Source organism: Pseudopipra pipra, chromosome 5, assembly GCF_036250125.1.
Source record: "Pseudopipra pipra isolate bDixPip1 chromosome 5, bDixPip1.hap1, whole genome shotgun sequence".
NCBI lineage: Eukaryota > Metazoa > Chordata > Aves > Passeriformes > Pipridae > Pseudopipra > Pseudopipra pipra.
This window is the reverse complement of record NC_087553.1, coordinates 19,423,431-19,711,788: the sequence shown is the minus strand read 5'-3', so window position 1 is coordinate 19,711,788 and position 288,358 is coordinate 19,423,431. Positions and strand designations below refer to the sequence as shown.

At 36.7% G+C, this 288,358-nt stretch overlaps 8 protein-coding genes across 25 annotated transcripts in view; 6 read left to right on the top strand and 2 right to left on the bottom strand.

Moving 5' to 3' along the window:
• Positions 1-5,942: 5,942 nt before the first annotated feature.
• On the top strand, positions 5,943-59,825 carry IGF1 (insulin like growth factor 1). Of its 2 annotated transcripts, XM_064654828.1 has the most exons (5): positions 5,943-6,268; positions 8,680-8,750; positions 10,486-10,642; positions 45,772-45,953; positions 51,556-59,825. In XM_064654828.1, exons 3-5 carry the CDS (start codon positions 10,492-10,494, stop codon positions 51,613-51,615), a joined length of 393 nt encoding a protein of 130 aa, XP_064510898.1. In that variant the 5' UTR covers positions 5,943-6,268; positions 8,680-8,750; positions 10,486-10,491; the 3' UTR covers positions 51,616-59,825. The 2 variants fall into 2 exon arrangements, with proteins under 2 accessions (XP_064510898.1, XP_064510897.1); XM_064654827.1 differs by lacking the exon at positions 8,680-8,750 and having other exon boundaries at positions 5,965-6,268.
• Positions 59,826-97,317: 37,492 nt separating this feature from the next.
• Positions 97,318-98,814, top strand: PMCH (pro-melanin concentrating hormone). The gene is made up of 3 exons (XM_064654826.1): positions 97,318-97,614; positions 98,122-98,311; positions 98,551-98,814. The coding sequence occupies exons 1-3, from the start codon at positions 97,366-97,368 to the stop codon at positions 98,598-98,600; spliced, it is 489 nt and encodes a 162-aa protein (XP_064510896.1). The 5' UTR covers positions 97,318-97,365; the 3' UTR covers positions 98,601-98,814.
• On the bottom strand, positions 98,625-140,820 carry PARPBP (PARP1 binding protein). Its single transcript, XM_064654824.1, has 11 exons — positions 140,727-140,820; positions 139,341-139,493; positions 132,125-132,355; positions 131,208-131,318; positions 129,534-129,704; positions 126,764-126,918; positions 117,271-117,454; positions 113,731-113,909; positions 110,191-110,272; positions 99,914-100,055; positions 98,625-99,292 (listed from the first exon to the last, which is right to left on the bottom strand). The coding sequence occupies exons 2-11, from the start codon at positions 139,488-139,490 to the stop codon at positions 98,958-98,960; spliced, it is 1,740 nt and encodes a 579-aa protein (XP_064510894.1). The 5' UTR covers positions 139,491-139,493; positions 140,727-140,820; the 3' UTR covers positions 98,625-98,957.
• Positions 140,821-140,897: 77 nt separating this feature from the next.
• On the top strand, positions 140,898-163,861 carry NUP37 (nucleoporin 37). Of its 3 annotated transcripts, none has more exons than XM_064654816.1 (10): positions 140,898-140,978; positions 142,540-142,759; positions 144,963-145,087; positions 146,079-146,151; positions 150,718-150,812; positions 158,857-158,947; positions 161,090-161,271; positions 162,213-162,263; positions 162,641-162,734; positions 163,507-163,861. In XM_064654816.1, exons 2-10 carry the CDS (start codon positions 142,604-142,606, stop codon positions 163,618-163,620), a joined length of 981 nt encoding a protein of 326 aa, XP_064510886.1. In that variant the 5' UTR covers positions 140,898-140,978; positions 142,540-142,603; the 3' UTR covers positions 163,621-163,861. The 3 variants fall into 3 exon arrangements, with proteins under 3 accessions (XP_064510886.1, XP_064510889.1, XP_064510888.1); XM_064654819.1 differs by lacking the exon at positions 140,898-140,978 and adding an exon at positions 141,155-141,171; XM_064654818.1 differs by lacking the exon at positions 140,898-140,978 and adding an exon at positions 141,838-141,856.
• Positions 163,862-169,505: 5,644 nt separating this feature from the next.
• WASHC3 (WASH complex subunit 3) lies at positions 169,506-216,236 on the top strand. Of its 4 annotated transcripts, XR_010430647.1 has the most exons (8): positions 169,564-169,708; positions 171,214-171,312; positions 173,540-173,605; positions 175,018-175,146; positions 176,208-176,318; positions 180,183-180,247; positions 196,690-196,755; positions 201,954-216,236. XR_010430647.1 is itself a non-coding variant. In XM_064654821.1 (7 exons), exons 1-7 carry the CDS (start codon positions 169,658-169,660, stop codon positions 183,493-183,495), a joined length of 606 nt encoding a protein of 201 aa, XP_064510891.1. In that variant the 5' UTR covers positions 169,506-169,657; the 3' UTR covers positions 183,496-185,185. The 4 variants fall into 4 exon arrangements, 3 of the variants coding, with proteins under 3 accessions (XP_064510891.1, XP_064510893.1, XP_064510892.1); XM_064654821.1 differs by lacking the exons at positions 196,690-196,755; positions 201,954-216,236 and adding an exon at positions 183,411-185,185 and having other exon boundaries at positions 169,506-169,708; XM_064654823.1 differs by lacking the exon at positions 201,954-216,236 and having other exon boundaries at positions 196,690-197,955.
• Positions 210,783-227,876, bottom strand: DRAM1 (DNA damage regulated autophagy modulator 1). The gene is made up of 7 exons (XM_064654820.1): positions 227,170-227,876; positions 221,094-221,161; positions 219,746-219,888; positions 215,909-216,086; positions 214,856-214,914; positions 213,836-213,928; positions 210,783-212,110 (listed from the first exon to the last, which is right to left on the bottom strand). Exons 1-7 carry the CDS (start codon positions 227,298-227,300, stop codon positions 212,063-212,065), a joined length of 720 nt encoding a protein of 239 aa, XP_064510890.1. The 5' UTR covers positions 227,301-227,876; the 3' UTR covers positions 210,783-212,062.
• Positions 227,877-239,267: 11,391 nt separating this feature from the next.
• GNPTAB (N-acetylglucosamine-1-phosphate transferase subunits alpha and beta) lies at positions 239,268-281,797 on the top strand. Of its 5 annotated transcripts, XM_064654795.1 has the most exons (22): positions 239,269-239,440; positions 243,549-243,634; positions 249,270-249,389; positions 251,054-251,095; positions 251,841-252,046; positions 252,777-252,841; positions 253,021-253,155; positions 260,792-260,953; positions 262,606-262,785; positions 263,803-263,973; positions 265,643-265,766; positions 266,199-266,402; positions 267,527-268,635; positions 269,651-269,850; positions 270,123-270,342; positions 271,250-271,363; positions 272,925-273,010; positions 274,751-274,849; positions 277,946-278,113; positions 279,359-279,449; positions 280,061-280,118; positions 280,602-281,797. In XM_064654795.1, exons 1-21 carry the CDS (start codon positions 239,324-239,326, stop codon positions 280,106-280,108), a joined length of 3,747 nt encoding a protein of 1,248 aa, XP_064510865.1. In that variant the 5' UTR covers positions 239,269-239,323; the 3' UTR covers positions 280,109-280,118; positions 280,602-281,797. The 5 variants fall into 5 exon arrangements, 4 of the variants coding, with proteins under 4 accessions (XP_064510865.1, XP_064510864.1, XP_064510866.1 ...); XR_010430643.1 differs by lacking the exon at positions 280,061-280,118 and having other exon boundaries at positions 239,268-239,440; positions 272,912-273,010; XM_064654794.1 differs by lacking the exon at positions 280,061-280,118 and having other exon boundaries at positions 239,270-239,440.
• Positions 281,798-282,902: 1,105 nt separating this feature from the next.
• Positions 282,903-288,358, top strand: part of SYCP3 (synaptonemal complex protein 3) — an 11,539-nt gene continuing 6,083 nt past the window's right edge. Inside the window, exons 1-4 of one of the 8 annotated variants that reach the window (XM_064654813.1) lie at positions 282,903-282,987; positions 284,994-285,137; positions 286,289-286,364; positions 287,350-287,384. In XM_064654813.1, coding sequence (XP_064510883.1) covers positions 285,008-285,137; positions 286,289-286,364; positions 287,350-287,384 — 241 coding nt within the window. In that variant the 5' untranslated portion in view covers positions 282,903-282,987; positions 284,994-285,007. The other 7 variants (XM_064654812.1, XM_064654811.1, XM_064654815.1 and 4 more) reach the window with 7 other exon arrangements.

Genomic DNA, 288,358 nt, shown 5'->3' with positions numbered 1-288,358 from the left:
TTTATCATACTTCAGTATTAGTATTGTACAAAGAACAATCATTCCAGAAACAGTTTTGTGAAGAAGGTCTTCGACAGGAACACTTGAGAATGGTGTAATAGAAAAAAGTAAGAAAATAAGTAAAAGGAAGCATCTGTTGGGAATTCTTCCAGCTATGCTTAACACATTTGGAAGATGACAGAGACATAATACGCGCAAGGCTAACACAGTAGCTTGTCACTTCTTATAAACATACTGAGGTGGTTTTTGGGCCATGATAATGTTTTCAAAAAAATACATGATATATCTTGCTCTGCTTTTTCTCTATGAGTCTCAATGTACCTAAAGTAACTACTATTCCTATTTCACAGACAGGAAAATATGGGACTGATTGGAGAAATTACTCAAGTGGCTCAAGGTAATACAGTAATTCAGAGGTAGAAATTATAATAAGACCCAAGTTCAATGCAATTATATATAAGTTCTGTTAGAGATCAAAGATATATTTTTGTTTGTTCTAATGCATTTACATGGAGGATGCCCTAAAACCATAGATTTGCAAAACTGGTTTCAATGGCCTAAACTGCCACCACCTTTCAGAAAAACCTAAAAACATATCTAATAACAAAATAACATTATCAAAGCAAAGACATAAAAATAAATGGTGTAAAATACATCAAGCTTACTAAGCAGATATCAGAACCACAAAATTTGTGCATAAGTCCTACTTTGCTAAACGTGGAGTCTCATTCTGCTATAGTTCAACAAACTTCATATTTTAAGATTAAAATACGGAAAGAAAATCAGATTTGGTCATTTGATCAGATGATACTGTTTAAAATGACAGTTGAAGAGTTGGTTGCTATGTCCTAGGGATACAGTATAGATTGAACTCTGAGCTTTAATTGACACGGTGAAGTCTAGTACAGAAAAGCACTCATGAATCAGAACCAATATAGCTTTTATTTGGGGCAACTTTGTAATTCTGTGGGTTCTTTTTAGTACTTAAATTATTCAGTAGTTTCTTAATGAAAGCATAGTTGACCAAAATCTAAGAATTATAATTAGGTAAGGTTGTTTATGGGAGGGAGCTCAGTATTTGAAGGTGCAGAACCTACCGGCTTCAGTCCACTAAACACTGCACAAATTTTATCAGATAAGCTCCTTCTGCGTAGTAAATCATGAGAGTGAAATGAATCCAGAAGAAATAGTCCCAAGACATACGGTAAGAACCAGATTAATTGTAAATTAAAGAAATTAAAAATGGTCGAAGCAGAGATTCTATTTTGTTTTAAAACATCTTATTTCATCTCCAAATTGAGTTTGCTTATAAGTTTAATAAGGAATACTTTCTGAAGATTGTAACTCATGCAAGAACTCTTCAGGTCGAGATAAAACAGACAGGCATTTTTGCCATGTGCTCACATTGTTTTCTTTGTCTATATCCTGCTTGTGATAAAATTTCCAGCATTCAGTTCTCTTTACAGCTTTTTCTGAGTCACCAATTAAAAAAAAAACAAAAACAACATCACACATAGACATTGGCATTCCTGTGTCTAATTTATGGAAAAAGCAAAATACCATTAAACATATCTACTAGACTCTATTTTATAAAAATCTATGATCATAGATTTAGCCTTGAGATGACTCAGGAAAAAAAAGAAAAGAATATTTCTCTACATTTCACCTAAATGTGGAAGAAACAGTTTAGGAAATTAAAGGAATATCTAAGGCCATGCATTTCACTTCCTATGATCTTCCTCATCTACCAGGAAGATATACACATATCTGTAAATTGCTGCCCATCACAATTCCCACTTATTTTACCTTCTTCCTATACATATAAGCATAGAGCTTATGCAGTCATATCTCCTAATTTTCTTCCTTTATTGATTCTGACTTTTTTACTGCTTTTAGGAATAAGAAAGAAAGCAACTTTTTTGGACCAAAGATCATCTATTCAGGGCTTAACATTGGGAAAGTGAGAGCAAGACTACAAACAGCTAAAACTGGGAATTTCCAGTTTAATGGAAAATTCTGGTATTTTGATTATTCTGAATCAGAACAAACTATTTCAAAATTTCCCACAAAGCAGAAATTAAAAAAAAAAACAACACTTAAAAAATGCTTTCAGAAATGTTGAAACACATTTTGTTTGAGCTTTTTAGTTTTGTTTATTTAATATTACTTCTCATATTTTGTATTTTTGTATCACATTCATAACTATACCTCATTTCATGCCACTTAATTAATGAGTAATTGCCATAATATATTATCGTTTTAAAAAATTTAAGTGTTTAAATTGTGAACAAATATATCCAGGAGCTGATGTATATCTCACTTGAGTAGGAAAGTAAGTTCAATATTTGGCTTTGTATCATTTTTAGCAGCATTTGTTTCTGAAACTAGAATTAATATGGAGATATTCAAATTGTATTAATTTTAATTATTAATATGAAGATATTCAAAATAGTAGCTACTTTAATTTGTACTATAAATTAAAATTACACAGTACTTTATTACATCAGAGCATTCTCACTGTACTCTCTGCATGCTAGTTGCAAGCAGTAAAGTCCTTGCCGCATTTTGATCTCAGCAAAGCTATTATTCTTACTCTACAAAATGTGAAATACTTGGTAATTTCAGTTTACAAGTCCATGGATTAATTCTGACCTGTTACTAACATCGATTCTTTCTACCACTACTGCCTACAAGCAGTAATTCTGGACTGAGTTTCTCACACATCCATCCTGCTCTTGAAACACTTATGCTTTTCTTCATCAGCAAATGCAAAAGGTTTCAATTTACATGACCCTCTAAAATTCAGTCATGAAGCTCGCACTTTCCCTGTTCGCCCAAGTGAGAAACTGTTTTTCATGGCACTGCTCTCTCCTTAGTGTCTCTTCAACACTGGCAATGTAATGACAGCTCAGATTGCGTGCCCTCATCCTTCCCACCACATTTGTTACTTGGATTTCATCTAGCGACAACACTACTTAGGTCACCATGAAAAAAGGTGTTTGAGGGTTTTTTTTTTTAAAAAAACAAATGAATTAGTAAGATGATTTTGTTCTTGACTTCTCAACTTTTAACTTAAAAGGAATTTTCCATGATATACCTAACTAATCACTAACTTTAACACAAATTTCATATTAATAAGATACACCCCTTCACCACTTTCTTCAAAGACAATCTTGTCTCTGCTATTTTCACATAATGAAAAACAGCTGTTCACCAGCCACCATGTTTATTGTCTTCTTCCATGCTTTATCCCACCATGCTCTCCACTCTATCCCCCTCTCAGGTGATATCTATTATAGTGGTTCTATCTTGGTTCCAGAAAACTTGTAATCCCAATGTAAAAAATGAAAAACAGCTACAAATAACTGCATATAGGTAAGAGTGATCTAATACAGAAGAATGCAAGAGGCATGCACACTGGTTGCCTTACTATAGTTCAGACTTTTTCAGGCATTGTGACAATGCTTCTACCCTTTTAAAAAGGATTTAAGGAGGGACAATATATTAATTTGGATAAATGATTATTTCTAGTTTTGCTATCTTCTATAAAATGGAGTTGTCCCTGGAAAAATTGACATAGGAACTCTATAGCTTCAGAGCGTGTAAGTGATGTCATACGGATATTAAAGTGTAAAAGATGAGGATCAGGACACATAAATTCCTAAATACCTTGTTACATCTCTCACTCATTTAATATGTCTTTGTGGTTATTATATCACTGCAGGTCATATTTAAGAAGCCAAACAAAAATATATATGCTATATTCTTTTAATGTAGAATAACTATACACATTCCAATTAAATAATTTTTTTTGACCTGGACATCTTTTTGAATATTTTGATGACTACCATAAACTCTGTAGTTAACAGGTGCATTTTATTCAAGGGAATGTATGTAACTGCATAAGCACTTTAAAACAAGAACCAAAAGAAATAAGTGAAGTATATCAGAACCTCAGGCTGGTGAGGTGCATTGAGGAAAAGTGTTCAGAATGGCAAACACGATTATCAGTTGTTTAGAGAAACTATGATTCTCTGGTTACTCTGAAAGCCAAAAGTTGCATCTTCTACTGCATCCTGCTCTCATGCCAAGAAAGGCCTGGTGAAACCTAGGAGAAAGCAAGCAGTGCAGCGAGAGACAAGGGTTTGCAACTCAGGCACTGGGGGAGTGGTATTCCTTCTGTTATTCAGGAAGAAAAAGGCAGAAGTATGGGCATCCACCTGTAGTACAGTAAAACCAAAAAAAAAAAAATATTGTCAGACCTTTGTTAATTTGTCATCCCACATTCTTCTGCAAGACTTGTCAAATAAGTGATACATGTACTATAAGTAGCATCAGGCTTTATCAAGCTATGTGTAGAATGGTGCCACTATGCAGTGACCTCTGAAATGCAGAAGGAAGAATAAAACAGACCTGCAGTACAAATGTGTATTAGAATACTTGAACTATTAGTATTACCTGAACTAAGCAAACTTACCTCAAAGCCCCCTGTGATTCTGCCTTTATGTTACATTAAAAGAAATCCCTTTCTAAGATTAATCAGCTTAGCTAACCATACAGTGTTTAAAACTGCACAGAGCAGAGTATTAGCCATTCACAGAGGATACAAATAACTAAATGTGTCCTTTCTGCCTGGCAAGCACCGTATAGTTCAAGGTGGATCTGAAAACTGAGAAGAGATCTGGGCCAACATGATCTCAATTGTTATTTTCAATAATAAAGTACAGCTAGCACCTCAGCATGCAACTCTCAGTTGAGTGGAAGCTAACAGGGACAAAATGCAATGTTCTGAAACAGCTTTTATGGAAATCATGCACTGTTTGTGACATGTATTTGGTCTCTGGAGATGCATTCTTGTTTAGTCCTCTACTTTTAAATGCCATCTTACAAATCCAAAGGGTAACAAGTACAAACTGTATCTATAAAACAACATCACAACTTTATTCTCAATAGCTAAGTATTGAAATGCTAGCATACATTATAAATAGAAAAACAGCTGGCTTGGAGCACATTGCAAGCCACTAACACAGTTGAGGGATTTGAATGACATCATAACCCGTGAGAGCATGTTGCTGGCCAGCTGGTGTTATTTATAATATACTCATAATTGAGGAAAAATAAAAAAGGCAAAACTTAGGTATTGCAGAACTAATAAAGTTGAATTCTCTCTTTCCCAGTGTCAAGTAAATTGTTATCAAGAGTAATTTGAAGATTACTACTCAAAAGGGGGGAAATCACACTGTAATTACAACAGCAGATTTAATATACACATCATAGAAGCCCCCCAAACTGGGCTACTTGTGCTACTATATTTATAGTACTGTAAATTCTAGGAAATTATACGATTTCCCCTGTGTGGTTGCTGAAAGATCACAAAGCTGTTTTGCCCTATTTACAAGTAGCGCTTAACAATTTTGTTATTTTTAGCAAATTACAAACTGCTATTTTAGGGTTAATCACACAGAGAGTTGGAGGTTTTAATTGTTACTCAGCATATAGGCGTGCCAAGTTTAATAACGTAAAGACGCATGAAGAAAAACATAGATAACAGACTGCCTGCTTTTCTGTACTATATAAATAAAATACCTATGCCTCTATGCAAAAATAAAATGTGTGTATATACACAAAGGTATGCATATATACAAACATTGCCCCTAGGTATATAAGTTTTTATGTATTTGAAATGCAGACACACACATACACATAAATACAAATGCACACACAGCTATCTGAAAGTTAACTAGAATACATCTTCTTATTTTTCATGGCAGCACAAGCTCTTTTTGTCTGCTAACCCCTCAGTCACTAATTCATATTTTTTTAAAGGGAAAAAAATATGCTTCTGTGCTCTAGTTTTAAAATGCAAAGGTATGATGTTATTTGTCACCATGCCCAAAAAAGTCCTTACTCGGTAACTTTGCCAGAAGAGGGAGAGAGAGAGAAGGCAAATGCTCCCCCAGCTGTTTCCTGTCTACAGTGTCTGTGTAATGTAGATAAATGTGAGGATTTTCTCTAAATCCCTCTTCTGTTTGCTAAATCTCACTGTCACTGCTAAAATCAGAGCAGATAGAGCCTGCGCAATGGAATAAAGTCCTCAATATTGAAATGTGACATTGCTCTCAACATCTCACATCTCTCTGGATTTCTTTTTTCTCATCATTACTGCTAACAAATTCATTTCCAGACTTTGCACTTTTAAGAAGCAATGGAAAAAATCAACAGTCTTTCAACACAATTAGTTAAGTGCTGCTTGTGTGATTTCTTGAAGGTAAATCTTTATTACTATTTCAAATAATTTTTTAGTTTTATTTTGCTGTGTATTGTCTGCTTCTGGTTTGAAGAGTATTGTGCACTTTTCAATAACATTATTTTAGAACTGAGAATTATTTATAAATTGCTGAACATGCAATTTTATGTGATCTGGAAAATGGCTGTATGTAATAGTTGCAATTACATAGATGACTGTAAGGGTAAAGTATTGCATATACATGTCTTAAATTTCACTTCTATTCAGAGAACTTTGTAATATTTCAGTTATGTCATTATTAAAAGGTCCAATTACATCATTGTCTATATTGTTAATGAATGCTTCTGAAAACAAGAACTTTTAGCTATTTTCTGCAGGTGCAGGGTTTTATAGGAAAAAAGGTATTATTCAAATGTTAAGTTTCTGCAGTTTTATTATACACAATTACAGAGAAAATGTTCATGCTTTCACAAGGAAACTTTCAAGGGATGTTGTCACTGCAGCAATTTTCTGGCAGCATCGTAGCATTTGCTTGTTTTTTGCTTTCATAAATTAAAAGTAAATGAGAAGTTCAGTTTGTTTTCTACATTAGAAACCAGCTGCGACTCTTGCTGACCTTGCATATTTGTACAGCTTAAGCAATTGTACATAAAGAAAATGGAAATTCCCTTACATGTTCATCTCCAAGTTCTCCCTTCTAGGGAGGGCTGTTTCAGGAAAGTTTGCATGTGAAGTTTCATGTTATGACCCTATAATTTCTGCACAATAATATAAACTGTCTTAGGTAAATTTGACTTCAGTAGGTGCATTGACCTCTGTTTCTGTCAATTGGCTCCAGTTCAACTTTCCATTATCAGCAAATTTACATCCGTCAAGAACTTTTTGTTTTTAATATTTTGCAAGGAGATTTATGCAGTTGAAAGAATTATCCTGTTTTAATTGTTTAAGGCCTAATTATTTTTTTACAATGTCTTACACTTAAAACACACTTATCTCATTCCTTAATGACCTAATTACAGGTCTGTAATTGTAATGGATGAAATCACTCCCTTAATGTATAAGTGGGCATCCCTTCCAATATACTTGAAAGATGAAGATTTTTTTTTTAAAGTATTGAGCAAGGCACTAAGAGACATAAAAGTAATGTGCTAGTTCCTCAGCTGTGCATCCTGCCAAGCTTCCTTGGAATCAATGGAACATATTGATTTAGGTTAGCATGTAGCCCAGATTCTTTACTCAAAGTTAGCAGTATTTAAACCTTGATCCGCTCTAGAGTATATAGGCTTTATTTATATAATAATTACTAGTGAATACTGTTATTGCATAATAATTACATATTTCTACTATGGTTTGATAATCAGGCCCACCCTCTCTGTAGTAAAATGTAATTTTGAGTATATATCTTTTGATTTCTTTCTATAGAATATGCTGTCCATAAATATGTTGCCCCACTCCAGGTATTTATAATTATTGCAGATGTTCTTACATGTTACTAAAATGACTGAGTATGTGAAGAATTCTTATGCACAACTTTTGTCAACTGATAGTTTTTTAGGCAAAGAGGACTTACATAGAAGAATTAAGAAGTAAATGAGATGTAGAGTGTTCATATATGACATTCCTTTGTGGTGCCACTCTTCTGGACTGTTAAAAGAGGAATGCAGCAAAAGCTGGCTATTTTACTGAAAAAAAAAAGGAAATTCCAGCTGTGAAAATATGGTCATTCTATGCAACTAAAAGAAGTGCTTAACCAGGCTCATCTTGAACCTGTATTCAATTTCCTAATGTAATTAGATGCTTCAATAAACCCCACCCACATGGCAAAGCTTTTTCTTTTAAGCTCTCAACTTTCTAGTCAAATTGGGGATAATGTAAGTATTCTGCTTGATTGTAGAGAACCTGAAGCAATATTGGATTACAACTTTGTATTTTCTCAAGAATATTCCTCTCAGACATAAAGTGGAACTTTGATTTTATCACAAACATATTGAATCAATTAATGTTGTGTTTAATTAAAATGATGAAGTAAAGTTAAAGTTTTAAACTATGTTTTGGAAGTAGTTTTAATGAAACAGTACTTAATTTATCAAATAATTGATTGAACCCTAGAAACATGTGAGTCTGTTTTCTTTTCTGCAAAGTTTTTACGTGTTTGAAAGTTCTTGACTGTTGTTAAATTTGGAGATAAAGTTAGAAATTCTCTGTGGTTTATACTGTGCAGCCTTTTTGGCTTCCACTAAAGGAAAAACAGTAGATAATCTGTTTTGTCGTAGTTCAGTGCTGATATTTATCTGAAAATGCAAGCCAGCTGAGAAGTCTTGAAAAATAAAAAATTGTTAAATGTCTAAAATTTATGTTTATTTCTGGACCAAATGTTATACGAGAACAAATTGCTAAATACATAATGTTCTTGTATTTGTAATGTCTTTCAGCTTTCTGAGGCAGTGTGCTAAACAGCTTTCTGCTTTACCTCCTCAGAACTGGGAACCATCTTAAACTGCAGGTGCATCACATTTATCTTATAAATTCAAAAATATGGCAAAGGAAAAAAGAAATTGTTGTTGTTAAGATATGGAATCATTACAGGAAATAATGCCTCATTACCATCATTCATTTATAATCTAATCTTTTTCCATCTGCCATTGCAGTCATGTCTGTGCATTCAAGCTTGTTGGGTTTTGCATGGCAAAGTTGGCTAAAGACTCTTGTGAATGGGAAAATATTTATTCATTCTTTTTTATAATACATCATGGGATTTAGATTTGTTCATTATTGTCATAGTGGAAATAGGGGACTCATCTAGCAAGGTACTAAGATCCCTTGCCAAGCAAATAAGAATTCTTAAAAGTTATTGACTAAAGAAGACTCAATACCCCACTGGATCAGATCCCAATTGTTCAGACAATAGACGATTTCATCAGTTTTTTAAAAGTTCAGTGAAGAAATAAGATTAAATGGTCCCTGAAACCCTGAAAGAAACTTTGGGGAAGATTAATCATTTTACTTCAATTACTTTGTACTAGTTTGCTAATACAAAGCAGTTTTAAGCCAATTTTAACTGTATGTGGAAGACAGATTTGTAACTTCTTACCTGACTGCAATGCTGATGTTAACCTTGAAAGAAAATGAAATTAAATTCAGATTTACACCTTTTGAAACTAGCATTTTTGGCAAGCGATCTAAGTAAGTTCAGAGTATGCATTAAGCACATCCTTCAGTGTCCTGCTACTACAGGTAAATAGCTCTTCCTAATATTAAAAAACAAACAAACAAACAAACCCATCTTCTTTAATATGTTGGGTAAGATCTTTGGAAATAAATTGATACTAAAGGAAGTGGATAAATGGAATGGTGCAAGTTTACACCCATTGAGGATTGGCCTTTCTTCAATCATAAGTACAGAAAAAAGATAGTTTATAACCAAATGCAAATGAGAAAAGAATTATCACCTCTGTGTATACCTCATAGCCACTCCTGACTAAGAGGATATAATGGACGTCAATGAAGCATGGCTGTATTTCTCGAATGCTTCCAGATATTTGCCTGTTAGTAACAGGAGACTGTAAGAGTCACTGGTTGTGGTTCTCTACTATGGAAGGTCCCACATCAGTTCCAGTAATACTGGCAAGCTGTACCTTGAAACTTTTTTTGGTTTGTCCTGGTATTTTCCTTTTTAAGGTAGCTGGAGAATCATGGAGTCCTAATAAAGAATTCTCTTCCTATTAAGCCAAATCTCCTTCCATTCAGTTTACAGCCATTTATTCCTATGCCAGTGCTGGCTTTTACTTTAAATAGTTCTTCTCCATCATATGCTACCCCCATTTCCCACAGTACATTGGCAGGCAAATTTCATATTCCCTCAGCTTATCTGTCTAAGACAAACCAATTCGAAGTTCTCTTCCTTACTTCTATCATTCCAGGTTTCCCTTTGCCTGTCTATTGCACTCCCCCATATCCTCCTCTTGCAGGAGCAACCATAAATTGTAGTCACTACAGGGTTCCCTAACTTACATGTGAATGTGAACCAAGAATGTTCACCAGAGGAAATATTCAGTTCACAAAATACATGGACTGGAATATGTAGACCATTGCAAAATTATGATGAGACATTTCCTGATAGTACAGTTATTGTCCAAGAAATTATAGTACATATTCATGCTCAGCTCACGAGGGTGCAGGAGTTATTTTCTTTAAGACTCTGTTGGGAAATTCTGACACTGCTTTTGCTTCCTTGGCAGGTGAAGATGCACACTGTGTCCTACACCCATTTCTTCTACCTTGGGCTGTGTTTGCTTACCTTAACCAGTTCTGTTGCTGCTGGCCCAGAAACACTCTGTGGTGCTGAGCTGGTTGATGCTCTTCAGTTCGTGTGTGGAGACAGAGGCTTTTACTTCAGTAAGTCAACCTTTTCTTTCTTTCAACTGCTAAACTTTTCCATGTAATCCATTGGAGTCTTCTACTCCTCTAAATGGGCTTAGCTATGATCACCGAGGCTGCTGACTATGACTAGTATCCTTTATCTCAGAGACACTCAAGACTTCAATTACCATGAAGTCTCAGTAAAGAATAAATTTTTGCCTGTGTTCAACCTCTCTGAGTTTCTGATGAATTTTGCTTTTCAGACTTCTTATTGTTTTTAACCACTTTGCAGCTCCTGCTATTCCACCTGCTATATTACTGTTTTCCACTGACCTGTCACTGAAATTAAATGAATGAAAGCACATACTAGACCCAAGACATTCATGAGGCAGAGGTGCATGTACCTGTTATGTCAGACTACTAGTAAACAGTTTAAATACACATTGTATCATATTAAAAACACATTAGCTTCAACATCTGGTTTGAAAAAAAGAAAAGTTGGACAGCAGCAAGCAGAAAGTTACCACGTCCAAGGATCCACATGCTTCATCAGTTAAATACAGGTGGAGGAAAATTCATGCGTGGTGAGATAATAAAGACTAACACCAGTACAGGCAACAGATAAAATTAACTCTGCTATTGTGTGGATCAAGAAATATTCACCTTGTAAGGAATAGAAATCTATTTCTGATTTTCAGCTATTTGCTACTCAAATAACAAAGTTAATGAAACTTTTAGCTAGGAATACACATTCATTCTGAATGCATTCATTAACATACTTGTTCAAAGCATCCTAGAATTTTTGTTCTTATAGCCTCTGAAGCTAGCATTTACTTTTAAAAACAGTATGTGTTTCTCTGATGTTCTTTTCTGAGGTTATCCCTCCTTTGTGTCTAGTAATAATTCTTGTCTTCTAAGCCATCATTTTTGGGTTTTTCATCATACCCACCCTATTCCTATTAATTCTATTCATGGAGTTATTGCTTTCAATATTTACTCCTTGCTTGCAATAAAAGCAGAAGTTCAGATTCTTGCACTTCTAAATTATAAAAAATCCTAATTTCCTCAACATATAAATTGTAGACATTTTCACATTTTCACTATCTTCTTGGTACATTCTATTATAGTTCACTTTTGAAGCTGGGCACCTTGGTTTTGTATATGCAAAGTAATTCACTATTCACAAAAGAACCTTTCTTTTCTGTGTTTAACACTTCAGTTATTGTTAATGAGCATCTATTCTAGGCTGCTGTTGAACTTAGTATTCTGGTGCTAAGCACAATATTGAAACTACTGGAATCTCTCATAAAGGAACTTACATTTTTCTACCAACTCTTTAGGTGTTCACTTATACAACAAAATTCGTTATATTTATCAGCAGCTCCGTTACACTTAAGGGGTTATTTGAGTGTCCTACAAATACTTTATGGCTGGAATGAATGTGAAGGAAGACTGACATCTCCCACTCCTGTTTCTGCACCAGAAAACAATGAGATATATACTACATCCTTAGAAGAGTATAGCATTTCTTCTTTTACTGTGTATGTATCTTAGATGTTTCTCTCCCACCAAAGTCTTTGCTGCTTGTTCAGAGAGCTATCATTCTTGTTTACCACTAGAGTAGCTGTTACTGCCAAGCTGTCAGACTTACTGTTATGTGTACTTTGTGTTCCTCAAGGTAAGAGGTTATGTGAAATGCCAACCATTAGCAATAAATCTCTTTGTTTTCAATCTCGGTTATTCTAAGGTTTCACAATCTGTTTCAAATCTCTACCCTAAGCTAAGTCATCCTTACTTTAAAATACCTGAATGGGTTTCCAAAGTTTCAAAGGAGATCATTACTCTTGCAATCTTGATTTTTTTATCTGCTGTCAGTTAAGACTTTCTCTTAAGTTTTCTCTGGGTTTTTTTCACATTCTGAGTTTCCACTTGAAGTAATGTAACTTGACACCATAAATGTTGACCTTGTTTTATATGGAAAAGTGTGGAAAATTTTACTTATGAATGACCACTTTTAGGAAAGTCTTGCAAAGTTGTAATCAACATACTGCAGTTGCATCATTCAATAGGAATTTTATGAAGCTGATATGTATGTGGCCCCTTGGATGCTAAGTAATGTGTGTCCTCTACCTGAATACTTCTGATTCACAAGGAAGCAATGTAGTCTGTTTTAGCCTTCTCCTTAAATCTAAAACACAGAACTGGAAAAAGTAAGCCCAGTAACACTGGTAAAGCAAATAGCAAATGTACTACCAAAGCTAGTGAATATTTTTCTTTTGTTGTAAAGAGTATGTCAATTAAAGTAGTATTTTAAGCCTTCCTTTCTCATATTCTGGTTCCTTTAAATAAAGTATAATCAATGGTAGTGTTTGCCTTTAACTTGCACAGGAAATAGCTGTGAGGGAAGCTTTTTCTTCCATCATTCTGTATTTCACTAGAGACTCCAAATATAAAGAATACCTTTTGGCTGAGGTGCAACTCCTGGTTCAGATTCAAGGTCAAAGCTTCTGACTATTCCTTGGGAGCTGTGGGTGGAAATGAAGATAGAAATAACTGTATTACTTTCTGTTGAAATTCTGTACTTTGCAACCACAAGGCTATATCTATGGCTAGGACTGGAACACAAAAATTTCCTTTATATAGTCTACTTTGCCCAACTTTCTAGCTATAAAAGGAAACTCTTTACAGCTTCTCAGGAGATGCCCCAGCTGCTTACCACACACAAAGGAAAGTATTGATTTCAAGAGGAAATCAAATGTACTTTCTACCACTCTTTCTTCATGAGATAGACTGTCAAGAAGCATTTTAAAAGTTATTTTAGGGGAGAACACTGCACAAACCCCAAAATAGAAAATTTGATTTTTCCTTGGTCACACTTAATTCCAACAGGCAGTGGCTACTCCTCAGACAGCTTTTTTTTCTCCCATGATTCACCAGAGAAAAGCAGTTTGTTGCCACCTTTTATCTAGGAACATCTCTCTAGGAGAATTTCTGCCGCTCAAGTTCCTGTGTGCTAGGTTTTGTTGGGAGAAGCCAACAGAGAGCCTGGCCACCGCTACACAAGTGGCTACACTTAAACACAGATTTTCTCAATTAATATTTCTCTAGTCTCAAAACCTCTGGATTCAACAGCCATGAAGCAAAGTGGGATGGCTTCATCATTCACTTGAATTTTAATGTCTAGGAAGGTCTACCATGATACACTTATTATAAAACAATGCTGAGAGCAGAGAATATTGGAAAAACTAAAAGGACAAATAACAGAAAACTTACAGAAGTCATAACCTAGAAGGGGATAAATTTTGCCTGAAATAGCCTAGTCTTATCACAGGAATTTACTTTGTAGATTAGTCAAAAAATTATTTATTTGTACGTGTTGAATTTGCTGGACAATCATTTAATTCTTTCTCATACTCTTTCTTGAGGACTATTACTACCACGAGAAAGGAAAGCTTATGTAGTTTTCTCTACGGAGAAAATGCTATATTCTTTTTGATCTAGTTTCTTCTCCTTTGAAAATACACCTTTTCCAATAAATACATAGCAATCTGGCTAATAATACATATGAGTGCCAATAAAGAAACCGGTTTTTTATTTCCTTAGACATTTTCAGTCTTCTAACTTTTAAAGTCCAGTTAGATGGCAACATCTATTTGAAACCATGACAATTAACTTAATGAATTAAAACTCTATCTTTTTTTTCTGTTAAAAACACTGCTTTGGTCTTATGTTGAATCTTCTGAAGTATCACTTGCATAGAAAAGAAGGAGCAGAATTTAGGTACCTGAGACAATGGAGTTCCTCTGATATTCTTCAGGGAATGGAGAATGATCTAGCACATGCTTCCATATGTGAAACAGTGAATACCATAAAAGATGTTTTTTTCTGGTACCCAACTTAATGTTCCCTGTGTCAACTGCTTTGTGGAGAATTATTGCAGATTTTTTCTACATTTTTTTGTCCAATACGACAACCAAAATTGTGTGCTGTCCTTTGGAAAATCCCCAGCCGTGCATAGTGTAAGACTATTAGTTTATAATTATCAGAAAATCAGAATAAGAACGTGAACATAATTTTGGGTAATGAGAGCTGTCATCAGATCTCATTGCTTTGTAGAACTAAGGTGTCTGTGGAGGAATTGCTGCCTTAGAAAAGAGGAAATAAGTGGTATAGCAATAGGCAATTACATTTTGCTTCTTCCATTTCCCTTTAGTTAAGAGCTTCTTGTTTACTTCAGAAAATCTGCTTTTAAGATGTTATTAAAGTTTCTAGGCCTGTCAAACCTATCAACATAATTACAAGAGATGGCATGGCACTCAGTTCTTTAAGTACTCCATACCTGTAGGAGCTATGAGTCATTAGCTCCTCTCTGCATCCCTGATTGAAAGGAGCATTAGTGTTAGAAGCCCAGCAGAGGCATGCTGAAAAGCTGCCATGGACACACACAGACTGTGGTGTCAGTGACAGTCTTACAAATCTTTGCAAAAAAGTGCTGGTCATCTTGGCTATGTTCACACAGCAAGATCTAAGAGTGTTTTTAAGTTCCTTGGTCTGGCTGTATGCCCCATTCATGTCCAAATACTGCATCCATGGAAGATTTGGGTGTGTCAATCTTTATCCCCAGGTTTCTTACTTTCCTTATAGGAAAACTAACCTGGAAAGGAGCTCTAGCCAAGTCTGAAGAGTCAGTGCTCAGGGAACCAGAACTATAGGCACATTTACTAATACATACCTCTGTAAGAAAGACAGCTCTGTCCTCTGGAATGGTATCACTGTATAGCCAAATAGCTGACGCATAAGTTTGATATGTGCTTTGTTGTTCCTGGTAGTAAACATTGAGGAAGTTCTCTGAAAATACGCCAGTCTTTGAAAGAATTTTCTTATTTTTTACAACATTAACAAAGGATAGGGAGTGTTCATAAAGTCTAACCCTAGTTTAGTGAGGTTAATCTTCTTAAGTTACCTCTTTAATAACAGAGAGAGAGGGTCTGCCTTCTTTCTCCATGGATCACACAGTGAGTCTAGGAGGATTTATCCTCTAAAACACACTAAATTTAGACCCTGCTAGCAGGTCTTCTCTGCAGCTAGTTCCTCAGGTCACCAAGGATTTAATAATTTTTCAACCTTTTCATTAAGTGGGACTGTAGTGGTGATGATAATTTTAATGAAGTGACTGGAAGCAAATAATTGATCAAAATTTCAGCAAGAAACAACTCTACAAAAAGCGTCTCCTACCAAAACCAAAGAAGTACAGTTTCTCCAGAAGTTCGATTTATACGTGTCTTTATTAGCTGTTAGATGTTAGAGATGCTAGTGCTTTTTATGATGTTTACCTTTTTTTTATGCACTAGACCAAGTTCCAGATTTGGTTTCAAATAACGGGAAGCTGTTATTTGACATTTGATTCCCTAACTGCTATATGTGTATTTAATACATTGTTTAGTCTCATGTTGGATAAAGTCACTCAAAGAAGCACTTGGCAAGATCAGCATGAATTCTTGGCATAGCTGCCCCTCTTACTTTTCCACTGAATCTTAAATACCAAGAAAAACCCTTCGCTGACTTCAATTCATACGCTTTATGCAATTGGCCAAAACTTTTGTATATAGACCTCTGCATTTGTTCTGGTATTAATGATGCATTTGCAATGCTTGATCAACAGTAACAAAAGTCACAAAGCAAATTATACAGTTTAGCAGAACTACACACTCTCTTAATTAAAACCTTTTGCACTGACTACTTGTGCATCTAGGGCGATCTATACGGAGTGCTCATTCAAAGATGGAAGTTCATACAGCCATTTCTCTAGGGTTTATTCAGCACTTTAGCTCTCATGCATGCTTCAAACCTCTCACATCACTGAAAATCAAATAGAGACTTAGAGCCATTTTCTTCTCAGATCTTTGCTAAAAAAGGATGGATCTGAACTTGTTTACTAGACCATACCCAAATGCCAATATTTAGCTGTGGCACAAGCTTAATTGTTAAGAAATACGACAACAAATGCAAGGGGGTAACCAACAGTTAAGTAATTTCTCAGTCTAGAAATCAAGACAAAAGAAATATCACACATGTATACTTATTGAAGAATGTATGCTAAATTTATCCCTGGTAATAACCACAGGAACTTCACTGTCAAGAGGGAGAAAAAGCCATTAATTCATACTTTCTTTGTGGTGCATTTAATGCAAAACTACTATGAAAGATAAAGCTCAAGTACTGGGTCTAATTGTTAAGTAATGACAAGCACATTTCATGTTTGCATCAGTGAATGAGGTTCTGAGAATAGGAATTTTAACATATATGTAGTATTTGGAGGGACCAGAGGGTCACTCCAATTTATGGACAGTTAAATTCCTACAAAAATAAGATCCAAGTCTGAGATACTTGCTGTGTTTTCTGATTGAATACCATGTGCAGACAAATTTCATGTATTTTCAATGTTCTTGCTCATACAAGATAGAACGGAAGGTGTTCACTTACCTCATGTTAATTCCTTTTCTAGTGAAAACTGGAATAGATTCCTGTCATCAAAGAAATAATTTAGAGCTCAGCTCTCTCTTTCTTTTCTTTTTTAATGTTTCCCATCTTACTTTTGAAATTCAGCTGCCATCCCAGTCTTCCCATTTCTGCAAATTAACTCTTCTAGAATAATAGGATGCTTCCAAACAGCAGAACCTTCTGCTTCCTTATGTGTCCATAAAATGTGGAAGTGGGGAAAGTGTGCCTTCTTAAAGCACTTCTGTTAGGAAGTTATGACTCGCACACAAACCTGAAATCATTTTTTTTTTATACAGAACTATTTGTTTATGATGTTTGTATCTTTGTGTGTTGGGCAGAAATTTACACAAGGTTGAGACTGCAGGAAAAAGAAGGAGTTGTCTGAAATCATTCTGACTTAACCCAGCTCACTGAACAAAACTTATGCATGTCTTCTTTCTGAAAATAAATATGCTAAGAATACTTATTTACTATTTCTATCTCCAAAAAAGTAAACACTTAATGCCCCTAAATCCCATAAACAGCAAGTTGTAAGTAAAACTATCGAAAATTGTTTTGATGTCAAAAGAATGTTAATTAACAGCCATAGCCTACTAAAGCAATGGATAAAACTTAAGTTACACAAAAAACTCTGCATTTCATGTGTCTGTATTCTAAATATTATTTTAAAATATGTGGCTTATGCAAAGGTGTAAAAAGCCTAAGTGTTGTGGGGAAAAATGTAGAGAAGATGCCATTCTGGTTGCAGATCTGAAAAGATGAGTACATTGCTAATTATGTTTGATAGCTGTGTCGTACCACGTATAATAAATTCAATTTACAAAACAGGGATATTTTTCAGGCTTGTGTCAGCCCCATCAAAAGGACTAGGCATGAGTTTCTACTCTTATAACAAAATTTTTACAGCTTCCTTTTGTAAGTTTTCATTGATTACTTCAGGTTACATAAAAACTAATAGGGACATCTATTTTAGGTTACCACAGCAGATTTAAGTTGTATACGTTTCACACCTTGAAACTTTTGTGGACGAGTAAGATGTAATAAGTTGCTTCTACATCCCCTGAATTCCTGAATTACTAGTCAACAGGTCTTCCATGAAAAAAACTTAGTTTTTCCTACGTATTTCAAGTTTTATGTTTCTTTCCATTAAAGTTTCCAGCCTTTCACAGACATATTTAGTTTGGCAGGAAGAATCTGGTGACTCATAGACTGAAGAAATTTGAGAGCAAGCTACTGAAAATGTATCTAATTTCTTCTTGTGTAATTTGGGAGCAAGCTACTGATAGTATGTCTAATTTTCCTAGTTTAATCAGATGTATTATTGGCAAATACATGTCCTGAATAAAAGCCATGTTTATTTCTGAAATATATAGCTAAGATTAAATGCAAAACCACCATATATTTGCTTTTAGAACACTTCTGGGTTTTTTCTAATTGTTTCTGTCATTTTACTCTAAATCAATGGCCCTGAATGAAAAACAGAGGTATTAGTGAAACAATTTGCATTACAACCCTACTTATATTTTGTAAATCAGTAATATCAAAGTGTTCCTTATGATGTTTTTGGTGGTTTTTTGTTGGATTTTTTTCTTTTTGTTTCAAGGAAAGATAGGGGTCTAGGAAGAATAGGATGCTCTTATACCTCCATGATTCATATAGAGAAGGAGAGATGTATTAGAAAAGTTCTCCTTTGTATTTTACATTATTGACTATATTGTTCATTTCATGTCTGTTCAGACAAAAGATTTTTAAATTCAGATCTTTCTAGACATACATCTTTTTCATTTATCTACATACCTTCTGAATGGTAAAGACTAAACAGAGTTTGATCCAGAATAAGAAGCTTCTGTTTCAGACTAGTTCCATCTGCTTTTGGACACTGAAATGAGGATTCTGAATCAGCAACCTACTCAAGCTACTCAGTCAGTGAGAGGACTAACAAACTTTCAGAGCTCTCATTAAGTTATGAATATCCTGTAGGATATACTTTTCCTTCTCCACTAAATTAAACAAGGCAATCATATCCTTATGCTAGTTAATTCAGTTGAGTAAGGACCCTCCATTAAGAGCCTAAATTTTTGCTGGGATGAATCTATTCAAAACCATAAAATGAACTTCATTGTAGAGATAAGGATACGCTCATACAGATCACATTTCAGATCAAAGCAAAACCAAGCTTATTTTAGCCACCATGGTATTATACAGTTAAGCAAAACCTAGAATGTGCCTTGTCCAGGTAACACCAGTTAGAGCTGCTCCTTTGGCCTTTAAGAACTCCCAGGCCTTAGTCTGACTAAGTGTGAATCCTGTTGGAGAGCACACTCCACCCTGAGACAGGAAAAGTACAAGGGAAAAGCTTATCTATCTCTTTTTTTCTTTATATAATAGATAGAATATACTCTTACATGCCATACTAAGTAAAATTCCTTCATGTTTTATTCCTGCATAAGACAAGGTGCACTTACCCACGCATAAGTAAGAAAGCAATTTTTTACACTGCTGTCCACACAGGTTCATTTCTATTCCTATGAATAGTCATTTCCCAGCAGGTTTTCAAGAAATTGAGACAATAGTAATAATATTTAAAACCTAGAGTGACGTCTAAATATCAGATGTCATTAAAGAACCATTTTCTCTGTTAAAATGCTGTGCATTCCATCATGGTACCATCGTGGAGAAAAGACACAAAATGATGCTCAAGTATAGTTTTGAGATGCTCATTGATACAATAGGCATAGTGTTTTCAGATACTCAGGCAATGAAACATTCAAGGTCAGTTTGGACAAGGCTCTGAGCAACCCCATCTAGTTGAAGATGTCCTTGCTCACTGCAGGGGGTTGGACTAGATGATCTTTAAAGGTGTCTTCCAACTCAAACTATTCTATGAATTTGAAGATTTAAAATATAGTTGCTGCTGACCCAATGAGCTCATCCCTTAAAGCAATAATCTGACTGAATTAAGAAAGAACACCACCTGTGGTTGTAAGCCATTCAATGGGTAGAAACAACATCACTAAGCACCTTTACCTCCTCACTTCAGCTCCCCACTTCACCCAAGGCAATATAGAAAAAGCACAGATCCACTTCAAATATAACATTTTATGATCTTCTCTAATGTGATTGCTTTGCAAGGAACAGTAACTACAGTAGTTAAAATTTCCAAACCATCTATGGGGGAGGAACTGTACTTTGGGTTGTTCAGATATTGATAAATCTTTTCAATAACTGTATTGTTTTGAATCAGAGTATAGCACTAAAAACAAGAAAGTATTATGTTTTCCATGAATAAATATGTATATAATTTAGTTTATTTCAATGGTGTGCAGTGTACCATTCCAAGCTGATTTGGTTTGAGGGAAATGGGATAGAAATGAGGCTAGTGTTTCCACAACATCCTCTTACTTCAGTTATGTGTTTACTTCTGCATTTAAAAGGCATGAAAGATGATCTTGTATGAGATACATGAATGATTTTCATACACTTAAGGAGTTCCACCACTATTTCAGGAATTACATGCAGAGATTTAATATAGCTATCCCAAGACACAAACATTTAAAAAAATGGAATGGTCAAGATCAACTGTTCATTCAAGAAAATGGGAAGATATTTTCTAGAATTTGATCCTTATCTTTCTTTTTTTAAACAATAGAATGAAATTCTACAACTTCATCTCTAATGGTATTAAGTCAACTATCCTAATTTTTCTTTCAAAGTCATTTTATTTCAGTTTCGAAAGCACTAGGACTTGATGCAATAAAATACAACTATTTCCTGTTATCGCTAAGACGAAGAGTAATAAAATGAGCAGAATTCATAAGTGGTGATATTCTTTTTGTCTGCTGTTCTTTTCAAATAGAAATTTCTATTCTGATGTGAAACAGATGAAGTTCAAATCAGTGAAAAAAGAACAATTTTTTTTAATAAATAACACTGATCAAGAATCAAATAACGTGCAAAAGATTTCAAATGCAAAATAATCATATTTGAATTATGAAACAGGTGGGAATGCCGTGTTGATTTTTTTTTAGAAGGTAATACTTTTTTAAAATGTATCTCTACACTCTCATACGGCAGAGGATAGAGACAGTGGCACGGAAAAGTTGATATGTAGCATAATAAAGAAGGGACAAAGATGATGCCAAACCAGGGGAAAATAGTAATGTTAATAGTCCAGGCTGGCCCTGTCCAGGAGTTTATTCACTTCATAATCCAAAATTGGGAGTCCATGGATACTCAAAGTTATCTGCTAACTTCCATTGGCTTTGGCTCAGTTCATTGAGGATAGTGGAAGTTAGTCTGAGGAAATCTATTCCATGAGTTCTCTACTCATGGAAGAGTACTCTACTCACTAAAGAAAACATTGATCATTGATTTTCCTAGGTCTTTTGGCCATAAGTATCATTGCACCACAAATATTTTCCCTTGACTGGATTCCCACTGCTTTCTAACCAGTCACCTGTTTTTCCTAAGAAATACCAGTTGAACTTCTGATATTTTTCTTTCTGTGTTATAAATATAGCAAAAAAACTCTTTTGAGCAATCAATAGATACTGTTTGTTTCTGATCTGAAAAGGGTACTTGTATATCAAAAAAAAAAATTTTAACATTACTCAAACCAACCTGAAACGTCTCTAGTGTAATTTTAAAGTTCATCTACTTTTCATGGGAGAAAATTATCATTGAGTCCAACTCCTGACCCTGCACAGGACAGCGCAAAGAATCACACCATGTGCCTGAAAGCATTGTCCAAACACTTCTTGAACTCAAACAGCCTTGATACTGTGATCATTTCCCTGGGGAGCTATTGCAGTGCTCAACCATTCCCTGGGTGAAAAACCTTTCCGTAATATCCAGCCTAAACATTCCCTGACACAGCTTCATGCCATTTTCTCAAGTCCTGTCACAAGAGTGAAGAGATCAGTGCCTTCCCCTCTGGTTCCCCTCATGAGAATATTGAAGATCACAATAAGGTCTCTCCTCAGTCTCCTCTTTTCCAGAATGAACAAACCGAATGTCCTCAGCCGCTCCTCATATAGCTTCCCCTCCAAGCCCTTCACATTTTCATAGCCCTCTTTTATATGCTCTTTAATAGCTTAAGGTTTTTTATAATTTTTGTGGTGCCCAAAACTGCACACAATACTCAAGGTGAGGCCGCCCCAGTGCAGAGCAGAGCGGGACAATCCCGTCCCTTGACCCACTCGCAATGCTTTGCCTGATGCTCCCCAGGACACAGTTGGCCCTCCTGGCTGCCAGGGCACTGCTGACTCATATTCAACTTGATATCGACCAGGACCCCCCAGGTCCCTTTCCACAGTGCTGCTTTCCAGCCTCTCATTCCCCAGTCTGTACATGCACAACCGGGGTTGCCCCATAGCAGGTGCAAAATCTGGCACTTGCCCTTGTTAAACTTCATGTGTTTGGTGATTGACCATCTCTGTAATTTGTTGAGGTTCATATATAACTGTTTGTTGAAGTGCCTAAATGAATCTAGATTCTGTGGCAGGTACATGGCTACATCTAAGAAATTGAAAACTGTTTGGGCGTGTTACTCTATTTTCAAAAATTAGCACAAATCTCATGAATAGCCAATGAGACTCTGGAGGCTCCTAAAGGCATATCAGTCAGACTTTCAATGTTTTTTAGGCACTAGTGAGGCAGATGGACAGTCAAGAGATTTTTCAAAAGCAGTCATATATCTTATTTCCACTAAAATCTATGATAGATGATCCTAGGCAGGTGGTTTGTTTTGTTTTGTTATTCTAATCCTTCCAGGTATATGCTTGTGTTTTTAGTTGCCTCAGCATCTTTGGAAATACCAGTCAGGGTCCTTAGCTACTTGTCTAAATTTTGCTTATGGACCTTATTGACTACTTTTGAAAAAGCTATCACTATTAAAAGCTCTTCAAAATAAGAATTGGCATAATGAGTTGGCTTCCTCTCTGACGTTAAACATACTAATACGCTTAGTATGAAATCTTCTTATTTCTAGCATAAATATGTGAGGCATCAGATGAAAGCTAATAATTTCCCAAGTGAGCTAAAAATAATGATGGCTGAATTTGAATAAATATTCTAAGAGGCATTCTGGAACAGACAGTGGTTAATAAGTACTGTAAATGCTACCTTTCTACTAACCTCATTTGCAAGATGCCAAAGCATAGGCATGCACCACAAACAATACTGGATGAATATCGAACATGAGAAAAATTATAATCATGGCAGGAAGTTGGAGACAATGCATATCTCATTGTTTTCTTTGTCTTCTAACCGGGAAAATTTAATTTAAATTCTCTCAAACTTCTTTACCATGTCTTATTTTGGAGTTTCATGTACTTGTGACTTAGACCTTGTCTCCCCTGCAATGAGATTATCTGATGCACTTAAATTTACTGAAATAATTCAGAATACATTGCAAAATAAAGAGTACATTTTATTGAAAGGTATTACACAAAGTAATACCTTTCAATAAAATGTAAAGTGTAAAGGTGTAAAATGTAAAATAAAGTGTAAAGGTATTCCAACAAATAATGTAGGAATATATGAATTAAACTAATTTTTAAATGTGCTGCATTGCAAACAGAAGAGTTTAATGAAAGAACTGGTGACTGAAGATATGTCTGAAGAACTCGTTAAAATCAGGGACTATTAGCCTTAATTTTGGTCACAGGCCAATGAGTTTTTTATTATAATGGAATTCATCAGTTAATGAGTAAAAGTCTTTAAAAAAAATTGTATCAATAGTTATGCAGAATACATACTTTTTGGGGGAAGGGAGAAAAATCATTCAAATATTTATTCTGCCTTCACTATGTAATGGGTGGTCTCCTGCCTTATTGGCTTCCAAGATCCAAGCACTGCATACAATAAGAATTAATATTTTCCTCATAAACTCCTCTAAAGTGCTCATCATAGAAGTATTTGATTCCAGCCTTTGGACAAATGCATTATATGCAACAGTATCCCAGGAAATCATCTGTTTCTCTGAGTACTTGTAATTTTTTTTGTTCTAGTGATTTAATATCCAGCTGGAGATGGCAAGGACTTTTTTTTCCAAAATAATTTTAACGTTTCTGCTAGTACTTTGCATGTTCAGTATAGAATACCAATGTCAATTAATTTAATCTAGAGATACAGTGAAGTAGTACCTTCCCTTTATACAGGTAAAAATTAAGAAAAAACCAAAACCAGCTCCAAAGCATGCAACTGCAAGTGTGCCCCTACCTCAAAAGCAGCTTCAGCATATATCCTATCCTACCTGAACTAACAAAGCACTTTTGCCAAAAGAGCTGGAAACAAAAGTGGTGTCATCCTCCTCTCTTTTTGTTCAAATCTAAACACCTTTCCAAAGGATCATTAGCCTCTTTCTGCTTTCATTGGAGCAACAGAAATTGCCTCCTTCTTGTGAGCTGCAGGAATTCAAGAGCAGCTGCTGTGCAGGACAGCAGCAAAGCACTGACCGAGAATATGGTTTGTCATAAACAGCAGTCAATGCAGAAACATTTAAAATTCTAAATTCTTGAAATCTCTTCATCAAGAGATCTGATTTTAGATTAAAAGGTTAAAAACAATTAAGAAAGAAGATAAAAACATTAATTTTCCTTTTCAGTTAATGAAGGAACCCACAGAAGGTGGTACAGAAAATCCTAAATCAGTTCACAAAAAGTTAATCAAGTACTGTAGTTGTGTTAGCACCTCTCAGAGTTCAGAAAATCACAGAATGGAAGGGACCTCTGGAGATCATCCAGTCCAACTCCCCTGCCAAGGCAGGGCCACCTGGAGCAGGTGACAGAGGAACATGTCTCCAGAGAGGGAAACTCCACAACCTCCCTGGGGAGCCTGTTCCAGTGCTCTGACACCCTCAATGTAAAGTTCTTCCTCATTTTGAGGTCAAACTTGTGCTTTAGTTTACGGCCATTGCTGCTCATCCTGTCGCTGGGCACCACCGAAAAGAGTCTGGCACCATCCCCTTGGCACCTGCTTTTGAGATATTTATATGTGTTAATGAGATCCCTCTCAGTCTTCTCTTCTCTACACTAAACAGGCCCAGCTTCTGCAGTCTCTCCTCATAAGAGAAATGCTCCAGACCTCTAATCATCTTTGTTGCCCTCCACTAGACCCTCTCCAGTAGACCCTTTTCTTCCTTGTACTGAAGAGCCCAGAACCGGACACAGCACTGCAGCTGTGGCCTCACTAGGGCTGAGTAAAAGGGCAGGATCACCTCCCTTGACCTGTTGGCCACACTCTTCCCAATGTACTCCAGGATTCTATTTGCCCTCCTGGCTGAAAGGACACACTGTCAGCTCAGAGTTGCATGCAAAACCTTCAGCAATTTCCTATCTTCTGTAATGACATGAATTAGGCTTATCCATCCATGGGAAGTCAGTTAAACTACCTGCTGGATGAGAATTCATTCAAGTGATTTTATGATGTGAGTGCTAGCAGAGACCACCAGAGCATTTCTAAACAGTCATTATAAAAACACAATTTTTTCACACAACAAGACTTTGCAATGGACAGTAATCTACTAAATAAAAAGCCACTTTGTATGTCACCTGGTTTCCTTCTTCCTTTCCCTATTCTGCATCACTACATTGAACACAACATTTGGAAAACTGTTGTTTCTGAACAATCTAAACAGATAAATATGATTTTTTTGGTCAAGTCCATCCTAGCCAGCCTCAATTTGTCTTTTTTTTCAGACAAAGGAATTGATAGGCCATCATTGCCATAATGCCAGTATAGATTGATAATATTTTGATAAAGTTTTTGTTTTAGTGTTTCCCTATAGTTTCAGGAGATGGAAAGATGCCTTGGAAAACTGAAACTTAATTTGTATGAAAAGCAGATTTTTTTCTTGCTGAAACAACTATAATCACAGAAAACTTCTGGCTGAAACAGGCAGCTGAAAACTGAAAGTCCCATAACTTCTTATTTTGAGCCAGTACTGAAAATCCACCTTTTCTGTGAACCACCTCTACCTCTTAGGTTTGTGTTATGTCCTTATGCTATGTTGAAAGAACTCATAATGCTGTTTTAAAGTACACTTTGAATTCTTTTTAGACACAATTAAACTATAGTAATTCAGCCGATGGCTGCTTGATTTCAGTGCAGCCAGTGAGAAAGCAAACAATCCAATGACCCCTAGTTCACTGAGATTGCTGGAAAATGAAAACAAGGGATTTGGAAGGCCAGTGCTTCAACACATAAAGAAATATATTGAATACTTCAAAAGATATAAAATTCTTAGAACTGTTGGACAGGCTTCTGTGTGTGAACTTTCCTGTCCAAGTGGCATTGCTAAATACCATGGCACCAATCAGAGGGCTGACATCATATTGTTGTGTAACTCATAACCATAGCAATGTCACTTCTTAAAATGCATTATATGTGCATTCAGCTGCTTAAAATCTCAGCTGTGTCAGCTGTTAAAAAGTACAAATCAGGAGATTTATTTTGAAATGTGAGCTCTTTGTATTTTTTTTTTAACAGAAAATGTAAAGCTTGTTAAGCCAATGTTAGCACTGGAAGTTTGGATTCAGATAACAGACATAGTAAGAACATGTTTCATCACCAATCTAATTCACAGTGATATAGTCTAGTAAGAGAGCTAATGCTGATAATTTTAATGGATGACAATAAACTTGAGCTTTTACATTACAAATGGGCCAAAATGCACCAGAATGTATGCAGTCAGCAAAAAAAACCTAGAACAACCAAATTGCTGAGTAAATGGTCTAGCTACCAGCCCGAGTTAACGTAGTATAGGTTGGGCCCAACAACTATAAACAATGGAGAACAACATGTAACAGAAACTGGGAATTTAATCCTCCACTCATTTTTTTTAAACCCTAAGCGCCCTTCCAGAGAATCATTTGCCTCTTCTGCTCTCACTGGAGCCACAGAAATTGCCTCATTCTTTCAAGCTGCAGAAATTCCAGAGCTGCTGAGCAGGGCAGCAGTAAAACACTGACCAAGAATAGTTCTTGTTGCCAAGTGGCTGGTGATAAACAGAGTTCAGTATTGCCAGGTACTAGTAAAGGGAATGACACGTACCCTTTGCCTCAGGTGACATGGTATGGAGTAGCTGCTGTCATCTATTACCCGTCCTTTTATAACATCAGTATGTTGGAGCTGTGAGCCAGAGGCACTAATGATGGACTCATTGTGCCTTTATGTGACCACAGTCATCAGTAGTGGTGTAATGCAGCCTTTAACCTCTTGATAATCCACCAAGGAGACTAGCACTGTCATTATGATGCATAAAAATACTAAAGAAAGGCTCACTGTGCCCCATAGGCTGCCCTGTATTCAGTGAGTTTTGAGACTCTGCTTTCAGAAGATAAGGCTCCATAAAACATCATCATCTGGGGTAGAAAGTATTACAGCTTCTTTGCCAACGATAAAAAGACCTGAATTTTTCTGGTAACAAATAACAAGACCACCATCTTGCCTTTCAACACCTGGCAATTATAACCACTACTTTAAGTGCACAGGAATTCCTGACACAGATTACTCCCAGAATCAAAGCCACAGTCACTTGATTTCTTGATATGCTGTATAAGAGGATCTTGTTGCTAACCAATTCCTCATACATACAGAAAATTTAATTATAAATTTTGCATCCATAAAAAGAAATAGTGAGATATTGAAATCCAGAAATTAGACTTTCTAATATGAGAAGCCTAATTGGTGTAAACCATCTCTCATCTTTTAGATTTCAGAGGACAGACCAAGTGTTTCTTTAGGTAGACAATGGATAGAGAGTAAAGCAGCTGGGAGTGCTATGACTATTTCTGGCTGCGGGACTAACTTGTTTACCTAACCTTGAACCAACTAATTTTATCTGTATTTGTTTTACTTTCACCATGTGTGAAAATGAGGCAATGATATTTGTTCACCTTTTAAAAATGCTTTTGAAATCCTCTGATTTAGGTAACAATTCAGATCCAACTAATTATTATTTTTTAGACGCTTACCCACATATAATTCAATCACTGCAAGGGTTAAAGTTTTAAGCAAAATGCCACATTGCAGTAAGGATGATAAATTATAGGTGATAGTCTATCAAACTTAGGAAGACAGTTCAGTAAATACAATAAAAATAGATCTGTTTACATAAGGGATAAAAATTGGCTACTACTTTCAAACTAGAAGTTAATATATGCCATATTACTGCAGAGAATCCCACAAACTGTTTTTAAACAATACTATAACAGTTACATAAAACTTAATGGCAAGTTAAGTAGATCACCCCAGCAGGCCCTCTGCTTACTGCAAGGATATGGCACAGAGTTCATAGGTTACTTGAGACTTGTTCTCCCAGCCAAACGAGTCAAACAATAACACTTTTAGGCACTGAAACACTTTTCTTTGGTTTTCAGCAGAAGCAGATGTAGAGTTGACTGCACAAAGAACAAAAAGAATACTTTGAAAAGAGAGCGACAGCAAAAACATAAGCTCAGCTTGCAGTTTACCTGTAATCATACTTTCCTTTCCCCTTGACACTAGCTTTCTAATATTACCCTCTTCATCTGAGGATCAGTGCAAAGCTTCAATAAATTTGAAGCCCATTTCTTCATGTGTGCTTCAGATTCCTTTGCTAAACAAATTGGTGCAGTGGTTTAATCTTCATTTTACTTTGGGGTGTGAATTCTGAGTCATCATCATTTAATTTTCTCCAAGCCTCCAGCTCGTGTTTTCTGTTTTATTTCCTGGATGTGTCATAACAACTGAATTGTACCACCCTAGTAAAATGGTAAAGCCTAGCACACATCTGCCAGCAACAAAATACTGTGCTCTCACTCTGATTCCCTACACATTCCACTTTTCACACTTCCTTTGCATCGTTTCAATAAAGTGGTAGAGCCTAGTAAGCAATTTCTTTTATTCTTCACAACATTCTGCCAATAAGTCAAAGGATTGAAAAGACACTTTTGCCTTGCATGCTCTTTTCTAGCCCCATTTCTCTCAATATTCCCACAAGGTTAATTTCCTGAAGTCAGTGACTTCCCTGTAGGTAGGATATCTCTCTGGAGGATTCTGGGTCAATACTGTGCTGATTAGTGATGAAGGCATTATTTTTCAGAATTGCTAAGTAATTTTGACTTGGAAAAATCAGTTGAGAAAAGACTTACTTTTTGAAATTTAATAGAAATTCTGTTCAAAAGTTTCCAGTATTCTTAATGCAGAAACAATAAAAAAAAATCCTTTAGTCTGACCTTTGAGATATCCATCATGAATTTAAGAGTCAATACAGTATATTTCTTTTAAAAACAGTCATTATACAACAGAATTGCTTACAGAAGAAAAGGAGGTGAGAATTAGCAGTAAAAGAAAGGTGCTACAAGAAATGCAGAAAAATTTCATCTGGAAAGAGGTGAAAACTATGAATCAGAAGAAAGTGTAATTTAAGAGAGAGGAGCCTTTAAAAGTTGCTAACAAAGTTCTGCATTTGGCAGCTACCTTACCTGAACTAGGACTTTGACTCCTTTGAGGGTGAATCATCTTTGAACCAGGTTTCAAGGACAGTTCTCCTCTCACAAACGCACAGCTCATGCAGTTTTGTCGAACTTTTGTTACCAGATCTGGGCTGGGCAGTGACTGCACTGTGTGGCAGCAATTGCATGTCAGTGGATAGCTACATAGATATCCATTTTGCAGTCCTGTTTAGCATAGACTGTGAAGCATCTCTACAGAAATACCCATATCAGCTCACCTAACCACAGAGCAGCCACATCTAGTTTAACTTCAATCTCAGTAGAGTCCAAGAAAAAAATGCTTTTAAGAGAAACCTCACTTTAATGTTCGCATGGGGAAATATCAATATCAGAGAGCAGGTTCAGTTATGGCAGCAGTAACAAATGATAGCAGCTGTTCTAAAGAGCAGGAGAGTTAGATAGCACGGTGACAACTCCTTGAAATTATCATGAGTGGAGCATAACAAGAAAAACACTTGCAGCAGTCCAACTCTTCAGAAAACTGAACCAGTAAATACTTATGGTGGACTGATAAATACCTAAACCTACCTTGACTGACTTGGAATTTTGAAATTTGCAATCTCTAGGTGACCTTCCACATGCAGGACATAAATGTACATATCTGAACCAAAGTAATTTCCAAGGGGGGTTGGAACTAGATGATCTTTAAGGTCCCTTCCAACCCAAGCCATTCTACGATTCCGTGATTCCTTTTTCCTCCTCCCCAAATTCAACCTTCACATGATGGAAGCACAAGGGTTATTCAGTAAAACAGGCATACACTTCAGAGAAGAGAGGGTTACATATGAGCAGGGGCAAAACCATATGGCTTCTAATCTTTTTGTTGGAAATGACTCAATGATTTCAGCTACATCTTTCTCTATCCACCTCCTTTACAAAAAGAAATCAAAAAACCTTAAGAACTTATCAAATATGCACAATTCACAAAACCTGAAGCCCAGACAGTTAAGGTTTGGCTAAGTTATAATAGCATTAAGGCAGAGATTAATATTAGAAAGTGTCAGGCAATCTGAAGATTAGGTGTCATTACCTGTTCCAACAATCAGTGGCAATATTACCATGCCAAACAATCAGAATTTATACGTATGATTACCAGACTTTGTGTTCTGCTGCTCAGTTGATGATACTGTTATGGGATATTTAGTTTGCTTTTGCAGAAGTATTTAATTCTCAAACACTTATATGCACTTTGTGCAATAAGTCAGGACGAATTGTTCTTTAGGGACTGGGCTGCCTCCTATTGATTCCAGCCTGAGCTATACCAGATGCCATATAGCCCATCCAGAAAAGCTAACTTTTAATCTTTCTTCTTCTACATCCACTAACTACAACTTAATATAATTGTGCCAGAGCATTGAGACAATAGTGAATGAATGGTCCATGAAGAACTCTGGAGAGGTTTCAGCAATTTCTGTAAGGCAATGAGTCAAAATTAATCCGAGCAAGATGCAGAACATGGTACAATAATATCTGTTTTCTTCTGATTTAAAGGAAAGAACAAGTGTCCTGTCACTGATATTTTATCTTGATCCAGCATGGTGTCTAATGTGAAAATTTACAGTGCGAATGAAATAATAAATTAAAAACATCTGTTCTATTAGGGAACAAATCAAGTACTCAATAATTACTACCAGTTTCAACACTAAAATTTTAACAATATGTTTAAATTTTTTAAGACTGCATATTTTAGCAATTTTACAGTATATCACTTTGAAAGACCTTGTGGATACTTGCCAGATGTGATACAGTGGTAGAGGAGCTCTACAGCAGTGAGCTTATTTATCCTTAAATCACCCCGCTCTTTTTCTCTCAAACAAGAGAAAAAATTTCTGAATTTCCTAATGATCTTGCAAGATAAACGTTGAAAATTAATAGAGGTAGAAATTACTATATTAAAAGCAGTATTATATTCTTTAAATCTAGTGCTAAGAACATAAACCTTTCCTAAGTCCTACTTATCAGTTCAATGACGTCATCCTGGAGTAGGAGGAAGGATAATCTTCCTTGTTGCTGCATTATTGAAGAATGGCAAAGAGTTGTAACAAATATGCTGCCCGTCGTGCATGTATGTTTAAATACAATCAATACTGAACAGTCTTTTACATAGGATAGAACATTTTGTGGATTTAAAAAGTCGTGTTTTGTTTTCTATATTTCTGATATCTTTTCTCCCTACAATACAGGAACACGTCCCAAGCATTTTTCAGTGGTTCCTCTCCGCTCTTTGCCTTTACCAGCTGTCAGTCCAGTGACATTTCCCAAGCATGAAGCTGACAAAGAGCAGGGCAGAGCTTAAGTGCTGAAGCTGTGGAGAACAGTAGCAATACTTTAAAATATCAACATAACTCAGTGTTTTGGGAAAAATTTCTTATATTGTTACTTGAATGGATACTGTTTACTATACAACCTCTCACACTGAAAAGAGTTCAGTTATTTTAGAAAATTAAAAGGTTACTGAACTACAGCACACAACTATTTTGTCAGTTAATTTCATGATTTTCTACCATAATACTTCACATAAACTAGACATTTAGAAAGCCTACTCTGATTAATACTAAGAAATTTCTGTATAAGATATTAGGAAAGCTATTACTATTGTGAAAAAGAGGACAAAGTAGAGAGTACAAGACAGATATTCGGGAAGTGTTTTACTTCCTGATTTGCACATCTTCTTTACCAATTTATCTTTCAAATTTCAGAGCTGTATCTAGAGGTCAAAATGATCTGTCATTCTGGTCTAAAAAATGGTCAAGAATAGCTATCACATGGCGATGGCCTTCTTCCAACAATTAAGCTTTCTTCTAATTTTCTAGTTCTTGTCTGTTATTTGAGCCACTATAGTCTATGATCCAAATACTGACAGGAAGAACTACTGCAACATGGAGACCTAGCACAAGCATTTTCTTCAACCTGTAAAAACACTGGTCCCACTACTGAAATTAAATCGACTCAGCCACTCCAACAGCAGAAAGAGGAGCCAACATTATTTTCGATAGCCTCCAACAATCTTACCTAGTGGCCATAATTTTAAGAAACATTCAATGTAAGATGGCTTGATTATGACATTTATTATTCTCATGAGTATCTTTAAACTGAACAGGGAGCATATCTTAACCTCTCTTTGTTCAGAAATAGTTTCGTAATGTTTCTGTTTTTCCCATCTCATGTGATAAGGAGGGAAGATTATCACAGGCCGCTCTGACGCTGTTCATGAGGTGAAAGTATTACAATACACAGAAGCAATCTGTGAGGAGAAGACACAGTGAGCCTGTTATGTCCTGTAATGCAGGCAAACCCTTCCACTGCAGACTATTTCTGCTGCTCTGATTTGTAGGTGCTGCCACACTGCTAACCAAGTGTGAAGGAGCCCTCTAGTGTGAAGAAGAAATGGACCTACTACCCATATTTTGCATAAAAACAACACAGGAAAACAATTACTATAAACAATGCCGCTGTCAGTCTCCAGGCACTTCAGCAGAACGCACTGCCCAGGAGATTCAACAATCATAAAACCTCCTGGATCTCAACCCTGAAGCAAAAAAATATGTGTGTGTATTATAGATGTGATGATGTGATATCAGGGCAAATGTATGACCAGCCATAAAGACAGTTGTTATTGAAAAAGGAATCAAAAAACTTGGGAATGATGTAGAAATAAACTGCAGCCCCTGTCAGATAAATATTTTGCTTAAATTTTTCAATAGACCTTGACCTTAAGAACAATTGACAAGATACATTTAAAGGACAGAAAGCCTTTTTGTAAACCTTATATATTATGGTAAATTTTATCAATTATCACGGAATCATTCAAATCTTCCAGAGACATAGCCAGTTTACCCTATAATATAAACATATCCAGGAAATTCCGGTGCTCAAATCTATTTGCTACTGATAGAACTTCATTACAACAGCTCCATCACTCTATTTCGTATAATACAGGGGGAAAAAAAAAATCTATTTCACAACAGCTTGTAATTCATGTAATATTCACATGATATATACTGTTGATGAGACAAGAAGCCATTGGAGAGGCAGTACATGCCTCTGTGGTACCTGTAGTATGCTATGAACTTGCTGCAGAGTAGCTGCTGGCAAAAGATCTACACGCAAGTAGAGAGAAACTCACAGATAAAGAGAGAAAGATATTCCATCCCACAAAGATCCATAATATGCAGCTATTTCCTGCATAAGAAACTTTTGTTTTATGCTTTGTATCACTAAGATTAGAAAAAAAAGTAGCAAGGATGTTGTTTATTTTATTGTCACCAGTTCTAAATGAGATGAATTTATCTGATCTAAACCAATACTGTTCTGAAGTTGTATAGAGAAAATGATACACAATAGTTTATTTTTTTGTGTTTTGTATCTTTAGAGTGATCACAGTTGATTGCATAGCAGTTTTATGATGTTGAATGGAAAGTCAACACAATTATGAAGTTTAAATTGACAACAACTTATTTAATGCCCTGCTGTCTAACTGCTGGAGGGCTAAACAAAGAATAACTAGAATGCTGAAATGAGTTTAGGAAATTCATTAGAAAAGTTATGAAGTAGTATCAGAAGAAGTCAAGAAGGAATCCATGAGAGGCATAAGCAACTGGCAGATGACGAGAAATTGCAAATAATTAAGCGAAATCACAAGAGATGCAGTTTAAGTAATCACTTAGAAACAAAGAAGTGGAAACTCAGACCCATTTTAGACAAGCAGAATTGTGAAAGTGATTTCATTGTACTTCCATTCAGGATTTTATCCCGGATGCAGACCTGAAACTTTTCTAAATTTCACAAATGGGGAAAATGAGTTCTGCAAAATTAAAGCATTATCCTGGTAAAGGCCCCTAGATTGGAAATCTTACGTGAACAATCACTCTCACTAAACTTGATGAAATTCTCACTTCTGGAGAGGCTGCACAGCCTCCTTGGATTATTTTGGCACCTCCTTTTCTGCCAGGAAAGAGGAGTTCAGAGGAATGTAAAACAAAAAACAAGGGAAAAAAAAATTAATCCAACTTTCCCAAACCACAGAAAGTTCAATTTCGTTTGGTATACATTTTGCCCAAAGGTTTAGTGAGAGCAATGTTTTATCCAAAAAGAGATATTTTATCCAAAAAATCATTCTCAATGGAAAGAACTCTAAGAAGTTTTGCTACAAAAGGCCTAAGAGAAACAAGCATTGTGCTGCTGGCATCTACGTCCACACCGAAAGTGTACAAATATTAATAGTGCAGGAGGCTGCAAGTATTATTTTTTTTTATTTTTTCAGTAACATTTGAGTGGATAATGACAAAATTAATTGGGATATGCTATTAAAAGAAAAACTCTTCAACTGCACATCTATAATATCAGAATATGACTAAACTGGGCATTTTCCTCCTCCTTTAGTTGTATCAAATTATATAGAAGAAGGAAAGAAGAAAAATTACAAGGATTTTGGTATTAGGTTTTCTTGTGCAGAAATATAGTTTACTAACCTGTTTGATTCAGTTTATGTGTATCAATATTAGATTTAATTGTAGAATTAACTACAATTAACTATATAAGGATAGTTATTTGAAAATATTTATGATCTTATTAAGTCAAGTTTTGGGTACCAACAGAGTATCTCTGAACATAATTTTCCTTTTTACATCTTGACTCTTAATTTAAATACTTGATTCTCAATTTCAAATATTTAAGTAACTTGTAACTACAGAACTAAATATCTAAAGACTCACAACAAAGATATTTGAAAAGGCTTTAATACTGATGCCTATGTCCTAGACACAACTCAAAATCCATGCTTTCAGATGATCAAAAGATTTCTTCAAAGTCCTCCAGGCTATGAGATTTATTAGCATTTAAAGGAATAAAAATTGAATGATAGGTGTTGAATACTTCAGAACTAAAAATGGCTGTGATTTCTAATAACCAATACAGGAATAAAAGAGATTCTTTAGAAATGTATTTCATAGAAACTACTTAGTACTTCTTTTCTCATTTTTTGTGATAGCATGTAAGCCCTCCACTGGCCAAGAACACTTAAGACAAGTACTTTTTTCCATAATACTTTTTTTTCTTTGTTTTTTTTTAATAACCACCATAGACCAGGGATAGGCTTAGACTGATGAAATGGATGACATGATGTGCAAAACCATTGTCCCAGTATTGGGAAGAATGATTTTGCAGACAAAGTGCATTGAACAGTTATGTTTTACAGAGTCACCATTAAGCTTACATATTACTACATAAATAAGAAAAATGAAAGCATATTTATTCATCCTCCTGCTTTTCTGCTGAACTGGATTCCCTTGCTTAAATAATTGTGGATGTTGCAGCTCAAAAAAAGCCAATGAGCACCTGGAATTTAAAGGCCAGATTAACTTCAACATTGTCGTAGCACTTTTAACATTTATAGTATTCCTGTATGGCCCACAGAAGAAACCAGGTGAAACAAAAGAACAGGAAGATGGCAGAATAAAAGAAGCCATTGAAAAACATCTTTAACTGATGTGGAGGTTTCAATCATTAATCAAGCCTAAACTAGTTGGAAAGGAAATAATAAAAGAAAGGAACAATTCTGGTTACTTGGGAAAAACTTCTCTTTAAAAGGAAATGAACTTTTAAAACCTTTGAACTTCCCTGAAAAGCCATTGAAACTTAGTAAGTGAGAACTCAAAAAAAAAAAAAATCTACTCAGAAACCACATTCCCTTTTAAAAACTGTGACTGTAGAGGGCGGTGTCAGCCCCGTAAAGGGATTACTTCCTATTTGCTTCATAAACCAGCTCTACTGCCTACAAGCACTTCCATTTTCAAGGATCCTACAGAAACTGTAGTTTTGGTATTTAAGTGTTATACTAGAACTAATTTCTCCCTGCACTATGCCAGTACTCCTTTATAATCCCCCTGCATGTCTTCAGTAACCACAAGGCGAACTGGAAGGACAAGGAGAGCAAGTGTAGTTTCATTTGTTATTCAGCACTGACATATTTTTCTTTATGTTCCTATCACTAGAGTTGATTCTCCTAGCTCCTATTGTAATATTAAATCACTAAAGAATGGAACCACAACTGGTAGAAAACCAGTGTAAGTGAAAGATGAATCAATCGTAACAGTCTATTTTAGCTAGGTTAGTTCTGGTTTTGTTTCCAGGCACAAGTCACTGTCTCTCATCTCAATGACCTCATCCTCACTCCCTAATGACTATGTACTCCACTGGAAAGTTTCACTTTTCTTTTATCTCCTTTGACAAATTTAACAAGAGCATCATGACCGCAAATGAATGTTTCATTTCAAGATTAGATTTTTACATGCTGTACTGACTCAAATATAAGATTAAGAAAAGACAGGTATATAGTTAAAGCATTGGCCTGGTGCTTATGTTGATGTAGGTTCAGTTCCTGGCACTGACACAGCCTTCTCCTGTGCAAATAATTGATAGTTAGATTCCACAAATATTACTCAAATTAAGTACTATCTTTCTCTGCAAAGACCTCTTGTAATTTAGGAGACTGTGCTGTTTAACATCAGAGAAGATAAAAGAATCTGTCTCTTAATCTTTCTGTCTTAATTCCCTTTCTGAATTCAGTGGTTAATTTGTCCTTTCTAATCAGGAATCTTGCAAGTCAATCTTCACAAGTAGAAGTATCCCAATATGGCAAAAGTAACAAACAATCAAAAATATTTTTTCTGGGAAATAATTCAGATCTAAAATGTTGGCCTTAAGAAAACTACACGCTGAACTTTCCCCAAAAGCATTAAGTCACCTCACCATGCTTGAAGTAATTTCTGAAGTAATTAAAGTAGTGTCATTCTGACTTGTACAGAAAGGTTCGATAACTGGAAAGTTTAAACAGGATTCAGGCAATACTTCACAGGTGCAAAGTTGAATCTTGTTTATTCCTTATGCTCTGTTGCTGCATCCTTGTACAAGGTTGGATGCTTTTTGCTGACAAAGCCCTCAGCAATTATGTCAGATCTTACTAAACAGAGCTTAGAGCACATTTTAATAAATCCACTAAAGTTAATGGGTGTAGAGAACTATGAAACTGTTGTGAGGAGTGAGCTAAGCCCTTATGGCCTTACCTTATTTTTCTCTCCTACTTTCTTTTCTATTTTAACACTTATTGAATCATAGAATCATTACAATTGGAAAAGACCTTCAAGATCAAGTCTAACCTTTGACCAAATACCACCACGGCCACTAAGCCATAAGGGCTTACATATTTTTTGAACACTTCCAGGGGTGGTGATTCCACCACTTCCCTGGGCAGCCTGTCCAATGTTTAACCACTCTTTCAGGGAAGAAATTTTTCCTAATAGCCAATCTGAACCTCTCTTGGCACAACTTGAGGCTGTTTTCCGTTTTCCTGCCACTTTTTACTTGGCAGAAGAGACTGACCCCTATCTCGCCACAATGTCTTTTCAGGTAGTTTTAGAGAGCAATGAGGTGTCACCTGAGCCTCCTTTTCTCCAGACTAAACAGTTCTCTCAGCTGCTCCTCATCAGGTTTGTGCTCTGGGCTCTTCACCAGCTCCATCGCCCCTCTCTGGACATGTTTTTCTCATAGTAAGGGGCCCAAAACTGCACACAGTGCTCCAGGTGTGCCCTCACCAAAACAGAGTACAGAGGGGCTGTCACTGCCCTGGTCCTGCTAGCCACACTATTTCTGATACAGGCCAGGAGGCCATTGGCCTTCTTGTCCACCTGGGCTTGTTTTCAGCTGTCTTGCACCAGTACTCATTTCTAATAACAGAATGAAAATTGTCTACTGCTATAGTAGGTGACAGGGGCCTGCGCTCACCTGCTTACCCTCCTGTAAGGGCTACTGCTGTATAAATAAAAATAAAAATTGTAATGTGTGTCCATATGTGCACTCCTGGGTAGTAGGAAAGGTATTAGACAGAACTTATAACAGGCATTCACACTTTCTGCCTTTAATCAGATGATTGTGTCAAAATGCAGCAGCAAGTGTACCATGTTTGTTATTTGCTTTCACTTCTCAGTGTACAACTGAGAAAGAGTAACTATAGAGCTAAAATTCCTGCTCACACAGTGGAAAGCAAAGTACCGCTTGTTATATGGTCAGTGGTATTAAGAAATAGCAGTCAATCTACTCCACATTGTACATCAGTACTCCTTTCTTCTTACCTCCTTCAAGGAATCTCACCACATCCATTCCCTCCAATCTCTCTAGATGCCACTAAGATGGCATTTTACTCACTGAACTGTAAGGCTGGAAGAGAAGGCAAGTGTCCATTTGTTATCAGCACGTTGCAAAGCCTACTAAGTTCAGTGTAAGGCTTTCCATTTATTTTGATACGCCTTGGGTCAGGTTATATATAAGTAACTTCTGGCATCTGATTCATAAAGACACAATCCTGACTGCACTAAAAGATTTCCCACTGACTTCAGCGATGCTAGGACTTCACCCAGTTATGGCATTTGCATTGTTATTTGTTTGGTAATCCAAATAAAAGGCAGCTTTACATCGGCTATGGGCTAAGAAGGATATGAAAGGTTCTATCAGGACTCCTCCTCCCACCACACACAACGGTAAGCAGTAATTATTTACTCTGAGAGCATATACCAGAAGAAGAGAGAATGTATTCTCATTATGGGCAGATGCCTGTATTACCATTGTCCTCCTTGATGCAATATAGGAGGTAATATTCAAATGTAACAATGACCTACTGGCTTCTAATTATCTTGTCCTAAACCCTGATAAACCTGGCTATTCTTGCAATAGTGAATTTCCTTTCAGCAAAGCATTTCCCTTGCCAAAGTATATATTTTTTGGCAGCATCAGGCACTTTCCAGCCCTGGAATCTGATGTAGGCTTGTAAATTGTGCTAGGTCGGCAAGGTTTTCACCCTCTAGAGCACTGAATTGGTGTAAAATAATACATTATATTGTTTCCCATTCTTTGTCCAATTTTTTTTTCCTCAAAAGAGTTCTAAACTCTGAAATTCCTGTTTCGTATCCCAGTGCAACACTCAAACCTGTAGGTCTTTCTCTTTACACATTGCAAATGGCTTAGGAACTACTGTGTGAAGCATAAGGGCTCTATCACATGCTTAGTGTGCTTGATGGCCTCCAAAGCAGCCATTCCATAAAAAAAGGCGGAGTACAGCACACCTATATGTGAGAGGAAATTGTTACAAGTGCTGTATTTTGGTAATAAGTTAGGGGAAGAGGAGAATTTTTTCCCAATTAAATACACAGTGAAGAAAAAGAATGCTTCTGTAAGCATATTTCTAGAGGAAAAAAATACCTTATTCAACTACGTGACAGACTAAATAAACACAAAGAAATTACAAATTAAGACACCTGAAATAAAGCTACACTTGTCTCACTGGCTTTAAAGAAGTGAAATAGTTATTTTACTGTCCATTTGAAATACGAAAGGGTTACCATTTTTTCGTAAGGGGAAGCTTGTACTTATTCAGGCAAAACACTCTGTGAATTCTTGGTAGATTTCTCTTATAGATCAATACTGAGTGCCTATGTTTTCCCAGTCTTACTTGCTTATGATTTCAGAGCAATGAGCAAACTTCTTCTTGCTTTGGACTCAGTAATTAATGCAATCCAGTATTCCACAAAGCAGTAGCTCTAGTGCAATATCTCAATATTAACAAATGCATATGCTTTCATAAAGATTTTACTTGTGAATACTGATAAAGCTTATCCTCTATTCTCATGCATATTAAATTAGATTTCAGAGCTAGGGCATCCATTCATTGAGCATTTATAAATGCTAATATATGCTCATTTTGATGAATACAAACAAAAATCAGTCTAAGCATAATTATTTTTTGGCATTAACAAAACATTGAAGGAAAATGGAAACTAAATATTAAATATTGTCGCTTCAAAACGCATGCAACTTATTTACATGAAAATCAGATTGCCTACTTTGCACGTTTAAACCTTGAGGTATTTCTGTTAAGGGACTTTACAACACTGCAAGATTTGTTATTTTCTTGTTTGTTTGTTTGTTTTAACAGTTCATAGAAGTATCAAAAACCAGGCATTTCCTGCTGATTGAACATTGACTCATAATTTTCCAAATACAGATTAGAAATTCCAGAGCACTCTCAAGAAGTATCACCAATATAACATTAAATCATTTGTCTAAGACTACAAGGAGATGAAAAGTGATATCAACAATCTCTTGTTTTGCATATGCATGCATTTATAATGCAAAAATACACAGAAACAGTAGCCTAACACACAAAATACAGTTAAAGAGGTATGGAGATACACAATTAAATAGTACACTGCCTGGTGTGCTTTTTAGAACAATTTGTTGTTATATTTAATTGTTAAATTGGAAATGAAAGACAAAGGCTTTGTACTCCACCAGGGGCATATATTTTGTGGTTTAGAACAAATCATTTTCAGTGGAATTCATTTTCTTCGAAGAACTAGAAGGAGTTGTGTATGCACACTAAGACTCGATCAAGTAGCTTTATCTGTAGTCCATGAAAGAAGACTGCTTCTTTCAGAGGACAAGGATACGTTTAATTTTAAGTAAAGCATTCAATACAGAAATCAGTCACCCTGTAGGCACACCTCCTTGTTGAGTTCACTATCTTAAACAAGATCCCTAATTTTCAGGTAGCAAAAATGAGCAAGATGAATCTCAAATTCAGCATCCCTAGTCTTCTGTGCCACTATAAGGCAGACAGCACATGCAACTCAAAAAACACTCTAACCAACAGCTCCCAGTCTGGATCTAGCAGACAGGATGAGTTTGTTCAGCTCCTGCATTGTAATATAGCACCACAAACACTCAATCTTGTTGTTCAGGTCACAGAAAAATTCTGTTTGTCCAACACACTGCCTTATAGCATGCTCACATACATCCCAGTACTGTAAGCTGCTATCAATGTTTCAAAATTGTACGAGTTATATTACCCTGATGTTTTGATGGAAACATTGTGAGTTTCTTGCTACAAGACTAGAGCAAAACTAATGGCCTCTTAGAATACTTTAGAAGCAGTTACAGCTGATGATTGACTCTGATAGCAGGTTAGGTCACTGTTTTTCAGATTTATGATGTATTTCTGAATTACAGTCTACACAGCATTCTCGAGTTCTATGCTTGGCTACAAAAGACACTATGCACAACAAGTATGAAGAGTCACATAAAAGTTCCTGGACACATATCCCCAGCTCTTCCTAGAGTCCCCTAAAGAGTAGATTAAGCTTTGTTTTTATCCTGGGCTATTTCTTATATAATTTCTAATGTTAATACTATAATAGTTGGTTATGATTCTACATAGAATGTCTAGATAACTTGATATATGATAGTTCTATAGTCCACCTATAGGAGTAAGGTATTTTGGAGGGATGGGGAGAAACAGAGAAATCGAGTATAAACAAGTCCTGTTGGATTACTGCACTGACTTTGCATTATTTAAAGGGAAATGCTGTTAGTACAGAAGTCAGCTGTTTAACTACTGCAACTCTGTACCTTGGCCTGCTTTCAGGGGACTTCAGAATAGTGTGATTAGACTTTGTATCTGCTTGTCGCACATTGAAAGAAACATTCACATATTTGATAGTGTAGATTAAACAAGTGCCAAATATCCTATTAAGTAAACTTTGACCTACATGATATGAAATTCTCTTGAGTTGGCAACTGACAAAAAAGGAAAGAAACCTCCAAGGAAATCAGTGTACGTCAGCAAAAAGGAATGTCTAAGACTGTTGTGTGTCCACAGGCAGCACTTTGAAGGTTGAGTAAATACAAGGAACTTTTTGATAGCGGTTGGAAGGCAGCACTCAAATTATGTCAGAGAGATGAGAAAGAACTATATGGGTTCACAGTATAGTGACACAGAAAGTCCAGTCCATACTGCAGGCAATATTATTAAAAAAAAAAAAAAAAAAAGGGAACAAAAATCATATTAAAAATGAAGAACCACCAGCCATTTATTTACCAATACCAGTTGGTCTAGAAATTACCTTAAGTGCTCAGTTACATCAGTCCCTATGTAGAAGAGCACACAGGCATGTGCTCACTGTTTAACATGTGGATTAGTCCAACACATTATATAGGAGCTTGAACATTTGCCTAGATCTAAATGCATATTTTGGTAATTTGATGAACTGAGACCATCTGATCCTGCAGTCCTTCCAGAAGCAGATGGGCCAAATAATGATAACATCTGTAGAAGTGGTAGTATCTCCTTGTAATTCTTTATATCACCTTTTGCTGTAACAGCATCTTCGTAAGCAGCAGCACTTAAGAGGACAGCAGCAATTTAAAATCTATTGGTTCAAAATTACTTTACATATCAGATACTTCTCAATCATGATTGAGAATCATGATTACTGAAAAAGAATATTTTTTCTATTAATTTGTTCTCTCTGTTGTATAGCACTTTCTATACCACACAGATTTTAAGCATATTTAATTGCTTAGGTCTTTCAAAAACCTTGGGAAACATTTTTTTAAAGAGAAAAAATCTAACTTCACAGGACTAATGCTATCTTTTTATGAAGGATGAGCATTTAGTATGCTATGTGATACATGAATATTTAAGCCTATAAGTTCACAGATGACCACATCAGTGATGTGTTAGTGATTCCATTCCAATGTTGTTACATGTACCATACAGGCTTTTTAAAGGGCTATTAGACATTATATAATCCTTCATAAAATTATTATTCTGTCAGAAAGAAAAGTAACTCATAGATGTTTTTGGTCTGGCTACACTAAAAATGATTTTGAAGTGCACTGAGATTTGCACTAGAAAGATTCCAGGATTTAGGATTTGTATTAACTATTTATGTATATGATAGTGAGGAGAAATGTTGCCACTGAGTACTAAATAAGACAGGCAGTGCTTCAAAGGTTATTAAAGGTACTTTATCAACTCTATAAATTATAAAGGTCCTACACATTTATAAACGGTTAAATTCAGACACTGAAGGGTAAAATAACTTGAACAGAAGCTTTTAGGGTGTATCTGCTTATGAAAAATTGGCAGATTAAGAAAAGAAAGGGAAGCTTTACTGATCAGTTCTTTGTACCTATAGTTCAGCTGGATCTATTGGGAAGAGTTATACCTGCATATCCAGGAACAGAATTTGCCCTACCTTTCTTTAAATGGGAGCAAGACAAAATGAGGCACAGCTCTGGGTATACTGCAAACTAATGACACTCCACACGTTATCTTGACTGCTAAATTTTAAAAGTATTGGGCTAAAACAACTGGATTAACAGAATTCAGAAATAATCTTTAGCAAAAAGCTTGTAATTTATATTATAAGTCAGTGAGGGAAAATAGTTTCAGAAAAAAAACCAAAATGCTACATCTTAATATTTATAATACTTCTCAGTGATACACAACACGCACACAAACAAACCAAAATATTACTGTAATTTGTTCCTGGCTTGCTCTTCTCTTTAGTCTTATGAAACAAATGATTTAGCAGGCAATGTACAATATAGAGGCCCTCAGTGGATTGTAATATACTAAGTAAGCATGTTTTTCTTTTCGTTTAATTTATAGTCCCAGGAAAGAAAAAAAAAAAAGACATTTAAAAACCTGTTGTCTGAGTTTACAAAGCTCATAGGGACAGTTAGTTCTTAGCTAGCTGTATTGCTGGCTAAAATGTGACATAATTTACCACTAGAGGTCTTTTCATTTACTGATGTTCTAAAGCCTCAAGGGTTCTTCATCAATGGGTACATGTTTTAATCACAGGGTACTGCAAAATGCAGTGTCGTCTTTTCAAATTGACAGCTGCAGGACAAGTACCTGGACGTCAACCTGGACTTTGCTGTATAAGCATTTGATGTAATAATTTCCCAAAGAGAAACTGAATTTTTCCCTTTATGTCTTATCTAGCTTGAGTAATTCTTAAAATGTGAACTCCTGCCAAACTCTGTGAATAACAGATTTTTGGTCTCAGTGATAAAACTGAAGGGAAAAAGAAAAAAAAAAGGCAGGAAAAGAAATTGGTAGAGTTGACTGAGTTACTTCATTTTTTGGCTCTTGGTACAATTTTCTTTCCTTTTTTTTTTCCATATTTTTCAGTTCTTAACTAATGTGGATCATTCTGTAAAAGGAAACATTTAATGCTGAAAATGTCAAAACAAAACACTTAATCTTTTCAGAATTTTAGCATGTGAAATCAAATTCTAGCAGAATTTAAAATAGATATAGAAAGTAAGCAGCTACTTACTTTTTGTGAATTTACTGTTCCTTCATTTCTAGTTAGTCATAACAGGGCAAGTACACATCCAATTGGGTTGCATACAAACAAGTCCAGGAAACAGTGGGACTTTAATGTCTGTGTAGTATAGCAGAGAAATTAGCAGTTACTAAGGAAATCATAAACCACTGGGGAAACAAAGACAAAAATATGTGTGTGAGAGTTGTATGAATGAACATGTCGGCCTTTACTGGAGCTGAGTGAAAAAGGGAAAATATTTGCCAATTAAGTAGTTTCTACAGATGCCTGGTGCAAAACACAGGAAAACCATGTTATGTCAGTCCCATTTCCTGTCTTGTACAAATCTATGGAATATAAAATCTTCTGCTTTTATCTGTTCCATCAACCATCTTCCTATTTTTGCTGCATTTCATCCGTTACTTTGTTACCTTATTTCCTGCTTCCCACTAGCTTTTAAGCTTGCAGATCTTACAGCCTGTGCAGTTGTATACAGTATTTGTTTCCCCTTTGGAACACATTCTGGCTTCACATAGTACCTCGGTGCAGCCTTTTTTACTAGGAAATATTTGTCTACAACACAGTCATGATCTATGATCTTTACACATCAGCTACCTCAGCTGGCTCAGCAATCAGTTTTCATCCTAAAGCTTAAGGGCAAATTTCCTTTGTAAATGCCAGATTTCAGATTCCTCCCTCTCCACTTTCAATGCTAAGACAGCTCAGGAACATATTTTAATAATAATTTTCTAAGAATGCATAAATTTGCTCACATGCTTAAATAGTGAACACCCATAGACAGAGATAAAAGGTGGCTGTTTCCAGGAATTTCTTTAAAAGGTGCATCTGAGAACAGGATCTTAGAACAGATACACACAGACAGGCTCTACAATGGTCATTTGTGATTCAGTTAAAATAATGCAACTTGATGATATGACTGCTTCTGAGAGCTTTGCACTTTCTTTCTAATGAAAAAACTTTCCATTTGTGTTTTGAATAGGTAAGCCTACAGGGTATGGATCCAGCAGTAGACGCTTACACCACAAGGGGATAGTGGATGAGTGCTGCTTCCAGAGTTGTGACCTGAGGAGGCTGGAGATGTACTGTGCTCCAATAAAGCCACCTAAATCTGCACGGTCTGTACGTGCTCAGCGCCACACCGATATGCCAAAAGCACAAAAGGTAGGCCAGGCTGGGAAAAATTCACAACTACTAACAAATAAACCAACCAAACCAACAAAATACCAACAAAGAAAACCCTACGTATTTTAGGGAAGGAAAATTCTATCAGGGCTGGTAACATAGAAGACAATTGATGTGTTCTGCCTACTAGATTTAGAGGAGTTTTGAAAAATAGTTTCCATGGTAGGAAATGGTATGTTTCATCTCATCTCTCAGAACACTGAATAAAACATGGAATTGCTAAGCTAGTAGTTGTGAGGCTTTATCCTGCTATAGGGTGGCAAGTGATAAGTAATCACGTCATCCAATCAGAAATAGCACCTAAGACTTCTTTCAAAAGAGAAATCAAACACTGAATGTTTAACAACTTATCTATCCAGAATCTCTTCACTCATCCTTCTCTTTCAGGGAGAGGTAGAGTGAGTGCTTAAGAAGGAAAATATCACTCTTCTGCTATTCATCTTACGTGTAAATGAACAATTTTTTTTCTTTCTTTTCTATTTTGGATTTTTTTTTATTTATCAGAAATAAATTAAATAGATACTCACTGCAATAATTACATACTTCATTTTAAGTACTTAAAGTTTAATACATATATTCTCCAAGCACTTCAAATATTAATTGATATTTTATATATAGTTGTGGAGTTCAGAGTATCCAGATTTTTGTTCCTGTGATACTAGATATACTGTAAATATATGTATCAACACAGCCTATAGTTCAGAAAACCCATCTTAGACTAGGCTACAATGGAGTTCATGTACAACCCTCTCTCCTGTTTGAGTTCTGAACATCTGTTTTACATGTTATTTGTCTTCTGCTCTAAGTCTCTACTGATTTATTTTATTGCTGCTTGACCCTGCCTGTCCTACACATATGTTGGCCCCATTCCTGCAGTTATCTGAAAATTTTTGCTTATAAGAAATGGAACTGCATGAAAACCTAATGTTTCATAGGAAGTAAAGAAACCTGTACTGCATATTAATTTCCTTAATATCATCTTTATGAAAAGAACAACTGCAATCATTCCAGCATCCATTCTTTTCCATAAGTCAATTCACAGAATGGAATCCTTTCACCTCTTCCTCAAGAGTTTTCAAACTTTTAAAGCGGTGTCTGTGTGACATTTCCTGGGAAGTATCACCTTAGTATCTCAAAGGGCACACAGGGCAATGAGTGAAGACTTCTTCAGGTGGAGCTCAACTGTAGACAAGAAAATGCTGTGGTTTATTCCTATCTGGGCACACATAAACTTAAGGCTTGCTGGAAAAGAAGAAAACAGTCTTGGCCAGTAATCTGTGTTCTCCTTCCCATACTTGTTGCTAAGGTGATTGGTAAAACATTCAAGTAAAGGAGACAAGATACCTGCCAGCTCTCTAATGGATCTCCACACCACTTTCCTTGGAGGACTGAGGAATGATGTCATACTTTAGGCAGCCGTGCTCTTCCCAGTTCAAAACTCAAGCAGGAGAACACTTTTCTTGCAAACAGGAAGGACCAGAAAAAAGACCTTGTATCTTCCTCCAGTGTCAGGGGGGATGGTGCTCAAAAGGGGTACTGGATATAGAAAAAAAATAGAGTATGTAACAGTAATTGAGAAAGTCTAGCTGCAGAAGAAATCATCCTGGAAATTAAAAATTGAAAGAATCAAGAGGTGAAAAGGGTAGTAAAAGGACAATGAGGAGCATAAGAAAAGAAAGGGGAGGGAATTAGACCAAAGAAGTTGAGATGCAAAATATTGAAAAACTGAATGAACCAAGGTGCATCTTACAGAAAATATGAGATTTTGAGAAAAAGGGAGAAAAAATAAAATTAGAGAAAAATTAACATTAAACAAAACAACACCTTTAGAGAAACTGTATGTGAAAAGGAGGAGAAAGTTGAACAGAAGAAAAAAAGTCATAAATGCTTCTTGATAGGAACTTGGCAATAAAATAACAGAAATCTGATGAGGAAAACAAACTGAAATTTTCATTATTATTTGTGGATGGAGAAAATTAGTTTGAGGAAACAAAAATGCAGAAGTAGTAGGAGAAACTATTATTCATATTTTTGATAGATAATAGGAAAATACAGAGAATGGAAGATAAGCAGAATTCATTAGGAAAAAGTCAGGTACATATTCTCATGTAATTTTTTTTCTTTCTCTTTTCTCTTTGCAGTCAGTTGTATATGCCTCCATTAAGAAAGGCAATTATGTTCATACTTTCTTTAAATAGTCTCTCCCAATATGAATGTATTTAGCTAGTTCATAGTGTTGATATGTCACTGATTTTAATTAAAAAATAGTTATGTTAAAGTCAAATTATTTTTCAGTTAAGCAATTTTTTTCTGTTTTGGAATATTTTTCTCTCTTAATATTACATGTTATACATGAGATATATATCTTATACATAGAAAATGAATATATGTATGTGAGATAATATAATATGACCTTTTTAAAATTTTCTTATTAAATGCAAGATTTAAGGTAGGATTAAGTGAAATATATATTGTGCAGTTACTCTCAGACTTCACAGACAACCAGTTTCTTATGCCTTTCATATATCTGATATAGTCTTTATTTAGCATCTCCTCATAACTTTCTAAATGACAAATCCAGGATTTGGGGTTTGGGTTAAGCAGAGCAACGGTTTCACCTTTTTACACTAAGTTTATATTTAGACTTTTAAAGTGCAAAACAAGAGCAAGAAGGGAAGTTAAAGTCCTGTGTTTCATGTCATGGTCCCATCTAGTTTTCCTTCCATTCATCTTTCTCTTCTGAAAAATGATAATAAAAGTTTACTCAAAAAGTGAACTAACTATTAACAGCAATTTGGAAAATTAGTGAGTAGAACTTTGAAAAACAACTCTCCTAGCAAAGAAGTAACTGAGCAATTTCCACAACTGTATATGTGAGGGAAGACTGTGACCTTTCTAAATGAAACAGTGTCACAGAACCAATGTCACAAAGTTCTTATTCATTTACCTTGAAAATTACTACATAAATGTGAATACTGATAAGGCTGATTTTAAAAATTAATAAAAGAGAATCATACAGTCACTTAGGTTGGAAAAGACCTCTAGGATCATTGAGTTCATTAACCCAGCACTACCAACTCCACCACTAAACCGTGTCTCTAAGTGCCACATCTACACATCTTTTAAATACCTGCACAACTTCCTTAGGCAGCCTGTTTCAGTGCTTGACAACCTTTTCTGTGAAGAAATTTTTCCTATCATCCAATCTAAGCCATTCCCGGCACAACTTGAACTTGTTCATGAAGACAGTGCCATGTCATCCCCCTTCATCCTAAGCAAAAGGAGAAAAGAGGTGCACATCTGGATATAATTTTGTTCTTCCTCTGATTTTCAGTCCTTATTCTTCTTTAGGCCCACATGTGAAAAATACACATGAATATATATACCAACAAAGTATGAATAGGAAGCAGATTTTCCCAAAAATACTTTTCCGACTTTGTCTAATCTTCAAAATTTAAATAAATACTGAGTGAGACTAAGAGAGAAAGAGAAAAGATATTAATATTTTTCATTTAAGAAAATGCCTTTAGGAAAGCAGAAAAAGTATTGCATTATTTCTCATTAATTTTTCTAAGACTGGTAGATTCTTTCGTAATTGGCTGAGTATCAATTCAGAGATACATTTACAGGCCAAAGTATGCACAATGGCACCAACCCTAATTTCTGTTGCAGCCATGCCACATTACTAAGCCAATGAGGGAACTTTTTGGTGTAACAGATAGAAGGACTTGGACTCTTCAGAGAATTATTTTCTCCCATTGCTTACTTTCCAGCCCTGTTTTTATATTACTGATCACACTGCCCACAGAACTGAAAAGATTTCAAAGAGCCCCCAGAGAGCTCATAGCTAAGGTATCGTGCCTGTTACTACAAACACTAGACTTTCCATTTATTACCAGTAGAGCAAGAGAATTTTCAATGCCAACATGAGGTTTGCATGTCTGTCCTAATAGGATAAGAATGTTGCTGCATGCTTCCCGACATCCTTCCATCTCAGTTAAATGACCATTACCACGACTGAGGTAGTTGTTATCCTTTTGTCTTTTCTCCAAAGATCCATGCTATAGGTGAAGGGTTAGAAGTCTGTGCTTCTCTTTTCATGAGCTGATTTATATAAAGTTCACATTTTGCATCTCTCATCTTAAAATGGTGATTTTATTCATCTGTGTCTGAATATCAGCTCAGAGGATCTGACAATAAAACAAGCATCACAGATGCAATTTTATCTCTAACTACCTTTTCCTCAAAGACTTGAGAAGTGAGGCAAACTTTGATATACCAGTACAAACACAGGTCTGAGAATCTGATTCAAGCATTCACAACCTTGTTTTTTGTTCTGTTTTGTTTTTCCCAACACTCTCAGCATTGCATACATGAAATGTTATGCGGGTCAAAGCATTTTCTGGCATGCATGTTACTGCTGCTACCACCAGTGGCACTTATTTGTAGTTATTCATCAAAATGCTGAATCTGGAGAAGAAAATGTTCTAAAAGTAACCTGCCATCTTCCTTCAATTTCAAAACTAGTTTGTGTATCATGACAGCTTTTTCTTTACCTACATGTCAGCATTAAAAGCTATAACTGAAACCCTGCTGCATCTTAGTATCTGCTTTATTTGGTTGATAAAGCCATTTTAAAGTCAGACAACAGCAGTAGTGGAGATAATTTATATTTTCAATTGAGAAAAATATAGGTAATTTTCAATCTAAATACATTTTGAAAGTCACTGCAATGCAAAATGGCTGTTCTTTCATTATAAGACTCTCACTGTCCATTTTATAGAACATGAGTTTTCAGTCCTTAAGAATGGATGACTTTTTGCAAATATAATGTAACATATAACTTTTCCTATATTCTGGTAAACTATCTTCAAAGAGGAGCACCTAGGGTCAGCACTGAGGAGAATATTTTATTTTGTTGCCGTGCAGAAAAAAGCTGGGCAGATGAGTAAAGAAATTCCCATTTTCCTAGTTCATTGTAACTGATCTAAGCATTTGCAGAATAAGGCAGGATCCTTCATATTGGCAGACTCCTGTGAAACGCTACAATGATGATTTTCATGAAAATCAGTGAAAGTTGAAGGGCTGACCCAGAATGAGTACTTAAGGATGAAAACTAACATACAACTTAGGGAAAACTAAAGATAGCAAAGGTAGTTTTGCAAAAGCTGGAACAGAAATAGGCAACGAAAAGCAGAAAATATGTTAATGTATGGATAAACAGAATTCTGTTGACATTTCTGATTCCGTATTTGTTTGATGCTAAGGAAGCCATTCTACAGCAATATTAGCAAGACTGGATGAAGACAAGCCAAGATCAACAGTGACAGCAATCATTTATGTCTAAGAGAACTGGAAATTTAGGGTAGAGAAGTTCTGTATTGTTAAGTGCCCTGTAGATAATTGAACTACTGATTAAAGCGCAAGAGAAGGTTCTCCATAGACTATTCCTTGTGAACTGGCAGAAGGGGGTCTAACAATTCCAGCATTCTGGGTAACTGTTTCCCCACTATTATAAGTTTAGTGGTCATACAAAGTATTGAAACCTATCTGTAATAATTTTTTCTTTCTAAATCCCCAGGAAGTGCATTTGAAGAATACAAGTAGAGGGAACACAGGAAACAGAAACTACAGAATGTAAGAACATGCCATCCACAAGAATGAAGAATGAATGTGCCATCTGCAGGATACTTTGCTGTAAATAAATTATTTGTTAAACATTGGAAGACTTAAAAAAACCTTTGTTTTAAAAAGCTTGATGCAATCTCAACCAATGGGCATTCTCCCAGTGAACAATGCAACTAAACATTCCAATATTAAGTCTTTAGAGAACAGAACATTTTAACCAGCCCAGAGCTAAAATTTCTGTGGTTGATATATTACTGTTTGTTAACCTTTTTTAAATGTCCTGCACAAAAACTCTTAAAGTTCTGTGCCCCTCAAATGCCTACAAATTTATGGGCCTTTGACGGATCCAATTGCACTAAATTAACCTATGAACATTGGCTGCTGGAGTCATTCATCAGCCTTGTCTAAGTGGTGGTTTTTTTATTTGCACTTCTATACAAGCAACAGGCTGTTTGTTTTACAGTGTCTGATAACATTGTTTGTCTACCCCTTCGTATTTGCACAGTTTGACATTCCCAGTAACAGCAGCAGTAAGGTAACATATACAGTTTTAAACATCCATTAATTCCATCTGTGGCATTTCAACAGAATATGGGTTATAGATGCATTTGTTTTAAGACAGTTTTTTTCTTCCTTCTCTTGCAAACATGCAATTTATTGCAATTTGTGAGACAAAAGATTTTTTTAAAGCAGTTAAAGCATACATAGGCTCTCAAACCAGTAATGATTCTTCCAGGTAATTATTTTGCAACAGTATAGGTAACTTCTTTCTTCCTCCATATAATGCAGTATGTAAAATTTAGCATATCAATAATACACATATATCAAACAGTATGTAAAAATCTCTGTTTTATAGTACAACGGTGCTATTTTATAGTTTGTTACATGAAAGGGTCTGGCCAAAACGGTAATAGGTAAGAGCAAATGTGGAAGGACAAAGCCAAAGATTAAATGACAAAATAGTCTCAAAACTATTCAGCTTAAATCAACTGAAATGGCTTCAGATTTCAAGATGGTAATAACTTTCCCATCTCCAAAAGGATATTCACATACTTGTTTCCTTTTAGATGTTTCAATGGTGGTGTTCTCACCTATGGTTATGTGGAACACAAATTCATAGATGTCTAGGCCCAGAGAAAACAATTTGAAAAACAGCTCTCAAATGACTTCAAAAGGTAGTCCATCAGTACCTAAATCTTCCAGAAATATCATCATTCTATTCAAACATAATAGAAAGGTACTCAAGTTCCCCTCCATTTTAATTCTTTCCACAATCAGATGTGACCTAACTGACCGTTTATTGGGCTTCTGCATCTATCTGTAAATCAGAAAATCTGATCTAATCACCAAATTACAGTGTAGAAAGAGTCCTCAAGAAGAGATTAACCATAAAATCCTTACATCCTTACTTACAATCCCCTGTTACATAACTTTGATAGGCACTGCACTGGTTCTACCTTTAATAACACTGTGTCCTATGCTCCATTTTTTTACATCAACTGAGAGCCAGATTGGCCATGCAGTGAAGGTAGCCAGCAGTGACCAAGGTGAGCAATAAACTTCTCTGTGAGAGAAGGGAAGACTAGATGGGTGGGGGGAGGGGGACTGGGGGGAATGCACTGTTCCACCCTGTCCAAGAACTCCAAAGTTGTTCCACTCGACTTCTTCCCCTCACCTCCCTACAGGAGGTAAGCTCAGGCATGGGATGATGCATCTCTTGGTCAGGCCCAAAGGGAGCCTGGACAATACTGTTTGAAGGGAGCAGTTAGGGAGATGTTAGATTAGACCTACAAAGGAAGGATCCCTTTTCAAAGGCTCAAATCTGCCTTCCTTTCTACCACATCCAGGGGAGTAGATAACTGAAGTATTGACTAAAACACAAGAAAAGGTTCTCTGCAGACTGCATATATACAGCTCCTCAATAGCTCCTTGTGAAACAAGGTAGGTCTTAAAAGTCTAACAAATTATTATAGTTCCTTTTTATTCCCATAGAAAATTTGTGGTTTGTATTTTTAACAAGTGCAATGTATTCCTATGCAATTCTTTAAACCCTCCGCTTTCTGTGAGATGGATGTCTACATGCACAATAAGCTGCCATAGCAATGTAAAAGTAGAACAGTAAATGAATAAAAAGAATATGTCACAGCTGACACTGACTGAGATAGTTATGTTGAAAAAGGAAGAAAGTAAAGAGAAACAGGTGTGAAAACTAACCTAAATTATTCACCACCAATTCAATAAACAGAGTTAGGAATTCTGATACCTGCCACAGCATCTATAAGCATTTTTTTGACGGGGGGATGGAGAGGGAAGTACTTTTACTTTAATGGCTGTAACAATTCTGAAATACAGTCTAAGAATAAGCATTATTTTGATGTCACAGACTTAATACATATTTCTATTTCATGTCCCATGATTCTTTCTGTCTCCTATATCCTCTGAAGTTCTAAAGGGAGGAAAGAAGAAAGATGTGAATGTAAAAAGCAATTTGCAGATAGCTGTGGTGGCAAGTTTCTTTGCAGATAACTCTTTTACTGATGCACTGTTAACACAACTGAATAACTATACATCATTTTGCATCAATTCCTGTGAATTAATTCAAATTTTTTGTCTTATCTTGAGATTCACACACATTCATGCCACCATATTTCTCCTTTTGAGAAATTATAATTAGAAAATGTCACTCAGACACAGCAATATCTAACATCACAACCTGACAACTGTCTAAACAAATTAGAACAATTCTTAGAAGAAACTAAAATAAATAATGAATAGCTACAAACTTCAAAGGCAACACTTTGCTTTACTAGTGAATAAATGGTATCACAAAATGGAAAGTAGCTCCAGCCCCACAGAGGTGAGAAATGCATGGATGGGAAATGCATTTTGTACAAGAAATATCCAGTCATATGGCCAGGAGCACATGATATACCAGTTAGTGTGAAAGATAAAGGGCTGTATTAGCTTAATAATCTTAATAAATCCTCTACTTAAAGAAGTTGAAGCATGAGCCAAAACATCTCCCTCCCAAAAGTACAAAGCAGTCTGACTTGAAAAACTTCTAATTAGAGAAATTGAAAGGTTCAGCTGGATTTTCAAAAGCACTCCAGATATTTAGGAACAGGGCTGCCACTGGATGCCATGGATTCTCATAAATCACTTAAATGGTACAGAAAGGCCCACTCCCCATCCTTCCCTATCATCTAAGCCACATGAGAGAGGTAACAGATTTTTGCATTCTAGAATAGACTTAAAACTCCAGTTACTACATAGAATGTCACTGAAATGCAGAAGAAAAAAAAGTTAATTAAGCCTTGTTGTTTTCAGTCAGTTCAAAAACCACTGCAGATTTAAAACCATTGAAGTTAATACATCTCTTTCATCAAGGCAGCAAAATTTGAGCCTCATCGCCATAGTAAATGCAATTAATCATTAAGAGTTTAAATAGAAAATGAATTAATTCTTTATTTTGCTCAAAATGTACTTACAAACCTACACATATTTCTGTGATAGACTTGTATGAGGCTCATTTGTGCCATTCAGTCGAGAGAAGAAAATCAAACTATGGGTTATTGCATCCAGTCCTTGTAGAGACATCAAAATAGGTCCCTTTTTTCCAAGGCAGCTTACAGTGTCAATTCCTTTCATAAGGTTAAAGGGTAAAATTAGTGGTGGACTTTCTTTCTAGAGGTGAATTTCATACACAGTTAGTAGCTATGTTCAGTTGCCACGTGAGCTTGTTGTTCCCTCAGTATCAATGGTTAAAATTGATTAATGAGGACTTTAGGCCAAGCACTGTGTCTTCTTGGCTCTCCATTTAATAATCAAGTGCAGGAAATGACAAGATCAGAAAAGCGTACACATATTTGCTTTACCTGTTACTGATTTGGCCAACAATGCCAAAGTGGTGCTATTGTTTTGTTTAAGAAAGTACTTGACTAAAATATAAAAGAAAGCATAAATATTTTTTTAATGTATGAAAATGACAATTATATAGGTATGGTTATTAAAATAGAAATAAAATTAGCCATAACTTTTCAACTTTTTGTCACTCAGAAAACGGCAAAAAAAATCTTGTATCAATGGAGGTGGGCAGGAACAAGAGTCAAAATGCCCCAAAAATTCATAGACTTTAAATGCAATTCTGAATCCTTATTACAAGTAAGCAATACAGATAAAGAAAAGCATCAGAAGTCAGGGAACAATGGATATGACTGAAAGCCTGTACAGATCAATGAGAGTCCTGTATCATACCAGAGATTTTTAAGCCACACTCTAGCCTGAAATCAGTGGAGAGTTTGGCTTAGTCAGTGGCATGATATGATCAAGATTTTCATTGAGAATATATTTTAATTTTTACCTGATTACTTTCTCACTCATGGCATGCCCCCTGAAAGTTAATGTTCTTAAAAAAAGCCCCAAAAGGCACAAACACATCTGATTTTAAAAGGGAATAATAATAATAATAAAGAAAGTATTCCTAACAGGAAATCGATGCTTTTTTTTAATTCTCACTAGTTTAAATTGTGAAAAAAAGTTGAAATATATGGCTAAGAGTCTGTGAATTTTTTTTTTATTACTTTATGTGGTCACTATGAACATCCTAATGTGCAAAATTTCACATTTCATTGCTTTGTTTTGAAATTATGGTAAGTTAAGCCCAAATAGAGATTCTTGGAACCTATAGGCCAGATAGAATACTTATGTTCTGATGAAGGTATAATCAATATATTTAAATTGTTTTATTTTTAGTCTGAAAAGGAATAGTAATAATTTATTTGGGGACTCTACCTATACTGGTCCCTCTTTTAAGGATACTGTTCAGTGCAAATAAGTCTTCCAAACACCCAACTTCTATTCAAACCCAATATTTATTCCTCCCTCCCCCCAGCAAACCTAGTTAAAACACTATTGCAACATAATTTTATTGTTTGTCTCTTTGTTTGGGGGGGTTGTTTTGTTTTGACTCACTTTGTTTTGATTCCGTGGGGAGGGGTAAGGAGGAGGAGATGAGGCTTTCAAGTGATTGAGATTTTTTTTCCTCTCGGGCACAATCCACGTAAAATAAAGAATTTTTCTTAATGAGGTTAAAAATTATCTAATTTGTGTGTGGAAGTACCATTAAGTAAAACAACTTAAGACTAAAGTTATCTTGAAAGAAGGAAAAAAAAATTAACACAAAGTTTTTACCCATTCTAATCCTACACTATACATTTTGCTTCTCACAGCATTGGAATATTCTACTGGACTATAAGTGTCCGAACACACAGTATCTGATATATATAAACTTTTGATATTTTACATGAAGGGTGTTATGGGAATGTCTGAAGCTTGATTACATGTAGTACAGTATAGAGATACCATTCTAGCAGAAACCAAAATGAGGACCTCCCTGATGCTTACATTAGGAAATCTTATACTAGTTGCATAAAGGGTGTGTGTATATGTGTATATATATATACACACATATATAGACATATGTATATATGTGTGTATATATGCATATTGTTATAATGTGTGCATGTCTATGTGCATGTGTGTGTGCACGTGTATAGTACGCTTTTCTTCTTTTTCCTGTCAAGTAAAATTTAAAATTTTTGCTTTTTACTCTTCAGATCTCATGGATTATATTCAGTAATCCAACTGGAATCTAATTTTAGAAGAACATTGTATAATATGGGTGCCACAATTTAGATCCTGTCTTTGTTTTTCACACCTAAAGAAATTACCTGATATTTAAACCATAAGACACTTCTTTGCTGTCATCAGGCAAACATATTTATCTGTTTAAATACAGATATAAAATACTAACTCTGAGAGCCATATTATGAAAACATAAATTAAATTTTTATCTTTTATTTCATTTTTCTCCAAATTACTTCTGTTAAGTGAGATTTTTAAGTGTAAGCATCTCTTCAAAGCAAGAATAATGGGTAATACAAACAGAGCAGAATGAAAATTTCTGACATCACCTCAACTATTAATTTGTTAATTATATGGTTTTTGTAAGAATAATTCATGTCTCTCTACAGCACTCTTAACTCTTTCAGAAGTGGAAAAGACTTAGCACTGTAAATTCTTATATCCCAAATTATTTATAATAATTCTTGATTTTCTGTGCTCTTCAGTAACATTTTATTTTGCCAGTTTGGCTCACTTAAGTCATAAAAAGCATCAACATGATACTTCTGCTGCTAAACATTCTTTCCCACAAGAATTTAACATACTTACATCCACCTGAAATATTTACATATTCACACTTGATTGATGCTCTTAAGAAACAAAACAAATACAGTTGGTATTTTAAAGGTATGAACCATTTTTTAACTAAATCAAAGACATTGCATCTTATTGTATTTTCCATTTATTAGTATCATCTCGTTCCTCTAAAGCAACAACAAAATACCTACAGAACAAAAAGGACTCTATCATGACGGATAGGATCATTCTTCATGTACTCATGTTAAAGAAAAAGGTTTAACCAGATAACTATATATACAACTGATTAAATGAAATTCATATTTTTAGTGAAATATTTAACGTTGTAAATTTTAAAATCGAAAAAAAGCTCACTTTAACAATAGTCAAAGACAAAGGATCCAAGACCAACAGACTGAAGTGTTACCAATAAAGAGGTGTAATTTCCTTATTTTGTGCACAGAGATGAATTCTAGCTTAATTTTTTTTCAGTTTAGAATTCCAAATGAAATTGATATAAATACTGCATAAGAATTACGATACTCTATTATTTCCACTGAGAGACAAGTTCAAATAAAGCACATGCAAATGACACTGCATGATACAGTATATAAATCATACTTTTTCATTTATTACAATTTCTAAGGAATTAGTTCAACAGAATTCTATAGAAATTCTTTGCACTGTGAAAAAATAATTGTCAAAAGTGTATAATGATAATAGTTGCCTGATTAAACTAAACCTCATCAAACATGAGTCATAAAATGCTCCACTGAAAGCATCAGAACAGCTTTACCTGTACTCTGGCACTTCACGTTGCATTTACCAAAATGTGATGGTTCTGTTTCAGAGTTTCTTAATCCTTGGAGTCTTTGGGTTGAATATTAAACATATTTTTCAAACCTAAGGATTTTAGGAAACAAAGTTAAAGTAGAAGAAGCAGCACCACCTGCTGCCAATAGTCATGGTGTGACTCTTGGGCATGGTCCTGTGCAGGGCTACGAGTTGGACTTTGAACCTTGTGGGTCCCTTCCAACTCAACATATTCTGTGATTCGGGGATCAAATCATATATGATCTTTCTCTCTTTCAAAAGTATCCGCAAAGCCACTCAGAGTGCTAAATGAAGAGATCAATAGCACTTGGTTTTCAGGAGGACAGCCTTTCCAATAGGAATAACTATCCCCCTTTTCTTCAGTGTTGTAGTTCAATTGATATCCTGACTAATACTGGGGTTCCGTAATGCAAAGCATGAATGTGGATACATGAATTTCTGATTTCACTACTGAATAATGCTACTATTAACATTTCAAGTCATTATAACCAAACAGTGACAAGTGTTAAATGTTCATTTGCTAAAAACCATTTAAACTCTCTATTAAAGTTCTAACTGGATTTATTCTTTCTTTTTTATTTTCTTGTGCTTACTCATAATACAATGTCACTACTTGATGACAAATAATATTTCATACTGTGTATGTAACATCATTGTGTTGCAGAATCCCCCAAATACCTCAACAATGTCTTTGTTGCGCTATTCTCCCCATTTAGCACTTATAAGCTTTTCTAGTAACAACCAATAAATCAAAAAAATGGAGCTGATATGTACAAATATAAAAAAAATTCAAGAAGTTTTGATAGTTTGCAGTTCATGTAATGCCATCTTGACCATTCTCTTCCCCTCTCTCTATGAGCTGTCTAGAACAGTAAACTTTGCTCCATAAATAATAGTGTATTCATGCTTTTAAAGGCTTTTATATGCATTTATGGTAGGTAAAGGTTGGAAGAGGTAGTTGACTGATTTTCACTTTTATCTACTTTGATTTCAGTAAAGGGCTTTGTCACTCTGTATACATAAAGGCTAATGCACCCTTTGGTTTGTAGAATGTACTGAAATGTTTGCAACCCTCTTGGTATCAGGTCCAAAATGTGAAGCATTACTGTTAAGAGGGTATCTTTCTAATGTATTTGTATGTATAGTTTACACCTCTGTGAGGTCTAATAAAGGATTATGGTTAATAAAAAATGCGTTGAAAATTCCTCATCCATATAGATTTTGCAGCAATTTGCATTCTTCCTTTCTCTTCCCTGGCAATACATTTCAATTCTCAGAAGATACCAAAATCAGGACATACCTTAACAGGATGAGCAGGCTTCATTCATCCTAAAGTACAACTGACATAAAAAGTTAACTAGAGGCTCCAGAGCCTCAATGAAATGAAGTATCAGCAGATGAAATTATGGAACCTATAGATAAAATTAATAGAAATGAATGACCAAGAGCCAACTGTATTCACCCCCAGGTGAAGATAACTGAACTCTGGTATACAGCCACTCACTCAAAAGCTCCTTGCTAAATTAGAACTAGATGGTAGCTAGTGTATACAGACTATTTCAAAAATATTCAAGGAACAATGAAGGAACTACAAACTGCTATGCCTTGTATCTCTTCTATTCTGTTTTCAAGAACAGAATATGTGGGTATGTGAATAAATATTATATGACAAATATGGTATCTTGCAGGAAAAGGAGGATGGCTGTTGTGAAGTCAAGCCTCAGAAAAGTGTTGGGAGTTCTCTAGAAGAAGGGATAAGGACATAGTCAAGGAAGATCAGGGTGATCCTAAATTTCCTAAATTTTTGCAAATTAGGTCCCTCACCCAAAGTTCTTTCAAAAACTAAACTATCAAAGAATGAGAGGCAAGTTCTTCATACTTGCCACACTGCTGATTGAAAAGCAGAAGAGAAAAATCAGCAAGAATGGCCAGTTGATAGTGGAGGGGCACTGTATGTGAAATCTTGTTACAATCTGTTCTAGCACCTATACTGTTCAACCTTTTCCTAAATGAGCAGGAGAAGGAGTGGAAGGTAAGAGCAACCAAGTTTATAGGTGATATTAAGGCAATCAGAGGCTTGAGGACAGCCTTACCACTGAAAAAATGGAAAAAAAAAGGTATCTGGCTGAGGAAGCCCCTAAATTGTACATCAGTGGAGGGTAGGAGTCTTATTACATGTTACTTTGTTTTAGCATTGTCCCTTAGATATTGATTTTGGCTATAGGGCAAAACAGTTTCCTGGACTGGTTTCCCTAACTTATCTTTACGCTGACTTCTTGTGTTTTTATCCTGCTGGCACAGTAGACCTTCTAGACTCTAAATGCACAATCTCTAAGTGCACAATCCCTGAAGCAATATCCTTCACACAAATTTCTCTGTATTTAAATATTCAGAGGCAACAATGTGTAAACCCACACCATCTTACTATAATACTTGAGCAATTTATGGAGATTTCAGTTTAAAAATAATCACTCAAAAATAGTAGACAGATTTTCATTCTTACTTTCTTATGATGAGATGCAATTAACAGAGACCACAACTTGTGGTTTTGGCAATGTGGCCAAGGAAAATTTAAAAAATCCATTAATTTGTAATCTTAATCACCATTTTAAAAAGTTTTTGTCATATTGCACACAATGTCATATTGCATTTTATCACCATTGCATACATTACTACAAATTTTTAATTCTGCATGAATAACATCTACTTGTTAATAAATATGCCTGTATGGTAACACAAGCAAAATAAGAACACTCCACAGGGATTGAGGAAATGTCTAAGAAATTACTAATAGTTAAGAAAAAATAACTTCAGTGGTCACCTTCTTTCTTCAACTGTGCACTTCCTCAGACATAGAGAATTTAATTTATAGGAGCTTTTGATTTAAGAGTTGCTGCAGATTAACCAAGCCTGTATATTGACTTACTTTGAAATTATCTTCTTTATTGCCCAAACTTGGAACAGTTTTTGGATCACAACTAAAGACAAAAATCAGTCTAGAAATCCATTGCTACCTGAAGGCCAGAGGACTTGTGGAAACTTAGTAAAATTAGGACTATCAACATAAGCTGTTAATTATGTCATGGAAGATGTTCTTATTTTATTAGTGCAAAGTTTACACTCTGTATGGAGAACTAAACTGATTTTTTTTTTTTTTTACATTCAGCTATGTGTGGTTTTGTCCTGTATTTTCATACTGCTTTACACTTGGTTAAAAATACCCTTTATTGACACATTATTGCCTTAATTTTGGGTTACATCCTTATATTTTTACTTATATCTCTTGTACATACCTTTTAGATAAAGTTGATTAGTGCTGATTTTAAGCCAGTCTTTCATCTCTGCTGAGTTACCTCTGAGAAGTATGTTTTACCAAGCGAGAGGGTGACAGAGCTATTAACATTCATAACAGTTTCCACATGTTGCGCAATGCATCAGAAGTACACACATTTTCTGCTGGTTTTCTGCAAAGAAGTCATTTGTCATCTCTGTATTTTGACAACCAAAACGCTGAGAAGATATTGAACAGAACAGGAAGAAAAGTGTTAGTCAAACTGAGATAAAACAAAGATTAAAGCAGGATTTGCAGATTACCACTGGGCTGGTTTTGTTTGTTTGGGGAGCGCTTGGACTTAAAATTTAATAAAACAGCCATTTAGATTAAAATGCACTGTCTTTGGATCAGACTCCAAGCTCTCCAGGACTCACTTCTCAGCATGTGCTCTCTCTACTAAGTAATGTTTTCACTCTTTTTGTTTGCTTTTTCCTTCTGTTCCATATATCACCTACTCTTGCTACATCACGACCCAATGTTGTAGGAAAAGCAGCAAATGCCTTCCCAGTCCTTGTAACAAAAAAAGCTGGTAAGTCTACTTATTTGGGCATGCTGTCAAGAAGGGAGAGAAGAAGGTTTGAATGCCATCAGGCTAAACATGAGAATCAAAACAGATCTCCCACTGATTCTATGCATAATTAGCATGCAATTAGCTTAAAAATGGGGTGGGGGGGGAAGGTGACAGCCACAATGCCAGCACTGTTTGGGTGCCCAGTACTACACCACAAAGCATGTCCTCAGCCTCTCATGGTACGGCTCTGGGCACAGAACACACTACACAACTGTAATCACTTGAAGATCTTTTAGGTTCACAAGCAGATGGAGCAGGGAAAATCAGTTATTTCCACCATTAACAGACCACAGAGAATCTGCCAGTTTTTGTTCAGTTTTGGTCTAGGTATTGGTATATAAATTCCCTTAATTCTTTCAAATAATTTATGTTTCTGTCCCATCCATCATTTGTATTCTAGTACACATTACAGAGAATCAATCTCGTACCTGTGTCTGGATTCATATAGATTTTATTAAAATTACCTGACTGCAGAATCCCTACCAGAATCAGTATTCATACTGTGCAAGGCAGAGTTTTTTTCATTTCACATTCTTCAAATCCCTGCTTTTCAAAAAATTCTTCATATTATTGCCTTTTCTGCAGATCTTCATCTGGTTATTGTTATCATTGTTGGTACTTCCCAGCTTCAAATATTTTTTGTACACTTCTAGAGCCAAATCAGTCAGTAAATTTCTTGGTAATTTAACATGCTGAAAACAACCCTGTACTGCTTCAAGAACATTCCCTTGTTGTTTTAGCAATCGATAAATAAGCAATTGACTTCAGACAAAATGCCTCAAGTAGCTTTTTCTGCAAGTATAACTTACTATCAAACACAATTCCTGCTGTTCTTATCCTGTTTAAACACCATTTATAATTTTTTACCCATCTTTCAATCTTCATTCAAATACTACGTGTTCTCTGCTATGTCAGCCAGAAAAACTGTCAGTTAATATGAAAACTTATTCGTTTTAAGCACCAGTGCAGTAACAGAATTAGCAGAATAGAAATGCCATCCAAGTCTTTGGTCAAGACTCAGTAAGGTATTTGAATCAGTATATAAATACATACAATCAGTAGACCCATTTACAGTGTTTCTCAATAATAAAAGTGATATTATTATAATTATTAAAATTCTAAGTCCAGACGTATTTTTCTATGTAATTTAATTCTATTAATATAGATACACTGTTATATTTTTCTTTTTTAATTCATTATATGTTTTTTGCTATTCAGCAGAAAGCTATGCAATGAGTTTTATACTTTTTTAATTTCTCTCTATTCTTTTTACTTGCTTCACTGACATTCTACAGCAATATTTAATAAGTTGTACATTTAAACCTTGTTTTATTTAAGGATTTTAAATTACTATATGCCTTTCAGATAAATAACAAATTATAAACTTCAGGCTTCCTATATTTCATATAGCTCAGATTCTTTCCCCCTGTCAGAGTACAAAACCCTTGATTTGATTTTGTTCTGCTAGTTACTTTTTTCATATGGGCTCTCTTCTTTTCTTCATTCCTTTACTTTTTTCTATTCCCTTGTCCAATGCAAGAAAAAAAAAAAAAGAACAAACAAAAAAATGAACAAAAAAATCAAACAAACCCACATATTCTTTCTTTGATTTTTGAAAGAAGATTCTAATAGAGTAAAGTTATTCATTGATTCCTAACAACATACATATTTTTAATTTCTTTACAGCCTCTGGTTTTCTTTATGCAGCTGGATCTTTACTTTTCAGGTAAAACTGTTAACTGAGGAGCTGTCACCTCAATTGTTAAAGTTGGCTTCCCAGAAAGTATCTATATAATCACGTTAAGCTAACACAATATAGAATCATACAATATTCTGAGTTCAAAGGGACACACAAGGGTCATCGAAGTCCAGCTCCTGGCCCTGCACAGGACAGCACCAAGAGTCACACCATGTGCCTGAGGCTGTTGTCCAAATGCTTCTTGAACTCTGTCAGGCTTGGTGCTGTGACCCTGGGAAGCCTGTTCCAGTGCCCAACCACTCCAACCTAAACCTCCCTTGACACAGCTTCAGGCCATCCCCTTGGGTCCTGTCCCTGGCTACCAGAGAGATCAGTGACTGCCCCTCTGCTTCCCCTTGTGAAGCTGTAGACTGCAAGATAAGAATACTCAGCAAACATGTGTTTGAATTTTCATCTGAAAGCAATTTTCCAATATCTTGACAAACTATTGCTTCAGAAAATGTCTTTTATTACACAGTGTGTTCCAAAACTATCCTTGCTGGCATTATCTTGAGCATTCATCAGTACCATAAGCACTTCCTTTTTCTCCCTCCTTCTTTTTCAACTTTTGTGTTCTGTGTGAACAACTTCCTTTGTACAAAAAATATCAGTGCTAAATATTCTTTCCTCATATCTCATGTTCTAGTAATTATAGATCCAGAGAACATCTCAGAAAGCATTTTCCATGTTATCTGTCTTCCATGTGAGAGTAACTCTAGGCCACTAAGAAAGACTTTTGTCTTCCTCTTTGCAGTGCTTACTACTCCTTCAGCCTTCCCAGCAGCAGATAAATTTCCAAAGAATATTACAAAACCTTCATTATACCTCTCACGTCCCAAAAGGTAGGAAATAAATCACAATGTTTTCATTTTAGTACAGATTGGACAGAATAACTTCCCAATATCATTCAGCACACTAGTGCCAGATAGAGGCAAATTCTCCCTGGCACCCTGATTAAAAAAATCAGAATTTAACCAATGACATCACAGTGTTTCTCCAGTATCTTATGATTTATTCGTGACCTGTTACATTCATTTCTTAAACTCTCTCAACCACAATATACAATTTTAAAATACCAATGTGTCAATGCAAACAATGGAACAAACAAAAGCAATTTTTATTTGGAATGTCTCTTCCATTCAAAAAAATTTTGTTCAATATTTGGCAAAAAAAATCCTCAATAATTTATAATAACACAGTGGATTCTTTCCTATCCAGCCTCCCCCCTTATGCAGAAATATCTACTACTTGCCCAATTTCAGAGTGTTCATACAATTACAGATACTACTCAGGAAAATAACTCTGCAAAATTTTAATCTAAAAAATTTCAGGAAACTGAAAAGCCAGAAGTAAAAATGTAAAAATTGAAGCATAACAATTAATATATAATCCTCAAGGATGAAGGCCCCTCTAAAACTCTGTTTAGAAATGTATCATGTGGTACCACAGATTACTGAAGCCTGAACACATTATCAAGGTGGTATGCCATATAATTTGAACATAACCAAAAAGTTGATAGTAACTAGAACAAGTAATTAAGTTATGAGATTGTTGAATGAATAATTCTTTCTACTTCTGGAACATCTCGCAGTGTTTTTCAGAAGAAAATGAAGCAGAATTATCTTCGTTTTGCACCAGACAAAAGGGAAAGACCAAATTCTATAGCTAACTTTCAAAAAATTATACAGCTAAACCATAACTAAACCAAGAGCAGCACTCAAGAATTCCAAATCTGGTTTTATATTCACTGTTAAAATCAAATATTTTGCTGCAGCCATTCTATTATTCTTGATTGGGTAGAGGATCAAGTATAGGATAGACTTGATGACAAATATACTGAAACAGGGAGGAAGTACTACCAAGGCCTTCAAAATTTTTATGATGTCCTTATCCAGTTACAAAGAGATTATCTATCTTTATGTCATGGGACAATGTTACTTCATACGTTAAAGTTTGTTGCCTGTGTTTTTAAGTTTGCCTTTTAACCATTCCTAATCACTGTTTCAAATTCTTTATTTGTTGAAAAAAGTAACCTATGTGCTAAAATAAATACATAAAGTCAACCCAGACTTTTCAGAGTAATTTTGAAGAAAAATTAGGCTATTACATTCATTTGAACATAGTGTTAGATAAATCTATAAGGTGTATATATATATTTATAAGAATATATATATATGAGGAATAATAAGTCTCAGACATCAGAATCTACCAGACTGCAAACTAAGAAAGCAAAAGACAGTAAGGCATCCTGACATCAACCTATAAATCTTACTGAAAACACTATATAGTACAGTCCTCAGACTGGACCTCATAGACTTATGAATAGGACTGTAAACAAAAACAGATACAGGTTTCTACACTCAGTGCAAACACTTACCATGTACCAGTTTCAACTACAATCTGAACTATATATGTACCTGTAACAGGTTTATTTTTAGTATTCTTCTGTCAAAACATGGTCTCATTGGTCTCCTGAAAAAACACAGATAGAAATTCAGCTGTCAAAAGAGATGGTGAGGGGACTTTGTCTCTCGAGAAATCTTTGGGATCAAAACAAGAACTTAAATCATGTAAGGAATTAAGTGGTATTGAATTAGAAGAAATCAGCAATGGCTACATATTTTTCAACCCTTGCTTTGTCAGTAGGGCTGCACAACAGACATTACTCTTTGTCAAAAGGGCAAAAACTTCAAAAAGACAAAAAAGAAAAATGAGCTAATTCAAGAAAATACCCAACCAATATGTTTTGAATCACTACTGAGACCCCTCTTCTGACCACCATCTGACAGTAAGATTTAAGGGTCTTGTAATGTACTTATGAGGGATGCAAGATCTTCAGACAAACAAGCTGTAACTGTACTCTCTAATTTACTAGCTGATTAAAGTTTTCAACTTCAGTTTGAAAAAAGGAGTACTTAAATAAAATCTCATTGTGAATACAATTCCTTCAGTCTCTGGAGAATAAAACTGTATTTCTAAAAGAGGAAAGATTAACACGCAATTTAAAAATTACTTATCAAAACCAAAAGGAGACAATGAAGATTTGAATATTCATTAATACTACAAATGGCATTCACAGAGGTTTTTTGTGCTTAAACAAATGAGATTTGGGCAGTTTTTAAATATGGAAATGTCAATACACTAAATTCACATACCAATTATTTGTCATGCTCTTTGCTCAGAAAAGGAGTAAGGTTTTGGTTGTTTTAAAGGCTTGGTAATGACATCTCTGTTTATATACTGTGTCAAGAAGAAAGCAGTAAAAGCATGGAAGCACCTCATTGATTGAAAAGAAACATTCATAGAATCATAAAATGGTTTGGGTTGGCATGATCTAGTCCCAACTCCTCAGCCATAGCAGGGACAACTTTCACTAGACCAAGTTGCTCAAAGTCCCATCCAACCTGGCCTTGGACACTTCCAGGGATGGGGTATCCACAGCTTTTCTGGACAACCTGTACCAGTGCCTCAATGCCCTCACAGTAAACAATTTCTTCCTAATATCTAATCTAAACCTATCCTATTTCAGTTTAAAGCCATTCATCTCACTTTAATTCAGGATCTGAAGATGATCAATATTATAACTAAGAAATTATAGTCCAGGTTTTCGGATGACTATCTCAAAGTTATATTTGGCAAATATACTATGGAACATTTCAAGAATTTAAACTTGTCCTTGAAAAAAATGTTTTGATATAGAAGATTACATGTGTAGCTTATATATTAGCGAAGCAGCATTTTGAGGTGAAAACATTTGTTTCAACGTTCTCATTTTGTTGTTCTAGGGCATATAGAGGAGTTAATCCACAGTAGAAACTTGAAAAAGAATGCCAGCTGACCCAGTTACATCTTTGGGGTTGAAGTACTAAATTTGGTCATCCATATAAACAAGCAAATACCTATCTCTCTGTAGAATTCTAGACATCTTGAAACACTGAACAAGTGATTGCTGATTTCTTTATTACATGTCACTTCTGCTAACTTTAACTTCCAACTTTAGCTTAGCATCTGCTTGATTCACTAGAGAAAAAAAGCAAGAGGAATTTCCAAGAAATTTCTATCTTTCTCCACTGTGAATTTGCACTCATTCATCACAACTACTTGTAACTATTGAAAATTTTAGTTTTCAGGCCTTATTCTTAAACAGTGGAGAAAAATGCCCTCTGAAAGTATCATAAATTTATCCTATAAATATACATAAGATGAGCCATTTTAAATATTAATGCTTCACCTCTCTAGTAGCCCAAAATCAAGGACTGAGAAATTTTGATAAGCCTTCTCATTTAGCAACCTAGAACAACTTTCACTCATGTAACATCATGTTATATATTCAAAATTACAACCCCTGTGTGATGAATTTCTCACATTCTAACACTAAAAAAATCACAGTGAAGAAAAAAAAGGCTCATGTTTTGCACATAGATTTAATTATATGAGAAGAAATAATCTTCATCTTTAACAAACTAAATTTGTATAACTATTTCTTTTGTTTCCAGTGGAGGTAATTCATGGTAAAATACATCTTTGAAACTAGAGGAGGAGGAATGGAAAGAAAATACAGCAATTTCAGAAGTATTAAGGCTTCCACTGGAATGATGTACTTGGTTTTTGCATCAAAGTCCATGTACGGTGTTGAATGGAAGGTACCAAAGGGATGCAAAAATGACTGTTGGTCTAGGAAACATGAAATACAAGAAAACATGAAAAGCTTGGGGTTCTTTTAGTCTTGGAAAGAGATGGCAGAGTAAATAAAACACCTCAAAAAGATTATTGCATTCCATTAACTGCATTGTCTGACAGGTAAGTGATATTAATGAATCTATACAGTGCAGAAGAAATATTAAACATCTAGCAGAATATTACAGATATGCATACTTGAGTTCAAAATTCATATTCTGCACAGTTCTTTTTAATTCTACATAGAAGATGTTGAAATCCGCTTTTACTGTAAATTTGAAAATCCATTATGTACACAGCATTCTGAAAAACTATGTAATTTACTGGAAATTATAAATAACCTACCTCCAAATTTTTAAAAGGTGTTCCACTAAACTGTACATGTATGTAATATAGTAAGCCTTGTTTTACATCTGACAAACAAGAAACTATTTTCTTTGTGTAAAACTGGTAGCTGAAATATGAAGCAGACAGAGATTTCAGATTCATGCAGTATCCTTTCTGTGGCTATATTATTTTAGGTTCTGTCTCTGGAGCAAATTCTCAACAGAGACTCAGGGCTATGCTCAACATGCAAAATGTTCAGCTCTCTAAAATAAGACATTTTTAAAAAGTGCATAATTTGGTGGCTTGCTATCTTTCATTAAACAGAAATCAAGTTCACTGCCTCTATAGCAATGAAAATACTGGAAGTTTAAACACTTATCATTTATTACAGTGGCAGTGTGAAGATATTTACAGCTAGTAGGGTATACTTCACTGTTATATTTGTTGTGGACTAGAAAAAATAGATCTGATTTCTCCCCTTGGAATTCCACAGATGTAAAGCAGTCAAAAGTGAAAATTATTTCATAATGCAGAATTAAGGAAAACCATACAGGAAAGGAAAATCAAATATGCCAATAGAGTGGGAACCTACACATGAGAAAACATCAGCCCGCTATGAGCAAGAAAGAAGAGCAGTGATACCAAGGAGAAAAGAGCCTGAGAAATTGCTGCATAGGGAAAGTACACCAGGGATGACTGACTAGACTATCTCTGAGGAAGCTTAAGCAGTGCATATTTGGTTTCTCTCCTCCTTGATTTTAACAAATCCTTTACTGCTTGCTTGCTTTCAGCCCTGCTTTTTTCTTACTCCGCCACCTCACACACCTGTTTGCTCCGTAGCTTTACTTTTCTAAAATTTTGCAGCAATTTTAACCTCAGTGTATTCAGTTAGTGAGCTTCAGTGAATTTGGCACTCACCTGACCATTTAATACGACAGACACAGAAACTTTAGAGGGTTTTGAGAGAAGCTTCAGCTCTCTGACTTTGGTATATCTGAATATATGACAGCTCAAACGTGATGCAAGTCTGACTAATGGAATAATACCACTTATATATGCTATGTGCAGTAGGTGACAGCAGCTCAGAATATTTCAATTATATATTCCTTATATTAGAAAACTAAAAATAGTTCAGCTATAAGCCTGCCTAAGAGCCCCATCCAAGATTTAGTATGATCAATGGATACCTCTCATATTAATGGAACCAAAGAATGATTTCAGGTTGGTGTTTGGTTTTGTTTTACTAGAAAGACACAGAGCATGACTATTCTGCAAAGCAAATATTTTTACAGTCCATCAGTCTTGTAACAGATAAGTGAAAACATAAGTTGGGGGAAAATCATCTACAATCATTGTGAATGCATTCATGGCATTCAATTCAGAGAGGAAATCAAGCCTTTCAGCTCTGATGTCTTGAGAGTGGTTAATTGAACACATAGTGGCTCTCTGTACATTACCAGCTACAGGTTTAGCTCCTACATATAACTGGTGAAGGCACTGTTAAAAAAAAAATCCTGAGTCTGTGCACAAGAATAAACTGGAAACTTATCCTTCCCAACGTTATGAAAAACATGCTCATGATATGGCACTGAGCTTTAGAGCGCTAACATTCCAAGGCTCATGCACCAGGCAACATTCCTGTCAGCCAATTTTACATGCCAGATGTCTTAGAGGAAACGAGATCCTGGAAAGGAAAAACCAATAGAAAAGAACACTAGGTTTATTTCATGAAAACATGATCAAGTTCTTTTAGTACAGGAAAAACTACAGACCAAATGCCGCAGGTCTTAAATTGAGCAAAATTCCCACTATAGTCAAGAAATTTATTGATCATAAGGCATAGATTTTGGCTTGATATGATTGATGCAAGACAAGAGCTCTAGTATCGTGCAGTTACTGAAAAATGTTATATGGATAATGTAGCATTCCCCACAATAACAAAGCTCATAAACACATAGGGAAGGGGAAAAGGGAAAGGGGGGGGGGAAGAGGATTTTAGGATTTTAACCATTATCTTAAGGGGGTTTCTAAATGAAACTCTATTTGATAAATAAAAATATTACCTAAAGGTTAATATAAAGACCAGCACATGAGACAAACCAATAAGATAGAAAAGACCCCTCTATTTCCATAGCTAAACATGGAAAAGCTTAAGTTGGAAGGGACCTTAAGCATGATTTAGTTCTAACCCCCCTGCAATGGGCAGGGATACTTTCCACTAGACCAGGTTGATCAGGGGCTCATCCAACCTGGCCTTGAACACTTCCAAGTATGGAACATCCACAACTTCTCTGGGCAACCTGCTCCAGTCCCTCACCATCCTCACAGTGAAGAATTTCTTCTTAACATCTAGATAGAGATCATATATCTGCATTTTGAAATCAATGTGGAAAGAAAGGGAGATGGGGTATCCTTAATCCTGAGTACTTGATCAACACCTTGATTTATTTCAGAGTAATGAGTTTTACTACGTATTTTTATATCTTACAATTTGTATGAAATAGTGATTTTTTTTAAAGTCATATTCAAATAGAAAAAAAATAAAGTGTTCTACTATTGATTTTTATTTGTTTAATTTGTAGGTGCAAAGATTTGCAAGAAAGAGACTGAAAGCCTTTTACAAATTTCTTCAGAATGAGATTCTAAGATGCATGACCAGAGTGAGATGCCTTTAAGTGAGAACCTGAATTAGTGTAAAAAAATCTTAACATTTAGCACTTGTTACTGCATACAAGCCCAGCAAAAGTCTTTTGCCCGATCTGTTTCATTTGAGATCACATTTCTTGTCCCTCACTGAATTGTATCTGGTGAAAGATAGAGCACAGAGAAGACTAGATATTAGTGCAAACTTGCAATTGGAGAATATTTATCCTTAGAAATTACAAATTAATTCAGGGGAAATAAATTTTGAATTAGGAGGGTTAGTTAGAAATAAGATAGATGTTACTGAAAAAAAAGTTAGGGAAAAACGTAGATAGCTTCTGTCAGTGGTTTTGTAATTTAGAAAGATTAGATGGCAGATTTTATTATTATTATTATTTTCTAAAGTAATGTAGAAATGCAAGAAAAGGTAGAGTGAGGAAATGCTTTTAGGCCATTTTGAGGGAGCAAAGAACAGACTATTAAACCAAGGGGAAATGATTTTATGAACGGGGTGAACCAAAACAAGATTTTTCTAGAGCTGATTATGTGAAAGGACACATACCTCCTAGTGGCAGAAATCAAAATACCTTTTAAATAAATGTACTTTAGTATTCCACATATTAGTTCTAATCACTGCACCTTAAGTGTAATACAATTGCAGATGCTTGTTGTAATTTTTTCATTTTTTCAAACTGTAATGAGAAATGTTTTATGATTATACATATTATTTCACTTTACACAGTAAAGAGACATGCAGAGGTAACAGGAGTTATTTTAATACGCGGGGAGGAGGGAAGAATGTGATGTTGTTAGGATCAGCATACCTATTAAAAAAGTATTAGGAATAACAAAAATGCATCAATAAGGGAGCTGGGATCAACTTTGGAATTGTAATAAAAAGATATAAAACATGGTTTCCTCACCTACCAGAATAATTTCCAATTTTTGATATAGGAGGAGAGGGAGAGAGAGCTGGGACCATTTAGCCATGAGAAGAAAGATTCAGGGGAGATTTTATGAATGTGTATAAATATCAGATGCAAGGCAGTAGAGAAAGACAGCCAGACTATTTCCAATAGTAACCAATGAAAGCTAAAGCGGAGAGTGGATCATAAAATAACAGAAATTGCACTCACATGTAAAAAAACCCCTTTTTTAATGACAGAGTAGAACACCAGAATAGGTTGCCCAGAGAAGTTGTGAAGTCTTCACTTCTGAAGATGTTCAAATCCACCTACACACAGACACGAACGATGTGCTGCAGTTGACCCTGCTTTGAGCAGGGAGGTTGCTTCCTTACCACCTCAATAACTCTATGATTTTATAATAACAGAATAAAATAAATTCGGTTTTCTGGGGAAAATTATAGTAGCTAATTAATTATTTTAATTTATATTTACCAAGGGAAGTGCAATGGAATTATGGATACTTCAGCAATAAGTTGGCAGGTGGGCAAATCCAAATAGCAAATTTATTGTGTCTCTTTCCAAAATGACCAGTCTCACCTATTCTAAAAGAACTTTGAAAGCAAGAATCAATCTGAATTTCTAGGTCTAACAAGTAGCACGCGTGTCATCTTGAAGTATGTTCAAAGCAATTTGGCTGTATATTTGATGGTATCCAACTTTAGCTATTGTTTACACCATCTGCAATGGGTTGGCCTTAACTAAATGAAGAATGTGACAGAGCACTGCGATAATCTATTATTCTTTTGTCCCATAAGGCTTCTACTACCTTTTCTTAGCTATTTAAAACACTGAAGTGTTGACCATTCTGTATCTGAACTTTCCCAATTTTATGCTGAATTAAAAAGAAGTTGCCAATTAGCTGAGACAGAAACTGCCTCTTCACGACACATATCTTAATAGCTTTGCCATAAAAATGGAATTCCACTTCCATGTGAGAACAAATAAGCAAAGGAGATGTCAATAGCAAGATACCTTCTAAGTTGAAATGTCCAAATCTTTTAGGTTTTACTGCCAAACTTCACGTAAGTTAAATGTAGACTGGTGGTTATCAATTAAGTGCAATTTGTAGATGTTCAATGTTGCAGAAGAATTACAGATGGCTAGAATGTGCCGAGATGTCTCCGAAGAAGATCCATTTGTGTCAGACCTGCATAAATTCCAGGGGTGAAGTGTATCAAATGTAGACATTTTATGTCGACATGAAAATTTAAAGGGACCAGTTTTATTTCTGGTATCCCTAGTAAAATGAAATTATAAAGAAGAAAATTAAATCCATCAAAACAATGGAGAGCCATCAAAATTATAAGAAGAATTCCATCGCTTCCAAGAAGATTTTTCATATTTGGTCAACACACACATTCTCACAGTGGATGAGCCTTCCCCAATATTTTTTAACATCTTACTTGACCTACATTTGAAACCAACATTGAAATACTCACATTCCCGTGTTTGCAAATTAATAAAATTCTCCTAGAAGTTTCTAGTCCAACGTCCTTGAAAGCACTTTGATGATGAAGAAAGCAGTAACCAGCTGCTGCTTCACAGATGCTGAAAAAGCATGGAACAAATGATACTGATTGTAATGATATGTTGCAAAAGCAGTAACAGTGGAGCACTTCTGTTGAAGACAGCCTTCCTGTTAAACAGAAGACCAAGCACAGACTCTTCCTCTTGTTCTGTATAATATGACTGCTACAGATTGCAAATCTCTTTAAAAGCCAACAGGGTTTCTGACTAAAATTGAAAAGAAATTAGAAGAAATCCAGCTAAGGGCCAAACAATATGAGCTGAGACTCCTGTGTTAGTGCACTGAAATTATATAAAACTTTCAGTTAGCTAGTAGGAAATAGGAATTGCAATCAGACAACAACCAAGTAGAGATTTCTTAAATTTAAGTTAATTTACTAATGTTGATTTATTTTCCTTAACTACTTCTGCTTGAGACTAATTTCCACTGACAGCTACAAATCTTTTAAGTAAAGCTAATTTCCTCTGTTCTAAAAGAAATATCAGTTTTTCTTAAAACACACAAGTATATTTGATTGAAAACTGGTGATTTTCTGCTGCATAGAAAATGCCAATACCAAAAAAAAAGGTAAAAGCAAAATAAATATCAATCAAGAATTAATTAGTCAAGATTTCATTTTTCCACCAGAGAAAATGTGTTCTTACACAGTGTTTGTTGGCCTAGACTAGAAACATAATTTGACATGGTGCAGAATGAAGTCATACTAAAATCTTGGAGGAAATACAGGATGTTAGCCATCTTAGGAGAAATAATTAATTGAATCTCGTTGCAAAATTTTACACATTTGGAAATACTGACATTGATCGTAACACAAAATCTTTTAAAAAAACATTAGTTATATTGAATTAAACTCCTTTGAGTTATATTGAATTAAACTCCTTGCAGTCTTTCAAAATTTATCACATTTGTACAATGAAGATAAATGTGCAGACAGTTATTACAATGGCTGCTGTAAGTGACAGTTGTCTGAAGAAATATATAACTTACAAACTGGGAATGATGAATTATTTCCAAACATAGATTTTATACTCTATACAAAGAAAAGTTACTGGGTAGATAGTTTTATGGAACAGAAATTCACATTCCTTGGTGAGAGAGCATTACAAAGTTTGGATAATTTCTGAATAGTCAAGGAACTCTGACTAAACTAGAGAGAAACACACTTAATAACAAAACGGGAGGGCAAAAAAGGGGAATAAGTGAACACTTAAGACAAACTCAGACCACCAAGAACAAAATGATGTCACCAAAGGGCATGTAAAGAATTTATCTGCCTATCATATAGGCTCCTAGAACTCTGATAAAATCTGTGATGGGAATTTTTCATTTCTGAACATATATTTAACCCAGCCGATATTACTCAAAACTAATGAGATGAGCTGCATGACTGAGCAATATCATCACTGGTTCTAACCTTTTTAAGTGTAATCAATCCGATAAGAAGAGAAGAGCAACATTTTCTGTCAAAAAAAAGCAGTTTTGAGATTGCTGACAAACCTGACAGATAATCTTTAAAGCTTATTGAAGTCCAAGATGCAGTTCCTGTAGTAGTTGAATCAAGAAAAGAACTCTTCAACTTTACTTTGACTGAATTATGTCACAGCTGGGGCAATTTCAATCTCTAAACACTTAACTCACTGACAACAGGTAAAGATGTCAAAGACCCTGTGGGGTGAAATGAGGAGCAACAACTGTACTGTCTAACTCTGAGAGAAATATCACCTCTCTGTGCTGTCTATGCCTGGTTTTGGATAGATGATATTATATGAGCCTCCCAAAATAAGATCAATTTTGGTGAGTCAGCAGGTATATTTTCCCAAAGGCCAAAAGTGTTGCCAGACTTTATTCAGATCCTGACAGAGGCAGACAGAAGCTGAGTCTTGATTTAAGGTCTTACAACTTTCTTCTATATCTGAGTTGTAAGGACTGTACTTGAACTAGATACTTTTGGATAGGACTCACTTGACCTTATATTCCTCTTTTCCTGACAATCTTTTTTCCATTTGCTTACGGTACAGGAGATGCAATCAAAACTGCAGTGACCCTAAATAGCTTTGCTTCATTCAGGTATCTACAGTTGAAGGATTTCAAAGTACAAGCTCCATTTTTCTGACTTTGCTGTTCACAGGTGGGCTGCTTCCTAAAGTAAAAGAGCTGATTAAAAAAAATGAACCTGGATTATTAAACCCATTATCTGCTTTCCATTATTTAATTAGCATTTTCATGGGATTCTTTCTTAAATTTATTGTGACTGCAGATGCTGCTCTCTGCCTGGGGACCCAAATGCCCATGCTAACCTCCAAAACCAGACAATGCAGTAGAAACTAGGTGACTCTGAAGAAATAAAGAACTACCTAGCACTCTGACAAAGTTTTACACAGTAACTGGAGGAGAAAAACTGTTAAAGATAGTTTTTCTTTTATTATGGTCAATTTTAAAATGCTTTAAAGTATTTCCTTCAACAACAAGTTTCTTACTACATTTTCATACAGGTCAAGATTTTAATTAAAAAAGTTATGTTATATATATATATATATATATATATATATATATGATTAGTTCTTACCACATCTGAAATTTTTACTGCTTTAATTGATTCTTCAAATTTTAGGAAATTTGCTTAGTAAACATTATTGTGGGAAGACAAGAGAGATAGACCTCTAATGACTGTATTCAAAAATTAAAGAAAGGAGGACATATGAGTCAGAATTATGAAATAATGCAAGAAACTAAATCAAGTTTTTGGATCCATGTTCTAACTAGAATTTAGAATTACTTTAATTATTTTTGGCACAAAATATGGCTAAATAGATTATTTATTAATGAATTGTCCTAACTATGCATTCATCTGGAAAAGAGACTGAAAGGTCTCTGGCACAAAACAACTAAAAAGCTAAAATCCTGGGATCAGATGTTTATTTCATTAAAGCAAAGACATGCAAAATTAAAAGGCATTGATGAACATAGCTATGACTGACTTAAGAGATTGCTACAGATAGCAATTCTGTGACCTTCTCTTACATTCTTTTTCAGTGTTTTTGCGTCACACTGAAATCCACAATATACTCCAAGAAAACAAATATATTATTCTACTAATTACAAAGTAGCCAGACACAGTGCAAATGCTCTTCTGACTAGCTCTTTGCTGTTAAATAGGAAAAAGTTAAGATCTCCTTAAAAAAATGAAAAGGAAAGAAAATTAGCCTCTCTTAATTACCAAATTAAAGAAATAAGATGCTCATTTTTGTTGCTATCAAAATGCTATCATAATCAAAAGCAAATTTAAGTGATAAAAAGCAAAAAAAGCAGTTCATGAAGAAAATTACTTTCATCACCTAGATCAAGTCTCACAGCCACAATTCTTACATAGAACTTACCAAGAAGAACTTACAAGGATTTGCCATTCAGGCAGCTATTAACCTGAAAAACTCAGCTGTAATTTAAGTATGCTTTTTTCCTTCTTAGACTTCTAGTAACTTTCTAGGTTTTTGATAGTCATCCAGGTTCACTAGTACATAGCAGCAGCAAGTAGCTACAGAGAAGTTAGTATCTTTTCTTGTAAAAGTAACACATTTAAAAGTCATAACAAATTCAATAGGAGTAATCATTTGTGCTTCCAAATACTGTAGTTTAAGCAAGTTCCAAAGACGTATTTTTGGACCATACTTGAGCACTTTTAAACAAGATTTGGAGCCCAGTTTCAATCAAGTCTAAATTTAACTTCAAGCAGTTCTGGCCTACCCAATGTACATAGACCAGGATTTTTGGGGTCAGGTTATGGTTTTGCTTGGTTTTGCTGTTTTAAGAAATTAAAAAAACATTTTTAAAATAAACCAGTAGATAAGCATGTTGTAAGAGATATTAGAGTAGTATAAATTCTTATAAATGTTTTAAGTCCTTATGGTAAGCAAAATTTTGTGAGGTGTTAGGACCATGCACAAATATATGAAGTTATCTACTTGTACCCTTAAGGCAGCTGGTCCTGTAAATTCTGTCTCAGAGAGAGAAACTGTGGAAACATTTATGGTGAGGAATAAGCTTGTGCCATGCTTTATGCTCTATTACAACTTGCCTTGAAAGAAAAAGAAGTTGCTCCCCGGTGTGTTACTTATGTGTAAGGGAAAAATTCCACTTTGCAAAAGTGCATCTTAACATTAAAGAAATAAAGCTATCCAGTGAACATTCCCCTTCCATCAAATGTGTATTAGAGTGCCCATGCTTATAAAAATTCCTCATGAAGCGTTATTTCATGTGACACATGAAATAACATCATCAGTACATATGATGATTATAGAACAAAAAACCATCAAAAAATATGTATCTTCAATGATGTTAATATCACTGAATCTACAAAGTCAGTGATGAACTTCCAAGAGTGCTACTTTTGGTAGATGAGGCCTCCCAGCAGCAGAGGTTTTTAGCAGCAGCCTTTTCTATTACTGTGCAGTCTGCGAAGCCTGTGCTAAAAAAGCTGATACTATCCCTTCTTTTTCATGCTCTATATGGCTGCAAACACAAGAAGTCTCCAGGAAAAAAGAACTAGCCATGGCAGTGTTATGAACACTGGGTAGAATAAGAGTTCATGAAATTTGGAGTAGAAACAACTGAAAGATTAAAATTGGTGTAAGGTATATCCTCTCAGTTTTTCACAAGACATGAATAAGAAATATATTCATATATAATAGCTACCAGTAAACAAATCTCAAGATGTAACTTTATCTATATTCAAGATCCTGAACAATCTGTTGCTACAGATTCAGATCTGGTTATACTGAACTTTCCCCATCTAGATAAAAATCATCCTACTTGGGACTGTTTTGTCCATTCTAGTGTATGATAATCAAAGCTTATCACTTTGCCAAAATAATTTGTTTTATCTGTGTTTGGTCAAAATATTATAACTTACTCAATTAACAGAAACTATATTTCCATGGGATGGACCCTAAATTAATTTTCTTTTTTTGCTCCCCATAAATTAAATCACAGTCTCTTCCACTTTTTCACTTCCAAATTACTGCTTGCTTTCTTCCTTTCAATATTTTTTAATGGAAAAGTAGATACATAGTGAATTCTAGGGAAAGATCTGTGTAGATCAGAAAGCATTGAAGGTTACATTTAAAGGCTGCCTAAAAAGTAAACATTAAGTCAGAAATGGAGATATGCCCAGTCTCCTTAAAGTGTTATCTTGCCTCTTAAAGGAACTAAGGGTTAACTGAGGACTAACTTTTCTTAATCATCTGCTAATATTGCCATCATCGTACCAGTTCATCTCACCCATCAGAGCAAGAGAAAGTGGAAAAGTGAACTCTGACACAGCAGCAGTAAAGTCATCACTGTGTTCTATCAACAATGGGAAAGCATGACAGCTTCAACATGCAGCCCAGAAGGTTGAAATCACTGATCTAAAGTCATGTTCAAGGCATATTGTCAAATCACAGGGGGAAGGTGGCAATTCTGCTGCCTGTGCTGCACCTGTACACAGACACAAATTGCTGCTGCCTATGCTGTGTCTGTTCAAGGACAGAGGAAAAGTTTCAAAACTCCAAGTCAGTACCTTTTCCCAGCACTAAATTCATATTTTGAAAAACAAGACATAAAAAGGCAATGAGTATAATAGACTAAATGAGATGCACTACTCTGGGCAAACTATTATTATTTTTCCTTCCGGCTGCAATTTTTATGACACTAAGATTCTGGTGACTCACACCACCATATTGTACCAACAATGCTCTCAAAATGCAGATTGCTAATGACTTCTTTTAGCCCAATATAAACCTAGGAAATAAGTGCAATTCAATGGAGTATTTCCAGTAGTACCATAAACATCTTTCCACATAAGTTTAAACTAATGGCACTCAAAGTTTTATTTCATCCCTAAAATTATTGTCATAGTGAATAGCTATGATGATTTAGTATTTGGAAAACAGTGGCATTCTTGCATATGGTACACTACTTCACAGAGTTAACATATCTTTTATGTATTTTTAAATATATTTCTATTATTTTTATGACTCTACTGTTTTATAATAATTTGTCTTACTGTGAGCAACTACAAAAAGTAATATTTTGATTTTCAGATCCATAGTTTCAAGTATATTAACTCTATGCAAGTTATTACTTCAAAATAACAGGATGACAATGAGTTCTGCAATGAGCAAGATTTCTTGAAGTTCATTTCACTGAATATTTAGTGTAAGGTTTTGAAGCTTACACTTCACTGCTTACAGCAAAGGAAGTTCAATTGCTGTTTTGCAGGCTGCATTATGACAATAAACTTTGCAACTGATGCAGTTAAATCAAGATTCTTCATTAGACTCTGAACTATAGAAACTCAATGGAGGTTATTTACAGATGTGTCTGGCACATAAATCAGTAAGTGGAGTTCTATCACCTAGGATATGTATGAATTTCTGTGGTTTTAAATGTTTACAAACAATTTAGAAATTATCACAGGAAGCATTTTAGATGCTCAACTTTGCTCTCCCCAGTCTTCAAGATACAGACATGAATTCAACAAATGTGACAGGCATGATTTCTAGAAGTGAGTGTATAACATCTCTTCTGTAAAACTTCCAAAAACACCTGAGCAATACAGAAAATGAAGACCCATTTTCAGGAGAGATTCAGGCTCTTAGATCTTCACAGGGAAGGGAGAGAGTTACCAGCAGCTGTGTGAGGGACTGAGGGACTCAGCTGGCAAAGGGCCTGAAGTGTTGTGAGTGAGAGTGACCACAAAATAGCTTAAGCAGGATCACCTCAAATATTTGTATGTAAGCGAGGAAGTGCTTGTAAAGCAATCCTATGGAAAAAAAATTCAAACCCTTTCTGGGAAATCAGTCTGTACACTAATGCCTGATGAATGGGCAATAAACATGAGGAATTAAGAGATCTGTGTGCAGTTGCAGGACTATGATCTTGTTATGATCATGGAGACATGGTATGATGGATACTATATCTATAGTATTGATATGGATGGAAACAGGCTCTTTAGGAAGGACAAGCCAGGAAGATGAGGCAGTGGAGTTGACCTCTATGCATGGAGGCAACGAGAGTTTATCAATAAGCATTAAAGAGCAGATCAGTGTGGGTAATATTATATTGGATATCTGCTCTAAGCTACCTGGCAAGGAAGAACAAGTGGATGAGACCTCCTGCAGACAGGTAGAACAGGAGCTGTGATCAGCTGTACTATTTTCACTCAGTGAAAAGTAAAAGATATTCCATCAAAAACAAACAATATACAAATTGCCTGACCATTGAGTCATGGGAAGAAAGAGAATAGCATCATGTTAATTTTGTGCCTTTTTCCCCCTGTTTGCAGATCAGACAAGGTTAGTTAATAAATTCAGATACAATGTTAAACCACACGCACATTTCTCAGTGAAAAATCTACAGGTGAATAAATTACCTAGGTCTAGTGAAGCACATGTAAAATGTGTAGTGTAAATGCTCTTACTTCCTATCAGTTTCTGGAGCCAGACAGATATAAATCTAAGAACTGAACAGGATGTTGCACGTCAGAGAGAAGTATTGTTCCCCAGCTTTCTGTTAAACTATACTTTTTTTCAAATCAGTGTAAGATAGTATTACACTAATGTAGTTTTTTTCTTTTAAGGGTAAAATTAAATGCCAGTGACAAGTACTAATATTCACCATCTTTGTACTAAATTTCCCTGATTAGGTAAGAAATCATCAAATGGAACAGGGAAAGATCCCTGTTATAATGTTGCCAGCAATCCTACTGTAGTATACTACCTGCCCCAGCTGCACAATAGCAGATACACAGTGACATTAAAAAACATTTTTAGGAATTTTGATGGCAATAGAACAGTGTAATCATTGCAAATGTAGTGTTTAAACAGCACCAACACTGCAAAATGCAGGAGTTACAAGAGTTAATCACTATTGACATGAATAACTTAAAAATGGGGTTAAGTGCTTTGTTGATATAAATCCACTTTGCTTTTTATTCTCTAACCAGGACAAAGTAAATGTGATTATTTACCATCTCATTTGCAGCAGTTCTTTGTCACCCCTTTCATAAATAGCATTCCTGTTACCAGTAGTTTCTCACTTTCAGAAGCACTTAGCACAAATACACTTCAACAGAATAATTTCTTAACGAAAATTCTTTTTATGGCTGTGTATATATGTTTTTTTCATGAAAGGTCACACTATAGCAAGAGTTCTCATTAAAACATGATAATTGTTTATCTGTGAATATTTCAGACATCAAAATACTTCTTATTTTGACTCTTCTGTTTAGTGCTTAACTCATTTCACTTCTGAAAGTGACAAATGAACCCTATGAATAAATTACACAACTTCTAGTTACCTTATTTACCTCACCCAAACCACCATACACATCAGAGAAGTCAAGAATAAAAGAATGAAGTTATAAGATATAGCTCAAAGCTTCTCTTATTACCTAACTACAGGTCCAGCTCCTGTTTTAAACTTTGTCATTCATAGTTTAAACTCCTACCACTGAATTACTCATTGCCTTATTATTTTACAAGACCTGATGCTCCAAACTCAGAGAATTTTCAAGGACTGCAAATAGGTTATGTGGTAAATGAATGAATTAAAAAAGAATAAAATGTGTTCCATAATTTCCTAACTTTTTTTTTTGGTCAGAATTATCGCCCCAAATCCCTTATTAACCTATTTTGATTTATAATTTTAATATTGCCTTATTATTTGTAACCTCTGTTCCTTATAACTTAAAAAGATACAGTATACATAGGCAACTATTACGCCCTCCATGTTTCTTCACTAGCCTATGGCTAAAACAATCTAATCCATATCTTAAGATTTTTGAAAGTGAATTTGAAATATGCTAGAATAATGGTAAATTACTAGAGAAAATAGAGAAATTAGAGAACTTTACAAGCTTTATTACACACAAACAAACAAACAAAAAAACCCCAAACAAACAAAAACCCCCACAAAACAAAACAAATACTAACCAAACAACCAAAAAGACCCACTACCCTGCCAGAAAAGATCATGAAACCTTAAAGCTACAATGTTCCTTATAAAAAATGCAAGGATGCTGTATTGGAGATGGCATTCCAACTCTAGGAATAAATTATACAGAAAAAGTGGAGCATGTTACACTAATGAAGAAATGATAAGAGATATAAAGATTAAGCTGTAGAAGTGAATGAATGGTTCATAACATCTGGAAACATACTTTCGTATGTTGTATGCCAGAAAAATATACGCAAAATCAAATATAATACCTCTCGCATACCTACCTGCAGCAGATGAAAAACAGAAGATCTCTGGTTGTTACTGTTACCACTCAAAAACACAGCTTCTATTCCCTTCACTCCAAAGATTTTTGCTTACATGAAGAAAAAGCAAATACTGGGCTCCAGTCATGCTCTCAGATATGTGTACATGAACCTAACCATCTCTATCCAGGTATTTGTTCTGTTAACAGGATACATCTTCCAGTGGGTGCACATGCAGTCAGTCATGCTAAAACACAATTTTTATGCAACTACTGTGTAGTTCAGTTTCTTGCTCTTAGAGTAGCCATTTGGACAGTTCATCTCCAAATACAGGGACTGCAAAGCCTAAGAGGGAGGGTCTCTCATTAGTTCTGTGACTATCGAACACCATTTGAAAAACTGTATAGAACATACTTCCTGCTGAGCCAAGCTTTATATGGCAAAACAGAGAAAAATATATTTCTGCATTTATTTTTATTTTAGGCGTTAAAATTGATTTGCCAATTAAATCTCCTTCCTAATTGGAAAACTAACAAGAACAGCAAGTGCATAATTTACCATAGGTGTCTATATGAACCTCTTATTAAACTGAGACTGATCTATCAAAGAAAGAGCTGATATCTCACCAATTCCCAAAAGCACAAGGCCACCTTCCATGAACTTCCAGAGTTATCTTGCATTTTCAACTTATTTAATGTCAATTCAAAAAGTGCATTTCTTTCCTAGGTGTTGCAAATAGAATATCATTAAGTGAGATACAGTTCCATTGATATTGGAGCTAATAAGAATTCTTGATTTTAATTGACAGGCTAACCAGGGATCTTAGGAAAGAACATACAATTTAAAAACAAGCTATGTTTATAAGAAGAGATTACAGAAAAATTAAGGATTATAATTTTTGTGAAGGTGAAAAGGAACCATGGTCCTCTTCACAGCTGCAAAAATGATGTTAGACCTGCAAGTAACAAGGTACTATCAGTAGGTAGGGAGAACTTCTGTTTGTTCAGCATGCAGTGGTCACTTCAAGAAAGGACTTATAGTCACAGACAAATATAACCCTTTCCTACAAACTCACAATTAATACTGAGATACATATCTGATATCTTACTCCTCTTTTAAGAAAGTAGTCAGATGTCTCCAAGATCCAGTACTGCCAGACACTTAAACAAGATGCAACATTACAAAATTTATTACTGACCTTTGACTGCATTATTTGCCTTTTGACACCCTTTGTCAACACTAACATGCCTAGCATTTGGGGATTCCAATAAGCTAATAACTAATACTAGTAACTGCTGTTATTAGTATCAAATATCATGACAGAGAAACATTTACACTCCCTGTGAATTCTCCCCAAATACCAAGTACTCTGCCTCTAGCTTGAGTTCTCTGCTGTCATATGCCAACAACAACTCCTTCTAAGCTTGTGACATTGCAACATTTAAGATCAGACATTTCATCTTCTGGCTAAGCAGGCCAATGGAAAAATCTCAATGAGACCCATTTTCCAGTCCCAGATTACTTGAAGAAAACTAAATTTACTATGTTTTTTATTATGTGTACATGTACACAGATAGTTTTACTTTAATGAAAAGCTACTGCTGGTCAGTATCAGAAGTATTTTATATTTATATTCATTTTCTACATCTGAGGTCTTTTGCACTAATACTAATTAAATATTCTGTCTGCTTTTGACCAAGGAATGCAAGAAAGTTGCATTCAGACCTTTTAATTCTCAAAACAATTGTTCTGTAGGAGATGATCTATACAGATTGTATTTGATGACCCTACTTACATATGTCATGGATTTGACATTTGTGAGACCCTAAGACCTCAGCCTCCCACACATGAAATTCCTGTATGACAGAGACCCACTACGTTTGCAAATTATTGCAAATCTCGGCACACACACAGAGGTTACGCTGCATTTTAATTTGCAGGCTTAGTTCAACATTTATCATATTTTTCAAAATAAAGAATGGAATATACGATCCACGAAAATGTCTTAGATTTGTGTTTTAAACTACAATTAACAATTAATTTTTATATTAATAAACCCTACCATTTCACCACATTTTCACTATTCTAGTTCAACATCTGATGATCAAATTCTGCTGTTTCCTAAAACTGGTATATGTCTAAGTCTAATTATAAGTTTCACTTCAGTGACCTCTTTTGGTTGATAAAATGCTTACTGATGTGGTGAGCTTAATCTCTAAATTATTACAAGAAGTAAGAAGTTAGTGTTTAAAATGGGAAGGAAATGTTATTCAGCTTCTCTTGGTAATTAAAACCAATTTTTCATTAAGCACTACAGCTCTCACAAAAATATGTAAAGTTAATGACAATACCTAGCAAAATGTAGAGCTTGACTATTTCTAATGAAAAATTATGTAAAGAACAGCAATTAAGTCATCGGAAGCATGATTTTGCACAATCATCATGTGGAAAATACTGCAGGGATGATCTTATTCAATATAATCAATGTCATATGTAACTGTTTAGCTTTTGCACCCATTTCAGTATGCTGATGATAAACAATTTCCTTACCATTCTAGAAATGTTTGCCTGTTTATGAAAGAAAATTCGACAACAGGAAAAAATCTAGATGATTGCAATTGACACATTTTTCTAACATCAAAACACTGTTGGTTCTTTAGATTATCTATGACTTCATCTACAAAAATACTCAAGAGATTATGTAATCAGAAATAATGCTGCAGGGAGAGTTCCAAAAAGGGACTAATACGTAATTGAGCTTAAGCAGTAATTTACTATCAAATTATCATAATTATAATAGGAAATATTTTTTTTTTCTCTTTCAACTTATGTATGTAAGGAGGAGGCAAATGAAACAGCTTGGCCTCTAACCTGGACATTTTCATATCTTGCCACCACTTTAGAGCCACTATTATATATTATGCATAAATCAGAAATCAAGTCAGATTAAGAAGTCGAGTAGGTCATATTCTTTGTACAAAACTGACAAAAAGTATAGAACTATAGCACACATGTTAACTTCTCTTTATTTTCTTCAAATTCTGTTTCTCTTCATGTTCAACAACCCCACAGAATGTAATAAATATGAATTTGTTGCACATTCATTAAATGTGGGGGAAAAAAAAGCTCTTTACCACTTTCCACCAATGAATATATATGGCTACATAGGTGGCTCTTCATCATTTCCCACTAATAATGCTTCCATAGTCAAAAGTCTTGTGTTACATTATCTGGACTCATCTATGGCTTTATTAAATATATTGACATAAAATACATTAATGTAATTACATTTCAATATAAACATCATGATAAATGTGTACAAGGTAGAACTCACAAATATAAATGTTGAGAAAAGTTGTTAATTATTAAAATGGTTCATGCAGAGAGCAGCGATATCGCAAGAGAGATATTTTTTACTTGCAAGACAGAAAGAAAAAGCTGATCACTTCAGGTTAAAAGTATTTATGCTAAATATTAAACTCGGACATTTATTCATTAAGTTAATAAACAAGAATAATTTTCATTACAAAAGATCAGAAAGAAAACCAATTTGCTCCAATCACTTACAGATCATGTTGTTATTAAACTTGCCTCTACTCACTTTTACATTCCAGAGAAAACATTTTTGTTGAATATTAGATTCTTTTCTAGATTAATTAATAAATCAGGTAGACAATGCAGGTTAAATATAGATCTATTGAAATGAAAAAAAGTTAAACTAATGTTTAGCATACTAATGTTTAGGAAAATCTAAATTTAGCAAACATATATCCACTGTGACATAAAAGTGAATTCAGCATTTTAAATTAGTTGAGGTTTGACTGGACCTTGTTATGATCTAGTCCAACACACCACTCAAAGCAGAGACACCCCCCCTTACATATGTCCAGTTTGTTTAAAGGCCCCCCCAGCTTGATTCTTCTCTACCGAAAAGTTCTTACTACTCCAGATGCTCCCTCTGGACTCAGGAACATGGGATCCCTGAGGGCAAATCCTCCAAAGTCTGCACTGAGCATCCTAGCTTTTCTATGTCATTTGGTGCCCAGCACCCTTCTCTGTTCAGCAGCAGACATACAGTTTCCAAATTCTTTCTTTTTTTCTGCCAATAAAGCTGTAGAACTCATTTTTGCCCTTCACACTCCTCACCAGCTTCAATTCCATCTAGTCTTTGTTTTTCCAAGCCAGTCCACACACACTCAGGCAGCGTTTCTCTCATCTCCCAAGTCCCTACTTCCACATCCTGTATGGTTATGACTGAGCTTTCTTAGGAGCTTCTTATTGACCAACATAGGCCCTCTCATCAGCTTCTCTTGACTTTTAGATGGAAGTCGTGAGTTTAGAGGAGGTGACCCAGCAATCATGGATCCCTCCTCTCTCCTTGGACAACCATTTGGGATTGTCCCAAACAGAACTCTAAACAGAGCAAAGTTTATTCCTCTGAAACTCAAAGTTGTGATCTTATTTGCCATGTTATTTTCTCTCAGGGTCCTGAACATCATCAATTTATGGCCACTTTAGCCAAAGCCACGACAATCTTCACATCCAGTTCCTAATTATTGGTACCAGGTCCATTAGAGTGCTTCACCTCATCAGCTCCTCAGTCAGCCTGTGTCAAGAAGGCATCATCAGTTCACTCCAGATGTCTCCTGGAATGCTTGTGACCTGCTGTGTTGCCTTTCCAGCAGAAAGGAATTTTTAGATTTTATGATAAAAAAGCCCGACTCTTCCTTGCCAGAAATTGCCTAACATGTTTATTTAAAAGTAATGTTTACAATTATAGATGGCAACTCTGAACCAACAGGTAGTGGCCACCAAATTTGACCATGACTGCATATTAGTAATACCTTAGAAATTGTAAATTAGTTCAACTGAATCCAATTTTACCAGTTCAGAAAAATAGCTAAAGGCTAAAATTTCAATAAAAAACAGTATTTATGCATGAAATCTGTGAAATTATTAGTAGCTCAAGTTTCTGCATATTTTTAATTAGGCATGGGTAAGCGATGGGTAAATGTAATCTTTATCTCACATTTTGGTCAAGAAAAACATCTGTCAAAAGCACAGGTGGGATTTCAGATTGTACCATCCCTTCATAATGTCAATTAAGACAGTGGTGGGGATTCCCCCTCCCCCCCAAACAGTCCCATGATTTTGAAGGGCTAGATGGTTTGCAGTGGGATACAGTAAACAAGGGTTCAGTAGATGCTAAGGAATGTTCAGGTACTAAGTAGAACAACACTGGCAAATCACTATATAACCAAAAGGAACCACTATCCATGCAAAGCAGCAAATGAGTCCTCTGGTTGAAGATGTTGGCTCTGTTCTTTGCATATATGTAGCACTTCCACTTAAAAAAATTAAGATCTCATATAGAAATATCATGTGTATTCAGCTGCCTCATACCCAAATGTACAGCATAGAGGGCAGGAACCCTTGCTTACTTTGCTCACTTAAAAGTCACCTACAACTCCATGTCCATAGCAGGCAGTGCCAGTAAAAATGAAAACAGAGTATGATATGGGATGCATGCTGATAACATGTCAGAGAATCAGACATACTGGTTGGCAAGTAATTATTCTTTGAATGCGAATCACTGTGGATACAACCAGGCATGGCAGACGGCATCCCCCAAAGTGGAGAGACAGAGTAATTTCAGCTGTAAATAATACTTCTCACCAAAACTTGGCGTCTAAATGAATGACCGAGTTGAAGTCATAATGTCTGGCAAAAGTAATTGCAGCAGTACATTTATCAAAGAACATAGCTGTTGTTGATTGCCTTTGGGAAAATGACCCTTAATATTCAAAGTACAAATGCAAAACAAGTGCTAAACATAAGGATATACTAGGCTAACCGACTGAGTCTTATAAAATATACAACTCTGGATAAGGTGAATTTTTCATGATTCTATATCAATGCAAATAATGATTGATATTTCACTAACAGCAATGTTATCTTCCATAAAAGACATCTCTGATTAAAACAGCAGGATGTCATAACTAGAATAAGGTAATTTAAAAGCAGGTTGGGTTTTTTTCTAATTAAATAAAGTTTTGTGTAATTCTTTACCTTGTGGCATTGATCTTTGTAGACCTTTATGCTCATCTGTCCAGTGGACTGCTGCCACAGTTAATCCTGGCGCCAGTGTTTATAGACTTGTTCAAAGCTTGCAGAAAGCACTGGATAGCAACAATCCACCCATCTGGATTGTCAACACTGAAGAAGCTGACACATGCCAGAGTAATTTGGCTGACTCCAACAAGCCCTCATTTATGGGAATTACAAGGCACGCTGGCATAGAGGTACGTAATTTGTCCAGAAACTTAGCTGATTTCTCCTGGACAGCTTCCCTGAGAATCTCCAGTGCGACTGCCATTCTGTGCAGTTACATTTGAAAACTTTTACAAGTATCTGGCTGTACTTTTGAGTATCAGTGGTGGCACAGTTTCATCTGCAGACAAAGGTAATACAGAGTAGAAACTGCATGATTAACAGACTGCAATTACTCTTCCTCAGAGTCTGTGAGACAGATGTTTCAATCATATACAAAGTTCACATGCTTGGGATGAAAAAGACCTGACTGTAATCGGTATAACAGAAGCAGATACATTTTGGTTAAATTGCTGGCATAGATAACAGTAAAAAAAGTACGTTGCATGGATACAATAGTCACTAAATCATAATGTCACTCCTAGACCTTGAATAACAATCACAAGCATTGAAATAATCAAGAAAACAATGTTACAAGGTATGTTTGTAACATTCTGTACACCATAGTGCTAACACCATATGGATGGCAGGAATAACATCACAGAATGGTTTGGGTTGGAAGGGACCTTAAATATCATCTAGGTCCAATCTCTTGTGGAGTAAACAGTAGACTAGCCAGTGTCAAGGACCAGTATGGCAAAACAAAGAGAGAATAACTTTGTAGGTTTGAATTTCACTTCACAATACAGAATTTAAAAATAACTGATTCCTTGTGCCAGAATGCAGGAGGAGAAACCCAGAACCACACCTTAGGCATGTGACTCGGCTTACCATATGAAAAGAATACTAGAGCTTTTCTGTATATAAACACCTCTGTCTTTTGTGTTTATTTAAAGAATTACTTACAAAATAGCGTACCTCGGAAATGTACCTCATTCAAAGCAGGGTAAAAGTACTTCATGGATTCATAATGTAATGTTACTGTTTCACAAGAAACAAGATTCTTAACAACCGAGGCTTATACTCTGTTATAAGAAAAAAAATTAGTAGAAACAATTCAGATGAAAATGCAATTCTTTTTCAAAGACAATGAAATAAAAAAAGAATTAAATAAAAATTAACATTATGGGCAAAAAAAAAATCAGCAAATTATTTGGATTTTTACAAAGAGCCAATTTACTGTACAGTTGCTCTGAGAAGGAGAAATTGTGGTAGAGTTGGTTTCATTCTTCTTATAAGCCCATGAGAGCAGCATGTCAACTTTCATTATGCAAATAGACTCAGAGGATTCAGCTGTGTAAGAGAACCTGCACTGATCTGTGTGGAATAAAAGTACAAGCTCTGTAGAATTTATGGATAAGACCAGTGACAATACTGGTAATAACATTCTTTTGTCTTATCCAGATTTCCTTCATATAATTGCAAAGAGAAGAACTGTTGCTCCTCTCAAATGCAAGCCATGGTCAGTCTTATGATTATTGTGTAATAACAGAATTCACTGCCCTTTAGAAGGCTTAATCCCCTAGCAGTCCCAGTAGCATTGCTCAAGAACTTTCAAGAGACAATACTTCTAAAGAAATTCTCCTGCCTTAGTGTTAGTTATGCAAAACAAACAACTCACCTCAGCACTATCAAAACCATATGAACAATAATGATGAAGAGTAGAAATCACAGGAATGTTAGCAGATTTGCACTGGATAGCCAGCTTCATAGCCTCTCCCAGATATCCTGTACTCAAAGTTCAAAATTGCAGTTGTACCTCCTGCTTTTTCCTGTATTTTTTCTTGGCTGAAATCCTCTAATCTGCCTGCAAAGAAAAGGAGCCCAGTCTTTCTTATTCTCTTCACTATTCTCATAAGAAGTTTCTGCTGTTGGTTGGTTTCAGAATAATTGACAGTGGCTTATCCACAGTAATTTTGTCCACTAGGGACTTTTCTCAGAAATGCAAATTTTTACATGAAAACAGAATATTTCAAACTCTTTTTAGAGAATATGAATGCAAGTGCAAAGAGAGACATATAAAATTGTACTTGACTTTGCATGGCCATGTTTTGGTAGTGGGGAGAGAGGGGGCTACAGGAGTGGCTGCTGTGAGAAGTTGCCAGAAGCTTCCTACGTGTCCAGTGAAGCCAATGCCAGCTGGCTACAAGACAGACCCACTGTTGTCCAAGGTCAAGCTCCACCAGCAACAGTGGCAGTGCCTCTCTGATAACATACTTAAGAAAGGGACAAATAACCCCTGCACAATTGCCCCTGGAGAGAGGAGTGAGACCTTGTAAGAGAAACAACTCTGCAGTCACCAAGTTCAGTGAAGAAGGAGGTGGAAGAGGTGCTCCAGGTGCCAGAGCAGAGATTCCCCTGCAGTCTGTGGCAAAGACCATGGTGAAGGAGCTGTCCCCCTGCAGCCCATGGAGGTCTGGTGGACTTGTGACCCCATGGGGGACCCATGTTGTCTGTTCCCAAAGGACTGCACACCATGGAAGGGACCCATGCTGGAGCAGTTTGTGAAGAACTGCAGCCCATGGGAAGAGGAAGTTTGTGGAGGATTATCTCCCATAGAAGAGACACCACACTGGAGCAGGAGAAGAATCCGAGTCCTACTCCTGAGGAGTGAGGAGCAGCAGAGAAAACATTTGATGAACAGACCAAACCCACCATTCCCTATCCCCTCTACACTACTGGAGGAGAGGAAGGGGAAGAAAATGGGGAGTGAAGTTGAGCCTGGAAAGAAAGGAGGGGTGGTGGGAAGATGTTTTTTAGATTTGGGTTTATTTTCTCATTACCCTAATCTGATTTTATTGGGAACAAATTAAATTAACTCCCCCATGTTGAATCTGTTTTTCTCATTACTCTAATTGCTGAGAGATCTTTCCCTGCCCTTATCTCAACCCACAAGCCTTAAGTTATATTTCCTCTCCCCTGTCCAGCTGAAGCAGTTGAGCAGCTTTGCTGGGCACCCAGTGTCCAGCCAGGGTTGACCACCACAAAGATACAGCTTTTTCATGAGGTACATTTGAATGAAGAGAAACAAAATAGTCTAAAAAGATATACATAAAATCAGGGGATTCTGGCAGACATAGCAAAGTATTCTAAAGGGAAACTGGGGTTCATAAAGCTTAAAAAAATAATATAACCATTTCATCTATACTCTAAAGTCCAAAGTTATTATTTGGGTTATGACACTAATAAGGTTCTCTGCTTACAGATTTATTGCGAAGCTAACAGCAGATAAAAATTTATCTGCTGTAACCAACAGGTCAATGTTTATAATTCTGCTGTTCAATTTCTGCCTAGTAGTCTAGCTTTACTCAGCACATTCACTATCACCACTGCTTTTTTCTTAATTAAGAAGCTAATATTGCTTGAGGAATCTTCCTTCCTCTTTTCCTCTGTCCACTGTACTGATTAATTGGAAATCCCTTAATAGACTTACATATGGACTGTTTTGCAAAAGGTCCTTCAGAACAAGAAAATCACTTGTTGGGAAGAGGGGGACAGGTTTTAGAGGTTTTTAATTTATTCTTAAAGAGTAAAAGGAACAGCTCAATTAATTCTAAACATAGCGTATTGGCAAATTATTCCTACAAGAATAGACCATTTCATTATATTATTAAGGAACAGACATGGTGACCAACATGCCTGTCATTAACTTCACCAGAAGGAACTATACACACATCATTCAGTTCTTCTGCTGTACAATTCCTGAGGAAATATTTACATTTCTATGCAGTTCCTCCAAATGAAATTCTGAAACGTCTTTCAAAACAAACAGCAGAAAATATTTTAAAGTTTTCCTGACTGTGAAATTAATTTTTAACACAAAAAAATGCAACATTTCATTCTATAAACACACAGACAATAATTCAACAGAGAACTGAAATGGCTACTCTGGATCTTGGGCAGAAATTCACTAAAAGTCATCTAAGTTTGTGGGGGATTCACCCCCACCCTTTTCTTGTTTATTCACCAGGCACACATACAGAAGATGACTTTAAGTACTCAAAATATTTAGAGCTGTGCTCCTGCACAAGTCCAAAGCTGTCCTGTTATAAGCAGCATTGTGCCTACTTTATGCTACATCAACTTGCTGATTCTAGGTGACTAGCAATTCAGCAGGGAGGGACAACAAAACGGTGCTAGGCAAGAGTCTTAATTTCCTACAGTCAATATAATGAAGTGTGCTAATTACCTCTCATATGTCCTGTGAACAGCTGGTATGTTCTTTCCATTATTGAACAGAGAACCTCCACTTTAGCATCTGCTTGTTGGATTTGGGGTGGGAGTGTTTTGGAACTAAAACATTTAGGTATTTAGATGGACAGTCTGTATCATGGGGTCACTGAAAGCAAGTGTCCACTTTCTTGAGAAAGTTCCAGGATCTGGTTCCAAAATGAGCAAATGTATGAGCAAATAGAATTGATACAGTTAATACCCAGGAAAGGATTAGGCTTTCAGATACAACTCATAACCTCATTACTTCCTTCCGAGTGGCTGTAGCCAACTTCTTGGCAAATGTGCTTGCTAGATTCTATAAATCCTTTCTGGAATATTTTTACCTCCATTTGTATCAGTGCTAATTAAAATGCACAAATCAATTTATACTACCATTCTATTATTTTTACTGTGTCCAATATCACAAGAAAAAGATCAGGAAAAAATAAAATCTATGCCTGAGAAATTAAAACAGTTTCACCTGTCTGACACAATACACAATGTATACTGATAAATCTACTGCTAAAATGGATCTTTTAATAAAATAAATGCCACAGATTTCTTCATTCTGCTACACAAATATAATATATTCAGTTATTTATCAACTGAAGAGGATGTTATGTTGTTATTAAAAATACCCAAATGTTTTAGTAGCCTGGAAATACACACCATGCACATAACTCCATGTTTTTACACACTGCAGGGATAAGAAAGAGTCTGCATTTCCTTCGCTGCTACTAGAGGATCACACGAATGAACAAGTACTATGAAGAGTTTGGATTTGGTTTTAAATCAGTCTTCCAAAGTTTCAGTATTTGTGGCATTTCTTCAAATGTCAAATATCTTCTAACTGCACTCTAAAAGGACTAAATTACAGCTGTTTGTATAAAATCCAAAGATCCAAACTAAAAATAAAACAAACAAAAAAACCCCAAACCACCTTTTAAAATCAGAAATAGTATGCCACTGGGCAAATTAATATCGACCAAGTATTTTTGTGCTATTTTACAACTCATTAAAATGATTTATTAAGGTTGCTTAAATAGTCTCTCTTGCATTGCAAAGTTTTTCAGTTCTGATAATCGGGGGAAACTTTATACAATATATATCTGGTTTACTTATTGTTCAGTCAATACTAGGCATTAGGTTCAAGCACTTGCATACGGCAGTTACAGACTAAAAGAAACTATTTCCAAGACTAAAAGAAAGTATTACAATTGTTTTGTAACCCTTTCCTAGAAGAATTTAAAATGAGTATGAGAGAAATTCCAGGTACATTATCATCTAGATTTTATTTACTCACATATAATGTGAGATTTCAGATGTTAAGAGTTTGTATTTTGTTGTTACTACATGTAATATAGAAGCAAGAAGAGTTTCTCAAAATAATTATTATTGTTCTGGAAGCAATACTGGGTTACTATTTACTATTTAAAAATAAAAAACAATTTCATAAACGATGACAAACATAGAAGCTGATCTATTAAAACATTATACATTTTTACTAAAATTGAAAATTGCAGGATGAAAAGGAAAATATGTAGACATCAGAGTGTTAGGATTCCCAAAGGCATTATTAAGAGTTGTACACAGCCACACACATTGCAAATCTGCAGGTGTATGAAAGTTTTCTGCCTGCTCAGAGCAGTTTAGATAAGTTATTGAATTTATAGACACATGCTATCGATTTCTTGGCAGTCTAATTAGAAGGTTCTACCAATTATTACTAGAACCACCTTAGATATCCAACAAAACTTAAAAATTAACCACCAGTTTAAGAAGCACTGGAGTATACTGAGGGGAATACCACAAGTCTGCCCTGATCTTATATTCTTTCATAGACATGGGCTTATGTCTCATAGCAGACGACTAGATAGACACTGCAGATGGGCTTTCCAAATGATCCAGGTCAGTTGTACTCACTGGAACTGTTCTTTGTATTAAATGCGAGAAGAATTCCAAAGTGAACAATGTGTGACAGACGCTGCTTACCTGTGGGTGCTGTAGCTTCACATAAGCAGAAGCTCGTTTCACATACACAGTTACTGGGTTGAGAGCTTTGTCCCCAACTCCTAATACATACCAGAACATAAAAAAAAAAGTTTGCTGCCAACACAGCTCCTAAGCACTCCTCCAGTGCTTCATTAATTGAACAAAACTATACAAACACGTAATGTGAGGGAAAAATACAAAGTAGCAAAAAGAGATTGGATGACATATTTTGCCATTATACTTCTTATCAGGAAGTTACTTTGGCAAGGTAGGTGCGTGTCCAGCAAGTAACCAGTGATCAGAGCTCAATTTCCTAGTGGTTTGCCTTGAATAGCAGGATGTTTGATAGCCTGCACTAAGCTAAAAGATAAAACAAATATAAATTACTAGCTAAGAGGCACACAGCCACTGAATAGGTGGTTTGTATCACTGACATTAAGAGATTAGCTACATTTCAGCTGGCCCATTTGCCTTCCAGATAAGGTAAAAAAAAAAACAAACAACAACCTCCAGAGACTGTATGTGGAAATTTCTACATTTCCTTCCATGGGGTAACAGATACATTTCAAAGACTTTTTAAATGAAAAACTGAAGTTTACTTTTCTTTCTACATTCTTAGCACATTTGACTACGTTATATTTGTAGCTGGGAAAGGTCCACTTTCAGTAAGAAAATGAAAACAAATACAGTTATTTAAGTATTAATAAATATTTCTAGACTAACTCTGAATAATGCAACCTCGTACAATGGACATCAAAATACAAACTAATAATTTCAGCTCTAACACGGTAGCAGTCTAAGCTATCATTAAATTTCAAGGTCTTCAACTCTAGTGAATCAAGTTTTGATCAAAAGCTACGATAGATCATATCTTTACAACAGTCTTCCTTACTTAAGTAAATTAGTTCCTTCTCTTGAGTTGCCTTAACTGGAGGTAAGGCTTTATAAACAACACAAATGGACATCACTTTTTCTGTGACCTTTAGTATACTGACCCATCGAAAGGAACTAATCTGTGCCATTCTGAAAACATACAAAGAAACAAATTATCCATGATAAAGGAAAGTTTTAGTTCTAAACAACAGATGGGATTAGGAGGATTATAGAAAATGTTACTCCTTAATATGAGTCATTTTAAAAGGGTGAACTCATCAGCCACTGAAGTAGTTTCCATTCAACCTGTGAAATATATAAAGTGGGCACAAATGGAGAACGTGTTAATTTACAACTGGAAAAGCTTTCTTAACATTTGAGAACTGCTGAACTTCTATGGAAGCATTAAATAACTAAGAATGTGTATCTCATCATACATATTAATTCTCTCCCTCTCTCTTTTTTCTCAAGGTTTTCTACTTTCAGTTTCAAAATCTCTGCAAGAGGTGGAAGATGAAGATATGATGCTAACCTCACTAAATCTAGGAAAAACTCTCCGAAATGGAGACACGGCTCTGAACAGAGGAGCTATACCTTTGCTGAAGCATTACATGACTGAAGACAGCATTGTTTTCAATGAAAAGAATGATGGAAACATGAAGTTTTTGGTGAGTTCAGTTTTACGTTTCGTCTTAATTATAAAAAGGAAATTTATTTATACCCCTTTAGAAAACAAGTACAATAATTTAAAGCAACAACCTGGTAAATATACAAAAATACCAGTTTAACATACCATAGTCAAGAATAAATTTTCAGCTGTAAGTATCTAGTGCCAGGATTTTGAATGTGTAACTTGGACAGTTGAATTAAATCTGATTTTTACAGAACTATATGTAGCCAAAGCTTGTGGGGGGGAAAAAGCCTATATTTATGTTTGATTCAGCATGTCCCTATATGCAGCAACAGGTTTTTAACTTCACCAAACTTGAGGCTCATTATTTCATTATGTTCTTTACCATTAAACCTTTTCTGCCAAAGATGTAATGCAGGTCATTACTTTTAACCTATGATCTTGAAACATAAAATAGTTGCACTATGAAGTATAAAGTATAAAATGTGAACACAACTGACTGTAAATAAAGATAAACCATTACTCTTGTTTTCCCTCAAAACAGGACACGGGTTCCAGACGTGATTTCTTAAATCATGTCAGGCCAATCAACTTAGGTAGAAAACAACTACTGAAGGGAGCCATGGCTTTTCCAGCTGACACTGAAATTCAAAATATTGAATCAATACAGGAAAGAGAAACCACAGATGAAGAAAATTCAGCTAAACTCCCTATAGGAAGAAGAGATTTTGACAGTAAATAAATTTTATTTTTAATTTTAATTTTATTTTTATTTTTAATTTTAAAAATCATTTCATTCTGGTAAAGTGCAATGTCAATATAGCAATTTGATAAAATTTCACGTAGAAACTCCATGCCTGCTGTGAATCAGTGCACAGGGGAGGAAGCATTTTTTAAATTAATGTTTTCAGAGACCATAAGAATTCTAGTTCTTTGCAGATTTAAACCTTCAGATTTTTTTTTCTTCCCTTAGTCCTCAGGTGTATGCTGGGAAGAGTCTATCGACCTTGTTGGCAAGCATGAAAACTATTGATCTGCACCACCATCTTTGAAGATTAAACATTTTATTTTGAATTTAATGCAATTTGAAGTTACTGTGTTTTAGTGTGGCTATACATACGCATCCAAAAATAGTTTCCCATCACATTGTAGAGGGATACATAAATCATTACCAAAAAGCACGTACTGCAATTACTAACAATGTATTGCTATTATAAAATAAAAGACTTCAGCATAATCCAGACTTGTAATAAGTTGTCTAATATTATACACAAGCTACTTTCAATTATTTGAGTATGAAAGGAAGCAATTCATGAATTTCACCCTTTTTCTCACAAAATTTTACAACTGTCAACATACCATGTATGTCAAAACAAAAACCTACAGTCGAAAAAATTGAGTCAATTTTGCCTGACCAGCAATCAACTTATTCTTACTTGAAGTTTTGGTCTGTTTTCTTTTACCCCCAATTTTGCTGTCCAATTCCTTCTGAGAGCTGTTTGAAGTCTTAAGTCTTTTAGCATTTTTTTGCAAAGATGGTTCACTTTCCTTGTCACAGATTACTTTGTCATTATTCACATCCATCTGTTCATTCTTGGAGTTCTTGTTCCTTGGCTGACAACTCAGCTTTCCCATTTCTGTACAACTTCTAGTCTGGTGAAGACTTTCAGAAATAGTTCCAAGCACTGGTACATCAAGACATGAATTTGTACCTTCTGTCATGTAAGAATATAAAAAACATGTGAAGAAATAAAAAGTTACCTGGGAATTACATCCCTTTTACACCAAGACTGATACGTTATTTTTTTAATCAAAACTAATGTTCCATCAATAAAACAAAGCTATGCTGGCCATTGCAATTACATTTGCTATATCGTCACAAAATGGCATTGCTCTAAAACATATAATAGCAACTAACTTAAGGAAGTGGATTTATAACTTTAAGATATTGGAAAAGAGTCTTAAAGGGTGTAGAAATTTTATATATGATATAATTTGTAGTGGATTAAAACATTTCTCGCCCCTTTTAATGGCAAAAGTACAAATTTCACTTAGCTGACTCTTGTAAAATAAGAACAAATGTTATGTAACATATGTACACATATAGTTTTTTTACCTCAAGATAGCATCAACACGTAATTTTCAAACATTCATATTTTCAAAGCATTAGCATCACAATTTTAATTCAGAGATTTAACTGATTATAGCATGCACAGAACAATGAGACTTTTTTTTTCTTGAAAACATTGTTATACTTGAGTTCTACAAAAGGCTTTTTGGATAACATTTCAAATATTAGCTATCACATTTTCTTATTCAATCCTACCACAGCTTACCTGTCCCATATCCAGCTTTCAAGTGTTGCTTTGGTGCAGGATGTTTGCAGGTTGGAATTTCAAGAGAATGCTGATGACCCATTTCACTCAAATCATTTTTATATGTACATGCAAACTGGGATTTAATTGAAGATTGCTTCATCTGCAAATAGCAAACTGCTATTAGCTTTAAGTATTTACAAAAGTAAAAAACAACACCTGCAAGATTAGTAAAACAAGCTTTCCCATTCTTTTCACATAAAATACTACAAAAAAGAGTATGCTCACATTAAAAAAAAAAATTAAGTGTTCATTTACAAAGTTAAGGGCTTTCAAGTTTACTCATATTATGCTATTAAAAGTCCTAGAATAATTTAAAAAAATCTTTTTTTTCAGCTTTTTCAGAAAGTTACACATTAACTGTTAGAGCTTCAACTTAAGGCTTTCTGCCTTAAGTTAGCCCCTTCTTTTGAGAGGCTGCAGCTACTGCTTTGAGTGTCATAGCTACTCCAGTCAATTTTCACACTCGTATAAGTCATCATCTTTGAGATGTCAATTCACAAATGCCAAATACAGGATGAGTCTCTCCACTTAACCAATCTGTACATAGAGGAAAGCAACACAGAAAAGGAATGATAGATAGTATAAACTAAGCTTCACTATACTTATACCTAGAAGTGCAATATAAAGTATTATTTCAGATTCCCATTTACTCACAAAATAAAGCCATTTCAACACTGAATGCCAATGTCTAACTCCATGTTTCCCAGAACATACCCATAATAGCTTAAGTTGCCAGAAATCTACAGTATTGAAGAACCCTTCTGTACTTGATTCTGCACGTTCATTTCCACCTCCTAGTCTCAGAAGTAGGGAACATAGTCTCATAGCACAGATAAATCAAAATATTTGGTTCAAATACAAAAAATTAAATAAATTTTTTCAGTATATCCATATATAATGGAATTAGTGGTTGCAGGTCGAATTTTCTCAGTTTACACTTAAGTCACAGCTTCATATCAGCTTAGAATTTCAGGTCAAGCGTGGTACTTTCTATACAACTGATCATAAATGCTATAGATTCTGAAAGACAAAATTTGCCCTCACTTCAATTTGAAAGTGTACTAGATTATACAAATTATGTTGAAACATATAGCACAGAGTAGATAATTACAATAAATCTGGATTTTTAGCTAATAATTCTATTACAACAGCACAGGTGAATTCAAATAAATTTGAGCTGAACAGGTGCTACTGTTCAAACATCAAGAAAAAGAACAAGCAAGAAACACTGCTACAGAAGAAATGTTGCTATATAACTATATAGTAGGATAGGAGTAATTTGTTGAATAAGAGGTTTATAGCCACTTTTCTGATTAAAAAGATTGCATTATGCAAGTCTACTTTTCTTCTTAGGATAAGCATGATTAAAACTTACAGTTCGGATTTGACCCTCAGAGATATAATTTTCTTCCAACTCAAATTCTCGGATTTAGACAGAAGGAAAGAAAATAGTGATCCCAGAAGCCTCCTTTCACAGAGGACTTCATCCCCAAAATTCAGTCACAATTTATGCCACTTTCATCAGATACTGCTTTCATGCATATAAGCTAATAGACCCAAGTTTATCATTGAAATGCAACTTAATTATCTCTTCATGATACTGCTGTTGGCCGGATGAACATACCATATTTGCAAAACATATTCCATTCATTTACAGAAACATAGTTGATCTTTCTAGTTTAATATGTCTGTACATATGTAGTTTTACTTTAAAGCTCAGTATTCCCTTCAAGACTTCAGAAGTCCCAATTTTCCCAATTGTCCACCACTCCCAACCTGCAATTTATCTGTGCCAGACAACAGATTGGGAAAGAAAAGCAGATTTAACAGCGTGAACCAGCTAGCCTGACTCTCAACAATTCAAATCTTTTTTTAAGTGTTAATCTGCTCTGTACTTAAAACATTTACCAAAAAATAAGACCATATACATAGTTCATACATTTACAAGGTTTTTGTATGCTTCAAGATTATGCCTCAGCTCACTGACTTTTTAAGTAGAATCATTGAATATCCTGAGTTGGAAAGGACTCAGAAGGATCATTGAGTCCAATCCCTGGACCTGCACAGGACAGCCCCAAGAATCACACCACGTGCCAGAGAGCATTGTCCAAACGCTTCTTGAACTCTGTTGAGCTTGGTGCTGTGACCACTTTCCCGGGGAGCTGTTCCAGTGCCCAACCAGCGTCCAGGTAAAGAACTTTTTCCTAATATCCAACCTAACCCCACCAAAAAGCTCCATGCCAATCCCTCAGGTCTTATTGCTGGTTGCCAGAGAGAAGAAATCGGTGCCCCTTGTGAGGAAGCTGTAGACTGTATACATCATTAACTTTATACTCTTTTCAGAAAGTGTTTTGAAGGATAGAGCAGCTGTCTAGTCTACACTTAATCAACATCCTATTGTACAATTACAATATTAAGACTACAAAGGGCTTATGTTTCCTTTAAGCTTAAGGTTACTGTAATATAAGTGAAAAATATTTTCCTGTATTTGATAAGTTTCTGAAAAACTTCATCTTAATCCTTTAAAAATTCCTCAATTTTCAATTACTGTTCAGCAAATGACACACATAAAAAATTATGCAACAATAACTTGCACATATTTCTACTGCATATTCACATTGCAAGAGACAAGTAAGCTACAATTTGTGCTAAGTTGATGAATCTATAGTAAATACAGCACAAAGAACACCAAACATGAGCAAGCAAGCCTACAACTAACAATAAATCCAGTTATTTTTTTAATGAACATCAGGGTTTCTTTTTACCACTCCCATCTGACACTTCACTGATTAAGTTTGCAAGGATAGAATACGTGGAGTCAAAGACAGAAGTCAAGTCGAAATCCTGAAAAATCCATCTGTGTCTCAACTTCACTGAACCTTTAAAAATGAATTGCATCACATACCATGTAGTCATGTGCAAACAGTACACAAAGCTCTACAAAATCAGACTGTTGATGCTAATGCTAATCTAGAGGGTATATATAAAGAGTGTAAAACACAATTTCTTGAAGGAATCAAGCTTTCTAACCGGTGTAGGAATGTATATTCAGTAATAAAAAGAACTGTATTACATTGGGTGAGGTAGCAATAGGCAAATTTTAACAGCCTGAAGGCAGCATAAAGAGGCACAAGTCTAACATTAAATTAGGAAATAGAGCTTCATTGGAATGTTTTTAAGAAGAAAGATCAACCTAAACCTTGATTGAAGCACACATAATGAAGGCAGTCAACAGCTTGAAAAAGCTCTTAGAATAAAATAAAAAGCTTCAGAAAAAGCTCTTAGAGTTCTTGTATATTAATTCCCTGAAATCCACTGCTTTAAGAGCACCACCTCAATGACCCACAGCTCTGGGAGAGGAAAAATGTTGGGAGATCAGTTTGCTAATTGAGTAGTTGCACACAAATGGCATGCAATGAACTCAAGACTTAGTATCCCCTCTCCTCTTCACAAGCAAGTGGCATATTGCTCTTATCCCTATACCAAGAAAGAAATTTTCTTAAATGCATTTAAGAAAAAAAGGGTTCACTTATCACTGTTCAGCTGGAAGAAACTATAATAGAATTTAAGTCAGTGTTTCAGCACAAGTAGGTCAATCAGGAGTCCTAATGACTAGATAAAGCAAGACATTCTCCCACCTTGATATCTGTATCTAAAGAAATTTTTCAGTTGTTTGAGATGCCCATATAAAACATTCATTTTTATATGGAATATTAATGGTGTATGCTCTATTTATTTCTGAAAGTTAGATTATAATCTATTCCAGATCTCCTTCCAGCATCTGCATGCAGACAGTACTGCCAATATTTAGTCACTAAGAATGTTGAGATTTGGGGTTTATACACTGGAATGGCATAATAGAATTTGAAAACCTGCATCAGTAACAACAAACACATGTTTTTATTTTCTAGCCAAACAACTGGAGTACTATTTGGATGAGAAAAAGAGATAAAAAGAAAATTTATTTTCTCCACCCTTACTCTTGTCCTTTTAAAAAAAAATATTCAAGGTAAGTTGAAAGAGAAAGCTGAAGAAGGCAAGAGGGTGCAAGGGAAAGCGTAACAAAACAATAAATGGTATCATTGCCAAACCAAGGCATCATGTTATTCAAACATAAAAAATATCCTGAATAGCCCAGGTTTTAATTGTACCAAAAGTATAATTTTATTTTTTTTAGCATGACATTGTACCAGCCTTTTGTTATCCCAAAATAACCTGCTACTGTTTTGAGAACATAAATCTCAAATCACTTCATTATTGGCTTTTGAAAGTATTCAAAACTCACAGCTATGGATCCTAAATAAAGTAATTTAGGGGCCTTGTAGAAAAAAAAGTGGTGTTTTCTATATAAATGTGGTTTATCAACCGACACCAAGTCTTTCTTCAGATACTGTGCTAAACATAACCTTTTCCTTCTCTTCTATCCTCTAATAAACTACTAGTGACTTCAGTGTTCTCTGTTCTCCATAATTATAGTCTGCTTAGGAAATAAATATTTCTTGCTACAACAGATGAGACTGCTACCTGGGAAAGATTGTCTTCTCTAATGCTATGAATTTTCTGTTCACAATTATAGTGGGCATAATGAAAACTCTTGATAACTTCCTGTTGACAGTTTTCTAACTCATAGTTTATTTGTCCTGGAATTACAAACAGGCAAAACAATTCTCTCAAGTAACAGCACTTAGAGAACTAAGCAATGAAAAATAAGAGCAGAGCATGAAGCTAGATATTAAGTCATTTTATAGAGGCATGAAAAAGTCACATGAGAAAGGCAGACAGATTTTTTGCTTTGTGGAGCTTTTTTGTTGGAAGGATTTCTATACACAGTAAAATTACAATGAACTTCAAGCATGCCAAGATTTGTTAGAGTTCTTAAGCCACAAATTCTTTTAAAAACTAAAACTGCAGTTATGTTCCCAATTGGAGGGAAATCGTGCCTCATATAGGAAAGGTTGTCTCCGGTTACATGAAGAAAAAAAACATGCCAAACTACTGAAAGTCCTTGCAGCTGTTTCAGGGTAAGTGTGTTAACAATGCAGCAGGATTTCTAAAGCAATGTATCAAAAGGCCAAAACAATCTTAAATTTACAAAAAAAGATCTGTTACTCTCTTATATACTGCATTCTCACAGCCTAATAACTTTTGTCCTTCCCTTCTTAACTCCTGAAGTTCTCAGTTTCACCCAATCCCCTTAGTTCAGGAACAGTATTTTACCTACAACTTGAAAGTTTCATTCACATTTTGCAGTACAGAAGAAAGATGAAAATCTTAATAAGCAATATTTTTGTTGTCCTAAATTGCTCTTCAACCAAAACAAAGCAGCTTATTGTAATAGCCTGTCCATTCCCCTCTCACACCACTAAGCAGGACTTTAATAACCCCATTGAAATCAACCAAATAAGTAGTCAGACAATGGGGTACCTGCCCATTTCATACAAATAGAAGTATGATTCAAAGAAGCAAACATAAGGCTGGATGAACCCTTTTCAGATAAAATAATTCTCCCCTGTACAATTAAGTTTTCTACATATTTCTGTAAAGCAGAAAAGACTGGTAAGGACAGCTGACAAGACATAACTCAATAGATGTTCTACAGACCTTCCTGTACTAAAGATTCCTTCTACGAAGTACCATTCACCAGAAGACGTGTCACTTAAACAATAGATAACAAACCTGAAACTACATTGTCTCTCAAAGGTAGATGTTGAAAGGAGTTTCTTATTATTTTTCTTACCTACTTCTGCTAGAGGAAATGAAACAATGCAACACGCTTGTTCCCCAGACTTCTTTCTCCTCAAGGAGTAAGAGCACCAGCTTTTCTTCCTAATAAATGCCATTATAGTTAGGTGATCTTTCTGCATTTCTTCCAGTATTTAATGAGGATTGAAAGACAAAAATATTTCTTTGTCACTAACTGTTGCCAGGCATTTGTTTTGGCACAATGGAAGTATCCACAGACTATTTTTTTTTTTTTTGAACAGCAATTCCAGTTCATAACTATCTGGTTTTTTTATCCACTGGCCATATTTTCAAATACTAAAACATGATGGTGTGCCCTAGGTCTAAATATTTTCAATCCACATTCCTCTACATAATTCTACGCAAGTTGAGAGATCAGTTCCTCTTAAAGAAAGAGAGGGCATAACAATTTTCTCTCTCACTTTTTCTTTAAATTTATTTTTAGTTTAGATGTTTCTCTTTTTACTTTCTAGATTGTCCAAAATTTCTTTATTCAACACGTACATATTGATGGGACTCAGCATACAAGCAAACTAATCACCACTAGTGTGTTTTTCTTCTCTCAAATATCATGGAAAAGGAAATTTTTGTGGGACAAGTTCTAATGAGAGATCTCAATTTGTATTACAGACTAACCATCGAACACCTATCAGTGTCAGCATGGTAAAAAGGTCCTTAGGGCAATCTTTTGTAACTAAAGCTACCATCATACATACAGCAAAAAAAAACTCCTCTGAAGAATCACAGATATTGAAAAGAAACATCATACTGCTATTCTCTTAGTCAAAAAACAAATGTCTGGTGTCTCTTCTGAATTGATTGCTAACATGAGTGCATTCTGCATAACAAACTGTGAATTTTACAAGCAACCTGTACCCATTTCAAAATGGTTGCATGGAATAATAATGAAGACTGATACTCAGTGTATGAAGGTGGTACATATTACTACAGGACTTGAGATCTATGGTCATAGAAAAGGAATTCTTTGTGCTATGTGCTGTACAGTAAGGACATAGCAAAATTTATTTCTACCAAGAGACAATACAATCCAAGACAAGAAATATATGGATTCACAGAGAAAGGAACTGAAATTAGTCATTGTAATGGGCATCCATCTCAACACAAAACACTGCTAAGGTTTGGGGAGAGGTTGATTTAAAGGTACTGAAAAAGGTTTTAAAGGAGTATAATGAGTTCTGCAGATCACCACAGGAAATCCCTTCAGCCATAAGAAACAGTATAAAAGACAGCTAAAAGGGTTCATCTGAAAATTAGCAAATGAACAATGAATAGTGGTATCACAGGCTGAATGTAAGCAAGAACAGACACCTCAAAGCAGCAAATCAGAAATAATCAATGGATTTGGAGAGGTTAAAAAAAGTAGGTTTATATGTACCACAACATAAAGAAACAGATTGAGATACAAACAGTAGAATGGTATCTAGTGTCTAATCACTTTGATTACAACTTTTTATATGGCAATCTCAGTGAAGAAAAGTAAGCCAAAGCCACAACTATCAAGTCCAAGAAAAATACACAGCAGCATCCTAGAAAGTAAAATGAGTACTTAATAAATTACAGTTGAGTAGACATATAGATAAAGAAAAACATATCCCAGAGGTGTTATGGAGTAGAAATACAACATGTACGATACCATCTTCAGTGTTAAATATACCAGGAAAGACAGATGTACCATCTCAAGATCAAGAGCTGGCTATCCACAAGATGGTATAGAACTAACAAAAGATGTCAGTTTTGACACGAGGTCAGTTGTAAGTGTGTGAACTGTTGATAGCTGAAGTTCCATTTGTATTCAGATGTATTCAGCCACAAAGAAGGTACAGAAAAAGAAATGAAGAGAAAGACAGGGACCTAAAAATGTCTTCATACAAAAAGAAAGAAAAGGAAGGAGTAGAAACATGTAAAAGAAACTGTAGAAATTGTCAGAAAGGTAGAGAGAAATAACCAGAAAAAGATAAAATGGAAGATCAACATTTCAAGAAAGAAAGTAGGATTTTATGTGAGAGGATGGAGAACCAATATGAATGGTTGAGAACTGTGCAAGTTTTAGTTACAAAAGTGACTAGTTTTTTGGTAACAGCCATTTTAGTTGACTGGAAGGAGAAAAACAAGACTAAGGTGAGCAGAGGAATACCAGAAGAATAATTCCATACTTCACAGGAATACAGTGTATTTAGATGCCAATGTTTGGCCAATACACAGAAAAGAGAATTGCAAAGATAATGTGAAACACTCAGACATCTTACCTTGAGTAAGAGGACCCTATGCTGAGGGTATAACCGAGGAATATTTACACTCTGACCTGCATGATTTTATTTTCACTTTTTTAAATGGAAAAACATCTTGAGATATTTGGCCTCAGTTCCATGCTGTACATGGTCTCACTGGTACAACAGGATACAATAGAAGAAAGCCATAAAGAAGACTGATTGTGATTACTAGAGGCAGTTAAGCAGCCTCAGTGTTGCTCTAAGATATGACTTGTATAGCCCCAAGCAGCTATTCAGTTCGACATGTTGATCATGTTACCAGCCACATTGCTAAAGCAGGGAAGAGAGTTCACCATCATTAATTTAATCTAGAAAAGATAATACTAAGTAACCTTTACAGTCTTCTAAGATGCCAAATTAAGTTTAGGAGTGTGAACCACAGACTTTAGACCTGTCACTTGTTCTCTTTGAATTTTGGTTTCCATAAGACAAAAGGTAATTTATATTTTGATATAATCTTCCTCAATTATATTAGGCATCTAGTAAGCATCAAACTCAGTTCTAGAAGTTGACTGAAAGATCTCAAAAATTATTGGCTAAAACCAGATGTAGCAAAATAGAACAAAACAGGCACTTCTATTTCATCAATCACAGTGAAGCAAGACTAGAACAAGTATTAAATTAACGATGATCATAGGAGTCACAGAACCCTTATCAGAGTCAGGCATCACAAAAGCAGCACAGAAGACTGTCATAATGAACTTTTGCAAGCAATTCCTGCTCCTGAAGTAAACTCATTCAACTATTCAGAGGTCTCTGAAAGAACTACTATTTGCACAGAAATTAGAGTAGTTAATCTATTTTTAAATTAATAAAATTGTTTCCAAAGAAGATAAAATATTTTCATAATATGAATCAGTCTCTAAACTCATAATTTTGATTGTTTCTGTTAAAAACATTACATGTTTCCAGCAAATACCTCAAACGTGACAGGTAATTACTTTAGATAATTATTTTTGCACTTTGATACTGAACACAGCTGTTCATAAATCTCGTTACAAAACCTCCATTTAGATAAGAAAATTATCTATTTCAACATTTTATGCAAACACCATAACACATTTTTGCTATTTATTGAGTAAAGCTGCAATTTAAATGTGTTGTTTATATAAAATTAATATAAAGAAGATTCTTTATTAGCTTCAATCTTTCATAATTTGCCTATGACTTTCAAACTAAATTTCACCGTAATTAGCACATGTGTACAAAATGCCCATCATTCCCTCAATCCCCAAAAAAAGACTCAGAATTAAGCTGGAGCATATTTAAAATGCATGCTAGAAATACCAATAGTGCTTTTGATTTTAATGTCTTTCTGCCTCTTAGATATGTACTACTGTGTTCAAGTTTACCTCATGTCCAGTGACAGAAAGATATTTTTCATTGTTCTGGAACTAATTCTGATGGCTTAAAACACCCCTTATATACTAATTAGGTTTGTGTTTTTACACGATGTCAGTTTGTAAAAAATATTATGTTGCTACTTTTATTTAGCTCTCTGTTGAAATACTGTGGAAGACAAGCTCTGCCTCCCTTCATAATCACAACATGCAAGTTTGGCAATTCTGAAGAAAAACGACTGTGTAAAATGCAGTACACTGGAAGACTGCAATTTTCGCAAACATCGAAGATGTTCTTTTTAATAGTGTCTCTCACAATACCAACATTCTTGTAATGTTCCATTTCATCTACAAAATAGCAAACATTAACATCTTTATTTTATTGTTCACAAAGCAATGTTATGGGAACGTCCTCAGATTGGTACAAACAAAAAGCATCAAAAGAGAAAAAAAGCAATGAAAAAGTCATTATTACACTTCCACAATGCCTGTATTATCAGAACTGAAATCAGGTGCCTATGTTCAGTTTTACCTCTGCTTTCCAATTGCTTGTTTTATTGCTATGGTCCTGAAACACACAGATGGGTAAATGAAGAGATAAAGATTAATCCAGTATAGTTCCATTAAGAAATCTTCATCAGGAAGTGCTTTTGAGTTTAAAGCCTTCTGGAGTTTTAGATATTTCCATTCATATTACAATACTGTTCGAGTTGGGCCAATTACCACAAGCTAATCACAATGACATTTCTTTAGCAATGGGATACATTTCAGCCAGGTATTTGAGTATTTTAACACTGTTATTTTCATTTTACCCCTATTATTTTAGTGCCTTTATATTTGCGTAGCAATTTCTACACAGTACCTTAATTACTTTTTCCTTCATAGATTTCTGAATACGTTGTCTAAGAGGTTTTGGAGAAGATCCATTGGATTGTGCTGGAGATCTACATTAAAAAGAGATAAGAAGTATTTAGAACATGTAAGCAATTAGTTAAGAAAAATTGTTACCATACCAAGTTCCTCAGGAAGAGGAAGGCAAGTACCTTCCTTAGTAACCACATGTACCGTGACAACTGAAGAGAGCATAATGAAACCAAACCTACAGCTCCAATTTCTGGTACCATTTTCCAGTATGTTTAAAATATTGTGGCTCTGCAGCCACAGTATTATTATATGTCATGCTGGTGATGAGTTTCCAAGCCACCATTCTATTTACACCCCCTTCAAAAGCATCTGGTTGATATTCAATATAATTTGCCTCATATTTATAGGTTTTTTAACAGGAATATACAAAATGTTTCCACCCTCTTCAGTGCAGTATGTAAATAGTTATATCAATGAAAATATTTGATGCATATATAATGCAAAAAATTATTGATGCATATAAAGGGGGAGTTTCGGTCTTGAAATAAGAACTAATCTGTGCATTTGTAAATAATTAGTTCCCTGTGTAAGCTCATGGCAGACCAGTGTGCGTACAAGGACAGGTTTTTCCACAATAATTCATTCTTTATTTTATTTAGCTAATTTTATTCAATTTTTTCATAAATAAAACTTCTTTATTTGTTTATTTCTAGTTGTCTGTCGCGAAGAACTTTTGCATGGCCTTGCAATGGTTCTGCTAATAATTACCAATAGATGCAGCTTCATCATGATAATGTCCATGCTATTGTTCTGGTTCATGAATCCTCTTTGTAACCCATGAAAAAAAATTCTCAGCATCTTGTTTTTTCTCATAACTGATGTCTCCTCCAGACAAGTGACTGATTAAATCATCCCTGCTTCTGCAGTGCATGGATAGGTTAGCTTCTTGTCAGTGCCCACAGAAATGGGTTTTCAAGAGATTCTTTGCTTAGAACACCACATCAACATGGGTATTCTTTAAACAGAAGGAAATTTTTAAAAAAGCAAGAAAATAAATGAGCATGAAGTAATTACTGGCTTTGACATTAGTAGGACAGAAAGATGTTGGGAAGGATACAAAAATCAGCAGCAAACACAAAAGTACCTCAAATGCTGAATACCTGTTGAACTTGCAAAAACCAGAAAGAGAGAACCTCTATTGCAAAAAGTTATGAAAATATTTAATCCATGGTCATGTAAAACTTAACTCTAAAACATAAATAATATCATTAATTACATCAGAATCTCCTTACTTTGATTTCAATATAATCACTACATTTTTATATTTGCTTAAAAAAAAGTTAAAATGCTATGGTCAAAATAGCACACTTCTGCCTTGCATATAGCTTCAAAATACAAAAAAAATAGCAAGAGAATTTCATTTGAACTTCCATAATGATATCTAAGGAGAATACTTTCCAGCAGATTGGAATGAGGTGCTTGCAGAAGGAAAATATGTGAAGGATATACTAAAGGGCAGATTAAGTAAGAAAAACTTCAGCTTGGTTTAGAAAGTTCTAAAACAAGGGATGTATTGCAGGGCTTATATTTTCAGTTTCCAAATAAGCATGCATTTCACAAATTATGATGAAAATATTTTTAATTAAAGTCTGTGAAATATTAAACAACAGAGTAGCTGCTTCTCAGTAGCAGCTTTTTTTAAGATTTCAGTGCAGAGAGATAAATCTACCCAATCTATCTAGAAGTTTTTTAAGAGTAAAACAAAGAAAAACCTTCCTGCAATGCTGGTTTTGAGAAAAAAGATGCTCTCATATAATCTTAGTCTTCACCTGAAAAGTAACACTGCTCTCTCCAACCAGAATCCAGACAAAACTACTCACAATATATTAAATATATTCTGAGATTCTTGAGTAATGAAATCTCTAGAAACAAAAAAAAAAAAGCATTTTGAAAAATCTCAAAATAACTACTATGTGATCAAAAAACATAAACCAAAAACTATCATATGAAGTGACCAACCATCTGATGCACAAACTCAGACTATCAAGAATCTGAAAACTGTGGTGATGTCTATTACCAAAGATACTTCCACAGATGAGGTAAAGTGTTCCAGATTTACTACTAGTAACAGATTGACAAAAAAAGCTGCAAACACTCTTGATCAAATACTTGAGACATAGGCATTAACAAAGAAGTGTACTGTAGGGGTGCCTGCACATTGGCACAAATCAGAGTGACACCTTAGATGTTACCCAGTGGAATATTGAAGTGTTCAGCATTCATAAAGCAATTGGAACCTTACAGCTGCTAGACAGATGAAGAACACAAAGATTTGATAAAAATTGACAATAGGTGTTTAGGATCATAATTTAGGATCATAATTTCAATTCTTAGAGCAAATTAATCCTAAATCCAATTTGTATATGGAAACACATAGATAAATATTTAAAAAGTTATATATTGGAACATAAAATCTAAACCAAATTGACCAATAGGAATTACTAAGGAAAACACAAGAATTGTCTAGATTATTATATAAATTCCCAGATAGCAGTACCTGCTTGCACCTACACCAAGAAGATTTGAAGTCAAACACATGTCTTATCCTTTTGGGGAATATTCAAGAAAATTAGTTCAGTTGAAAAATTAAGTGAGGTGAGTGAAACCAAAGAACTCAGTGGGCAATCTTCTTTAGAAATAAATGATTTAAAGTCTATTTTAATTTGGAGAGTTGCTTTAAGAAAAAAAAAAAAAAGAGTCAAGTTTCTAGCTCTGAATAGCAGTGTTTGTTTCAGAAGAATTCATGTGGGCCTTGATTCTATTCACATAGAGCATTAACCTGAATCTGAAGCAATGGAAAAATAAAAAACTGAAATCAGGGTTATTTCAAGCTTGTTACATAATGAAATAAGAACATATAGCTACAGCTATCCACAGGTATTTGAGAAGTGGAAGAAATATTCCATAGTGTGTTGTTACAAACTTTTATATTAAAATGATTATAGGTTTATTTAGAATTCTTAATAGCAAAAATTTCTTTTAAAGTTTTATTAGAATGTGCTTGCTCCTTCCGTTTCATAAAAGAGGTTGAACAATAAATCTAGTGGAACTCTTCAATTCTTCAACTTTTAAGATCTTCCATCTTCCAATTTAGGCATCTTGAAATTAAATATTAATCTGTCACTGGACAGCCCATATTTGAACCTAGATGTTCAAACTGAAGAGATGAGTATTTGGAATGTGCTACAAAGGATTATCTTGATGGGGTTTGTGCAGCCCAGAAATGTACTCAAAGTCCATGTTACAATAGTATCCTGAAGTTACAGAATATACAAATTAGGAGGCAGAATACTTCTGAAAACTCAAGACTGTTCTAAAAATGCTTTTCCTTTACACCTAATCTCACAGCAGACTGCACTTTGGTCATTTACCTTGTGTAAGTAACATCAATGCTTTGTTAGACACTCAGTATTAGATCTTTAAAAAAAACCCAAACAAACTAGCACAACACAAATCCAAAAGACCTTTTAATACTCACCTGAAGAGTGTCAAAATAGAGGTGATTCCAAACAAATTTAAGCTTTCATTGTCGTATAACAGATCCGCTTTGTTCTGGGTAGGAGGATGGACAGATTCTTCATCCAGAAGAACTAGTAAGACCTTTACAGTATCTCTGCCACAATATGCAGTGCCATGATTTATGGAATGCAATTTTGGCTGAAAGTAAATAAGAAGGAACATAAAACAGGAAAGGTCAAGAAGTCAGACCAATATCTCACCTCCAAAAGCAACCCACATCAGCACAAGGTGTGAGAACTCCCTCCTTCCCTCTTGCAGTAAACATGGCAAACCTCTCCATGGGAAAGTTCTTCTTATCCCAAGGAATTAGTAGAGTTTAGATCACTACCAGGTACAAGTACACACTGATGAGCAAGTTACACAGAAAAATACACAAATCCATGATGAAACTGCAGTGCAACTTAACACACCATTTTCTGGTACACAAAAACATTCTGGTGAAGCCCAACTCCTCTGACCAACAGAATCTGCTAAAGCAGTTGGTTAAAAGTGAGATTTCCATCAAGATTTGACAACAGCAGTACTTTGGCACTATTTCCTGTTGTTTGAAACAGGGTGAATTCCTCATGATTTTCTACAAGAATAAAGAATTCCTTAAAGAAAATAATAATCCACATCTGGAAGTGCTCAGTGCAACAGTCAGCAGTACAGATGGAGAAATCCATAGCCACTATGGGACTAAGAACTGCAAGTTTGCTATATTTTTCTTTAAAGATACTAGGAATTCCACAGAGAAATTGAGGGCTCAGTACACAGTAGTAGTTTTTAAAAAACTATAGGCTTTCTTATTTACTAATACACAGCAACACTGCATACTCTGACTATATTCTGAAGGACAAGACAAGCAGTGAACTGCATTTATCTAATCAGTTAACTGCTTTTAAACACAGTCTTGAAAAGATAAAATTCTATTTCTCTCTGTATTTGATTACATCAATTAGTGCATGTAGCTTTCAAGAAACCATAGCAACACATGTCAGTCAGCTACTATAAGTTATAATCAATAGCTAGAAATAGCAATTACAGAAATGGTTGTTACTTGGCTTTACAGAATTGGCCTATTTCAGTACTGTTTAATTTCCTCAAAATTTATTCTGAACCTCTTCAGTCATTACATCACCACAACATAGATTTTTATTGAATGTCACATGTGTCATGGTAAACTTGTCTTAATGACAAAAGTACAAATTTGGAATAATTTTGACTGATAATACACAAAGGAAAAAATAATCCTTAGAAAATAACATGACCTCCTAACTACCAAAAAATAACCTTCAGAAATCTCAAGTACTACAACCATGGTGCCTCATTGAACTAAGCATGGGCAAAAATCCTATTGTCCAAGGCACAATAAGAACTCTGGGTAAGACAATAATCCCTTTAATAAAAAAACCTTGTTAATAAGTTAACTTAAAATCATGAATCAAATTATTTTTTAAATAAAATAGTTGCTCAGTCTTTCAAGGGTAATGACCATTGGCTACTTCAGATTATTCTAGTTAGTTCCAGAAACACCAGCCAGATTCCATTTACAGTAGTAATTTTCTTAGGAAGAAATTAATCATAATTCCTATTAGCCATTCGTGCAGGCTTCAACATGAAGTACTGTTTCCTGCTGCATAAAGTAATAACTTTTCCTGGAGCTCTAGATTCTTATAAAACAGGTATTTGCAGGAAAACTGAGCAATGATGGAAGAAAACTGCCACTGCCAGGAGAAAAGCAAGCATTTTTCTAACAAAGTAACTCTTTTCAGGTACATTTTATGAGGAAGCAGCCTTCCCAGGAGCTAGTGGAGGCGTAATTTTCACCTCTGCAGTTAAGATCATATTTCAAATTTGCACTCAAAGAAATAATTCAATCTCTTACATGTGAAAAAACATAACATCCTATCAAAACCAGAACTTACTCTGAATATAATAATTTTTCCTGAGAAAATAGAGCATCGGGGTTTGGGGGTTTCTTTATTAAGTGAAAATCAAAACAAAAAACCCAAGTTCTACGTAAAAGTCAGCACAAAGCATTAATCTTTCTGAGATCCTTATGGAACAGTACAGATGCTCTATTTTTTTAATAGAGCGCTAATTAATTTGGAAATCTTATGGGACTTTTTCAATTTTGCTTTCTTTTTTCATTACAAAATGTAACCTACTGCTCTATATGTTTAGTAAAATGTTCTTCCACATCAAGCTCCCTAAAATATGCCACTTGATATCACCCTCTTAACATTTGTCTAATCTCCCTTTTCCACCCCTCGTCTCTATGAATCACGTTTAAGAATAATCACTAAAATATACCTTCATCACAAATCTTCACAAGACTTCATTCACATCAACAAAAAGAATTTCCTACACCAAAACCAAAACAACATAAACACGACACTGACAAAGGGAAACAATTTACAAACACTCTACCCCTCATCCCTTCACAATTACACAAAAAAAAAATTCCTCACATTTACACTGCTCTCTATCGGTGTTCAGTCCACATTTTGCCCATTACCTCTCTCAACTACTGTCCTTATCTCTAATTCCTCAGGCCCACACTGGGTACCAGAAAGGACTGTGGTGGGTTGACCCTGACTAGCTGCCAGTTGCTCGCCAAGCTGCTCTATCCTTCCTCCTCCTAAACAAAACAGGAAAACATCGTGAAAAAAAGCTCAAGGGGTGGAGATGAGGACAGGTTATTCACTTACCAATTACCATCATGGGCAAAACAGACTTGACTTTTTCAAATTAATGTAATTAATCACCAATTAATCAGAATAGGACCCCTCCACCCGTTCTTCCCAGACTCCTTTATTGTGCTCTCTATAGTTGTCTTACAGAATTTTAAATATCCTGATTACTTCCATTACTAAAATTATTAAAATCATTAAAATGATTAAAATCATTAATAGTTTCATCAGTGTCTTGAAACATCAAAAGAGAAAAAACTCATACATTAAATGCTTGAGGTTTTTATTTTTATTCCACTCCCGCTCCACATTTCACCATGTTTTAGACCTTTTTCATATTTAACCTTATTTTAAATATGAAACACTTTGAAATACTTGATGCTGAATTAATTAAACCTGTGTATTTTAATCAAAAATTACTGATATATGTTCTCAAATCTTAATTCTACTTTCATGAGATTCTTTTATCTGGAAATTTGTTAGAGATTTACTGCCTTTCAATTAGTGGCAAACCCAACACATCTAAGTATTTACATCTATAATAACTGCACAAATAAATTAAGTTTTGGAGAGTATTTTATTTACAATTTTGAGGTAAGAAATTTAGTTTAAGCAAATCCGCTATTCAAAATCCGCAGTGTAATCCTGAAGTGTAAGTCTTTTAACAAGTTTAAAACCACAGTGTATGGGAAATGACACTACTCTGTACTGTTAGGAAAAGATTATAGATATTCTTTTAAAAACGAAAAAGAACAAAACAAGCGAAAGACATTTGCTTTCTTATAAAAGCTAAATAGTAAAAAGAACAAAAGAAGTCCCATTACCCGTGTTGGACTGACTCCAGTAGTGCTAGCAGTCAAGATTTCCTGTTGTGAATCGATAATATTTTTAATCTTCAAATCCAAATCTTGTACAACTTCCTCTACTGCCTGACAGAAAGGATCCCCATTGCTTCGGCCTTTTATCAAATGCATCTTCACTGTTGACAGAATTCGCCCCCCTGCGATTCTGAAAATAGGCACAGGGTCATCTCCACATTAATCTTGGCAACACTTTAGTATACCTATTAATGTTGAACATAGCCAGTCTTCACAGTTAATCAAAGAGAGCAGCTTTGATCTTTTAAATCAAACAGCAGTGTAGAAGTATTGTCCAACATAATAGTTTGCTAAAAAATAAAAAAACCCAAAGATTATAAGGAAAGGTAATGAATTCAGCATTTAATAATACTTTGAGCTGCAACATAAAACTAACTTCTCCTTAAAAGTTCAAAGAAAAGTACATTCTTTAAACCTACAGTTACTGTTTTGCTCATAAACTGTTAAGAGTAAACAACATTTTTCACTCAAACATACATTCCCATTTAATACCCTATTAAATTTCTGAGTCTTTTGTGCTTTGTGAAGGTGCTTCAAAATTCCAATCTGCTTTCAATTCTATTTAAATAGATAGCAATTAGACCACGTGAACATCACTGTTTGCTATAAAGGCACACTCTGATAATCTCTTTCTTCAGCAAATGTGTCTTAACTAATTAAGACTTTGTGAAAGACAGAATAAACCCCCCTGAGTTAAAAGCTTAATAATTTTACCCATTATCTATACAAAACATTAAGTATGTTTTATCGTTGCTTGAGCTTGGGCAAAGAAAATAAGGTGTTACAAGAACCACTCAACTCTCCTGCATCAGAACGTATCTCTTCCCAAAAGCTTTTTTTTTTTTTTTTTTTGGATTAGTTAGGTTTATAATCCAGATCAAAGCAGAAATGCAGCATGTGGACTGTAACCTAACATCAATATAGCTCAGACACCATAGATTTAACCATACTATGGACGGTCCAAAACAACTCCATATTTACTCACAGACCTTGACCTCTTGAGCTGCTACTGGCACTTACAATAGAATTTTTAGATACATCTATAATGCTGCAAATCACAGTTCTGTCAAAAACCCAAAGCAATGGCTTTATTACTCCAGGTCATACAGCCAAGAGTGACCTGATGACTTATTTTCGACTTCCTCTATGCTTACTGCTGTCCTTCACACTCCTGCCCAATTACCCTAAAAGATTACTTTGCAAATTCAAAGAAAGGTATATTTTGCAAACATTAAATTCTGAAGACGAATTTTAGAATTCTAGTTGGGAGAACCTCCACCACATGAAACTCTGCATGTCTACATTCATATAAAATATAAAATAATTGGGCAGAACTCGGTAAGAATAAGAATTGAGTCAGAGGAAAAATAGTTTGTTTATATTGTTTCCAGTTAAAATACATGGAGGGAACTGAGCCAGGGACTTTACTGTTTTGGCTTATTCTGGCTGAACAAGACTCCTGCAAATAACTTAGAAAACCTGAAGTTAACATGAAACTTCTCTTTTTTTTTCTTTTTTTCTGGGTAAAATCCAAGTATTTCCCCACAATTCTCAGCAATTCCACACTTTTACAGATTAAAGATTATTCAATTCACATCAGATTTGCAGGCTTCATTAAGCAGAAAAATTTACGCGTTGCAGAAATTTAGGTACAATGTAAGCACTTGGCCAAAAGAAAAGTCACTGTGTCAAGTCTCTCTGTCCACAAGTCAAGACCCATCCAGATCTTAGAAAGGATAGTTTAAAAAAAAAAAATAAAATAGATGCTGTTGCACCACTGCTCCAAACCCCACAATTCAATTTAACCACAAAAGAATGAAAAGTTCAAAGAGAGGAAAATAAAATCCACTGCAAGCTGTCCAGAGGTAAGAAGAAAGCACTGTTGAAGAAGAGTTGTGTTTCAGAGGTGCACATAGGAATTGTAGCCAAGTCTCCTGATGCTTCTTGCCAAACTGCTCTATTTTCCTCAATCCTAAACTTGCAGTTTTCAAAATAATATCCTCAAAAGAGAAAAGTATTGTATTAAATGAGGAGTATCTGTTCCATAAATACTGCGCTGAACCTAGAACTCCAAGACAAACAAGCAGGTGAAAGGATTGACTGAAATTCCCTGTGAAAACTAGGTTCAATTCTTTCTGTCTACAGATATATTGACCTTATCTACATCTTATCATTTCCACATATTTAATATATATATACACATGTATGTATGCTGAAAGAAAAATTATTATACAACTAGCACTGGGTACCTACATAGTTAATTAAGATAATCGCTATTCTTCATTTGCCTCACCAGCTGGAAAGGGTCAAACACTACCTTCTTCCATTACACAGTCTAAATTCACACTCTTTTTTCTTACCCACAACATCCAGGACTGCTGGGTGAGTGGATGAGGGAAAAGCATGTGATTGCACAATTAAAGACTGTGTTAATGTGTACATCTCAGGCCACTGAACTAAGACTTCACTAGCAGCCACTAAATGCTTAGTTTTACAATGTTGAATTAACTTTTTTTTTTCAATTAAAAAATTCACAAACATTTTAGATCAACTGACAGAAGGAATAACTTAACTTTTTCAGCTTTAACCAGCACTAAAAGAGTAGACATTTCAGGTGGGATTCAGCTCACCTATCTTGTAGCTAGAGAAAAACAGATGTCTACAAGTAGATAAAATGAATCATATGCTAAAAATGCCTTATTTGAACCAGTGTTTCTAAAGAGAGTTTAAAAAAATAGTACAATGTAAAACTCTACCTGTTAACTAGGCATCAGACAAATCATATCTTCTGTCACTGGTTGCTTCTACTAAAAATATTCTCAGATCTTGTGTCCACTTGAACCCTTCTCACCTTATATCATCTCAGTCCCAGCTCTGACTATTTTCACCTCCTTTTCCTTAGCAAACCATCTTTTTTTATGTAGAGGTAACTAATTTATAAGAAACTAAGAGCATGCTTTGTCTATTTGGTTCCTACTGAGATTACACTTAAACAAGCTCCTCTCCTTACCAAAAATCTAAATGGCATTGGCAAGAACTCTTCTTACAGAACTGAGGCCTTAGTATGAAAAACTAATATGATTAAGAGCACTTTTATTTATTTTCTAGAAATAGATCTTTTGTGGAAAAGACTAAAGTAGCATAAAGAAGAAAAAAAAGTTGAGGAAAATGGACAATACTCAAAACCCGATAAAAAGCAGAACAGACTCCTCAAGCCTATTCCAAGAACAGAAAAGAATATATAAATATTCTATTACACTAAGGTCAACATTTTAATTCATTCATTTCAACTTCAACAGAGGTAAAAAAGAGATGATAAATATATAGCTCTCTGACTTAGGCAGCAGGAACAAATATCTTACAACAGATCACAAACACCTAGTGATCACGGGGTGGGGTGGAGATCACAGCCTTTTTTCTTTGTTATGGATTTATAAGATGTCTTAGAACTTGATAAGAACTGAACAGTTATCTAAATTTTTTAATTTAGAACTATAGAAAGAGAGCAGCAGTAATTCCATTCTCAGACACAAAGCAGCAGATGTCAGCTAGGGCTTCATTTACCTGGGTAGAAGAGTGGGACGAAATTTATATAGGAAACTGTACAAAATACAAATGCTCCTAACAGAGCAGGAGCTGTGCCTTTAAAGCAACTCTAATGTGTTTTTTTCTAGTTATGTTATAGGAATAAATTAAGAAAATTAGTAGTTCATGTTAATTTAGATTTCAAAATTTCAACATAAAATCATATCAGGGAACTTATCTAGATATTGAATACATCTGCAAAATAAAAAAGAACTATATCAAAATACTTACAGTGTTTTGATGGGATTTATATAAAAATTCCACCTCAAACAATGGATGCCTGCATTATTACTCTAATTTCTTAAACCCTACAGAAGTTTATACTAGGTGAAGACTCTACCTTAGACCCTTTGGAGTTTTGCAGATCAGTAGATCCACAATAAAAACACAGCAAAAAAGAATTCTGTTGCTGCTGCTGCTGATTTTGCTGTATTGGCTAAAATTTCTCTTTTAGTTTGGTGGAAGAAACTGGAGAGGCTCTTCATATTCTCCATACCAAGCTATGCTACTTAAGTCTGGTGATAAAGTTACTGTAAAACTAAACAAGTATTCTTCCCAGAATAAGATTCTTGATAAGCAGCCATGGAATCCCATGTGAGAAAGTTATAAAAGGTAAAGGAGCTCAGGAAATTTGATGCTATTAATTATAATAACATTAATTATATTATACAAAAATAATACTACAAGCACAAGAACAGTCCATCACAATGCTTAGGGAAATATGTAGAAATATTGGTAGACCAGCTTGGCTCAAACAGTGAATTGATGACAGTTTGAATGCAAAAGAGCTTCACACAGGATGGTGAAGAAGGGATGGGTTACAAACTATCTAGAAACATTGCCTGGGCATCTAGGTTTGTTGTCAGGAAAATTAAAGCTCAGCTGGAGTTGAGAATCACAAGGAATGTTAAAGGAGCTTCACCTACTGAACAAAGACAATGAGGAACCTTTGTTGAAAGGCACAGTCCAAGAGTGTGGACACAGATGAAGTTGAGGGACTCTGTGCTTTCTTTGCCTCAGTCTTCACCAAGATGGTTTCCCAGGCCCCTGATTAGAGAATGCTTTCAGAAAAGAATTGTCAGCAGTGGATAAAGACCAAATCAGGCTTTACTTGCCAGTACTGAGTACATACAAGTGCATAGAACCAAATGGACTGCATTCAAGAACGTTAATAGAACTGGCAAATGCACTCATAAGACCACTCTATACCATCTTTGAAAAGTCATGGTGACCAGGGGAGGTCCCTGAGAAACAGAGAGAAGCAAATCATTGCAAAAAAAAAAAAAAAAAAAGAGACAGTCTGGTTGGGTGGACAATTAGATAAGGAAAAAAATGGTTAGATGATCGAGCTCAGCAGGTAGTAAACATGTTGCACTTTATCTGGAGGCCAGTAAAAATGGAGTACCATAGGAGCCAATCGTGAAACCTGCTTTTTTCTGTTGTCTTTGGCAGTGAATCGATGATAAAAATACATGCTTATGAAGTTTGCAGATGATACCAAATTGGATGGAACTGTCGATATGCTTGAGGGCAGAGCTGCCACGCAAAGATACCTAAACAGACAAAAGGAACAGGCTGACAGGAACCATACGAAATTTAACAACACATGCAAAGCCTTGGAAAGGAATAATCCCTTGCAATGATACAGGCTGGGGAGCAGCACTATGTAAAAGAACCTGGGAGTCTTGGTGCATGTTCAGCAAGCTAGCCCTGAGCCAGGAGTATGCCTTGGCAGCAAAGAAGGCCTACAGTATCCTTGGCTGCATTAACAGTAGCGTAGCCAGTAGTCTGAGGAATGTGATTATCCCTCTCTAATCAGCACTCGTTGGACCAAATTTAGAATACTGCATCCAGTTCTGGGCCCCCAGTCCAGGAAAGACACTGATAAACTGGAGTGAGTTCAGCAGAGGGCTGCCAAGATGGTCAGGGAGACATGCCCTGTGAGAAGCAGCTAAGGGAACAGCTTGTTCAGTCTGGAGAAGAGAAGGCTTTGAGAGGATTTACTGACAGCTTTCCAATAACTACAAGGTGGCAACCAAGAAGACAGAGGCAGCCTCCTCATGTTGACAGTTAGTGAAAAGAGACAATAGACATAAATTGAAACAAGAGAGGTCCCAACTCTATATACGAAAGAAAACCCACAACTTTTCACCATGAGGACACAAGCAGTGGAACAGGTTGCCAAGAGGGAGATTGAAAACCTCCAAGGATTGAGTCTGCACAAAGCCTGACTGAATAAAGTCCTGATTAACCTGAGCTGACCCCATAATTAACCCTGGTTTGAGTGGGATGTTGGACCAAAAACTTCCCGATGTTCCTTCCAACCTGAATTACTCTATGATTCTAAGTTTAAGGAATCCTATATACAATGTTTTGCATACACTCACACAACTTTCCAGTAACTTTAGACCACAAAACTCCAGTGCTGCGTGAAAGCTGTCCAATTAACTCAAAAATTCAGTACAAGCCCAGATAAAGTACAATATGCTGTCTCTCCCAAAATACTGCATCTCCAGATGCAATCACACTTTCACAAAGGCAATATACAAGAAATAGCATTTTTCCCTGTCAAGGGAAAGCTGAATGCACTAATCCACATGATCAAGGTGAGCTGTATAACTGCTACAACTGGCTGCAGGAGGCTGCTCAGGGACCCGAAATGCAAACCCGCTCCGAAGCTCCGCTGTCACTTCAATGGATTGAGTGAAACAACACGGGGAGCTCGAACCAGCTCCGATGTGAGCTGGGCGATGGTGACACCCAGTGGTCACCGCCTGCACCGAGGGCAGGGCCCATCTCCTAGGAGAAGGTGTGCTGCCAATCTCCCAACTTTCCTACTCCATGAAACCAGTATATACATGTATATGCACACCTCCCCTATAGGAACCATCAAGTGCAGCACCCAATATGGCAAAAGACTTCCCATCGTTCAGTTTTAAGTCACACTTTTACTGAGCTTGAAGAAAGTCACTCCAGAAATATATATTAAGTTCTTTTGGCCTTAAAGAAAAGAATTTCCAGAATGATTAATTAGTACTGCATTTTTTCATTCATACCAACAAGAGTTTTCAGACCCTAAGGTGTATAATAGTCATCCACTTCACTGACAAATACATTGTTGATATGTTCCTTGACAAGAAGCAGGCACAAAGAAGAACATCCAAGCTCTCCATTTACTGCATAAACATTGTCCAAGTCTTATATGTACAGTATCTATAAACAGTTTTAGCATTACAAGTTTTACAGCATCCTTAAATGTTAAGGAACGTTCATGTTACTGATTCTTGAAAGATTAGTGATTTCTTCTAATCTTAGACATCTGGAGAACGAGGAGAGGCAAACTTGAACTATTTCAGCATGGCAGAGATTTGTGAGAATGTTCGTTCTGCTCAGTGAACACACCTTGAAACTGCCAAAGTTCATTTTGTCTTTCCATTTCTCCTGCTATCAGGAGTGCCACAGTTGAAACAAATCATCATAATTTCATTAAATTTCCACTCTGTTTGACAGATTTTCCTTCCCTCATCTCATCTACTGTTAACTTTCTTAGCTGAATGATGGGGAGATGAGAAACACATTTTTTTAATTCTCCACATACTAGGAGTTACTTGGTTGCACAATATCTCCCACTATGTTCAGGATATCCTTGAGCACATCCCACCACTGTCCAGCATCTTCAGTTTGGTTTCCAGATTTCCAAAGCAAAGGACTTGACTGAAGTAGATGAAGAAAACATTTTTCAGCATGTGCCCCTCCATGTCCCAGAACTTTTTTAGCTACTTTGTAAATTGTGCAGGTACAAGTTTCATAACATCTCCACTGTATCAAGACGAAACTGAAATAACAGACTTCCAATCATTAAGTAAACAACCAAAAATACTTCAGTTTTCTAGTGACATAGCAAATACAGACACCTGGTTATTGCAGGTTTGCTAATCTCTGCATCAGAGAAGCAGCAGTGCAGCAGACAGGTTGTCCAGTTTGCTCCTGGGTTTCTCAGCAGGCTTCTAAAGACAAAGCAATTGAAACTTCTGTTGCATTGCTGCTTTTTTAACTCTGCTCTTTAGTTTGCAGGAGTTTTACAAATTTCTTGTGTAAAACTGCATCCTCTGAAATTCACAACAACTGCCATATCACAGGCAGGACACACAGACAGTCTTCCTTTATGTGACATACCAAACACTCAAAAACATCTTTTTGTTGACCAATGCTGTGACCCTCACTGTTTCTAAGCTGCATATACTAGATCTATAATATTGGAGAACATCAGCATAGTAATGAAGATTCTTTCAAAGACAGTTAACTGGTTGGTATATTTCTATAAGCACCGAGCTACATATATAAAGACAATATTAGTATTTTACGTTGAGAGGTTATAAAGCCCATCTAGAGAGATACTAGAAACACCACAGTACCATCAGTTTCCACTCAGGGAGACCACCAGTGATACCTGTATGTATTCACTCAACGTAATGAGTACACCAGAATCTGAATTTAACAAGTTTTATATCCCAGAATAAATGGGATAGCAGGTACAGCATGGAAAGCTACAGAATAAATATCTCAATGCCAAAAAGAATTTCCAAGCTCTAGAGAATTCATGCAATTAGAAACCGATAATTCCCAGCAACTATACCACTCTGTTTTTTGTCACATTTAAACATTCTCCCTTTTAAATATAGAGGGGTAATTAACAAGATGTAGCATTTTCTGTTATACTTTTCTGAACTGTGTATATCTGATAATGTGGTCTTTCCATCGTAAAAAGTAAGTTCATGCACATAAATGTTTTTCCAGTTCTCATTTTTTAATCAATGTACAGTGTCAGATATGATTTAAATAAAGAAAAAAGCATATAGTATACATTGAGCTAAGAGTTTTCTTTAATCACCAGCACAGACAGTACGTCTTTGGGATCCAGAATGTTGAAATGAAAGAACAAAGAAGCAGAATAAAAAAGTAAGAAAAAAACTGCAAAACAACTTCAGAAATACTTCTGCTTCTACATTCAATATAAACTGAACAGAAACTTAAATAATGCTTATGGTTTTGCTTATAACATTTTTTTTTCTGCTGTGAGGATTAGATTCAATTCAAACTAAAAAAAGAGTCGTTAGTATCAAGGACAGAACTATTACAGCTGATTTGCTAAAGTTTTGTATGGAAAAATTACTGATTGTAAATGAAAAAAATTACTAATTTCTATAAAGCTTAAGAAAATAGCTCTTCTGTCTGTAGCAATGCCAGCACTTATCAATTCAAATTCCTGTGTTACATTTACACTTCTCTAATTAATCATACATTTATAAGCCTGCCCAAAAGAGTAACTTCAGTTCTTCAAAAACATTCAAAATTAGCTACTCCAGCAGAGCCTTCCTAAGAAATTATTCATATGCTTCACTTATGTAGCTAAAATAAAGAAAAAAAGAAAGGCTAAATAACCAACATTGTCATTTTTTAGCAGCACTAAAGACTCCTTTACATAAGAGTAAAAAGAATGAAATGACAAAAAGTCATTAACTATCAAGAAGTAAAGCACATGTCAGTTTATGTACTTACCAGACTCACAAGATAGAAATCTTTGTAAGCTCATTTACAACTAGGGAACTAACCAATTCACCATACATACATAGATTTGACAAAAATCTAATACAAAAAAACCCCTTCAAAAAGCCATAATTTTACCCCAATTGTTTTTCAATTAGTTATATTTTAAAACAAGGTTTAATTTTCACTTACTCTGAATTATTTAATAAGTACATTATTTGATTTTCTTTTGTTCCTTCTTGTTGGAACACATGCACAAGAATAAGAGGTGCTCAACAAGACAAAAATATAACAGAAAACCTATTACCTGGGATTTAAGATTTCACCAAGAATTTCTTGCAGCTTGTCAATAAAAGTAACAAAGCTGGAGAGCCCCTTTACATGAGCTCTTAAAGGATCATATAAAGAAGATGCACAGTCTCTTCCTCCAAGTTCTACGGTTCGGATAAAAGATGTTGCCATCTATTAGGAGAAATATTCAGAAATATGAAACTGTAGACATACATGAACTGTACACATTTTGAAGTGGGCCTCTCCCACAGTTTTGCAAACAGTGTATAACAGCTGGCTGATAGCAGAAATAACTTATCTGAAATCAATAGAATGCCTCAATGAAAAGTTTTGGACATCTCACCAAAAATATTTGCAAGATCAATACTTAAATAGTTCAGTAGTATTAAAAAAAGAAAATATAAGCCAAAGTTAAAATGACCCGGTGAATTTGATATTTATATTAGCCCTTTGAAAGCTTAGAAAAAAACTTATTAAAACAGGGTATAGAACTCTTGCTGTTGATGCTGTTTAAACACTCATGCTGGCCTCACAAAAACTACTCTTATATTGAAGGCTGTCTATGACCCAAGAATAATTTTAAGATAAGCATGCAAAAGTTGACTTCAGTATTATATCTATTTTCAGAGATGCAAATAATGTATATTCAAATCTTAGGAAAAATGATGACAAGGCTTCTATCATTCTGAAAGTTCTATATATTTTTGTATGCTACAAAACAATGAAAACAAGAGATGTGTCAAAAGCAATATACCTTGGAGTACAACCCCTGAAATCTTAAGGTAACAGTCAGAACAAAAATCCTAGCAGTTGTTGAGAAAAGTGAAAGTAAAGATAACAATCCAATACACTTGACACACATTCAGTAATATTAATTCTACATATAAATTTTAATTTCAGACTCTGGAGCTAAATCATAAAGATCTTAGGACTGGAAAGAGTAAAACTGGAATTACTCCAGCAAAGAAAGTAAACCTGCCAGTATTCCTGTCTTTGTACTAAAGATTTCCTGTGGATCAAGTACACAGTTCATAGGACCTTGCCTTCCCAAGGGAAAATATTCTAGGTTTGCAAGATTTCTACAAGACAGAGATGCCAGAAGACTTCTTTACATGGTAGAGGAGTTTTCCTTCTGGCAACTGTGAAGAAGAGGTAGTAAATCCTGTCCAAACACATACAGGCTTCTTTTACAATGTTAACAGAGCATTAGGAGCTAAAATAACTAATACTTGAACCGAGATTTCACAAATTTTCTGTATTCATTAAACAACAAAAATGAAGAATGCAGCTGCTTCAGTGCCTGCTACATACCCATACTGTTTTATCCTTGTCTGCACTAAGACTACTCTGCTGCAAAAGTTGGTGATTATTTTGAGTATGAGGGACTACAGTGGTTCTTTGGAGAAAAAATTCTTATTTACCCTATCTGAACTACTTTTGTGATGGCCCTGTGCTGACTATAACTACTGCAAGGATAAATGCACCTCACATACCAGACTAGATCCTTTAGCAACAAGCCTCTGGGAGCACTGTATGTTGATGCTGTAGCTTTCTAAATTTGTATACAAGGGCATTGAGAAAGACTACGAAACTGTCTGCAGGGTTTTTTTTCTAGTTCTCTGCCTTTGAGACTAAAAATGAGCAGAAATGTACCATATCAATCTCATCTTAAAGACTATTTCAAGACTGATCAAGCTACAAGTGACTAGAAAGCATTATCCTCCCCAAATTCTGAGTCAAATCTGAAAAAAAATGCAATACTACACTTACAAACTTCGGCCTCTGTTCTAGTCTACGTTTCAAAGGAGGAGTTTTGTCACCAGATTGCTCTAAGAAAAGAAATTTCTTCACAGAAATACTTCAGGTTCCAGAAGTCTAAACTTTGACAAACACACATAAAAATGCTGGTTTACTATTTAACCAAAATAACTACAGCACTTCAAAACTGAAACACATTGTAATGCATCATTAATGGCTTGGTTTGGTTAATGTTAATACTGCACTGATATTTATTGAACTCAGTCTCATTGCTATACTGGGCTTGTATGATTGGGTTTTGGTAGGCAGGTGGTACAGGGTGGCTGCTGTGAGAAGCTGCTAGAAGTTTTCCCTATATGTGATAGAGCCGATGCCAGTCGGCTCCAAGACAGACTGAGCCCACCAGCAACAGCTCCTGGGAAAACCAAAACCAAACCAAACCTGCACAACAGCAGCCAAAGAGAGGAGTGAGGATATGTAAGAGAAACAGCTCTGCAGTCATCAAGGCCAGTGGAGAAGGAGGGGAAGGAGGTGCTCCAGGTATCAGAGCTGTGATTCCCTTGGAGCCCATGGCGATGACCATGGTGAGGCAGCTGTGCCCCTGCAGCACATGGGGGTCCACAGGGGAAGCAGATCTCCACCTGCAGCCTGTGGAGGGCCCCACACCGGAGCAGGTGGATGCCTGAAGGAGGCTGTGACCCCTCTAGAAGGCCAGTGCTGCAGCAGGCTCCTGGCAGGACCTGTGGATCCATGGAGAGAGGAGCCCATGCTGGAGCAGGTTTGCTGGCAGGACTTGTGATCCTGTAGGGGTCCCATGCTGGAGCAGTTTGTCCCTAAAGGACCGCATCCCATGGAATGGACCCACACTGGAGCAGTCTGCAGAGAACTGCAGCCCACAGGAAAGAAGTTTGCAGAGAACTGTCTCCAAAGGGAGGGACATGGTGGAGCAGGAAAAGAGACTGAGGAGTCCTATCCCTACAGAGGAAGTTCATTGACTCTGAAACAGGAGTTTCATTTGACACACATACCAGGAAAATGGACATTTTCTTCTTCTGTGAGGCATGTTTCAGGTTAGTGAAGGCTTCTCTACCAAGTCCTCTGTCAGGAACATTTAGAATATGAGCCAATGCCAGATCATCCTTAGAATTCACCAACAGGCTTAAATATGAACAGACAGACTTCTTTGCCAGGATTGATGCCTGTATAAGAAAACAAATTGGTCATCCCACTGCTAAATTATGTTCCATTTCATTTTAAAGCTAATTAGACATGTACTGATACGATTTCTGGAAGAGTAAGAAATTCACCTTGCATAATTTCAAAATGCTACTTTATTTGTGACGACTCTGGAAGCCTTGATGAAAAGCAAACATGACAAATAATCAAGAATTACATATACTATTCTTGAATATTCACAAAATATTTGAGGGTTGGATCTCTAGTTATTAAAATGGGCTATAAATTTCTAGTTAGAAATGTCTTCACATATATATACACCTTTCCTATCCCAAGGCAAATATTAAACTAAGAATTTGTCATTAACTTCAAATAGACTAAGATTTTAAACTACTTGGCAGCTCTGCAACAGATTCAGTGATTTTTTCTCTTGACTTCCAGGGGATTTCAATCAAAGAAACTCCACTGATTGAGTTTGGACAAAAAATTGTGACCCAGCCTGACCCACATAACCAAAATATACCATTGTAATTGCTAATATTGCAGCACTGTTCTGGAGCCTGCAAGAACAACAGGACAAATTCTGTCCCAGGACAGAAGAATTTGCAGTTTTCTACAAGCAAAGATCAAAAAAAGGCCATTAATAGAGGAAAGTACAATGAGAAAACTTATATCTCCTATGGAATGTCTTCTTATTCAACAGAATGTATACAACAAAAATGTAGACAGTATCAAAACCTAATATCTATGTGTGACAGCCTGCAAAGACAGACCTAAGAGAATACAAAAAAGCAAAGAATATTTTTACTGCACAAGTCAGAGCAGCAAGAAAGCCATTATGTTAGTGTTACAAGTGCTATTTAGGTGAGAGTTCAGAAAATATTTTCTTGTTCAGAAATATTTTGAGTTATACTGAAATATTGATTTGAAATTGCCACTTATGAGAAAAGCAAGTTTGGAAATGAATAAAGCTACAGCATTTCAAGCATTGTTATACAGCATTCAGAGGTTCTTATTTTGGTGGTTGAAAGGGTAAAAGCAAAGAACCCAGTACTCCCAGAGAGTCCTCAATTCCTCTACAGGGACAGCCAAACTTTGTTTGCTTTGCTACAGCTGCCACTTCAGTGGCTATTTAGATTTCTTCTGTATGTAAGGGAGTATGAGTTAACAAAATGAAATCAAAGAAGTTTAGTTCATTTTGCAGCATTGGGAAAATCATTTAACTCTTACTCAAGACAATGTCTGAGTGATGCTGTACGTGTAGAAAAATTTATTCCCTGGTGTTTCAATGCAGATTAAGTCTACATCAAGCACCTGCAATAAAAGGTCTGTCTCCCAGATATAAATTTCAGCACATAGCCCCGCACACACCTACAATGTACTCAAATCATATAGAGTTTGAATACACAGGTTCTATAGTTTTTAAACCAGCCACATTTGAATACCAAAATTGGAAAAGGAAATGATGCTATATTTTAATTTTTCAATATATACAGAACATTACAACAGACAGAAATAATTTTTACCTTCACATTCTCCTGGCCCTGTCTGTCAACTTGTGTAGAAGGAGTAGGAAGAACAGAACTACTATTTTCTTGCACATTAGTTATGCCAGAAATGAATTCCAACAGCTGAACCTTTAATAAAAAGATCAGAATAAACTTCAATATGAAGATGACTAGAAAGCAAGTGGTTTTAAAACCTGGTGTAAACCTACATCTCTGCCAGTTTGGTCATGTTTGAGGTTAACGCAGCCCTTACAACCTACTTTTGGTTTTAGTCTTTAAAAGTACAACCTATGTTTTGGAGAATATTTAATATCTTATGCCAAGTTTAGGAAGAGCTCATTAACCCACTCAAGTTCTCTGTCTTCCTTGTGAAAACAGTGAGGGGAAAAAACACATTAGAAAACCCAAACAAACAAAAGACCTGCAACAAACTGCAACAGAGCTGTGACTGAGTGGCGGAAGTGGAACCTCTTTTGGATTCTGAAAAAATCTAACTTGGAACTAAACATAATAAACCAAAGTTTTTGCTTAAAGAGCATAGTATTTTCAAAATGGGAATAACTAAAAATATTATGGCTGCATATCAACATACATCCAAAATTCCATGGCACGTGTTAATTACTAAGATTTATTCCAGTTTTACCAAGTTTCTACAGTTCATTTTTCACTTCCACTTATGGCAAGGAGCAATATATTCATAGAAGAGTTGTGGGACTCACTCATCCAGCAGGACAAAAGAAAGAAATAATTTTTAAGTAAATTTAAAATCTCTTTAAAATATTTAATAATTTAAACTCAAGTGCTTCCCCTATAGAAACACTAAGTAACTTTTATGAGTAACTCAGAGATCCTGTGTATAATTAAAAGTGTCATAAATCCATGGAACCAAAAATATGCCAAAACAACATCAGAGATCAAACAAACATAATACTTACAGGGGCTATGCTTTCATCTTCAGGTAAAAGTCCAAGACTATAGCACTTCTGACATATGTCTACTAGATCTAACATATTGCTTTTTGCTAAGAAGGTGTGATAGGCTTTTTTTACATCAGCATAATTTTCAGGTTCTTTCATGTTTTCATATGATAATCCCAGTTTGTCATGTAACAAATAGTTCCAAGTTTCCAGCACATCACTAAGTGATACTGTGAAGTCTCCACAGTGCTAATAGAAAATGAAAAAAAAAGCAAAAAATACTGTTTCATATTCAGCATAGCTTTAAAAAATAAATTTAAAACAAGTTGCATACATATTTTTGAAAAAACTATTATCATCTAAGTTTATAATAAACAAATTCTTACTTATAGTTGAAGTTCTTCCAGTGCTTTGCATCTACAGTTGAACCCTGTTATACGCAGTATTTGTTCCTGATCTTTAAAATACCAGATATGTATATTGGTCTTTACTCATAAGAAAAGACACCGAATGTTACAGGACTACTTCTTGCCTAAAGTTATTTATTTGCAGAAATAGTTTTCAGCATAGCAGGTATTTACTTCCCAAAGGCAGTAAACACAGCTCTCTTACCTTGCTTCAGGCAGTAATCTAGGAAAACATGTCAAAAAAAGCAGGTTTTTTTTTCCTGTGTTAGTACAGCTATACTTTAGCATAACATTGTTGCTAGATCCTTCTAATAAATACATTAAAGCAATGCACACCCATCTGTTACTAGCACCACAACTAATGTTAACTATTACAGCATAGACCACACTCATATCCAGCTTCTGGTCCAGCCTCCCTGTCCCAAGTGCCCCTCTGCCTTCTCCTCCAACTCCTTGCTCTTACCACCTTCTCTTTCACAACTAGACTCCTCATTTTTGCCCACACACTGCTCTTTGATCTATGTACCAGGCCCCACTTCCTGCTGCTAAACTTTTTCACCCAAGCTCCTTTTATTCGAGTTAGACCTCAGATTATGTGCAATAAGTGATTTCACAATTGCAGCAAATTTTCCAGTTTTCATCAAAGAAACAGAGTCCATGCTACTGGTGTCTAAAGCATTCCCCAACACATGGCAGCAAAAAAAAGCTGCCATATAATTCATCGTGTAACAGAATATAAATGCCCTGTAACCAAGTAACAAGCCTTGCTTTGCTATGTCCATAATGGCAGATAGTGCCTGTCTAATTAAACCCAGAAAGCTTTAATTCTATTTCATGACATTTTCACATTAAGCAAATTAATTACCTATAAACACCATTAGCAAGGGAACATAACACTAAACACAAAAACATGAGAAAGTCCAGTAATTTAAGTCAATCCAACCCAAATGATCCCCCCTTAGGGTTCCAGCATATTTAGTACAACTTTCCCAATAGATCTGGTTAAATACACGATTCCAAAATCCTGAAAGTCAATTATTTTGATATTGTCTAGGAAAAAAACTAGGAGTGAAAATGAGAGTACTCATACATATTACTTTCAGAGCACTTTTTGCCTTCTAATTTGTGCACGGGTTATGATAAATCAACTCTATGAACTTACATGCTATTCCACATATCACCAGAATATTAAAATGTCATGTATGTTTTCTGAAAAGCACTTGACTTGCATTTCAGCCTCTCGAAAAATTAAACATGTAATCATATTATAATCCAATTTAAACAGATCAAAACAGCAGTAGATTGGGAAAAAAAATGTTTTCTCACTTTGTTTTGAAACAAAATCCTCCAGAAGTACTAAGTTAAAGCACTACTTCATATAGTATCTAATAAATCAAAACCTTTCCTCACCAGATCAAGGGCTTGCAGAGATTAACAAAGTTTATATTAGTGCTGCAAAAATATTTTAAATACAAATAAAATTGCATTCCAGATACTAACCTTCGTGATCAGGTGTTCACTGTGATGCTGTATTCTATTACTTAGACAGTCCATTGGTCAAGTATCTGGTTTTAAAATTAATTAAAGAAATAATGTACTGATTTGCAGTAAGCATATGTCAGCTGGCTCATAGCTTAAGGAAGTTCAAAAAGCCCCATGCTTTCATTCCATTATAGGCACGGCAAGTACTTTGTTTCATATGCATAGAACCAATAAGATATTATTGGTTTCATTCAGTTCACTTCCAGATAGGGCCATATGCTAAGTTTCCTTGGACTCTTATATTAGAATATCTGAAATCCAGTAGCAACATTACATGCCTAAAGACACCATTTTTTAGTATTTTTGTAGGTATTGCAAGCTTTCTAGGGCTAACTACATAGCAAATCAACTTGTTTCACTTTATTTTGACAGAAAATTGTTTTAAAAAACAGAAAGTTGTGTATTTCAGCAATAACATGTTGTCTCCCACCTTCCCCAAACATATGGCCACTAGCCTTTTTTGGAATATATGTGTAAAAGACTGCTGTGCTTAACCATCACCCACGTGTTTTCTCTAGTTCTATTATTTTTAGGCATGCTCCTAGACTGCAGTATTGTTTCTGGCTTTGTCCTTGAGTTTCTGTGAGATTCTGCAGTCTTGTCACCTCCAGTCCTACTTAGCCTTCGTTGCTTGCATACACTCTCACACAGAGAGGTTCCCAAACAGTGGTATAAAAAGCTCATTGAAGTAGTATAAAGCAGCATTTTGACTAAGTATCCTGTAACAGTAAATGTTGACATTGCCATGCAGAGATTTAGAAACTGGTTCATATAAACACAAGTGTATGGACATCTGACAGTTGTTATATTGCAATCTGCAGAAGCAGTGAAGGTATAGGTCAATATTCCAAGCTTAGAGGAATTACAGTATTACTTGGCATGGGTACCGAAGACCTTCTTTTTTGTTTTGGGAGGAGGGGGTGGGTGTGGACGGGGGGGGGGGGGGGTGTCAAGGGAAACAGCACCAGGGTCAAAGAAAGTAGAGGTCTTCTCTGTTTAAGGAGGACTAGAGAGCTACTGTATGTACGGGTCAATAGAACAGCAGTTGCAACAACAGAATCATGAAACAGGCAAAGTAAATATTGTAGTCATCCAACCAACAAAACAGTAATTTCTGAAGTCAACTACAGTGGTAATAAAAAACATGACCGAAAATTTAGAACCCACCCACACCACATCCATGCTCCCCCCTCTACCCCTCAAAACAGACACCTGTAATACTATAGAGGAGGGGTGGGAGGGAGAAGAAGACAAAGTCCTATTGATAAGTTGGGGGAGATGCCTCAAAATTTAAGTAGCACGAGTTTTTTGACACAGTTAAAACAACTCCAGCCGTTAAGCAACACAAAAATACAAGAAACAATAACTTAAATATTTATGATTTGGTTACAGAGGTTATGGGACTACAGTAGAACAGTCTCAGTATGTCATTTGCTTTTTAAAAAAAATCCAATTAAATATTTATTACTGCAACCTTTTTTCTGAAGAAGAGCCTGCCCCTTGTAGAGGTGATTACTCAGCACTGGTGGGACCACATTCAAGTACTGTGACCAGTTCTGGGCTCCTCAGCACAAGGGAGACACACTGACAATACTGGAGGGAGTCCAACAAAGCTCAGTTAATCATCTACAAAGATGATTAAGGGACAGGAACACCTCAGGTATGAGGAAAGGCTGAGAAAGCTGGGGCTGTTTAGGCTGGAGAAAGGAATGCTCATGGAGAATCTCAATGCATATAAATTTCTGAAGGGAGGGTGCAAAGAGGATGGAGTCAGGCTTTCTTAAGGTGTCCAGTGGTAGGACCAGAAGTGATGGGCACAAAGTGAAGCACACACGGGTTCCCTATGAACATCAGGAACATCAGGAAACGCTTTTTTACTTTGAAATATTGGCACAGGTTGCTCAGGGAGGCTATGGAGTCTCTATCCTCAGAGACACTTAAAAGACATCTGGGTAACTGAAAGTCCTGGGCAACTGGCATTGCCAGGTTGTCCTGCTTGAGGGAGGCTGGATAAGCTGAGTTCAGAGGTCCCTACCAACTTTAACCATTCTGTGAAAAATTATTCATACTGAAGAACAGCCAAGACAATGTCTCTTGGTAGCATCATTACAATATGTTACAAGCAACATATTATATATAATTGCTTCCAAGTTGGTAGGAGAGTCTCATTACCAAAGGGGAGACAGATACAACAGTTCAAGGGACTAACGCTGTTAACCAACTCTGCATTTTTCTTCATTTGCCAACATGGAAACAGGACAATTTGGGAAAATCATTTCAAGAAATACAAGATACTGAGCAGAACATAACACTCTTCAGTCAGCATACAAAATGCACTCACAGAAGCACAGAGTAGAACCAAACCACACACCAAAACTGCCTTTGTACAGACCAGAAATATACAAACACAAATTTCCAAAGGGAAAATGTATTTCTAAAATTAACATTAAAGAACTTTTTCTGTCAGTATCACAGCTCTAGTGCTAGAAGAGATTTACAACACCTATAAGAGTAGTCTGAGAATTTAAACTCACAGTTTCAGGAAAAATAATTGTTTTATACATTTTGGTTTTCCCTGCTTCTAGGTAAAACAACCATGGTCTGAAAACGACAAGCTAATTATTTGACCTAATAATCTATCTTCTACCCCTTCTGATCCACAAGTGCAAATACACTCAAAACAATTAGCCTCAACTGAACTTCATTTTGAAAACTGTTATTTCTATTTCTAACCTTAAGAAAGGTTCTTCTCTTGAAAGTGTTCCTATATTTTAGATCTATACTAACAAATCTAGGTATTTGCTTTCTCTACAGACCTTATGTCACTTGTCTTTATGCCATATGGCCACGACTGTGGTACAAAACAAAGTATTTTCAGAGGAATTCGAGGCATAGATTTTCTTTTTTCTTTCATCCCTGCTACTTGATCAGTGTTTATCAGACTGTTTGCTACCCTCATTCTGGTGAAATTTAAGACTAACAGATTATCAAACTTTTAAAATTTCCAGGAGTTCTTCAAAAAGCTTTGTTATTTTTCATTTCTCCTGCAGATAGAGATAACAGTTAAAACACCAAATTCATTAAAATTGTCCAGTCTGATAAAGAAAGAAAATAGGTTTTTTTGCTGTTTGTGGTAGCTTGGATTTTTGGTTTGTTTTTTTTTTTCCACTAGAGCCAGTCAATAGCCTATTAGCACAATTATTTTTATTGCAGTAATTGACTTTATTATTACAATAGATGTCCATCCTACAGGTGTTACACTAATAATACAAAATTATTGTATTTAAATCAGAGACCTAACAAGGAACATGCCTACAGCTGTAATGCTTTACATCTAAGTTTGAAGTTTCAGTGCCGAACAAAATAAAAGAGACACATTTTAATCTAACACTATGAACATATACCCATCTGAAGAAACTGAACATCAGAGGTAGCACGTGCAGATGTTAAAATAGTTTTAATTCACACATACGGTTTATATATACCAATAATTTGTCTTATTAGACCAATTAGTATAATCAGAAAAACCAAATCAGGTTCTGAACATTTAGTCTTTCTTCAGCTCTGAAGTAGAAGCTATATATTTTAAAATTCAATTACTTGAAAATAACTGTTATAATTTTTGTTAGATCATCTCTGAAAGAAAAGATACTTTTGGAAAGGAGGAATCTTCACTGGAGGAAAAAGGAAATAATTGAACAAACTAGTTACCTCTAGTAGAAGGGAAAAACTTACTGTAAGCTGTTAGGAAACAAGGAGTAACAAACCATAAAAATATCATCTTTTTCATGTCTGTAACTTTTTGGCATCCAACAGAACACATTTTAATTCTCAGAGTTGGCTTTGGAAAAGTGTTTGTAGCTTTCTCTTAGAATGACAACAAATATGACAAACAGTGATTGCCTCCATAGGTAATTAGTTTTCCAGGAGTTCATTTTGATGCACACATGCTAATCTTCCGATTTTACCTACACAGGTATTGCGAGGACATCAGGCCCCTGGTTGGAATATTTTACATTTTATGGAGTACAAATGTAGAATCCTGGGATTCTAATGTTTTTGATGCAACATTTATTACATTGGAGATGAATTGTCTAGTTTTATACTTAATGTTTAGACAAGACATACCCCCAGTCTGCACATTTTAGACTACAAAGTTTTTTCTGGTGATGAACTCAATTACACTAAAAAGTGGTTCTGGAAATATTTCCTCGGAGATATAATCTTCTTCCAGTACAAGTGGCAATTTTTTAAATAATATGTTGCAACTAGGCATACACAGACTGAAGAAGGTTTTCTGTTTGTTTGGGTTTTTTATTGGTTTGGAGATTTGACTTTGGCATGGTTTTGTCATTTGTGCTGTGTTTGTTGATTTGGTGTGTTTGTTTTGGTTTTTCAAATTAAAGATTTGTACTCCATGTTTGATTTACTTTGCAACATCTGGGTAAGTCTTCCAACAACGGACTTATTATTTTCATCAATAATTAGGTTCATTGATCCCAAAAGATATCTTTAGGTTATGAAAACGAATATTGCAATAGTTCTTATTAGATGAAACACATGCAAAGGTCTGATTGTATGTTGCAACTGTATCTGATAAGTTTCAGATGACTGCTAATGCCCAACTGCCCTGCTTTAACAAGCCACAGTGCCTCTTTCAGAGGCACCTCAGGGTTACACCTCCTCTTCATCATTTGACAGACACCTCTTGTACAGATGCAAAGAAAGGCATATAATTCCTACTGGTACAGGGTGCACACTCACAACTTATATGTCCGTATAGGTCTTCATCTGATGAGTGTCAGAAAAAATGGCAGCTAAAAATGGAATGTTGCAAGTACAGCTCATGCAGACTATACCAAATCAGTTTTGTACTGATATTCTTCTCATGCCATTCCAAAGAAGTTTTGGAGCACTCAGAAAAAAGATGTATCCCAAATGCCATAGTTCTCCCACCCCGACCTACAGCACAAAAGAAACATGGAAATTTTGATGGAAATAAACAGAAGCTACATGATCAGCAAAAATATGCTGTTTAACATTAAATTCTGGAGCTCAAGTATACACTTAATGGACTTCCAACCTCCCATCTGTCTTGCAGTTCTTTTTCCTAAGTCCTGATTCAATAATCATATTAATTTTAGTGCCTTGCTGCATCTGACCCTCAGATGCATCCTGTTTTAACAAACAGCAATGAAGTGACCAAAACTGCCATTTCATGTGGGTGCCTAAGCAGTAAGTGAACCAAGTTGAAGTATCAAGAACATACTGAAAAGAATGCTAACCTGTTTATTGACTTCAGCCATGGACAGTTGCAATGCCATCAGCATGCAGTCTGCTCCACACACTGTAGTCCTTTCAGAGTTTGAAAATAAACGCCATTGCCTTCTGAAACACTTGACCAAGGTTAAAATTTTTTGCTGGAAAGTAATCATTGTCTAGAGTAGAAAACAGAGATAATCAAGAGAAAAATGAATATAACTATGCAAGAAGCATATGCATGACTTCACCTTCCAATAAGCTGTGCAAATTGTATTTTCTTAAAGATCAAGTTCCTTCAAGAAACTCTTTCCACTTAACCAGAGTTGCCTCACTGTGACAAAGCAACTGTGAAGATAAGGGGTTAAAAGTATGTCACACCTTCATGAAGATCCCTCTTGTACATTATACCAACATAAAAGAATGTTATCACAAATATGACAGTCTTTTTGTCTCCAAAAGTAGCTTCAGAATGTCTTCTGTAGTTTCTGCATTCACTATACATTCAGATCAGGGTATATGGGGATGTTTTAAACCTGGAAAAAGAGATTTAGTATTTCTAAGACTTACTAACTAAGATAACTCTAAATACATTTGTTACCTACGTAGTCTTTATTTTTTTATTTTTTTTTTTTAATTCTGTAAGTCTTTATCTCCCCTATTTCCTCTGACAATAATTGGACTACTCCATGCTTTGGTCTCTTTCACCTTCTTGCGTTTGTCAAGACATAGGTAGTAGACACTTGTAGTAAAAATTTGCCTTTAAATTTGTTCTCTTCTGAAACAAAGTTCCCTAACACCACAGTGACAGCAGAGGAGCAATACCCATACCGCTTACTTCCAGAACACAAACCCAATTGTTTGCTTTATTTCACCTAGCTAAGGCAGAGCTCACATTGGGCTTGTTCTTTGGTGATTGGCACGACTGGAAAAAGGGATGAAGCATGTGCGAGCGGCAGGGAAAGCAGGAGACATCAGGCAACAAGCAAGACTGCAACAGCAACTACACCTTCTCACTCTCCAAAACCTCTGAAGAGGACAACCTACTTTATTGTTTTTACGCTGACATGAAGTCACATGGGGACCACAGAGATCTGAAACAGCTGTGTAGCTGCAAGTCAGTGTGGGACAGATTTAAAACCTCTCCGGAGTCTTTTCTCTTTCTCCCTGCTCCGAGAGGTTTCCAAGGGACAATACCTGCCACTCCGAGCAAACTCCCGGGCAAACAGCCTGAACAAGCCAAAAACCCTGCGGAGCAACCCCTAACCCCCGAGAGCCGGCATCGGCATCACCAGTACCGCTGCCCCAGCCGAAAGCTCCCGCTGCGCCCGCCCCAGGGAGCCCCTTCCCCTTCCCACGGTCCCGCCCCGGGAACAGCCGCGACCCCCGCGCCGCTCCCGGAGCGCCTTTACCCCCGAGCCCGGGCCGGCCGGGGCGCTCCCGCTCTGCCGGCGGCGCTCCCTGCGGGAATGTGGGCGCTCCCTGCGGGAAGCGTGGGCGCTCCCGGAGTCCCGCGGGCTCCGTTCAAATCCGCCGCGCTGCCCAATGGGCGCGGGCGCCGCTGCCCCGGAAGCACAGGGAGCGCTCCCGGCGCGGGAGGGGCGGAGCCGCAGCGGGACCGGCGGTGGCCGTGCGGGGGTCGGGTCCGCGGAGGGGACTCTGAGGTGCGGGTAGGGGGACCCCCGGCTCGGGGGAACCGGGGCAGCCTCCCCGGGGAGTAACAGCTGCGCCCTGAAGGGACAAAAGGGGAAGTACGAGGGTAAAGGAGGCGGATGGATGGGCGGAGGTAGCGGGCACCCACGCGGCTCAGTTGCCCTAAGCGTGTTTCCTGAAGAAATGGAGCTAATGATATTTTTGGTATTTTCACTTAAAACTAGTCTGATGGCTGATGGTTCAGGCTGAGAAAGCTGGGGCTCTTCAGGCTAGAGAAGGGAAGGTTGCGTGGAGACCTCACAGCAACCATCCAGTATCTGAAGGGAGACTACAGGGAGTCCAGAGAGGGACTCTGTCAGGAGCTGTGGTGACAGGACAAGGATTAATGGATACAACCTGAAAGAGGAAATTCAGATAGATATTAGAACGATATTCTTCACTGTGAGGGAGGTGAGACACTGGAACAAGTTGCCCATGGATACCCCAACCCTGGCAGTGTTCAAAGCCAGGTTGCGTAAGGTCTTGAGCAACCTGGTCTAGTGGGAAGTGTCCCTGCCCAGGACAGGGGATTTGGGACTAGGTGGTCTTTAAGGTCCGTTCCAACCCCTTAACACTCTATCATTCTATAATGGCTTGTGTTTGTGGGAAGCCTTAAAGGAAGAAAACTACAGATAAGGTTAGAGCTTGCATTTGGCCTTAGGAGCAAAGCTATGCAAGTTATATGGCTTAAGTGTTTATAGTGGTGGTTTGTTGGATGAATTAATAAATAAACACACAACTGTGGAGAGCCTCTCTGTGTCTGAATGATGCCCGTGTCAAACCTGGCTGGCTCCCAACCAAAATGTTCAGTCTTGGATGCTGAGACCTTCAGATCATTAACACAGCAAAGGTCTGAGATTTCAAGCTGGTTTTCCACGAGCTGTGTAGTTAAAAGTCTGATTTCCCAAAAAGGCTTAAACTAACATCAAATCTGTACTGGGACTAAAAGGAGTGATTCTGAAATCACTAGCACAAGAACCTGATTTTGTATTAAATTGGTTAAATACAGTAAAGTACAATTTCTAGTACATAGAGGTAATAGGTGCTCTGAAGTTGGGGAGGCATAAATCATGAAATCATGTTTAAAGATTATGCATGATTACTTTTATTTGCAGTTCTGTATCTTTGGTTAACTCTGCTTGTAGTTAGATAATCTTTAAAGAGGTAGACAAGTAAAGAGAATTTTAAGGTAGTAATGTGTCATTTCTTGTCATTTGTTGAAAATTTTAAAATACAGTATGTGACTTTTCTGGTGTGTGCAGTTACTTAATTTCTTGTGTTGCTATTGAGTTGCCAAGAGTAGCACAAAATCTGCAGTCATTGCTGAAGTCTGTAGAGAGTTTTGAACATATGCTAAGTTAGTAAATATTTTAATTGATGGAACTACATTGCATCTAAAAATATTAAGCTTAAGTGCAGCTTTTGTGTTCTTAAATATGATGTTTCAGGAAATTTTGATTTTGCCACAAATACCTTTTACGTTTTTTCTTTATGCGAATGAGTAATCCTTGCTTTTTAAAACTTTCTGTGTAGGAATGTAGATTTTCATCCTGGAGAAGACATTGCTTCCGTGATACCTTGACTTAGTCCACTGAAAATGAAGCAAGATTCTACTAGAAACATTACTTACACTGTGGATTGTGAAGATTATGTGCATGTGGTAAAATTCAATCCCTTTGACAGTGGAGATGCGTGTTCCCTCATTGCTTATGGTGGCAATAATTATGTAGTTATTGGGACCTGCAGATTTCAGGTTAGTCTGTGTTATTGTTGATTTTATTAGTTGTGTCCTTAAACTTACTTTTCCAGCACCTCTACTATAGGAAGACTCTGGCCACTTTCCTCTTTCCTCCTCTCCCTGTGTAAACAGGACAATTTTACATGTTTATCACATTAACAAGTCTGGGATACTTGTTCTTCAGGAAAATAGAAATATACATATATATATATAAAGTACACACTGATGTAATACCATCTTGCTGATATAAATGGGATGGTATAAAGTTCCTTTTGATTAGAATCATAGAATCACAGAATGGTTTGGGTTGGAAGAGATCTTAAAGGTCATCTGGTTCCTCCTTCCACTGGACCAGGTTGCTCAAAGCCCCATCCAACCTGTCCTTGAAGAATTCCAGGGAGGGGCATCCACAACTTCTCTGGGCAATCTTTTCCTGTGCCTCACCACCCTCACAGTAAAGAATTTCTTCCTAATATCTAATGTAAACTGGCCCTCTTCCTGTTTAAAATTGTTACCTCTCATTCTATCACTACACCCTCTGAGTAGACTGCAAAGAAATCAGAAGTATTCTACTGGAATAGTAATCCCATGTTAGTATCTCTTGCTAATGTTGGTGAATGTCTCAGAACTTAAATGCCCAACTTAGGAAATACATGACTTAATCTCTGTTTTGCTCATTGTTCTTTACTGGTAATTGGCACATTTTTGCACAGTTATATTTTGTTCTACATACATTTGCTATTTAGATTAAATTATCTTCTAAAGCTTTCAGCTAGCCTGTGAAACAGAAAAGATTACAACTACTTTCAAGGTTAGAACTAACATGTCTGTGCTAATTTTGTAGGTATTTCTTCTAGGGAAGGACTGTGGAAATAATTACCTAATTTTTTTTCCCCATTTGTTTTTATTGGATCTCTCTCACAGACTGTTGGAAACAGTAAAATATGCTTTCTTACCTTGAAATTATTTAGTCATCATATTGTGAAAGTTTTTAAAATGTGAAATACCAAGTACTGTATATTCTTATGCTGTATAAGATGTTTTTAATTAAGTGGAGTTTTTTGCCTAGATGCTTGAAAATCAATTGGAGACAATGGTTTGAAATTTTTAAGTTTTTTTTTTATCTCACTTCTCTATTATACAGTATTATTTTTGTACTTTGTCTATTATGAATAATAGCATAACTGCTATTTTTATTATTGTTATTCCCCGGGGTCTTATTGTTGGAATTTTTTCTGAAAGGCATCTAGTGCTGACCATAAAAACATACTGTCATCTGTATTGCTCTCTACCTTGTTTCTAGTGTAGACCTTGAAAAGGAAGCAAGTAAAATTTTGACAACCACTGGTACAAGGTAGTTTTTCTATAATTTTCATAACTTCTCTTCCACACGTGGAGTCATTGAGTATTTCAAAGTAGGGGAGGAAAATGCTGTTCTTGCTCCCTGTTGAGAAGCACTGAAAACTGTAGATATTGTCATGCATCCTCAGCTAGGTTCTGCTTAGCCTCTACATTATGCAGAAGGCATACAGAAAGTTCTTTACCATAAACCAGAATTATGACATAGAGAAAATTTTGTAGAAATATCCATTAGATATTTTGAAAACTTATGGAAGTTTTTTAGAGGTCAACTGATTGATGGAGTCCACAACCCCAGCTCGTTTCATTTTTCTCACCATCCGGTGTTCTCACCAGTGGGAAGAATAAACAAGTTTGTAATTATAGTTAGATGACAGAGGTCACCTTTCTAGCTCCTGCTGTTTGAAGACTGCTGTTCTGAAAGTGCTAGCATTTTTCCATAGTGTAAAAGCAGCTCAGAGAAAAGAGAGCTTAAATGACATGCTTGCTTTTGCTCACGTTGTTTCTCCTCACTGCAGTGTGTACTTACTTACCCTGCTGTTATAAGTGGCTTTAGTTGTATCTGTGGAGATACTACCTGGGCAAAGAATGAGCTCAGCATCTTTGCAACTCAGTTCTGATTTTTTTACTCTGCCCTGGCCTCTGGCTTGAGACTACAGTCATTTAATGTATTTTTAAGTACTTAAATATTTCAAGTTAATACTTTCCTTATGTTCCAGGTTTTCAATTTGATGGTGTTACGATCTAAAAAGATCCCAAATATGTGTAATTTTGAAAGCCTTTCCATTTCATATCAATCTGATTTGTTAGAAGTCACCAAGACATTGTTCTGAATCAGCTAACTGCAATATTTCTGTAGGAGGAGGATGCAGAAGTGGAAGGCATGCAATATAAGACACTAAGAACATTTCACCACGGAATCAGAGTTGACGCCATAGCATGGAGTCCTGAAACTAGACTTGATGCTATACCTCCCCAGATAAGGTACTTACACTAAATGACTACAATGAATCCTTGTCTCCTACCTGTTTTCCCTAGTTCCTTAATATTGGACTGTTCAAAGCTTATGAGTGAAATCTAACTCTTGAGAAATCACTGATGAAGTCTCTGAACACTTCAGTAGAACATTATCTTATCTTTTTATTGTTGATTTGTTTGGTTTTGTTCATTTGTTTGTTTTTTTGTTCTACTTCTTGTGCCCCTTGACCCTCTCCCCAGTGAACAAGCAGTAAATAATACTTTTTTCATTATTTTCATGGACCTCAGATGTAGTTAGTTCATTCTTTCACATCTGTGAAAAAGGATTTAAGAACTTTTTTAAGTACGAGATCATTGTAATGGCTTCCTCTATAAAGCTATTTAAAGCTATTTATTTGTAGTGGTCTGCGTAGTCTGCTGTGTTTTAGAGCAGGTCAAATACTATTTGTGAGAGACACTGAGATGTAAATCTAGAAAGATAGCTATTAAATGTGCACTTAAGAATTAAAATGTTCTCAATAGTTTGTACGATTCTTCAGAATTATGATAGTTGCTTACTGCTGCGTTTTTGTACAGTATTTTGGTTAAAATATGTTAGAAATTGGTTTATGAATTTTATGTTTTGGTATTTTAGACCACTGATAATGAGGGTTCTTTTCTGTGCTCTGCCTCTTAACTTCTTCCAAGGGAAGTTTTAATGGCAGTTATGAAAGATATTTCAGGTAATGGATAATTGATAATTGATTGAGATTTAGCTTTGTGAAATGTTTTGCATTTCTGTCTGTGGAAAAGTATTCTTGGCGCTTGATACACACTATTGATAAGTTCCAATTATAACTCTACTTGTTGCCAAAGCAGAAAAGCTTTTGGCATTTTTCAAAATCTGATTTTTCCTTTGCGTGTCACTTTGCAGGTTTAAACTGAAAGAAAACTGCTAAAAAGTCAACCATTGCAATGTTGATTGACTGAAAGGCTTTTTTTTCTCTGTTGAGTGTAGGTTTTGTACTGCAGCTTCTGATAGGAAGTTAAGGCTGTTTACTTCAGACCTTCAAGACAAGAATGAATTTAAGGTAAGGGCAGCTAAGCTGATTTTTAAAAGGTAATTTAGTCTTTAGTGAAGTCTAATCTTTAACTGTCATTCTGGCTCATTTTGCTTAATGTACTGTATGAGATAGAGCACAAAACTGACAGATCCTCTATCCATCATCTTTAGGGATAATTATTGTATTGTATATACCTTTCTGTTTTTAAAGTGGGAATAACTGTTATTATCAGCTACATGATCTTTTGGTTTTCTTCAAAGTTCTTCCTTTGAAACAATGTCAATTAGATATTTGTGCTATCCATTTTGGATTTTTTTTTTTTTTGTGAGGTCTTAGCTAAGAATAAGCAAAGCTAATTAATACAAAGAAACCTGGGGGAGTGTTCCTTGGTTTTTACTATTTTAGGATATGATAATGCCTCTTTTGGTGAGAGTGGTTTAATGGGTATAAAGGAGAAAATAATACACTTTTTTTGTGGTTTGTTGGCTTGTATTAGTAAGACAATGACATTTGTCATACTAAATGAATCGTGGGTGTCACTTATCTGGTCATACTGCTAATAGAATGAATAAAAGCATGGCATAAGAAGTAAAGATGGATGTTACCAAAGCCAAAATGTCTTTAAAGAAAATGCTTTTTATGTTGCTTCATACCTGCACATACCTTTAATTTCCTTCTTTCATTTTTGGTCAATTTATGTGACTTTGCCACCAGGGCAGTGGGATAACTGACATATTTATTATCAACTTGGATAGCATTTCTGACAAAATAGTTCCAAAAGTTCTGTCATTCCTTATTAAAGTTATCTATTTATGTAATATCTGCCAGTTTTATGATATTTCAGACAACAGGCTTTAATGTTAAGGTGTGAATTAAATCTTTTAACTTTTTAGCAGAATGTGAAGTTACTTTAACATTGTAACTGATGGGTGGATAATAAGTGGAAATAATGAAACAGCGGGATGAGCCTGGTACTACAGACTTCATTGAGATAAATTCAGCATCTAAATTCTAATTTTTTTATTTATTTTGGATTAACAAAGCTTGTATCAGAAAGAATGTGGTCAGCAGGACTAGGGAAATGATTGTCCCTCTGTACTCAGCACCTCAAATCCTGTGTTCAGTTTTGGGCCCCTCATGACAAGAAAGACATTGAAGGTGCTGGAACGTGTCCAGCAACAAGGCTGGTGAAGAGTCTGGAGCACAAGTCCTATGAGGAGCAGCTGAGAGAGCGGAGGGTGTTTAGTTTGGAGAAGAGGAGGCTCAGGGAAGACCTTATCACCTTCTGCAACTGGCTTGAAAGGAGGTTGTAGCCAGGTGAGAGTCAGTCTCTTCTCCAGGAAGCAAGCAATAGAACAATAGGAAATGGCTTCAAGTTGTACCAGAGGAGGGTTAGATTGGATATTAGGAAAAATGTCTTCTCTAAAAGGGTGGTGAGGCTGCCCAGGGAAGTAGTGTAATCACTGTCCCTGGAAGCATTCAAAACACATGTAGATGTGGTGCTCAGGGACGTGCTTTAGTGGTGGACCTGGCAGTGTTAGGTTAATGATTGGACACAGTGATCTCAGAGGTCTTTTCCAACCTTAATGATTCTGTAATTGTTTGGTGCGTATTCAATACAAATGGCTTGAATTTAACAGTAAAGCTGTTAGCTTTGTTTATGCAAGCTCCATCACTGGAACTAAGTCTAAGAACTTTATTAAGAACCTACTGTGATAGCTGTTTTACCTATTAGCAGGGAACTCATTAATGAAAAGAAAGAATGTGGACTAGTGTGTTTATTGTTTATATTGGTAAAAGTTGTCTTTGAGAAATGTCTTCTGGGTTTTTTCGATAGAAAGTGTGGAAAATCCTTTCTCTGGGTAATGGTCTTAATTTCTTATCCCTAGACAATCATTAGACTTCTTGTCAAGAAAAAAATAACCCCTAGCTCTGATTTAAAGCACATGCAGAGTCTCAACTGTTCACAAACTCTCCATGAGCTACTACCCTGAGCTGGCTTTCAATAAAGTTTGATACAGTGGCTTCTTAGTAACAGTTACTGATACCTCAGGAAGCCTGTTTCATAAACCTTAGGTTGAAATTAGGATGAATGCATGGAAAACTTTTATCCATTATATAATGCATACTTAACACGTGGGATTTTCAGGAGAGGTACAGAACGTGCAAACAATGCTGAAGGAAGTATGTGATTACAGTCACAGGGTAATCTCTGAACATTTTGTCTTTTATAGTAAACAATTTGTATGTGTTGCTTCTGGAGGGATAGACTGAGTAATCTTACTCTGTTTTCCCCATGGAAAGGCTGTCTTGATGTAATTATCAAGAAGGAACTTGAAGCACACCGAGTTTTCCATTACTTTGTCAACACAACTAATCCAAAATTTATGGGTTGGATCAAGCCCAGAACAAAAAAACAAAAGGTAAAATATGACTGATGGATCTTCATGAAACCTTTTTCTTCTTTTGAGGTTTTCATTTGGAAATGAGTTATGGCTTCCTTCTCCTGCTTCAAATTTTGTTTAATAAAAAGCATATTTCATCAGAACTGTGGGAGTAAAATGAGGCATTTTTCAGAATGCTGAAAATTTTCTAAAAATTGGCATTTCTGTCTAAATAGTTTAGCATCATCTTATGATATATTCGTTCTGGTATAATCCATTAGGTTTTAAGAAAATTAGGACCTATTGGAAAAAATAAAGTTGGCTGCTGAAAATGTTTCTGTATTGAATTGGTGAAGAATTCATAAAATTTTTAGAGAGGGGGATTTAGTTCTTGTGTGTGCTTGAGAAATATTTTTTTTTATCAGTTCTGCATTTGTTCCTCAGAATAGCTATACTTAGAGACAAGGTAGTGTGTTTCCCTTTCAGAAATTGTGGAACTTGTTTTCATTTGACCTTGGTTTCCTCTGCAATCTCTCCATCTCATGCTATTATCCATAGGAGATTTTTGTCTCATTTTTATGATACCTTGCTGGGCAAAACAAGAGCAGCTATGCCTTGAGACTTAATCAGTGGGACTGAACAGAAGAGGATGGAACAATACCAGATATATCTGCGCATGGACATTTGCGTGTCAAAACCACCACAGATATATTTAATGAGAGTAAATATGTATAAATGCACAGACAGAGAAAGCTGATTTTTTTCTAATGAGACCTGAGATGATTTATTCATACCTAGCCCCCACGTGAATGAATTTGAAAGTACTTTAAACTTTAACTGGACCCTAAATGAGATGACTTTTGCATACTTGCTTATTACTAAATGTGTATAAGTTATTTAACTTAGGTTTTTGATGATACTGTAAACCTCGAAAGATTACTGATGTCTGTAGATAAATACAAAACACTTAATAGAATTAAGGGAGGGAAGAGGTGTTTTGATATTATGGCCAAGATAACTGAACAGTCTTCAAAATACGTAAGAATTATATAACTTAATTTTTACTAAAACTGGAGGGTTTTTTTTTTCTTTAGAAAAGCTGTGCTGCTAAATTGGGTTTTGTTACAGATAAATTATTTGCAGTAGTTAGAAATAAAAATCTCATGATTAAGAAACATCAGATGAGAAGAATTACACAGTAACAAGGTTTCCATTGAAATAACTTTATGCTTTCTGATAGAACATCAGATGTTTGCTTTTGAGTGGCAGTTCACATGTGCGTTCACACCATGAGTGCTTGTCTCTTATTATTTGGGAATGGGTGATCTATTAATTCATAGTAAAAGAAGAGTGTGAGCTATACCCCATTTTCTTTTCTCTTAAGCACAACAGCTTGTAAAGCAGAGAGAACAATGCACTGTGTTTGCTCTTCTCAAACGCTTAAAAGAAATTGTGGGTAATTGCTGAGGTGCTGTATGACTTCCTTGATTTTGCTTCTACTGCTTTTCCTCATTTTTGATTTTCTCAAGGTCTTGATGGTGCATTGTCTTCTGTTTCTTCTTCTTTCACTACGAGTTTTTTCCCTGTTTTTTCTAAAGGTAGCCTTTTGGCTTGCCATCTTTAGTAGACCTATCCTCTTAGGCAATTTGTGCACTGACTGCTTGGAAAAGGACATGTGCTGCATAAGTGACTGGTTTATTGTTCCTTCAGGATAAACTGTATTGCTGCTTGAAGGAACCCGTAGGAAAAATTACTATTCAGAGATCAGAGTTACTTACCAGTAATCAGAGTTCTCTAATATAGGTAGATCATGCACACATTCACTTCCTGCTTATTCTCCTCTTTGTTTCTGAGATTTGTTATCTTCTACTTTCAAAATTCAGTGGTCAAAAGAAGGATAAAAAGCTCTAGTATGATCTCTGTCAAGCAAGAGCATCAAACTGACCTCTGTGGTAACTACAAGGAATAGTGAAGGGGTATTTTCACCTACAGTGTGAATCTACACATGAATTAGGTATTTTAAAGAAACCCAGTTACCGGTAAACATTTGGTTTACCTTCTATGTAAAATGATAGTTTTATCTTAACTCTTACACATCTTTCCTTTAGCAGTTCTATTAAATACATTGTGGATGGAGCAGGCAGTTCTAAGGTAAAAGTATTTATTTTTTTCTCTAAGGTAAAAGTATTTATTTTTTTCTCATTGACAGACATTTGATGGCCACTCAGATTACATTAATGATCTGGTGTTTGCTCCCAATGAAGGTCAAGAGGTTGCAAGCGTAAGTGATGATCACACCTGCAGGTATGCATTCTGTTCAAAACACTATTGAAACAGTAGTGTTTGACTTTTTCTATGTGTGAATACCTTACATGTTCACTTAAATAAATAAGCATTTATTTTTTTATTTTTAGTTGGCCTTCATGGCCCACTGACAAGACCAGTCCACTAACAAGACAAGAAATGGACTATTCTTGTTAACTTAGGTTGCAGACTGGCTTTTTGTTGTGACTTGTGGGTCCTTTTTTTTTCAAAACAATATTTCGAACCAACTAGACTCAATGTGAAAAAAACTATTGTGTCTTGGAATTGCATATGCTATTTTTTCCCATGCTGGGCAGTAATAAAAGCCATGCATAGCTCAGCTGTGAATTATATAGACCCTCTCTATCCATTCTGTCATCAGACGAGTCAAGTTTAAAATCAGCATATGTGAACTTGTCTGCTTACCCAAATTGGTTAGCCTTACCAGGAGGTAGGGATGACATAGCCTAAAAACATTACAATACTTACACAGTGGTACTGGCAGCTCAAAATATCATGATTATAGCTGCTTCAAACCCATATATTTAGATATATATTACTGGAAGTAGAAGGGAAACATGGTTTAATGCTTTGGAAAAGGCTGGTTAAAGTTTTGTAGAACAGGAGTTTTTCCTTATCAAAAGGTCACCCATCTTCCTCTTCTAATAGAATGCTTGAATCTGCTAAAAGCTGCTATTCTTATCCCTTCAAAGCAGTTGGAGTGGCAGAAGGGCAGCTATGCAGGCTTTGCAGGTCACTGCAGCAGAGCAGCAAGAGTTGAGAAAGCATCATCTTTTCTCTGTAATAACTGTGATAATTCAAAACTTTCTCAATTGAGGAACTGTTTTAGTTTCTTCTCCAATTATATTAATTGTATATTTGATCTTTGAAGTTACCACCATATCAATTCCTATATAAATGACTCAGGGAAAAAAATGTCATTTTTCATTTAAGCCATCTTCTAGCTGTTAGGAAAGAATTGAATAGCTCTTAGAAAGATTACTCAGTGTATGAGATTTTGTGAAGGGTAGATCATCAACTGATATAAATCACAGTTTAGTAGCTTTAGTTGAGCTACTCTGTCCTACCTAAATAGAAAATCTTAAAGGCCTGTGATTTTAACAGCCCTGAGGAACTCAGAAATGCTACTTTGATGAGTAGGCAGATTCTCCATAGATGCCCCGTCTATATTTCCAACAGAATCATTAGGAATGAATAGTAGAAATGTATGACTTATGTGTAGCTTGTTCTGATTTATTTCCTCTCCTTGATTTCTTTATTAAATGTAAACTCATATTGGGCTTATTCAGCAAAAAGCTGTTTGACCATGTGGCCTTTTTTTGTTTATTTTATGAAATGCTCAGTGTTCCTGGGATGAAAGGAAACTGTTTTAAAACCAGTAGTCTAATTGATACTACTTTAAAAGGAAATAAAAATTATATAATTAACATATACTAACAAGATTTCAGCTTAGTAACTATGAAGGACATTTTATGCCATAAACCATAAAGTCTTTGGTTAAAAGCCATGGGAAATAAGTAGGATTTTTTTTGGCTACTTGAGTTCTTATTTTTTCCATTCATACATGTGGGGCATGAAGACCTTTTCTATTGAATTTAAAGGTTACACTTTCAAAACTAATGGAAAATGCATTCCTTGGGACTTACCAAAATCATTCTTAACTTACTGTGTAATTTGCTTCAGTAGTAATGTAAGAAGAGGAATAATTCTCCTGTCTGTACTGAGTTTCCATTCTGAAATTGTTCTCAGGATACATCATCTGTTAATACCGGTGGAATAAAGTTCTAGAACAGTTAGTACAAGGACACAAAGTTTTGAGTTCCACTTTTAAGTCTTAATAAAGTTTTAATACAATATTTCAGTATGTAATGAATATATACAAACATGTTTAGGTCTTCTCTGGCTTTCACTCAGTAGAAAGTTTAGTAGTAAGTTTAGCAGAGAAGGTGAGATTTTCGGTTTGCACATACTCAACATGCAACAACATGCCACAAGCTGCTACAACAGTGGCATCTCAGAGCTGGGATCAGTCATTTTGGCTGGAGGACAGACAGTGTAAGTCAGATACTGGTTCTGTTCAGTGTTCTTACCTTTCAGCTGCTGCTGTGTCACTCAGGAATGCTTGTTGTTTCTTGCATGTTGTCTTTGTTGGCCTTGATCTCACAACACAAGACTTTTTTCCAGCTGTGAAGTAGAGCTGAACTAAAAATACTCTTGCATAAAAATATTTGCAGTGGTCATCTGTGTCAGGTGGTTGTGAGTAAGTGTTATGTGTGTTCATAGACAAGTAAAGAGGTGTTGGTATGTAAATATGCAGTACACTTTAATAATCTAATGTTTCACTGCACCAAAAATGTCAAAACTAATATTGCCTTAAAAAAATTGCTTTTCTGAAAGAAGACACCTTTGGAACACTCTTAAAACTCACTGTGTTACAGTTACTTACAACTGTATTTATATTAAAAATCTAAGTTCCTGTAGCTAAAAATTACATCTGGAAAGTTGATTGAAAAATTCAAATCCTGAGTCCTAAATATCATATATTACTTTCTTCTTTTGGTCCCAGACATAGCTATATTTCAAGATGGATGAAGCTGTTCATAAGCCTAGAGTTAAACTGTATCTTTGGCAGGATATTGCAGTATTAAAATTTTGATTCATTTTACTTGTTTACACATTTCAGAATTGCTGTAATGTTTCTTTAAAAATAGAAAAATATTTCTAATGTTTCATTGCAAAATTCTAAAGAAATGGCAGAGGAAATAGCTGAAATAACTAACATTATATTAAACAAAAATTTGACTCAGTTTCATTTATAAATCATATGTGATAACAAATTAAGTGCAACTGAAGTAACAAAAGTAAATATCTCTTATGTGCAGTCAAAAATCAAATTTAGGATATTTCTACATTACTGCTGAAAGCCAAATATGGTCATGGCAGAAAAGTAAATTGCCTCTTGAATTTAATCTAATTGTTTTCCATTAAGTCTAGTTCTTTCATAATCTAACTTTCATATCTCAATTCCAAAATTCTATATAATGTTTATGTGTAATTAAAGTAATCTGCTTGTCCATTTCTTGGTATCATAAAAGTTTGTATTTTACAAAGCTGAAAAAGACTGATCCATACCTTTCTCTCCCTCACTCTCTCTTTTTGTTTAATTTTAATTATTCCTTAAACTACATCATCTTCCTCTCTCTTTGTGTGCAAAAGAATGTACAGTTGCATTATCTTCCACTTTATCTGTGCATATACTTGCCCTTCGGTTCCTTTCTGAGTTCTGTTCAGTTACTTAGGCCATGGTTCATGTCACTTCATAGAGAATGATTTTGTGAATTAATTTATCAGTCGCTGTGAAGTTGAGTGTCATGTTGCGCGTAACATAAATGCCAGTCCATCAGAAGGTTAGCTTTGCTCCCCTGACAGAGGTTTGGGGGAAAGGTTTGATATCACTGAAAGCTAAATCAACTAGACTCTCAAAATGTGTTCCATCTGGTTTTAGGGGGGTTTAATCTGTAGCATATATTTTTTACATGGTACTCTTATGCCCCAGTTATTTTGTGTAGGTTTTTCTCTAGACAATGTGTAGGAAAGCTAATGGTAACTCTTGTTTATTTTTTTTTGTCTTGTGTTCTTTAATGTATTGCCAGCACATATTGCACGTGTTGCACTTGAATCTTACCTGGTGTACTCAATAAATATTTCAGCCTTTGGCTGTATTGAAAAGTTGTCATTATCACTTATTTCTACCTATAAAAATTATATTTTATTTGTATCCTCCCATTTTAGTGCAGTCAGTTATGGATTTTTACCAATGTTTTTATAAAAGGTGTCTTATTTCATGCTGTTCTATCTTCAGCCGTTTGTGTGATTGGATTCTCCAATCTCTCTTCACATAAGAAATGTCATACCAAAATACCTGTCCTTTCTGAGGTATGCTCGTTACAATTTATCAAGCTAGTTCTGCATTATAATTGAGGAAAATAAAGAAGAGTCTTGAATATTTTTTAAGAGTCCTGTTTTTAAATTTGCCCACTTTTTATATGTATCCCTGTTCCCCTGAATGTGGTCTCAGACAATTCTGTTATACTTTACAGCCACAATGCAAGTATTAACCAACTTGTGTTGTACTTCACAACCACAGTGCGAATATTAACTGCTCTCCCATCAGCTTAAGAAAAAAAACACTTTCCGAATCAAATATCTGGAGTGTTATTTCAGTCTGGTCTTAAGTGTGGGTGAATAAGCTTTTAGTTAGGAAGTCTTCAAAATACAAGGATGATGCAGTAATTTCCTGTGTGGCACATTATTATTTATGTTAAGGGTCACACAGTGCTAGAACGTAGTCTAGCCTATAAATTGTTTTTAAATAGAAATAATTGCATTAGATTTGTTTAGAAGTCAATTTGTATTTTTGAAAGTCATTGGCAGAATTGTAGTTGAGTTTCTCAGGAAAAGTCATACTACAGGATTTAGTTTTACATCTATATCGGAAACAATAAGCTGATAACTCTTAGCAGACCTTTTTTTTTTTTGTTTTGGTTGAAAGGATAGAAATGAAGCTTCACATTTTTTCAAAAATGCTGTGTGGTCTCTGGTTTTGCATTAGATAACTTGAATTCTTTGTCAGTAAAATAAAATAAATTACTAGAAATTGTCTTGAATATTTCACCTGACCAGATAGAAGGAATTTCTGCAGTTGCACTTCAGCCTTCTATTCTTATGTGTCCTGCATAGTACCCTCCAGATCTTTGATAAGGAGTTGGCAGAAGACCTTAGATAAGGCCAATGTTGGTTGTATTCTCTGCAGTGTTAACTAATCTGTCCACTTCCATTTTCCTTTAGTGAGATATCCTCACTCCTTGTGCTCAGTTAGGAACAATTTCACTTTACCTTTGTGTGATTTCAGTAAAAGGAATCTCTCCTTTCTCTATAGTCCTCTAAGCTTTTCAGAAGTGATAGGATTTTCCTTGCACGTGGAATATTTCTGATGGAGATATAAAGGAACATATTAAAGTTAGATATTAAAAACCCAACAAAACAACAAAACCACTTTGGATGTGAGTAATCTTTGAGTAATGGTTCAAGTATAGTTGATCATTCTTTGTGGTTGGGAATCTTATCGGATGTCAAGGTTTGTTCTAGCCCACACCCCACTCACTAAAATTGTTTGAAATCTTCTGTTGGAAGAATTCCTGCTTTTACTTCCATCTTCTGGGGATTTGAGAAATGCCTGAAGATTGCAATATGGTTTTGTTCTTTTACTATTGCAGTAAGTGCAGTTAGGATTTGATTCTGCTAGTTAGAATTATTCATAATTCAGAAAATTAGAATATAAAATAAGGATCATCTCCATTGCCACAAGACAGGTTTTCAGAGTTCAAATAAATACTTTGCTGACTGTAATAGAAGTCCATTGTATGATGAAATTAATGCACATATGCAGCATGTCATTATCCATATTCATGCATATGACATAAAATATAGTTGATCCAAGGGAGCTTGAATATCTTCAAGCTTTGAGATAACTGCAGTTGTCATTTCTTTGTTTAATTACAGGATGTGAGTGACAAGAGAAATGTTCTAGTATCTCAAGAATTTTCTTTAACAGCATTTGCAACTGTGTCTGTATTTTGTGTTTGTTTAAATTTTGAGAGTATTGCAGTATATAATTTCTCAGTCCTTAGTTACTTAAAATAATAATTAATTTACTGAGCAGATTACATATTATTTTTGAGACTTTCCCTTAATCAAACTTTGGCCGTTATTTCAACTGCGGTCATTCAAACTTTTCCCCATTAAATTTTTGTGGAGCTTTTTTTAAACATCAGAAAAAAAATACCACAAGCCCAGTAACAAGTCTATACAGCAATAGTTGATGAAGGGAGGAGGAGAATTAAGAGGATGACACATTGCAGGTTTACGAAAGATACAGATGTTTGGAGAAAAGTAGACAGTAGTTTACTTTGGTATAAAATTGTGATAATATTAGTAAAGTTTCAAGAGCTTTGAATGGGAGACAAAATGCTTAGTCGTCTTGGATTGATTTACGTGATAGGAATGTAGACAAAAGTAGAGGGGTTTTCTTTAGCATCTGTAGCTGATTTGGTTATGATTACTGAGTAACTGAGTAATTGAAATTCATTTTGGCTAATTTTTGGTCTTTGCACATTTTTTACTTGGGTTAGTCACAAAGAAATTGAACACATATGTAATTGTGTAGACTTGCTGCATTCAGACAAAGATCTACTTTGATAGGTATTGCCTGGTTTGGTTTTTTGGGGGGTTGTTTGGGTTTTCTTTTTTTCAAAACTAAATTAGACTATCTTTGGTCTCAATAAAGAAAGAAAGAAATATAAGAGGGGCTTTTATCCCTTCCCTCCACTCTTTGTTGCTAGCAGTCCTGCCATTCTTACAAAGTACAAGTCTAGTAACTTTATAAATAACAAAGTTAGGGAGGTAAAAATATAAATTTCGGTCTCAACACCTAATAACATCACTCACCTCAGGGAAGGAAACATCATGGCTTGTTCCTTTTGCCAAAATGATTCACCATCTTCTGTTGTATCATAATTTTCTCCCTGCACAGTAAATACACAAGGAAAGTGTTGATTTGACTTGGACAAATCTACAAGGCAAAATTTTTGGCAGTAGAAGAAAGTATTGTATGTTTCTAAATTACCTAATCAAGTAGATATTTCATTTTTTAAACACTTGTCAGCTTTTTGTTTTGACTTTTTTTAATAAGGACACTGATTCTTCAAGATTAGAGACCCTGTGTTTTCTACAGGGAGAACAAATATTTGATCTGTTGTGGTTTGGCACAAGAAAACAACATTGTTCATTAAATATATTTACTTTATTCCCATATATTTTGTCTAGACTTATGATGTATTATTTAAGAGTTTTTTGAAATCTCTTAAATATAAAGCTCTAAGCACCCTGGTGAGATATAAACTGAAAAAGTCTGGAGGAAGTCAGCAAAAATCCTCTAAAATAAACAATAATAGTATGTAGCCACTCATCTAACTCAAAAGACTGGGCAGAACACAACTTTAAAAATTGGCTGTTTCTAAGGTTTTGCATGTCAGAGAGGAAGGATGTATGTGTATGTTTCAGTGTCCAAATGCATATAAATAGTATTCAGCCTTGTAGTTCAGGCTGATATTCACAACTGTGATGTCTTTGTCCTACAACTGAGCTACTGATTTTGTAGGGAAAAAATCAGTTGCTGTGAGGTTCAGTTTTGGTTTTGTTGCATTTTATAAACAAAGTAGCTTCATAGCTCATTAACAGTCATATTGAATGTATCCAAAGAAAACTCAGTCATCACCTAATTTTGGAGTTTCAGCATACACTTCCTTGTCAATCCATATTGTCCAAATATTGCTGATTTTTTAACATTGTTATGGCTGCTTGATATTTACTGCAAGTCCTTCTAAAGGAAAAGAATAGACTGGCCCATGTTATTTATTTGTTGAAAGCTTGCCAAGACCCTTTGTTGCCTCATGTTACCTCTGCCGTAGATCCTTTTGTTTACCTTAGCTTCATTTCTGGATTCTTACATTTCCATTACTCAATCTTGTCTTACCAGGAAACGCTGGAAACTCACATATTAGGCAACCAAAATACTTTAATGCATGGTCTTATCCTTTACATGGCAACGTGGATGATTTAAGTTGCTTGGTACTACATTCTAGGTTGCTTGTATCAACTGGACGAACACTGACTTTATGGTACAGTACAAAGGCTGTAGTGGTGACATGAAAAAAGTGGGAGCATCTCATCCAGATTTCATGTTTAGATAACTAAATTGTCAGATTATTTTGATACTTAAATGGAGGCTCTGCCTGGCTCATCGGTGTTAAAATACATTATCTGCAGCACTGACCACTCTTACTGACTTCCTGAAATGATACAGCATGAACACTATTTGGTCACTTCCTTCGTGAATGTATTGAGGCACTGAAAGTTAATGTATTTGCAGTCAATTTATTTTTTATTTTTTATTTTTTTTTAGGGTCTGGGATTTGGAAGGAAATGAGAAGGCCCATTTTGTTTTACGTTCTCCTGGAATGAGTGTTTGCTGGCATCCTGAGGAGGCTTTTAAGGTTGTGGTTTTCAGCTTCTCACCCTCATCACCTTTAAAAAAACAGGAGGGGGACTTAACTAAACTATGAATCTTTGATGCTGTATCATTGAAGTTTGGGGAGCTAGTGTACATTGTAACTGGATATCTGTTGGATCTGCTAATGTGAAGTGACTGTAAATTAATTCTCATTACCATTCTTGTCATTTTACCCTCAGTCCCTTACTCCTCCCATCAGAAATATTCCTTCTTTATTACATACATCTGTTGTTGTTGATAACTGTTCTGCTGATTGCATATTAACTTACAGATTAATACCAGAGAAAAGCTTACCAGAGAAAAGCTTGGGTTTTACTCAGTTACGGTAACACAGTTCACCAGTAACACAGACTCTTACAGAGCATGCCAAGCTTTGAAAAGTATCTGTTTGAAGTTAGGAAGGGATTTTTTTGTTGTTGTTCTTGCTTGCCATATATGAAATACGCTTTGAAAAATCAAATCAATAGACTGTGATTTTGTACTTATCTGGTTATTGTACTGGGGAGGATGAATCAGCTGATATGTACCCAAATATCCAGCTTCATTAAGGGTCTAGTCCCTGCTGTCTTGGATTTATTATTCCTGTTGTGCCTATCAATAACTGTGTTAAGCAGCTACAAATAGTTGTTCAGGTTACCACAAAAACATACTTAAAACAGAAGAAAGCAGTCAAATAAGATATCAAAGTATTTACATAGAAATAGGGAAGAAGGAGCTCTGTTCTCATCACATTTCCACCAATATCAGTATCTGTCCTTACTAAGAAATCTTGGAAAACTGTTGATCCAGACAGAATCACACTTGAATGTGTTAGCTGCTGTTTGTTACTGGGCAACTTTGTTAGCACAACAAAATTACTAAATTTGTTAAAAAATATTGCAATAGTACACGATCTTACTTATTATTAGCACATCTTTTTATTGACTCTCATCAGAGATAGGCACAGGATTTTATATTTTTTTAAAGAAAAGCCTCTTCAAAAATCTCATAAAACTTGACAGACTTAGTAGTTGCTGAAAAGCTTATTGCAGGTCAAAATGCTTACTGCACCATGTCCTTTAGTTTGCAGAAAAGCATGTTTTGGTGACAGTTCTGTTTTTCCAAACAAACTTGAATGTTATCAGAGTAGTGTTTCTTATGGTTCTTTGCCTTTCTTTATCATTCATGACTATCTAAGAACCAATGCTCCTCATGGAGAAAAATCTGATTTTGTCATCTGGGCATTGGAACAGGTTGCTCAGAGTTGGGGATGCTCATTCCATGAAGAGTTCAAGGACAGGTTGGATGGAGCCCTAAGCAACCTGGTCTAGTGGAACGTCTCCATATCCATGGCAGGGGGATTGGAACTGGATGATCTTTAGGATCCCTTCTATCATTCTATGATTTAATCAGGAAGCTCATTCTACAGTACTTAAATTAACAACTGCTTGAATGTATTACTTTAATGGAAAAAGTTTAGATAAAATCTGTTGCAAACTGTTCCAGGATGAAGTAAGAGATGTTATATAAAATCAGATTACACTGATTAATAGTGTGTTTAAAATCATAGAATCATTTAGGTTGGAAAAGACATCTAAGATCATCGAGTCCAACCTTTGACCAAACCACCACCATATCAACTAAGTGCCAGGTCCAATCATTTCTTGAACAGCTCCAGGGATGGTGACTCCACCACTTCCTTGGGCACCCTGTTTCAGTGCTTGATAACCCTTTCTTTTTTACAGCACTATGTCTGTCAGTCAGTTCTTTTAACTCAGAAAAGGAACTTTTCCATTTTAAAATAATAACATTTTGCTTTAAAATTCTAAAAGCACAGTGCATTGGTGGTTAAGAACTGGTGTTTCTAACCACCAAAATTATATACATAGATATCTATAGATACATAGAGATAAAATAATGTAATCATTATGTATAACAGTGTAACAGTAGTATAGATTAAAGTGCTTTTTATTTATTGGTAGAAGAGAGTCCAGGAGAATGTTTTCTGGTACAAAGTGAAAAATTGTATCTATTTTAGTATTATTAATGTTTGCTTGAATGTACTCTAAGTTTGCTACAGAGTAGAAAAGGTATTAAGTTTCATTACATGCTAAGTTTACCACATTCTATTAATTTCTCTTAACAGCTGATGGTAGCAGAGAAGAATGGAACAATCCGATTCTATGATCTAATTACACAGCAGGCCATTCTCTCCCTAGAGTGTGAACAAACGCCACTGATGTCAGCAGACTGGTGTCTAAAAAATACTCTTAAAATCGGAGCAGTTGCTGGAAGTGATTGGCTGATCTGGGATATCACTCGCTCCAGGTATTTTTATACCCATGAGAGAGGTTTCTTTATTCTCCTCTTAATCAGTACATGAGGAGATGCAGCTACTTGGCTAATACAGCATGTCAGTCACAGAGTCACAGAATGGGTCAGGTTGGAAGGGACCACAGTGGTTCGTCTGGTCCAACCATCCCACTCAAGCAGGGTTATCCTAGAGCACAGGGCACAGGATTGCATCCAGACAGGTCTTGGAATCTCCAGCAAGGGAGACTTGACAACATCTCCGGGAAATCTGTCACTCACACAGTAAAGAATTTCTTCCTCTTATTCTGGTAGAACTTGTGTGCATCAGTTTCTGCCCATTGCCTCTTGTCCTCTTGCTTGGCACCACTGAGAGGAGCCTGGTCCATCCTCTTGACACCCTCCCTTCAGATACTGATAGGCATTGATGAGGTCCCCTCTCAGTCACCTCTTTAGGCTGAACAGGCCCAGCTTTCTCAGCCTTTCTCCGTAAGAGAGATGCTCCAGTGCCTTAATCATCTTTGTAGTCCCAATGCACTGAATATTGTATAAACTATTCAGTAAATAAATTAACAATTATCAGTAATTACGATATCAATACAGACCATTCCCTGATATTCTTTGTTTCATCTTTATCTATTAAAAATAAGATTGTCTGTCTTTTTGTCCATTTGAGACAGAATCTCACTGTTTACCTCTCACTGTAAGTTTTATGTGTTAAAGTTTCATTCTAAGTCATAAATAGATAATTATTGATCCATAATAAACTGGATAACTACTTCAATTTTCCCTCCAAACTGAGATGTAAGCTGCAGGAATGGTCTAGTTTTCCCTCAGGTGCTTCACAGAGAGTAGACAATGTGTCCCCTTCACTGTTTAAATGATACATGCTTTTGGTACCTATAGTATGAGCTGTAGTTGTTTGCAGAGCAGTTTTTTACCCTGAATGTCTGTTTTAGTTATCCACAGGATAAGCGACCCGTCCATGTTGATCGAGCCAGGTTGTTCAGGTATGTGTTGTCTGTATTCTGTGGGGTTTGTCTATATAAATCTATAAATCTATGTATATACAAGCAGTTGTGAGTTTAGGAACCTGGTCTCAGTTAAGTCATTTTTAGGGGGACTTGGTCTATAAACTTTATATAAACTTGGTCTATAAAGTTTATAGACCCACATTTAGTATACACGTTACATTCCCATGATTTTTTTTCTTTTTAACAACAACATGCATATGAGGCATTTACAAGCCATTTGGCTAAATTTATTCCTCTGCTGTTAGTAGAATATCTGACATCCTCACACAGTCACAAGGGAGAGAACTCCACTTTGTGTGTGCTACTGATCATGTGACAGCAGTATTTGAAAAGTACATTCATTTTATTCATAGATGGTCCCGAGTGAATGAAAATCTGTTTGCAACCACTGGATATCCAGGAAAGACAACTACTCAACTGCTGGTTCATCACTTAGGACATCCCCAGGTAAATTTCTGAGTCTCATCTCTTCTCCTCATATATACTAAAAAGCTACAATTAAAAACTGGCCCAAACCATCCAGAAATTATTCTTGTTGTACCTATTTTATTTTGTTTTGTGACATCCATACTAAGGAAAAAAAATTGCACCACACTTAACCTGCTATTTTAAGGGCTGCTTAATCTATATGTTTTAGTTTTCTTTGCCATATCAGTGCTAAGGGGAAGAAAAACACCTTTAACCTGTTATTTAATAAATTTGTCGATATTTCTAATACTAAGGAGGCTAAAGCCAGCTAGTTTTGTATTTTACTGGTTTGAACTAATTGCATTTTAAATCATGAATGAAAATGCAAAGCATAGGAAATATTTTGGTTTTGCTGGAGTCAGCATACATTTGTACTACTTACAGTAAGAGTATTACCTCCAAACATACTATTTGTGAGTACACTGAAATGACAGAAATAATTTCATTTAAAAAAGGCTTTTAAGTTTGAAAGTATGCCTTTAAAATAACAATAACATTTATAATAATGTAAATAGTTGAAACAATTTGTTATTATGGACTATTTTGATGTACTTAAATGTGGTAAGTACCTATGGAAACTAAGAATTGAATCAGATTTTTCAGTTGAATTTCTGTTGTATTTTAACTGTATTTGTTAAGGAGTACTTAATCTATAGTGTTTATTTGTCTATGCAACTTGGTATATGTGGTATAGAAATCATTTATAAGGGAAGTTGTATTGATATTTCTCTCTCTCTGTGTTTTTTTGAAGCCCATTCTTACTGGAACTGCAGCTGTAGGGTCTGGTTTGACATGGCACAGAACTCTTCCATTATGTGCAGTTGGAGGAGATCATAAAATTTTCTTCTGGGTAACTGAAATGTAAAATAATCATTTGCCTTTAATATGAAACTTTACAGCATAATGCCTGTTTTCTAGTAAAATGAAGACATTTACTCTTTGTAATGGTATTTATTCACTTGGAGAACATAAGAAAGGAACAAGTAAGGTATGAATCATTTGTGTTTGGTTTTTAGCTTGCAATTGTAAGAGCTTTTGTAAAATTGGTTATCGTACATCTGATACTTAGTTATTTCTCTTAAAATAAAATGTACTTTTTAAATATAGTATTTGGTGTAAAATTAATTTTTAAGTGTTTTTAAAGGGCTTTTATGTCCAGCAACCCCAGTCTGACAATCTCACTAACACAGCTCAAGTACTCTGAAATTGTCCAGAGTACCTACAGAAAGAACACCTATCTCTGTATTAACTTTTCCAACCATCACTATCTTATAAGAAAAAAAATGTTGTCCCTGAACGCTTTTGAATTACCACGAACAGTGAAGAAGCTAATGGTAAAATCAGAATGATGATTTGAAGCAGTATTATTTCTCTTAAGATGACAGAGGGATTTACTTCAAGCATGTCAAACAGCATGGTGGGTTTTTTTCTGTTTACAGCCTTTTACTTCCAGCCTTTACAGGAAAAACCAAAGACATTCTGCTTTCTAGAAGCATATTTTTCCTGTCCTTCCCATACAAGACCCAGAAATGAAGTAAAGGAAGAAAAAGACAGACATAACTCCTGTCTTCAGTATCTTTTTTGCATGCTTTTGCAAGTGAAGGGATATCAAGATGTTCAGCTAGTGTAACAGCTCCTTATAGCATCATAGCCATCCTTATTAGCAGTAGTTAGATTTTAAATTATTCTGTTGTTTGTTCCTATTTATGCAGGAAACATAAAAACAATTCAGAAGTAGGACAACAATAAGTGAGACTACAGTCACCTTTTAAAATGTAAGACTTATTTTATTTCTCATCATTCCTTATCCTTGAGAACTTTTGCTTTCCAGCTGCCACTGAAATTTACCTAAAAGATGAATATAAAGTTCCTTATAAGTTCCAGTCTTGATTGGTGTGTGCTTAAACTGTAAAATAAGCAGAGTGGAGAATGTTTCAAGATAACAGTGTTTTGTTTATCTTGTATCCACAGTTTGACCAGAGATTGCAGGCTTAACAGGTGGTTTAATTTGCTTGCAGACAGAGGTAAAATTCTTTGTGGATCTGGAAGGAAGGATTGGTCTGGGGCATTGCTGTCCTTCTGGTGTGTAGTGAAACTGAAACAGATTTGGGTTTTTTCTGTCTTTTCTCAGAGCAAAGCTTTTCAGAGCTCCTAGCTATGCAGAATACCATACACTATACCCACTACTCATATTGACAAGGGCAATTTGCATTAGGTATGTGCAGGTGTACTCTGACTGAGACTTTTTTGATTTAGAATTGCTTAAGATTCAAGAGGGTAAAGGGCAGAAATTCTTTTGTTCTGTAGTTAATTCAGAAGCCACAATGCTCGGTTTTAATACTGTTTTTAAGGACTACTTAAAACTGTTTACCAAAGAATGATCTTGCCAAGTTCCAGGCTCTTCATTTTACACTGGCAAAAAGCAATGTGGATATAAAAAAAAAACCAAAAACAAACAAACAAAAAAAAGCCAAGCAGCTAATGTTTTTAGCACGTTCTTCCATACAACATAATTAGTTAATCCTCTGATGTTGCCTTAGCACAGTACTTGGAAAACTGCAACATGACAAGCCATTTTCAGAGAACTCCAAATGATTTATCATTTACTTTCCATTTTCTTTTCTTTTTTTAAAATAAACTTACATAACACCTAACATTTGTATTTCTCAGTCTGTTTAACTGTCAAAGGTTGATAATTCTCTGAACTCTTTGCGAGGTTTGTACATACTCTGACATACCAAGATCATAGAGAATAGGGGAGTTTTTTAGCTTAAATTCAGTTGAGAGAAGAATCATTGAGGCAATATCAGTTTCATAGAGAAAACTTTACCTGAATACCCTTTGCAGGCACGGATTTAGAAGACTCTGTGGGAAATCAAGCAAATGTTAATCCACACTGACCTTTTCAGCTGTTCATTGGACCACCTTATTAAAAACAACTATTGCCCCTTGTGGAGGATCAGGTGACAGCATGTCTGGAGATTTTTTTGGATCAGCTTTTTGTTTCTGTTTAACTTGTCTCTCAGTTGTATAGCTATTTGAGTTCTGGGCTGATTCTAACCCAATGTTGTGTCCTGGGACATGTAACAGTATATAAGCACACAAGATGCATACGAACCTTGTAAGCTACAGTAGCACTTGCCAGTTTTTCTCAGCTTGTGCAGTTTTGTTTTGCAGTTGACCAGAGGCTCTGATTTTGTGCAATATAAAATTATATATAGCAGGTTGGTTTCAATGCTTTGGAACCCATGTTCCTCCCTTTACTTTTCAGTGTACCCTAATCACAAGACAAATATTTTTTACTAATTATGAAGACAGAGCTTTGATCAGTTTTCTGTACACATGGCTTTTGCACTCCAAGTTAGCCTCAGCATCCTGAAAGTTAACATTTTAAAAATACTAATGTTCAACCAAACTTCATTTCAGTAACTCTGAAACAGTCTTTAATCTTTCCTTCGCTGAAAGGTGGAGCTACATGACAGGGCCTTTAAATGCCTCCATATACATGAACATATACACAGGGTATAAACTGCCAGCAGTTAGGTACTGTATACTACTTATTCCTCAATTTGACATTTATCATTCAGTATGGGTGCTGGTACAAAGTATATTTTCAAGTAGTACACACAATAAATCAAGATATTATTACTCAATTATTTTTTATAAATCCTCTCATTGGGAGATCAGTCATTTATAGTTACAGCTGAGCAGACCAGTTCAATTAAAACTTTTGTAAGAAGTTTTGGAAAATTTGGATCATTTTCCTCTGTTCTCTGTTTTTCACTTTTCATACCCTGCATTTCCTAACTCCAGCTGGGAGAAAAAGTGCTGCGTTGCACTTTTTTATGTAGTATTTTTGGCCAAATTAAAAGCAGGAAGTACCAGAAAGTTCACAGTAGAGCATATTCTTGTGAGATTTCTTATCCAGCTTTACAGACCAAAACATTCAGATAAGATCTGACTGTGTATTTACATCATGAATTTTCTGTGCCATCGCCTGGAAAACTTGTATTATAGACACTTTATGATAAATGAGATTAATTCTTGAATATAATTTAGTGGGGGTGTTGAGGTAATTAAGGTGGCAAGATAATTCACTTAAATAATTTAAACAAGCTGCTCCTTTGCCCAACACAAATTTACACAACACCTACAAGCTAGGAACTGAAAGCTAAACCCACTGAACTTTGTAGATTAGCCCACTGTCCTTCCTTTGGGAAAGGTGAGAAATTGCCAACAACACGTCAGCGCTCCAAAGCATAGCATGAATCACAAGTTGTTCAGTAATTCAAGCAATATAGACAAAAAACTTTGTTATACTATCTCAGCAAGAGAGTAATCACGATGTGCTTTTGACAGCAGGTTATTAATAAATATATTGTGAAAGTAATAAAAAAAAAGCTGCTTCAGTAGATAAATGAGAATTTTATGTAAACCTGAGTAATAGAACTAAGTGCTCTAGGTAAGCCACCATTGTTTCTGTCTGTGCATTTGTAGAATGCTTAACTATAATAATTTGGAAGTAAATAGAGAATTTCGGTAAATTTTAAACCAAAATTGGCATAGCACATTTGGGTTTTAATCTTCAGAGTATTACAGCAATTAGTGCATCCTTATTCATCTCATCACATGAGAAGCTTTCAACTCATAGCCTCAGAATATGGTAGTTTCTTAACTGCCCTGAATTTGGGGGGGTTATTAAATGTGGCAGTATTCAGATGTAACCATGGAGAATTTTCACCAAATATTTTCCTCACTACAGTCTGTTTAGATTTACTGCTGTAAACGAGGACTCCAGATCACCCCAATTTGTCTTGCCTTCCAGTAGTACAAAACCTTTGAATTTAAATGAAGCAAAGTTTTACCTAATAGAACTGTTGGTAGTCTTTTGTTCCAATGTTATAACAAACATCATCATTCTAGGATGTTTTCGTTGCTTAGCCTAGATTCTCCAAAACTTAGCCCACGCATCAGAACTGGGAAGTCAGTGTGCAGTTTGACATCCCATGCCTTTTCCAAAGGATAGACTTTTTTTCAATTATTCCTGGCTAGCATGAGAATGAATTCTGAAAGTCAATGACTGTTTTCATGGAATAACCCAGTAAATACTACTTCCATATACTGTTTGAGTTGGTTTTACTTACAGATGCAAGTGTGTGTAATGTTCTGTCTGGAGCCACATCTCTGGGGATTTAAAGGTCATTTCTCATCTTTTATTCACTGTTAATCAGCTTGGGGTGGGGGGGTGGGGTAGATGCATGTTCTGTGTGCAGTTGCCAGTCCTGACTCTCCATAGAGGCAACATGTCCTCAGATTTCTAATGACTTGCTCTTTAATGGTTTTGATCCCAATCAGTTGCCTGGCCGTCCCAGAGAATAGATGTCTTAGGTCATAGAAGACCTGTAGAAGATGCAGAAATTATTTAATATACAAGATGGGGTTAAGTATACTTTCTATTCAGCTCCCAATCTGTTGTATGTAACTGTGTAGAACCGTAGACATCACATTCAAAATTTTATTAGCATAGATGGCAGGAGTTCAGGTCCTGTTCCTAAGCTTTCACTGTGCCTATCAATTTCAACCAGTAGAGCTCAATCAAGCACAACACAAAAACTCAGATGTGTGTCCCAACAAAGTACTTCTGTTGCCTTTCTGCTGAAATGTCACGGATAAAGTTGCATGAGGTAGCAGAGTTATCAGTGCTTTTCCTACCAAAACCAACTAGGTCTTACTCTGTAATCCTGCTCACCAGATTCTTGTGTTCAACAAACACTTTGGCTGATTCGATTAATGAACCAAGCAAAAAACAGACTCTCTAACACTAGTTCTCCACCAAGATGGTGATTGGAACCACCTTAAGGGAAGGATCACTGTGTGCTATAACAGACAAATGGTGAAATGGGCACGTGTAGCCATTAGTGAGGGGGGAGAGAGAGGCGAGAAACCCTTCCTGATGATGCAGTGCACTGGAGGGGTGCACTGGAGAGGTCCCAATACATCTTTGTATTGGGACCCCACTTCTAAATGGCACAGTCCTTTGAAACTGTTGTAAAGAAAAAGAATACAAGCAACCACTCTAAAATTAAAAAAAAAAAAAAAAAAAAAAGAAGAGGTTGGTTATTTTACAGTTAGGGAATTTTTCCAGAGGAACACCTGAAAACCTGTGGTCTAGTCCCCATTTCCTTGGAGCCTCGTACCTCTGAGGTTCCTTGGCTGAAAGGGTAGACCTACCTACTCCCTGAGCATGAGGATGAGCTGAAACCAGTGACAGGTACTGCTGAACAAAACAAAAACGTTGTAGACAGGCCATGCTTATGCTTACCTGCGCCTTTTTTTCCTTTTCTATAAGCATTAAGGTACAGGAATCATTTATAACACTATTGCAGCCATGTGTTGTCCTGTTCAGAAAAACACAAGGTCATTCAGTTCTCCTTATTTTTATCCCCCACATTCAAAGCGAGGCCCCTCCCCACCCAAATAATGCATACAGCACAGATGCAGTTTCTTCACTGGCTTTTCTCATTCTTTCCTTGACCTTTGACCACAGGGGATGACACTTTATCTCCCCAAACAGCATAATCCAGGGCTACGTCCTGAGGTTGTGGAGTGCTGTGAGTCAGTGGGATCCTCAGGACCATGCCAGCGGCTGGGACCACTGACACCGCACAAACTCGAGGAAAAGCAGCGCGTTAATACTTAACGAGCAGCTGGGCCAGGGCGGCTCCTGCCCGGGACTGCACTTCCCAGGAGGAACTGCGCTTCCCAGGAGGAGCCGCGCCGGGAGCGGGCGCGGCCCCGCCCCGCCGAGCGCAGGTTTTGGTTCCGGGCCGAGGGGGTTCCGGGGTGCGCGGAGCTGCTGCGGGTGGGGGGCCGCCCCCGCCCCCGGCCCCGGCCCCGCGGGGATGGACGAGGATGGGCTGCCCATCGTGGGCTCCGGCATTGACCTCACCAAGGTACGGGCTGCTGTGGCCCGGGGGTGCGGAGCTGTCGCGCCTCCTCCGCCGGCGGCGGCGGCTGCGCTGGCCCTGGTGCTGGGCGAGCCCCGTGTCCCCGCCTGGTCCCTCTGCCCGGGCCGGGACCGCGGGCGAGGGGAGCTCCCTGTGGGATGAGGGGCCGGGGCCGCCCTGGCACCGCCGGCCGAGTTCCCGCAGAGGGGACAAGCGGGAACAAGCGGGCTCTTGTCCTCGGCCGTGTCTCCAGGGTTCACCTTTTCCAGTGGGTTTTGCCGCAAAGTCTGCGGTAGCGTTATGTTTAAAGACTAAGCCGTTTCAGTCGCCTATCTGTGAGGCAAATCCCGTGCAAAGCTGATTATTCATGTCTTTTATAGATGCAAAAACTTTTTTTTTTAAAAAAAAAAAAAAAAAGCTTTTTTTCCCAAATACTGAGCATAAAGACTGGGCAGTTCAGTTGCCCCAATGGTCCTTCCATCCTCTGTGCCACCCCACAGATTTCTGCTAAAGTTGTAAGCCCTGTTTGACTAGTTTTGGAACCCCAGAACTGAACTTGAGCAAACCCTACTGTACAGGTGCACAGGCTGAAGACTTCAGATAGTAGCAACAAAAGTGTCAGAAAAAAATCAGGATGTTTTAAGATTGTCACAGTGTAGTGTATACAGTTCACTCTGAACTGTAAAGCTTTCACTTCAGCCAATGGCAATTTCATAGGCAAATTTCCTCTCTGAAGGTTAAGACTTAAAACAGTTGTCCATGGTAATTAATCCTGAGGCACTGTAATTTTATATGTAAACTTTTGTGTGAAAGTTCCTGATTCCAGTCTTCTGTAATGATTTAAATAAAAATGCCAATCGTCTGTTACATTATGGGCACCAGACCTTTTTTTGACAAACTTAAGATTCTGCCTTTTAGTCTGAAAAGTATGTGAGTATCGGATCTCACTTGGAAGATAATTTTTGGTAATTTTAGGGTAGTCTGGGCTTGCAAGTAAGAAACAGTATGGGTAGCCACTAAATACTGAGACAGTGACATCACTACACTTTATTTTTGGTGATGCTGTTGGTTGCATCTGAATATTAATATGGATGAGCAAGTTTGCTTTTCCTTCTTAAAATTCAAAAGGAAAGATTGTGATTTCCTCACCGATTTTAAGAAACATTAACACAGATTTTCAGGAAATTTCACAATTTCATCTAAAGCCGTTTTCCTAAACAAGATAACAGTCCTTCATTTATGTAGGTCTTGTTGCCTTTTCTATGTATCCTGCAAATTCTCAACTGTCATGTTAGTAGATTTTTAGTGGCAAGGATTTGTATGAATGCATATATATGTATCTGTGTCTTAAAAAAGGATTTGTATGTGCAGGCACTTATAGCAAGCACACTTAAAACATATTTCCAAAATAATTTCTTCTAAAGCATCGGCATTTTTTAACAGATATTTGAATCCAAATCTGAAAATTGAAATAGCTGTGTAACCTAATTTTCTTACATTTTTTGATGCAGGTTCCTGCTATTCAGCAGAAAAGAACTGTAGCGTTTCTAAACCAGTTTGTGGTTCACACAGTGCAGTTTCTGAACCGCTTTTCTACTGTTTGTGAAGAGGTATGTTTATTATTTTCCCAGCTGTCAATTTTTAGAATTAAAAAAATTCTAGAAATGAGAACCCTTCATTTAAATATTTTTGATGCAGTAACACTGGTAGCTTACAACAAAAAAAATTAGTCTGCTTTCTATTCAAGGTTTCTCTTGAGTAAGTGCTTAAGACAGATTTTTTCTCCCAAGGAATCCACATGAACTGTTGATTATGCCACATTCAATCCTGTTTTCTTAAAATTTTGCATTTGGCACAGTCTTTGAACTTTTTGATACATGGAATTTGTTCTGAGCAACTTCATCTGTATCTATTGACTTGTTATAGAAGAAGGATGCCATATACCTATGGTGCATCAGAACTTACTTTCAGATTTTACCACCTTTAATTAAAAAGGATGATACTCTGAGCTATGAATGTAAATAATTTTGATGTAGAAAAAATGACGTTTTTGGTAACTCGTTAGTATAGAACTTGAAGCCCTTAACTTCAGTTTGCTTTAAAAAAAGGAGAAAAATAAAAATATTTAGGGCTAATAAATTTTTGTGGTGACTTTAGATTCAGTGGAAATATGCCAGACCAACAAGACTAGTATTGTCCACTGAACAGGACAAGAGTGCTTCCTCCCTTTTAGAAAGGGTGTTTTCTAATGTGGCTTTGAGCTTAACTTTTTTGTCTTTAGTGGGTTTTTTGTAACTGTTCATTAGTTTATTCAACAAAGACTTCTATACAGCCCTAGCCAGCTGGTCTAGGGCAGCAGTCAACTCCAATTAGACTAAGCCGTGTAATCTGAGAAATTCTGTTACTTGTTAGTAAAGTTTAGAGCCAGACCCGTGACAAGTATAAAATTTGGCTACCGCATCAATATATGGTGCTTCAGAGGAGAAAAAGTAATTTCTCCTAGATTTTTAAACTCCTTGTGATTTGGTACATGGGGCAGTGTAACCGCCTGATGATGCTGTTGTCGTTTGTCCAAAACTCCGTTGTCACACAATCTCAGTATTGCCTTTTACATTGGCACTCTGGAAATCAGAACACAGATATTTAAAGCCACTTTGAGCATGGAGCAGGGCTGTGAAGTCCACCTAATAAAACAGTTATTAGCTAACCTAAAGAGACTAAATAATTGCTTTATAAACTCCTTGAAAAGTTTTTTGTGTTTGTGAAGTACCAAAGTGTTTTTAATGTGAAAGGTCATGGTGTAAGTCAGCAGAAGCCAAAAAATTCAAAATTAGGGCTGACACCATCCTTAACTCTAAATTTCTTGGCTCTTGTCTAGTCAAATAGACCCATAAAGTTACATAATTGCCTTCTGTACATCTTTCCTTCCCCTTACCCAGTTACATGTAGGGCACATAGTTCCTTCCAATAGGAACTAACTCCTCTTCATGAACAAAGGACCATCTGTAAACAAGTTAGTGCACTATCCAAAAAGACTAACTCCTGTCAGTCTCCTTTTACTTTTTCTAGCATATTGGCAGAACTGTCTTTTTCTTAGGGTGTTAAAGTTCTGCCTCAGAGCCAGGCAGAATCTTGCCAACATGCCAGAAAGCTGTCAGAGTGGTACATATCTGCCAGCCAGGGTGCTAGCCAACTTCTCTTGGACAGGTCTGGTAGAGTATGGTAATGATTAGTTAAAAGACTGACAGTTCTTATAGAGTAATTTAGAAAAACTTGAGTTGTATTTAAAAAAGTGTCGAAATTTGATTGAGGTGCACTTGGAGCATATAAAGTGTCTGGTTAGTTCTGATTCATTGTGAATTTTGACTGTACAGAGTTTGAATTATCTGCTGTATTTATCAGATTTTCTCTTTGTATTTGCTCTGTTACATATGCACACATCAGATCTTTTCATCTTCCACATTTGGAAAAAGCTTTGAAGAAAGATCTTTTGATATCTGTGAGAGTACAGTATATGTACCATTAGTCTCCAGTTCCCCAAAGGAATACCCTATTTACTTTGGCTTTCTTTTGTACATAGTCTGTCTTCATTTCTGTCAGTCATTATTTGGGAAAACTAACTGCAGAGTAAAATTATTTAAAATCTGAACCACTGTAGCTACTGTACTAAGAAGAGTTGTCATTGCTTCATTTATTTCCTAATGTGATGATCTCATTTACACTCTGCCTCCAACAGGTAGAAGACAACAGTGATTTTTTTTTATCTAGGTGCAAACTGTTTTATATGTACAATTGCCTAGGGAAGTGTTTTCACATCCTAACTGTTTCCTGTTGTAGAAATTGTCAGCACTCTCTCTCCGTATTCAGCAGATCGAAACAACACTCAATATTCTGGATGCAAAGGTTTGTACATATATAGACTTTGTCTTCTAGCAGTGACAGCCTCCTAGATTACATAAACTAGCTTCCTTTTCATAGCCTGAATTGAGCAAATATGTTTTCGAAATGATTTGAAGGAGCTAATATGGAATTCTGATGTCAAAAATTCTCTCTTTTCCTGCCTTGCTACTTATACTGTGTAACATTTGAACGTGTAGTTGATACGGAAGAAAGGAACCATGGGCACATAGTAGAAAGGTTGAGTTTGTCTCTGTTAAGCATATGGAACAGGAAAGGAGCACGTGGATCTTGAAAAGGCAGCTGAACTATTTGGTTCCTTACTTGTGTTGATTTTATTGCGATGTTTGTTTTTAAGAAAATGGAGAGACGTTTTCAGATATTCTGATATGCAGCCTGTGTTGCAGGGTTGCAGTACAAAATAGCATTTGCTAGCAAACTCTAATAAAGAAATTTTTGCTCCCTTTATAAAGCAGAATTATCTTTGTATGGGCTATAAGGATTTCAACTGGTATAAGTAACTAGATAAAAACCTTGTAAGTCTTTGGTGTTGAAATGGGATCTTATGTGAGTCTAAGCGACTGCAAATGTGTCTGATGTATCTTCTTTAGCTGAAATGACAAAAGGATATAATCTATAGTATATAATTTCCTAAAAGAAAAAAAAAAAAACACTAAAATCAAAATCCCAAAGACAATAAGCCACCCACTGTGCATTTTTTAACCAGTACTTCTTTCAGTAATGAGGGAGGCAATTTTGGTTGGCTTTTCTGGGAGCAGGGGTGGGACATTTTGAAGCTGTTCATTAAGATCTTTGTGAAAAAAATAGTGTAATAATACGAACAGTGCTTAATAACTCATTTATATCAAAATATTTATGAATTATCAGTATCGATGATTTTTGCAGAATTCTTCATAATCGTGTTAAATAGAATTTTCTTCAAATAAATATGCAGTGTGTTTAATATCCACTTTCAGCACTCCCTTAAAAAAGAGTGAAATATGTAGAAAATTGAAAAATTTGTAACCAGTCATCCATCTGTTGGGTGATAGAGCTGTTCTTGTCATGATTTCTTTCACTGTAGAAGTAGCAGAGATGGCGTGGTCTTGTGTGGTTGGTAAGTGCAGCAGCAAAATTCTGGGAAGGTGTGGAAGCCTTTCCTGTGCTGCGACCCTGTATTAACTCTGACAGCTCCAATGGACTGTTTTGGATTTTCTATTGTGGAATCCACCTGAATAGAAAGATTTTTGGAGGGTTTTTCCCCAATCAAAATACCAAAACTAGTGATAAAGAGCTACAGTTTTACTAATGTAAAGCCTAGCTGAGCAATATATGGTAAGCAGCATGCTGCAGGTTTTATTGTACATGTAGACTTCTGATGTGCTCATTGCTTATTTGATGGTGTTTTATGCATTCAGTTATCCTCTATTCCTGGCCTAGAAGATGTCAAATTTGAAGTGTCCAGTGCAAATACAAATAGTGTTACAAATGGTCCTGTGGCACAAGCTACTACAGATCAACAGACAGCTGTATCACCTCAATCTGGAGTAAGTAATGAAGCATAGCTATATATTCTATATACAGTCTATAATATATTCTGTATATTATTCTCTATGTACAAAAAATGCCAACTTATGACAAGCAATCAACATTAAGATCCTATCTCTGCAATTAATTTTATATTGTTTTGGGGGGTTTATGTGTATAGATAGTGGGGTTTTTAACCCAGATTTAAATCCTGTGATCACCACTTAACTAAGTGAGGCTTTTCAGCCCATTTGTAGATGGACTTCTTTTCCCAGTTTCCCCTTACGGTTTCTTCTCAGGGAATCTTCAGTCTCTGCTCATTCTCTTAGTTGGTGGAAGTTGCTGTGGAGCAGCAGTAGCAGGAGTACTCTGCTGCTTTTGCCTGCCTGTCAGAGATTATAACTCTGATTTGCAGGCAGCAGCATGGGAGACAGAATGGACAGCACTGTGTGTTTCAGCCATGTTAGAAAATGACTCACCATTATTTTATTTTCTTTAAAATGTTCCTCCTCCCAGATATTAAAGTATATAAAGTATATTTAAGTATTTAAAGTTCAGATATTTCTGAAAGGAGGTTTCCAGTGCTGCTTTCAACTGGTCAGTTTTATAGTAAAAATAGTTTTCTGTGTTTGTTTAAATAGTAGTAGAACTTCTTGTCATTTTTCATTTTATTTAAATTAAATACTTTCAAGGATTCTTTGATTTCATTACGTTATCCTTTAGATAATGATTTATACTAAAAGGTATAGTTTAAAAGTTACATGATCTGTATGAAACATTTGTTAGGGGATCAAATAAATATTTTGAGGAAAAAAATGCATTGGACTACTGAAGGAGACTTATAGATATAATCCTTAAAAGTATTTTTTTATGAAAGGAACATTTAGATTTAGTGCTGTGTTATTCACTAAGTACGATTTAACAGGGCTATTAGAGGCTTTTTGATTTTTCATGTGTAACTTGTAATCTTGAAGAAGAAGAGTTGCACTTTACTTTAAATATCAAATTTCATGGATTGAAATCTCTTCATGCACCTGGTCTGTACAACCTACCCATTAAAGGTTGTCTTCTTCGTATACAGCAGAACAGTGTACAGGAAGAAGGGTTACAGAAAACGGAGGTAGTTACAGAAAATGTCACAACTGTGGCCAAGGATCCAAGATATGCCAGATATCTCAAAATGGTACAAGTGGTAAGTCAGTTCTCATGTCATTCTTTGGCTACTCTTTTATTTTTAGGTGGAATGTCACACACAGCTGTAAGTGAACATTTAATGTCTGAAAACATATATTGCAGCAGTAATCTTTAAGCTAGGATAACATCACAATATTTCTAGCACATCTTCTCTAATAAATGAGTTAATGTCATATATTCCCTCAGACAACTCCTGGCAATATCTTTCTATGAAATTCTGCTGATATACTTGTGAACTGAAGGTGTGAAATGTGTAATGCAAAGTGATATTAGCTGGAGTCACAGAAGATGCCACTGAAAGTGTAGTTATTCTGGCAGAATTGGAGTCATTCCTTACATACAGACGTGATTACAGTTTGGTTTTGCTTTAGGGTACAAAATACAGCTTTGCTAGTATAATCCAGAACAGGAGTACTTCATGTTTTTGTAGAGACTAAAATAGAGATACAATGATTGCTTCACTATGTGGTTCCACTTCAGTTTCCTGTTATTCACGATGCAGGTTTTGTTAACCTCTTTATCTGTGTTCTGTTCTACAGATAAATAGGAAAGAAATTAATGTAATCTCAATATTTACACGTGTGAAAGCTAATGAAGGAATGAAAGGATGAATGGGAGACTATTCATGACATTTTTAAGAGCTCTTTTTTTCACATCCACAAAATTAAAAATTAGATTGGAAACAAAGAAAATAACCTGTCTTTATTTTCAATCTGTCAGTGGAAAATTTCCTCTATGATACATATTATAATTCTGGAAAGTATGACTATGTCATAGTATTACTAAAATGTTAAAACTGACTTCTCAATTTCACTCATTCTTCAGAGAAATTATTACAATTGGTGTGCTTGGTCTTTTGGATGATGTTCCAGACCTTGTTTTTCACTTGAATCACAAATTGGCACTTTATGGGTAGCTTGTTACGAACCATTTGGAAAATTTAGCAGTGGGATAGTAGCAGAGTTGAACACTGTGTTAGTGTATTGATTTAATGCCAGACTTCAAAGTCAATGTGAAAGTGCTGGATGGTCTAATTACTTTGAATTTTTTGTGACTGTTAGAGGAGTGAGATCTCACTTTCCATATTTCTCCTTTGTACTGGCAGTTCCTGGTGACTCCTGTGCCAGTTGTAAACAGTGTGGTAGGAAAGTCAAACTAACATACTACAATTTAATGTGTGTTTTTTGTATTTGCCAAACTTGTCTTCTCCTCCAGTCAAGTATTTCAGTTGGTGTCATTTATTTGCCCAAATTAAGTTTCTAGCAGAAGATTTTTTTGAACTGATGATTTATTTATTGCTCGCTATATTTGTAGTGTATAAGAATTAGCACCATTCTGCACTTAAGGTAGTTCTCCTGTGAAATAGTAACAAACTCATTTTGATGGAATGCAGTGGAACATACTAAATTCTTACTTTTTAAAATATACAACAACAATATTCAAACAATATTTAAAAAGCAGTATCATATTTGCTAAAATAAATGTTCAGAATGCTTCTATTGACAGTGGGACAGGAGCAGTCTGTGATTTGAGATAAACTTCATGTTTAACGTACAAATAGTCTGACTTGATTCTAAACACCAGAAATGGCTGTATAGATGCCAGGACTCTGACTGGCCTGTTAATAGGTTAGTCCTTGCTTTAAAGGACTGAAATAAAAACCAAACGTGGAGAGTGCACCGATCTTCAGGAATTGCCAGCACTGATGGGATGTGGTCTCTTTGTGCGCTATGGAAAACTAAAACCCATATTACAACAAGATTGCTGCTTGCACTGTGGCTTCTCCAGGACATGCACACTTCCTGATCTGCAGGATCTGTCTGGGAGTGGGGCTGGGGTGCGCTGTTGAGTATGCAGTGACTTGGATTACTTCAAATCTTAACTAAACAAGACAAATGCGATGGAAATTTAGTACTGGCTTGTAGGTTAGAAAAGTACAAATGTGCCATTTCAGTGGACCTCTATGCTCAGTGTAGTTAATCTTTAGATTTAAAATAGGTTTCTGTTTCATTTTAGTAAGATTTAGCAGTATTAGAATATTAATATTAAAATATTTTTCCAGATTAAGACTTATGAGACCATGAAGGATAAAGTAATTGTAATGCCTTGATTGTATTATAAACAGATATAAGTACAATCTTAATTGTTTTCCTTCGGGGAAAGAAGTCCACTGTTAAAGGGTATTTTGATTAAACTTTAATTAGTTTTGTAAATCCGTGATATATAAAGGTACTGAGAGGTTTTCTTCTTGCAGATTTTGATGCACACAATGTTGGAATAAAGCACTACTCCAAGTGTCAACATAAGAACAACCCATTCTCAGAAGTTCCTGTACCAAGTTCCCTTTGACTGAAAGCAAATATGAATTTTGCTTTGCCTGATCTGACTCAATTTCATTTTTGCTTTAAAAAGCATTAGTACAAGATGGTTTATAGACACACAATCCGTGCTGTCCATGTCTATACTATAATAAGTGAATTTTTAAGCTATCATGAAATATTCAAGTGAATATTCAAAATATTCACCTCCATGTTGTACACTAGTTGTGAAATACTGAGAAGTTCTTTATTTCAGGCTATTACCATGCAACTATTTGAGTGACATTTTTGCTGATGTGCCTGATAGATTGCTGATACTATGTACCTGTCTGTGTGCTATTCCAGAACGTTCATGCACAAGTCTTGATTGTGATTCTTACTGTGAAACTGCACGAGCAAAACACAGTAAGCAGCTACCTTAGTACACACTTTGCCAGGTTAGCTAGTCAAGAGCACCACATATTTCTCTGGCTGCCCTTTATTTTATCACTATTTTACTTACTTTTGGACAAGAGATACTTCTTCTATGCAAAAAGAGTCCTACACTACTTTTCATTTGGCTTGTAAGGCCTCTCCTGCGTTTGCTAGAAGAGCTGTAGCTTTGTCCCTTTCAAATCAGAAATTGTATCCTTCTTTTCCACCCCAGCTGCCCACCCCCCCACCATATCCTATATTGGCATGGAGTGATCCAGATGGTATTTCTGATGGTTTCCAACAGGAGATGGCAAAGCAACAAGTTGCCTTTGAGCGGCTTTAGTGGAAACATAGGAGCAGTTTGTTGGAATGTATCTCTTATAAGATAAAGTGGGTCTTGGGTATGTGATCCAAGATGAGGGGATGTTTAGGTGTTGATGAATAAAATAAAGTGCAGAAACTGTGGAATGACTGCAGTGAAAGGAAGGAATTTTTTTAACATGTACATAGTTGGCTGAAATCTGTCCCCAAGTCATAGAAAATTTAAGCCTGGCTGCACAAGCATTTGTATTCAGACAAGTCACTTTTAAATTGTGCTTCTGTTCTCATGTCCTGCTTGCCTTTTTCTGCATGCTTTTTAGACTTTTCCAATTTTTAGCACTGCCTTAAGGTATCCTTCTGGAGTGGTAGCAGATGCACTGTCCTGGTTTTCCTTTCTCTCTTAGGTATACCTTCAGCGTGTCCAAGTCTTCTTTATCTTCCTAGCACAGCTGTCCTGTGATGTCTTTGTGCTACTTTGTGCTTTCTCCACATTTTTATCCATAAAGATAACTTCACCTTCCTGGTTTTGTCTGCATGATATGCAAATATATGTATCCAGTCTTGATTCTCTCTCTGCGACTTTCTCTAGATGTTTTGCCATAAATATAAAATGGATTAAAAGGGCCTTTAGTCTTAATCATTCCTTGCTTCTAGATTCACACTGATGGCAACTAAGATTATCATTCCATGCTCGTTTGACAAGTGACCTGCATAAATTTGTATGAAAGTGTGGCTTAAATGAACCTGTGTAATTTAGTTCACCAGTTTGTGTCCAGCAGTTTCATGTTATTCTTCCTCCTGCTACACAGGGTGTTCCTGTAATGGCAATACGAAACAAAATGATTTCTGAGGGACTAAATCCAGATCTTCTCGAGTAAGTAATTTGTAACTTTGTGTAGGTCTGGTGTGCAACATGTGTTTAAAAAAACTTTGAAAAAAGTGTGCTTAGAAAAGCTTGTTCAAGATGTTATGAGTCTAAGTTATCAGCATTAAAACAGGTTTTGAAGTCTTCCATGAAAGGTTTTTTTAGCATTTTACAGGCCTGAAGAGGCCCATCATTATCAAAGGAGAAGGGATATAATCTCAAGTATGAGCTATCTTTTCAGCTTTGTCTAGTCCAAGGCGTGTCCCAGGAAATACAGACTAGAATGTACATGGGTCAGTACTGTACCCTCCCAACAGCAAGCTGCAGGACTTTACCATCCAGGCTTAAGAGAATATGAAAGCATTTCTTCCAAGCCAAGCAGAGGTGGTGAGATTCAAGGAGAAGGATATAGCAATGACAGCGTAGCATTTCCCAACATGCATTTAGCAATGAGAAATCAAATAAAATGTCAGTAGCCATTTTCACTGCACTGTTTAGGGTGTGAGGTTTTTCCCAGATGTTTTCTTTCAACGCTTCAATAACAAACTGTCAAAACTGTAGGCTAATAAGAACAAACTCAATTTTATTTTGCCGGATGCATGAGGGACAGCACGGTTGTTTCCAGATTCCCTCAGTAGATGGAGTGTACAACTTGACTTCAGCATTGTCAGTGTAAATTGAAGTCAGCAGTTTGAAATTTTGGCTGTTGATTGAGTTAACCTGATGTGAAGACTACTAAGAATAGATACTAATTTTCAAAGCTACTTGTCATAGTGGCCATAAACATTAATTTTAGGATTATTTTACATTTGACATTTAATTTAGCTTTACTGTAGTATTTCACAGAATTTGTTAAATAGATGAAAGTATTAACTGTCATTCTTACATTATAGCCACCAAACTGTTTGAAGCACTTTTACATCCTCTTCAGAAACTGTCAGTGTATTGGAAAGTCCATGTTTCCTTTCCAGTGAAGTCTTTTTACATTTTGTAAAGGCTTATTCTGAAACTAGCAACTTGTTTAATAAAATAAACCTGAAGTATCATCACCTGCTCAGTCAGTTTATCTCCCAGCTACTTCCCAGTGTCTAAATATACCTAAAATAGTTATTCCTCAGTTGATATTTTTTACTGATTGAATGAGAAATAGGAAGAAGAGCAGAAGTAAGACCCTGTGCAAGTCTGAGGGTTATCAAACATGGTTTTTCTGTATGTGTATTAAATGTGTTATATTTTTTACTCGGCACTTCAAGTCCATACAGAAACATTATTACTGTATATTGAGGCTTGCAGAATATGTTTGGGGTTTGGTCCCAAAGTCCATCTTCAAAGATTCTGTGCAATAATAATGCTTAGTCAGATTTTCTTTAAAATGTTGTGGGTTTGAAGACTGATAAAAGCAAGCTAATTATTTGGCAAGGTGCATAATGCAGAATATTTTAAGGCGTCGAGGGTGACCATTCTTTCAATTTTCTTGCTTTCTTGTCTCAATATTATAGAGTTCTTTTTTTACGTGTATCTTGCCATTCACACCACAATTCTTGGGTCTTCATGTTCCTTAGGCCTAGTCACTCAGTCCCAAAGAAAATTAGGAAAGTGTGCATATTGCTGTGGGCTCACTCACTTATTGCACACTCTCCCATCTACTTGCCAGTGACTGAGCATGGGTTTTGTGGCTGTAGATATGCTAATTCTAATAATATGGAGTTCTTTCTACTCTTTTCTTTTGGCTGTTCCACTTCTGTTATTGCTCCTTCCTCAGCTTTTTACAGGATTTGGTAACTGCCTATTCTGTCAAGCTCCCAATTTATTTATTTTTAACTTCTGTTTCTTACCCTTCCTCTCTTGCCTGCCTTCAACTCCAGGAGAGTTTGTCCACCTCTCACAAACTAAAGGAATTCAGTGCCATCTTCCTCTTCTTATTAGACGAGAGTTTTGCACTGTTCTCTCCAGATCACATGTCTTTGCACAGCTCTTCTGTTTTGTCATTACCACGGCAACAAGGAATAATATTGTGAAGTGGTATTTGCATGAGAAAGCAAATGCTTTCTTAATTTGTTTTAGAGGTGTGCAGGGGAGAGGGAGAAGGCTCTTGTACAGTTCTTTAACACACTTCTCATCTTTGCACCCAAAGTGTTTAGAAACACTTTGAAGGTACCTTAGGGATTCACAACAGACAAATTATAATAAACAGAACTAAAGTTGGAAAAGAAATTCTGAACCCCCAAGATAAATAAGAACAGGATGAAAAATATAATTATCAGCTCAGTTTAAAATGCAGTATTTTATCCAAGAGATGTTAACTGTCATACAGGAAGCTGGTTTCTCTGAATATCATTCTTTCCCAAGTATAATTATTTTCATATATTCTACCTTGTTTTCAGAATTCATCAGGCTCAGTCTTGCTTGTATGTCAAACTCATTACATACTTAGAAGGGAGACTCCAGAGAGCCAGCATCTTCAGGCAGTAGTGTTAGTTACTCTTTAGATGGCTTGCTTCTCTCCCCTCCATCTCCAGTAGATTCCCCAAGCAAATGTTTTGCCATGATATTAAGATCCCTTTTAAATATTCCCTTTAAAACTAAATACAAGAGGTTTGATCATTTGTAGTCCATAAAAATCCCATGGCTGTTCTTGCATGTCAAATTTAACCCAATGTTCTAGCCAAATTCCACTGTGAGTAATTCTTTTTTTGCTTCTCTAAATTATCCCTGCAGTTTTAGTTGGATACAATATTGTTCATTTCCTGTCTTATTTTTTCATGTACTATTTACACTGCTCAGTGGTGTACAGAATGTTCCTTTCAGCCCTAGAACCTCTGAAGATTGAAAAAAATTGAATTAATCATTACTGCCTGCTTTCAACTCTTTCTACAAGTGTTTGCCACTTCTTAGTGATCTGTCATTACTTCAAACAACCTCAAAGGTGTGCATTCAGACTGATGTCTGCAAAGTTTTGATGTCCAGTGAGTTACAGTTTCTAGTGTTTATCTTTCAGGTGTAGGTGAAGCAATACCACTGAGGTGTGAGTTTGTGAACCATAAACAGTTAATGTGTTAAATGTTGTGGAAATAAAGTGTATGCAGTTGTAGTGAAAGCACATTAGCTTTAATGCTAGGTTGCTTGTGTTCTCAGCTGGATTTGCAACATAGAATGTTTTTGTTGCCTGCAGGACCCCAGATGCCCCTGTGCCTGCCTGGGGAGATGATGGCAAAACAGAAGACAGTTCTGATAGTGAATCTTCGTTTAGTGACTGAAGAGACTGATTTCAGCCTTTGGAAACCCCTGTTAAGTGCTCGTGTTTGGAGCTTTAGCAGACAATGGTTTTGCGTGGGTCACATGGGTGACGTGATTTATCCGACAGTGTTTTTAAGAACTAAGATGCTCTGCCTTCTCTTCCAGAAAGTTTGGACAGGCAGCATGTTTCAACCTGAACCTTTCCACTATTAAAATGAGTCATGAGATCCTTGCAGTTTTGATGCTGCATCATTTCAGATTCATTTCTGATTCTTCAGAAATTACTTCATAGAACTCTAAGAATTCCACAACTCTAAACCTCCAAGTCTCTAAAACTGCATTCTGATCATTTTTAGATTTTCTTTGTAAAACATTTAACCTAAGTTACCTTCTTTCTGTCTCATAACTTACAGGTAAAGTAACTTTTGAAAATGAAATTGTTTCATTGATGAATTGTACTTTTTTCCCAATATACTATATCTGCAGTGACATGACAAGAATTACATGTAAGTCAGCTATCTTATAGTGATTGCAAATCAGTGATACTCTGTTTTGAGAGAAACTAAAATACAAGTGAAAAAATATTAAAACCCAATTCGAATCTATTTTCAAAGCATATCCTGCTATTCAATGCCACCGTAGAACCTGTACAAAGTTATTAAAGAAACTCCTACTTTGTATAAGAGTTATGTATCAAATTCAGCTTGTAGTGTTGTAGAAAGGTACAAACATTTCAAGATTGGTTTGAAGGTGATAGTGACAAAAGCAAGGGACTGGGTGATTATTAATAGAATACTGAATTCTCGCTACTTCTCCACTGTCATGTGGGTCTGTTGAAACCACTTTCTGGCTGCTGTTGGGCTTATTCAAAAGAAGCTCTGGATAAGCAGTTTCCATAGGATGAGGAATCCCCTCCAAGTTGGTGCCTTTGCTGATAATTTCAGCAAAGAATGTAAAATTCAGCTTGTATGATGATAAAACTGCCTTGCCACCTCTTGATGTATACATTGGGGAACAATATAAAGAAATGCACTTCAAGCCTGACTGGCCCTGAAGACTCCTCTCCAAATTGCCATGACAAAAATGACATTTCATTAAAGAATCTTCTTTAATATAATTTGTTCCACATTAAATTCTTCACAATCTATTTGAATTCCCCAGATTATTTTGATTATACCAGAATGCTGTGTGCCAGGCAATCATTAATTTTCTGGTATTTTACATTCTTCTGAGACCAAGAAAAGACTAAAACTGAAGCTAAGTATCTAAGTTTGTTAGCCTTATGACTGAGTCAATACCTTCTCTCTTAGTTACTTATGCCACTTCAGTAGGTTAGCTGCCTTTTTTTTTTCTGTAGCTTAAACATGGCTCACATCTGAGTCTAGCAGACATATTTTTGCTCTCCATAACCTCTAAATCAGAGTAATACCTGAATCCCTACAAAAGCATATATGCACTAGAGAATGTCTAGAGATGGTATTTCAGTGATGGATTAATTATTGAACACTTAAACAAAAATATTCAATAGTTATAGTTAACACTTGGTAAAAGTCGACAGATATTAACATATTAGCAATAAGTATTTCAAAAGTAAATGTGATAATGTTATTTCAGAAAGTATGTATTGAAACACTGGTGACTTTCTAAAATCTATATTTAAAACCTCATTTAAGCAGTCTATATAATTAAAGCTATACTTTGTAAACCAAAGTTGTGATTCTATTTTATTCCTGTATGTTGTTCTAAGCAAGATAGTGAAAATTCTGCTGAAATCTCTGCAATTCATGTTTCTCCAAAACTAATCCTGCTGAAGTTACATCAACCTGCTACCCTAAAGAGAGAGTGTTGAAAATTGGGGTTTGGAGTTTAACCTAAGCCAAGGTGGCACTCTAACTAGAGGAGAACTGATCATCCCATAAACACTATTCTAACAAGCAAATTTAAGGAGGACTGAAATTAATGAGGACTCTATGTTCAATACTTTTAAACTGATATGAACCTATGTAAGGAAGTAGCGTGGTTTAAAGAGTTGACTTGAGACATAGTGGTTAATTGTTTTTCTAAAGAAGTAAACAAGGTTACTGAAAGACATTTAAGGAGGTATAACTTCAGTTGTTTAACATTCTGAAGAAACTTTTTGTGTAAAGAATTTTAGTCAGGAAAAAAAAATCTTTTACATCACTGCAGATGTACATTTATGAGGAACGAAAAAGAGAGCCTCTAGCCAACAGTCACTTGTTAAATAAGGGATAATTAATTGGTAATTATATATGTCACAGAATAACAATTTCATTAGTAGGCATGGTGAATTTAACTGCTTAAGACTTTCGGGGTTTTTTCCGGATAGATTTTTACTTTGGAATAGTGCAACATTTGTAATCTGCAGAAACATTAAGAAAAATCTTGCCACTTTGTCTTACCTCCCAGTTGAGTGGTGGCACACTGCACAGAAAAAATCCAAATGTCTAAATTGTGAGGAACCAGAGGAAAAAAAAAGATAAAACCTTCCCTTTTTACGTTCAGTGTATCAGCAACCATAGTGCTTACACTACCTTCAGAACCTCTGACCACATTAGGCTCTTCTGTTCCTGCCAGTGTCATCTGCTGAACACATCCCTTTACTCTTAAGTTGTAGCCAAATTCAACTTAGGACACATGATGACACAAGGAGCTATTAAGTGTGGGAGGGTTGGTTTGAGACTGAATTATGTCAGCTGTGCTAGTCCTCCTTGATCTACAGCAGTTTTCTAGTGAGATCGTGCTAACCCAGAAAGTTGGAAAGTCCTTAACCACAAGCTAAATACTATAAGCAGAGAATATTCCAACTTGCTTGTTATTTGCCATCTCTTTTGGAATAGAAGATGGAGGGAGTGTTTCAACTTGGCTGCACAATAATCAGATATACGTAATACTTTCAAGGGAAGAAGTCCATTTTTTAAGAGACTTTTATTTTTAAAAGCTTCTGAGAGCAAAGAACTTTTAAAAGATGCAGTATGCATTGAGAGATGTCAGTAAATACACATCTAATAAACCCAAATTTTGCATGGATTTGAACTCATCATCTGGGGCAATATTACAATTTGTAGGCATGAAAACTACTGCAGTATGTTGCTGGAAAAACTGTTGAATGCATCTGTTAATAGTAATTATGTACTATTAGTAAATTCTATATTCAATGTTTAAACAAACTTTTTTATCCCATCACCATAGTCCTCATTTTGAGGGTGAACAGGAGTGCAGAATGCATGAAGGTCAGTTTCTTAAAGGCATTACAGGCATTTTAAATGCACGTAGATGCCCTTAGACTAGATGTATATCTGTATTTACGTAAGTGAAACCTCAAAAAACTGTCAAAGGCAAAACCAACATCTGGACATGATAATAACTTTATAGTGAAGTCCTGGTTTAGCACTTATAATCATTAATCTGTTCCCTCTCAACTCTTCTGTTCAGCTACATTTGAAAAGAAAATTGATGGTTCTTTTTCCAAGCTGAGTCTCTTCCTCTCTCGTTTTTCTTTCCAGTATGTATTATTTACACCAGTGAGTAAGTGTATAGTTTGACATTCTGTGAAAAAAAATTATAACAAGCTATAGCCTGTACTTGGAAAAAGAGAACATTGCTAAGATCAGAACTTTGAGTTGCATGTGATCAGGTCAATTTTTCTTTCCATAGTGTTGTGTAGCATGAAACTTAAGTTTATCACAGGCTTAATCTTTCTGGGAATCCAGTTTTCTCTCTCAAAAGCTGATAGGAGGTAACAGTCTTCCAATGGGTTTGTCTGCAAAATGGGATGTATATTTTCTTACCCTTGAGAACATTTTGCATCCTGCTGTCTGAGATGCCTGCAGGTCAAATGCCCGCGTTAGTGTCCAAAGCATTATTCTGCCGCTTCATGTGATGGTGTCTTCATTGAGGCCACTTTACAAGCAAAACAGGAACTGCCACGTTAGCTGGGGCCTGTGGCTTGCTTAATTTTGCAGTTCTGTCTCTGGTAAAAATCAGTAGAGCACTTTAAGGGGAGATGTGAGAAACACCGCAGTGTTCCTGCAGTCCCTTTTCCTGACACCAAGATTTTACTCCAGCTGTGAGCAGAGACTGATGTTCAGTGCTAAATTACAAGTTTGCTACTGCTTCCAAAAATATTTGCATTAATTTGGGAAGCTGTGGATATTCCTGCTTTGGTTTTGACTGTCTAACTTTGCTAATACAATATTATTTTAAGGGAGCTCCATGGGCTAGTTCATTATGAGGGAAACCAAGCAGAATATTAAAATAATATACCTCATACCATACAAAAAATGAGTGACAGAAATAAGCTTAGCAAAGGATGTGTCTGCAAATACTTATACACATTCTGAAGAAACAAGTTGAAATGGCCATAAATTAAAATGCAGGTTATTGGGTAAGAACATATGTAGCACAAAGCACTCAGTTTTATTTGCATTTAAAAAAAAAAAATTAAGGCAGTGTCTTGACCTTAAACTAGTGGATTATTTTCTCATTCAGTGTATTTCCCATTTTCAGGTTAATGGGTCGAAAGGAAAATTCTGAATAAACATTCACTGTGCAGACAGTTGGTTTTCTTTGCTTCAGACTTCAAAACTGGTGCCCTCTCCCTGAAGGAATGAATTCATAGATAACAGTATTCCCTGATTTAGGTAGTATAATTTTTGCTTCTCAAGCTCTTGTATGTTCTAATATATTTACACTAGAAATTATCACTTCTGTCCTGGTCTGTAGAGTCAGAAGTTGAAGTAAAGTGAATGCTAAGCTTGGGACCAGTCTTTTAATGAAAAGAGTATGTACCTGAGTGCTGAAAATACAGGGCAGAAGAAAGGGATCTGAGAATAATTTTTTGTGTTTATACAAACTGTTCTTTTTATAGGTGATTACCATGAACTGTTTAATAAACCTTATCCTTTAAGTCACTTGTAGGGGTGAGAACTTGAGTACACTTGAATTAACAAGCTGTGAAGAATTGGACAGTGGAAGAAAACTTGTGAGGTCCAGTTTAAATAATAACTCTCCTAAGAACTGTGATTATTATCCTTTTTGCTTTCAAACAAATGATCTCTAGCATTTAGTTGATTCCGTGCTCCCAACAGATTCCATAATCCTGATGTGATTTCTTACAGCACAGTTTGGACCATTTTCCAGGGCATGGGGAATCTTTCCCCAGTAAGAACTAAACTGTTCATGATGAACAGCTTGGAGTGTTGATTTCTCTTCAATGCTTCCCAACAGCTTTTTAAAAGGGAATACTTTTGCATGTTGAGATCCAGTTCACCTACTTTTAAAGTAGATCAGAAGTAGGGAGGGGAACAAGCAGAGAGAATGAGTTGTGTTTTTCTCAGTTGTTTCATCATTTGCCTTTTCCTCACAGGACAGCCAGTATTTTTGTAAAAATGGATTAGGTCCATAATGCCTTATCATGTGTTTGATGTGGTTTAGGGAACTGATCTCAAAAGCTTGCCTGCCTGCATAAAAGCATACGTCAAGAAGAAAATTTCAAAACAGCTGAATACATTTAAAGTATCATGGGTGGGGGTTTATTATTAGTATTTTTCTTATTGTAACTTGCCTCACATTTGGCTTCTGTATTTGCCTCCTTCTCTGTTGTAAATGTGAGGCTTTGTTACTGGTTCTTCCAGCCTCCTGGCATCCTTGCTCTTCAAACATTGTTGAGCTGACCTGTTACCATATTTAAAACCAAGCTCTTTTTTGAGCATTTCCATTTTATGGGATGACTCTGATGGCTTCTGCGTAGTTTAATAGAGGAAAGTATTTCAGCCAGATTTACTAAGGAAAAACCATCACTTTATACATGTGTCTGTCCTTACTTTCCCTCAACTTTCAGAACCTACTGGCTAGTTTCAGTCACGTTTGGCTACTGGGGAGAGCAAGACATCTCAAAGATCAGGGTCCTTATGGGTTTGATGAAAATAAATAGCTAAGTAAAAAGGAGAGATAATGTAACAATCCATGCCAGAAAAGGGTGCTGCTCAGTTCTCATTCATGCTTTTCTCCTAAGGTTAGGGCCCCTCATTAGTTAGAAGCTTTTAGACCTCTGGTCACAGCCCTGACTCAAATATAGGATTGTCACCTGGATTTTCTTCGTTCAAGCCCTGTGTCAATCAGCAGGACAGCACAACACTGATACATTGCCAGTGAGATTATAACCAGTGGCAACTGGTCAGATCAGCAGCTAGAATCTGAGGTGCAGTTAAACAGGGTTTCCGTTGTGTCCCATAGCTTTTTATGAACATAAGGCTGTGGTCTGTAGCCCTGCTGTAGGAAATATAGAGCTTGCATCTTAGAAATCAAAGCCAGTCAGGCACATGCTCGAGCTCCCTAGGAAATCAAATTCTGTTCATTTCCCTGAACTTCTTGCTCTAAGTATTCAGTTACCAGAAAACATTTCAAAATGTGACCAGCTTGGATCAAGAGAGATGCCATGCTTTTGTGGTGACTGAAGGTTTGGCAGTGAGGACAGGAACAATAGGACAGTTCTCTTCGGGAATTATTTATATTGTGCTCACAAGTGGACCACGCTGTGCTGGTGTTGAGTAAGGCAGTCCTCAGGAAATCAGGTGGGAGTACAAACTTTCCTTTTGCTGTATAAACAGTGGGTTGCATAACTAAATTTGTCTTTCTCCTGTTCTGGATGTTTTTTTCCATTTCAATTATTGTGTCCATATCGTCATACATATCAGCACACCCTGCACTAGCTGTTTTTTCCAGGACCTGTCTCTCCTGGGCATCCATCCCTTTGCTCCATTACATGCATGCTGTTACTCTCCACAGGATGTCCAGGCATTGCAATGAGCCTCAGCCACCAGCAGGACCAAATGCAGCTACCCATCCTCAGGCCCCAGCTGGCTGCTGCTCCCTGTGTTGCTAATCTCACCTCTCCCAGGGACTGAATTGCTCAATCTTGCCCAAGTATTTGGCACTGGATTTTTTCTCAGATGCCTTTGCTCGGGCAGTGTGATAAGTAATGGACGTGCTGTCATTATGGGGGGGCTTGCCAGATGACGTACAATGGGGGCACTGCTGACCCAAAAACTTGACTTCAGGAGCCATGAGCCCCCACCTTCCCCTGAAAGAGCTTCCTTTTTCCTCTCTGAAAAGAGCTTATGATTTGTGTGTGTGTCTGTTAGCTTTTAGTATGTCTCTGTTGGGCGTCTAAACTACCATTTTATTCCCACGCAGAGCACACAGTCAAGCCACAGCCACAACTGATGTCACATAATCAGTTCAGGTAGGAGCCATGCAATTTCGAATGCCATACTTCAGCAATTTTTCAGGATGTGTCCCTGTTGTGGGAGCCTCCTTATCACACGGAAATCACCTGCCAAGATTCTTACGGCCCTGCCGCAAGAGTGAAGCTTAGGATCAGCTGTCATTTTGCTCATCTGTGTCAGGTTTTGGATCTGTCAGTTGCAAGCAATTGTCCACCAATGCATTTCTCCAATAATACATGCACCTCAGCTTAGCTAGAAGATAGACAGCATTTGTGATTTTAGGTTTGCGTAGCAAATTCACTTTAGTGCCTGTCTTCACTTAATAGTTTTGCTTGATCTCTTTTTGTCTAGCCTACATATGAAAACACAGTGAACTGGGGAGAGAAAAAAAACTTTTACTGATGCTTAACTTCATCATGGACCGAATCTTTATCCTTAGATTTTGAAAGTTTTTGTTATATAAGCTCTTTCACATCACAAAAAAAATTGCATCTACACATACACGTTCTCACATACACACCCCTAACTTCCCAACATGTTTATATTTTTAGTTCCAATTTGCAACACTTCATCTCTTCCTGGGCAGTGAACATTCTTTCTTTACATTTAAGATCCAAGCAAACAAAATTCCTTCAAACATCTTTCTGAATTAGAGAAGAAATGACAGTGAAAAAAAGCAAAACATTTAAATTCTCCCTCACTTAAATGAAAATTTTACTGAGGCTTGTTTTGTTACATGGTGTTATAGTGAAAACAGATGATATTTGAAACTTGGCTTTGAAGCAAGCCTCTCTTCAGCCTCCACAGGCAACCAGACATTCCCCCTCTGCACATCACTTCCAACAGCTCTTTAGTGCAAAATATTTCCTTGTTTATCCTCCAGACAAGTTACAATTGCTGATCTTAAGTCATTTGAATACTAAGAAAACGATGTGTTGTCAACCCCAGACCCAGCTCTTCTTTCTAAATTCTTTCTACCATAAAGAATTAAAGGAAACAAAGAGGGAATTCGTTGCATTTCTTTCTTTTCTTTTAAAATGTTGGGATGGCTTCAGTGGGATCAGCTCACAGTGAGCAGCATATACAATTAGCCTGTGTAGCTTGCCTATTGCCCAGGCAGAGGGAGCAGAGGTTCAGCAGCACTGCTGACACCAGAAGAGCAAATCCTGGATATGCCTCCCCTTATCTGTGTTCTTTCTAAAATGACTATGAACCATTTAGCAAAATGTTTAGCTTGTTTTGATAGCTGGACTAAATTGTAAACAAATGGTAACCACATGTTATTCACAGCAGAATAATTTTGCTTTGTTTGGTTTTATGACAGCATTTACACAGTATTTTTTGCAACCTTAGTGACCTACATAAGATTTTTGTCTACGAGTACTACTCTTTTTCTTTAAAAACAAAGAATTAACAAAGTAGATTATGACAGGATTTGTTTTTAACCATAGCAGCTGGTAATTTGATGGAAACCCCCCAGTAAACTTCAGTGTTTTCAGAGATCTGAAACTCTCTTTCTGCTGCCCCAAGGGCCTTTAAAAATACTCAGGCTTGTTGAAGTTCATTAAGTCATGGAGTGATGGCAATACACATTGCTATCCCTAATTTCAACTAAGTTCCCCTAATTCCTGCCATCACAAACCATTTTCTGGCTTCTCCTCACCTTGCTCTGAAGTGGTTTCTTTCTTTGGTTTATAGTGGGATTTGGGAAGAAGGGGGAACATTGTGATGAAACCTTCTTCTGTAAAGTCAGTGACACCATTACACCGCAATTACAGCTTTGGTTTATTTGCATTTAGGCACAAGCCAAGATCAGATGGTTCTAGATCAGGAAAGAAGAAATGGGGAAGGGAAAACCACATAAAAGCTTTTCTCCTCCCTAGCACTTCCATTCAAGAGTCCCACAAGAAATCACAGATGTATTAGGTCAGCCTTACAAAAATTGTTCTTTAACAACACACAAGTGAAAAAATAAACAAGCCCCAAAGCACTAGGGTATTCAGTATCTGAATTATTTTATAGTAAGGTTGGAAAAGTAGTAGCAGAATGGTTTTGTGGTTTGGTTGTTGTTTTCAAGACAAGACAGTTTTGTAAATTTGCATGAGAGGGAACAGAAACCTCTTGGTTAGGATTTATAAATAGAAAACATCCTAAGTCTACTGTCCCTTTCTTCTTCTCCTGGATCATTACTCTCAAGAAGGCACCTGTAATTCTCTTTGTAAATGATCTGTGCTGCATGTGAAAGGGGGAAGGAAGAAAGAGGGGGGGGAAACAAAGCAAAAATAAACCGAATAAGGTTTACTGAACAGAACACAGTAAAGTAAGTATTTTTGAAAATGTTTAGTTTTTCAAGGAGGGATTTTTCCAGTTTTTGGTTCTCTAGTGTGTGAGGAGGGGAAAATTACAGCTGCTTTAAGCACTCTCAGCTCCATTTCACTTCCAAGATGGCATATGTACATGTCATGTCACATATTGAACTTATATTTGAACCACAAATATACAAAACACCAGTGCTATTTCTCATCTCTGAGAAATCTCACCAGGGATTTCTCAGTGTTTCTCTATGAATTTTGTGTCTAATATTCAGAAGCTTTTTTAGTGAAAGATAAAAGAATACATCATGAGCAAAGGCTTTCTTGTAGTTAAATCAGTCACTGAGATTAAACAAAGGCTTAAGTTCAGGAGTCTGACTTAAAAGTCCTTTTCACTTCTACTACCCTACTTAGTGTTTTGTCTTGTAGGCTGTCATAATTTTCATTCCTGCTGAACCCTTTTTCAATGACATTCATTTGCACATACAGTCCCATGGCAATAGCAAGAATAATATTTAGCTCTCTAAACCAGAGTGTTCATCCATACTTCCCAAAAGTACATCAGCTCCGAGTGTGACTGGTCAAGATGCCACTTGAAATTCCTGCCTGTTCTCTTACACTGTGGTGGTGAATCCCATCTGGTTGCAGCAGCTCGAGTCAATTTTCGGTTCATGTTTCTTTCATAGGAGCGACTGGAGCTCCCGCAGAGGAAAGATTAACCTGCTCCTTTTGCTTCCTCTAGCTCCTTCTCGATGCCTCACTGACTTACCAAGTCCCCTCTCTCTATGTTTCTCCTCATCCCCTGCATCCATTTCTTACAAAATGCCACAGAAGTATTTATAAAAATTTCAGACACACTTAGAGCAGATTTTTAGACCTGCCACATTCCAGCCATTGAGGCGAAACGTTCCAGACCAGGTGCCCTCTTGGGATGATTTGTTCCTGAAACTTCTCATTCAAAATACCTTCTTGAGAAAGCTAGGGGAAGAAAATCAGTTGGTTTTTTTTCTGTATTTTTAAAAAAATATTACTTTTTAGAAGCTTCAGTGTTCTTTTGTTTAGATCAGAGAGAAAGCCTTTGCCAGGGAGCAGCAAGGGCAGGTTCCCTTCCCCTGAGGGAGGGCAAGACAGGAAACGAGGCTGGTGGCAAGGCAGAAGCAGAGCTGGTCAGCACTGGCACAGTGCCACAGCCCCCGAGGGAGAGGAGCAGACAGGGTTCAGTGACTGGAGCCAAGTTTGACCAAAAGTCCAGGTCACAGGCAAGTCTGTAGCGGTGAGTCAGGTTCGAGGTCAGGTTGACTTTGCAATTCAGCATCCAGTCCAGAGACAAACACCAAGTCATTGCACATTCCAGTGATCACCAAGCATGTTCATAGTGTGGAGGAAAGTCTGAAGCCAAGCTAGAAAATCAGACCTGAGAATCTTTTTAAAGAACTACAAGAGTGGTGATTGGCCTCCTCAGTTGTCTCTCTCCTCCCAGTGAGGTCCAGCCCCACCGGAACTCTACAACCTTCAGTAAAATCTTTGTTAGCCCTATTTTTCCCCATGTGCAGAGTGAGGACAGTGCCCATGGTAACACCCAGCCTGGCACCACAGCAGTGGGAGCAAGAGGGACACAAGACCTGTGCAGCAGCCACAGCAGGGATTTCCCTGTCCATTTCTGCTACAACATTTTCTGCTGAGCTCCCCTTCAGGTTAAAAGCATCAGACTGCCACGTACAGGAATCATGGAAGTTGGTGCCCTGCACCACTATCCAGGAGAGATAATAAAATGAGAGATTCCCTATGGAAATATAGGGCATAACTGTAAAATTAAAGCACAAATGGCAGTACACTTGCAGAGGAAGCTCAGATTGTACTGTTGCACAGGTGGCTTAAAAAAACTGACAATTTACAGCTTGCATGTTTATGGGGGAAAAACACATAATGGTCACAAGGCCCAGTTTTGGCTTAAAATTGTAATACGTATGTACAGGGGAGACTAAGAGAAAAGGGTTGACTCCTTCTTCTTGTGTGAGGAGGGATAGAGTGGAAAAGATACCAAATAACACCTAATAAAAAATAGGCAGTGATGCATATAAATTAAATGTTGGGAAGATGTCTAGTAAAACTTTATTTTTTGGCACTAATAATACATACCAAAAGGCTCTCTGAATATTGGAGGGCTTTCTTGACAGAAAACTGAAAACTCCAATTGTAATAAAAGGAAATATTTTTCTGACAGAGCAGTAAAAAGGTGCAACAACAGATGCCCTGATAAATATATCCAGTTGCCACAGGCACCTACAACGCATCCTCTAAACACATTTTTTTGGCTGGTGAAGTGGAAAAGTGGGCAAATCTAGGATTAAAGAAAATTCTATCCCACTTCTAATGTCTGGAGAATGCCCGAATGGTATAAATTGTGTATCTTGGCCATCTCCAAATATATAGGCAGGCACTTGAGGCAATGTGTTAGAACTGCATTTCCTGAGTCAAAACCCAGTTGCAGCCGTCATTATACTTGTATTTTTCCATCTAACATGGTAAGTGACTTGGATTCCTAATGAGAAAAAAATATAGTAGCAAATAATTAAACACAGAAAGGGTGACATAAGTCCCACATGGTAGCATGTTTTCTCTAATTAGTTAGGTGGAACCATGGAGATACATGTTTTTCCCTAAAAACAACACACACAACGAAACAAGCAATCTAGTAAAAAGACTACCAGTATGACTCTGCATCTTCTGAGCTCCATGGGGGCAGTAGCTTGAATTCCACAAACGCAAAGATGTTCATCTATGTGTAGATATTTTGTGTTCAGTGAGTTCAATTTATCTGACGAAGTGGATGTTTGAAAGATTAATGGAAATATCCAGAAAAAACACTTTTTAACCAGTTTTTTTTTTGGTTTTGAAAGACTTCCAAGTACTTGGAAGGAGGTATAATTGATTTGTATGAAACTTTAAAACAATGATTTTTGTCACAATCCCTTTGGAATATTACAAATCCTTATGGTCAGTCAAGTGTAAATCTGCTAAGATCCCTTTAATGAAGATATGATGTATTTTATTCCCTTTATGTTATACTGTAAGTTGTTTGAGCTTCCTTTTTTATCCCAATCCTGACTTAAATTCAAAAATAGGAGTGGAGAGACTCTTATTAGTTTTATATATGTAGCTTTTTAGATTTACTCATACTTAATCCAGAAGCATTTTATTATCAAAGAGGAACTGAATGATCAAGACAGCCCATACTTTTTCTCATACTTAAAACATGCAAATAGGAAATATCATAGAGTCATAGAATCATAAAATGGTTTGTATTGATTAAAGATCATCTAGTTCAAACCCCTCTGCCATGGGCAGGGATACCTTTCACTAGACCAGGTTGTTGAGAGCCCCAACCAGCCTGGCCTTGAACACTGTCAGGGATGGAAGTGTTACATTATATGTGTTATGTGATTTTCCCTATTTTGAAAGCATTGAGTCTTTCTAGTCTTTATTAACACCACCAGTATAAGATCTGCAACATCTGCTTATTGACTTCCCCAGCATCCTGGCAGTAAAGAAGGCTTGTGCTTGCAAAAGGAAGGATTGCATTGCACACTGGAAGGCATTTCTAATTGACAAAGTTCTACTGATTATTGCATTCATTCCTTTTCTTGTCTTGTAGAAGATGATTTGTCACATAAGGGAGAAAGACTCAAGATAAAAATGGGACTATGCAACCATGTTGTGGGTATGAACTTTTTCGTTCTTGACATCACTTGCTCTGGTTGTATACACATCATGGCAAGACAGAAAGAGAGAAAACAACATAGACCAGCATGATAAATGTCCTTAAGGTCCCCAATAGGTATGGGTAGAGCAGAAAGTATGACTTCCAGTTGAGAAAACCTTTGTCCTACATCAGCACATGTGTACATGTGGCCAAAGGGTGACTGCTCCAAAAATTTGCTTGCCATCACCTGTTTTAAAAGAGCAAGTATAATAATGCCTAAGCTGTTGCAAAAGTGCAGACCTACCTAAATAGAAATTATCATGTCTGATTGTTTCAATATAGTTAGGTGAATATATGACAAAATATGAAATTCTAAATATCATGTGAGGCAGGGACTTTCCTGCTGTCAGATCATTGTAAGGAACTTTAAAAAGATTTAACATTAAATTTTCACTTTTGTTTTCCTTAGATGTCCTAAGTGGGCAGCATTCAGTTCCAAAAGTGTCTGGTTTTGGTACAAATGACTCATAAATAAAAACTTACTGTAGAAGTTTTAAAGCTGGCGTGTAGTTTTCCACTAAGCAAAATCATAAGGAGCTTACTCTCAAAATGGTGCTGCAAATACTGGAGTAAATGCACAGGGTGACTGAGGGCAGTAGGATGGAAGACCACCTCAGGCCAGAAAGCTAAATTTAAAAGGTGGGAGGTTCTTTGGTTTTTTGTTGTTGTTTTTTTTTGCTTCTGTATTGCTTCTTTTAAAGGCAATCTGTCCAAAAGTGCTCAAAAATCACATTCAATTTAAACAAATTCCAATTTAAAATATTTACATTCCTTTGTTCCTGTTTGAATCACAGATACAAACCTTGGATCAAGGACACCTGTGGTGAGAGGTGCAAGCAGAAATGTGGCAGACTAGTCAATAAGAAAGCTTTAGCGATAGGAAGAGAATGAGATTTTGCTGCTTTATGATAATAACTGAGGACTGGAAGCAAGCCTTTGTATAATTTCAGATTTTCCACATTTCAGACTTTTCCAGCCAGTTTATGGTTCCTGTACTCTGTGTTCTGCTAAAAATAACAATAATTACCTCCCACTGATTTTAATCCACCAAAGGCAGGAGAAGTTGGAGTCCTCCTGCAGGCAGACTGCAGGGAGTTGCCAGATTTTTAGCTGCCATTTGGTCTAACTTGCAGAGAATAGAGCTATACCTGAGATTTATGAAGGAGTCGTGCTTCTTAACCAAGTTAAGCATTGTCATCAAGACACTGAAAACAGCAACAGGAATGGGAGGTTATAGGAGAAATAATGCCAAGTGTTGTACTACAACAGTCTTGCATGCAAGTGATGAACTGAAGTTAGGGTGAGAGCAGCAGTAAAGAAGACTGGTCTTTTTTTTTTTGTGGTGTCCAACAATGGCCCCTCTTTGGGATTTTGTCCTTCTTGTGCTCAGCTTTCACAAACGACATGAACCTTTCTGACAGCTGGGAGCCCACAGGTGTCTGTCCCAGCCACAATTTATGGAGCCCACTGGAGACAACCCCATGTAGCCCTCTGTCTGTCTCACAGGGGGCTGCCCTCTGCTCTGGTTCTCATTAGCTGCTGCTGCCAGCCATTCGTGTTTTCTGCTTCTTTAAAACCACAGCTGAAACCTTGTTTTGGTGAACTAAGATAAAGTCAATGTAGCGTGGTTCCATCCTTCCTGCCACTGTTAGTCTGGCCAGACTAAATGGAGCGAATTACTCAAATTCTCAGCTTTTATATTTACTGATCTTTCAGCATAGTAATATTTTGAAAATACACTATGTAAACTTTCACCCATTCTTTGAAAGAAATTATGTACACAGTGCAAAATAAAGCCTGTTTCTCCAGGTAAAACATCAGTAGCCCATGAAAAACCTGTCTTATTCCTAAATTTCCTGCAGGCAATTTGCAATAGTCAATGACATAGTAAGGACAAAAAACCTGTGCTTCCGAAACAACGTGCTGTGGACCAAACTCAGTGAAATACTGAAGTGACTGCAGAGAAAAAAAATTGCTTTTATGAAAAAGAATTGAGAAAAAATATTCTATAATTTAATAATTTAAAAAGTTAAAGCGATATCAACCTGCAGATTTTGTCTGTCAGGAGTCTGGACAGTCTGTGGTTCTGAGGATTGCTGTAGGTGACTAGTGGTCCACAAACTCTGCTTGGGAATCACTTTTCCAAACTGTAATTGAAATTATCATAGAATCATAGAATCATAGAATCACAGAATCAGCTGGGTTGGAAGAGACCTCTGAGATCATCAAGTCCAACCCTTAATTATGACAATTTATAACTCCAATTTGGCTTCTATATGAAAGGCAGAAATATGATATTATTATGCAATTATTCTTGTGTTGTTTGGTTGGTTTCATTGGGGTTTTTTTATGTCTAAGGGCAACTGACATTCTGGTTTTTGTCCTGATGAAGGAGTGTGAATGAGAGCAATGTCTGCAGCTAAGACTAGGTATGGGTTTACTTGGATATGGAAATACTGATGGGCTTGACTTTCCTTTGAAACCTGAAGAATGCTAAGTCAGCATTGTGACAGCTGTGCCTCTGCTCACGTTTTGAACAAACTTTGTTTTGGATTCCTGGGCCTGACTGCTTCTTGGCTTTATATTTATTTTACACTTTAAAGTTCATGTTACAAGATAGGTGCTCCTGCCTCTTTTTTCTCCATTTTGTTATAAATAAACAATTCTCAGCATCATACAAAGTTCACTGAGATTATAGTTCGGTTTTCTTCAGAAAAGTTCTTGGGTTTAGGTGTATTCTTTCAGAATGAATGAATTTTCCTGCCCAGACTGATGCCATTTGTTCCTCAAAAAGCCCAAAGTGAATCCTGTAAGGACATCTTTCCTCTTTCATTTCACGAGGTGTAGCCTCGTGTTATCACCCCAAAAAACTCTCATTCCAAGGGAAGACTTTCCTTGGCTCTAATAATAATTCTAGAGTATTTCTGTTCTAGAGTAATTAAATACTGGTGACTAAGGGTGTGGATTTTCATAAGTTTGTCACCTACCTTTCCGTGCTTCTTTATGATTGCCTACAAGAACAAAAGTTTTGGTACTGAATGGTCTTGGAATTCACGTATCATAAGCAGAGAGAATTTCTTCACTGCCACTTCCACCCTTGTGCCACAAGACTGGAAGATCTGTTTTCTGCATGAATGTATTAGTTACTCTATTCGTGACACCCTGTGCCTTATGAACCTTCACAACAGATGTAATCTGTTCTGAGACTGCAAGAAAGCTTATGTGCTGGGTAAGAGAGAAATGCAGCTGTACTCTTCAGGATGCCCTCCTAAATAAAGGCATGAGCTTTGAAGCCCATCTGCTTAGCAGCCTTCCAGGGCTTCTTCCAGAAGAATATCAAAGCCTTGCTGTCCCAAATAGCTTTAGAAGACAAGATCTAGCAGTTTTGGTCCAGATACATGAAAGATTTTTCCCAATCTACTCTAATCACAGTATAAATCTGTAGAGTCTGGTTTTGCCATCAAATCTGATGTACACTGGATTCTGTCTATCTGTTCTCTAGTTTTCTACCCTCACCTAGTGTAATTTTAAACACAGGACTTTTTTAAAAAAAGAAAATAAAGGGAGAAAACCATTTGGAGACCGTGTCATGAAACCAAGACAAACATCTACTAATTAAATAATATCAGAAGAGGAGTATTAACCATTAAAAAGGATACCTTTGAAAATTTTCCATCCAGGAATCCTTATTGTTGAATCTGTATACACAGTCCAGAACTTATTTAGATAGTTCTGATTGGTACCTAATGAAGTAAGGTATGTTTTTAGAAGCTATTCCAACAGCCAGGTCAAATATGAAGTCACATATGCAGACTGGACTGACAAAGACAGTTGTCCAAGATTTCTGCAGCCTTATGAATGCTAAAGCCTTAACCTGCCAACTCAGCTGGGCATTTCAACACTGTTGCCACAAAGGTATCAGCAAGTTCTTTAGTGAAGCCTGTAGTTTTTGGCAGAGTGTAAATGAGCACAAAACCTTTTTTAGCTTTGCCTCTGGGTTTTCTCTCACATGAATACTTATTTATCGGTCTTGATTTACATGAAGCACCTTCTCTGAATAAGAGATTGGAAATAATGGTAGATGCAGTGCCAGCTGTAATCTGCTAATTAACCCAGTGCATCAAGGTGAATAGCCCAGGGCACATGGTGCCAGCTAACTCGATCTCTGTGATACCCTTACTATTATGTCATTGTATAGTACAGGCAGTTCATTCTTTTCAGGAGAAGCTCATTTTTATGTGTTGTTTCACAGCAGTGCACAGAACTCATGGCCAGTCATTCAAACATGCATAGGGGGAATGATAAGCACACACATATTTGTAGAACTGAAGACAAATTTTAGTTAATGCATTCAACTGCTTGACAGGTGACGACAAACAGAAAACAGAAATTACACAGACCAGCCTCACCAGCAACATGTGTACACTGACTACGTCAGGAGTCAGTAGATAAAAGTGGTATTGGTAACCACTGATTACCTGCCTCATAACTTACTGTCAGCCAAAAATTAGTAAGCAGTAGTTTTTTTCTGCAAATATCTCTCAAAGGCATTGAGCAGATAACCATGACAGGAACAGAATGTAATTTAAATTCAAGCAGAGTAGAAAGATTCCACAAGATTTTGATGTTGTTGAATGAGTCCTTTTGCAAACAGCCTTCTAAACACGGCAGATGCCATCTAGCATGGTTAGAAGGTCTTGTTTTCCTCCTTAGGCTAAATTTAAGTACCCTCAGCCTCTACTCCTTCCCTCCAATGAATCCAGAAAGGGTGAGTGCTGCGTAGCCCACTGCTCAGTCTGGTTCTCTATCTCTCATAATTGCACCATTATAACTCATAAGGAACCCATTAATGTGAAACCGAAGCCTCTCTTTTCAGAACCCTGATCTAGGAATGCTTTAATGGTATATGCCAGCTTAAGAATCAGATTCATTTTGGTTCTGGGAATCAAACCACAGCCTCTGAAAAACAATGGAATTCAGGAATTCGTGGCTTGTTCCAGAAAGTTAAGCAACAACCTTAGTTTTTTGCTGAAAGAAGGCTAATAAGGTTTGTTGTAACATCAGAGGAGCTAATTCAAAACTAATAACAATTCTTGTTTTTTGGACACTTCAGCCTTAACACAAACAGTTTCTCACTTCATAATTTTCCTTCCTAGGGCCTTCTTTTGAAAGATCCTACAGGCAGATGTCCTACTTAACAGGAGACCCCTCATGTTCTTCCAATTTCCAGCTATGCTTAATTATTTACTGATTGAGAACATTTCAGCCATTAGGCAAAGAATCCTCTCTTTCTGTGTGGGATGCCAGATGTCAGCTGCGATACGGTCTGCAGAGACACACACTGTCTTAAGGGTACCTGGGCAGTAGGATGATGGGCTTAGTAATTTCTGCCCTATTTGAAAAAGCACTGTCCCTATTCAGAAGTAGATGTAAAGAAATAATGAGCTGTGTACAAAGTGTGTTATGTGCAGAGTTGAGTGGCAGAGGACAACTAGTTTTCACTGTACCAGCAGAAGAATTACCATGAACAATATGTAGAACCAAAAGCAGCGACTACCGTGACACAATCTTAAGGGAATGGACACTTCAGAATGTGACTGGATTTGTATGTCAAGTTTAATAGAATTCACTACAAAAATATTTGCTCCCATCACTGTAAATACAGATATAAGAAGTCAGAAGGTACTTTGATTTATATAAGCAGCCAGGAAATACCAGAAGCCTAAATCATTCCAGTTTGTTCTAGGATCTTACATTGCAGTCCTGATAAGGGCTGGTAGTTAAGTGCATGGGGAAAACGATTACACCAATCCATATCCTTTAAAAAGAAGCAGGTTTAAAAACAAAGTTAAAAAAATAGTGTGGGAAAAAGTGACAAAAATTACTAGATTCCTGAAAGGAACTTGTACTGGAATTCATGTCCTGTTTGCAATATCTACCGTGAACTTCAGCCTCTATAGCTTCCTCCTTGTACCCTGCACAAGGTGTAGCTGTACACAGCCAAAACAAAGCCAGCTCTGTGTGCTTCTCCATGTGCAGCATTAGAAAGAAGAACACAAGCTGTAAATGAAGTTGTTTCAAGAACAAGTTTTGTGATTATACATTAATTACTAGTGAATCAGCTGGTCTTTGTCCAAATTTGTGTAAATCTAAAATCAGTAAGTTGGTTAAAAAAACATTTTACAATCCTAGGAAGTTAAAGGCACTGAAATGGCCATAAATAAACGTTAAACAGTAAAACTAGATGTTGAAAAACAGACTCCCCAGATATGTTGGAAAAGAGCCTATAAAAGCCTTCAAAAGAATTTTCTTCAAAACACTATGAAAGTTAACAGGAAACGCTCTATAGGAGATTTCATGATAATTATAAAGATGTTGTTTGGTACTTTCTGAATACTGTGTTCCTTTGTTAAAAAAACCAATACTGACAGTTCCCAACAACCCAAAAAAGAAATTATCAGAGCAGCAACAAATATATGCTAAGGAGTGAGCTCAGATTAGCAATAATTTATGTTGAACAGTGGTTTAGCAGTAGACTAACATAATTGTCCCCTGCGCTGAGTATTTAGTAGATGAGAACTAATTCCATAGGCTTCGTTGGATGAAGTATGACTGCATATATGATTGATCCTAATGCAGGCCAGTATAAACACTGGTAAGAAAAGCCATCTTTGCCCTTTTCTGCTGGAGCCTCTATCCTCCTGATCATCAACAGATGTTTTAAGACTTCATTACATATTATTTGGTGGGTGATCATTTACCTTGTGGCTCTTCCAGTTGCATAAGCATAGTTCTCTTCCCTTTACTTGCCCCCAGACCAGTACTGATCCATTAGACTCACCATAGGTTTGTAGTTCTGCATCTGTTGTATTTCCAATTTCACTGTTTTCCTTTCTTGTTTTTTTTTTTCCTGTTTTCCTATGACTCCTTGAGATGTATTTCAGCCATCACTTAGCTGCTGGGAGTGGAGAACACATCCCAGTCAAGCAAACCCTCCTTGCATCCACATCGACACCCGTTTCAGAGTCTCCTACCTGACACCGGGGGCTAAAGCAGGTCACCACAAGTATCTTTCCTGTGTAGCTCATTCCTCATTGTTTCATTTTAGAGACTCTGTTCCTCTTCTGTTCTGTGATTTTGCTGTCAAAAAAATCCCCTGTGTTCCCTATGAGACTGCCAAACAAGCTGGTGTGTTCCCACCAGAAGCTGCACGGGGACCTTTACAAGTAAGCACAACCTCCTGTTAACCCAAAGTCTACACTGAAAATCCATGGAAAGGGGAAATCCTCCTGCTGCAATCTGTGAGCAGGAACCTCTTCTCCAGGTCCTGTGACTGCAGTTACAATATAACTTTGCTCCTAAGAAACCTATCAGGGTATTGATCCTTAGTATCCAGAAAATGGAGGAAAAGTGCTTCCTGACCCCACTATGTAATTTGTTGTCACTTGACGTAATTAATTATTTGCAAGATAATAAAGGAGTCTTTCTGTTTTTCTTCATTTCCACTGAGGCCAGTGATAAGTAGCATGTTTAGAGGCAAATTCCTGTAGTCCCACCTTTTCCTTTCCCTCTTTTCTCGTACAGGGACTCTCCTCTTTCTCACCCGTTTTCTCAGCTTCCAGTCTTTAGACCTGTTTCTGAGTCTGCATGCCTCGAGAGTAGCTGACACAAATAGAACACAAATACATGGGAACTGCTGGTTCTGAAACACGATTACATAATCTAGTATTGCAGATGATGACCCATCTCCAGCTCCTCTTGAAGAAAACTGAGACATCACTAATTCCTGTTTTGTCATGCTGTTTAACTGCTAGTATGATTTATGGGATGCTTTCAATAACCCATCCATGGTATTGCTAGGATTTTGGTTTCCGAGACTTCTGTTTTTCCAAAACCCAGAGGTATGCACGAAGGCAGTGCTTCTGTTCTTCCTAGAAATCCATGAGAGACTTATCTGTCCCCAGTCCCGAGCTGAACGCTTGATGTCCAGCGCTATTTGCTCACTGAATTTAACTGAGTGGTTTGAGAGTCAACGCCCTTTCATCCTTCAACCCCTACTCAAGAAGACTCAGTGGTCGGCAGGATTGCATTTTTACTTCAGAAATTGTTTTTTATTTGTCTGTTTGTGCATTTTTCCAGAGTGAATTTTTATCTGACTGTGCAATGAACAGTTTCCAATCCTGTCTTTCTTTAGTTTCCTCTCACTCCTCTTTAGTCTTAACATTGTTAAATATTTTTGCAACCAGAAGGTATTTTTGGAGTGAATATACTGCCATGACTCTCTGTTTTCAATGGCAACGCTCAGTTCTGGCTGCCATGAACAGACACAAGATGCCATGTAAAACTGCAAGTTGATTTTTAAAAAATATGATTATATAATGTTGTACCATTCCTTTTGGTTGAAATTCCAGGAAAGTAGAGATCAGGATTTTGTATTGCCTATCCTAAACAGTAAGCATGTTTTAAATTCAGTTCAAGACTAAAAACCTATACTAATACAATAATAGCGTTCAAATTTTAAAGCTTTTTGGCAAGGAGGGGTACTGAAAAAATGTCAGCTTCACCCTTTGACAGCACTGGCAATCACCCTTTAAAATCTTCTATAATACTATAATTACCCCAAATATTTGGTTTAAACACTTTTAAGCTAACTAGCCATGCCAGCTGTACGCAAGATCTCAGTTGAGAGTTGATTTTGGTCTGCAGTCAGGTCAGAGAGCACCCATGACTTACTACCTGCATACGTTTAAATTCCCCAGACATCAAATTGAGACCACAAAATGGAGGAAAGTAAGGCTAATTTGTTGACTGTCACGAAGAAAGATGATTTCTGGAACAGAATCACAGAAACCACATCCTAATACTAACATACTAGGAGAACTGTTTGCCAACACAATTTGTGTGAATTAAGTATTAGGTAACACAGAAGGACAGAGGACAAAGGGAGAAATAAGAAATGGCGCCATCTCTGTGCCCCCAAAACCCATAGGAAGCTGTGCCAATGGAAAGCTTCCACACTCCTGAGAAAACAAGTGCTTGCTGAAGCTTGGCTCCTGGCTCCTCAGTTGCTTCTAAGACTGTTACAGCTACTTCAAATCTTGCCCCAGTGCCAGGATCTTTGCACACAATTGCGCTGAATTTCAAATTAAATGTTGTTAGAGGCTTAATCAGAACTACATCCTTTTGTAGCTGTGGTATCCATTCTGAGACCTCAAGTCTAAATACTTCACTTTGAACACTCTGTTTCTGTTTCCTCAGTAAGAAAACAAGTTGGGTTTAAGGAGCGGAAGCAGAACAAGCTGAGTCTTAGAGCTTAACGTCTCCTTCAAACTGCTTACGGGGAGATAACTTGTTTTCCAGATTCATCCCTGAGGTTATTCTGCTGACACCAGAAGCTATTCAGGAAACATCCCCAGGCTCTGTGAACAACATATGCGCTTGCTGAGCAGAGCAAGAAATACTGACAGCTAAAGCCAGTAGAAGGCTTGGAATCTGATATCAGTTAATTAAAGAAGAAGATCACTTCTCCTTCAAGTGAAGGTTCTTATCTTCTATTGAATTTGGATCTTCAAAGATCCAAATAGCTCTCTGTAAGAAAACAGGGATATTTCTTCAGAGGCATTTCTGAACATTACGTTTTTGCCTGAAGAGTAAGACCTGTGGTCAACATCCTTTTTAAGCAGTAAAGACGAGACTTTCCGTGTAATCCTATTGAAGGTTCAAATGTGTACAAAATTATATTTATAACTTTTCAGAGGGAAAAAAAGCCCACAAATTATTGTATTATCAAAAATAAACCTTGAAAAAAGACTAGCAATTGTATAAAACAATGTTTATGGTAACCTCACAATAACAGCCTTTGTCTTTCCCAGGTCACCCATACGAATCAAATCTAGCACAGAATACTCGAAAAGACAGAGCCAGTCTAGAAACGATGGGATGTGACAAAGCCTAGGTGCATAAGACCTTGTTTCAGAACATTTGGTTGCAGCATAGTCAGTGTTTTTGAGGTATCTACACACTGGATGTTTAGGGGGGAAGTTGGTCGATTTGGACAACAAAAAAAATCCTTTGAATTGTAGTATTGTTCAAGAATTGTATCACCCAGTCACCCATGGACAGACAGAATATAAATAGTTCCATATTCTAGCTAAAATGAACAAAGATTTTAAAAGAGCCTTTATGCTCAAAGATAAAAGCAAAGGCATATATTATATCTCTTTAACAGTATTATTTCCTTTTTCCTGATTAGAATTTCCCTAATCTTCCACAAGACCTTTCAAATTAACTTTAAGCTATTGACTTTTTGCACGGTTTCCACTTTTGCCAAACAACACAAACCAAGACCCTTATAGCAGACATGATCTTCTCATACCAACCTCTTTCTGTCCATGACATTGCAAATTTTAGTGACATTTGCTGTGACCATCTTACCAAAGTGATGATAGTCTGTGCTGCCAGCACTCTTCTTCTTGCCATTACCATAGCAAAATGCTCTCGAATAATTCAAACCAAAAGAAAAAACTCCATGCAAACTATCTAATGTGTTTCAGTCACCTGATGCAGTTTGAAAGGCAGGAAAGATAACTTTGCATGGAGATCCATCAGCTGCTAATAGGCCTAATAAAAGTAGGGCTACAGAGATTGTTCCTGCAGATCTTATGATGAAAGTCTAGATATTCATCAGAGAAACTGTCTTTGAAATGTACCTTCTATTTACAATGAATAAAATTATGAGTGTGTGTTGGGAGAGGACTTGTGGACTAAGAAGATTCTACTGTGTTAAAGATGTCTATAATAATGACATATTCTTACTTTGTCAGAGCACTTTCTATATTTTTTTTCATCCATACAACAATTTGATGGGACTTTGTAGAGGATTATCCACGCTCAGTGTGGTTTATTTAAGACTGACAATGCTGAGCTTATATCATTGCTGGTGAAATAATGTTCAGAGGCCTGGATTATTGCTACACTTCACAGAGGACATGCAAAAAATGCTAACTAGATGTTTCATTAGGCAAGGAAATAAGTGAAAAAAAAGGCATCATACATACACAAAAGTGCATTTTAAATAGATACAGCAGCTGCCTTTGAATTTTTTTTACAACCTGACACATCACTCTTTTTGGGTGCAGACTGGCTGCAATTTTGAAATGTTAAAATCTTGTTCTTTTTATACTGTTGTCCCATGAAAATAAGGTCTATATTGTCTTCTGATGCTCCATTGCAAACTGACAGAATTCTATTAAAGCACTGAATAAAATGCTCCTTCTTTGTAATAGAGTAGGAAAAACTTCCCAAGAGAAGTGGCTTAGTAATGACAGCTGGATTGCAGCTTGCACCAGTGCTAACTGCAGCAAGTGGCTCCTTTGACTTAGACAAATTAAATTGAAATTGAAGTTGCTATGAAACTACATGTTGCAGTAGCAAAACATATTTACTTAGACGAAGGCAGGAAGGAATGGCAAGGAAACTTAGATCTGACTTGTTTTCCACAAAGGCATAATAAAAAAATCATTTAACCAGGCCTCCAGACGACTATTAAAATCAATTAAAGCTACCTACAAAACTATTGGACTTGCCAGCCTGAACGTGGGAAATAAACCCGGATCATGTGGTCTCCTAGTGCCATCTATTGTGTACAGGGAAAACTACAGATACCATGTGTAGGAGTTGCCTATTTTCTCCTTAAGATGTGAAAAATGGTCTTTCTGCATAACAATACCAATTAAAAAATGTAGCCAAAGCTCATTAAAGCCCTTCTGTTATTTATAAAATACACCAAGTATTATTATTTATGTGTATTTCAGCAACATACAGGACTCTAACCACTGTCAGGCTTCATCATGCCAATACTGTATATATATGCATGTTGACCATATGAGCACATGCACATGCACAGAAATGCAGTGAAAGACGGATCCAACTGTGATGGGCTTAGTCAAAGCTTCAGAGATCTTATAAATTAAAACCTATTGTTACTTCCCTACATTATGTTGAATTTCTCCCAAATAAAAGGACCTTAGCTCATCTTCCAAGGAAATATACATTATCCCTTCTTAAAATGCTGCCTTTCACTGTTTCTTGGAGGAGAACAGCTCTTCCAGCTTCTTCCAGAGAGAATATTTCTAGTGGACATTGCAAACCGCTAGGAACAGTTCACCACCCCCAAACACTCTGCCATCTTCAAGCAGGCCCTCTAAAACCTGAACACTTGTGAAAACGTGGTATCAATATTGAGACTAAGACTGTATTTACAGAGCAGTTTAAAATACCAAGCTCTTGAATGTCTTTACAAACTTCATACCAGAATGTCAAAAATTCACTGACATGTTACCATAATTACTCTGTTCCACTTGAAACTTTTGCAACAAGTATTAGGACAAAGTAGCAAATCCCCTGCCATCGAGATTATTTTACTACTGTCAAACATATGCTGCTGTCGCACACAAGGCAGTGTGCAAACCGAGCAGATCAGAAATTAAAATTCAGAAGACCTCATGAGAAAAGCCAAAGGTGCAATATATGGTGATCACTGGCTTAGTGCACATAGGAAGGGAAAGCAGTGCCAGTAACAGTGTCCTAAGACAAAGTTGGTTTTAGGTATTTTGAGTTGATTGAGTTTCATCCTTACATGACATGATCTGGAACTGTTACAGAGACCACACCAGTGGCATTTCATCCGCAGATCAAGCTGCACAACCTAGAAAAATGAGCCTTTGCACTTTTGGAAGGGATAGAATGATTTAACATAACCACTGAAAATAACAGCAACTGTCATGTGATTTACTGTAGTTTACGCAAAAGGAATTTCTCAATCACTGCTGATGGGCTGACAAATAGAAAACATCATGCAGAGCAGATGATGAAAATATTTCTAATATAGGTTCCAAGAAAAAATAGTTATTTATTGTTGCTAAGAAGTGGGAAAATATAGAAAAGGCAACAGAAATTTATGGGACATTATCCACACTAACCTGTAGAGATCACTTGCTTAAAAAAACGAAAGTGTATTAACTAACAAGACTCAGCCACACCTAAAATAGTACACCTTGCTAGAATAATATTTTTTTGCAATTGCTTGCAACTTGTCAACTCCCATTTCAACTGAAAAAGTAATTAAGCTCTTGACTGAAAATCTGCCTGGAGCCAGAGAATAATCACAGTGTTTTCAACACTTGTTCACTGCACAAATAAAAAGGAAATAATCCATTGTCTCCATCTGCATGTCGATGCACGCTGATGTTTTTGGCCTAACAAATTTAATAAAAGGTACACAGTTGGCAATGTATTCTTTTGGTCATGACTATAGCTCTCATTAAAATGTATCATGATAAAACTCAGAAAAAGGTGAAAGATTTCACAGAATCCCAGAATATGCCAAGTTGGAAGGGACCCACAAGGATCCTCGAGTCCAACTCCTGGCCCTGCACAGGACTATCCCCAAGAGTTACACCATGTGTACTCCATTCAGTAGTTCTTCAGTACTTGAATTAACACATTGATTTCAGCAAACAAGATTATCTTGATTCAGCCTGAACATTTTTTCCCCCCTTTAGGATACTGTAATCACTGTAAAGGTTGGTTATCATTTGCAATAAAAATTTTAAGCTTCTTATAATTTAGTTTACGAAATCTAGGAATAAAAAATAATAGAAGAACAATACACAGTGTAGTAAGAAATTTTGTCTTTTCGTAACATGGCCTTCAAAATAACAGGATGTTAATTTTTATGGTTGATATAAATTTTCTTTTGAGTATTTCTGATCTTCTCTTGAAAGAATGTGTGTCCCTTGCAGGATACCTAATCAGCAAGACATAGGTGCTTTATTTAGTCAGTACTAGGTTTGAATTTGAATTTGATTGTAGCTATAAACCTCTGAAAGATAACCTGATTACTATGGAAAGTAAATCTGCCAATGAAAAACATTTTTACTCTTTTTATTTGGAAGAACTTATAAAGAAAACATTGACTCTTCATGTTGTGAAGCAGCTGAATTTAATACAGTTTAAAATACACATTAAAGGAAATATCAACATATGACTAATCTTAAAACATCACCATCCAAAACACGCATTCATTTTATTTCGTGGAAAATTAGCAACTGAAAATCATCAATATTTCTGCATAAAATGTGATAGAGCATGGCAAATGTAACTTTCAGAGAACTGAACTGACAGCCAAGTGGCTAATGCACTGAGTGGAGGTAGCAGATCAGTCAACAAAAGAACTTTTTGCCTGCAGATACCTGTAACATCTGACTCCACAATTAGATCCTTTCCCAGTTTTTCATTACAGAAGTAAGTCTATAGCAGCAAATATGCCATACCTTCACTACAGATGCTCTCCAGGGTTTTTTTTTCCTTCAGTTTTATATATATAATACTCATACACATAGAAGCAAACACCTGAAAACTACTTGTTTTCCATTCATTTCCAAAGACTTTTTGGAGACCTTCTTCGTTCCATCATTGCAGGTTAAAACACGGGCTGGAAATTTCTGCTTTGTGTTAACCAAATTGCAGTAAGATTTCTCTTTAGTATGGCATGCATAAATGTAAATTTACTTTCTATTCCCACTTTAGTTTTAAGTTTCCTATGGCCAGCAGTGCATAAAAGGGAAAAAGGGGTAAATGTTTACATATTGCAGTGATGATCAGAAAACACCTTTTCAAGCAATATAGTTTAAACTTCTCCTAGCATTTGTATTTGTATACAATGCCCAGTATCAGAAACATGTAGCATAGTGTTACCACCTACTCACTTAATTTCTGGTCTTGAAACAAAGATGCCCAATTCTGCTCTCAACATCTTCCATAGCCCTTGCAACTTGACAGAGTAGGAATTCAGCCTTAGTGATTTCCATTGCCTTTAGACTTTCCTAACTGTTTGCAAAATGTACTTTCTCCAGTTTAAAAGTAATGTTACTAATTAGACTACAGCAAATTATAAAGTATGGATATGTCCAAAAGGGAAGATCTGAGGAGATCAAGTCCTTGAATGACTTTGCAGTGCTTCTAGGGATTGCTTCTATTACAGTATTTTTAATATAACAAACCGTATAAAAATTACAAAATATTACAAAAAGGCAGCAGGAACATTGCTGTTTTTAAAGTCTTTTAGTGGATGCTGTTACAGATGTTGCAGAGTTAATGGCATGGGTTCTTAATGCAATTTATCAATCCCTGTCCCTCTGCAACATTTTCTATGAGTAAAAAGAAACCTAGAATATTCATAGATATAAAATATTTTTACTTTTCACTACCAGGAGTCTTCATGTATTTCTGTTGATATCCTCAAAGAAAATCTCTAAAAAAAAAAAAAACAAGATCAGCTTAAGATAAATTAATTTTACAGTTCTGCAATCTAATGTACATGGAGATAAAACAAAACAAAAGAAAAAAGTGTTTAAGTGAAATACATCCCACAGGAATTTTTTTTTAAAAAGGGGATGATTTTTCTTAATTTTTCTTATATTTCTTAATTCCATCATTTTCTCCTATTTATTATATTCACAATATTTATATATAGTTAAACTTTGAATGTTTAACACCATGATCAGAAGTAAAATTATCAACTAAAACTTGCTAATAGGTATTCTGAGGACTACAGCATTGTCCTGTTAATATCCATCTCCAAGGGAAGAGTCTGACCTTTGATAAAAGAGATGCCATCATATATGCAGGCATCAGAGTGATGGACTAGCAATAAACATCTCCCCACAAAATGGAGCATTAAATGATGCATGCATTTCTGAATGGTACTTCAATAATTCTGTCACTTTTAGAAGGCAATTATATACCTTTAAGATAATGCGTTGTGTAATTTTGAACAAGTACTTTTTTAAAAAAAATGAAGTGCTTTTTTCTGCTGAACCTGGGGGATTTTATTATTATTTAATAAGGAAAAGCTCTACAGCCATGGTCTATTCAGTACTAAGTCAACAGACATAGAAATGTTTGCTGTTGGTTAGTAAAATATATGTCAACTCTGAATCCTTGGTTGCAAATTGATTTCTGTACAAAGCTATGTACATATTATATAGAGGTATTAACTACTTCCATGCTGAAGTGAAGAAGGAAGTGAATTAATGACAAAGTTTTACATGATCTGATGCCAAACTTTGGTTTTACACTAGAGGACGTAGAGGGTTCTCATTATTTTTCCACCCTTCCCACCTCCACAAATTCTGGATATGGTTTCCAGCAATTTATCACAGCACCAACTTGTTCTCATATTCTACACTTATGCACATACTTACTAGGATCTAGTTTTCAACTTTCTGGGACTTGTGTGAGGCACTGCTATAAATGAAAGACCTACATATGGGGTATGAGACCTACAGTGATTACGAGTGAGTCAGTTCATCTTTGTGACTGTGGTATAAAGCAGCAGTTCTCAGTAAGCAACAAGAGCTGGTGAGGCAAAGCTTGGGAAACTAAGTTCAAGGCATGCCTTTCATAAGTCATATAAAAGTGGGTTTTTTTAACTAATCTAGTATTTCTCTTCCTTAAATTCAGGCTTGAAGCATCACCAGATCCAGCTACCCAAACCACAATGTCTTTATGTCAAAAATTTTCCAAAAATTGATATTTTTTTGGACTGTGAGGGAATGTCAAGCAAGATGTGTAATATCTAAAAAGAAAGGAAACATCCATTGTTGAAATGCACTGGATTATTATATAAAAACCCTCAGGTAGAAAGAAATGCAGTTTTAGTTGCATGATTTATTTTTTCATTACTTCAGAGAGCCTCTTTCTCAAAAATATTGGTAAATAAGTAGAATATATTAATTTACTGAATAATTGTCCACACCAGATACCTAATTAACTATTAAACTGAATTTTATGTTTTAAAAATGAGGGGAAAAATACTCATTACATAGACAGAAATCATTTTTGACATTGGTAAAATTTGTTTTTGTATAGCTTTGGTGTATCTGTCTGACATAAAGAATGGTAATTTTCAATTGCATTTGTTATACAATTCATAGCACTTAGTCACTAAATAATGCTAAAATATGTAGATACCAACCTGAAAATCTCTAATGAATGTTAAAAAGAAGAAGATAAAACCAAAGGCCACCGTCCATTCACAGATTGCACTCATAAAATGATAAGTGTAATCCTGATGGAATGAGACATAAAACAAATTTTCAAATAAAACAGCTAAACAGAATACATATGGAATGCTATAGACATTTCCTTCTGTAAATTCAATATAAGATTTATGACTCATCATTTTAATGTCCTGTTGTGTAAAAGTCAATTCAGATTTTGTTTTTACAGAATGGTAAGTACATCTCAAGTTAAAAAAAAAAAAAAAACCAAACCAAACCTCAAGGTATTACTAAGATTGTCTAACTTGTAAAGACTTATCTCACGGCTGCCTTGCCACTGTTTGGTTGAAATACATCTGCCAGGTTTGCTTTTATCAAGCTTATCAAGTAGGATACACTCTCTGCATTATTTTACCTGTTTTTTAATACTTCATTGTGGCAAAATTTGTCCAAAAATAAAAATTACTTTTCATAGTTATCATTCTGAGAACACTGAAATCAACTAAAATACCTAATATTGACTTAAGTGTGCTTCAGGTATGACCCCAAATATTTATGGCAATAATAGAGACTATTTAATAAAGAATGGTAAAAAAGCTGAGAAAACCAATGTTGTAAAAAAACCTCAGAAACTTCAGAATCAAATTGGTCCATTTAAGTTTCATGTGTAAAGTTCAGTTTCAAGAAACTGAGGAAGTAGAACAACTAATTTCCAGAATATCTTTTTTTTTTCTTTTACAGTGGGAAAGTTTCAAATGCTTGGTTAAAATGAAAATCTAACTCTCTAAAGACTGAACCATCCGTTGCAAGTTCCCTTACCCAAGCCACATACACTTTCCTAATGAAAAGTAACCAGCATTGCACAAATCTGTTCATGATAATGCACTATTTAAAGTCTCTAAAATGTTTCTAGGGCTAGACACTTTTAGATAAATATAACAGCATTCCCAAAATAATATGATAGAGGGTGAGTTGGCTACCTAATAAGATTTTACCTTTTCACCTGGAGTCCAATCAATTTTTGTCATGGAAACCTGAGAAGCGAACACAATCACTGGGAAAAACAGTGTGAAGGAAAACCATAAAATTTTAGTGAGTAATAGTGAAAATGTTTGCTTACAAAAAAAACCCCATCTTCCCCTTCCATAAAACAGCAGAACCTGAACAACCAGAATATCAAATCAAGATATTAAGAAAACAAGTAGATGAAACACATTATTACAAGGTAACTGGTAGCAGCAATCAAAACACATTTCTGTTGGTTCTTTCAAAATACAGATGATAAGGAGAGACACTCCAAAACTTAAATCATATTTGTGATCAAGAACTGAGGGAGCATAGTCCTTCATTGTTGGAAGGGGAACTATGTTGGTTTCCACTGGTCCACAATAGGTGCTTGATATATTTGTACAACTTCCTCTCAGGAACTGGGAGCATCTTTAAAAACACTTTCCCACCTGCTGAAACCAAAACCAGGCTATATCTGGCTGACTGATGTGATGAATCTGCTGTGACCAGTTTCCAACTGGCAGATCACCCAAAGCCAATGAAATTAATGGGATGGCCCTAAATTTCAGCATGCCATGGGAAAAGCCAGTAAGTGTGTTGAGTGTGTCTTTAGGGGAGGCAACTAATGAAGACTAGCACCAACCAACATGATCAAAATCACTTGCTTAGGCTTGAAGGAAATCTTGCCACTTGTATTTTATACATCTGTGTGCTTGGTTCATTGTAGAAGCAGTGCCTCCCTTTTGCAGGCCTTTCTCCTTCTCTCCTTCAAATGAAGCTTTATTAGTGTATGATCCTGTGAAGAACACTGGGGCATTGGTTTGAAATATACCACTGAAATAAGAGATAAAGCTTTTCAGAAGACCCTAAACCTCATCTTTATGCTATTAATGGTGTCTCAACATGCTATATTATATGCATTAAAGAGCCCTAAGCAAAGAGTGTAACTTCATTTTCATCCTTTATCAACAATGTTTTAACTTAAAAGGAAAGTCATGAATGCATAAAGGGAAAACTGTGGGATACACCATAAAGGATACTGGGAATGAAAGCAATGCATGATATTGCAGATATAGCCATCCTTATGTGACACACAAAGTAAGAGTTCCATCGTGGACAGGACTTGTAAGAGATTATAGACTGAAGTGTAATGTATACAACACCCGAGCCAAATGCCACCAAAGCTCCTATGTCATGGACACTGGGAACAGCCAGCTCCTGGAAAAAGAATCAGCATAATGGTTAGCTGCTACTGTCTGAGTAGTGGTAGGAATCAATGAGGCGTGAGGAGACAGCAGCCACATTGTGTTGGGCACACACAAGGAATGGGAAACAGTCCCTTTTCCAAACAGGGAAGATGAAAGAAAATAGGAAAAGAGTATCTCAGAGAAGTAAATAACTGTGTCCAAAGCCACTGGGTCAGTCCTTTCCCAGGTTCATGTAAAAGTTCAGATCAGTTTTAGTTCTGTTCAACAGTTGCTCTAATACCAATTAATGTTTTCACAAACAGGAACTGGTTTGTGTTTTTCTTGAAAGGTTCTTATACTTACTTCTTCCCCATACCCTGACAGATTTTAATCCCATATTGAAATTCTAATCTGCATTTGTGTGGCCAAACTCTACCGGTAAAATTTCAAGGGAGCTGTTCTAACTAGTGACTCCTATAGCTCCATCCCCCACCCTCCAGTGGCCAATCACAAGGCTCCAAGAAATAAGTCAGGAGAAAATTAGTTATATATATAAAAAAACCAGTATATGTGGCCTGCATTTTTGTAATATCCTGCCTATGGAAAATTCTCTCCTTTATAAAAAAAATAAGTAGAATATCCAGTAGCAAAAGAGATTAAGATTCCAGAGAAATTACTGTATTCTAAATGTTTCAAAAACTTTTACAAAACCAAAGATATGGCACATTGGAATCCAATATCAGTCAGGTAAGTCATGTTTAAAGCTCCTTTCTGTCACCAGAGCGTAACCAAACAGGCACTATGAACCTATGAACTGACCTACTACAGATCTGTTGATTCATGAACACATATCTATACCCTTTCACTACATAACTTAACATCTTTCCTGCCTGGAGGCCACTGTTTTCTTTGTCTTGTAATGGTGGTTATGTTCACATGGTCTCTCAAATTCTTTTTCCCCAGGCTTTTCTTTATACTCATTCCTTAATACATCTCTGTGATGTATTAAGTTCTACCAGAATTTAAAGCATGTTCCTCACATAGGTATTTAAGTGGCAGCTCATCTATACTTGCATTTTCTTCTCCTCTGTCCCAATTTTCGCCTCCCATAAATACAGGAATGGCAGGATTTGGTATGGAAAGCATTTAACAAGCATTGCATTTAGCCCTATACACAATATAGAGAGCTTTGCTAACATGGCTGTCGTGATTGCTCCTATCAAACTGTCACAGTTTCCTTTAAAAAGACCATCACGCCCAATCCCTACAGAAGCTGAGACCTGTTGCTACATGTGGTACAGTAAGCCTCCTCAGTTTTCCAGGCAAAGGCAGGAAGATCACTCTTTAATCATCTGTAATGTCTAACAAGCAAAACCAGAGCTGCTAGGATCTGGGATTTCACTTTGCTTTGTTCATTAAGGACTACAGGGTTTTGCCTTCCACATCCAATTATCTTCTTAAAGCTAACCCTCCACCATCTTTCATTTCTGTATTTCAAGCATTGTGTTATTTAAAACAGAGAACAAACATTCACAACCATTATTTATTTTCTCAGAAAATCATTTGCTTTTAAGGGACACATTCTTAGTGTTTTGTCCCACCTTGTTCTTTACTTTTATTAAGTGTTCAGACACCAATACCATTAAACCTCCATGCTACCTACCCTGTCTCACCTTGAAGCAAAAAGGGTGAAAAAAATTTCCTTACAATTAATTATGCCACTTAAAAGACGCACCACAAGTGGCACTAGATTGAGCAAATAAAAGCAAACCTTAAATATTTCAAGTATAATTTCACACTGAAGCCTTTTTAGCAGACTAGGTATTTTGCTCTGGAGAAAGAGAAAATGAACTGATGCCCAGTAGTGTCAATCAGCTCTACTACAGTACTCAGGCATGGTGTGAACTCACCTGCTGGGGAAAAATGAGTGTTAAGAAACTAACAGGTAGTGCACATGAACATAAATTTCCTGCATGACACAATGAATTAGAGGGACTAGACTGAATACTAAAGAAATAACTTCTAATTCCAGCTTTGCTTTGATCTCCTGACCCGAAACAATCACCTTGAGGAAATCTCACATCCTCTTCATGTCTCAGTTATTCTACTAAATGGCTAAACGGGGATAGGAATGTACTGTTCACTGGTTGTACACTATACAGTTAAAAGACTAAAGACTTGCAAGCCACCATTTGCAGCTTCCTGGGCAAGTAAGCGTGCTCAAAAATCAGCTAGGGAGATGCTTAGCGAGATTAGATCCTTACTGTGTTCTGAACCCTTTCTACAAACTGCACTTAGCAAGGAAAGCAAGGTCAAAGCAGAAAAAAATAGAAATTAGGTAAGGAAGGAGTTTAAAACTGGCAATGAGAGAAAACAGAGATGAGATAACTGTCAAGGGACCCCTTTGGGAACATTAGCATCAAAGTTTCTGCTTCCCTGACTGTCACAATTATTTTGCACTCTTTAATTTGTCTTTTTCTTACTGCAGCTGAGTCTGTTTTCTATTTCAGTCAAGCAACACTGTTCCCCATCATCTAACTTTCTTTTGTGCCACATATAAATCTTATCAATAAGAGTACAGATTTTTAAAAGAAAAACAGTGTGCTTAGAATTGACTGCAGTGCCTGTTTGCAATCCACACATACTGTCTGGATATAAAACTAAAAAGGGTAAGGTATCAGTCTAAGGCAGCGTTTTCGTCTGAAAATACCATGTCCATTACATGTAAAACTGTATTGGCTGCTGAAGCCCTGACAATCTTTATTTTAAATTCCTCTGTATCTTGTCAGGTCACTGTATGAGCACACCAGTATTTTCCAAACTGTTCCAAGGTAGGCTATCCTTTAAAAGAAATAATATAGCTGTTTCCACAGATTTAAAGGCAGTGTCTCAAACTACCTGCCAATTAGATTTTACTTGATTCTAAGCTGAAGCTTTCAGTGCAATTGTCCTAATACTTCTTTGTGTCAGAATCTACCCTATTACACACCTCCTCACTAGAAAAGGTGAAATTAATAATCTGTTTCAGTATTTGTTGTCTCTATTGAATTTTCTTTCAGACACTGAGGAGTGGATTTTGATTTTTAATGAGATGTCAAATTCTTTCTGGCAAAGTAAGCAGTAATTCTACATGTCTCTATAAATAAAGACTTAATATGTTGTTATGCCATCTCCCACAGACTCAAAACAACAGGCTGATATTGTGCTCAATGTTCTCACCTGTCAGGTAAATCTAGTTTATTCTGTAGAAAGTTCTGCTAGTGAGTGTGCCATCATTCAGGCAAAAATGCAAGTGCATTTGTTAGTCTGACTTATTTTAGTTAGTCTGACTCCCTAACTGGAAGCAAACTGAACTTTGAATAGCAAAGCTTTTCACAGTCCAATTCTCATAGTAAAAAATTTACAGCAAAAGCATCCATATTAAGTTGTTTTATAGTACAGATCTTTTACAAGACAAACACACAGAAAACCCCTTACTGACATAACTGCACAAGCAAAAAATCTAGTATATGGGGAGAAAACAAATCTGTCTTTTTAAAGCTACTGAATAAAGCCAAGAGCAAGAAAGGCATTCCTACTTCATTTTTCAATTATCCACCTTGGGATAGTGTTAATCACTCTTACCTATTTGAAATTTTAACTTGTAAAACAACTTTAGTTTCATTTATGATATGAAATTTATGGTCATACCTGAAAAGTTGCAACTATGCCCATTCCAATACAGCCCATCAATCCAATACCTAATGAAAACATGTTGCATGAAGACCTAACAAAGCGCGATGACTCATTTTGCTTCTCTATTAATAAATATCTGATGTACATTGTAATTACACCTGAAAAAAAATCAACCAAAAATACATATTTTGTTCAATGATCATGTATTGCTTACATTTAAACATCTTTTCCTGTAACAAATGAGCATGCAGAATGAAATTATAAGCATAATACAGTAACTAATATTGCTTTTAAATCTACTGGGAAGAAGAAAAAAAGTAGTGAATTTCAGATATATTACTTTTAGATAAAACTTTAACATTATCTTAGTCTTAACATCACACATTATTGCTATCTAGAAATAACTGTACATCACTTCAAGAAAAACACCAATTTGAATTCCATTCTCCTGAGTGTTTTGGGCAGAGGCATTGCCATTCTGCATTAGGAACAGATGTCACAGGGAGATGAACTATAAGCTGGAAGTGGGAGGTTTTATTCTGCTCTGATACACAGTCTTTTATGAGAACTACATCTCCTTACAATGGATGGTCTGTAGAAACAATTCATTTTTGCAGTCCTACATATGTGACCCCAATATGCAGTTCACTCCTGACAAACACCTGTACTGGATAAGAAAATCGTGGTTCATCAGGAAATAATAAGCTGTAGACTGAATTCCACAGTTCCATACAACACGGAACATACTTTTAGTCTACCTACCATTGGAAAAATACATCAGGTAGCTTTGCCCAGGCACTGAGAGGTTACATGAAAGATGTCAAGATAGTGTGATTGAATGAGGCCCTTACAGAAGGTAAAATATGTGATTTTGACTTTGCCTTAAGGCCATGGTAGACTACACAGCTATCGATCCTCCATCCCCTAGAAGTGAATAGAAAACGTCAAGCTTCCTGATTCCCATCAGTCATTTTGTAGAGAAGTAGGCATGTTGTGGAGAAAACCAGGCATTGCTTCAACACAGTTCTTCCCTTTGCTGCAGCATATTAGAAACTAAAGTGTCCCCAAATCAGAGAGAGAGTTTTTGCACAGTAATCATACCATCTTTCTTCCTCTTTTATTTCCAGCCGTATTGACTACTTTGCACTGATGAGGTGCTCTTAAGAGACATAAGTGCCTCTAAGCCTGCACTAACTGATCCTAAGGACCTGGCCCCCTGGCTATTACTTACATCTATCTGACATTACCATTTTGACTGTGGAGTAGTTTTTCTGCAGAATTCTGAATGGACTGCAATGTAAGCAGACAGCTTTTGCTAATTCTCATTTCTTCATTCTGGTCAAACCAAGTACTTTATACATACCTAAAAGAGCTGAAATATTAATCATAAAACCAAAGACACCGCTTTCTGGAGGTTTTGTTCCAGTGTCACTAAAGCAGGAAAAGAAAGAAATTAAGAGTTAATTGAGATTTGTGAAACATAAATGAGAGGTACACATGAAATCCCAAGAAAAATATAACTTGTGTGAACTGCTGTTTTGGGGATAGGGCATTTAAACATTTCTGCTGAACAGGTAGCCTCCATTTGTAGTAGTGTATCTTTCTTTTCATAAAGTAAGTGTATTTTGAGAGCATACTATTTGAACTGTATTTCTTCCTTTTCTGTATTCAACATGCAGAGATGTGACAGAGCAATACTTTGTTCATGAATGACATGATTACATAAATGACATTTTAGAAATGGCATTTCTTTTATCCACTGAATCAACACTGTGATAGAGTAAAACATATCTAATGGCATCTCACATCTTAAGATGTGAGAGAATTTGCCTTAATTTCCTCATTGTCTTAAAAGGATCTTACCCCATGAGAGTAATTGTGTTCCAATGCCCAGGAATGTTCCTAGGAGGGGTTTAATTTGCTAATGTAGATGCAGCTTAAGAGTAGTCTATACCCAAGGTGTTGTAAGTATCTTCTGCTGAAGCAATTCACCCTTATAGTGGATAATTAGAAATTCACTGGGATAGAAAGAGGGAGCATGAGTGTGAGAATATCTACAGAATTTATATACATATGTATGTGCATAGATATATACATATGAAAAACACCACATATACAAAATATTTGTTGTGTAGAAAATGGAACACCTTGATCACAGAATCCTTTTCTCTCTTTTCCCTACATATGTGCAAACACCCACCCCAAAGAATGTCCTTTCCTCACAAGATGAACATATGCCTGGGAGTATGTGGGCTCAAGTTCCCTCAAGCAGGACTCTTCTATAGAGGGTGAGCGCTCTGTTGAAGGAACAATACTGTGATGCTGTCACCTCTTTACACTATTTTTCTTGTCCAATGTCTATTTTTTCTTGTCCAACATAGTTGATATCTATTTGATCAGGCTCTGTCGGTCAAGCCAACGGAAAACATCTAGTTCTTAAATCTTTACATAATTTGGGTGTGAGCTGAGTTTTCAGTTACTGGGCAGCACCAGGAGGCACAGTTATGTGTGTGTAAACAGAGGCACCCAATGAACTCTACCATCAGAAATGTAAACATGTAAGGGATTCAGTTAATGTCAAAGTTTATTGGAAACTGAGCAAAGATTCTGAGACTTAACTGTTCTCCGAGGGTGGGAGTGTCAACCTGCTGGTGGGTAGGAAGGTTCTGCAAAGGGATCTGGACAGGCTGGATTGATGGGCTGAGGCCAATTGTATGAGGTTCAATTAGACCAAGTGCTGGGTCCTGCACTGTGGCCACAACAACCCCATGCAGTGCTACAGGCTGGGGGAAGAGCAGCTGGAAAACTGCTGAGTGGAAAAGAATCTGGGGCTGTTGGTGAACAGCAGCTGAAAATGAGCCAGCAGTGTGCCCAGGTGGCCAAGAAAGCCAATGGCATCCTGGCCCATATCAGAAATATCTCTATTTCTGATACAGACTAGCAGGACAAGGGAAAGTGATTCTCCCCCTGTACTCAGCACTGGTTAGGCCACACCTCAAATGCTGCGTCTAGTTCTGGGCCCCTCACTACCAGAAAGACATTGAAGTGCTGGAGTGTGTCCAGAGAAGGGCAGCAAAGTGAAGGGTCTGGAGCACAAGTGCTATGAGGAGCACCTGAGGGAGCTGGTGTTGTTTAGCCTGGAGAAAAGGAGGCTCGTGGGAGACCTCATCACTCTCTACAACTACCTGAAAGGAGGTTGTAGCCAGGTGGGGATCAGGCTCTTCTCCCAAGGAACCAGCGACAGGACAAGAAGATATAGTCTTAAGCTGCACTAGGGGAGGTTTAGGTTGCACATTAGGAGGAAAGGGTGACAGACACTGGAATGGACTGCCCAGGGAGGTGGTGGAGTCCTACCATCCTGGGAGGTGTTTAAGGAAAGCCTGGGTGTGGCACCTCATGCCATGGTCTGGTTGATATGGTGGTGTTTGGTCCTAGGTTGGACTTGATGATCTCAGAGGTCTTTTCCAACCTAACTGATTCTGTGATTCTGTGTATGATGGGACAAGTAGGTACTAGCTAGATGTGGGGTTTTATGTGATTCAAGAAGATGAATATTCTTCTTTCCAACAGTGAGGCTGGATTAGGTTTCAGTGCTAAGCTTCTGAACCTACCGCTGAGTGCAGCCAAAATGACAGCTGCCCAGCATGAATGCTTGTGCTCTCAACATCCAAAAGAGAAAGCAATCTCTACTTAAGCAATCATTCTTAAAGATTTTGACAATTTCGTTAAGTTCAAGACAGAAGAGTATGACTATCTCAAAAGACTTGATTTTCTTTAGAAATTAATATTTGCTCTCAACCCCCTTCTATGTACAGAAGGATTTGTGTAATCAGTTGCTAAGATGATTTACCAACAATAGGAGGAAGTTTAGGATAAAGGAAGGATCCTTTTCTCTGAAAAACTGATGCAAAAAATAGAGAAAACTAAAACATTTGTTTTTACTAGATTGGTTCTTGTTGTAATGCTTTCTGAAGACTTGTTTCAGCTTGTACTTTGTACTAGTGTTGTTCCTCTTTGATAGTGGAATTGATGAAAACAGTAAACTAACTCTTTTTTGTTTGTTTGTTTGACACATCTGAAAATCATTTTAATCCATGTTTCACTTAGCCCATTTTTTAACCTTCAACTTCACATCTTTTCCTTGTGTTTCTGGAGTGTTTTCATTAATATGACAAAGGACTCCATTTAAAAAGTCAGCCACTTGTGACAATCTTCAAGGACTTTTTCAAATCAGAAACCGCTCTGTGGTAAGTACAGGACTGTAATCACTTCAAAGCTTTTGAAGGACTTTAGGTGAGAAGAGAATGGAATTGGCACATGCATAGAAAGCCATGTGAAGTTCTTGGAACACACCATAAGAGCAATCCAAATAACCTAAAATTGCACTGGTCTACATTTTTTAATGAAAGCTTTTTTCAAGCTGAAGCTTTATAGGTGAATTTTGCATTGTTGAATTTTAAACACAATAGACTTACGCTTTCAAGAAATTTCATACCAAGAATACTATATTACATCTACAATCTATTTACAAAGTACTGCACTGGACTTTTAAGGACACAATCTTTTTAATGCCATATTTTCCACTGAAAAATCCCTGAAGCTAAATGAAGACTTAGGTTCATTTTCGTTTTGCTTCTGGTCTGTTGCTATGGAAAAAAAATATTAGAAAAAAAAGTATGGGTAACAGTCCCTTTCTTATTATGAAAAAGACAAAAAGCAAATGGCATATTTGAAACAAAACGTGCTCACTTATTTGGAGTGGTGCATAGGTGAGCTCTGCCACCACTGAAAAGATGAGGAGTCCTCTACTTGTGTCACCATCTCATGCAATAGAATTCTAAAACCAAACAATATTCTGAAGAGTGGAAAGACAAGAAGGTGGAGGAGACAAGTAACAAATATTTTAGGGCCAAAAGACTCATTGTCATCTAATTACTACATAGCCATCAAAAACTATTTCTCTCCAAACTTTAAGTCCCAAATTTTTAAAATAGGAAAATTCTATTCTCCCTACAGGGATTCTTGTTGATCCAGAGGTACACCTGATAGCAAATACCTTTAGGAAAATTCCCTTTATGCTTTCACTGAGAATTCAAACCATGAAACAGCCACCCCAGCGCATCCAAATTAGTTTGGATTTTGAGTATATTAGCAAAAGAACTAGTTTGGCCATCTGTAACAAATGTGGATAGAGCCTTCCCAAATCTTCGTTCGCGAAGCCTAGCCATGACATTGATATGACAGTTTGGCCATAACCTAATTTTAGGACTCAGCTGCTAAAAAACACAAAATCAGGTTCATTTTATCTACCCAGAAATGTATTGACTTTACTTGATGAGACATTAGCACAGTTTCAATGACCAATTCAGGCGTGGTCTCTCACTGTGACAGCTGTTACATGGTAAACAAATAAAATTAATAAGTTACCTCAAGGCATACACAGGGTACTTGAGGAACATATATAAGAATTACAGAAATGCTGAACTAAAGTTTGTCCATATTCTTCTCCTTTGTGTAACTGGAATTTTCCCATACGAGCTCTATTTAATTTTTAAAGCTCATTTTAAGATATTGCACAACTTATATGTTGCAACATTCTTCCTCTTTTTTATGATTCTAATCTTTACTAAATCACATTCTTAATCACATGATTCAGATTCTTAGGCTAAAGCAATGACCTGCAAAATAAAATATGAACTATGGTATGACTATTGGCCTAAGTACTTAAAAGGAAATATCATATTACTGCCAAATGCACCTTCTACAAAGATCTTATGCTTACACCATGTGCCTTTAGAATTATTAGAGATTCTTCAACAATAGCCAATATATATCTTTAATCCAAATGTGGTGTTAAATGGATGTAAAATAAAAAAGACTTTTAAAAAACTTTACTAGTAAATGCAGAGGGCCTGAAATGTGACTGGCTATCACTGATGCAGCCTCTCAAGTCTTTGCTTTGTTTGGGTTCTTTTAGGGTATACTGACATATATTGTGATTCCGTACTAAAGGATAAGAATGACTTTTTTTCTGTGATCTATTCCATTAGATTGACGTAACTATGGCAGCTGCAATACAGTTATCAGAGTTATAGAGCTGTGACTTAAAGGTTTGGTCTATCTCTTTAAAAAGAATGACACAATTAAGATACTTGGGCTGTCAAAAACTTAACTGAAAACAATTACACAGAAAGAAACACATCCTGTTTACTCATATGGTTTATTCTATGACGTGGCTTAACATAAGAAATGTAATTTTGCCAAATTTCTCACTACAGGACCTCAAAATCCTTCTGAGCACAAACCATATACTGAGAATGAACAGTTATATCAAATGGAGTTTTTTCCCTTGGTTAATGATAGATAAATTACACTTATCAGAAGTGCTTTTGTGTCAGTAAAACTGTGTATGTAATCAAAGACGAGCCTTGATTACAAGGTATTTGTTCAAGTACAAGAACGAGGCTTTCCAAGAGCTGAGACCAAATTTGTGCAGATAATCTTAAAAAGTTTTGCTAACATAAGCATGTGGCCCAAGTTTCTTTGGCTTAATTTGAATGAAGCTCAGCTTTCTTGTGGGCTGTGGTGTCATTTGCACTTGCCTATGATGACAAACCCTAATTTTCAATTAAATTTGCTTGTATGTGCCAATCAGGTTAGCAGTCTTCTGAAATTATGAATGTCCATGAAGTCTTTCAAGGAATTAGGTCTAGATGTATCTTGAAAGATGTATTTTAAAATCTTGTTTACATCTTCTGTATATCAGAAACACTCTTGAATATCTGGCTAAGCTTTAATCTATTAAGAGATAAAATCTAGCGATTTCATAGTTCATATTTAAATGTTAACATAAATCACAACCAATGATTTATACAGAACTGCACTTAAGTGACTAAGGTTTTAGAAAAGAGATGCCAGCCATCTCTTGGGAAGTCTTTTACACTCATTGGTCCTATGCTGAAATTTTAAATACACGTGTTTGTGGGGATGCACATAATGCAAAAACCATCATAGGGTTTCAAGTCATCGTCTGGTGCACTTCGGCCCAGTTCTGGAGTTATACAAACAAAGCTACATTTCCACCACTTGATTGTAAAGTTTTGCTATGATCAGGCCTTCAGGACACTTTGGCTCCAGCAGAAAACTGTTTCAGGTCCTTTCCACTGCGTCTGCCAGCCTTTGGGTCCTGTGGCTCTTGGAGAGGCCCGGGAGCTGGAGGTGTGATGGGTGCCGGGAGGGCATAGCGTGCGCCCCCATCACGGGGAGGCCCTGCCACCACTGCCTCTCCTCCTCTGGGGATCCCACACTCGACTGGGAACCCCTCGGAACCGCCGCCTGTGTGTCACACACACACACACGCACACACACACGCACACACACACACACATACACGCAGCTCCCCCTGCTCCTCGGGCGCTCCCACCGCGCTCCCGCCTCACCTGATGTAGGGAACGAGGGGCTCGACGTGCCCCTCCAGGACGGCGATCGCATAGGAGATGATGAAGGCGGCCGAGGACCAGCTGACGAGCAAAGCGGGGACGAAAGCCACGCCGGGCATGCAGCACAGCATCGCCGGCGACTGCCCTGCCCGGGGCACGAGCGGCGGGGCGGCAGCGCCCGGACGGGCTCCGCGGCGGCGCCCCGAAGTCACGGACCGTGACCGAGGACCTGGGGGACGCGCACACGAGCACTCATACGTGTCTTTTCCCGCCAGGCAGGGGCGCTGCCGCCTCCAGCGGCCCCGGGGATCCCCCGCCGCCCGACGACTTCCCTTCACTTTCGGTTCTCCTCAGCTGAGCCCCCGGGGCAGCGCCCGCCCCGCCCGCGGGCGGCCCCGAGGGCGGCGGGGGCCGGGGACCGCAGCGGGGCCCTTCGCCTTTCACCCCTGCCCACACCTGGAAGCAGCGCTTCGGAGAGCTTCTGACCTCAGAAATCCTCCCCACAGCCCCGGCTCCGGCGGCTGCCGCCTCTCGGGGCCTCTCACGCCCTGTCGGGGCAGGGAGCGGGCGGTGCGGTGCTGCCGGGCAGTGCTCGGCGGGGGCTGCGGGACGCGCCGGCTTGTGCCTTCTTTAAAAGGGCTAAAAGAGCGGTCCAATGTGCGCGTTTATCGGCTCTTCGCCTTTTGCCGGCCGAGGGGCAGCTGGTCCTCACCGGGGCGCGGAACGGGAGGTGCAAACCTGTTCAGAAACCCCGGGGTCTGGAGGTCCCATTGTGGAGCCCTGCATGGTACACAGCTCATCCGCCTGGGACTGTCATTTCAAGCACATAATGTAGCCTTGATCTGCAAGTCTTTCGTGAGATTCACTTTTTCACATGCTTAGAGGGAAAACATAGTTTAATTCAAAATCACGTCATGTTCAGCATTTTTGCTTTGGCTTAACACAAAGCCATGGACAACCTGTCAAGGTTGTTTATGTTTCCTTTGACTGTTCATAGTTATCTGCCTTCCAAACTTACATGTATACGCAAGGTCACCGTTCTGCAACAAAGACGTACATGTGCACTCTGCTTCTCTCCCTGAAAATGTATTGGGAATCTTGCTTTAGGTACACATCCCCTGTGGTGGATGCAAATAAGGTGAGTACTTGGCAGGCCTTTGAAGGTATTAGAAAGAGAGATAGAAATTTAATAAAAGGACTTGCTTGGAACAGTATATGTTGGTGGAAGTACAGAAAAGTAATAAAACAAATTATTGTACCACTAAGACTGGAGGTACTCTACACACTATGCCTTTTGGCAGTAGCATGTTGCTCATATTCTTTACATACAACTTGAGTGTAATAATTCACTGATACTTCATATTTACAGTTGATTACTTAAAAAAAAGGTCAACCCCTTTTCATATTGGCTAATACTTCTGTACTACTCAGAAAGAGAGTATTTTATATATAGCAAATGAAAGAGTTTGGGCAAAAAAAGCAACACCAAACCACAAAATCATACTTAATATTTCCATAGCTAGTCTGTCTTCTAGTAATTTTGAGTGACAGAAATTTCTAGCTGAAAGAATAAGTTTACTTCTTTTTAAGTTAGAGGTGCAAAAGTAATTAAATTAAACTAATATTTGAGATGTCTTAATATATGCTGGTTTAAAAATTCTTCTTTAATTATGCCTCAGTATCAGGTATCTTTGGGGTTTTTTTCCTTTGAAACAGAAAATCAAAGAAATACTATACAGGCACTACATCTAGTGTCTTTTGAAAATAAATGAACTGCAGAAATGTCCTGATGTTTATTATATGCATAGAAGTAGAATTTTACATTTAAGTGTCAGTAATTTAGTATTCTGGTTTGGTTTCCTGCAGAAAGAGGAAGGGACTCACTTATTTTACTGCATCAACATTTAAGTCACATTGTTGGAAAAATGTTTCATCCGCAGTTCTGCAAAATCATTATACTAACCTTGGTTTTGTAAGTAGTAAATAAATCTCTCTTAAGTGTGAGTTGAGTATTTCAGTTCTTCACATGACTTTTTGAAATGCCTGAACAGTATTTGGAGTGAAAGAAAGACACACGTTTGGCTTAAACAGGTGGCAAGTTACTCTTTGGTGGTCACTAGGAAAGGCACTTGGTTGCTATGTAAACATTTATTAGAGCTCATGTGATGTTTCTTTTTCTTTATAATTTTATTGTAGAAGGTAGTCAGTAACAATACATAATTTGAGTGGTGATCTTTAATTGCTTGCTTTGGCTGTCATACACAGTCGTTCAAAACCCTAATAAAATTGAAAGTACAATTTTTATTCTAGCTGGTTACTTCCCTGTTCTCCAAGAACTTTTACCCCTTTTTTAAACTTGAAAGTGCTTCCAGTGTAGAACAAAAAACCTAAAAATCTGTGACAAGCTTACATTTAGAATATAAAAACATAAGGTCTGCAGGTTTTGCACTCACAGATTGCTTGTTGAATTTATTTACATGTAACCAGACCTGGATATTCAGGGAACTCCACTATAATGACATACCCCTTGGAATGCACAGACTTACAACTGTTCATAAGCAGAACTTGTCCCAGGAAATAAAGTGAGAGAGAAGAGGAAGAATTTGTTGCTTATAAAGAGAAAAGCAGCATATGGTGAAATAAGGGAAAGAGGGTGTGAGGGCTGTGCAACAGCTGGGGACTTCTGTGGTAAAGATAGTATTGGCTGGAAAGAAGGAAACAGTTTCCAGACACAGGTTGTACCAGGAGTACATTTACAGAAGAAATCGAATACACTACCTGTAACTTCTTCACATTACTGTGTGAAGAGTTCAAGATGGTTTGTGGTATCTCTTCCCTTCCTCTTTGGTCACATGCCAATGTCTTTAACCTCTCAGTAACAAAAGCATGTGTAAACTATTCCCACCTATGACATGAAGTTTGGAATGGCAGTACTAACAATCTACAACGTCTGTGAAGTCCTATGCTGTGAGGCATTCATGGCATGATGTTAATATTTCTAAAAAGAAATGCAATTTAATTATAAAGTATTTATCACGTGTTACTGTTTAAAAGATGATTTATTTTGCTCTGTTTGTTTTGGGTCCCTCTATAGCTATCTAGATTATAATATCTAGCTAAATGTCTAACCAAAATGCAGGTAAAGAGGTCTCAGCTGTCAAAAAGATTGGAAAATTCAAAAATGTCAAGTCAAATGACATGTAAAAAGTTGACAAAATCCTTAAGAATGAAGAGAGGTAACTACTGGGTTGAAATTGTTTAACTTTCTCTCAAAAAAAAAATATAGATGCTTCTTGTGGTGCAAGACAGATTTGAATCAATATCTCCCCATAATGATGAGATGTGAAAAGGTTTATTCCAGAATTTCTAGAGAAGATTAGCTCTCAAAATATATTTTTTGACTACTCTACTGTCTATTTTTACTTACTTTTTGGGTGGGATTTTTTTCAAGTGTTTATTGGGAGATATCTTTGTTTCCAGGGTGCATGAGCTGTATACTAATGTGGGCTATAAAGGGCAAGGAAGAGACTGCTTAGCTGCAGATGAACCATTCTTCGGTGGCTTTGTTCTACTTCACTCTAAATGAGTTAGGCAACATGTTGAAGCAATTAGTGGGAGAATTCGGCTTTAGGATTTTAATAAAGTTTGATGGTGCATTTTTGCAGAAGCACATTTTTAGTGAAAAGGAGTTTTTATGTGGCCTTGCCATCTGAGAGAAGTACCTTTGCAGATTTCTTAGTGGAATACAGTAGCTGACACCAAGTTGCTTGCTGAAGAGTAAGAAGAAATAACGAAATCCATGACCAAAGGTATTAAAGCACTCAGAACCTAAACTGAGAGAAATCGATCAGTCTTAGGATAAGCTATCAGAAATATCAGAAGGCAGAAGTGGCTAATGTTACATCCAACATAAAACCTCCCACAAATGAGGAGTACTCACTTCTGAAAAATCAAATCCTATTTCCATATATTAATCTAGATCTGCCACAACAATATGGGGATGTTGGTTTGTCTGCCTTTACCACATCACTTTGCTAAATATAGGGCACTCAACTTTTTCTTCCTGTGTATACCGTGCTTTGCACATTGCTGACATCTAATTACTATTTGCTTCTTTCATAAACTTCTTTTGTGCCTGGACACAGCTGACACCAAGTTCTAACAAGGCCAAAGAGTTTCATGTGCTTCAGGGTAATATTATGAAATCTCTTCATGTAGAAACTGCTTGATTCAAGCTGATACAAATGTAAAAAATAGACTTAATTAGTAAAATGTAATTTTACAAAACCTAAATATTGTGTCCAATTTCATTGTTTCAGTTTTAACAAATTGTGCTTTCCATCCTTTCTTGGCCTTTGTCCATGTCCTTCATAGTTTTCTATATCAAAGGTTTGTGCTGCATAGCAACTCTGTTAAGACCACAAACAGTATGGAAAAAAGGCAGAGGGATTGTTCCTATTCAGTAAAAATGCAGTGAAATCAGTAGTATGAGGCATAAGCAAACGCTCAGCTTTGTAGCTTGCCATGAGCACTGTGATAACCTATTGGAGCATCATTGCTTCTTATTGTTTGAGGAAGTTTGGATTGAGGAAAAGGTGGTGCAGCTTGAGAATCCCAGAGAAAAGACCATGTGTCTTGCCTGTACCAGCCCCTTCACACTCAGGAATGGCAGTGACAGACAGAGGCATCAGGTTCTCCAATGGTTCGAGTTGTGCATCTTTGTAGTCCACTATCAGGGTTCATTGGGAGGTGGGAAGTGGTGCCTTAGGCAGCAGCGGCCAGAGGCTGCCCATTAGAGCCCACCTGAGTGGGTTGCTTCATCTCATGGGGCCACCTGTTATCACCCCGTTAGAGAAAACCTCCTTGGTTGTTCCTTGGAGGCTCATTGGGCAGGAATTCCAAGTCTAGTTTTTCTGTGGATAGCAGAGTAATTCACTGTAGGTGTAGGGTGCATGAAGATAAAGAAATCATGATGAATACCCATCACACATGTAAAGTTTAGTATGGGGGAATACCAACTAGCAATAAAGTGAAAGAGGCACAGTACTGGTCAATAGGATGCACTGAGATTCTGGAGATATCCCTGGAGGTATTTAAAAGATAAGTAGATGAGGCACTTAGGGACATGGTTGGTGGAATTGTCAGTGCTGGATTAATGGTTGGACTTGATTGTCTTAAAGGCATTTTCCAGCCTGAACAATTCAATGATTCTGTGTTCTGAAATAAAATAGATATGAAGAACAGGCTTTTCTAAAAGATCTTGTAGTAATTTTTTCCACTCTACTCTCTTTGTAATCTCTTAAGTGTTTTTAAACATAAAAAGTATATTTCTAAGCAACAAAAGAAATTGTTCATCCTAAAGAGATACTTTATGTCTTTCATCCTTCTATCCAATACTCTGATCCATTTCAGATGATTGAGATATAACTAACCGAAATTAGGTGTTCTTCTAATGTTTTGAGTCTCCATCTTACTTACCTGCTAGTTGATACAGCCACAAAATCATATTGACCACTGCTCATCACTAAAGGCACCTCCATTTGTTTCTGCTGTGTGCTGCTGAGTGGATTTAAAAGACCACCCTGCCCGTTCTAAACATCTAATCTATACAGTCTGTTCTCTGTGCTATTACAACTTGGCAGGATTAACAAAAGAAATGTAAGTTCCAGCACTATGCTGTAACAATGGCCTCAGTGTACTGGAAGCCCTGTGTTTCTAGTGTTAATATAAAAAAATAACACATTTTTACTCTTTAGAATAATCAAACATTTCAGAGAACTAGACTTTACTGTGAGAAATTCTATTCTGTTATACTCTAGTCTAAAGTGATAATTGAATATCAAGGATAATGAATTCTAATTGTTTATTTTCCAAAAGCATGATGAAATCTAATACTTAAAAAATAAGATTATATTTATAGAACATATAATTCTTAATATATATTTTATATATATCAAATCATGGCTTGGAGAGACTGTCCAGGATCTTTCATCCACTTCATTAGGAACTTTAGAAACAGACATACAGATATGATTTGGCTTGAAGGCCACAGTCTATTTAAATTGTTGTTGACCATTGCTAACAGTATCTCTCTTTAAAAACCAAGGACTTACTGTAAAGAAAACCAAGGACAACAAATAAACCCCCACAACAAAAATAAAATCCCCCAAAACAACCAAAACCAAGAGCACATGCCAGATTCTGCAGAGTTTCAAAAGGTTTCTTCTGGCTTTCTTCAAGCATTTGTTATTTTAGTTTGAAGTGCTCAGGAAATAACAGATCTTTGAGGGTAAAATGTTGGTAAATATTATGCTTAGAAAATATGATTGTGCTGCCAGGTGCACATGCTGCCTCAGCTCCATCTAGATGTTCACTTGCAGAGATTTTTGAAATGGCATTGTTCCAGTCCTTTGCTCTCTTGACACTGCTTTCTTGTCTAAGATATTACTGTTTTCCTTTTTTCTTTAGTTATACCTCATGCTTACCAGCCATGATCTTCAAATTTTTGTAAATATCCTTTCTAGTACCTGCACAAATAAAAAAGAAGTGGAAAGAGTAGGAACTGACTGATATTTAAGAGATAATAAATTTTTATTTCCTGTAGAGAAACAGGGTCTGAAGAAAAAAAAAGATTCTATATTCTGTCAACAAAATTTTCAAGTAACAAGTCATAAATGTTCCTTGCATACCTGTCCAGAGGCCTGGGAGCTGAACATCTGAGGATTTTCAAAAGTACTGAAGTACTGAGCATAATTTTAAAATTTTCACTTTTGCTGCAGTACTGAATGAAGACTCTCACTAGCTGCATATGATTAGAATGCATTTGCTTATGAGGCTAAAATTACTGCAGACTGATTAAGAGATAATCCATTACAAGCCAAGGCATCAAGGTCTAACACCATCTCTCAGAAACTAATCACTTGTATTCAATCTCTATTTTAGAGGTAATGTCAGTGGCATTGAGTCTTATCAAAGACTAAGAGCTCTATAACTGGTGAGTCAAAATGAGGTTATGTTTTGAAGGATAGAATACTGCTCAGTCACTGTCTTTTTATCTTCTGAGTGACTAATGTGATTTAATTATTGTATTTGATAGATAGGGGTACTACCAAATTCACAGTGCTGTACCAAGCTATTAATTCCAATATGCCCAAGGCTACTGCTTTCAATTTTAGAAGCGTGGATGTTATAGGGTTTTGGGGGTGGAGGGGCAGGGAGAGAAGTCCTAGAAGGCTCTATTGTCTCCCATTTTCTTTCCATAGAAAGTACTTATGCAGCTCTTCAAAATACTGACAAGCACACCAGCCTGTTTTGACTGCTGTTTAGGGCCTAGCCCTCTATGACGTCCTCTGTTGGCTCCTTCTGTGCATAGAAAATACAACACATTACAAGAGTGAGTGGGGAAATAATTGGCTGCTTTTTTCTGGTCTCCATTCTTCAGTTCATGGGGGAAACCTGTTCATAGTTGTGTAGAAGAACTTTTAGGATTTTAAAAAAGTTCTTGGTACATCTATTGTAGATCTACATAGTGAATAGGGCAGGAATAGAAATGATGGCTGCATCATTACAATAAGTAAATATAAAGTGGCCCCTGTCTCAGCTGCAAAAGTTGTCTGTTGATGGCCAAGTTACTTCAAACAAATTCTCCACAGGCAAGTCATTACTTCTCTGTTCTTAACTTTTTCTTGTCTGACTTGAGACACCTCTGAACGCTCTGAAGTTCAGACCATTCACAAATGGAACCAAAGTCCTTGAGAGCAAACTGCTGAGCCTTCAGAGTACTACCAGTTAGCTCCTGTACTGTGGAAACTCAGTCCTAAAGTGGAAGCAGGCATCAGACTTGCTGAATTTTGTCTTTACCTTTGTGGTCAGTAATATTGAGTTTGCAGAGGTACTAAAAGATTAATTCATGTTTTTGAAAAAGACCATGCAGCAATGAACACAGGAAACCTATGATAATGATAGTTCTCTTTGCTTTAGTGCAAGATTCATGGAATGTGCAGTGAATATTATTCTTGGCTAACAGGGAAGCTTGAGATACTATGTTGATTACTTCTGGTCTTCTGCCTCAAACAAAGATAATTACATTATTGCCTCGTACATTTAGTTCTTAGCATTCTCCCTTCCCAGCAAATTAGAATGTGAAAGATTTGGAAAGAACTGCTACTGGACAAGTCTACCATATCCAGAAGCAAATTCTGCCTTCCTCAAGCTTTTGAACATTACAGGATCTCCATTCCCATTCAGAGAAAGTAGATATTTCTTTCCTTTTTGAAGTAGCTTCAACCCTCTCTTAGAAAGGTCTAACTGTAGTGAGAAAAATATCACAAATTCAGAGTTTTCTAAGACCTAAGAGAAAGTGTGGGTGAAGGCAACTTGTAGAAAATCAGGATCAAGATAGAGTGTGTTTGTAACTATTTGACTACTAATTTAGATTACATCACAATCCACAGAAGTCATGCCTTTGCATTAAGTGCTGCTACATCCATCTTTGAGTTAATACAAATACAAGTACAGTCAAGTAGATTATTCCAAGAGCCCAGTGGTTTACATGAATAATGACTTGGCAAGGCCCTTAAGTATATGTTGGATTGAAATGGCAGGGTCTAATTTTTAGATATCCTGACATCTAGTGGAATTTATTGCTTCAAGCAGAATATCTGTATCTACATTGACTGGGGGAAATGGAGAAAGTTAAGTATCCCATTCTTGGATACAACAGCAAGGTTCTCACCTGCGGAACTGCCTAAGCAGTGCATTCGATAAAATGTGAAAAAAGAATTGGCCTGAGCCTGCCCCTTTCAGAGACATGCTTACTAAGTCAGCTGCAAAGTGATACAAGGTCCCTGATCTGATTTCTGGGTTTGAGCTTGAAAACAGTTTCTAGTGACAGCCATAGAAGAATCCAAGCAACTTGGAAAGATTGTCTCTAAAGGGATTTGAATCTGCATCTACTACATGTACCTTAAGAGCTTGCAATTAATTAGCAAGTTGAGGATGGCTTTGTTTTCATCCATTTTCCATGCCTTGCACAGAATCACAGAATCATCAAGGTTGGAAGAGGCCTTAAAGATCATCTAGTCCAACTGCCAAACCAGCACCACCATAATCACCCCTAAACTGTATATTCCCAAGTGTCACATCCAGACCCCTCTCGAACACTTCCAGAGATGGTGATTCTAACACCTCCCTGTGCAACTTATTTCAGTGTCTGACCACTCTTTCAGTGAAATTTTTTTCTAATATCTAATCTGAACCTTCCCTGGCACAACTTGAGGCTATTTTCTCTTGTCCTTCTTTCAGATAGTTGTAGAGAGCATTGGGATCCCTCCTGAGTGTCCTCCTCTCCAAACTGAACAAGCCTCTTTCTCTGTTGCCTGGAATAATTAAGCCTTTGATGGACTGAAGATGGCAAGAGTGCATGAGCCTATGGCAAAATGGGAATATAGGGGAACATCTGGAGTATAGAGTCCTGTCTCCTATCACAAGCTGGCTCAGCTGTCTCTCAAAGCTTGATAGGTATTCCTGCTATTCCTATTTCAAGTATATATTACAGAACTTGTTTTTCTCTCCTTTTTTGTTTTGTTTTGGGTTTTGTTTTGGTTTGGTTTGGATTTTGTTTTGTTTTGGATTTTGTTTTGTTTTGTTTTGAGTTTTCCTTTGTTTTGTTTTAACCTGGTGACAGTATTGCATTGTTTAAATACGTTTCTGATCTTCATTCCTGTGATGTGAACAAGTCAAAATCTTTTAGCGTCTTTTCAGAAGGAAAGATCTAGTTGTTCCTTTCCATGCACCTATTTCAGTTTAAATATATATTCGTTGAACATGAGCGTTCTACAAACAAGGACAGATATAGTCCCATCATGATTTGTTCAAAGCTTTTTATATCTCTGTATCTACTGGAATACTTTGGCTGATACCTTATAAAATAACTTGAAGAATATATGAATTTTAATGGCTTTATCACATCGGTATCATATGGGAGCGTTTATTAGTCTGTGTAAATGTATCATCTCGCACTTTGCACTAATTATTAATCTAGGTCTTGAAGTAATTCAGTTTCCCCTGACTGATTTTCTGCTTTACTCTGGTGTTATGTCTCTCAGCTTCATCTCTTCAGCACATTCTACTCAATTTCTGCATTTATGCTGTATTGTTGACCAGAAATTATATTTTCATCATAATTTGCATACACACTGTGCTTCAGTTCTCAATGAAAACCTCACTCTGCTGATTCAGAATACTAGGCCATCACTAGTACTGCAGCCACCGTGCTGTAGGTGGTGGTAAAGAGATGCTACAGTGCAGTAATAACAGCTGAGTAATAATAGTTCAATAATAATAACACACTGCTTGAGCAGGAGAGGCAGGTAAGGGAAGTACCTTCAAATATGTAAAGATTATATTCCCCCAGGGTAGTACTTTGGCACCTTGCTGAGGCCTGTGAAGGAAGAAGACGTGAGGAGAAAGTGCTGACTGTGAAAAAAGCTTAGCTGAGGCTTCTGCACACCGAGACTGGAAGGCTGGGTTATTATGAAGGGCCAAATAAGTATAATCAGGCTGATAACACACAATAAGGAGGAGGAACACAGCACTGTGTGGTGGGCTCTGAGACTCTACAGGTAGCCCCTAATGAAATTGCCATCCTGTGCAATGGCCCATGGAGAAAGGAAAAATACTGTGACACCCAAAAAGTAAATCGGAGTGGGGCTCAGTGGCCTGGGAGGGCTGTGCCAAAGAGCCGTGCACTCTTGGACATTTCTTAAAGTACAGCCAGGTGTAGTCCTCTCACACAACCAGCTATATGTATAGGTGTAAATATACTAGGACAAACTTATGGAAGTGGTCAAGTACTGTTACTTCACATAGGGAAAAATAAGATCACAAGGGTGATGTTTGTTACTCGGAAAAGTCACTGCAGGGACTTTTAAGAAATACTCAGAACTTCTGGTGCAGGGATAGACTACCAAGATAGATGCTACTGTCTTTAGGCCCCTCATGAGGGCCTATGACACCACATCATTCTGCTCTGGTAACAAGAAGTGCCTCTGCCTGATGCAATATTTGTCAGTGGTGATACCAGCAGTGTCCTGTGTAGATGGCTGAACTTCACGGCAGAAAGCAGACTGATGCAGATTAAGGATTTACAGAGTGTGCTGTCAGCTAGTGACTGCTAGCTAGTTTCTTGTTATCATGTTCTTTCCTCAAGAGCTGTTTTTGAAGAAGTCCACAAATAACACTCTTTAGCCTACTCGTTCCCATTCCATGAAGCCATCCCTGCACTTTATTTCTGTGCCAAAACATGCAATTGAACATTTAAATTAAAACCTCAGCCTGTAGCTTGACTGTATCTTTATGAAATCCAAGAGTCACAGAGTCACAGAATTGCAAGGGTTGGAAGAGATTTTTGGAGATCATCCAGTCCAACCCCCCTGCCAAGGCAGTGCCACCTGGAGCAGGTGACACAAGAACACATCAGGTGGGTTTGGAATGTCTCCAGAGAGGAGAAACTCCATAACCTCCCTGGGCAGCCTGTTCCAGTGCCCTGCCAGCCTCAGTGTAGAGGTTAAACTTCTTGTGCTTTAGTTTATGGACATTGCTGCTTGTCCCGTCGCTGGGCACCACCAAAACGGGTCTGGCATCATCCCCCTGGCCTTTAAGATATTTATACACATTAGTGAAATCCCCTCTCAGTCTTCTCTTCTCTACACTAAACAGGCCCTGGTCTCCCAGTCTCTCCTCATAAGAGAGATGCTCCAGGTCCCTCATCCTCTTTGTGGCCCTCCGCTGGTCCCTCTCCAGCAGCTCCTTGTGCTGAGGAGCCCAGAACTGGACACAGCACTGCAGCTGTGGCCTCACTAGGGCCGAGCGGGAGAATCGATCTGGTCCCGTCGATCCCTCTCAGCTACAGCCCCGTGTGCTGGGCAGCGCAGGGGGAGCACCCGGCGCGGTGCCGCTCGGAGCGGCGGGGCCCTGAGGGGCGCGGATCGGGGCCGGGCCGGCCGCACCGCCCCCAGGCCGCCGCCAGGGGGCGCCGCGGCGCTGCCGGAAGCGGGGCGGGCGCGCTGTGGGCGGGACCCGCCCCCGGCCCGCGCAGGGCACGGGGGGAGCGGGGCCGGGCCGGGCCGTGCCGGGTGGCGGCCGCCGGCGGGCCATGCTGCTAAAGCTCCTGCAGCGCCAGACCTATACCTGCCTGTCGCACAGGTATGGGCCCTGCCTCTGCCTCGGCGGGCTCGTCCTCATGATCGTCTCCGCCCTGCAGTTCGGGGAGGTCAGTACGGCGTGGCTGCCCCGCTTCCCCTCCGTCCCTCCGTGCAGAGCCGAGCGGTGCCGGCGGCGGAGACTCAGCCCCGCGGCTGCACGGCCCGGGAGGCGCGGGGACGCTCGGTTCGGGGCTGTTTTTCCTCTGGGGAGCCGGGCGGTGGTGGTGTCTGTGAGCAGCGGGGTCCCCCGGCAGGCACCCTGTGGCCCGTGCGGTGACAGTCCCGCGCCCCGCCCGCCGGGCGCTGTTCGCGCTGTGCGGGCGGCGCCGGCCGCGGGCCCGCCGTGCCCCGGGCAGGGAATGGCTCCATCCCGCATCCCGGAGGGAGCGCAGCCCCGCGGCAGCTCCCGCTCCCCGGGCCGCCGTGTTCCCACCTGTTGGGCAGCGGGGCCGCTCTCCCGGTGGGTGCCCCAAGGGGTTGTTAGGTGGGGTCTGGCAGGTTCGATGGGCCCCGGCGGAGCAGAGGTGACACCAACCAGCTGCTGTTGGCTGGTCTTGTGCAATTTTTTCCACTTCCCTTATCAAGTGATTTATTAGTGCTGTGTTTTTGTTTGAGTCTCGTAAAGCCTGTGCTGGATGTAACCTTCACATGGCGACTGGGAGTGACAGAATCTTTCCCCCTTCCGGAGTTTAAGTGGTTAAATGTATCCTCCCTCCAAGCTGCCTGCAGCTCATATGGGTCTACCTTACTTTGCTCGCTACTTGTTACTCAGTTTGCTCGCGTTCTTTTGTAAATGATGCAATGTAACTTACCCTTTTTCTATATATGATTTTATACACATGTATATTTTAAAGCTTCGTTTTGTGTTGCCCTATGTCTTTGGGAAGTTATCAGTGAAAGAATGTGGAGAGGAAAGAACCTACTTCAGTGCAGTGTTTGAGCATATAGTAAGGATTCAGGGAATTCAAGTATTTTTGTCAGTCTAAAAGGATGGCAGTGTTAAATGCAAATAGACTGGAATTTCCTGATTCCTAAGTTGTTCTCTTTTATTTTTTTCTTTTTTTTCTCTCCTTCTTTTATTCCCTGTTCTATTTTGATGGTCTCTTTCAGATAGAGAGGGGAAAAAAGAAGAGCCATAAAGAGTATTATATGAAACCTTTGAGTGTGCCACAATCAAAACCTTATTTTTTTTATCAGTACATCTTTGCATAAAGTACTTCATCACTGCTTTCTTGCAGGGTTCACAAGTTCCCGGGACACTTCAAAGCCATCAGCAAATTAAGTAATTATATAGTACTCTTAGACACCTGTTTGTACATGATTATCAACTTAGATTGGTATAGACTTCTTGGTGTTGTGAAACTGAGTATAGTTTTGCATTTCTTCAGAAAGGGGACTTAAACTCAACTTTAGGATACCATAGAACTTTGAAGGTTTTTAACAATACTTCAGTAGTTGTCCAAGTTTTTGTTGATTTTGGTGAGAATCAATTGAAATCACTGCTCAGAATTATTTCCTTACTAACTTTTACTTTGATGCTTCCAACCCTTTTAAAGCTATTTGGAAAGCTTAGATACTGTTTAGACAGTGAGCAAAAGAAGTGGTAAATTCATGTAGATTTTCCAAATTATATGTTAAGAAAAAAGGAAAGTGACTAGCAAACAAACCAAACAACCAAAACCAAGCTAAAACACCAACAAAACCTTCACCCTTTATAGAATGGCCATATAGGAATATATAAAACTCTCTTTCCCTCCCCCCGTCCCAATGATGGTAAATTAGCCTGGTAAGATATGTTTGAATGCATTTTGCTTTTTGCCTTTGTATATTGGTAAACAGTGGTAGTTTACCAATTTAAGGGAGATTAGGCTTGTGAGAATGAACACTGTTCACATCTTCTGACAACTGTAGTGGGAATGGAAAACACTTCTCCAGTACAGTCTGTAAGGCAGCAGCTAATAAAAAATATAAAACTGTTTGGAAAATGAAACCAAGAAGTCTCTCTAGAAATTAACAGCTCAACCATTTTTTAGCCATCTGTGGCAAACTCAAGCAATAAAAAGCAGTGTGAGGCACCGCTTATCAGACCCTGGTGTCTGAGCAGCATCTTCAGTTCTGCTTTTCCCCTACCCCCAGAGCCAGCTTTTTGTCATAGTAGGCAATATTAGATCTGATTTCTTAGATTCATGCTAATATCAGTAATAGTGGTAAAGTAAAAATGGATGGTTAGGGCAAATAATTTGAGATTTGTAATGATGTCTTTGCAGCCAGAAGCTGAAAATGAGCTTCCTTTCAAGGAAGAACTTGAGCTCAATAAAATACCAGGGCATTGAGCGTGATTCAGAAATATTTCTGCAAAAACATACAGGGTAGCCAGGTCTTAGCCAGTGCTATAACTTCATTGTTTCAAGACAAATAATATGTCAGGAGGAAACAGTTGCAGAGGAAAAAAATGTATCAGGTAGGAAGAGCTTAACTTCGTAATGTGTTTCCAAGAGATCTCTGTTCTGTCCTTTCTGGTTGTAGTTACAATTACACAAATGCCTAAGGCAAAGGCTTGAATGTTAATTTTTTCTTCTGGAGAGCCATATTATTCATATAATATATTACAGTCTTACTCAAATACTTCCGTATTTCTTCTAGAAGCAGATCAGCATGTGCCAATTCATCATTGTCAGTAGTAGCAAAAGTTTCCACATGGATATGATCTTTCAGTGTGTGCTGTATTAAACCGGGTATTTGGCAGAAGGACATAATGACTCGTGCATAAAAAAGGTGTAATAGTATGTTTTTAAGACAATTCTTGACCTTGGTATTTAAGGGAGGAGATTTGTATGCCTTCCTGGGAAATATATGTGCTTTGTGTGAGGAGAATAGAAGTGTACTGATGTGATCTTGGTTATAGAGACCGTTTGCAGCTCTGGCAGGAATTGCATGTGCATGCACTTGTCACCCAGGCACATGATGGAGCTTCTCTGCTCTCTAGAAGGCTTTAATTTGCTTTATGGTCAATCAGGGTAAAGAGGTGTGTATCCTCAGAAAAGGGAGGAAGGTTTATGTTATGGCTTTGAACCCTACCTTAGAGAAATAGTATATTTCGTAGTTCCTATAATACAAGAAATAAACATTAGTAAAATTTATATCTAAGAAGAGTGGTGTAAATAACTATTATCCTTTGCTGATTTGCAGATTTGGGTTTTTTGTGTTGTTTTGGGGGGTTTGTCTGTTTGTTTGGGTTTTTGTTTTTGTTTACCCTCCACTATATACAAATATGTACTTACCCCAGTAAAATTAGTCACTGTGCTTTCTTCTCTAAAACAGTGCAAGATGCTTATATAGTTTTTAAGGTTGGACTTTCACTTTAAAAGATATTAGCTGTGTGTTTGTCACCACCATTTGTCATCTGCTCCAACAACCAAGCAGAGGAAGATCAAGCGCTCCAGTTTTTCGAGGTTCATCTTTCTGTTGATTTAGCCATGACTTGGCTCACTGTGGGGTCAGGTGAACTCGTGTCAAGCTAAAGGGGGATGGTAGGAGTGCAAGGGGATGGAAGAGAGGCTGCAGCCTGCAGAAATACTGTGCTGTTGGGTTAGTTGGGATGCAATGTAAGACTTTACCTCTGTTGGAAAGAGCTGTTGGGTTTTAAGTCTGTAGCTGGGTGAATTCACATAATTTGATATGCCCTGGCCTGGCTGTTTGTTTGCAATGCTCAGGTTTCAGAGGTGTGTATACTTCAATATGTCCTTTATGAGAATAGAAAGGATGATGAGCAAAACTATGCAGGTCTGTGTGTGTGTTAGGGGTTTTCTGCTTGTACTGGAATATATTTGATTTAGGTCTCAGTTTTGGGAAAACATTCCTGAATTTTTAGAGACAACGGGGATGTAACCTAAATAAATAGTAGTTTAAAACATGTTAGTAAATCGTGAAATCCTTTCATGCAGAGCAAAACAAAGTTTGTTTAAATTAAGTGGGCTCTTCAGTTCTAAGTCTGATTACTGACTCTGTGTAACAATTTATTTAGGATTATGGTCTGGTCAGTTGTACATTAATGCATAGATCAATTCAAATTAAATTCATAGTGGTTAAACGTTTCAAAAGGAGAAATTAGTGTCTAACTTTAGAAGGTGGTGACATTAAGTTGTTTTGTGTTTGGTTTTTTTTTTTTCTTTGCAGGTTGTCTTGGAGTGGAGTAGAGACCAGTATCATGTTATGTTTGATTCATACAGAGACAACGTTGCTGGCAAATCATTTCAGAATCGGTGAGCTTTACCTGCACTTGACATATCACACATTTTACTGTTCAATGAATTTTTAAACACTTAAGTAAAATATTTGAGATGAAATAACATACTGTTGAATAGGACCTTAATGTATGGGCTCTAAATCCGCAGCAAATTTTAATGATTTAAAATTAGTGCATAGTCAGTGCATAATCTCCTATTTTGGAAGATGTTTGACATTTGGAAGCTGTAGTCATATAATGGAGTTTACGCTTTAAATGCATTTTAATCATCCAGTCTCTAATGAAACATCAAAATGGTGACAATGCTAACAATAAAGGGAGGACATTACATGTTTTCTATATTAAGACAGGAAAACATAAGTACTGTTCCTGTGTGCTTAAAATTCCAACTTAAAGTGTTCTGAAAAGTTATTTTTCATTTGCGTCAAGTTTTCCGTGACATCTCATGAGGAACGTTATTTAGTAGAGAAGTCACAAAGCTAGTAAGAAGCTTTTAAAAGCTGAGTGCATGGGAAAAGTCTCTCACAGCAAGTTGGGAACCAAGTCATAAGGGTCATTTGTTTCAGTTGTATTAACTGCTACATGGCTTCCTGTGGCTTCATCATTTGTGTCTGAATAGCCTGGGGTCTGTTGCTCAGGAGGTCAGTGGACTGTGAAGTGGTAGGTGGAAGAAAGCTACTAAGGAGATATCTGACTCTTAACATTGATACACTTGACTGGGAAAAAAACCCAACCCTGAAAGCAGATGCTTTAATCTGCCTTGAGGTTTGTTGAGTCATGGGACAGTAGAAATCGTCAGATCAATTTGTCATGCTTTAGTTCATGTGAGATAACTCTGTAAAAGTACATTGTGTGGTGTCATTGAGTACTATACACTTTTATAGTCTCATCTCGTACCCCTCTCCCCCCTTTTCCAAAGAATGACAGATGAAAGCAGAGTGATACAACTCATGTGGATGATTGACTTCATGTTTACATGTTTCAGTGGTACTGAAGTGAAAACATGGCAGTTTGTTCCTGTCAGGACTAAAATACCTGACTTTGTGATAATTAATCCGCAGTATTTTTATAAAATAGCGGACTTTGTCCAAAACAAAATCACAAATCCTAATGTTGCAGTGTAGGTATAGTCAGTTCCCATTTCTGCACTGTGTTTCCTTACTTCATTTGGGTTGTGTAGAGCACTCCTTTGCTACTCTTCACTTCTGTGGACTGTGAGCAAAACATCCAGTGCCTGGAAAGGAGCTATCGGCTGCCTGAGCAAAAGCTTTAGGTTTTCTTGATGGGTGCTTATGTTATTTCAGTTCACCCATATGCCTTTAATACTCATACATCAGGCGTGACACAGAAGTTTTTTGAGATATTTGTATGCAGATACCAACTTCCTGAAAAAGTTAATATAAAAAAAAACCTTTGTGGATACATACTTTTATGCATCTGTTAACTTTTAGATGTCCCTTGTCGGGGTTTCACTTTATTTTTATTATCCAACTGCACAAATGCAGTAGTGGACCCTGTGCTGCAGTATGCACTTGTATCACTGGTGGTTTGGTGAAGTTTTTAAGACTGGTATCGATGCAGCATGTAGGGCTATGCATAAACTGGGGACTGTGGACTTCCAGTTTTGAATCTTCCTTATCCATTGATTTTAATCAGTTCTTATTGTAGCGTTAGAGAAAATTATTCAGAATTGGATAACAGGAAGATTGTTGGTTGGGAAGTAAAGCAGATCCACTGCTTCGCACAAAGTAGAAGCTGCATGGCCTTTAGGAAATATTAATGGATCTTCAACTGAATTTAAATAGCATTATTTTCTAGGAGCTTTGCAGGTAAACATCTCTATTTGTGTGTAACTGTTGTGTTATAAACTTTTGTAGAGAACCTCAGTGTAAAATGTAGACAGATTTTTGTGTGTGGGCAAGCTCCTTATGATTATAAACTCAAAAAACTTGTCACATAAAAAGAGAGGTGTTGAGAGCATCATTACTAACACCTGTTGAACAATCTTCTCTGCCAGACCAAGGAAGATTTCTTCTTTTGCCCTGAAGTTTAGCCATTGTTTTGGTTTGCTTTTCCCTCCTGTTGTACACCCTTGGCATCTCAACTGCTGCACTTTCCAGGTAGTCACATCAGCTGCTAAACTTGCTATTTACATTGCCAGGCTCTTACACAGCTTGAGACAGTGGAGTAGAAATTCCAAGCTTTTTACCCAGTCACCTCATCCAAAACCATTTTTGAAGATTTAGGTTTGATATGAAAACAAAAAGGGAGAGAAGGAAACTAAATAATGGAGTTGTGTGCACAAGTGTCTTGGATGAGAACTGTATTTTACTACTCTACATGCAAATTCTGTATTTTAGTAAATGCTGAAGTGTAACTTTGCTATTCCAGGACGTGACCAAGTCATATATAAAACTCCAAAATATGTACGGAAAGAAAATGTGAAGGAAAAATCCTCAGCTTTTAAAATGTACAGACTGATTTCAGTATGGTACAGCAAGTGAGAGCTCTCAGTGGTTGGCCAGCCATTAATTGTTGAGCTGAGTGAGGCTGGAGAGAGGAAAAGATGCACAAATTAGGGAGCAGGAATACCAACGGAACAGGTGAGTTGCTGTTGGTGCGTAGTTACAGAGCTGTAACAGGCAGGAGGGCTGGGAGGTTTACAGTGAGGAGCTTAGACTTACCTTGTTCATAAAGAGGCTCAGCAAGGACCATATGGTAGCTTGGAGAAGATCCAGAACCTGCTGTAATCCTTCAGCAGCAGTGGGTGTTGAGACAATGAGGCTTGTCTTCTAACTGCAATCTTGGCTGTAAGCATGGTTCTCGTGTGTAAACACATCATGGGTACGAAAAATACTTCCCAGCAGGTGTGTGTCCTGTCCCATCTGGGGGAGCTGGTGGCTCTGGCTTTGTCTTCAAGCAGGATCCTATTGATATTTTTAGATTTGCAAGTAAGAAATGGGTACGTTTTTGAAAGAGAGAAATGTAAAAGACTATCCACAGCAAGCCTCAACTTAATTAATTGTCTGGGAGTCTCCAAGGAAGTTTCCAAAGTCCATGTTTGCTGATATTACAATCAGTAGCAAATGGAAAAAACTGATGATTTTCTCTAGAAAGGTGTTAAAATAATTCCCACTTGAATCAAAGAGTGCCTTGATTTGCATCTATTGATGAACCAGAAGCTAGTCATCTCAAAAAGGGTAAATAGCTGATTGGAAGGGTAGTTGTATTTAGTAAATTGACTCAGCTCATCTTGGGCTTAACCTGTTTGCCAGATCGGTGTTTGTGATTAAAACCAAATGTATAAATCCACATGAGGGAGAAACACAGCTACAGAATTTGAGGGAGAAAGTTTTTGATCTTTTCTGACCTTCAAAAGTTTGCAAAAGACTCTACATGTTAAAATAGTGTTTGAGAACCATACTACTGAAGTGGCTCCCCTGTTCCTTTTCATTTTAAATCAAAATTCCACTACATACCTGTCAAAATATAAACTCTCAATACTCTCTAAGAAGGCATGAAACAATCCAGAAAGCTTTGACAAAGCCCAAAAAGGTGAAATCTTAATAGTGTTACTTAGCCTAATTGGAAGCAATAAATTGAATTTTGCAATATATGTTTTCTATTATTATGTTTGATAAACTTTCTGAAACAATGTATGCTGTAAAAATGCATTCAGAAAATTTATTTGGGTAAATTTGAAGCAGTTGGACTAGTGGATCTGCAAACAGTTCACTTGTATTTTACTGGTCTATCTCTATTGCTGCTGGTAATGAATAATGAGCTTGCCGTGCCACAGTTAATTCAGAGTTGGGATACCTACATCTGACCAAAAATGCCTTTCCTCTGGAATTTATTAGCGTTTGACTGTATGTGACAATAGCATAGCAAATTATGTAGTTATATGTGCTGTTGCATAGACACGCTTATAACAAATTATAAATTGGAGAGAGGCTTCACAGAAGTCAGAATTGCCTCATACCATTGAAAGACTTGGAGTTCAGGCTTTTATTTTGGACACTGTATTCTTCAGTGAAACCTACATTAATAAACTCTGCACTTTATCCAGAAGACTGAGGGTTGGGCATTTTTGAAATCTGCTGACTTGAGTCAGGTGCTTCCACCTGAAACACTCCTTTCCTAACTGTAGCATTCCAGTGACTATCAAACCAATAATTTAACTGATCACAAATGTAGAAAAGCTGGAAGAACTACTGCCATTGAATTTCTACTCTTGTGGAGAACTTTTTAGTTCAAAACATGCCTTATTAATGGACAAGAAGCTAGTCATTTCTGGGGAAAGAGGTGAAACAACTGATTAGGGGGGTATTTGTATTCAGTAAATTGGCTATTTTTTTTCTTGCCAGTTGAGAGGGTAGCCTTCTGCACAATGTTACAGGTCAGAGGTGAGAGAGACTTTCTGGATGGTGCTGCTGGGGAAGGCAGTGCTATTGCTTAGATGTTCAAACTGTCCCAGAATGACCCATCATTATTCTTTAAGTGTCATAGCTCAGTTAGGAACAGTGGTAAATTGAGGACGAAATGTTCCTGTCTATTGTGCTGTGACCAGCTACTGGCTGACCTTTTACCAAATTTTGTGCTTCAGTTACTGGATCTGAGCCAGTAGAAAATGAAGCTGGGTGGAAGCTGTCTGCTTGGTGTGCTGTGCTGGGGAATGCTGGTGAAATATTGCTTGTAAGCTCTGTCTTGATTTGAATGCTTTTTGAAGGACACAGTGGGTGGAGAGGGAACACCTCTGGAAAACATCATTGCATGACCCCATGGATCTCAGCATTAGAGAAGTGTTCAGTGTTTGCTAGGCCATCTACAGTTTGGGAAGATATTAAATAGCTTGACACTGGAACTTTTGAAAATAATATTTGGAGCAGCCTCCTGCTTTCTGGGACTGAGAGGTTCATCTATGGCAGCAGCCTGGAGTACCTGCTGACACAAAGCAGTGGGCCTTGGAGAGGAGACTATCATAAAAAAATAGAAAAAAGATACCCAAACCCCTTTCTTCTGCCTTGGGTATGTTAGGAAATCTGTAAGTCTCCAGAAACAGTTCCAGGATATTCAGTTGTGTCAAGAACTAATTTGTCTGCTGTGTCTAGAGTCTGAATTCTAGTACCCAAATTAAGTTGTTGGTTTATGAAACACCCTGTTAATGATAACTAAGACACATTCCTAGGATAGAGACCTGGTCCTGCTGAGATCTTATTGGCTCTGTGCAATTAAATAACAGCAAATATGATTTAAGTCATTATGCTTCATGCTGTCCAATCTAATGTAGTTGATGAATTAAGAATGTGCCTGGATGCTGGTGCTGACTTGTAAAATATTTGATGGGTTTGAAGGAATTGGGTTATAGGTTTCTGTAGGTGAAATTTAGACCATAAAGCTAAGATTTTCTTTAGTTACTGAACTGTTATAGCCAGTTGGTGTCCTTTTTGGTTTGTCTGCTGTTTTGTCAAAGGATTGTGTATAATTAAGACATGATATATATGGCTAAAGAGAGGCTTTTTGCTTTGTCTTGTTTGCATCCCAGACACCAAGTATTTCTGTTGTTAGACAGAAATTGCTATTGTAGGATGCCAGGAACACTTGTAATGTAATATTAAACAGCTCATGTAGCTTTCCTTTGAATTATGTAGGCTATGTTTGCCCATGCCAATTGACGTGGTCTACACCTGGGTGAACGGCACAGATGTTGAACTGATCAAAGAATTGCAACAGGTCAGGGAACAGATGGAGGAAGAACAGAAAATAATGAGGTAATGATCTTATGTATTTTTTCCCTTTAACCAACAGCAGCAATCTAATGCAGTACTAGTTCCCTTTGTTGTTATTTTTTCCTATGTTACTCAACATGAAAATTCAAAGCACATTTTCTCCCTTCTTCATTTGATTATTCTCAAAGCCTTGTTTCAGTTCTGCTTTTAGCTGTGAAGTACTGTGTAATAAGAAAACTGTTTAGATATAAAGCATAATAATTAGGGCTGTTCTGTCATGAATTTCTAAAATGCCATCCAAAGAACTGTGCGTTGTATATGTAATTTTGTATTGATTTCTCTAACTCCATTTGTAAACAACAATAATAATAATAATAAAACTATATCTCAAATGTATAACCTCTCTTCATCCCCCTTTTCTCCCCCCCCATCCCCTCCCCCAGTATTTCTTTTTATAATGGACTTAATAAATGCTAAGCATATGTTTCTTAAAGGCTTTCTTTTTAAGGTAGATTTCTTGTCTCCAAACACTGAAACTGATAAATAGGAAAATAATTTATTCATGTTATAAAGGTCTGAGTTGTGCTTTAATTAAGGAGCAAAGACCTGTGTTACTGCCTTTGGTGTTGTAGATGGTGACATACAGTTCTGCATAATTACTGATCTAAGCCTTTAAACACAGGCTGCTGCAGACACCTTGGATTATATCTTGCAACCATTGATTTGGTTCTTACTAATCAGCTTTGTTCACATGATCTGTTTTGGGCAGAAAATATGCTGAATGGAAGAACAACTTCATATTTTAAGGGTTGTAATAGTTTAATTCAGAATAATCAGAAATTCACAAGTAAGCGTATTGATCTGATTTTTGGCCCATGTTATATTTTGCAATTTAGGTACCACTGATAATATGATCATAAGAGAAATTCTGGAATTTTTCTTTGCTACCTAAACAATGAAAATATTAGTAGAACTTTAAATCCATTGACCTTAAACATAGGCATGGTCTCTGCTCTGAAAAACTTTCAAAATTTGTGCTAATATTTCCTTAGCAGTTCATATAGCTAATATTAGTGGTTTTAGCTTTGTCATCCCTCATGCTGTGATTCCCATTTTGGAAAGGGAAAAACACATTGTTTTCTTCCATAACTGATTTGGAAAGTTGATATCAAGCTTATGAGTAAGACTCAAATCCATGCCACATTCACTATCTACAGGGGCACCTGGTTCTCTCCCCTGTAGGTAACTTTTTTCATGTACTTTGGAATCAGTGAGCACTATTGCAGAAAGAGCTTTTCATAGACCTTATCAGAATATTTACGTTAGGCAAAACAATCAAGTCAGCCTAGTTTCAGGTCACTTCATCCTGGTTTCTTACCAGTGTTTTTCATATCAATATCAGTTTTGTTAAGTAATCTAATAATAAGCCCATAAAATCCTGTTAGCAAAAAGAGTCCTGCTGCCACAGCTGTCAGCACAACCATGAATTTATGAGCTCCACACTGCACCAGGGTGAGCAGTGAAGGGCACTTGTGTCAGCTTGTGCTTGCTGTGGCAAGGCCCATGGCAAGGCCTTGGCAGCTTAATAAGTGAGTTATCAGTGCTTTTGCAATGTGTCCCTGACTCCATTAACAGTCTGAAATTAGACCAAATTCCTTACTATCAACTCAGTGTTATTAAATATAGTTGTTTTAACTTTGTAATAGGGAAATCCTTGGAAAGAACGCAACAGAACCAACAAAGAAGAGGTGAGTTTTTTGTGGTTTTGGGCATAAATTGGAATAAGTGATAATCTGTTCATTGTTAACTGAAAGCAGATGCTGTTTGGGGTGGTGGTTTGTTCTTCTGTGGTCTATGCATGCTTTCCTATGTCACCTTAAGAAAAGATGACAGCATGATAATAAATATATATGTTGAATAAAAGTAAAAGTATTGTGACATTGTGTGAATGACCTTCTTATAACAATTTCTGGAGTTTGAAAAGCATATCCTTGTCACTGTTTAGGCACAGTCCCTCTTCCTAGTACGAATTTTTAATGTGTATGTACCTGAAGTTTTATGATTCAAAAGCATGAACTTTTTTTGATGTTGCTTTCACCTGCCATTTTTATACATGGCATTGCAAGTGATTGCCTGTGAAGGGTCAGGGCCACTTGTGGCTCTGCCACCAGGAAGTGGCAGGGCCTGATCTGTCCCATTCATTTGGCTTGGTCCTTCTGTGATTTAGAGATTTTTATAAGGGCTTCTGTGTGGGCAGACTTTGAAATCTTGGAAACTTCTGAAAAAACAGTTATGGTAATGAACTAAACACTGACAGTCCAATATTCCCCTTCTGCAGCAAAATAAGCGTGATTTCAGCAATGTCCCCCTGCCACAGCAAGCGTTACAAACAGTTGATCCGATTTTACAAAAGCATCTCTGATTGCATCTGACATTGATTTTTGTCCTAAATTTTCTACTAGTGTTAAATATACCTTTGGTATTTTGCTGTAGCGAGAAGCAACTGGAGTGTTTGCTGACACACTGCATCAAAGTGCCAATGCTTGTCCTGGATCCTGCACTGCCTATCAACGTCACACTGAAGGACCTGCTGTCCATTCATCCTGCTTTACAAGCTGCTAACAATATGTTCTTTGTAGCAAAACCAAAAAATCCTTCTACCAATGTGACAGTAATTGTTTTTGATAGCCCTAAGGATGGTAAGAACCTTTTTGTCTGATTCCATCCAGTTTTCTAGAGGAAGCTTTTTTGGTAAGCTGCTGTGAATTAGTTTTGGGGTTTTTTTCCCTCCAATTACTGACTCTGCAGCTAATTTTCTGTTTGACTTTAGGAAGTCATTCTGTGTCTCTAGCCCTCAGTGTGTTCCTCTAAATGATAACATTAATGATACCGTTTGTTTACCTCCCAGACAACTGATTACAGATGATTAGAGTTCCATGCTTTAAAAGACTGTTGCAAAACAGGTTTGATATCTCAGTATCTGTCTTGCACTGATAATCTCAGAAGGCTGAGGTTTAGAAGGAGGAAGAATGGTTTTAGAAGTCCTCCCTTAATTGCTGTGAAGTCTAGTTTAAATATTGCACAATAAGTTCTGCCCTTGCTCAAAGGATTGCATACTGTAAAACAAAATTATTCATGTGTTAAGCACATATAAGTAGGGTCTTAGGGCAGGTATGAACTTCCTATTTTGTTTAACATGTAATGCCCAGCCACTACCACCTACTAGCCCAACCACTGGTGTTTATTTTACTACCAAGAGTTATTTACTACTTACAAAGATAACTCTTCACACCATAAATATTGAAATCTTTTTACTTTGCATAAATATATCTTGATTAATAGAATATCAAAAAGAAATGACTTTCAGTTTTTGATACATTTTATGTATTCTATACAATACATTGATACAATACATTTTATGTTTTCTAGTTGAAGCTGCCCATTCTGGAATGATGAAAGACAACAGCAAACAGATAGTATGGAGGGCTTATTTGGTATGTTCTTTTAAAATCTGCTGATTAGCTTTTGTATGTGTTAAACATTCTGTATATATTTAGAAAGTTTCTGGACTATCCTTTTTCCATAACTCGCATGTAGAAAATAGCAAAAACTTTTAAAACAAACATCATTGTAAGTGTAAAAAGATCTTCATACCCTGTATTCTTCTTTTTAGACTACAGACAAAGAAGTTCCAGGTCTGGTATTAATGCAAGACTTGGCCTTCCTTAGTGGATTTCCAGCTACATTCAAAGAAACAAATCAGCTACGAACAAAACTACCAGAGAGCCTGGCCTCTAAAGTAAAACTGGTAAGGGTCTGGAAAAAACAGTACCTTACTTGTCTTGGTGTTTTGGAATGGCTTACATATGGGATCTCACTCACTGAGGAGATTTGGGATGTTTCTGATAGTAATCTGGTTTTTTCTGTGTGACTCTTTCCTGAGTAGTGAAGAGTAGCAAATAATGTCTCAAAGAGTTGCCTTTAAAAGACCAGTTGTTCATTCTGTGACTGCAAGTTATTGGGCATTAGATTTGCTAGCTTGCAACTCATTAAACGGTACCAGCCTTATCAGTTTCTCTCAGCCACTTGCTATAGGCTGTTGTCTTGCTGTAGGATTCTAGATCACTGACTTGTGACAGCAATTTGTTTATGTAGCTTCTTAGCTTTTTTCTTCCCTCTCTGCTTTTAGAGGAATTCTCGTAATAGTAACAGCACCAAACACTGCATTTCTCTCTGCCACGTACTCTGTAGGGTCTTGAGCAATTTGCACTTCAGTTTACCCCACATGCAAGGCAGCAGATCACACAACTTGTGGACAACTTGTCCACTGACATTTAGTGCCTCCTGTTCTTCATTGATGCTTGGACAGCTGTTTGAGTTATGCCAGGTTTAACAGATAGGTAAAAGTTTAAGAAGTTTGTTACAGTCATTGGTTTATGTATTGAAGAGAGATGTGATTCGTGGTGTGAAAAGGACTGAGTTTGTGGAAGAGAAGGAGGTAGCAGGGATAAAGGGATGGCAATCCGTAGGTAATTTGTCTTCATTAATCTAATGTCCACCTGTACCATGTGCTAATTTACTTTATGGCTTGTTCTTTGTGCTCAAATGAGCACAAGTTCCTTTCCTTTCCTTTTCTTTGGCAAGCTGGACTAACAACTCGTGTATTCTATTGCAGAAATTGTCTTGTGTAATCCCCTTCATAGGCTGGTCACACTGCAATGTAATGCAAGCTGAATTTCTTCTTTCTTGTCTCAGCTTGTGTTAGCTGGCTGTGTTAGTCTTGCTAGTGGTAGAAACCTTGCAAAGTAAACACATTTGTACCTCTCTTCCTACATTCCCACATTCATCTTCCTACATAAAACAGCTTAATAGAACTTTTAAACAGCCATTTAAGCTTGAATAGCTTTTTTTTGCCTTTGTTTACGTCTCTAGTGTCACAGGGTTAAACAACAGTGGATATTCATATGGCCAGTCTGCTAGTCTCTGCTTGTTTCATAAGCTGTGGGTATTTTTTTTTAATCACGTTAAAGAAATGGTGTTTCTGTAGAGAAATGACATTACTATCCAGCAGGAGATGGTACTTCAGTTGTTAGGTTCTTCATTTCAGGTTTGCGTGAGGAACATTGCTAGTTAAATGCTTCCTGACTTTGAGCCATCTGAAGAATCTTATTTCAGCACAGGTTCATCTGTTTGGGTTTCGATCCTAATCTAGTTCCTCACCACAGCTTAAGTTACAGGTTCCTGGTAGTTTTAACACATTTGACTTAATATAGCTGAAGAGCTTGGAATGTCTTTAGCTCTTTACATTTGCTAAAACTGTGCTTTTAGCATTCAAGAAATCTAGTAACATGACATTCCTTAATTATGTTTTTTCTGTTTCAATTTAAAAACGGTTAGCTTATGTTTTCCTGACATGGGCTTATTTTCTAGGAGCAGCTCTTCTGTAATGTTCTCATTAATTACCAAATTGGTATATGAAATTATATTGCCTTTCTCAGTTCACAGATTATTTTGGGGAAATCTGTCTGCTGCCACATCTGGGAATATGTTGGAGCATCCTCCCAGGCAATGTTTGTTCTCTGGCTGAACATCATAGACATAGGCTCTCATAGTAATGTATGAGAAAAATGTTCTCCCTGCAAACAATATTTGGAATTTCATTTTCTGTCCTTTAGCAGATGTTACTTTATGCTCTTTTCTGAACTGATTTTGATTTAAATCAGTTTTTATCCACAGTACCCACTTTTTAATTTTTTATTTCTGGTGTCTTGTATCATTAACACTTGGTGTTCCTTTGTCAGAGTAACTTTTTATGTGCTTTTCTTGGACCCTTCAGTGTCTTTCTGTCCTTGATATTTTACCACCTTCTCTTCTTTCCTCTGATGTCTGTTGTCATGGCTTGTACTAATATTTTTGCTGCTAAAACACAGTACTTTTAGTATATGAATACCTCCTGTTGAGGGTGGGTTTTTTCTGGTTTTTTTTCCTTGTTCCCCAGCTCTCTGCAGATAATTTCTGTCTTCATTCATTGTAGTTATTTCTCTAATTGCATTATCTGACTATTGTTAAAGTCAGTGTTGATAGGTTTTTTTTTTTCCTTAATACTCCTGTAATTGAGAAGTTCATAATTGTCTCCAGGATTTCTGCTGTAAATGTGTCAAGCACAGACCTTAGGCTAACCCATGTGCTAGAACAGAACATTTCATCTTCCATGGACACCTTTGAAGAACGAAGTACCTGGATTTCTCCTAATTACCTTTGAGCCATCTGCTGGTTTTATTATTTTCTTGTGGTCTTAAGACCTGCGGAACAATTCTACCTGTACCTTAGTTTTTTGATTACAGTATTATTTTTTTTTCGTTTGATCAGGGATTGCTTTCATCATCGCTTTTTGCATTTCAGTAGGCTCTCCTCGCAGTATTAGTCCAACAGGAAACATGACAGATGAATTCTTCCTGTATTTCAGTTGTACTTTTCGTATCCAAGCAGCTGGCTAATCTGTTGTCTGTGCCCGGGCTGATCACCAGGTTAGCTCTTCAGCAAATCTTAGAAATACTATAGTTTCTCTGTGTTTTTTTCACTACTGTCCAGATGAACATAAAGCCTGTATCTCTGGGTTGTCTTAGATATATTTTCCATCTCCTTGTGTGGTTTTATGGAAGTGGCATCCCATGCCTATCATGTTTCTACATGATTTTTCCCTATGCTGTCTTGATTGTGTTTTTTTTCCTCGTAATTTGTCTTCTGTCACATCAGTCATGTGTCATCTGTTTGTGCTGGTTCCCTTTTCCTTACTGTGTTCTTATCTTTGCAGGAACAGTGCCATTGTGATCAACTCATTATCTATCCCTAAGAATTCTCTTCTGCAATTTGGCTAGGCATATCTCTGTATAAACACAGTCTTTTGTCAGGTATCCACAGCATTCTGCAGTTTCTCTTTCCAGTCATCTTTGCTTTCTGTGTTTCTTTTGCTGGTCATGGATGCTTTAGAACAGTTAATTTGGGATTATTGTACCCCATGTGGTCATAGCAGTGAGTTCTTTCTCAACCAGTTCTCTACTCTTGATAGCAGCAATTTTTGTATGTTATACTTCAAATGAAATATATGTATATAAATGTAAGAAATGTTTTATTTGCATGCATAAAATTTTTACACATGGAGCATGGATGAAGTGTGTTGTTTCTATAGAAGCCTTTGCTAAGATCCAAGCTCAGACTCCGTTCTTTCAGTGGATGTTATAGGTAGGCAGTTATGGTAAACACAGCCAACTGTGGTTTTCTTCTTACCAAAGAGACATGCTAGGTTAATGCTACAGTTAAGTAGAAGAAAGGTTGGTTGTTCACAGTCTCCACTGAAATCTGAAGCAATTCCTCTGTTGTTATCATATCTGTTAATCTAAGCTCTCTGAAGTGGTGTGAGATGCCTGGTGGAGAGGAAGAAAGTTGCGCCTGAGTTTAAGCCAGACTTATGTCTCATAGATGCCTTCTGATGCTTAATGGGTTTCTGCATGCTATAAATAGCTGTTTCTTAGTGCAATGCTGGAAGTAAAGAAATGATGAAAAACACTTCCAGCAATGCTCCTATTAGAAGGGAAGAAAAGTGAGAAAAGGAGGAGTATAGCTGTCAGTGAGCTTGTGTTGAATGTTGATAATGCTGTTGTAGTTGGATTGCTTTAGTTTGATTCAAATCCCTTCTGAATCCAAAGAGGACCAAAAATTATTCAGACATCTGGGCCAGATGTTTCTTCTAAAAGTATGAGAAAAACAGCTGAGCTCAACCAGAAGTGGTTAAAAGGTGAAGATTTATGATATAATGGTTTCATTTCCAAGGTGAATTATGTCTGTTATGGTCTACTGAATTCTTGTACTTATGGCCTACACTGTAATGTAATGATATGAAATTTTATTTCCAAATGAAAGTTAATCAGCAGTGTGTCTGTTGGTCATAGTTGTTGTTCTACATTGTGAGTGTTATGACCGATGAGGTTGAAAATTATATTTGGCTGCTTTTTATTGTCTGTGCTTTCTTAACCGAGCGTTAACAAGCCACTAGATGGAGGTCTTTCTCTGATTGTGCAGCTGATGGCTGCTGAGCAGTTTAAAAGACATTATGTTGGACCTCTACATGAAGAACAACTGAACGTTTTGTTTTCACTTTCCCACCCCTTAACTACATTTCTACAGAAAACTATTATTCAGTTTAAAGAGACAGTTGTGACTTAATTTTTAAGTCGTGATGTAAAGACTGACAAGGGAAGGATTGACTGGGCAAGGGAATTTGATTTGTTTGATTTTGGTTTTTTGAGGCTGTCATGTTAACGATTTTATATTGTGTATAGAAGTGAAAATTTTTGGAGAAAGGTGATTTTCTTTCAAGATTTGATATCCTGGTTGCCTCAAGGACAGTTGAGATCTCCCTCTTTGCAAAACATTATCTCCTTTAATCCATATGCACACACATATACACAAATATGAACAAGGTATGTTAGAAACTAAGGGCTATCTTAGTGACATTGTTTTACTAATGGAAGAAAATCCACCTGGGAACCTGCAGGCACAGTGATGCTGGGTGTTTGCTGTCCTCACTGCCTTGAGGATGAGGGGTCTGGGATTCTTACAGTGGCTTGTCAGTGTTGTTGGAGCAGGCAGGTGGCTTTAGGAGTTGGTGTTTTATGATCACACAGATGGAATAAGTAAGCTTGGTGGAAAAAAACTTAAGGCATTGCATTAGTTTTGGCTTAGAGATGAGCCTCCTGCTGTATCACCTTATAAAGGGAACTTGAGACATTTTTAAAGACAGTAGTGTTTCATATTAATTAAGCTGTTTGTAACTCTTCAATACAACACATGGCCCCCTTCCCTTGCTATGTGGGCATATGAATTTTCCCAATATCCATATTGCAGTGTGAAAAAAGGAGCATCTCATTTCTTTAACAATCAACTTTGGTCATTAAGAAGATAAAGCAATGTAATTTAAAGACTGGTTAAGAGCCTAAGCCCTACCTCAGAAAAAAAGTGCTCAAGGCCCCTTACGTTGAGAAAATGGAAATGAAGATGTTTGCTTCCACATGGGATGCCTGAGCTCATCTAGCCTGTCTCCTAGTAAGCATTGCCAAACATGCTGGCTCCAAAGGAGAACCTGCATTTAAAGCTACCTGATGGAGAAAATGCAGTTTTCCTGTCTCATTTTCAAGTGTGTGATAGAAATGTGCAGTGGTGGTGTGGGTGTGTGCCTGCATAGTGTGTTTTCAGCCCACCTGTGTTAGCAGAGCCTCGCCTGGTTACACTGACCATCTACCTGCTGGCTTTTCTCTTCTATCTTTACAATACCTTTGGATCTGCTGACCTGCTTTGGCAGAATGAAGGTGTTCTGTAGAAGGTAATATTCCAAGGGAATGGACAATTGTGTGCATCCCTACTGAGAGGAGGTTAATACCTGTGAGACATTAGAAAATCTTCCAGGAGAAAATTCCATTTTGAATATACCAGCAACAAAATGCTCAGATCAGAGCCTGCAATTTATTAAATCTGGTTAGTTATGTCACCAGATGACTTCATTGAAATCTAACTTTATTGATAGCTCTGCTTAGGAAAAGACTGGTGTCTTAAAAAAAGTATTACTGGAAAAAAACCACAATGATGTAACAAAAATAATCTATATATTTTAGTGTTTAGGTTAACTGATGCTGAGCACTGGAGTGTTTTTCCACTACTTGTTGTTTGTGCTTGTAATATTACAGATTAAAAAAACTACAGCATATATGCTGTATTTGGGGGGGGGAAGGGGAAGTGTTTGTAATAAGTCTAGTTAGGAGTCTGTAGTACAGGTACTTATTTTGCTGAGTTTGTTAGGAACAAGTTAAAGAGAAACTGAATGTTCTCAAATGCTTTCAAAGCTCTAGAATGGTAATATTTTTGGTTTGTTGTATGTATGTTTTAAATAACAGATTCTAGGGGAGTGTGTGGCACTGTTGTATTCCTAAATAAAGCACATACCCAGTGATGGCAGCTTTGTAATCTGTAGCATTTCGATCCCGATATTTTTGGAGGTTGCTGGCTGCAGTCCATAACTATACCTCAGCCATTTAGCTACTGAAGCCATCCTTTCCACCCATAGGTTCAGATGATTCCCTGGAAGGTCTGAGATTTATCAGATTTTTCTGATGGCAGGCCTCATAAGTCAGATTGAAAGATCTCAAATAGCATATGAGTCAAAGCATCAACAGCTTTGAAATGTCACAAGTGGAACAGCTGGTCTTACTAAGGGAAGGGCTGCTAACTCTGGGACCAAGTGGTGGTTTAAAATGAGCAGAAAGGGTCACATTTAATAAAAAATAAAAAAATAAAACCACTTAAGGTTATTATGAAAGAAACTGATGGATTTGCTTTTTTTGACCCTGACATTATTCAAATTTTGGTAACTTATGAATTACATTTACAGATCTTATGCAACTGAAAACCTGGTAGATGTGGTTATTTGTCTTATGTTGCCTGAAGGAACAAAAATTAAGCATAGGCTCAAATAAATATTGTTAATGATTAACTGCATTTATTCTCAATCAGGCATGCACTTGGAAAATCAAAGTGCAGTTCTGCTTTTAGCTTGATGGTATCTGCTAATGCTACTTCATATGGTAAACTCAGCATTTTATTGGGTTATGCCATATTACTAGGGAGATGCTTTGGTGCCCTGTCATTTGTAAGCTCTATTAGCTGCTAGAGAAAGGGTGAGCGGGTGTGTAGTGCAAGCCCCTCATCCTGTGCATTATGAAACCTGATATACAGACTTACTGATGGCAAGAGATAAAAACAGCAAACAGATCAAACAGTCCTCAAGTAAGAAATGACCTTAACAGCATATTGGCAACCATCGTTAAGGACTTGGAGAACCACATGGATTAGCTCTGGAGCCCTTTGTATCTCAGATTTCGGAGCTGTAGGTTGAACTAACTGTAAACCATCCTGAAAATTTCACGCGTCTGACAGCGACGATACCTTGGTGCCCTTAATTTTCTGGGAAGATCATTGCTTGATTGAGATGGAAAAAAAGGGGTGATTCTTTCAGTCATATAATAAAGTTTTCATAAAACATGAATTTTGTTATTAGGGTGGGAGAGAATGGATGGGGACTTAGTATTCACTTGCTCCAGAAATATTTATAACACGAACAGCTTTACTGCTGACTGGATCATTGTGTAAAGAGAAATTTTCTTTGTAAAGTGAAAATTAAGCATCTAGAAATGTTCTGTATCTTTAAATGTTTTTCATTTCCCATCTTACTACTACTTTTTGTGTTCTTACAAAATTGTAGTTCTTTAAAAATAGTACTTAGCAGTCATTCTTATTAGCAACTCTAGTAAGAAAAATACAACAAAAATATGGAATTGGCAAAGAAAGAGTGCTGCTGGGCTGCCTGCCAGAAATTGTTTTCTCTGCTTGTATAGTTACAGCTCTATTCAGAAGCCAGCGTGGCTCTCTTGCAACTGAATAACCCTAAGGGTTTCCAAGAACTGAACAAGCAAGCAAAGAAGAACATGACTATAGATGGGAAAGAACTGATGCTTAATCCTGCTTATTTATTATGGGACCTCAGCTCTGTCAGTCAGGTAGGTGAATTCTGTTACAGCACATAAAGGTTACAGCATTTAAAAACTGCAAGTAGAGACTAACTAGTCAATTACAAGGAACATGAGATTTCTTCCAGAAGCTTGGAAGTATTAAGAATCAAGTACTTATGAGGTTGTGAGAACATCACAAGAACACTGCAATTCTCAAGTCAAGGAGGGAGAAGAATCAAGCAGTGTGACATTTAATTGAAATTTTCATGTTCTTCACTAAGTGAAAAATTTTGCCCTCTGCACATGTTTTGATAAAGTTGTGTGCAGTCAAGTCCTGAAAGATTTAATTGATACTGACTAGCAGATAAGCAGGTTTCCTGTGTGGGGCAGATAAAGGCTTTTATTAGCAAACACGATTATCTCATTCCCAATATGTTTCTTAGTAATTTTTTGCTTTGCAGCATCATTTATGCTGAGCAAATACTAATTGCTTCTCTTCAGAAAACGTTGAAGTCCTGAAATACAGATAGATGTCTGTAAGGAAAGGAGGCTTACTTTGAATCTTTTTTGATACAGAAAGGATGATTGGTTTAGAAACAGGAAATGAAATAACGAGGTGTCTATTCCAAGATAAGATTTTCTAAAATCTTGGGTTTTTTTCTCCTGCTGGAATTTAATTTTACAATAAATGTCAAGTGGCATGGGTAAAGTAAATGTGCCCAACCCAGAAAAGCTTGCAGTGTCTTTGTATCCTGTGAACAGGGCTTTTGGGGAACTCTTCCTACCAACCCTGAACTCAAACTTTGTTTCCCCATGTTGAAATTATGCATTGTTTTGGGAATGGATACCTAGCCAATGACATGAAAGCTGTGTTACTGCACATATCAGAATAGAAGGCTTATTTTGTGTCTAGCATCTGCAGTGAAATTGGTAATTGTTAAATATTTTCTTAAGTTTCCTGTTTCATTTGGACTTTAGAAATGTTCCTGTTAAGCGGCCTTAATTGTAGGTTTTAGAAGAGGTCATTAAGTTCTTATGAAAGGGAAAAGAAATGTGTTACTGTGCCATGTGACCTAATTTTGTTACTTAACTAATGAGTTTCTAATTGAAAAAAATTTCTCTTTAATAGAAACATATGGAAACATTTAGCTATTTGATAGTGAGTATTAGGCTAAGTTTTGTTGATTTTCTCCTGCTTAAATTCTTTAAAATAATAGAGCAGGGGAAAATTGCAGAGCTGCTACGTCATGACACTTCCAGTATATCTATATTAGGTGACCTTTAAACACAGTTTATGATGCAATGTACTTGGAAGGTCCCAGCCTCTTGGAACTGGATTTCTGAAAGGTAATGTTACTGATTTGAAATGCAGGAGGGTTTTTTTTTTTTACTGGGCTTCTTTCTATAAGAACTAGTATCACACAAGGCAGTGTCACCTTGCAGTGTGGTCAGCAGACATCCTAATGATCCCAGGTGGTCAGCCAATGATGTCAGAATACTGTATTATTCATCCTGATAATTCAGAAGAATATGATCCTTTATAAGAATAACTGTTATCGATCAGTGTACTTTTTATTTTTGAACAGCTAAGTCCTGAAGTGCTTATGCACCCGTGTGCTCAAGCACACTATCCTTACCTAGCTGAATCAGAACTTGAATTTTCTGTGTAGAATCTAAGGAGGGATTTTTTCTTTTTATAGTCCAAACAGGATGAAGACATTTCTGCCAGCCGTTTTGAAGATAATGAAGAGCTGAGATACTCCTTACGATCAATAGAGAGACATGCCCCTTGGGTGCGGCATATTTTCATCGTCACCAATGGGCAGATTCCTTCCTGGCTTAACCTGGATAATCCTCGGATAACTATAGTGACACATCAGGTAAAACCCAAACAAAAATACCAGTATGATGCTGTGTTTGCTTTGAAATGCAGTTATCCACTTTCAGCTAAAGGCTGCATTTATTTGGGAGAATAAATTCCCTGTCTCATCCATGGTTTTATTAAACCCCAGTATGTCTTTGTGTTTTAGCTAACCAGATAACTCAATATATGTCAAGCCTTTATTTAGTCCACTTTTCCAAATATTAAGGCTTCAGCTAATGTATACCCATGTCTAATTTCCTTATAGAGTCTATTTATAAAAAACCTGGGGAGAAGAAAATGTAATCTGAATCCACAGACACTCTCTCAGAACCAGTAATAACCTAATAAGCTTGTGTTGAGACAGGATGGATTGCAATTACTGGAACTGAGAAAGTGGCTACAAAAAAAAGTATCTATGCATTCTAAAAGTGTTATTTAAAAAGAGAAATTCAAGCTTCCTGAATAAGTTAAACAAAAATACTCTAGTAGCTTATTACGAATTTGGGAGTAATTTTGGTATCTGGACATGCAATAGGAGCTCTGAGCAACCAAAGTGGTAATAAGATACTAATTCAACTTTGGTTGCTGTCTGCTTATGAAGTTACTTGAAAGAGATGGAACAATCCTGATTCTTTGAATGCTGGAAGAGGTTCAGTTTGCTGGAAATTTTGTGCAGCCTGTACTTCATGAGAATTATAAATGTGCACACTGGGCCTGATGCAGTACCCAATGAAAGGAGTGTGTGAAAGTTTGTGTCTTTGTAACGAACTGGGTACAGTTTCTTAGTTAAGCAGCAGACTTGAAAATGGTTTTGTGTGGGAAAAATGAGATATTGAAGTCTTTATTTTGCTAAAATACTTTTACTTGTTTCATCTCTCTTTGTTCTTTATAATTTTTTTAGTAGATAAGTATCAAATATCTGGTGTGCCTGACCTTTTATGGCTTGGGGTTTTTTGTTTATTTGTTTCGGGGTTGGTTTTTTTTTTTTGCCTTCTGAAACTGTTTTTTGTTGGTGGTGACTTTCTTGTTTTAGGAAATATTTCAGAATGTGAGTCACTTGCCTACTTTCAGTTCACCAGCTATTGAAAGTCATATTCATCGTATCAGTGGCCTTTCTCAGAAGTTTATTTATCTCAATGATGATGTTATGTTTGGGAAGGATGTTTGGCCTGATGATTTTTACAGTCACTCTAAAGGTCAAAAGGTAAGCCATTATGAAAAGATATCTTACCAGAAGTAGATGTAGAACTTTTCTATGCTAATATAATAAAAATCACAGAAGTGGTACTTTAAAAGGGAGAGCAAATATAAGATTATTTCCCTCTGCTCTCCGCTCCCCCTTTTGTCTCGAAAGGTTCATTGTTCTTAACTACACAACTGTTAGCAAAGGTGCAGAATGGGCAAGGCTCTTGTCTGTGTTTGTATGTGTGGTGTGTTGATGTTGGGGTTGCAGAATTACTTTTTTTCATATTCACTGGTAGGTTTCAGGGGGTACAATGGTTCCTCTGTCAGGCTTCATGCTTTAGTTTGTGGTGTTCTCTAATTCTCCCACATTCTGTTAGAGCACTGGTAAGACTGATGTGGTGTTTGGCAGCTATCAGTCTTCCCTCCTTTGAATATTCCTTTTGTTTTGTGGGAAATACTCAAACCAGAATCAATTCTTCTGTGGGAACACTGAGGTCAGGTGACATTTAAACTGGTCTAGTATTTAAATTCCAGACACCAGCAATATCTTGCTCAATCTGTATATAATCATATATATAATTATTTACTGAAGTAGATATTGTTCCATGTTCATGAACACAAAGTAATTTAGTCTTTCAACAAACCTATTATCAACAACTGGAGTTAAGCAAGGAGAGCAGGCTGAGGAAACATTAGCAGTAGTTATGCATAAAAGGCTCTGGTTGCTAAGAGAGTTTTCATCCATGAGCTTGATCTACAAGAGTGGTATGGAGGGAAAAGGTAAATATTTATATATATTATTTATATTAAAGCAGTGAGTACACAAGGCACCATTGAATTAAACATTTCATGCAGGCAGATCTGCACACGTGTACACAAACACAGAAGGGTTGCACAAAATTACGCTACACTAAAATAGCTGTTTCAGTACTTGAGGATATTAGGAAGCTTTTAGTTGTTTTAAATCTCTGAAGATGTAGGCATATAACTGCAAAATATATTGTTACTGCATTTGTATTGTTCTTCAGTTATTCATCCCAGTTATGATGGAGTCAGTGTAGGTGCAGCATTGTTTGTGATAACCTGATCAGCACGTGTTTCAGTAGGAAATGTGCTGCTAAAATCTTGAAACCATAAGGCCTCAAGGAAAATATGTGTGGTTTTTAATGGCTCCCCAGTTGAAAATATACACACCTACACACCTTTTTTTATCGTGGCAATTCTTAGAATTATTTAAGTCACAGGGTCAGATGCTTCAGGGATTATGTTCAACATGTGCTGCTTATCTCATGACTGGTTAGTAATGAAGAAACATTTTGAGTCAGGAGAACAAGTGAACTGCGGAGCTATTTCAGAGTTAAGTTCACCCTTCCTATCTGGCAAACGAGAAAATACTAGTTTTTGTTGGTCTGTGGGTTGCAGAAGTAGATTTGGGAAGTCCTGCTTTCTATTTCTGGCCATTTCTGCTTGGCTGTGTGGCCTTGGGAATTCTTCAGTTCTTCCTTCTGTTTGAAACTGGTGACATTTATTTCACATGTGATAGGGTTTAAATACTGTTTGTAAAGCTTTATGAAATCTTAAGGTAGAACACACAGGGAGGCATTATTTTAAGTCTCCATATTCCAAGAAACAAGCTCAATTGACTTCAGTTTTGCCAGTCCTTGTCTCAGACTGTAATATTGTTCCAGGTTTACTTGACTTGGCCTGTGCCAAACTGTGCTGAGGGATGTCCTGGCTCATGGATTAAAGATGGTTACTGTGATAAAGCCTGTAATAACTCAGCATGTGATTGGGATGGAGGTGATTGCATTGGTAAGACAGCAATGTTAAATTTAGAAAAAGTGAACTGTTTGTTTTTCCTTACAAGAATAATTCTGTAATTGGTCATTTTGCTATAACTATAAAATTTGCTTCCTGTAATAATAATAAAAGAGTTGACTTAACGATGAAAACCTTATTTCTTGCTAACTACAAATTTCTATGGAAAATGACAGGAAGTAGTAGGGCATAGGAAAATCCTTATTTAGGTACCAAATTTGACTAGCTGAAAGGAAGGGGTTTGAAATTTCTTATGTATTATTGTATAATGAATATACAGTTTTATATATTATTTGGCCCCTTTTTAATTTCACTGATGATTGTTGAGTCTTCAGTCTAGATTTAACAATGTGGCTTAAAATGTGCCTTTCTTCAGTCACTTGAAGTTCTTATTTCTGGTGGGTTTTTTTCCTTCTTTTTCTCTAGGTAACAGTGGGGGTAGTCGCTACGTTGCTGGCGGAGGTGCAGTTGGAGGTATTGGGAATGGACCACCATGGCAGTTTGGTGCAGGAATAAGTGGTGTTTCATACTGTAACCAAGGCTGTGCTAATTCCTGGCTGGCAGACAAATTCTGTGATCAGGCCTGCAACGTCCTCTCGTGTGGATTTGATGCTGGTGACTGTGGCCAGGGTATGTAAAATGCATCACTGATAAACTTTCTGTTAGGGATTCTCTTGAGTTTCTTGACATTTTTGGTTCAACATTACTCTCAGACTGTGCTAAGATGCCCTGGTAGCTGGTAGCAGCTGAAAAAGAAGTCAGGTGATTCTTGTACTCACTAATCCAAACCTGGATCAATATTATATGCTGCTTTATTTAATAGTGACCAAGCGTGGGTGAAGGCTTGATACCTTAGAGAGCAGCAAGCATTGAACTGCCTGCCCCGAGAGACTTACATTTTAAGTGGAGAAATGAGATTTCAGTAATGCAAAGTGTCTTTACCTGAATAGGGACAGTCGAATTGATGATGCCTATAGCAGTTAAAAAAATTAAAGAACCTCTCTGATGCTGACAGTGTGAGTTCAAGTCTGTCTCTGGGCTCCTGCCAAAGGCTACTCTCAGTCACCTGTGCACTTGTCAGAAGTTTATTTGGTTATGAAAGGCTAGCAGGAATGAATGAAGTGATTGAAAGTTCTGTCTGGTATAGTTGGGGAAGAATTTGGCCTCTTTGGAAGAGTAGAGGCTCCTCTGCATCTCAGCTCAGACAAACGTGTTACTGGCAATTCTCTTGCCAGCTGTGAGGTTTTGTTCATATGAGAGTTCACAGAATTTGTTCTGTTGTGCTGTGGGAGGGAGAACTTCCATTCAGCCTATCTGACTTTGGAAGTTTCAAATCAAGATGCAGTGTAGCAGTGAAATCCAGTCACTGTAACATTAGTCTCCTAAAATGTGACAAAAACGTAATATGGGCAAGCTACTTATGACTGATACAGAATTTGAAGTGGCATGTGATAACAAGCCACTAAGGCTCTTCAGGTAGAGACTGAAAAGAATGATAACTTATACTGCATTTTAGCATTAGCATAGGAATGTCTGATAGCTTTATATATCTGAGTATGTTCTAGTCATCCATTATTGAAGATAAGCGAGCAAGAAACTGGAAGCTAGAGTAAGTGTTCTTTCACAGAGCTATCTCCCTGCTAATACAGTGAATTTAGCTGGGCATATTACAGTTTAAAACAGAGTGAAAGATAAATGTCACGCTGGAAATGGACAGAAATTTGTTTTGTTTCATGTTTTTGTTTCTTTTCCAGATCACTTTGAAGAGATGTACAAGGTGACACTTCAGCTTAATCAGACCTACTATGTTATTCCCAAAGGTGAATGTCTGCCCTACTTCAGCTTCAGCGAAATAGCCAAGAAAGGAATTGAGGGTTCATATAGTGATAATCCAATTATCCGTCATGCTTCAGTTGCTAACAAGTGGAAGACTATCCACCTGATAATGCACAGTGGCATGAATGCAACTGTGATCTATTTTAACCTTACGTTCCTAAATAAAAATGATGAAGAGTTTAAAATGCAAGTAGCTGTTGAAGTTGATACTAGAGAGGAACCAAAACTGAACACAACTTCCACACAAAAATCCAACTCTGATTTTAAAAGTATAACTTCAGTACCAGAAGCTGAAATGATATTTGAGGATATTCCTGAAGAAAAACGCTTTCCAAGAGTCAGGAGACGTCAAAATGGCACAAAAGAGAGTCTGCATGAAGAGGTGATAATACCATCAGTAAATGTGTCTCTTCTTCCTGAAAATGTTCAGCTGGAACTGCAGAACCTGGACTTAAAACTACTAAATGGTGATATCACTCAGAAAGGATTTAATCTATCCAAGGCTGCTCTCCTGAGACCTTTCCAGTTCTTAGCTACAGTGAAGAACATTATAGGCCTGGAAAAGAAGGGTGTGCATAATCATTCAGAAGATCAGAAGAACCATACCAGCTGGAAAAAGCCTTATAAAGATGTAAATAATGGCAAAATAAGAACTGTGAAAGCAAATGAAGAAGTTCCTTCACGGCCTATGGGAACAAAGGGGACTCTTGTGACAATGAACACAGATGAATCTATTTATAAAGTAAAGCCTAAAGCCACATTTGCCTCCCAGAGCATGGGGAAAAAAAATGAAACTCGAGAAAAAGTATTGAATGCACTCATATTAAGGGAAACACAGAAATCAAAACATACTGGGAATTTAGATACTGGAGAAGGTGCACAGGGAATGGAAGGAGAAAAAGAGCAGGAGCAGGTGGATACAAATAAAAGGGAGGGGCTAGTGGGAAGAAAATTACAGTCTTATGCTGGAAGTTACCAAGGCTTTTTGCCATGGGAGAAAAAGAAGTATTTCCAGGACCTTCTTGATGTGAGTATCTTAATGTCATTGCTTATTGGAATAGTTGCATCTTTCTGCATTTAGTGGAATACTGTTAATATGATTTCTATATTTGGAATGTGTTTTGCCTTTGATGCAAATGCTGATATTTTTTGAAAACTAGTTTTGACTTTTCACATAAAATCTAATTTGTTTATGATCTGGGCCTCTCTTAGCTAGGGTTAAACCAAATAGCCATTTCTGTTCCCTTTCTACTGCCTTTCTTTTGGTGAAATTCACTTTTTATTCATTGTATGTTGGCTCAGTGCTATTATTCAGACATATCTAGTGCTATAAGAGAAAGCATAAATTTTGTTTTGATAGCATTTATGCAAATTTGGATCCAGTTTATGTTTTAAAAATGTAGAAAATAGGTATAATAATAAATACTTACATTCTAGGAGTGAAATTGAAAGCCTGTGAAGAAGCTGCATATCTCAACTCTGTCAAGAAAATGTGTAGGAAATTTCCTCTGCTTCCAGCCAAAGCATTTTGGCAGTTTTGAAAACCTCTAGAAGAGAAGACTGTGCTTCATTTGGTAGCAACTGCTTTGCCCTTTTCCAAATAGCAAAGGGGCTATGCTTTTAAAATATTATCTCTTTCTGTTCATCTGAGATTGAATTTTGCATGAGGAATCTTTATATTCATAGGATTTCAGTTTATCAAATATGGATGAATAATCAGCAAAAAAAAGGGGCAATATTACAAATAAATCTGATGACAAACAGGGACTTAATTGTGTGTGAGCTGTTGGAGCATAAATATTAAGGACACCTTTTATAAAGTAGTTTTCTTCAAAGCATGAAAGCTTTAAGGAACAGGTTCCCTTTTCTCTTTTTAAAGAGAGAACTAAGGAATGTGAAGAAAAATATTCAAAAGCTCTCTTCCCATTTTCACGTGTTGCAAAGAGTTGACACCTGGCTGAAATGTTGTTTTTCCTGTGCATTTAATGTTTTCTGCCTTTTTCAGTAATGTAACCTTGATTTATGCCTGCCCTGCTCTTTAGGAAGAAGAGTCATTACTCAAACAAATGTCGTACTTTACCGAAGGGAAGCATTTTGGAAGGCAGCTGAAAGATACATTTGCTGATTCCCTTCGATATGTAAATAAGCTTTTAAACAGCAAGTTTGGATTTACATCTCGTAAAGTCCCTGCTCATATGCCTCACATGATTGACCGCACTGTTATGCAAGAGCTGCAGGATATGTGAGTATGGTTTTGTTTGGAATAATGTAAAACTGCAAGTAATTCTACCTTTCTGTTGTTGCTTTGCTGTAGCTGTTTCCAATGTGTTAATGGCCACTCATTACAATTATATTTTGAAAAAGAAATAAGAAATTTATTACCATATGATAGTTGTGCTAAAAAAAGGAGGCTTCTGAAGACCTTTCAAAATTCTAGATAAGAAATTATTTATAGGTAAGGAATGTTTCACGTCAAGGAACTAGAGTGCTAAATTAGTTTTTATTCTTATCTAGGTTTCCTGAGGAGTTTGACAAGACATCATTTCACAAAGTGCGGCACTCAGAAGATATGCAGTTCGCCTTTTCATACTTCTACTATCTTATGAGTGCAGTTCAACCACTGAACATCTCTCAGATCTTCGATGAGGTTGATACGGACCAGTCAGGCATCTTGTCTGACCGAGAGATCCGCACGTTGGCCACGAGAATCCATGAACTACCACTAAGTTTGCAGGTACTCTTTCCTTACCAATTACTTTCAGAGTAATTTCAGTTTTAAAGTAAAAAATTCTTAAAATAGAATGATTCACATCTTTATTTATCCTTGCCTATAGTGTCTGTAACATTTAGCAGTTTTTAAATACTGTGTGGAGCACATAATGTCATGTTCTACTTTATCATTGTTCTGTGGAGTCTGCAATTAAATTGAGTTATAGCAGCATCAGAATAATGGCTCACTGGTATCCCAGCTCAAGAAAGCAGTGTAAGTTTGTCAGAAAAAATCTTCACTGTGAAGAGTGGGATCCTTCTGTGCTTAGTCTAGTTCCTGCACACAGTAAAAGACTGTTCTGCCCTGAGGAACATGTAGTCTAAAGAAAGAATTGAGAAAAAGGGTAGCAAAGAAGTCATGCTAGTAAACAGTATAACCATATACAAAGACTCATGCCTCTGTTTTTCTAGGAATCTGATAAACAGAGACACAGTCTTACTAAGACTTGCACTCTTAGAGATGCAGGTAAAGAATGAAATGTACTCTTTCTGCTTTACAGAGAGGAAATGGGGACAAACCAATGAAATCATCTGTTTGTGACAGTGCACAAAATGATTGGCATAGCTGGAACACAGCCCTACTTTAGTGTGTTCCTGGCCTGTACCTTAATCAGAAAGTCTTCCTGTCCTTTCAGTTTACTTTTCTGTCTGTTTGCCTAATTTGGGATTTAATATGCCAATGTTACACTTTGGGTGTATAGGGAGTCCCATGACTTAGCACTTATTGAAATGTGATCTGCTGAATATTTAGTCTTTTTGTGGAAATTTCTTGTGTAGATAACATTGAATATGTCTACGTACCCTGGATTTTTAGAACTATGTCAGTGAGAAAACAGGATTATATATGGCTTTTTTCCTTCTCTTTCTGTTAGGATTTGACGGGTCTAGAACAAATGCTAATAAATTGCTCTAAAGCTCTTCCTGCCAACATTACTCAGATCCATGTTATTCCTCCGACTCAGGAAGCATATTATGATCCAAACCTGGTAAGAAACATTGGTCTTTAAAATACTTGTTTTCTTTGAGTATGTATTTATTGTGCTTTAAAAGCTTGTTTATGGACAGTGTCCCTCCTTGGAGATATTCAGAAGATGCCTGGGCATAGTCCTGAGCAACTGTGACCAAGTAGCCCTGCATGAGCAAGGAGGTTGGACCAGATAAACTCCCAAGATCCCTTCCAACCTAAATCAGTGATTCTGTAAAAAACCGTGATTCTGTAAAAACTGAGGTCTTAGGACTAGATGTTTCTTAATGATTTCAGTTGTAAATTTCTATTTTAATGATTAAATTCTCATCAAAACCTGCTGGAATTTAGATCTGAGCTTTAGATCTGATACTAATAGCTAAATTGCTTTTACAGTGATAATTCCTACATCAACCCATGCATTTGAAAAAAGTGTGGATGTACTCTGCTTCAAATCAATACATTTTCAAAGCAAAAAAAAATTGAATATAGAAATACTATAGAGTAATAGAGTATCTATTCCTTTTGGATAATAGAAGGCATTATGGATCCCAAACACATGCAAGCCATAGTAAAGAGATCTGCAAAATGTGTGTAGATAAATGTATATGAACACTGACTTTTTTCTTTTTTCCTTCCCTCTGGACATCTATCCTGCCTTGTATCAGGTTACATTATGAAGTTTTAAAAATATTTTTCCCTAAGTCTGAATTACAGCAAAATTCTATATCAAACCATTCTGTCAGCATGATTTGAAGAAATTAAAGTATGGATTTGAGAATCCTGTACAGTATGAGGACCTTTCATCCAGTTCAGCCTTACTTCACTTTGCCTCTTTATGGCGTTCAATTCATTCTGAAAAATTTTGTGAAGTAGAAAACTTTGAAGAATAGTAGTAATTAAAGGATAGCTGTGATGAATATATTATAAGATGAGTTAAAAATAAGTCTCAGTGATTGGGAACAATGTCAAATTACTTTAATCTTTTTGGAAAGTTAGTAAAATATTACTAATCTAAGCAGTAATGCCTAATGTACTAATGTTATCAGTCAGTTCAAATAGTGACAAAACAGTGTCTGTGTTCATCACAGAGGCCTAATTTATTTTTATTTCTGTTGTCTGCAACAGTTATATTTCTAGGAATGAGCCTACTACCATGGAAATATCCCTTAAGAATAGGTATTTTATTTTCCAGAATTGTTTTAACATATGTATTAGCTGTTGTGCAGAGTTTGCCTGGCCAGTGTTACTGGTGGCCTTTATCAGAGGAATCTCTGTCAAAAGAGTTAGAATTTCTGAATATTTTATTGAGAATGAAATCTAGAAGTTGCAATGTTTTTTGCCAAAAAAAATCTGTAGTTTTCATATATTACTTGTATGCATAGGAAATTGTGATGTTATGCACCAGTATTGTTTTGTTTTTTCCCTCAACAGTTGACCAAGAAACTAATGCTTTTGATTCCAGGAGAGTAAAGCATATGCAGGCCTTTCTAACTGTAATACAAGTTTTTCTACAAAGCACATCTTTATAACAGACTCTCTGTTTTTTAGTAACCTATAATCTAAACAGTGTTTTCTTGCAGCCTCCAGTAACCAAAAACCTAGTGACTAATTGCAAACCTGTGACCGACAGAATTCGTAAGGCATACAAGGACAAAAACAAATACAGGTATGTTGTTGCAGTCCTGTGAAAAGCTATGTTAGGTTTTGTAAAGCCATAAGAAGAGGATAAATGCATACATAACCAAAGATTGTATGTGTATGCTAACAAATCTCAGCTTGATTTATTTTAACAGTGGAACTAAAGAAACACAGTTATTAATTTATGTATATTTCACTGTGCAGAATGATGTGGTTTGTTATTTAGTAGACTAAATATTTCCGTGTTACTTGTGCTGTCTTGGGCCATATCCTAATTTGTGTTGTACAATAGTAAGCCAGAGTATGTCTAGATGGCTGTATAAACTGACTGCATGTAATGAGTGAGGACAGTTAAAGTAGCATAAAAAGGAGGAGTCCTGTACTGTCTTCTGCAGTCCTGTACCTAGAAGTTGTAAATCTACTTCATCCTTTCTTCTACTGAAGCATAAAAAAGAGAATAGAAAAAGCATATTAGACCTAACTACCATGTTTTCCTGTGAGGAAGAGGAGTGATAGGTAGGGAAGGAGGTGAATGAGAAAAACTGTTCCATCCCCCTTGGAAAAGGGCAGAACAAGCCACAGTCATGACCATAAGTTTGTTTGAATACTTGTATCTGCAGAGATTTGACTGAGATCAAATCTTTCAGGTTCTCTCAAATCTTTCTTCTCTGAAATGGGAAGTGGGAGGGGCAAGTACCAATCTCTTTCTCGTGATCAGTGATGGGACTCAAGGAAATGGCATGAGGCTGAGTCAGAGGAGGTTTAGGTTGAATATCAGGAAAAAGTTCTTCACCCAGAGGGTGATTGGGCATTGGAACACACTTGCCAGGGAAGTGGTCACAGAACCAAGCCTGTCTGATTTCAGGAAGCATTTGGACAGTGCTCTCAGGCACATGGTGTGACTCTTGGGGTGTCTGTGCAGGGCCAGGAGTTGGACTCAACCATGATGAGCCCTTTTCAACTCAGCATATTCTGTGACTCTATGAAATCTGCAAACCAGTTGCAGGCCAGTGAGGCTGTTTGCTGGCTAGAGCTTACAGCCTTGGCTCCTGTTCTCACCAGCAGCATTGGGCAGGGCCAGGTGGTCTCCAATGCACATGGTTGGTGGCTACAAACTCAAAACTGTAGAATGAAAGAAGGTTGCAGATGCTGCTTAGGGCAACTTTGGGGCATTATTATACATTAATTTATGGAACATGCAGTCGTGCTGTAAACTTTGTAATTCATTCCCTTCCCAGAAGAATTACTGCTAAAATGGAAAAGCTGACCAACAAATGAGGTTGAAAAACATTAGGGTGGGGGCAAGGATTTACTGTACTTAAACTGATTTATGGTAATATAGTTATATCATTAGGGTATGTGCTAAATGATTGTATTAATTTTGTGAGCTTCATAAATGGAGTAGATTGTCTCCATTGTCAGCAAGGTGTTTTCTTATAGCAAGATAAGAAAGGTGAAAAATGTAAGTGTAGTCCCACTAGTAAGACTGTTAACCTGGGGTCAGAGGCTCATAGTTTTTAAGCTTTCTGTTAGAATTCAGATCTTCGATTTATAGGTGGTTACTGATAAATCTACAGGAAAGTGATTCTGTGCAAGAGCATTGGCCAAAAAATGTAAACATACTGATAGAAAGCAAATGGCAAATTCTAATGAAGATTGGCCAGTCAGATTAGAAATGTTACTAATTTATGTTACATTCAAGATTAATATTTATTGAACCAGACTTCAGGTTGTTTTATTAATGTATAAATATTATTTTAACATTAAGGTTTGAAATCATGGGAGAAGAGGAAATTGCCTTCAAAATGATTCGGACAAATGTTTCTCATGTAGTTGGTCAGCTGGATGACATACGAAAAAATCCCAGGTATCCTGTTTTGTGATTCATTGTGATGAAGTTGTGAGGTGGTTTTAATTTTCTTCTTTGGCTGTTTAAAGTTTATATGTGTTAAAAGAATAATTTATTTTCGCATGTTTCTAAACAAAGCTAAGACCAATTTGAACCAAAAGTAATTCTATTTTTTTCTATTTGACTGAAGCTAAGTGACTCCTCTCTCTGTTATGTTAGGGCTTATCTGCTTTGTGTAGTTATTTTATACTAAAACTTGAGTGTGTATTATTTTGTTACAAAATCAATTTCGCATATACATTGTGCTTTCATGCTCTTTTACAACATGGCAAGAAGTATTAATATTATTTCATTTTTTAATATTTGATGAGAAACAGATAAAAGATGGAAGGTAGTCCTCTGTTTTTCACTCTGCAGGGGTAAAAGGTTTAGGTACTCAAATCTGAGAGTAGAGTCTGTAGTGTTGAATTAGGCTCCTGAAATGACTGTGATAAATGGAAAAAATCTGTGTCCTGGAATACATTGCACAGCAACCACCTTGCAAAGCAAAGGGTGCTGTGTTTGGGACTCCAGTCTGAAACTGCTTCGCAGAAGCCTTTAACTGTAGACCTGAGTCCGTTGCATAAAACTGGGTTTTGAGAAGACATTGTGAGATAATTTAGTAGCTAACTGTCTTAGAAATGGGCCAGTGCCTCCACTTTTCTCCTCTCCTTCCTTCTCATGATTCCACACTTTTATCTTGCATCTTGCTTCTGTCTCTAGAAAACCAGAGTTCTCTGCCAGTTTAACGAGTTTGGCCTCAAGAAGGGGTCTGGCAAGTGTCAAAAGACAGAGCAAGGAGAAACATAGAACCAGGTACCTTGGGCCAGGGAAAGTGAAACCTATTTTGGTCACAGCAAGTTATTGGGTAATCTCAGGTGCCTTTAACACTGCACCATTATTTGTATTTCTAGATAAAGAGCCGGTTTTCACTTTCCTCTCATACTGTACTACTTTTACCAGGTCATTCATTCAGAAAGGGAAATGCTAGTCTTGAGACATTTTTCAGCTGAAGGTGGTTTGTATCTATTGCTATGCCTTACAAGAGTGCCTTCTGGCCTCATAACTCCTGCATTCCAGTTCCCACAATGACCCATTTCAAAGGAAAAGTAGGCAGTGCTCTAGCTCATCTTTCTGCTTTCTCTTTATTCTCTATTTCTTTGTCTGCTGGCTAGGAGGTTTTTTTTAAAGGTGGGTGTGATTTCAAGCCTTGTCAGGCCCAAAGAGGGCACATAACATGAGTTTCTCACCTTCAATGTTCAAGTCCATGAGGTGAGGTTGAGTCAATTACTTGGGCTGTATTCCTGCAAAATATAGTGCAGTACTTTAGTCATACCTTGTTAGCAAAGGAGAGCTGACACAGTTATGTAGGCATGCCATTTCCTTCTCTTTGCTATCTTTTCCTTGCATATAAACCAATTATCACACCCAGTCTCTAAAAACAGATATTTAGTGCCTGTCTTGGAACAAACTAAAAGTATCATTCACTTACTGATCTGCTAAAATGTTTGATTTGCATCCTTAAGGCAAAGTGAGCATTAATCATCTAGGCATTAATTCTGGAATATCCAAAGGAATGTCATGTTTGGTTTCTTTTGAATGAATTAAAACAGTCTTTCTGTTAGAAACAGGCTAATATCTTCATCACTTCCATGTACGGTGGTTTGGTTTGCTGTGTGTAGCAATCTCTCAGTCTGTAAACTGCATCTCTTTTAGATGAAGCTAAACAGGGATATATATACTCCTGGAGTGCAGCTACTGCATTCCCAGGGCTAATGAGCTGCCAGTCCAAGGGACAAGGTCAGGGATAGTCCAGAGTGAACTCCCAAATAGCTTATAGTGTAGACATGATTGCCATAACCAGCTGCTTTGCATGGTATTACTTGATAGGGTAGATAGGGCCTGCTCATTTTTGGAGAGGCGTATTTTGTTCTTCTCAGATGTAACAATTCGAATGACTGTTTATCCCCTGCACGTAACTGTCTAAGCAAGGTTAACAATTATGCCAGATTCAGGACATTACCATTCACTGGTAATTCCCTGTGTGGGCTGCTACACATACTATAGGGTTCTGCTTATATCCAGCCTCATGTAGGAAGTCTGAACTTTGCTCTTTGAAAGAGCATACCATACTATAGAGAATACAGCTGACCAGAACTACTTATTTACAAAGGTTAGCAATGACAAGGCATATGTCACCAGATATGATTTCTGCCTCTGGGGAAAATGTAGGGGTCTTGTATCTCACAATATAAATAAAGCACATAACCTTGCCCATATGTGGGAAGAGGAATTTTTGTGGTTGAGCACCAGGTCAGAGTGGCCAAGGGTACATGGCAGTCTAGCACACTAACTGCTCCTTTAGTTACAGGTTTTTTGCAGTAACTTAAATAGTTGCATGTTTCATATGTGAGAAATTACTCTCTGCAAGAGGCATTATTGGGAATGTGCTTATTCAGTCACAGTGATTTCCATATAAATTCTATCCAGATTGTTGTTGCTTGTATTTTGGTTGATTATACAAGTCTAACTTTGGATCTATGATTCAAGCCATGTCTTGTCCAATTTATATAATGTTCTCAGTAATCCAAAGCCTGGGGACCAAGCTTTGCTCTCTCTTATACAATCTTCTGTAGTTTTTATGTTGACTTTTTCTAAAGAATGCAGCATACACAGTAAAATATTATTAATTGAGTATGTTTACCTCCTACAGTGGAGCTCACTTTGTTATTTAAGGTACTTTACTCATGATAATTTAAAACTATAAAAATCCTTACACAAATCATAATGCTGTTTACGATGGGCATACTCTGGTGCCCATTAGATGGCAGTATTATATAACTAGAAGAGAAATGTGGCCTGTCACTGGATTCCTCAGAGGTTTTGACTTGCTCTCAACCTTACTGCTCTTAAAATTAAAATCAAATTAATTTAAAATAATGCAACAATAAAAAAAATAGATCAATTTGGTTTTAAAAGGATACTTTTTTTAAAAAGGACTCTGTATTATTGGTTTGCCAATACCTTTGCCATACTACTAAAGAAATATTCTAACAATTTCATCTTGTTTTCTAGAAAATTTGTTTGCCTAAATGACAATATTGATCACAATCATAAGGATGCTCAAACAGTGAAAGCAGTACTTAGGGATTTTTATGAATCAATGTTTCCCATACCTTCCCAGTTTGAACTGCCAAGAGAATATCGGAATCGTTTCCTTCACATGCATGAACTCCAAGAATGGTATGTTACACAAGTTGTTTTCAAGGTATCACACTGCAACAGCATATAATTTGGAAGATATTGGTAGACTAAAATTTGAGGTCTGCAGGATTTGGGTTTTTCTGGTGCTTAAATAGTCATTAATGTTTTATCAATTGGCCCTAATCTACTGCAAAGAAAATCTACTGTTGTTTTGTTTAAGTAATTCAGGAATTCTGGGTTTCTTTAAATGTTAAAAAATCCCAAACCATCTGGATAATAATCAGTAAAGATATATGTGTGTCTCACTTGTACATAATATGTGAAACTTTTGTGTGTTTATCTCTTGCCATTTTATAAATAACTTCAGAAACTGGGGTAGTTGACTTGAGAATACAAGCAAAAGATTGACAGATACAGTGACAGAAATGAGACAGGACTAATATAGTAAATCTGTTGCTGATCAGCACATTATGAAAAATAGCCATTAATAAGGAAAGCTAAAATATTAGAGGAACTGTAGAAGGAATCAGAAGGATTGTAGGTGACAAGAACAGGTGGAGATTGTAAGTGGCAGAGGGAGCAGGGGGCAAACCCATTTCAGCAGTTAGCTTTAGAAATTTGCACTGGAGGAATAGACATATTATTGGCTCCCTTTTTGAGAACCTCCATCAAGACTTTTTGTAGCTTCAGAAAGACACTTTGAATTGCTTGTAGCCAAAGATGAACCTACCAGGGTGGGTTAAAGCGTGCTGAAGTGCTGGTGGAAATCAAAATGTTTTCTGAATCATAGGATAGCCCAGGTTGGAAGGGACCTCAAAAGATCATTTGATCCAACATTTCATGGGAAACACTTCATGTGTAGATGTGGCACTTGGGGACATGCGTTAGTGCTGGACTTGGCAGTGTTCGCACAAGGGTTGGACTTGATCTTAGAGGTCTTTTCCAACCTAACTGATTCTAAGGTCTCGCTCTGTGACCAGTCACATCTTGGAAACTTCCAGTGGTGCAGACTGTACCATGTCCCTGGGGAGGCTGCATCCAGAATGATTGTTTTCACTGTAAAAAAATTTCCTTATGTCAAGACAAAACCAGGTTGTACGTGTTGCCCCTTGTCCTCGCCATGTGGCTTTTCATGAAGAGAGCCTCTGTCCTCTTTTTAGTCACCCTGTAAATCCTGGAAAAAAAAACTTTCTTTGCATGTTTCGTGGAAAGTCTTTAAAGTTTGAAAATTTGAATTTATAATATATGAAGCTGTTTTTTCTCTTTCCTTCTTTCCTTGTCCAGGAGGGCATATAGAGACAAGCTCAAATTCTGGACCCATTGTGTTCTAGTAACACTTATTGTATTTACAGTCATCTCATTTTTTGCTGAACAGGTAAAGTTAATGTATTATCAAATTTATATAACACTTAACAGATTGTGGAATCTTCAGGATAACATCAGATGTATTTTTTTATATAGGTTTTGAAGAGTAGCTAGGATTTTTTCCTTCATAAAAGAAGTAAAGATGTTATATGAATAATGATTAGCTGGCTTCAATTTTTAAGTCATCATGTTGAGAGTCCTTGAAAAGAGAGTCATATGGGGGGAAAGAGTGGTGTTCCCTTCTCAGGTGCCTTGTGACTGTCAAGTTCATCATCAGTGTGCTAAATTTGGAAGCTTAAAATCAGTACTTGTTTCTGAAATTCTTGGTCTATTAACTTACATATTGGTAAAAGTGCAAAGTAAATTAACAGGAAGGGAACTTAAGTAATAGCGGTACTGTAGTCCTGAAGAGAATCTTAAGGTATTTAGAGAGGCCTTTTCAAAATCTCTTCCCTATGTAATTGCAAAGACTCCTGTTGAATTCAAAAGGTTTTTAATCTGACTCGAAGGGGGAAAAAAAATGCCACTTCTGCAAGCTTAAAATGGCTTTCTTGAACATGATTAGTCCTGCTGAACTCAGAGGGAGTCAATGGAACAAATCACATGGGTAATTCTTTGCAGGTTGGGGCCTTAAGTAACACTTTCCGTGGTCTGATGAAGAGGGTGTAATTCTTGAAAGGTTGGCTTTTGATTATTATTTTTTTCCCACCTGTGACTTTTGCATGACTCTTTCCCTTGATTTTCAGCCTTTTGTATATATGAGAAAACTCCATCAGTAACTTGGTTTTGGAAGGGGATACTCAACTCAGTGTTACAGTTAGGAATATAAATACTGTTTTAAGATGCCAACTTTGTGTTGATCTTTTAGAAACTGAATGGAGCCCAGTGTTAGTTTAAATACACAAATTTCCTTTAAAATAACCAAAATATAGGCATACTTTCTGCTTATATTCTGATTATTAGGAAGTTCAGTGGAAATGTGCAGACCTAATAGATGAATTTGAGCAAAAAATATTTTTCCTGTGCAATGGAAAAAAAAAGTACAGTATTGACTAAATTACTGTAGATGGTACAGGTTTTATAGTTTCTAGGGTGAAAACCTGACCAGCTGTGGACCTTTAGCCCAGCAGAGAACTACATATTGTATCTTTTCTCTCCTCAGCTAATTGCACTTAAACGAAAGATTTTTCCAAGGAGAAGGATCCAAAAAGAAGCTGGTCATGAACGAATCAAAGTGTAGAAGAGCTTTATTTTGGAGATCAGTCTACCTCAAGATGTGACTAAGCATTTTAAATCTCTTTCATAAGTGTCTTTTCTGGTTTAACATTTAACTATGTTGATATGAAGAAAAAAATCATGCGTCTACAGTTAGAATCTCTGCAGTACTTTCATGATATAAAAGCTGTTGGAGCTGTGACATTGCAAAACAACAAAAAATAATTGCCGGAAACCTGTACATAGGCAGTTTTCAACAGATCTTACTTTATGACTCTTAGTTCCATGGCCATGTTATCCTTTTTTATAAAAAGGGTTACCTAAATAAATGTAACTGCATTTATTGCAGTGGATATTGCCAACGAGATAAAATGTTGGAAAGAAATGTTGTTTGGGATCAGCGTAACAAGTCTTTGATCTTGCATTCCAAAGCATTTTGCAAATTTCTGTCATTGCTGCTTTTTTTAAACCTATGGGGAAATTGAGAATTATGTAACTTGTCATTTAAATTTAGTAGACATTTAGAGATGTTGACATTCTTTAAAGCACAGTGACAATTCATTTCCCTATTTGTAGTATTTAACCGGGATTTGGAAGAAATGTATGCTAATAAAAAAATTACACAGTAATAAAACATGTAATGGTTATTTGAAAGGTATTTTATATCTGGTGTATTCTACTCCAACGAATACAATGATGTTATTTCTTGCCTTGATTACAAAGAGAGGATTGTAACGCAATGAAAATGATCAAGGAATAATATTTTACAAGCATTGTAAGTATAAAAGCAAAAGTGCCTCTCTATATGAATGGGTAACAAACTTTTAAAGCAGAAAAGTATGGGAGCAGTGTTTCACTACGGAAAACAATATTTGTACTGATATACAAAGCTTTGGTGTTTTTAAATTTAACAGGGTTTGGCCCTGTGTTTTGCTGAGACATCAGACTAATGTGGTTTTATGTAGGAAAGGGTACTGAATCTTTTCAAGCAGAAACTTTTGGTGGTGTATCTTCAGTTAATTGTGTTAACAGTATTCAAAAAAGCATTAATTTTTGTAATCAGATGATGTACAAAATGTATGTGCATATGTATTGTAAGATACTTGGTTTGCTTTGAAATTAACTAAAATGTGATAAAAGTTTTGTCTGTTGTTTCTGTTTTAAAGTAAACAAAAACTCGCCCATTTTGATAAATTAGCCAGTAATGTGTATGAAACCTTATATTATTTTTCCCTTAAAAAACCTCCAACTATAGTAATTTACTATTATTTTGAAGCATGAATCTGTTCTCAAAGTGGAATCAAGCTTTTAAGCACTATAAAAATGCAAGCACTTTTAATTATATTTCATGCTAGCAATATATATTATGCTGAAATGTAGAATATAAATAAATAGTTTAAATCTGCAGTACTTCAGCCTAGCAGAAAATGAGACGTTTCAAGAAATACAAGAAAGCTTTGATAACTTCTTACGCTTGAAAATATTAGGTAGATTCGAGTTTGACTGGGTTTTTTTTTTTTTAAATATATTTGACGTTCTAATCAAGATAGTTGGAAAATATTGTTGAAATTTTCAAGGCAGTTTTTCTTAATGAAGTTATGTATAAATAAGCAGATTGCATAGGTAGCTCAGCTGTCACTGCAATTCCTTTTTGTTTAGGCAAAGCTTCTTTGTCCCAGCCATATGTCCCACCTTCCCACTGCATTCCTGGCTGGGGGGACAGAGCAAGACCTGGGATGCTGTGCAGTCCTGCAGCACCCCCAGGACTGCTGTGAGGAGAGTCAACTCCACCCCAGGGAAAACTTAAACTTGGTCAAGGATGTACCAAGTAAAATTTCTCAAGTGGTTGGGGTTAATGAGAACATTGGAAATTGAAATAGCGTTAGGGTTCTTCTTTAATTTAGATTTGGCTTTCCTAAGGAAAAAGCAGAATACCTTAACTGGCTGAGGGCAGGAAATGAGAATCTGAAATATAAAACATGTGGCAGAAAAATATTGTCTGTTTGCAGTGATTTATGGAAAAATCCTCCTGCGATACCATACCATAGCTACATACACCAGAATACTTTCTGAAGGCTTTTTGTTATCTGAATGATAAATTAAAGCTATTTCGGGCAAAACCAGGTGAAGGTAGGTGAGCCTTAAACGAGTTAAATGCCGAATGAGCACGACGTGCCCGGCCCGGCGCGGCCCCGGCTCCTGAGGGCGCCGAGTGTGTCCCTGCCGCGCTCCGCCCGCCTTCCCGCCTTTTCCAGGGGGAGGAGGCGCTGAGGCGGCACCGCGTCCCGCCGTGCCCGCCAGCCTTTGTCGGCCGGGACAGCCTCGGGAGGAACGTGAGGGCTGCGGGGGGCGCAGAGGGGCTTGGGGCGAGCGGAGTTCCCTCCGGTGCGGGAGGGTGAGAGGCGCCCTTTCCCTGCCGCCCGCGGGTGCCCTCAGGGTGAGGCGGCTGAGGGCCCGAGCCTCCGCCGCTGCTCTGAGGTGGAGACAGGTGCGTCCCCGCGGGGAAAAGCCCCACGTAGGAAATTCACAGAAGCCCCGTTTTGTTTCATGTCTTTTTTCGGGGCAGGGTGAAAAACAGAGGTGAGTTTCTCAAAAAAAAAAAAAAAAATTACGCAGCTCGGGATTGAAGATCCTTGAATCGGCTAAAACAGGTACACGGCATTGATCGAGGGCTGCGAGGGGGCGAGATCGTTTTACGCCTGTGGGGGGGACTGGGGAGTCCTGCTCTGTAAACTGCTTTTCAGGAGAAAGCGTCTGTATGTCAGATAAAATAGGTGCTTGCAGTAAAATGTTGAAGTGCTTTGGCAGCCCAGAAACAGGCACAGCCGAATGCCACACCAGGACTCTCCTCCTTATATCTTGTTTTCAACAATCACAGTAGTTGAAAAGCAGATCGAGTGTTGAAAATTCTCACTCATTTGAGGATAATTTTAATGCAAGGACTTTTGATTTTTCCAGTTAATAATTTAAAGAGGTTTTGCTTTTGTTTTCCAAGACACTTGTAAGGTCTAAAAATCTTTGTACCGCAGAGGGAAGTATCAACCTCAGAAAAAGCTGGGTATTACAAAGCAGTGTTCCTTAGCTTAGTGTGGTCATGTTACATAGATCCATGTAATGTGTGGTTAAAAAATATTTTCACAACTGTGGACAAATAATTAAAAAAAAAAAACAAAACCAAACCAGAAATAGGAAACTGAGGTGTGTGAGAGCTGTTAATGTTCGGGTGACTTCACAGCCATGGAAATTCAGAAGACCTTTACTGGAGTTCCCAGTTTCACTGTGTGAACTTAATTTTCAGATCCATCTGTGCCCTGGCTTGTGGAAAACCTACATATATTTGTAGCTGTGTTGTATTGTATCTAGAATGAGAAGTTTACCCACTACTGAGTCATGTCTTGCTCAGTTTGGAAAACAGGGTACTAGCAGCTGATATCTTTCCATATTCCAAGAAATTCTGTTATTTTAAAAGAATTTTTAACAGGAAATGTCATGTGACACTTAACTTGAAATACCTCATAGCTCTTGCTATCAGAAAAAGATAATGAGAAGAAATATTTCAGCAAGGATTCAGTAGCTTTCTATTTCCTGTTGTATTTGTGTATTATTGCTATTGCTGATAAAATACTAAGGAAAAAATATTTTGTCACTCATGCATCTAGTGACTACAACTATGCTCTTTCTCTTCTAAATAGATTTTTTTCTCCTTGAATATTTATAAAAATATACAGAATATATAAAAATTACTATTACTAAAGTAAATCAATTAATATTTTTTAAGAGGGTAGTGTATGTGTATAATGTTTGCCAACATAGAAATGGCATTAGTTACATTACAGAGTGCAGAGGCATAATAGCTATAAAGAAAGATAATTCAGAAGCTGAAAGTTGCCCAGGACTTTTAAAAATGGCATAGGCACTTGTATATTTGTCTCTATAGTGCAGGATGGCTTGTACAATCACATTGTTCTTTATGGTTTACCATTTCTATATTTTGTAAAATAGAATACTGGCATAGCTTGTGTGGAATGCAGTACTGGATATGACAAAATGTATAATAAACATGGAAGGTGAGCAGGCAGGCACCTTAAGAAAATGGATAATTTACTTCTTTTTCAGCAGAATCAAGTGTGTTCCTATTAGCCCTGGCATTTTTTTTATTGAGTTCTTAAAACACCCCTGAGCACCTCAAAACTAAACCAGTTTGACTGCTTACATATCCTTACATGTGGAGACTGTTACAGAGGTATCCATGACAGGTCCATGTAAGCATGAAAACGTATTTATCTTCAAATTATTGTGGGGAAAGTTATGTAACAAATACAATATACTGTTTCAGCAGGAAAAGATCTCATTATGGCACCATCGGGAAGAAAGCATGGAGGAAAAGCTGCTAAACCAGCACCAGAAGAACAGACCCTACCTGCCTATGACTTTGAGGAGGATAGGAAAGAACTGAGTGGATCAGAGGAAGATATTAGAGAAGGTGCTTATATGCCCTTTTTTAGCACATTTTTAAAATGTGAACTTCATCACATTCCTGACTGTGAACAGAAAGACTGTGTCAGCCAGTGTCTGAGCAAGCAGGGTTTATAATGCTTAAGACAACCAGCCTCCTACTGTGTGGTTTTGATTGGTAAGAGGAGAGAACCCAATAGAATAGCTCTGTGTAGTGCACTGTTACGTCTTGAAATTACAGGTGGAGTCCTCAATAGAGTAGAATGTTGCTACATGATTATGTTACCTTATTTTAATGCCATATCCTTCTGTCACCTGGCTGCACAGAACACTGTGAGAGTGGGACAGAGCAAAGAGCTCTGCCTGCTTGTATGGAGTATTGAGTCAGATAAGGTAGTTGGAGTCTGGCAGGTTTAAAAGCACTTCAGGAAGAATCTGAACCAAAGAAAAGAAGAAGGAGAGAAAGCTGAGGCAAAAAGAAAATAAATCAGACAAGGGATTCTTGTTTAATTTTGAGGGAGTGTCATAAAAAAGTGGACTTCGCTTAAAAATACAGTTCTCATTCATCACATGCTAGTTTTTTGTAAAGTTTGATGCAACTCCACTTCTGAATTTTCATCTTTCAGCAGTTATCTCTGGGCTTGTTTCTTATTCATTTCTCCCCTTCATTTGTTTAGACTAAATTGCTGTTCCACTTATCCCTGCCTTTAACAGAAATCTGGTAGCCAAGGATTTTTTTTTTTCAAAATAATATAAATACATATTTGTGATTTTGCTTTTTAAAAGTTAGAGAGCATTTCAGGGCTCATTGTACAGTAAAATTCTAACAGATTGGGCTTTTTCGATTTTTACGTTATTTTTACCTTTCTGGTGATTGTTATATTGTGGGTTGCGACTAATGGGGTAGTAGTGGACAGGGAAAGTAAAACAGGTTGGGACCAGTGTAGAGGAACTCAAGGCAGTGCCAGCTCAAATCTGGCTTTGCAGAATCATTCACCACCATCTGTCAACTCCAGAACCAAAATTTTAGGAGCTGCATGTGTTATTGACAGGAACTGAGACCCATGAGACATGTTCAGAAAAATGGCATTACAGAAAAGTAACTACACTTTTAATAACTTGAACCACCTGCACAAAATAGGAGGTATTTTTGTAAGTATTTCTGTAATTTTTCTAAAGGTGACACACCAGTAATGGACAAGCATGGAAAGAAAAGACCTTTGGCGACTACTCATGTGGTTCCAGATGATGTGGGGTAAGGTTAGGTGTCTAAGGGGTTTTTTTCCAAAATAAGCAAGTAGATACCAATTTCAGTTATTCACTATGCTTGTTTTGCTGTGTTTGTTTTTGGTTTGGTTAGTATTTGATTCAAAATCAAGTGACAGACAATACAGCAGTTGTAGGTAAAAAAAGAAAATGTAACATTTTAAAATTAGTAATTCTGCAGTTCCTTTGTAGATATTTTTGAACACAAATGAAAATTTGATATATTTGTGTGAGTTTTTAAAATATTTATTTTTTAAAAATATTTTTTATTCTAAATTGTTGATAATTTCATTAAATTCCATCATTTTTTCCTCTGATTTTAGTTGCTTGAAGATATTACCAGTACTTTGAATGATCCAAATATTGCATGAAAAATAAATTATTTTTACAGATAAATCTTATTAAATTTAATAATTATGGGCAGTGTAAATGTAATAAGAAAGTGTATGCTGAAATAGTTTTGTAGGAGATTACAGCTGTTGAGTTGAATATATTGCTTTTACTGTATTATACCACTGCCTTGCACACTGGTGTTATCATCTTAAAGGTGCTGTAAAAAGAACCTTGATATTATTTACCTTGGATTTTCTTACTGTGCCAGTCATGCTATCTGGGATGGTACAGACTTGTTTCATTTGATGTTCCAAATACTATTTGTGTTTTCTTTTTTCTAGGGAATAATCAATCTTATTTACTGAATGCCCTCACTCAAGACCCTTTAAATGCCTAATAGTGTTTTTTTACTGGAGAGTAAGTTAATAGATTCCAGTATTTTTTTTTTAAAAATACTTAAAAAGGGACCTCTCACAGGAGGAGAAAAGGAGTATAATTATTTTATCTTGTAGAGCAGTAGCAGCTCTGTGACAGCTTACAAGTAATAGGCACGTGAATAAAATTAGTTTTAAGCATATAAAACAGGTCTTACTCTAAAGCCAGAAGATGGGCAAATAAAAATTTGAAATGCTGTTTTCTAGGGGTGAAGTACAGAATATGCTGGAAAGGTTTGGAGGTAAGTACATTTACATTCTAATAAATTTAAAAAAAAAAAAAAGTTGTAGAATTGGCAGTAATTTCTTACCATAACATAACTTTCAAGACTTACATAAAATGAACAGTCTTTGTAGCATTTTTCAGCATTTCTGAATAAAGCCAGTTTTCAGAAAAAAAATTATATCTAAGTAGAGCAAAGAGAAAGAAGAAAAGGGAATAACTGCACATAAAGTAAGTATTATGTAGGTAACTACAAAGGAAAAGGGAAAGATGCATGAGTGCTTTTGATAATTCCAATTTTAAGATGAAGTTTAAGAGGTCGTGAATATATTGTAGAGAAAAGGGATGATGATAGTTAGGTATTGTTCTCACTCAATTTTTTGTTACACTGACATGGGGGATACTGGAGATTGCAAGACTTGAGTGAGAAATAAGGGGCAGGTAAATGTGAATATAAGCAGTTAAGTAGAACAAATGGTTCTAATTCTAGACAAGCAACTTTGGAAGTAAACTTTAGTTGCAATAGAGAATGAGAGTAGTCTGTACTCAGCACCTTCAGAAATTTAGAGAATAGGGAATCAGCTATTAAGAGAATTTTAGCAGTCATGATGAGTATGAGTTTATAGAAGAGCCAAATAATGAGGGTAAGTAATGCCAGTCACCTAGTGATGATTTATGCATGTCACTTAGTAGGATTTAGTACAGTCATAGTCAGATCCTCAGATGGCTTTACTTACAGCTAAATTACCAGCTGAATTCTAGATAGCTGATGGGTTATAGAAAAACCACCTTTCATTTGTAAAGAATGTGTAACACCTATCACAGTGTAAGAAAACATCAAAAAGGAAGGGAAACCATCTTAATGTCAGTATTCCACACTCAATAGTTGATTAATACTTTCGTTGTATGTAATAAATAAGCTGTACAGAGTCATTACTTGCATGTCAATCTTAAGGTGAAAGAGGAGTTAAAAGGATTCCTTAATGCACGAAT

Bases quoted from the DNA above. Each gene is read 5' to 3' on its own strand.
- IGF1 (XM_064654827.1), top strand. From the start codon at position 6,206: ATGGAAAAAATCAACAGTCTTTCAACACAATTAGTTAAGTGCTGCTTG. The intron at 10,643-45,771 runs GTAAGTCAACCT...TGTTTTGAATAG, and splicing joins AGACAGAGGCTTTTACTTCA to GTAAGCCTACAGGGTATGGA. The intron at 45,954-51,555 runs GTAGGCCAGGCT...CTAAATCCCCAG, and splicing joins ATATGCCAAAAGCACAAAAG to GAAGTGCATTTGAAGAATAC.
- PARPBP (XM_064654824.1), bottom strand. From the start codon at position 139,490: ATGATTACTTTCCAGCAAAAAATTTTAACCTTGGTCAAGTGTTTCAGA. The intron at 131,319-132,124 runs GTAAGTATTATG...TTTTTATTAAAG, and splicing joins AAGATGAAAGCATAGCCCCT to GTTCAGCTGTTGGAATTCAT. The intron at 110,273-113,730 runs GTGAGTATTAAA...TTTTTAATGTAG, and splicing joins TCTATTTTGACACTCTTCAG to ATCTCCAGCACAATCCAATG.
- DRAM1 (XM_064654820.1), bottom strand. From the start codon at position 227,300: ATGCTGTGCTGCATGCCCGGCGTGGCTTTCGTCCCCGCTTTGCTCGTC. The intron at 219,889-221,093 runs GTATGTATAAAG...ATTTTTTTTCAG, and splicing joins TAATATTTCAGCTCTTTTAG to GTGTAATTACAATGTACATC. The intron at 214,915-215,908 runs GTATCCTTTATG...TGTTTTTCCCAG, and splicing joins ATGCATTGCTTTCATTCCCA to TGATTGTGTTCGCTTCTCAG.
- NUP37 (XM_064654816.1), top strand. From the start codon at position 142,604: ATGAAGCAAGATTCTACTAGAAACATTACTTACACTGTGGATTGTGAA. The intron at 142,760-144,962 runs GTTAGTCTGTGT...ATATTTCTGTAG, and splicing joins TTGGGACCTGCAGATTTCAG to GAGGAGGATGCAGAAGTGGA. The intron at 150,813-158,856 runs GTATGCATTCTG...ATTTTTTTTTAG, and splicing joins AGTGATGATCACACCTGCAG to GGTCTGGGATTTGGAAGGAA.
- PMCH (XM_064654826.1), top strand. From the start codon at position 97,366: ATGTGTATCTCATCATACATATTAATTCTCTCCCTCTCTCTTTTTTCT. The intron at 97,615-98,121 runs GTGAGTTCAGTT...CCCTCAAAACAG, and splicing joins ATGGAAACATGAAGTTTTTG to GACACGGGTTCCAGACGTGA. The intron at 98,312-98,550 runs GTAAATAAATTT...TTCTTCCCTTAG, and splicing joins AGGAAGAAGAGATTTTGACA to TCCTCAGGTGTATGCTGGGA.
- WASHC3 (XM_064654821.1), top strand. From the start codon at position 169,658: ATGGACGAGGATGGGCTGCCCATCGTGGGCTCCGGCATTGACCTCACC. The intron at 169,709-171,213 runs GTACGGGCTGCT...TTTTTGATGCAG, and splicing joins CCGGCATTGACCTCACCAAG to GTTCCTGCTATTCAGCAGAA. The intron at 175,147-176,207 runs GTAAGTAATGAA...CTTCGTATACAG, and splicing joins CTGTATCACCTCAATCTGGA to CAGAACAGTGTACAGGAAGA.
- GNPTAB (XM_064654794.1), top strand. From the start codon at position 239,324: ATGCTGCTAAAGCTCCTGCAGCGCCAGACCTATACCTGCCTGTCGCAC. The intron at 239,441-243,548 runs GTCAGTACGGCG...TTTTCTTTGCAG, and splicing joins CCGCCCTGCAGTTCGGGGAG to GTTGTCTTGGAGTGGAGTAG. The intron at 253,156-260,791 runs GTAAGGGTCTGG...CTGCTTGTATAG, and splicing joins TGGCCTCTAAAGTAAAACTG to TTACAGCTCTATTCAGAAGC.